General features: G+C 41.8%; 15 protein-coding genes across 33 annotated transcripts in view; 9 read left to right on the top strand and 6 right to left on the bottom strand.

The window, feature by feature from the left end:
* Window positions 1-5,770: 5,770 nt before the first annotated feature.
* c19h1orf216 (chromosome 19 C1orf216 homolog) lies at window positions 5,771-9,995 on the top strand. 2 transcript variants are annotated; one of them, XM_030411520.1, is made up of 2 exons: window positions 5,771-5,909; window positions 8,397-9,995. In XM_030411520.1, the coding sequence occupies exons 1-2, from the start codon at window positions 5,905-5,907 to the stop codon at window positions 9,481-9,483; spliced, it is 1,092 nt and encodes a 363-aa protein (XP_030267380.1). In that variant the 5' UTR covers window positions 5,771-5,904; the 3' UTR covers window positions 9,484-9,995. The 2 variants fall into 2 exon arrangements, with proteins under 2 accessions (XP_030267380.1, XP_030267379.1); XM_030411519.1 differs by lacking the exon at window positions 5,771-5,909 and adding an exon at window positions 5,916-6,224.
* Window positions 9,996-24,881: 14,886 nt separating this feature from the next.
* Window positions 24,882-26,646, bottom strand: cdca5 (cell division cycle associated 5). The gene has a single exon (XM_030412890.1). The coding sequence runs from the start codon at window positions 26,510-26,512 to the stop codon at window positions 25,721-25,723; it is 792 nt and encodes a 263-aa protein (XP_030268750.1). The 5' UTR covers window positions 26,513-26,646; the 3' UTR covers window positions 24,882-25,720.
* A 1-nt stretch (window position 26,647) lies between these two features.
* On the top strand, window positions 26,648-38,918 carry psmb2 (proteasome 20S subunit beta 2). The gene is made up of 6 exons (XM_030412891.1): window positions 26,648-26,876; window positions 27,447-27,569; window positions 27,704-27,774; window positions 37,428-37,590; window positions 38,011-38,060; window positions 38,687-38,918. The coding sequence occupies exons 1-6, from the start codon at window positions 26,786-26,788 to the stop codon at window positions 38,786-38,788; spliced, it is 600 nt and encodes a 199-aa protein (XP_030268751.1). The 5' UTR covers window positions 26,648-26,785; the 3' UTR covers window positions 38,789-38,918.
* A 4,413-nt stretch (window positions 38,919-43,331) lies between these two features.
* On the bottom strand, window positions 43,332-59,302 carry tfap2e (transcription factor AP-2 epsilon). Of its 2 annotated transcripts, none has more exons than XM_030411297.1 (7): window positions 59,129-59,302; window positions 56,460-56,903; window positions 54,271-54,325; window positions 49,107-49,338; window positions 46,694-46,812; window positions 46,082-46,220; window positions 43,332-44,281 (listed from the first exon to the last, which is right to left on the bottom strand). In XM_030411297.1, exons 1-7 carry the CDS (start codon window positions 59,165-59,167, stop codon window positions 44,020-44,022), a joined length of 1,290 nt encoding a protein of 429 aa, XP_030267157.1. In that variant the 5' UTR covers window positions 59,168-59,302; the 3' UTR covers window positions 43,332-44,019. The 2 variants fall into 2 exon arrangements, with proteins under 2 accessions (XP_030267157.1, XP_030267158.1); XM_030411298.1 differs by lacking the exon at window positions 59,129-59,302 and adding an exon at window positions 58,239-58,568.
* A 2,200-nt stretch (window positions 59,303-61,502) lies between these two features.
* ncdn (neurochondrin) lies at window positions 61,503-68,381 on the bottom strand. Its single transcript, XM_030411296.1, has 8 exons — window positions 68,217-68,381; window positions 67,816-68,009; window positions 65,474-66,509; window positions 65,196-65,365; window positions 63,836-64,074; window positions 63,135-63,350; window positions 62,871-63,013; window positions 61,503-62,232 (listed from the first exon to the last, which is right to left on the bottom strand). Exons 2-8 carry the CDS (start codon window positions 67,993-67,995, stop codon window positions 61,820-61,822), a joined length of 2,397 nt encoding a protein of 798 aa, XP_030267156.1. The 5' UTR covers window positions 67,996-68,009; window positions 68,217-68,381; the 3' UTR covers window positions 61,503-61,819.
* kiaa0319l (KIAA0319-like ortholog) lies at window positions 68,359-94,839 on the top strand. The gene is made up of 26 exons (XM_030411295.1): window positions 68,359-68,493; window positions 68,810-68,957; window positions 70,783-71,487; window positions 74,384-74,565; window positions 75,183-75,296; window positions 77,875-78,143; window positions 78,948-79,034; window positions 79,609-79,843; window positions 81,576-81,671; window positions 82,220-82,317; window positions 82,483-82,570; window positions 83,170-83,262; window positions 83,354-83,486; window positions 84,141-84,246; window positions 84,392-84,514; window positions 84,619-84,742; window positions 85,937-86,069; window positions 86,199-86,347; window positions 87,855-88,006; window positions 88,097-88,235; window positions 89,179-89,338; window positions 89,435-89,577; window positions 90,437-90,559; window positions 91,072-91,162; window positions 91,329-91,420; window positions 91,701-94,839. Exons 5-26 carry the CDS (start codon window positions 75,203-75,205, stop codon window positions 91,895-91,897), a joined length of 2,925 nt encoding a protein of 974 aa, XP_030267155.1. The 5' UTR covers window positions 68,359-68,493; window positions 68,810-68,957; window positions 70,783-71,487; window positions 74,384-74,565; window positions 75,183-75,202; the 3' UTR covers window positions 91,898-94,839.
* A 1,286-nt stretch (window positions 94,840-96,125) lies between these two features.
* On the top strand, window positions 96,126-110,132 carry cap1 (CAP, adenylate cyclase-associated protein 1 (yeast)). Its single transcript, XM_030412784.1, has 13 exons — window positions 96,126-96,279; window positions 101,720-101,824; window positions 102,463-102,563; window positions 102,882-102,959; window positions 103,661-103,804; window positions 104,370-104,455; window positions 105,198-105,303; window positions 106,376-106,562; window positions 106,688-106,869; window positions 107,103-107,226; window positions 107,583-107,665; window positions 108,510-108,653; window positions 108,924-110,132. The coding sequence occupies exons 2-13, from the start codon at window positions 101,722-101,724 to the stop codon at window positions 109,005-109,007; spliced, it is 1,422 nt and encodes a 473-aa protein (XP_030268644.1). The 5' UTR covers window positions 96,126-96,279; window positions 101,720-101,721; the 3' UTR covers window positions 109,008-110,132.
* Window positions 110,133-110,134: 2 nt separating this feature from the next.
* Window positions 110,135-116,017, bottom strand: ppt1 (palmitoyl-protein thioesterase 1 (ceroid-lipofuscinosis, neuronal 1, infantile)). Its single transcript, XM_030412787.1, has 10 exons — window positions 115,902-116,017; window positions 114,767-114,889; window positions 114,068-114,177; window positions 113,151-113,278; window positions 112,828-112,898; window positions 112,328-112,430; window positions 112,136-112,226; window positions 111,932-112,030; window positions 111,759-111,830; window positions 110,135-110,637 (listed from the first exon to the last, which is right to left on the bottom strand). Exons 2-10 carry the CDS (start codon window positions 114,879-114,881, stop codon window positions 110,515-110,517), a joined length of 912 nt encoding a protein of 303 aa, XP_030268647.1. The 5' UTR covers window positions 114,882-114,889; window positions 115,902-116,017; the 3' UTR covers window positions 110,135-110,514.
* On the top strand, window positions 115,978-122,398 carry rragcb (Ras-related GTP binding Cb). Of its 2 annotated transcripts, XM_030412786.1 has the most exons (7): window positions 115,980-116,541; window positions 117,330-117,533; window positions 117,652-117,851; window positions 119,156-119,270; window positions 119,368-119,510; window positions 119,604-119,752; window positions 121,462-122,398. In XM_030412786.1, the coding sequence occupies exons 1-7, from the start codon at window positions 116,362-116,364 to the stop codon at window positions 121,602-121,604; spliced, it is 1,134 nt and encodes a 377-aa protein (XP_030268646.1). In that variant the 5' UTR covers window positions 115,980-116,361; the 3' UTR covers window positions 121,605-122,398. The 2 variants fall into 2 exon arrangements, with proteins under 2 accessions (XP_030268645.1, XP_030268646.1); XM_030412785.1 differs by having other exon boundaries at window positions 115,978-116,541; window positions 119,368-119,752.
* Window positions 122,399-124,508: 2,110 nt separating this feature from the next.
* fhl3b (four and a half LIM domains 3b) lies at window positions 124,509-142,971 on the top strand. Its single transcript, XM_030412791.1, has 6 exons — window positions 124,509-124,721; window positions 137,670-137,848; window positions 138,801-138,975; window positions 139,831-140,000; window positions 140,490-140,676; window positions 142,225-142,971. The coding sequence occupies exons 2-6, from the start codon at window positions 137,693-137,695 to the stop codon at window positions 142,374-142,376; spliced, it is 840 nt and encodes a 279-aa protein (XP_030268651.1). The 5' UTR covers window positions 124,509-124,721; window positions 137,670-137,692; the 3' UTR covers window positions 142,377-142,971.
* Window positions 142,972-145,354: 2,383 nt separating this feature from the next.
* meaf6 (MYST/Esa1-associated factor 6) lies at window positions 145,355-155,169 on the bottom strand. Of its 6 annotated transcripts, none has more exons than XR_003983629.1 (8): window positions 155,000-155,169; window positions 153,916-154,031; window positions 153,695-153,782; window positions 153,544-153,589; window positions 153,250-153,442; window positions 152,863-153,027; window positions 151,444-151,477; window positions 150,680-151,133 (listed from the first exon to the last, which is right to left on the bottom strand). XR_003983629.1 is itself a non-coding variant. In XM_030412792.1 (8 exons), the coding sequence occupies exons 1-8, from the start codon at window positions 155,087-155,089 to the stop codon at window positions 151,119-151,121; spliced, it is 612 nt and encodes a 203-aa protein (XP_030268652.1). In that variant the 5' UTR covers window positions 155,090-155,169; the 3' UTR covers window positions 150,680-151,118. The 6 variants fall into 6 exon arrangements, 5 of the variants coding, with proteins under 5 accessions (XP_030268653.1, XP_030268652.1, XP_030268655.1 ...); XM_030412792.1 differs by lacking the exon at window positions 152,863-153,027 and adding an exon at window positions 152,018-152,047; XM_030412795.1 differs by lacking the exon at window positions 152,863-153,027 and adding an exon at window positions 152,018-152,047 and having other exon boundaries at window positions 153,250-153,403.
* On the top strand, window positions 155,136-157,974 carry stpg1 (sperm-tail PG-rich repeat containing 1). Of its 2 annotated transcripts, none has more exons than XM_030412789.1 (8): window positions 155,136-155,292; window positions 155,376-155,488; window positions 155,582-155,683; window positions 155,993-156,172; window positions 156,271-156,382; window positions 156,548-156,716; window positions 156,811-157,000; window positions 157,726-157,974. In XM_030412789.1, exons 1-7 carry the CDS (start codon window positions 155,265-155,267, stop codon window positions 156,986-156,988), a joined length of 882 nt encoding a protein of 293 aa, XP_030268649.1. In that variant the 5' UTR covers window positions 155,136-155,264; the 3' UTR covers window positions 156,989-157,000; window positions 157,726-157,974. The 2 variants fall into 2 exon arrangements, with proteins under 2 accessions (XP_030268649.1, XP_030268648.1); XM_030412788.1 differs by having other exon boundaries at window positions 155,582-155,695.
* A 6,616-nt stretch (window positions 157,975-164,590) lies between these two features.
* LOC115578796 (MAP7 domain-containing protein 1-like) lies at window positions 164,591-208,836 on the top strand. 7 transcript variants are annotated; one of them, XM_030411972.1, is made up of 18 exons: window positions 164,592-164,986; window positions 183,450-183,665; window positions 187,536-187,604; window positions 187,816-187,836; window positions 191,635-191,798; window positions 192,634-192,742; window positions 193,554-193,658; window positions 198,778-198,897; window positions 199,914-200,038; window positions 201,583-201,725; window positions 202,188-202,426; window positions 202,807-203,155; window positions 203,452-203,632; window positions 205,754-205,858; window positions 205,951-206,001; window positions 206,104-206,158; window positions 206,243-206,500; window positions 208,179-208,836. In XM_030411972.1, exons 1-18 carry the CDS (start codon window positions 164,920-164,922, stop codon window positions 208,187-208,189), a joined length of 2,388 nt encoding a protein of 795 aa, XP_030267832.1. In that variant the 5' UTR covers window positions 164,592-164,919; the 3' UTR covers window positions 208,190-208,836. The 7 variants fall into 7 exon arrangements, with proteins under 7 accessions (XP_030267831.1, XP_030267835.1, XP_030267832.1 ...); XM_030411970.1 differs by having other exon boundaries at window positions 199,890-200,038; XM_030411971.1 differs by lacking the exon at window positions 187,816-187,836 and having other exon boundaries at window positions 164,591-164,986; window positions 199,890-200,038.
* A 3,310-nt stretch (window positions 208,837-212,146) lies between these two features.
* Window positions 212,147-230,985, top strand: thrap3b (thyroid hormone receptor associated protein 3b). 4 transcript variants are annotated; one of them, XM_030411943.1, is made up of 11 exons: window positions 212,147-212,252; window positions 220,175-220,329; window positions 222,536-223,351; window positions 224,076-224,669; window positions 225,575-225,711; window positions 225,869-225,980; window positions 226,091-226,166; window positions 226,788-226,969; window positions 227,580-227,811; window positions 228,253-228,402; window positions 229,437-230,985. In XM_030411943.1, the coding sequence occupies exons 2-11, from the start codon at window positions 220,208-220,210 to the stop codon at window positions 229,665-229,667; spliced, it is 2,652 nt and encodes an 883-aa protein (XP_030267803.1). In that variant the 5' UTR covers window positions 212,147-212,252; window positions 220,175-220,207; the 3' UTR covers window positions 229,668-230,985. The 4 variants fall into 4 exon arrangements, 3 of the variants coding, with proteins under 3 accessions (XP_030267803.1, XP_030267802.1, XP_030267804.1); XR_003983526.1 differs by lacking the exons at window positions 212,147-212,252; window positions 229,437-230,985 and adding exons at window positions 216,288-216,662; window positions 227,919-228,038 and having other exon boundaries at window positions 228,253-228,390; XM_030411942.1 differs by lacking the exon at window positions 212,147-212,252 and adding an exon at window positions 216,288-216,662.
* A 1,853-nt stretch (window positions 230,986-232,838) lies between these two features.
* The window catches only part of eva1bb (eva-1 homolog Bb (C. elegans)), an 8,531-nt gene continuing 6,655 nt past the window's right edge, over window positions 232,839-234,714 (bottom strand). Inside the window, exon 3 of the mRNA XM_030411945.1 lies at window positions 232,839-233,940. Coding sequence (XP_030267805.1) covers window positions 233,510-233,940 — 431 coding nt within the window. The 3' untranslated portion in view covers window positions 232,839-233,509. The remainder of the gene's footprint in view (window positions 233,941-234,714) is intronic.

The following is a 234,714-nucleotide window of genomic DNA, read 5'->3' as shown; positions in this document are numbered from 1 at the left end:
TTGACGGGGCAGGACATGAAATCCACCTCCCCTGTCCTTCGCCGTAACTCTCCACACTTCTGGACTTCCTCTCACTCTTTCTTTCACTTTTTCTTCCCGGGTTTAAAGCGTAATTGCAGTTTAGAGACTAATGATTTGGTAAGCGGCTAATAATAGGCCTGCATTAAAGGGAGGGTCCTCTAACGAGCCCTTTCATGTCTCTCCATCTCATTAGTGGCCACGGTGATTAGCAGGAGGTCCCGGGGTTAGGAATGGGCGCAGGAGGCCCCATTACACATCATTAGGGGCCAACGCCAGGAGGGTCTGGAACGAACCCCATGGTGGGCCCCGCCTACAGCGAGCTGCTTCACCTGCAGGCACACTGGCTTAATCCTGGTGTTGTTAACGCACTGATTGCATTTTTACCTTTGTCGGTTTTGTTTGAGTAGAAAGTCTCAGAACATCACTGGATTTTCTGCGAGATCTTTAAAAGCCTGAGAGGCAGAGAAATAATATGATTTTTCCCGCACTGAGCCGCGTCCATCATTATCTTTGAGCCATTACGATGCAATTAATCGAGATAAAGACCTGACTCCAGATCCTAGGGGTCTGTTTGCAGGGTCAAGAAATCAATCCTAATTAGAATTTAATAGGAAGTTGGGAGAAGTATAACGCAAGTTTGGCATAATTCTCCTTTTTTTTCTTCCGTGCATCAACGCCGGCTCCTCCAAAACTGAGATTCCACAACTTTGTTTAACCCCCGAGAGGGAATTACGAGGTCAACGCACTAACGCCACCCCTCCGCCTCCTCTCTCCTCTTCCTCTCCTTTTTTTACTCCCATTTCACTCCACACTTGAAAGAAGAGGAAGGTTACATGTTTTGGCATCGAGGCCCGGCTTCTAAATATCTAGAGGACACGGATCTGGCTCTATTCAGATTATGAGGAGGAGAGAGGGCAGAGGGTGGAATAATTGAAGAGAAACATGAGCTGTAGCACCCAAAGGGGGGAGTGTATATATATGTGTGTGTGTGTGTGTGTGTGTGTGTGTGTGAGCTTGTGTCATGACGTGTGCACTGTACGTGTGTCTGCTCACGTCCGTGCCTAAAAATAAAAGTGTGTAATTAGTGTGCAAAAAGCAAACCCTCGTGCTGGATTAGCGGTTCAATTTAGCACGTCTTGGCTGATTTGTCTGATTTTTAATTTTTTTTTTTTTAAGAGCGTCTGGCTGTGAGCTGCAGGTCCAGCAGGCTTCTATCTTTCTTTTCTTTTCTTTTTTTTACAGTCTCTGTGCATCTCAGCGCCGAGGATCTGACAGTGTGGCCCCTGGGTGCTGCCGGCCGCCCTGGGCCACTGTCACAGCCAAAGACTGGTGCTGGAGCAGATGTGGAGCCGAACTGAGGGAAGTGGGTCACGGCGCTGCGGGCTGTGTGCAATTCAAACAAGGTCTTATTATGCGCAAGGTAAGTCATGCTCCTTTTTTTACTCTGTGAAGAGGGCGGGGTGGTGGTGGTGGTTGTGGTGGTAGAGGGGGGGGGGGGGAGTGTTAACATTATAATAATCTGTCTTCTCCCCTCAGGAGGCCTCGCAGACGACCCCTCAGTCCAGAGAGTTCAGTCTATCTCTCCTCCTATCAGTGTCCTCTGTGGTCGTCTTTTGTAACTTGGGTTTTTCTTTTTTAGAGAGGGGAGAGAGAGAGACGGAGGGAGGGAGGGAGGGAGGGAGGGATGATTTTGCGTGTGACGAGGCCTTGGGCGGACGGCTGTGTTTGATGTATTTTTTATGTGCTTAGGCTACTCGTGAACGATGGGGAGAGGAGGGGGGAGGGGGGAGGGAGGGTGGGGGGGGGGGGGGAGGAAGGACGCCTGGAGCTGATGCACTTGAATGGGGATGTTGTTGAAGGAGAAAGAAGAGGGGTGGAGGGGGGGAGATAGGGATAGATGTGTGTGTGTGTGTGTGCGTTTGTGTGTGCGTGTGTGTTGGGAGAGAGACAGAAGAAGGGTTTTTTTGTGCCGCCAGCGACGACATGTCAGGGGGATGAGAGCAGGGTGGAGAGAGGCAGAGAACACTTGTTAAGTCTGTCTGATGTAGCCTCTCTATACCACACACACACACACACACGCACCTACCTCTAGACATGCATGAACACACACTCTCTCTCTCTCTCACACACACACACACATTTAACTGCCGTGGCCCTCAGATCTGAGACTGACAGTCACAAAAGCAGACAGTCACCAGTTTGCAGAAAGAAAGAAAAAAAAAAATCACACTGCAACAAAACTCCTGCAGTTTTGCTGGAACTGGATGTATGACGTTGCCTGTCACTGTTGCATTGTGGGTAACAGGACCGATGCCTTGAGCTCACCTGTGATGCTGTGAGAAAAAAACAAAACAAAACCCAAGAATCATTGCCGAGCTCGGCAGGAAAGCTCCTGTTCAACTCCACCCGTGTGACTTCCTCCATTTCCCAGAATGCTGTGCGACACACACCAGAGCATGAGCATGACCTTGTTTGTTGTATTCAATAAGAAGAATGTGGAGAGAAAAACAACCATATGAAACCAACAGATGATGTTTTTCCCCTCTTTTAAGTCACATGTCTATTAAAGACTCGTGGTGCTTTCACTGTTTCCCTTGAACTAATGTTTATGCACATCACTACAACCTGCTGCTGAACCTTCAGCTACTATAGATTTTAATGCAATTTACAACATAACTATACTTATTTTTTTATACATTAACGTCGCACCTTTTCATTGCTATTTATATCCTGTTTCTGTACATCTTTCGTAGAGGTGTCACGACTCTCCAAATCCACAAATCGATTTAATGTTCGATTTTAAAGTCACGATTGGATAAAATGTTCAATTTTTAACACGTTTTTTCTGTATTGACACCTCTGCTATTGTTAGATTTGTATGACCTGACACTGTCATTTACATTTTTTAAGCGGCTACACACCACGATCGATGTCCCTGTCAGTGCTCTCCTCGGTCGACGCACACGTCTCTATGAAGTGATGTAGATTTAGGAGTTTAAGATGTGCACTTGAATGCACCACCAAGTCCCTCTGAGTGTGTCAAACACAGACAGACAGCAGAGGAGAGAAGCAGGGATAAATCTACGGAGGTGAACGAAAACAGTTTTTCATTAAATGACTTTCAGTACAACCGTTAGTGTGGCAGCAAGTCTTACGAGGTTTACCCACCAAGCAGATCTATAGTTGGTGCTTGGTGTACTCTGATTTCAATTGTTGACATTGAAAGCTCATTTCAAATCAACTTTCGATTTAAAACCTTTATCGTGTCACCCCTGCTGGAGGGCCCCCTGGGAATTTTTGTCTTAGACTCGAAGCATCACTTGCACACAGCTTATGTTTGTTTTAATGGCATTTAAACAACTATGAGTGAGTATGAAGCAGCAGAACGGAGCAGAAGTAACATCAACAGTAAGGTTTTTGGTTTGGCTGGACCTTCAGAGGGACGTCTGCCGACAGTCAGTCTGAAAAAGGGATCTTTCCAACAAGATTTGAGATGTTTTGTCACTCAGGGCTGTGCAAGAATTTCACACAAGTGTATGCGTTCACTCGGCGTAACAACTGAATATCTTGCATCTTGCTGAAAAACGCTCTGATCCAGAAGTGAAACGTCTTCAAGAAACTAAAGCAAGTACAGTCGCCACAGATATATCATGATCTGGATGACTGAGAATCTTCAAAATCACCCAACTCCCCCCAAAAAGTGAAATACCCAAATATTATATCCCCTCATATAAAAAGCTACTTTTAAAGAAGAAGATGCAGTAAGTCTTTTTACATGCAAGTGTAGTCCTGGGAGGCAGTTTTGGACATTTGCGTGTGAAAATTCAGCAGTTTTTTTCCGCTCGACTCAGAAGTGTGTTCTCCAAAGTGTTACTTCACCGTGATGTTTGCGCTTCAAGATACAATTATCAGGCATTATATAACACAGGGGGTCGTACAAGAAAATGTTTGTTGAAGTCCCTCAGTGCTTCTCTTCAGATAAAGCGATGAAGGAATAAATAAGTCACTGTGCTGAATGAGTTTGACACTCGGAGGCTGTTTCCACATTGCCGAAGGAGGAAGGAAAATATGAGTTTTACAAGTGTATGATCATAATTTTAGGACAGCACGGCTTGTTTGGAAGTGATTCATGGTTTAATGTGCAGTTTACGTAAGTGCGATGTTCCAAACTTGAATCCTCTGGCACACAAACAGGAGAGGAAGCTTCTGTCCAATGGTTAAACGTTTTACATAACTGAATCTGGATAAGTGAATGAAGACTTTTTTAATTTGCTAGTTTTAGATTAAATATGTCCATAAATGTGTCTAGAGGAGATATTAATTGGATCGTTCCAACTGTGATATTTGTCTTGTGGGGTGAAGGACTTGAACATAACATCGAATAAATTGAATAACTCGGATAGCCATAGCTAACAGAGCCATGGGCTAATTGGCTAACAGTAGCTAGCTTCAGCCAATAAATGCTAGCAAAGAGTGGCAGGCATCAGTTACTCTGCGGCCCGCCCTGTGTTTTTTGCAGCCACTTCACAAAATAACATCTTTATAGCAAAGTATAACCCCAAAAAATGAACTTTTCTAACAGCTTCAGATGGTCACAACTAATATTCAGCAAGTTGTGGTCTAGTTACAGCCTACGGCTACAACTAACAATTCTGTCTTTCGACCCTGTTTTTTATACAGGTAGTTGGGCTAGCCAAAAGTATACATTGTTTCATTAACACTAAATAAAATATACAAAATGGCTAAAAGTCTGTTTGCAGCACACTATCGAGGCTAACAGATGATTGTTTGCAAAATATCAGATAAGTTACTTCTTTGTCTATGTTTCTTATTGTCAAGCTTGTCTGACCTAGCAACAGGGAGGGCGGATCTGAGGAACGGTTAGCTAGCTAACATTAGCCAAGGATAGCTAGCAAAGAGCAACAGTTGTCAACGCTGCCATCCTTGTTTTCTACATTTTGGTTTCCGGTTTCACTGCTTCTGTTTGTCTTCAGCTAACATTAGACTTTGTACTCTTGTTACAACCTACAGCAACCCTGTGACTTACTGGCTAATATAAGAATCTGGGCTCTTTGTCGCTGTACATAGGCTATAAACACACAATAGAAGTATTATAACTTGTTTTTGCCACAGGGCTGAGTGAACTTGAACATACTTGGGTTGTAACCATGTAATTGGGTTAACACCATGTCGTCATATGGCCGCGGGACCTGTTCCTGTATTATAAGTTATAGAACATAAAGATCACAACAACTTTTGTTTAAAGTCTTTGTCATCACTGTCTTTGCCTGAGCTTTGTGATAAATTGTCCTCATAGTATGGTTGTCTTATTTCACTTGTTTGTGCTTATATGTTGTTTTATGCCTGTTTTTTAATGCTTGGGACTGCAGTTGAAAATGGCTGAAACCTGTCACATTAACATGATGGACTTTGGCGCCCATTTTAATGAAAGTGCATCGTCACTTCTTTTAAATAAAACACATTCCAGCCCTCCTTGTGCTCTCATTGTTTCTCCTCATCCTCCGTGGTTTCCCTTTCCCTTCCAGTCCCAGCCCAGTTCAGGAAGTCTTATATCAGTCAGCCAGAACCAATGCTGAGACTGTGAGAGAGGACGGGAAGGGAGGAGGAGGAGGAGGAGGAAGATAAACATCACATAGGAGGGTCGGAGGAGAAGGAGGAGGGGGAGAGAATTGGGAGGGTGCAGTGTCCGGCTTCTTCCACGGAACAGCAAACCAACAGAAAGGTAAGAACAAAACCAGAACCTCATGCAAATGAAATCACCGTCCTGTCATTTGACTTCTAGCAAACCGACAAATAGGAGATGAAAGGAAGGTTCCGGGCTCGTTTTTAACGGACGAGGGACAGAGACGAGGCAGCACTGACATGGGGTGAGCGTTACGTTACATAACGCCCGACGAACACGAAATACTCTGATTTTTCATCATTTTTTTTTACCCAATTTGAACACCTTAACAGGGAATATGGCAGTCTTTTTTAAAACAGTAGTGGTTTTAGATGGATGAGGACGTTAACTGTCGTGTTTTGTGTTGTTTTTTTTTAACGTTATTTCATCGCTAAACCGTTGACATGCAGCCGTTGGGCGCCATTGGTCGTTTTTTCTGTGTTTCCTGCCGTCGTCGTTTCGCAGACAGACATCTTTTTACACAGATAAGACACATCCACCCAGGAACTGGACTATTTTGGTATATTTTCCTTCTTTTTTTTCATCGCATTGTGATGCTTATCCTTGCCTAAAATACTGTAAATCTGCCCATAAACAGACTACGCGTTGTCATAAAACGAAATAGATTATTTTTATATTTAAAATTCGTCAAAATATGTCGTGTTTTTTTACCCTCCTCGTGATTTATCATCAGCCCGTGCGCGCTCCCGACAATGCCACGGTCGCTGTCCTTCAGCACCACGTGAACGCGCATGCACAGAGGGAAAAACAGAGGAGAGGAAGCAGGAGAGGAAAGGAAAGGAGGAGAGGAGATGAGAGGAGGAGAGGAGAGGGGGATTGATTGACAGCAGCCTGAAGTCAGGATTAGAGAAATTTCCATTCTGAGGAGACATGTAAATATTTGATGCTAATAGAAGTGGAGTGTGCAGACCAGCCTAAATACAAGGGGTTTGGAGTGTGTGTGTGTTTGGGGTGGGCTGAGTTGGTGAACCAGATTTAATCTTCCTCCAGTTTTATTGTTTCCTTGGCTCATCCATGTACGTCCAATTGTTCTTGTATTTTCAATTTCAGGCTGCCCTATGACGTGTTCACGTATCGGTTTTGACTCACGTTTTGCGCTCAAAATCAACTCGCAGAAGCTGTTCAATTGCCGTCAAAGCCAAGTTTATCGTTGGCTGATGATGCAGTTCGAAAAAAAGCCTTTGCTTGTTTTTGAGAACTTTGAGAGCCTCTGGGGAAAGCCGAGATTGGAGAGATTACCATGGAACAGTGTCGAGTTTTGTCTGGAAATCAAACTCGTGACACAAACTACAGGAAAACAGAGCCGTGGTAGAGAGGACAGTGTGAATTCGGTAGATTGTTGCTGATATGACTCAGAGTTTCCTCAGAAGAAAACTTCAAGATGTTTCCTTTTGGTGCTTTTGAACGCTCGATATCATTTCTTTGCCGGTTAATTTTGTCTAAACACAAGCAGACGTTCAACAGCTTTGTTTGTAAGACCACAAACTTGAGACAGTTCGTGATACTTCAAAACTTATTTTTTCTTTATTTGATAATGATAGTTGAGATACAGGCAGGAAAATAGGGGAGGGGTAGGGCACAACATGCAAGAAGTTGGGAAGGAATTAATCATTCTAGAATAATGGGAGTGTGCTTATCAAGCAACAAAAATAGGTCCTAGTGTTAGACAAATTGATCAACGATGATTGTGATTGTAGGTTCGGATTGTTGGTGGATCGAGGAACACTTAAACCGGACTTAATTATGAAATATTTTTAACTTGTTAGTCATATAAAACGATAACCATGAGAGTTTTGCTTTCGTATCAAGCAGCACAAATGTTGTAGTCGGGCATTTTTGAGATAGTTTGCCTTACTTGATAGTTACACGTGCACACATAGTTGAAATGATACATTGTTCAACCTTATTAGCAACTTTTTGGAAAATCGATCAATTGCTAGTCATGTTCTGGTTCCAGCTTCTTCGATGTAAGGATTTGCTGCTTTTTTCCATCATTTATGACAGTAAACAAAGAGTGGACTGTCTGAGAGGCTGTCTTGACATTTTCATTCAAGATCGACTGTTTTCTATAAGTTAAACTAAAAACAATTGACACTATTTTAAGTTAATCAGTAGTCAAGACGTCTTTTTGAGCCAACTGAAACTGTGATTTTTCACAACCTTTTGACATTCAATAGATTAAACAATTAATCATTTTAACTTGAGATTAACCAGAAGATTAAGCAATAATGACAATAATCTTAAATTGCAGTCACATGGTATGGATCTCGACTGTTGGGCCACAATGATGCCTCACTGCAGACACATTTCAATTCAACTCGATCAATTGACTTAATACTGAAGGCAACATGGTGTTGGCCTTCATGGCGTATGCATCGAAAGAAGGTTTAGACTGCAGTTAATGGTTAATCTGCCAATTATTTTCATCATAAGCCTATAAAATGTAAAAGAAATTGTGAAAACTGATCATGACAATTTCCCACAGCCCAAAGTGATGTAATCAAATTGCTTCCTATGTCGGACCAACAGCCAAAAACCCTTCATGTACTGTCATCAGTGACAAAGAAAAGCAATCTGACAACTTTCTTTAGGACTGTATGTCTCGGGAACTTGTAGTGAAACACTAGTTTGGTTCTTTAAGTTCTTGAATGTTCTGTCCTTGTCTTTTCAGTGAGACTCAGTCGAGGTCAGTGATGCTTCAACATCAGGACCAGCCTCTGAACTCGGCCTATGGAGGGCACGGAGGCTCCAACAATGGCTCCTCCTCCTCGCTGAGAAACAGGAAGGGTGACAAAGATGGCAACTTCAACTTCCTGCCTGGCAAAGGGGATGATGGCTACACAGGCAACAGCGGCGGAGGTGGAGGAGGAGATGAGAATCGAAACCAGGTGCGCCCGCGCAACTTAGGTCCGCTGGGTCGCGACCCTCCGAACTCCTCGCCGTCCTCTGGGTATCACCACAGCTCAGGGCTTCTGTCTCCACGGTCCCGTCTGCCCTGCTGGAGCCCGCTGGAGCCCCTGCCTGAAATAGAGTGCGGGGACGATGGTTACGGCCGAGTGCCTCCTGACGGAGCGGAGGAAGGTAGGATGGAAGAAGAGGTGAGGAGGGTGATGATGAGCCAGAATGAGGAGAAGCAGAGACAGAAGAGGGAGCAGCAGAGGAGGAAAAGCAGCCTCATGGAAGACGATGAGGAATGGGGAGACAGCGAATCCGATTCTGAGTTCAGCTACCGGTCCGGTGGCAGCATGTCCTCTCTCAACCTTGACAGTGCGGGCGAAGGGATGCTCATGGGAGGCTGGGACCGCATCGGTGTCGGGGAACCCAAATCCAACCACCAGGAGGATGGAAACAGCAACAGAGATCCGGCTGTGCGACAGAGAAGCTTCAGTCGCAAGTCGCTGACAGGAAGAAACCTGGGAAACCTCCTGGAGGAAGGAGCAGAAGAACAACACCGAAACGACGGCTCCTCAGACTCCGACGCCGACCTGCCAGAGCTGATGGACGCCGTGTGGACGCTGCGAGACCGCGAGCGCTTCAAGGCTCAGGAGATGGAGAAGCACCAGGTGCAGCTGACCATGTACCGCCGCCTGGCGCTGATCCGCTGGGTCCGCACCCTGCAGAGCCGCATCCAGGAGCAGCAGAACCGCCTGCAGTCCAGCTTCGACATCATCCTCACGCAAAGGAAGGAACTGCTGCGCATGGGCGCTGCCAACGCCATGGCCAACGCTGCGCCTGCTGCTGCTGTCAGCCAATCATAAAGAGAGGGTAGAGGGAGGAGAGGAACTGAAACAGGAAGTGGTTAAAAAACAGCATTTTGGTTCTGTTTGCTTCTATCCTGGAAACCCCTGAAAACAAAAAGACAATCGCCAGTTTCCATCATCCTGTCATGTTTCTGATTGTAATGACGCAAAAAAAAATGTGTTTATGTTGATTTTCTTTTATGGTGTCCTATCCAGAGCATCAGAAACATATCAACTGAAGACTACCCCTCCACCAAAATGTATGATTTATGATTTATGACATGTCCAAGGAGATCATGAACAGTTTGTTGTGAGATTAATATCAAAAATACTCTGTGTGTGTGTTCGCTGTTCTTCTCTGTCTTGAGCTGTGTGTAGAAAAAACACCTGCTGTACCAAAAAAAAGGAAAATATGTAGATTTTACATTATTAGAGATTATTTATACCCTGAGATGCTGTATATATATATATATATATAAAGAGTGTAACGAGTACATTTAAAAAAACAAATAAAAGAATCATACATCTGAGCTCCTGTGTGTTTGTGTTTGTTTGCACATTCAAAACTAAAATGTTGGTTTAGGTACAAAAGTTAAAATAGATCAGTCTGTATGGGGCTAATGAAAGCACTTTTGGTGCCCAGAGCCTTCATCTTTAATTCCAGATCCGCATGTTGATGTGAAGGAGCAGGTTTTATCAAAGCCTCCCTCAGTGCAGATATGACTAAAAGAAGGGCAGTTTTTTATCTCTCATAGCTCTACTTGCTGTAGCGGAGCCCTCGGGGCAGCTGACCTTTTTAGCAAACAATCGCCTCTTTGTCAGCCGAACAGAGTTGGTCTGTATCGGCTCATCACACGGGGCTGGGGTGTGTGATAGCCGTGTGAGGCTCGAGCATCAGGCTTTTTTGCGGGCATGGCTGCAGCCGCGGGCGCTCCGACGTCATCGCACCTCTTTCTATGTGCATATGTGTGTATGTTCACAGAGATACCAGCCGCGTCGCCACCCTGTAATCTCCACGCAGAGGGAGTCGTGGTGGTGGGGAGCGGGCCCCGGGGAGCCTGTCAGTCTGCGCCCCGGGGCCCTGCAGGTCCTATCCGGCCGCGGTGAACAGACGCCGGTCCGGTTGCGCGCAGCGGAGCCAAACCCCGGGGCAAGTTTGGGGATAATCCCCGACTATGCCTCCAAACTAACTAACTCCCGTTTATTCTCTCAAGCTTATCGCCTGTCCTGGACGCAGGCGTCGCGGGGGGGAAAAGTCTGAGTCGATTTACATATTGATCCCTTGTTCGCTGGCTGGAGGTGGATGTTTGAGAGGCATGAAACATGTTTACACCGGAATAAACGTACAAGCAGACACCTCTGGAAAAAAGAAAAAGGAAAAGGGGGACACCAAGGAGGAACAAACACGTCTTTGATGACAATTTTGTACACCACCGAGACGTGATTTCAGGGTAGTTAGGAGGGGTTACAAATGCGTCCAAACAAAGCGCATGAAGCGCAGAGATAAATGAGAGAGAGAGAGTGGTACCTGAACGCCTCAGGAGAGCGTGTTTTAGGTGCTGTCTTCCTGTTGTATTATGTCCTCTGATGGTGTGCACATGAGCTGCTTCCTCCGGTTGGTGAGAATTAAAATTAACGAGCCCACCAGTAAAAAGTAAAGCATGTTTATAAGAGTTTATAAGGCGGAATTTAGAGTTAATGAATGTGCATTGGTTAAAAGTCATTAATTGGATTGGGAACCTGATGCTCGTTTCCAGCTCTTGTCTAAAGGGTCAGAGGTCAAACTGAGCAGATCTCCTGATGCGAGTTTAAAAACACCAAATGGACGAGGATAAACGTTTTTTTCACAACCTGGCAACCCAACATTCACGCTCATGAATGGATCATAACTGATTTATAACGCATTGTGCTTATTAAATAACAATTCCACCCTCACGTGTCATAAGATAAAGGTGACTCCATAATATTTATATCCACTTTTCCTCACCCTGAACCCGCCGGGACTCCGGTGACGAGGCGTTTTTACGCACGCATATTTGCGCCTCTGTCTCAAACCTGCCAAATCAGTCACTAATATAGCCATAAAAAAAAAAAAAAAAAAAAAAAAAAAAAAGGCGGGGGGTAAAAACGACAGGTGTGGTGTTAGGTGTGTGGTGGTTCTTCTTTTTTTAATGCACAACATCTTTGGGAGCAGGGAGGTGCAAACAGCTGGGCCTGTGACACCCCCGGCCAGATGTGGTGCGTCATGAGGAGGATCTGGAGCACCTTCACCAGTGACAATACTGGTGACAATTATGAAAATTATTTTAATGTGTGGGTTTTTTTTTATAGGATTATATTGATATAAATTGTGTTTCGTGTTTCTAACATTAAATATAATGGAAGAATATTGTATCATACTCTTGTTTTTGAGCTAAAACATGACGTTTATTTTACAGAAACATTAACCTGATCTCCTTTAATGTTTATGGCCATGACTGATAATAATTCTGTCATCAAAGATAATATTTTTTTTATCACCATCTTTTCAGAAATAACCAGCAGCACAATCTAACTGGTTGACTGACTGATTGAATTTAGGCTCTGTGCTGATTAAAAAGACTATATCATAAAATCAGCACAGCAACAGTAACAATTATCAAAGATACAATTAATTTAGTTTATTCTTTATATCACTTCAGTGTAGAAATCTGCGTAAATATAAGCTGCGGTCATAACAAAACAACACATATTACTATGTAGTTCTGGGGAATACATTTGAATCAGAATGAAAATCTAAATTAAAACACAATTTTGTATTATTTGAATTTGTTTGTATTTGCAGGATCCTTCGAAATAGACACTTTTCAAGCTGTTCTGGAGATCTTACTCTCCCGAGGACGACTTGTTTATTTAGTCAGGTCATAAGTGTGTATTATTGCCTTATTGATAAATAAATATCACCTCTCTTGAGTTTGAATTCCTTGTCAGTGCACCTTTGAATGAATACAAAAATGTTCATTATCCCTTTAACATGAGAAAACAAACATATTGTGGTGATGTGTCAGAGCCTACTCGCTCTTCAAAATATAAATGTGGCTACAAATGACTGAAAAAAACAACTTCCCAAGGCTACAGATGCTCTGTGATGTGATTGATTAGACCGTGCTGCAGCAGGATCAGTCTTGGCAGGAGGGTGAAGGGGAAAGTATTTCCAACGTCGCTTCAGCGGCTTGGTCTGACCTCAGATTACGCTGAAAGAACAAAATAATCTTTTCCCAAATTTCAAGGCTGAAAACTTATCAGATGGACACACACACACACACACACACACACACACACACACACACACACACACACACACACACACATTCCTCTTTGTGAGGACAGCAGCAGTAAACTGTGTCCACCAGGGGGCGACACCACATCACAGACCCTCAGATCAGCTCCTCACCTCCTGCTGCTGTTCCTGTGCTCTGACGCCAGGGGGCAGCAGTGGTCACAGGGCCTGGATCATCCAAGCAGAGGTGCACTTAACAAGGGGGACCACCTGGGATCCATGAAAGGATTCCCATTGGGAAGATTGTTTTTCACGACATGTTGAATGATACGACGCACGAGCTCCCAACCAGGATACATCTACAGGGGTCGCTGGATGATTAACGGAAAGGGAGAGCAGAAAAGACACATGTTTTTTAGACGTTCCATCAATCTTTGTTGAACTTTTTCTGTGACAGACAAAACAAAGAAAAGGATCTGTAGACCTAACAAGCAGTTACAGACATTGGTTTGTTTGAAGGGTTCACAAAGCAAACACTAACAAAATGCACAAAGGTGACTATATTAAGGTTAAATAGCTAGTTTAGTAACTACCTTCTTTTTTGGTGAAAGAAACAAAGAATCAAAGAAAGAGAGTTCGTGTTTAAATGCGCTGTATAAATAAAGTTTATCGTCAGCGTCACAGACTTTATTCACATATCTCGCAGGATGTATCGGGGTGAGTTCATCTACCTCGTTACTGTTTCCTCAGATTGTTGATTATCATTTTTAAAGAGCCAGCGTGCTCAAAATGAAAAACAAACAAACAAACAAAAAACATTAGAGACATCTCAAGTACTCAGACAGGTTGTGCGGAAGTTTCCTTTAAAGCTCCTGTTGGTCAGATGGTTGATGTCTGAGCATCAGTACTTGACGAGTTGGGAAATGAGACTCAAGGCTCAAGTATCTCACCAACAGGAGCTTTAACAGGAGCTGATATTGTGTAGCTGCGCCTTTATGATCCACTTTACGGACAATTTTCACCCTTCAGAGTTGGAGAAATCCTCTTACGCCTCACTTTCTGAACTTATCATAGACTTTATATTTCACATCAGCTTGTTCACTGAAGCTACGCTGTTCACACTGAGGAAAAATATTCTGAATTTCATACACATTTCCCTTAAAAAAATCCAACATATTTAGTATCTTTTAAAATGTTGGGTGTCCCAATGTATTTGGCTGCGTGCACAGTAAAAATCATTGGGTCAAAATTGATCCAGTGGGTCACAAAACTGGGTTAACTGCACCCACCGAACATGAGTTTAAAAAAAACACCAAAGTCAGTGAGTAGTTTTTTGGTGGTTTAGAGTTATTATTTACCCAAACTAAATGTGTTCCAGTCCTTTAACCCACATATCGCCGTTTTGTTGCTGTTTGCTAATAACACGTGCATCATTTACAGTTTTAAATGTCACATTCTCATTGTTTTGTACAACCTGCGTCACATTTGTGACATTTCTAAGCAAAGAAATTTGTATTTTAGTGTCCAAAAAAACACATTAATCTGTCAGTTTGCCCAGTTTGGATAAATAACTCAACAGTAAACCAACAGTTGAGTTTAATTTAATACTCTCTTTGCTGAATGAAGCAGTATTTTGTACATAATTCTTCCTCCCTTGTCTGCAGCAGCTTCAGACAGTTATATCATCTGTCCCACAAAAAGTCCTTTCAGATTAAGACTCCTCGGGACAAAAATCTGAGGTCCGTGGTCTTTGTGGTATTTGGACGCCCTTGACATGAAAAACTTTGGGAATCCCTGCCGCAGCCTCGGCTTTAGCTGTTGCGTGGAGCATTTTTTTCCCGCACACAGAAACACATATATACCCTATCATACTCTCTCTCTCTCCTTCTTCCCTCTGCCTGATGTAGTGTGACAGTGTGTTCGCCCGCAGCACTCTGCTGGCGTGGAAACAATCAGCTTTGACAGAAAGGGGGTGGTGGTGGTGGTGGTGGAGGATAGAGGGAGGTAGAGGAGTAGGGAGGGATGAAGGGAGAGGGAGGGTGAGGGTGAGGGTGGAGGGGAGAGAGGAGGGGAAGGGAGGCTGCGGCCCTGAGGCCTGTGTATGATGAACTGGATAGAAAGACCTGTCGTCAGAGGAGAAACAACACAACACATACAGACATACAGACAGACAGATAGACAGATAGATAGAGAGATAGATAGATAGATAGATAGATGAAAAATGGAAAAATTGTAGATTTTATAACAATCGTCATTAATAAATCCTAAATTACATTTAAATACTTTAATATACAGTTGTTTCACTGTTAACAAACAATAATAAGCTTTATAAATAATTTACTAAGCAATTATTTGATGTAAAGTTGCATCTTGTGTTTCTAATAGTTTGCAAATAATTAACAAACACTTAGTTACACATAGTTTATTCACAAACATCTGAATGGCCATAATAAAGTTGCAACTGATGTTTATAAACCTTTAGAGTTGCTTCACAAATTGTTTCTTAAACATTTCATTGTTTGTCAACAGTGAAATAACTGTTAGCTAAAGTTTAATCAACTATAATTTACCATTTATTAATGATGGTTGTTATAAAACCAACTCCAGATCAGTTTGATTCCGTCAACCAAACCCCATTCAATTTTCAGTCGTTTTAACAACACAGTAGGTGTCATCTTTAGTTTATTGTCGGAGCAAATATCCACTTTATTTTATTGCAGCCAAAAGTTTAATTAACTACAATTTGCCATTTATTAATGTTTATATACCTTTACATTTGCTTTATAAATGGTGTATAAAGCATTTCATTGTTAGTCAATAGTGAAGTAACTATTGACTAATCACTTGTAATTTATTATTCAATAATATTGGCTGTTTTAAAATCTACAATTCAATAATTTTTTGTGGAAAAACTATTAGGTATTATTTAGAAAAGATCTTAAAATACAAACCATGCATTAAGTGTGATTCTGTCAACCAAACCCCATTCAATTTTCAGTAATTTTTACAACACAGAAAGTAAACATCTTAAGCTTGATTTCGGGGCAAACCCAAACACAACAACATGTTTAATCTACCATAATTTGCCATTTATCCGTCTTTATAAACCTTTGAAAAAACGCCTTTCATTAACTATAAATGTACAATTCAGTAATGATGGTTATTGAAAAGTGTTACACTTTGCTTTATTACAAAAAACAAGTCAGTATTTTGGCTAAAACTCTCCTGAAAAAATGATTTTGATCTCAAGAGACCTCCCTGGTTAAATTAAGTTCAAATAAAATAGCAAAAAATATGTTGAGGAGAAACTTCCCACATGAATTACACAGAAGGGAAATCTACCTGCTTAATTAAACGTCTCACTGCAATCAACTATTAAAGATAATTTTGTGTTATTTTGCTCATTCCTACGGAGCCCTATTATTGAATTTAAATAAATCACAGTCTCATCAACAGCTAATTCTGAAGATCAAATTGTTCTCGTCGCTCACTGAGCCTCTCAATCGGCTTAATTTGACCTAACTCGAGGCCAGAACTGACGAGCTAAACGTCGTCAAAACTTTAATTGACAAAGACGACAAAAACAGGTCAGATCCTCCTTCAGAGCGTGAACGTTTATATCTAATAATGTGTTGAATCAACCTGTTGACTGAGACAGAAAACCACACGGCACTTGATGCCTTGATGACCCTTAGTGTTTGTCACCCACTTGACTCTCTTGACTCATTCAGTGAAAGCAATCAGGTCCATTATGGGGGCCCCCCCTCTCAAGACGGAGCATCTTGTCAGTGCTTGATTCCAGGACTTGAAGCTTCTGTGTGTGTGTGTGTGTGAGCAGAGGGAGGAGGGGTGTGTGTGTGTGTGTGTGTGTGTGTGTGTGTGGGTGGGTGTGCTGATGGTTCAGCTGCCTCGCCTGCTATAACCAGCTAATAAATATGAAAACAGCAGGTTAAAACTTTTTTATTCGTCCCGTGCCTGAAAGGATTATACCCTTCTATAGAGTCCCGTGGAAAATCCCCCAAACCTCATAATGCCCAATGTTGTCCCATAAAACTGTGTCGGACAAAAGGCAGAGAAAGGGGGCTCTTTCACGCATAAGGGGTTTTCTCAAGAGCGCATTGAGGGGAGCCCCAGCCCCGGACCCGCCCATAGATTATCTGGCTGTCGGTGAAAGCACGGCTGGGAGCGGCAGGTGCGTGTGCCAGGCACGGGGGGTCGCGGGGTGGGGGCCCCGGTGACCATGCAGAGGGTGGTGAACTATGGAGAATGCTGCGCAGCTGCCGGCAGGAATGTTTGCAGATTGTCACTTCCATTTAACTTGCTCTTTTTTTCTCCCCCCCCATCCTCCCCTCCCTCCTTACCCCGGACCTAGAGACGGAGCTCCCCCCGGTTTTTCCCCAAGCTGCAGAGATAGGGCTAAACGGTGACACCCCCGTCCACAAAAGCGACAAGCGGCGCGGGTCGTCCCCGCCTCGACGCCGTGAAATTGTGGATTAAACCGATAAGCGGCGAGAGCGATACAGATCCCCACATTTTTTTTTTTTGGAAGGAGTTTTATGGGACTAAATGAATGCCAAGTAAACTCATAAGGCAGGGTTAACACACTCTTTAACTCTGTCTCACTACAGTCCCCAGAGGCCTCTTTCATACAGGTTATTGGATTTCAGGTTTTTTTGAAGCGCAGACTGAAGCTGTTTAATAATGCATCTCATGAATTTATCTTCCGCAACTTTGCCAAAAATTAATCAAATAACACAAAGAATGCAAATTGTACGCCAACCGAAATTCAATCTTTTTGTCGTGTGTGTGTTTGTCCTCTCGTGGCAGCAAGCATCACCAATTATCTTAATTTTCATGCATCCAAAATAAAGTCTGCGTATTATTACCAGGATTCATTTATCAAGGAAGATTGTCGCACCACGTATTGACCCGTGTAGGCTATGTCTTTGCCTGGAAAATGGGCTGTTTGCACCGTACCTTGGTGCTCTAATCTCTGCCGTCCAAACTGCGTCCCCTTTTCCAAACTCTGGCCTGAGGCTATGTGTCGGTCCGCGACATAATCCCCTTCAAAAACTCTGCAGTCCTGCCTGTTATTCCACTGGGGGTTTGGCAAAAAAGTGCTACATGTCAGAGTGGCACAGCGCGGCTTTTTCACGCCATCTTCTCGCAAAAAAGGGATTAATGTCCCCACCATTATGAATAATGAGAATGAATAACAAACAGCCGTCTGTTTATCCAACACGATTAAATAAAGGAAAGAGTGTCCTGGTGCCTGTCTTTGAACTGTGTCAATGGAGGTGACACAAGCAAACAGAATGGGGTGAAATCAGCGGGGTTACGTTACCATCTGATGCTTTAAGCCAAAGTATTGGCACTGAATTTATCTCTTAATTAATGTCTGAACTGAGAAATGTTGTGTCTGCATGGTTTTTGTACGCGAAGAACAACAACAAAGATCGGATTAATGCCAGTAAATTGAAAAAACTATGCCCAATTGATTGACATTGCCGTATAGCTTCCACTAATGGCTGATGTGTCTGATTTTATTTCATTTTATTTTATTTAAATGTAGGGGTTAAGTGATCTGGTTGGATGGGAGTAACATCCTGGTATTAACATTATACAAATTGGGGATATTTCATATGTTGATTCCAGTACTTTTATGCTCAAATGTAATTCCTGGCAGTACGGAGAAAGCTTTGAAAACATCATATGGATATTAATGCCTGGAAATAAATGTATAAATGAACTATTAATTGAATAAATAAATAAATAAAAAAAATGCGACTTTTGTTCAGGAGGTGTTGTTTGACCATATGGTGTCGTATGGTGGTAAATCTTGTCTTAAAAAAGTGTCTTCATGCCTTAAAATGATGGTATATAGCCTATGCTAACTTTTTAGAAGGATATATAACTCATACCTTCTCCTACATATACAGTCTTGGATGTGCAACAAAACACAAACTTGTTTAATCCCAGTAACCTACATTTATAGGTTTTAATGCCACAAACCTCAGCCTGGCCTACTTGGTGTGGCATGAGCAGGAGATGAGCTATCGTAGGCCAAGCTAATGTTGGCTAACTTTAGATAATGCTGTGTGATTAGCATTAGCCTAGGCTACAAGGATAATTCACTGACTTTATGAATATCCTGTACTTGTGCCAATGTTAAACTTTGTAGGATATACATTATAGTAGTTTTTTAATTTAAGTAATTTAGAGGTTTTTTACTGATTCAACCCTAGTTGGACTGGTGTGATCAGTAGATAATGGTAGCTAGTGTCAGCTAATTTAGACATTAGGCCTAGCTTGTATTACTGGGTTAATTCAATGACTTCCTTGTGTTAATGTAAACTGTTTAGACTATAGATTAAAAAACACTTACTTTTTTAAAGTTCAGTCATTTAGAAGTTATACTAGGCTACAACCATTGGGCTGGTTGGCTTTTGCCATTCGATTATGGTAGCAAATGTTAGCTAACTTTGGACAGATAGTGTTGTGTAGCTAGCTCTAGCCTAGACTACTGAGTTATTTCATTAACAGCATGACTCTTTTTTGCTTTTGCGACTATTAAACTATGTAGGTTAAACGTCATAAAACAGACTTTTTCAATTCAAGTCATTAAGAAGTGTTACTGCTTTGACCCCATTGGGCTGGTTTGACCAGTAGGTTATGGCAGCTAATGATAGCTAACTTTAGGCCTAGCTAGCATAACTGGGTTAATTCACTGACTTTATTACCCTGTACTTGTGCTAATGTTACGTGGGCTAAACAGTATAAAACACAAACCTTTTCAAGTTAAGTTCGGCTCCAAACATTGGGCTGGTAGGCAATTAACAGTTGATTGTAGTAGCTTAATGTTAGCTAACTTTGGAGAGATAATGCTGTGTAACTCTTTCTCCAACATTCACTGGATAATAACCTGGTCCACAGCTTCCAAATAGGATAATAGATTAATGACATCTTTTCATACGACAGTGCATCTAAACAGATTTCTTCTAAGTAGAAAAAGCAAATAATCTATGTGAACAAATCAAACAAAAACCAAGAAGTAAAGAGCCACGTGTTGACAAAATGTTCTCCTCAGTTTGTTTCCTCATTATCATAAACAAACTATTTCTCATTTCCAACACACACTGGATCATAACTCAGTAACAAATGGACAACGCCATGAGGAATGTGAATCTAAACGGGGACCACTCATGGACCTGAGTGCCGACAAAATCTCTCAAGTGTCTCCTCTCAGAGCCTTTAAATGTCTCCCCATTGCATCTTTTCCTCCTTTTATCTCTGTTTTCTCCAACATTCACTGGATCATAGCCCGGTCCACAGCTGCCGAGGAGGGTAATAGATTAACGACAGCTATTCATGGGACAAAGTATGTAAACGGCATTGTTGAGTTAAAAGTGACCAAATCAACCAAAAACCGAGAAATTACGACCCTTCAGTTGTTTTCTGTCAGCGCATCTGTTCACCTTTTTATTCTACTCGACTTTAGTATTATCCAACTCACGCCGGATCATAACTCAGTATCAAGTGGACGATGCTGCAAGGAATGAGAACCTATGGGAAATAATTAATGGTCACTGTGACTAAATCCAAGAAAAGTGAGCAGGAAAGGACAAAATTTCCTACTTTTCGTCCTCAAAGTATCCCCCATGTATCACGACTTAAACGCCCCTTTTCTCTCACACACTGGATCACCATGAATGAGAATGTAAATGGGGAAATGAACACTCTTGCACCTGAGTGTTGACAAAATCCCTCACCATTTCACTCAAAGTGTCTCCCATGTGTCATGACTTTAAAACCTCCTCTCCTCTCAGTATTTTCCAGCACACGCCAGGATCACAAACTCTGTATCCACAGCTGCCACAACGGACAATGCGGCTCGGAACGAAGGATACGAAAATGAAATATGAAACAGTGGTGTGATAAACTGGTAGATAATCATCTTTTCATTAAACTTTCATCCCCAGTGACTTAAATATTCAAGAGCCCAATTACAGAGCTTGTATCTCTCCCTCTCTCTCACTCTCATTCTCCCTCACTCTCGCTTTTCTTAACAAGAGCAGTCAGGAGGAGGAGGGGGGAGGAGAGAGAGAAGGGTGAGTGGCTTAAGGGGTTGAGTGAGAGCATCATTATGGAGCGGTCACACGGGGGGAGAAAGAGATGACCCTTATTCGCCGAGGACGGGCGGCGGCAGGCCTGATGAGAGAGGCCGTCCAAATACACCGGGAGAGGAGGAGGACGACGAAGAAGAAGAAGAAGAAGAAGAGGAGGAGAAAGGCAGCAGATAGATGTCGGTCTGAAGGGTGCAAGAGACGGAAAACAGCGCAGAGAGAGGGGAGAAGTATAGATTTTCCAGGCAGATAGTGGAAAAGATGTGTGCATCCTGATGAGTGCCACAAACAGGGCGCATGACTCTCATGTCTGCCTGTTTCTGTGTGTAGTGTGTGTGTGTGTGTGTGTGTGTGTGTGTGTGTGTGTGTGTAGTGCGTGTGTGTGTGTGTGTGTGTGAAGTGTGTGTCAGTGTATTAGCAGTCAGAGCACTGAAGCCCACGGGCGATTCCTGTGTGTGCTTGCGATAAAGGGAAAAAGGGAGGAAGTATAACGGGGGAAGCGGGGCGTGGAGGAGGGGTAGGGTGGAGGGGAGGGAGGGAGGGAGGGGGTGAGGGGGTGAGGGAAGGGTGGGTGAGAGGAGAGATGAGGAAGTTGGTTGGGGGGGGGGAGGTGGGTGTGTGTAGGGAGAGAGTGGAGAGGAGAAGGGGGAAGAAGAAAAAAAAAGAAGAAGAAGAAGAGAGAGGAAAGAGCATCCAGCAGAGAAGGGAGCTTCCTCTGTGCTGTCAAAGCCTCTGGATCATGTCCCCATTGGTCTTTCTCTCTCGCGCGCACACACACACACACACACATGTTCCCTCACCCAATTGCTCTCCTCTCCCCTCAAACCAACCCCTCTCTCCTCCCTCCCTCCCTCCCTCCCCTCCCTCTCATGAAAAGAGTGTCTTGGCAGGGTAATTAAGAATGGCCTCTAAACACAGGAGTATGGCAGGAACGCTCCAGATGAAAGTAAATGATTAAAATAATTACAGGCTGAGAGCTGACGAGCCGGAGTGTGGGGTGGCCGCCGGACATTTGTCGGTAATTAGATAATTAATCTGAATGCAAATGATGAGCCCTAACGAAGCAGTCAAGCTGAACCAGCGACAACTGCCGTGAGTGAAATGTGAAGGGAGGGAGAGAGGAGGGGGGGAAAAAAAGCAAGAGGAGAAGAGGGGAGAAAAAAAAAAAACACATGAATATGAGTGCAAAATATCCAACCTCCCGAAAAATCAGCACGAACAGACTCAAAAGCAAAAGAGAGAAGAAAAAAAAAAAAAAAAAAAAAAAAAGCCAGTCTGAGCAGAGGCAGTGGAAGCATTGTAAATCAATAACTGTTTCTGGCTGTGGCAGCTCACACACACACACACACACAAAAAACACACCCCTGCTACTTCTCTCTGTTTGTAACTCTCAGCCGTGGTGACAAGCCCAGACATGAACACCTTGTTAAAAATATACAAAAGAAAAAGAAAATAAAATAAAAAATTCTCCTCTCCCAGGGAGCCGAAGTGCCAAAATGAAGGGTGTGAACATGAAATGGCACCTGAGGAAGAAAACAAGAGCACGCTTTGCGCACCCTAAAATGCGTGAGCAAATTGTGGATTTACTCGCTGGCGCTCGCTGCTGCACCTCCGCACACTCATTATCTCTCCGTGTGTCTCCGTCTCACTCACGAATACTACCAGCGTGATGTACGTGCGCTCGGCAGATGTAAATAACCGACTTCATTGCTTATTCAGGCAGTTGTTTTCCTCCAAGGTTGGTATAACAGGTGTAGATATACTCGTCAGCATCCTCTGCAACACTGTGGATCACTTATTTAGATTTGAATAAGGATTTATTCAGTACAGGTGCGCCTAATGCACAGGTATGTTGTGAGGACAGATGTAGCCGTTAAGAGCATCTCGGGACAGTTTCATTCTGTTTTACTCTGTTTGTATTTGACCGTTCTAGCTAACGAAAACATAAAGAAAACAAAAAAATAACTGTTTCTGAGTTTGTCCTATTGCCTCATTAATATTGTAAATATTAAAATTCAGAGTTTAAACGTCTTCTCCAAAACTACATAGTGCCCCTTTAATACCAGCATGAACCAAGTGTCCTAAATCTGGCCTTTAGCTGTGACGCTTTTTATGTTATCAAGAGAGTAAAATCACACATTTTCTACATTTCACTTGGTGGAATATCACAAAGGAGGGCAAACTTGTAAAGTGTTAAAGGATCAGTTCACCCAAAACTACAAAATTCAGTCATTATCTCCTCAACGTCATGCTGATGGACAGTTGGGAAGATTTGTAGTCCACAAAACATTTCTGGAGCTTCACAGCAACAACTAAACCACTAAGAAATAAACATAAAATGGCTCCACACAGCTTTCCCAGCATAATCCACGTCAACGACGGAAGACCTGAGATCCTAGACTGATGTGAAAAGACATTATTTACACCCTTTCATCACCAAATATATCAGCTGCTAACCTAAAAGCAGTAGCATGCACCCTGTTTGTAGTGGATGCACGAGCTCGCAACCCAATCGCAAGAATAAATGTTGTCACAACTCTGTACTTATGCTGTGGTTAAGTTCAGGTTTATGCACAAAAAAACACTTGTTTGGCTTGAGATACCCGTTTCAGTCACCATGATAATGGATGTCGATGGTCCAACTTCCCACGAAAAACAGCTGGACATGTCCGCGGGTGTCCTTACAGATGTGCACTGGTGTGACTCATATTGCAGTCGGCCATTTGGTAGCCTTGTTGGCACGTATCGACGGTGTGAATAACATCTTTTCAAATCAATGCGGGATCTCTGGGCTGACTGGAGTCTTGGATGAGCTGTACGGAGCCATTTTCTGTTTATTTTGGTTGGTTTATTGACAATTTTTTTTTAAAGTCTCGATCTACTTCAGTTGTTTAGGAGAATGCGGCAACGTTGTTTTGCTCCGAAGCTCCAGAAATGTTGAGTGGACTAGAAAACGTATAGCAGATAACGATCAGATTGTTCTTTTTTGGGTGAACCTATCCTTTAACGCCATCGTCAAGCCTCATTCGACACTTTGGTGACAGCGGTTGGGAGTGCCGTCTCACACATCAGTTCAAAGTCTCTAATAGTTCACCTGGGTTGCGATCTGCGAGGCCAAAGCACACGATAACAACTGTTTTCATGTTCATCAAATGTGTCATTGACCTCCTGTGCCCCGTATAGAAGCATCTGTTTTTGTTTTTCCAATCAGTATTTCAGGTCGTTTGTATGTCAGCTGCAGAACACATTAAATGTCTTTGTCATCTGAAGCCAAACAGACCCAAACAGTTTATCTGAGTCTGCACAGTCAGACGGTTGATAACACCCCCCCTCTCTTGTTAGAGCAAATTATGCAACACATCCACTTACACAGTTAAGAGACTCTGGAGGAGAGCGTTTACCTGTCCACCATTCTCATTAAATCCAGACAGATCGCCCACTCACTCGCTCAGTCAGTCAGTCTGCCTCAGCATGGTCACCAGAGACCAGCGCTGTGTATAGGAATGTGTTGTTAGCCGACATGTTTGGCTACCTTATTAAGACCCGCGCAGGATAACATCATCAGGAACATGTGGCGTCGTTCCCCAGCAGTCACATTTTACAGCTCGGAATACTTTCTGGCCTGATTATGTAACAGTACAAGGAGGGTACAAATCATATGCTTAAGTTATGCTTAACTATTGCATGACTCACGGTGATTAAGTTCATTAATGGATGCGGGATGCGTCATGATTTTGCTAACCTTTAATAAATGATCCTCAATTAAGGAATGTTAATTCTGTTGCTGATTTCAGTCTATGACCCAAAAACGCACAGTCTGAAAATTAACTATAATGTAAGAGGAGCCCAGCTGATTTGGCCGCACATCAATTGAATAAACTGGGAATTATCATTACAGAATTGATGATCTATCAAGTGTGAACTAATCCATCCATCATCAGTTCAGTTTATGATTTGTACGCTTCTTTAGGGGTTCTTCAAAAGTGTTATGTAAGACTGTGTTGTGACTGTAAGAACTTTAAGTCTACTGGCAATTCTGGTCATTTAATTGAGGATTTATTTACGTTTACAAGCAAGCGAAATGAAAAGTAGTCTTTTTTTTTTAGATACTGTCTCACACTGTCATTCAGAAATGTTATATCAATTAAATGTGGACATAAAACAGTATTTAAGTGTGGTTATAAACTTCTGAACTTCTGCCCACATCTGTTGTTTTTGATCAAAATATTATGAACAATGATGAAAAACAAAATGCCAATTTTGTCCACTTAATTTCCCCCAGTAGAAAAAAAAAATATTCCATTATAACTCTCAGATCCGACCATTCCTGCAAATAATGGTTCAAAGTTTACAAACCACAGTTTATATACGTGAGAACAATCTGTGTTTAGCTGTCACGTATTTTCCTTCTGTGTTGCGTCATTGAACAGCAAACTTGCACATTACACTTTTGCCAAGTTGGACGTTTAAAATCGCAAATATAAAAAAGGTCAGTGATCACAGGAAACAGAATTTGTATGAATGTTTCATTAAAAAAAAAAAAACAGAATAAAGAACATGCTTTAGGTTTTTACTCAACCAACTACTGGTCATAATCAAAACTAACGTGATATTATGCCTTTATGCCATCACATAATGACATAAACAACCACTTTAAGAGCATTTAAATGCGCAACAAAACATATAATACCCAAAAGATGAAAATGTACAATATTTAGAGCTGGAATTATACAAAAATTTGGAAGTTTCGAGTTTGAAGCACTCGTAGCAGTGTTGTCCACTCAGAGTCAGTGTGTTTCAGCATGTCAGTGACAAAAACACCATGCTGTGAGAGATTCCCCTTCAGTCTTTTAATGTCTGTGAATCTCAATATTCACTCCACCACCAGCTCGAACACCTCAGCCTCGTCAAACTCAGCGTTCATCTTGGCGGCCATGGCGTCCAGCTCTGTGTCGTCTATCTGCTGGACCTTCCTCCTCCTCCTCTTCTCCTTCACCACAGCCACTCCAGGGATGTTTGTGTCCGGCTCGGGCGAAGCTGAACCGCCGTCTTCTGCCTCAAGCAACGTCGTGAATGAGTTCAGACCAGATAACGATCCAGAGACCTCCAGAGCTGTCTTTGACTGCCCGACTCTCCGGCCCACCTCGGGGGTGTTCAGCTTGTCAAAGCCGAACAAGTTGTCTCGGGAGTCGGGGCTGTTGAGGGATCTGTCGCTGAGCCTGCTGTAGGACCGGCGCACTTTCTGGGTCCACACCGCGTCCTTTGGATCCACTGCCGGCTGCTGAGCAAGAGAAGCCGGCGGAGGTGTGGAGGGGAGGATCGGTGAGGGCATTGTGGCCTTCTTCTTCTTAGCCGAGGAGGAGCCTCCACGGCCCGGGACAGGACCAGGGGTGGAGACCTTCTGCTTCCTCTGGCTGTCTTCTGACACCGACCGCCTCGGCGTGTTCTCCTTGTTGTGCTCCGACGGTGCTACAGTTTTTCTGGGCGCTATTTTCCTCACCGTGATGGAGCGTTTAACAGCAACAGAGGCCACCGCCATTTTGTTGCCAGCTTTAACGTTAACGTTAGCTTGTGGAGGAGAAGTCAACCGCGGTGACCGTCTTCGCAGAGAGCCGTTAAGGTTACTAGAATCCGCCATTATGTTGTCCAACACCCCTTCGTTCATACCGACCTCTTCCCGGAGGAATCACCGATTACTTTTGGATTTATATCCGAATCGACACAGAAGTATCACAACACGGCCGACACGACAACAGCAGTCCGCTCAAATTGCCCGCCCGAGTCGCGTTGAAAGCGCGCAAGAGCTTTTTCCGGTGACGACAACAAGCCGCGACACCCATCTCAAACTTTTGCTGTGTAATCTGCACAAACGAGGAAAGGAGACGACTGCTCTTTCAGATTTTTGTAGAAATCTTTCGGCTCGTAACTGTTATACAGAATGGAATATTTAATTGGGATACAGGGACCTGATTTCGTCCTGGTCGCCGCGGATAATGTTGCGGCCAGCAGCATCATTCAGATGAAACACGGTATGACAACGCGTTAGCTTAGCGTTAGCCACTGAGCCGGTTGATTTAGCTACACCTGCTAACATACTTGTTTTGTTATAGTTCTTGTTGAAATGAATGCCTTGTCACTTTACTGATATGTTGTGCGTAAAGCTTGTCCTTCTTTATATTGAAGTTTAGTGTGTAACTTCTCCTATTTAGCGGTTAACGTCACACAGCATGTGAATGTAACGAGAGTGAGTGTGCTAGCAAAGCTAAACCTAGCTAACTACTAAAGTGAGTTAGCTCAGCGGTTTAATCTCTCTCAATCTCTCCTGGCACCGTTTAGACATCTTTCTGCCCAAAACTGTCACCATGATGTATATAATAAATGCAGTCCACTGCTATAAGTAGCGTAAATCAAATCAATTTCACGGTTTTGTAAAGAAAACAAAAGATAGCAAGGTTAGCATAAGGTGACCAAGCAGACTGATGACACTGAAAGTGAAAGTACTTGCTGATTTAACGTTGCTCACCCTGTTAGTTAGTAAATAGCAACTAAAATGTTGATAATACTAGGATAATTAATACATTCTGTTGTTTGTTTTTCAGACTATGACAAGATGTTCAAACTAAGTGAGAAGATCTTGATGCTGTGTGTTGGGGAGGCAGGAGACACAGTACAGTTTGCAGAGTACATCCAGAAAAACGTTCAGCTCTACAAAATGAGAAACGGTAAGCACCTCAAAAGGATGATCGTGTGGTCAACTGGTCCTCCTTACAAGTTTCACTCCAAAATGTCTTGACACTGATAGTGATGCCACATCTGCTCAAACTTGGCTGACATCTTTTGCCTGCAATTTCACCAGGTTATGAACTCAGTCCAGCAGCAGCAGCAAACTTCACGCGAAAGAACCTTGCAGAATACCTTCGAAGCAGGGTAAGTATCCTGATACACGCAAAATACTAACCCTGTACTGTCTATAACAGAATGTATATGTTAAACTTTTCACCACTCAAACTGTCGTTGAAGTTAAATCAAGACAAGCTTTGTGAAGACTGTTGATGGTTTACACTTCATAATTACCAGTAATTCTCTTAAATTACACTAGAATATGCAGCTCAAACTATGACATGACAGATTTAGATCAGTGTCATGACGATGCACTTAAAGCTGTACCATCCAACATGCAGTTAATTGTTCATGGTCACTCAGACTGCTGAGATATATTAGTCTTTGGAGGTTTACACAATACACTGATATGATCCATTTTGACTTATCAAATAAACAGCCAAGTCTGCGTAGCCAAAGCATAAAAATGACCACATAACGGGGTGTAAGATGGTTTGTTTTAGGATTTATGCATTTGTTTTGGCTTGTTTTACTCGGCACATCCATTAGAAATGTGTCCACTTTTTTATTTGTCTGTTCTGTTGAAATTGTTTTTGGAAATCATTTGTCCCTGTCGGCGCTGGCCTTTACTAAATTCTGTAGTCTTTTGCTCTCAGTCCTTTAAAAAGCCATCTGGGTCCCATAAAGCAGCGATAGTAATTGAATTGTTTTCTCATGCCCTGAGAAAATATGTCTGTTTTATGGAGTAGTTTGATGAGGGACGAGACTATAATCATAACCAATAACTGTTGGAGTTGGGAGGCACATTTTCCTGTTTGAGCATCACCATACATATACATACAGGGATGATTTCAGCGTTTAGTATCTGAGCTTTTTCAGAATCATTTTAAGTTTTGATTTCATAGTGTTAGTTGTTCACCTTAAAACACACACACACTGTCCTGTTGCACCTTTTCTGTTCCTTTATACCTATACTGACTTGCTTAGCCACCAGTACGTTTTATGAAGCCCCCCATCTCTCTCTTTCTGTGTTTCTCTGAGTGGTATTGGTCACCAAATACACCTGCTTGGCCCAGCTAAGTGAAGTCTGTGAGTGGAAAACACTATCTCACAAACCATGTTATTTGCTCAGGCTCTCCATTAAATAGGTTTTCAAGATAGATAGAGGAAGTGCACAGTGACTAATTAAGTTAACTTTAAATAGAGCAGCTCCACTTAAACAAACAGTAAAGCAAAAGTTGTGCTTTAGATATAATTGTGTAAGGCTGATGGTAAGCCCAGACATCATCAATTATAGAAAACGGGCTGAACATCCGTGTGGTGTTTCAACCCAAAAAAAAGTGAAAAATTTGCTGTGTTTGTTGCTGCTGTGTGTTCTCTGATATACTCAAGTTTTTTTTAACCTGTGCGTTGTAAACAAAGTTTTTCAAGCCCACTACAAAGGATTTCAACAGCAGTATCGGTGTATATTTTCTCGGTAGCCAATTAATCCCCTGTACCAGTGGTCACCCTCTGAATTAAGCACATTCGTTGTGGAGTAATGAGTGAACATACCTATAAATATTTTAATTTCTATTTTAACTTAATTACACCCCTCTCTTAGCATTTGCAATCTCATTTTGCTTCAGGGAATAAATGATACAATCGCAAATTAATTCCCATAAATTCAAGTAAATCTCACTTCAAATGGCGGTGACAGTCACCATATGTTGCAAGTTTACTCATCCTTATCAAAATGTGTTTTAACATCAGCTCAAAATGGTTATTTTTAATTGTATTTTTGGCTTAAACAGGAAATTACAACTCTTAAACACAAGAGGCCTTGCTTATTTGATGGTGTGGCTCTGCTGTGATTTTGTTTTACTCAGAAGATCAGGTGGGAATTAAGTGTCGCTTGCAATTATTGTGTGTGTGTGTGTGTGCTTGTGTGTGCGTGTGTGTGCGTGTGTGTGTGTGGGGTTATCAGCTAGAGACATCTAGGCTGAACTAGTAGATGCATTTTGACAGAGGCAGGTACATTTGTCAGCTTGTTGTGAATGACGACAGAGGTTTCTCCCTTTGAGACTTCATGACACCACCTGAGCCCACAACACTGTCCCCACCCCCACCCTAACTGTTGCTCCGGGTATATTATCAGAATACCATGATTTTGACCTTCAATGCCCGTCTTATGACAAAACAAGTAAACAAAAACAGAAAGCATGTAAAGGTGCAGATATTTTCTAGGTTGGGTCCACAACCAGGCAAGTTAACCAGCTAATTTATCTGTCTGCATGTTTGTAAGCTGCCCTGTTTATTTATGCTGAACACATCTTGAAAAGTGCAGCGCTTTTTGAAATTATTATGTGTCCTTGAGGCCTTGCAGAGACCTGAGAGCCCCACAGAAGCAAAATAACACTCTTAAACCAAGCAGTACAGAGAAAGACACACAAGCAAGAACTAGATTTAGGGGGTATTTATTGAGAATTTTGGAGACATAGGCCGTGAATAAAGTACTTGTTTACATATTTTTAGTTATAATACCACTGTGCTTAAATGCTGATTGGTGAAGTTTGGCAACTTTAGTTTGGGGATCAATGTTTTCAAGTCCAGTAAATGTTATTTATTTTGCCTCAAAGAGGGTTAGTACAAACTCTTTAAAGTTTTAAAAATACTTAATTTATGTTTTCAAGTTTGGGAATACCATAGCCTTGAAAAATGCTTGATTTTTCCAACATAGCCAAGGTTCTCATCTGCACAGTCACGAAGGCCGACAAAAAATCTTTTAGTATTTGAACTTAAACAATCCATTCACCATCTTTGTCGGTTGTTTCCTGGCACCTAGCACCAGACACGGAGCAAATCGTGGCTAGATTTGCTGACTTGGGTGTCGAAATTTAAAGTGTGTTTTTCCGTTATTCCGCATCTGGTGTAAACCCAGCATCATAAAGGTAAAACGGTGCGTGCATTAAAGGTACAGTTTTAATTTGGTTACCCTGGAAAGTGCTTGAATTCAACTCTTAATGCGAAACATGCTCAAAGCTTTAAGATCTGTGCAATTGTAGAAGCAGGAATAAAATGAGAAACCCTTTCACAGGAGCAAAATATGCCAAAACTGTGAATGCATCCAAAGATATTAATTAGATGTCACAATAGGACAAGAAAAGCAATGAATCTTCACTTTGAGAAGCTAAAACAAGATCATGTTTGACTAATTGTTTCAGTCCTACATATGATATTTAATTTAACTTGTCGTACTTAGTATTGTGTGTTTTGAGAAGGAAGTCGGTTCAAGAGTGCGTCGTGTCGGTTGCGCTAATTTGTTAAGAGTAGTGCAGCCGCTGCCTGTCACAATAGCAGAAGGGTGAAAATAATTACAAAAAACAATTAGTGTGGCAGTGAAGGGAATGTGGGACACATCGAACGGGGGATATGGGTAGAGCAGGAGGAGGAGGAGGAGCGGGGGTCCCACGGGGAAACAAGCGGGCCCAGTAGACAACACTACACAGACCGGAGTGTGAGAACGAGTAGGAGTCAACGTACACACAAATACAATATGCAGTATGCACACAGAGGGACCTATAGGATCAGGATTGTTTTATTCTGTCAAGGTTGCACATGCTGTGGAGGATAACATTTATATTCATGTCTCGCCATAAGCTGTGAGTGTATCGTTATTTTTTTTGTGCCTCACGGTGATGAATTTGGTTTTATGAGTGCAGGATTTACTAATGCTGCGTTCTCAGGAGTGCTCAGAAACTGAAGCAGTAGCAGTTTCTCCTCTGCAGCCCACACCTTCCTCAAGCTATGCTCTTCTCACATTCATCAACCTCCAGAGTACACGGACATTTGCAAATTATGTTGTATAAACAGTTTTTTTTTTTTTTTTAAATGGTGTTTTTCCCGCAGAACATCTTGAGTATGTAGAATATGTAATGTGTGTTGTCCGTTTGGATGTGAAACTGAGTGTCTTGAATGGTTTATCGACTAGAAATGAGACAATTTTACCAGATGTGCTGGATGGAAATGAATCTGATCAGTTGTCTTTGAAGAGACTTAATCCAATAAGTACCCTGTCACAACTTTAGGACTGCAGTTAGTGGTTTCTTCCCATCATCCTTTATTAATCGAGACTAATCAGTAGTTTGTCGGACTGGACCCAAATATTTTACTATTTGAGTATTCATTTATTGATGAGTTCTGGAATTTGTTTTTTTTTTCCAGCTATAGGACCTTCTTCATATATGACAAATGTGCATAAAACACACCAAACCTTTTGGAAATGTTCTTTTTATTCAACAGAAAAATAACAATACAAAGAATAATATTGTAGAACGACAGAATTCTTTGAGAACCATTGGGTTTGAGACATTGAGACTCTTGCTGTCATTTCAAGACGGATTCAATCTTTAGTGATCTAAAGATTAATAATTCCACGACGTTTTTTACCTCCGCCAAGGAGGTTATGTTTTTGTGTTGGTTAGTTTGTCATCAGGATTGCAAAATAACTTCAGAACAGATTTCTGCATAACTTGGATGGAGGACAAGTCTCAGCCCAGATTAGACCTCATTAGCTTTTGGTGCGTATCCAGTTAAAGGGACAGCTCTTGGAATTATTTCCCACCTTCTTTAACATTGCAGGATGGGGCGTTTTTCAGCAGTTTTGTTGAACTTTCAGAGAATCTTGCATTGATCCCGTTGAAAAATCAGACACATTTGGATGACTGGTGTCTATGAGTGAGCACAAGTTGAGGATCCAAATTAAAATTCCTGATCTAATTGATTTAAAAAAAAAATTGATATTTGATTGGATTACTTGATTTAAAGGAGACTGCTGGGCCTTGGTGGAGGTATGCGCCCTTCTGAGTGTGATTCTTGTTTACTCATGGAAGGATCATTAAGACAGCTATCTCTTTCTTTTTAATGAGGCTGTCCTGAAAAAAACATGTTTGCTATATATAAATATAATACAGTACATATAAAATAAACATGTGTAATACACATAAAATAAAACAAACTAAACAGACAAAGATAACACAAACAGCCAATCAAAATGTATACTTCTCTGCAAGTGATTCCACATATATATCCATATTCCAGTTTCCCAATCTTTGTATTACCACAACTTTTAAACACAAAACAACATTAAACATGTATACAATAGGTAAACTTTGACACCACAAGCTGCTTACTGAGAGAGAGATTTGTTGACTAAAACTAAATGTTATGTGGAATCGTTGAAAAGCGCCCGTAGTCCAAGACTACACTCAGTTCTCATCTGGGGATCCGGCTGCATATGTTGGAATATATTTTAATTAATCTGATTAAATCATTGCAGATTAAAGTTTAGCCCAGGCAGAAAGGAAAGATAATGATCTGCTTTTGTACATCAAATCTCTTCTTTTTTTTCCCTTAAATCATTCTGAGCCCCTCAAAAAAAAAAAAATCATCACGTGATTCCGCCGGCATGTCCAAACCCCTAGGTTAAAAAAACCACTGGCTGATAAATTAATCAGTGGTATATTGTTAATTTTGATGGCCATATTCCTGCAGGATAAATTACAGATGAGTCCTTTAGTCTGAAAGATGTCATACCCCAGTGGCTGCAGACCTCCGGGAGGTGTAGTTAGCTAAAGTCAGCAGAGCATGTCGGCGCAAAGGAAGCGAAACCCAGTTCACATACGACTGTGTGTGCGCTTACCAGCCCGCCGTCCACAAAAACAACTCCGCTAACCTCTGGAGTACTGCATTCGCTCAAGCTTTAGAGAGGAGACAAAGAAGAAAAAAAAAAAAAAAACTGGCGGTAAGCATAATCACCTGAGGCCCTCGACTCTGCTGCATGCATATCAGTAATGATACACATGAAATTCACCACGAAGCACAACAACAACTGGAAAGTTTCAGGGGCATGGAAGCCCAGCATCTGCTCTGCTTTTTTATTTGTTTTAGTTTCTTGTCTGATGAGCTGTAATATTTTGTAAAGTCAATTGATTTTGAATTGACAGGTAGAGCAATGTTGTTTGGTCAAAGTTGTGTAGGTGTAGGAGGCCGAGACGTGAAGTTAAAGTGATGCAGCAAAGCTCAGGAGAGGTCGGGGCGCAGATCTGTTAATGTTTAGTTGGAGCTGTGTATTTTCAGATTTTTTTGTGTAAGGCCACGGCAGCAACAGTTAGCCTCCGCGCTGCCGTTGATCTACAGCTGGCCCCATATGGGTTTGTAAGATATTTTTTAGCGCGGGCACACAATGGGCACAAATAATTACTGACGCCATATTGCACGAGGCTCCCCTGCTCCTGCACAGATGAACAATTAATACAGCAGATTGAGGAGAAATGCCAATAAAGAGAACATGCCCCGGGGCAGGGTGCAAAAATAGGGGGAGGGAGGGAGGAAGGGAGACAGGAAAGGAAGGGGGGAGTGTTGGAACGTGATAGAAGAGAGTTTGGGGATGAGTTTGTGATGATTTTCTAGAGGTCTGACCTTAATTTATGTCACAACTGAAGCGTTTTTTGTTCTTAATCATACTCTGCTGATGTCTTAAAGGAATTATTCAACATTTTTGGAAATATACGTGTTCACTTTTTTGGCTACATTCAGATAAAAACATTGATATCAAGCCCGACCGATACTACATTTTTTGGGGTCAATCAATCCCCCAAACGTGGTCATCAAAAACTTGTGACAAAGACATGTAATGAAAACAGTCTTCTGCATCTTAATAATAAACTTTATTATCTAAAGTGACGGCAGAGCACTGAAAATGTAAACTCCATTTTTGTTGATGAATAGAAAAACTCCAAGTATCTTTTTCTGCATTATAAAGTTTAGAAAAAAAAAACCATCAGCAATATTTAACAATAGAAATGGCAATATCGATATTTCTTACCAATATCTATTTGTACACAACATGCGGAGCTAACGCTGGACGCTGGACACTGCTAGCCTCATAGTTTAGACAACAAAGCAGCACCAGTATGCTCCTCTTGCATGGCTTCGAAATCTTCTAGCAGTTTTTAGAAGTTGACATATTTCCTGCACAGGGCAAGAATGACACTGCCTTTTTATTGAATACATAGCAACGATGAATGGCGGCCGGTTGCCCAAAGCACGCTTTCCACAAAGCGACTGTGTCTGTGGTGGCGCTGTGTAATTTGGGCCTCTTTTTTTTTTTTCCATTGTTAATTAAATACATTTATGTTCTTGGCTAGTTGCAGCTGAAACAGAACAGCAGAAAGACAGTAAATGTTGAAATGTGATGTATAAATATTCTATATATCCCAAACTATGTCTTGGTGACTATTTATTTTTTCAGACGTATTGACGCCAACAGTTTCCACGTCTTTGTGCTAAGCTAAGCAGCTGCTGGATCCAGCTCCAGACAATAATTTAGAGCAGTACGGATCTAAAAAAGGAAACCAGCGTATTTCCAAACTATTCCGTTATAACCAGGTGGAGCGGGTTTGTATCGCGGCGCACAGGTGAAGCTTTTGTCTCGTGGCGCAGCGGTCGCCTTGTTTGGCTGAGAGCGAGATGAGCGGCATCGGCGAGGGGGGGGGGGGGGGGGGGGAATAAAACATATGTGTATTGTTTGCATGTGAGCCTGGGTGTGAGTTCAGGTGGCTGGGTTAACAAGGTGCCTGGTTCCCTCCAAGGTGACATGGGAAGGTTATTTTGATGCCAAGTCCATATTATTGTTACATTGTAACCAGTGAGACAGGTGTCTGGTGGGTGGGGGTGACGCCACTGGGGCGTTCGCAGTCTCACGGAGGAGTTAAAACACACACACCCGCACGCACACGCACTAAGATATTCATCCTGAGATTCACGCCCGTTGTGCACACTCACAAACACACAGCCTCTCTTTTCTCAGGTGTGCGTGTTCGCGCTCACAACCATCGTTAACACACAGACTAAAGCTGACTCCACAGGGAGCGATCATCATTGCCCTTGTGGCAAACGTAACGCTAACACACAAGTCACAGAAATAAGCAGGTCGGCTGTGAGATAAATTGAAATGAGAGGGCAGGTGTGTAGATCACAGCTCGCCCCGGCGTCGTATGAATCATATTTGCCTCGCCGCACGACAGAGAGCGAAATATCATATTTTTCTCGTTGCATTTTAATCAAAAAACACTGCCGCTGCTTCCACCTCGTCAGGAATTTAGGCCATAAGTTGTTTTGAAATCCCCCGAAATTGTCTAGCTTTAAAGGGATTTTTAAAAAAAAATGTGGTACAGTGGCTCGCAACAACGATGAGAGAGAAAATTAGTGTTTTGGAGGAAGAGAAGGGAGAAGAGGCTGGGAGCGTAAAAGATGTAATTTAAAAAGAGAGAAGGGGGGGGGGGGAGGAAGGGGCAAGAGAAACGACTTTAGAAGTTTTTAATGAGCCCTGGCGCTACTCCAGGGCACAGGGTGAAGGCGGCAGAGGGGGGGGAGTTAAAGTAGGGATGAAGAGGGAGGGAAGGCGCGATGGAGGGAGCAACAGGGGTGCTGACTCCCAGCAGATGTCACACTGCCAGTGACACTCTGTTTCCCCCCTCGAACAGGCACTCACCTCCTCTGTCCTGTGTCGCCCTTTCACCTTTCGTCTCCCTCCATCGCTCTCCAGTTACCTCCCCCCCCCCCCCTCGTGCTCCCTCACCTTTTTGTTTGTGCTGCTTTGATTAAACTATTTAGAGGAACAATTAGTTGAGATTCGGTACATACGCTTGTGGCAAAGTTGGCGCTTCTAATTAGAGAGAAGAATGTAGAAAATCATGCCACCTGACTGTAAACTACAAACAGCATATTCTTGTTTACAAATCCAGTTCTGTGTGATGCTCGGTGAGTGTACATATCTTCAGATCCTGCTGCTGGTAAAGGAGCACTCCAACCATTTTACTGTGGAAGTTCTCCTCGCCCTAAACCAAACGTAGTAGTGAGAAAGAAGTGTGTGTGTGAGAGGAAGGGAGCAGTAAGATCATAGATTTATACCAAAGAACTAGATACTAGATGTAAAGCTGGCGCCCATTTAAACTAATTAGAATTACTCGCCTAGCGCAAATAAAGTTTTTCTGGCTTCAGCACGTACTTCCTCATTATGTGGCCCATTGAATATAGAGAATAAAGTTTCCCCCACTCCCGCCCAGAAGTTTGTGCTCGACCCATAGCCTTCACTTTGTGTTGACGTCACAAAATTTGTATTAGAAATGATCATAGTCGACCTTGTTTGCCGTCCTTGGTGTCCTGTCAGCAGTTTTAAAGATTTTCTTTTATAATAGTGATGTATGGGGCTTTTTGCTGCAATACCACGAGTGGCCACCAGGTCAGATTGGAAGCGAGGGTTAGCGGCACCCTCCGCGGCCTGAATAAGACTGACGGACACAAAATTGCATAGCGAGTCTTGTGTATAAAATGTGTGTTTTGCAATATCCCACCTGAAACTAGCTGCAGCATATTGAGTATATTCAATATACAAGCAGGTACCCAAAGTAGCCTTTTAGGTCATAAAGAGTTGGAATAGATTAATAATTGGCCTGGCTGATCATCTTGGCTAATATTTTACATGTTTCCGTTCATCTGTATGTATTTTGTCGACACTGAATAATCCCAACGTGGGCTCGTTTGTTTGATGTTTGTCAACCTGTCGCTGCTTTTCTGATTTTGAACATTCTTCCCGGAGCAGTTTTATATCGGCTTTCATGAAGCCCAGCTACATCACATTGAGTAACACTGAATTGAATCCCTGAATAACACCCTCTCTCTCTCTCCTCTGTATCCAGACTCCATATCATGTGAACCTGTTGCTGGCGGGCTACGATGACACAGACGGCCCGGGTCTCTACTACATGGACTACCTGTCTTCCCTGGCCAAGGCCCCCTTCGCTGCCCACGGCTACGGAGCCTTCCTCACTCTCTCCATCCTCGACCGGCACTACAGACCAGGTCAGCGCAGATAAAATGCCCCACGCATGTTTTTTTTTCCCTCTTTATTGATCCCGAGAGTCTGACTGGAAAGACGAGAGAGAGCAGTAAAGAATACGATATGAGGTTATGGAGTTGGTTCGCACTTTGGTCACGTTGTGCGCTAACTGCCCTTCTGAGGGATGTAGTTAAGTAGTTATTTAACCTAATGGCAAATGATTACAGTAGGAACAAGACACCAATTTGTATGTTAATCTGCCGTGGTTTAATAGTGAAATTATCCCTGATAAATCTGTCAAACTAGATTTTTTGTCTTGTTCCTTTTAGTCTTCACCACATGACATCACCCTTTGCTCCCCAGCTCCACACACTCCACATCCTTCTAATTTCTGCGTCAATAAAAGATGTTTTCTCTTCCCTTTTTTAAATCTTTTCTCCTAGACCTGACCAGAGAAGAGGCAGTGGATCTGCTGAAGAAGTGCATTGAGGAGGTGAGACCAAGATTATTAATTTAAATAATTAGAATCTCGTTTAATTGTTTATTATGATGCTCTGCAGAAGTGGCCTCCAACATTTTTCAGTGAAGAACTCACTCTAATTTGGCTCATGAGTCTTATTACTTTGAATCTACATCAGAAGCGAGACATGAGCAGAACGTTTTCAGTATTTACTGTAAGTGTGTGTTTGGTCCACACTGACTCAGACCTCCGTCCGGCCTCAGGTGCTGAGAGGACAAACTGTCATCCGTCTGACTGACAGCAGAACAAATTCATTTTCATGCCTTTCAACAGAAAGAAATCAGCATTGTTTTATTTATTGATGGGACTTATATCAAATACTGTTAATTATTAGAGCCATGAACAGCAGGATATTAGTGATTATATATTACAGTGTGCATAGAATGAGCGGTCCTCGGGTGTCATGGAGTCCTTGTGGATTGATGGGTTTGATTAAAGGGACGTTTAATGGGAATCAAATCTAAAATATTCCATCGATAAAATCATTATCCCTAACCCTATCTTCTACGTTTTATTCTTATCTATATTTCTATCTTATCTATATTTGTGCCTTTATTTTAACGTTTCCTCCTCTGTCTCGTCTCCTCTCTGTCCTCCAGCTCAACAAGCGCTTCATCCTGAACCTTCCCTCCTTCACCGTGCGTTTGATTGACAAGGAGGGCATCCATGACCTGGAGAAGCTCACCTCTGGCGCCAAGTGACCGCTCACTGCTTAACCACCAACCCTGACGCCCTCGTTTCTCTCCCCCTCTCTCCTTTTTTTTTTTTTTGTACCGTTGACCTCCTTGCTCTTTCTGTTCCAATAAAAAGTGACACACAGTTGAGATACAAGCTCTTTGTCCCTGTGGTGCTTTCTCATTGCTCTCCAGTCGACTCATCTGCACATAGAAAGAGAACAGCCTTCTGGCTGTGTACTTTTGCACTTGTACTCAGTGAGTGTTCGTGTGGGTAATGTACACTTGCTCATGCTTGAACACGTGTAATAAAAACATGCATGCACATATGGTTTTAGTAGTTTTCACATATTTTACCCGGAATGACCCAACTAAATTTGAAATATTCAAAGTTTTTACTCTAAATTTGAAACCATCTTAGTTTAAATGTCGTGTTCCGTTTCAGTGCTTGTTAACCAAAACTGCTCACAAGCTGATTTAATTCAGTGTTCAAGGGAATATGTTTCAGAATAATATAAAAGTTTGCATGTAGTCAATTAAAACTAAAACAAAATATGTCCTGAAAAAAAAAAACTTGGTATGAGTTGTATCAACACCTCTCAGATGGAGTGTCAATAAATGAATAAACATCACCTGCACAAAGTTGGCATCGACTGCCAACTGCTCAGGTTACGTTTTACAGGTGTTCGGGTTGTGATGCAGCTCAGCGGGGTCGTCAGACAAACCCAGCCGTGCTTCAGGGGAATATGGTTTTCGATGATGTACTTTTTTTTACCACCAACCCACACACAACACACAAAACCGCCTGATTTTAATTATATTAGAGCCATAACCCCAACACGAGAACATTTAGATATGTACTAAAGTTCATGCTTGGTATCTGTTCCATCAGCTGGAAGGCCCGAGACAAATAAACACAAGATACTTCTTCTATTCTCGTGTTTAACTGTTGTAATAATCCCGATTCAAGGTCCGCTTACCAGCTTTCTCACAGGATTTCACGCACATCCCGCAGTGTTCATCAGATGAAGGAGGCTCCTCAGTTTTCTCTTTCTGACGAGAATGATATGATTTATAACAGAAGTCGCCTCATGACACTTAGAAGACCAAAACTAGTCAAAATAATATACTGTAAAAATTGTTTTTTCATCAAAGCCACCCAACGTGTTATAAAGCTCGTCCTGCTTTTGTGCCAGTAATCAAGTTATAAAGAAAAATAGTATTTTCAAACATTGTTGGTCACGGCTCAGCATCAGGATGCAAGTGCACCAAAACAAACCAAATGTATAGTTGAATTGTGAAGGATTACTTTCATATGTTTCCAATTACTTAATAAATGATGGATTTATAATTATTTATCTTGAAACCATTTATTAAGCAATTGTTTATCGAACAGTTGCGATTGTTTTTTGAAATAAAAGTAGTTAATAAATCCCAGTATTAACAAAGTAGTTCATTTATAAACATTAAATGGATGGCTGTTATAAAGTTACAACTGATGTTTATAAACCTTTACATATGCTAATTAAACATTTATTGTTTGTTTACAGTGAAATAACTATTTAATTAACTGTATTTGAATGTTATTTATGAATGAATGTGGTTATAAAGTCAAAGCTTTTTGTAATTCAATGGATAATGTTGCTTATTACAAGAATTGTCATGTACATTTTTTGTTTAAACACCTTAACCAGGTATCAAAGTCATAAGCTGCATGCTGCTTGGTGGATGAGCTTGTAATTTCTTTGTATATGTGTGCAGGAATTCAACACTTCACTTGTAACTGAAGTCGGTTTGGGGCCTGTAGGAGGATGATCTTCGTAAAAAAGAAAAAAAAAAAAAAAAAGGAAAAACTTCAACCCACGATGATTCGCTGAAAAGGAGCCGCTGAAATAAAAATGTGTTTTGACTGTGTGGAGGCAGCGTTACAGTAAATGAGCACCACTTATGTGGAGCTGTAAATGGAAAAACCAGGCCAAGTCGGTAACATCACAACCAGATGAGTGTGTGTTTGTGAGCGAGCGAGACAGAGAGAGAAAGTGTGTGTGTGTGTGTGTGTGTGTGTGTGTGTGGCTCTATCATCGTCTCCTCTCTCCACCACAGACAGGTGATTAATAAACATTAAACAATCCCTCCTCTCTCAAACACACCGGAATCTGACGGGAAGAGCAGCATATGTTTGCCTGGAGGCACAGAGAGAGATGGAGAGCGGCCCCGCTGAGTGTCGGATAGAGGGAGAGAATAGGGGGGAGAGAGGGGAGGGGGAGGGGGGGGAGGATGAGGAGGAGGAGGGGAGTTGGGTTACAAGAGAGGGAGATGCAGCGATGAGGGGGGAATTGACACAGGAGGGTAATGAGATGGGAGGAGAGAGAGAGAGAGAGAGAGAGAGAGAGGGACATACGGCAGGTAGAAAACGAGTGATGTTTGAGAGTGTAGGAGCAGGCGACACGTGTCTGCGTTGCCGTCCCTGGAAAGCAGTGATTGTGTTGAGCAGATAAAGTGAAGGACTGTGCAGGCGAGGTGAGGGGTGGTCGGCGGGAGAGAGAGAGGCAGAACAGATGGGCTGGGAAGGGGAGCTGAGGTGTGTGTGTGTGTGTGTGTGTGTGTGTGTGTGTGGGTGGGTGGGTGTCGCAACGCTGCCTCTGTTCTCCTCAGGTACAGTGTTTCAGGGCTGCAGCTGTGACACCGACGACTAACCGGGGCCCCTACATGCACAGAGGGGGCCCTTGAGGTGAACGCAGGAAAATTATTCTAAGCGCGACACATGTGGCCCCAAAGATGCATATTTGTCTCTTACCTTTAGCGTTATTGTTTGTGTGTGAGTCGCAGGGTTTTAGAGATAGCGGATGCCTTCTCTTGAATATAAAGGAACTAGACGGCACCAAAAACATATATATAATCCACAGATACTCCACAGAGCTTGTTGTGTGCGGTCTCATGTGGGAACTACTTTCTTTCGACCATATGCCGCTAAGAAAAGGATGCAGATAGCTACCTATGCTATGTCTACATTTAGTTAAAAGCCTACATTTCACATATCTGCTAGCATGACTGTAGACTATTGTCTTGCAGCTTAATAAATTACTAATGTTGTTGATTAACTTTCTGTGAATCTATTTAATGATAAATTGAATAATTGTTTAAATTGCATGTTTAGCTAGCGCAGGTTTAGCCTAGATCCAGATCATTTTATACCCAGTGAATGTGCTGGATGTCCTCTTCTCAGCTGTAACATTAGCAAGCTTAGTGAGCTTAGCTTGCTAGCCTTTTGTCCATGAGTGGATCCACGCTAAACATCCGCGTAACCTTGTGCTAACTTTCTGTAAAGACACTTAGCTGGTGAGTTATACAATTTTTCGGGAGCTCTAAGCACCTATAAGCCGACAGCCATCTAAACACACAAAACTTTAAGACTAAGAGGAAAAATATGTAGGCTACTATTCTTGATTTTGGGATGAACTGTCCCTTTAAGCCTTTAAGCTCGGGTAAACCTAGACTGTGCTAGACAAGGGCGCAAAACAGTGATTTGATTTATCATTAAATAGACTGACAGAAAATTAATCAATAGTTTTATGAATAGAACAATAGTTTAAGTAATTTAGAACACTGCAAGAGCCAACATGCTGACAATGACGATGCTAACATGCTAATATTCACCACGTTTACCGTCTTGTGCATTAGCATGCTATCGTTTGCTCAATAGCCCACATCTCAGTTTGTATTTAATAAAATTTTTGCACAGACTGCACACAATTCAAAGTAATTGCACCGGAGTTACCCAGCAGCTAATTTGTGTCGGTTGCCATTGCCAGTTGTGATGACGATGTCGCTAGTTTTGCAAGTTTAGGACAAATCAAGAGTTTGACTTGATGTTTGCAAAATTTCAATCAACCTAGACGTTGTTGAGATATTTCAGTTTGGACAAATATGGAGGCGGATCAACATGACCGTCCATAGAGCGCAGCTGAAAATGACAAACATTTACTGTTTTTTAGCCATTTTTTTCTGATTAATATCGGTGTAAATGGAATATCTTTTGGTTTTGGACTGCAGAGGACACTGTGGTCACCCTATGTACACTTTCTCTCTGACATTTTATAGACTTATGAACCAAATAATCACCAAAAAATAAAATAAATCGACAGATCAATCAATGATGACAGTAAATGTGCGTTGCAGCCCTCGCTGTGATCGTCCTGGTGAAGTCACATTAGACCTTTGCCTAAGGGGGCCATTAAAAATTGTCATTATTGAGACAAAGAGAAGGTGGAAGCATTTACAATAAGAGCACAATAAAAGCCCGCTGTCACCTCTGGATTTAAAACTATACGTTAAAGTGGGCTGTTGCATTTAAAAGTACCTGAAGGAACCATTACTTTTTATTGTCCCGATATAAGAGATCAAACATAAAAACACACTTGTGAAACTCGACCAATCAGCTCTTAATTGTTTAATAATATATTACATTTATGCCGTAATACAATAATAATAACAACAGTAATAACATTAATAATAAACATACACAGAAAGTACAAAATGATTTGTGTTATTTTTCTTAAGTTACCAACACGCAGTACTTCAAAATAAAAGAAAACAATTCTCCTTTAGCTGCCTTTGACTCCTTCTCACCCGCCTCACCCAGAGAACTCAATTTCCCATGACCACCAGTTAAGCAGAACTACATATGGAAGCTGGAGCTCGTCCAATCAGAGTGGAGCTTAAAGTCTCCCAGAGGTCCAGAGGAGCAAAAGGGCGCGTTGTTGTCTCGGATATGGCTTTGCAACACTTCCCAGATGAGTTCAGTCCAAAAAAAAAAAGAAACAAAAGGTGTGTGTGTGTGTGTGTGTGTGTGTGTGCTAGGTGAGTGTGAGATGGAAACACGGAGAAAGGCGACATGTTCAATAAACTCAAAGAGTAGGGGGGGAGATAAATTAAAGTGGGAACTCATCCTGAAGAGATGTTTCGTAGACGCCATCATGACACAAACCAGCTACTGAGAAGAGAGGTCCATGCGTCATTTTTGAGTGAGGTGGTTGTGGACACACATTACAGTACAGATATCATCATGAACCCCGCCTCCTCCACGACGGGAGGGGCCGCAGGGGATTCTGGGAGGTAAAAGTCTCAGTTTTGTTATCCTGAGGGCGAAGGTAAAGACACAGAGGGGCAGCTGTCAGTCTTTTTCTCCCCTCTTTCTCTCTTCCTTCCTGCCTCTCATCCATCCACCTTTTTAACACGTCTGTTCCGGTCCTCCCTCTTCATTTGCGGTGCTTCATCTCCTTGTCGTGGTGGCTCTTCCCTCCACCCTCTCCTTTGTCCAGCATTTTGATCGCCTCTATCAGGTAGCTCTGGAAGGCGGAGAGCGCGGCGCAGATGGCGGGAGTGCCGAAGCCGTGGGTGAGCAGGCTGAAGTGGGTGAGGCTGCCCTGGACGCCGGGCTCCAGGCAGGGGGTGGGCCGACTGCCGCCCAGTGGAGAGCGGTCCTGGGACATGAGGTCCATGAACTCCTTACAGACCTCCCTGAGAGGAGAAGAGGCGAGGTGTTAGTTTGTTGTTAAGAAATTCTGAGAGCTATTTCTGCAATGATAAAGTAGTTGTCAAAAAGTTATGCTTGTTGTTGTTTGAATACATAAGGAAAATGTGTTAAATAAGGAGGAAAAATATTAAAAGCCTTTATCATAGTGGCTCAAATCATTTTTTTAAAAGCTCCGTCAATGCTTTAAACAACAATCAACACAACATAGTAGCAGCAGCCAATCAGAGACCTCCTTCCTCGTTTGACTTGCTAAGTTCTAAACACTCTTTTTCCCAATTTCCAAGAGGATCCGCCACCATTTTTTAATCAACACTGTTTTAGGTAGGCGAACCAGTCGTCACGTTTCCTAAAATTGTCTGATTTTATCAACCAAAACAAAGTTTCATTGGAATATGAGGGGATCACAGAGGGCCCACAGTTTAATTTAATTTGAATTCAATTTACCATTTAACAGTTAAGAATTATAGGAGACCTTGTTCGCTTTTTTGCCTATTTCCTTTCCCTCAGTTCTTATGCGTGTAAAAGATCTTGAAAATTAAGAAGCCTCAACTGCCCACCAACAGAAGCTCCTCTCTCCCACAGAAAACACTGCTCCTCAAACGCCTCGTCAGTAGCCCCGCCTTTTAATTCTATGAATTTGTGACATCACACTACGTCACTATGTCACGCATTTGCATCATTTATGCCCAATGGCTAATTTGGCATGTCAGAATTTGTTTAGCTTAGCTGCTCTGTTGTTATTGATGTAAGCGATTCTGGCTCAGGCGTGTGTGAGCTGACCAATCAGAGCAGACGGGGTAGTCAGGAGGCGGGGCCTTAAAGAGACAGGAGCGTTTCAGACAGAAGGGGATTATAAAGTGTTGTAACACTGGACAGAATGAGACTGATGTGTTTTTTGAGCATTAAAGCATGTAAACCTATTTGAGTAGTAACCTTAGATAAATGTGTGAACCTGAAAATGAGCATAAAACGTTTAGAAATCTAACAGTTCGTATTGAAAGTGTTTGAAAGCGCCTATGAAATCTACAACATCTTCAACTTTTAAGACTTCAAAACTGCTGTGTTGTTGGCCATAATGCAGGGTTTTTTGCACATCTATCACTTGCTGGTAAACTAAAAAGAATAATAACACGTAATGTATATTCAGTTATTTGTTTATGTAAAGCTTTATCCGATTCTTATGAAGCAGATTTAATCAGCTGGTTTCTTTGTCTCGTCCCTTGTAACTCGGAAATCACCTAATCTTGGCGCTCGCTCGCAGAATAATGTAGGTTGTTGCTCCACATTCTATTAATCAGAACTGAATAAGGTCAAATGTTTTTTTCTTGCAGTGCACTTTATTCATGTAATAAAATGATAATCTGCAAAAGGCACCTTAAACTTGGACTCTTTGCCACCAAATAAAGAAATAAATGGCATGAAAAGACTTGTTAATTAAGCTAACAGTCTAGTTTTATCATTCTTTTGAGTTCTGACACACACAACAGAAAGTCTAAAAACTGGATGATCAAATTGAAGCAGTAGAAGCTGAAATAAACTGTCACTCCATCATCTCCCCCAAACACTGAATCCTACATTTCCCATAATGCTGCTTAATATCATCTCTTGTTAGCCTCTATCCGTCTTTCGAGCTCCCCGTTACTTTCTTTCTTTATGTCAGTTGAATTTTCACAGATTTAACAAAACTCCTCAGAGCCTCCCAACACATTTTGAAATAGATTTTTGACATGTGAAATCAGCGGACTGCTCCTTTAGCTGTGCGGCGGCAGGGATGAAACACTCACTTGGTGGCGAGCAGCATGCTGCGCCGTGTCGGCAGCTGGTCCGGCTCGCTCTGCCTGCACAGATACTCGGCTGTGGCTCTGGCTGGAAACTCTGTCTCGCACACGTAACCAAAGTCTCGCGCCAGATGGACGGCCTCACCTGGAGGAAGAGGAGGAGGAGGAAGAGGAAGAGTGAAAAAAACTGAGATTCCAACTAGCACAGCTTTAAAGGGATAGTCCACGAAAAAAAGCAGCTGCTTGTTTTTAGAGCCAAAGGTCGTCAGCTCGAACTTTTCACATCAAATAATTATCCATACAACCGCGTTTAAGCAATTCACAATCCATTGTGGGTCGGGTCAGGTCACGCAGTCGTTTTTCTCACTTTCACTGCTCAAACAGTTCACCCCCTTTTTCTTGGCTTTTCTTCCAGCCTTTCAAACGACACCCTGCAACGTGTGTGTGTGTGTGGACGCGCACGCATGCAGCCACCCATGTTATGACTGTTTATTCATGCCTGCTCATGCGAGAATATTTCTATGTGAATATGTGTCTCTTTCTGTCAGCGTGTATGCAGGTCACTGTATGTATGTGTGTGTGTGTGTGTGTGTGTGTGTGTGTGTGTGTTTTCCCTACCCTCCACTAGAGATGTTAGCAGAGTGACGTTGGCTGCCTTGCGTCGCCCGGCGGGCAGGTTGAGGCCAATCTTCTCCAGACGCTCTCTCAGACAGCGGCCACCATTCTTTGACTTCGCCCTGAGGGGGGACAGAGAGAGAGAGCAGTTTTTTAGGAGGGGGTCCTTGTGTGTGTGTGTGTGTGTTTGTCTTTATGAGTTTTATTGTGGTGTGCCTGTGAGTACAGTCTGTTCCCTGTCAACACTGCTAGTGTCTTGTATTTTCAGTGGGGTTTTTTTTGCTTTCCATACTTAAGTTTTTGCTTTACTTTCCTTCTGCCTGTTCTTTTATCTTTCTTTACTTACATTTTAAAATTTAAGAAAGTTTCGACGACTATTTGTGTGTTGATATTTCACAGTATTTACATGACAGGCAGCAGTGGCAGAAAAAGTAGTCACACCATTTACTCTGAGGAAAAGTTCACCCAAAAAAAGGACATTGAGTCATTTTCTACACACTAAAGTCAGGCAAATTTCTGTGGTCCACAACATATTGCTGGAGCTTTGCAAACAAAATGGCGATGAGGTGCTCTCTTAAACAACTAACGTAGATGGGAACTTGTTTTAAAACGCAAAAAAACAAGAAAGGAAAGAAAATCTAACTTTCTGAATCCCAGGGATCCCAAATTTATCTGAAAAAAAGTTATGCACTCACTTACGACAGAGTGCAGTAATGCTTTTAGCTGTAAAAAAAAAAAAAAAAAAAGAAAAAAAGAAGGGCGTAAATAACTTATTTTTTAATCAATTTGGGATCTAAGGGCTTCCAGAGACTTGGACTACACCGGACAAGCTGTGTGGAGCCATTTTATATTTTTTTCCAGTGCTGCAAAGTTACTGTGAAGCTCCAGAAATGTTTCGATGGACTACAAAACTCACCCAACTTTGCGTCGGTATGGGGGTGAACTCCATGCTCAAAAAAAGAAAATCTGATTTAAAGAGGCGGAGCTACGAGCAGGATTTGTGACATCACAAACAGTTTAGAAGCCAATCCTGGTACTTTTAATGAGGGAGAAGGAGCAGGTGCCATTTTAATGACTTTGATTTGGTTATTTTACCTTTTTTTCTTTTTGTTACCCATCAGACACATTATAGAGATGTTTTACAATGAAAGCAGCATTTAACAGATAATTGTATCTACATTTGGATGGTTTATTTTCTGTAAACATGCCATTTATTTCATTATAAAATCTTCATTTCCAAAGTAACCAGTGCGTCTAGCTGTTAATTACATGTATTGGAGTAAAAAGGGGATATTTTCCCATTAAAAAGTTGCATAAAGTATAAAGTTAAATAGAAATACTCAAGTTAAATGCGCGTATTGTTATGAGTGTGGTCGCTGTGTCTCTCTGGTGGATATTAATGACTCCTCAGATCTTTTAATGATGCCCTTTTTAAGTATTTCAGCCTGAGACCCGAATCATAAAGTTGCTTTCTTGCCCCGAGGCCGTGGTTCATTAAACCACATCGCTCCTCTTGTGATTTAGTCCCATGACCCATTTTGGGTCATCAGCTGTGTAGTTAAAGTTAAGAGTGGTCAAGATTCAGGAAAAAAGATAGAGGTCATCGTTTGTCAGAGCTCCTGTCATGTGTTTAAAGCGTTTTGTATGGACCCATTTTCACTGGAAGAACAGCACAGCTCTCCTGTTTTGTACCATGACGAAGTTATGACACGATCGCTCGAGGTCAGTCTGTCTTTGGATCTGCATCACATCAGCCGCTTGAATTCCAGCAATTGCTTTCATTGCAGATGATGTTGAGTCTCATGAAACTCGTCAAAATTCTGATGCTTTGGGTCGGTGTCCCGCCCGCCCGACCGACCGACCGACCCATAGTGTCAGTAATTTGACGAGTTGGGAATTAGAGTCAACTATCTTAGAAACTGGGCTTTTTAATCAACATGTTGACTGTTAACAAACTGATTTTGTTCCAGACTCCATAAAACCACAATAAATGTTGTTTTATCAGACTTGTTACTGCTAATAAATAACTTTTTGTTTAACTCATGTAGTTCACTCTACAAGGAACACAACTTGTGGTGACAACTTAACACCATATTACAAATTAAATGTTAGCGAAATATTGATGTGAAAAACTAGAAAAGAAAGTTAGTGATCTATTTTGAAAATCGATTCAAGTTCATGTCTTTCAAGCACAAATTTTAACCATTTGCTGTTAGCAGTTTCCTAAATGTGAGGATTTGCTGCTTTCCTTTCCATTCATGACAGTTAATAAAGAGTCTACTTCTCATCCTTTTATATTTAAAATTTCTATAACATAATGAGATAAAACTCTTTCAAAATAAACCCTGTACATGATTGATTTAAAGTGTTTTTTTGTCTTTTAGTCTAGACTTCTTATTCTCCATCCTCCTCTCACCTGCGGAGGACTCCACCCAGCAGAGAGGCGTTGAGGCACTCGGGCGGGGAGAGGCGTCGCTGCACCTCCCCGACCGTCACCTTGTACTTGGAGGTGGAGCTGAGCAGCGAGAGGCGACCCGGGACCGAACAGAAGACCTCGGCCGGGTTGGACACGGCTCCCATGCCGAGACCCTCCTTGCAGATGGACAAGGCGGAGAGGGACGAGCCGTTCAGCTTGGACGGAATAGGAACTGCGGGAGAAATCACGTAAAAATTACATACTTTACATAATTTGTTTCCCGGACGATTGGGCAAATATGTGAAGAGGAACATTAAACTTGATGCAAAGACAAAAACCATATGAAGGATGAGTAAACACACGGATCCGAACATGCCTTGTGAAGCGACAGTAGTGTTGTGAGAACGACTGATTAATCTATTCAGCGTAATGTTCTCCCCTGCGTCGACAGCTCTAATTCTGGTGAGCAGCTTGTTGATTCGGCTGTTTAAACTGCAGGTGGTTACATTTCATCTGCGCATTCTCAAATAGCTTCACTTCGCACCTCGAGAAGCTCAATTCACACTCACTTTTCTGCACTGCAGTAAACTTTCGTAGACTTTTCTGTCAATCATCTGAAGTCCTTTTTTTTTCCAAAGTCAAAATTTGGGAGCCTGTTGCGGCGCTGACTAATGATTCATGTTGGCATTGAGACCAACGTCTGTTTGGCTTTTCTTCTCAGTCTTTACGCCGTCCTTTGAGGTGTTAACTGTTGTCGATTCAATTAGCTTTGGAGTCTTAAATCCTAAATCCACTAAATCTGCCGTTGTGTGGGCAGAAATCCTCTGAATACAGAAGAAAGAAAAAGAACCAACCCGACCTGCTACTCTCCTTACGGGGACCGAATTTACTTAAGGGGACACAAAGATTAATTTGTGCTTTATTGATTTAAAGGAACTTTTTTTTTTACTTTTAAGGCACCAAAATAATTTGTCATCTATATTTAATGATAGGCGGCCATGCAGATACATTTGGTGGCCATGTTTTTTAGATACACATGTCGGCCTCCATGTCAGTACAAAGGAGGTGACTGGTATTTTTGTTTAAATGGACAATTTTTCTTTTTTCGGATTGAAGATTTCGGCTCGACTGTTTACATGGAATGTGATTAAGTGGGTCAATGGATTTAATCTGAACTGCTGTGTGAGATGCGCAAAAGTGGTGTTAGTTCACGCGTTCCTCTTCCTCGTCAGATATTTTATCTAATCTTGGTTAGATAAGTTCACCATCTTTTATTTCGATATTAGCAATTATAAGAGATAAAGGAGACTAAAAAACGATGTTTGGGGCCGATATTTGCAGAAAAAATCGAACAACCTGTGATGAAATAAAGCACAATTTACTCGAGAACTGTTCTCTGGTACAATTGCGAGGTACTTTACTTGAATATTTCCATTTTCTGCTACTTTGTACTTCCTCTCCACTGCATCTATTTTAGTGTTTTTTTTTTTATTAGCAATCTGAGGCCAATCGTCGGCCTATCCCTCGTTTATATGAGTCATTTTTATTCTGTTTGGGCTTTTAAATCAATTATAATCTGATTATCAGGCTCCATGTAAATGCTGCTATTGACAAATCACATTTAAACTATCCACAAACCTCTATGAACAGTTTTCACTATTAGAAATAGTGTAGTTGGTGGACTTGTAGTTGGAAAAATGTATTGCCATAGCATAATTTGAACATGATTGGATTGTCATGACATGATTATCGGCAGAGTGGTTCTTCAGTTGAATGACACAGTGATCAATTATCTGACCGAGGTTTGTGCAAGTTAGTGTCTATAGTCGCGACCATGGCTCAAAGAAATATCAAGAGGCAGTTCGATAGCTGAGGGAGATTTAAACAACCAGGATCCACCTCCCCCCCCCCCCCCTTTTTTTAGAAATCAACAAATTTCTTATAGGCATTTTTTTTAACGCTATCATTCAAATGTGTTCTTGGGGGGATTTTATGCCTTTATTCGTAAATCCTCCTGAAAACACGAACCAGCCCTTTAACTTTAACAATCGACCCAATAAAGGTGATTGCATTTACAGTAAAGAAAAGGAATGCACCGATATATGAGCTTATTCATTAAAAAATACAGCTAAAATAGTCATCATTTAGACTGTTTTAAATAACTAAGGAGCAGATGATTTATCATTCTGTTTTTGAGAAGAAACCAAATATGTGAGATTTAAAGAAATGTTGATATTTCTTTCACTATCGGCGTATATGTGAAAAGTGATGCACCAATATATCAGCTGAATGTCATTAGTGGCCAATATTTGCCGTGTTGACTGCTATCGGTCCATCTGCAAATAAGCGAACATTCAATTACAGCAGTGGATGATGTTTTTTTGTATCTCGCATCATTTTAACACAGGTGCGTTCAGGAGATACTGGCTCGTGCTGTCAGTTTGTGAGGCTTTTCTTTTTCTTTTTCATATGAGAGAAGGTTACATAAAAGGGTTGTTTCATAGAACAAATCAAATCAACACACACACAGACATCTGCATCAGCCAAATTATTATTTCAAACATCAGTAATTCACGATCGCTACGTCAAATATTAGCACCATGTTTAGAAGAAAATGCAACATGCGCCCCACATACACGAACATGTTCTGCATTCCTGACGGCGCTGCAATCTTTCTCTCTCTCCCTCTTTTTAAATGAAATATTATCTGTACGACTGTCCACTCTTTCACACACTGTGGGAGCTGGGTGGCCTCCCTGCGATGCCCTGCTGAGCTGAGCAGCACAGATTCCCCCGGACTGAAGAAATCTCTTAAAATCCTCTCATTCACAAGCAGCCCGATCATCCAGCCGGCGAGGCCACAGAGCATCTCTCTCTCTCTCTCTCTCTTTCTCTTCCTCCTTTGTCATCCGCCTGCCCCTCCCTCTCTCTCTCTCTCTTTCTCTTATCATCTTTCTCGACTCTTTCTTGTGCCTCCCACTCTTTATCTTCCCCCCTTTCCCTTGTCTTTTTCTTCTTCCACACCCTGTCTCGCTCTCTTCTCCCTATTGGATTTTCGTATTCATGAGGGCTTTAGGTTTGCTCCGCTATCGGCTCTAAGTGCCGTCTCTCTGCAGTAATTGATCGATTCTTAGCGTTTGGCAAACAAGTGGAATCACTGTCACTTCATCAAATGACTGCTAGTTCACAGCAGCAACACGGCAGCAGTTTGGGATCGCGCTACACATTTTACAGTGTGAGTCTCCTGTTTCTCTTCAGGGACCTGATTTGGAGAATTACATCCTTGTTTTTGTGAAAACTTTGCAGCAGGGAAAAGGTTCATGCCGGTGAGGGGGTTGGCTGACTGAAATATTTAAAATCAGGAGGCCAAAATATATTCAGGATGTGAGCAGCTGCTGTTAATGTTTAAAATTAAGCATTTAATCGCCAAGAAAAGGAAAAAAGCATTAAGACTTTGACACTTTTTTGGTGTGTAGTGCTCTGAAACAAGCTGAAGATGACACCTACTGTGTTGTTAAAATGACTGAAAAGTGAATGGGGTTTGGCTGAAAGAACCACACCTAGAAGATGATTTATATTTTAAGGATTTAAGGATTAAATGTACGTTTCTATGGTAACCATCATTAATACATAACACATTTACAGTTATTGGGCAAATCTTTACTGTCAAGTTGGTATTCATGTTTAAAATACTTTGTAAATGGTTTTAAAATACGGTGTAGTTAATCTACAAACATCTGGATGGCCTTTATAAAGATGAAGCTGATGTTTGTAAGCCTTTACAGTTGCTTGATAAACAGTTTGTAAAGCATTTCATTGTTTGTTAACAGTGAAATAACATTAATGAAAGTCTAATTACGAAAAATGTACTATTATTGTCTTTATATAAAAGGAATTAGCTCAAAATACGACTTATCCATCCAAGTGTGATTCTGTCAACCAAACCCCATTTAATTTTCAGCCATTTTTCAACACAGTAGCTGTGTTTTTAGCTTGTTTCGGGGCAAACCTTGACTTATTTATCGCAGCACTACACACCCAAACAAGTTCAATTAACTATTGATGCACTATGCATTAATGAAGGTTGTTATGGAGTGTCATTGTCGTTATATAAAAAGAAATTCCTTCAAATACAAATCATATTCTGAGTGTGGCTCTGTCAACCAAACCCCATTTAATTTTCAGTCATTTTTACGACACGTTAGTTGCCGTCCTGAGCTTGTTCCGGAGCACGACACACCCAGACATGTTGAATTAACTATAAATGCACTATTTATTAATTATGACTGTTGCAAAGTGTTATTGTCTTTATATAAAAGGAAGTGTGATTCTGTCAACCAAACCCCACTTATTTTTCAGCCATTTTTACAACACAGTGTGGTGTCATCTTTCGCTTGTTTCTGAGCAAACCTTCATTTCTGTTTTTCTTTTATCGCAGCACTACACACCCAAACAAGCCGCATCTATCTAGTTTTTTTATTTTATTATTTTTTTTACCCCTTTTGGCTGAGCGAGGTTTTCACAGTATCGCACTCCACCAGCAGCAAATCCAACTTGAATTTTCTAATCGTGCCCCTGTGTCTCCTGTTCTCCGAGTCGGTAATATTAGAGTGATCATACTCTGCAAATTTCCCCACAACTCCTCTTTTATCACGTTCCCCTCCTTTTTTTTTCCTTCTTTGCCCCACTTCTCTTTCCTCTTCCCTCTAATCCCTCACTCTCCCTCTCTCTCTCTCTCTCTCTCTCTCACACACACACACACACACACACACACACACACACACACTCTCTCATATGACCATGAACAGTTCATTAAGAATGTGTGCCTTTGGGGTGAAGTCTGCAGCTGAGTATTAGAGGACTTCTTGACTTCAAATGAAATAGCAAAACAGAATTATTTATAGTGTGTGTGTGTGTGTGTGTGTGTGTGTGTGTGTGTGTGAGACAGCGAGCGAGAGAGAGAGAGTAAGAGAGAGAGAGAGAGAGAGAGAGACTGGTGTTGGAGTGCCCCTAAACACAAAACCGCCTTCAGCACGTATAGCACAATTATATAGGTGCACACTTAGACACACAAATGCACACACACACTCAATCTCTCTCTCACTCTCTCTCTCTGTCACACACACACACACACACACACACATGGAGCTCTCCCACCTCTTACCTTTTTTAATGACAGAGTGGTCTAGGATGCCCAAGGCTGATCCTTCCTCCATTCCCTGTGTCAGACAGACAGACAGTCACTATCATTTATCCACCGGCCTCACAGCCAACACACACTTTAAGAAACACACACATTTATAGACACACACACATTTATAGACATGCACACACACACACACACACAGCTTGTGTCTCTCAGGCCAAAGCACGACGGACCTTCCATCTTGCTTTGGCCCCTCACAGCACACATGAACACGATCCATATCAGAGTGAATGAAACAGTCTGCTACTCTCCTTCGATTTAGTGTCGAGCTTCTTTGTGCAAAATGGAGAGCAGGTGAAACATTTCTGACATTTTCAACAGATTATTCACATGTATGCACAGCTCGGATGAATGATTTCTGGCCACTTTGGTGTTTTGGATTTGAAGAAATCAAGTAAATATAGATTTTCATGTCATTTATAAGCTTCATGTTTGGTCCTGAAAAAAAGAAAAGTTGCCTACTTGAATTTTTTCAGTGCAACAAATCTGCTTATTTACTAAAAATACAGTAAAATTAAACAATTTATGTCATATTTGACACTTTTCTAATAACTTCAGAGCAGGTTATTTATATATATTATTTTTGAATAGAAATTTTTAAAAAATTCCATCATTTGAGCGTCAAAAAAATGTGGATGTTTCTTTTTATTCTTCTTTCAAATGTGCGTAAAAACGAAATAAATGATTCACCAAAATGGTCAGAAGCAGCCACCGTAGCTCGCCAATCCACAGAGTAATTGAAAGCCTCTGCAGCTCATTTGATCTTTTCACTCACTGAGGATAAAAAAAAAAATGTCTTGCAGGGCGATTCTCGGATGTCTCCTTTGTGCTGAATTTATAAGAGGATTCAAACGCGGAGGATATAATCCATTAATCAAATAAAAGGTCCTTGTCGAGTGGGGAGCGTTTAAACAGCAACACGCCCGGGTTTGACTCCTTCGCCTTGGCGCTCCTCTCAAACGTTTCTTTTCTATTAATGACCGTGCAGATCAATTGGTCTCGGTGTGTTTTCTTTTCTGCGAGGAGGCAACAAACAGCGTCTGCAGCTGCACCTGCTGCAGGGAAGCTGACTGCTCAATAAACCATAGAAACTATTCTTCTCCCGGAAAAAAAAAAAACCTGCACAGGACAAAAAGGGTCCGCAGAAAGACTTTGTCTCTGTGACAGACAGCGGATAATATAATGCTGCGTGCATGTGGCGAGTGTCAACCCTGAGAACAAAAATCTAAAAAAAAAGAAATGCAGAGGTAGGCTATAGAATATTTTTTTATATATCGTCTATAACACTTCCGCAGAGACTTCTTGTCCATCCAGAATATAAATTCCAGTCATTAATCTCAATTTAAGCATGAAATTCTAGATGGATTCGAGAGAAGTCTGGATCAGAAACTCTTAAAAACGAAATCTAGTGTGAGAAACAAACGTATTCAAAAATCCACACTTGAGAAAATTGAGCATATTTGTCCAAAAATATTATAATCTATAAAATTCTTAACGAAATTTAAGAGAATATAAAAATAATCCTCTAATATTCTTGCAGAAATGAATATTTAAATCCTGGCATTACTCTCCAACAGTTCACAAGATTGTTTCACTTTTTTTTTTGTCTTTGCTCTGGAGGAAGAGACGCATCACTGTTTTCCTTTTTTGGTTTTTATATCAGACACCAAAATATCTCTTAAGACTTTTTTGGGGAGAAAGTCAAATCAAATACGCATCAGGTCTGCAGGAGGTTTTTCAAAACATCATAAATAAAATCAAATATCAGGCGAAAAATACAAAATATCATGAAATAAAATGAGGAGTGGATAATTAAAGTGTTTATTAAAAAAAGATTTATTATAAATTGCGTCGTTTGAAGGAGAAATAAGAAATGGAAGATAAATTGCCTGAAGGCCTTCCTGCCGCCAACATCCACCTATTTTTTAAAAAGGCCTTTACAAGATTACAAGATAAGGTTGCACTTGATCTATCTTTTGAAAATTATATTTATGTTGTTTGGAAAAATAAAAAAAATCAAAGAGGCTCAGAAGAGATTTCGTTCATGTCTGTGCGCACTGATCCTGACTTTTACGCACGGGCTTCCCAGTGCGCAGCGCCATCGCAAAGGCTGGAAAACCCCAAAATAAACAAACAAACAAAGTCACCTGAAGATCCTCCAGGCCGTGATGTCCCAGATGCATCCCGAGAGGACCGTCCCCGAGAGCGGCGGCGCCTTCCCCGAGCCCGTGCAGCAGCCGAGGGACAGCTGGGTACTCCCGCCGGGGGTCGAGGCTCAGAGCCCGGTGCGACTGTGACAGCAGTCCCCCCTCTTCGGAGCGCGACCTCTGCGAGTGCCATGCCGCTTGCTGATGCTGATGGATGGAGTTGATGGAGGGGTAGGGGTCTGACAGGTGGGAATACGCTGAGTCCTGGCTCTGGGAGTATGGCAGGGAGGACTGGGGGTAAGGAGGGGGGAAGTACGGAGGCTGGAAGTCAGAGGCCGGAGTGTGGCAGAGCGGGGGAGCCGAGGAGTAGGCGGCCTGGTTCAGGGAGGACAGCTGGGAGAGGCGCCCACTCGGCGAAGAGCCGCTTAGTCCGTCTGCGCGGTCCTGCAGAGAATTAAACAAGTTTGCTCAAAACACTTTTCATCAAAAAAGTCAAGACAGATTCAGTTCTGAGCTCCGGGAGGCGCGTTATTCCTAAACCTGACGCTTGAATCCAACGGCTGAATGTGCACAGCTAGAGAGAAAAAAAAAATACAAAAACGACTGTGAAAACTGCAAAAAAACTGCAAAAAACAAAAACACGTATTAGTGTATTTCCATTTTTATCATATGGTTAGAAATAGCATCAGCAGCCGCGCTTGAAGTGATGCGCACTGGCAGCAGGCGCCCTTGGCATCGCTGCTGAACAGTGTCAGAAAGGTCACGGCCACCAAGAAGGCGCACAAAGGACAGGTAACACACAACAACACACAACAACTGCACGCTGCTCCGGGATGGGGGGGGGGGGGGGGCAAATAATCTGCCACCGTGTCAACAAAAGCACAACTGACCCCGGGACTGGAAACTGGAGAGCAAAACAACTTCATCCAGCGCAGGGAAAATGATTTTTATTTTCACTTCACAAGTTCAGCTCCTGCATGCAACAGTATGAATAACATGTAGTCCACTAGCCTACATTTGTGCTCACACACTTCCTGGGAAAATTGGATTTTTTTTTTTTTTTTTTTTTTTTTTTGTTGTTGTTGTTGGTCGAAGCTGGGTCACCCGGATCGATGCTGCTCTTGTGATGGAACAATGTCCATTAATCTGTCAGGCAGGGGCCAAGTTAAAAGCACAGTTAAAAGTCACTGCTGCGCGCTCAGCTCAGCGTTTCAGTCCGACAAAAGTTTATACTCGAAGCCGTAAAAAAAGAAAAAAAGGAAAGAAAAAAGCGCAGAGAGACGCGCCGTTCCTCTGTCGGTTTCTGCGGCGGGTTGACGCTTTCACTGTCAGCCGGTCTCACTCGCTGTGACACCGCGCAGACAAAGAGCATCTCCGCGGACAGATGCGCCGCGCCGCACCACTCGGAGCGTGTGTCAGGACGCGCTCAGCGGAGAGGATGGAGACCTGAGAGCGAAGGACGAGCCACATTCGCCAAACGTGCTTTTATTTCTCGTCCCAAAAAGAAAGATCCCTCTTCTCTGAAAGCCGTCAGCTGATACCACACGTATAAAAATGTCAAATCATAAATCTTTTTTCTTTTTTTTTTCTTTTCTTCTTAATTTAATCACAATTTGCTGTTTTTTTGCGCACTGCTCGCGTCTGCTTTCGCGTTTCCTCGGTGCAGAAAATAAACTTCTCCTTAAAATCGAGTTCACTTTATCAATTATAAACAAACATCAGCATCCCCAAAAAATAAAACCAAATAAATCTCAAAACAAGACTCTGATTCAAACTCACCATAGCCGAATAGGTGTGGATTAACATCTGGACCGCTCGTGAATGTCCCCCTTTAATGTAGAACTCAACAGGACGCGCGTGCGGGCTTCCAACGACTCGAAAGATGTCACCAAAATTCTCCGGAGATGTAATCCAGGCTTGTTTAACGCTCCATTAATTTCAAAGGGGTGTTATTTACTCTTCCTTTATCTCTCTGTCTGACGGAGCTCTTTACGCGCAGATGAAAAGCTGCTGTTGCTGCTGCTGCTGCTGCTGCTGCCGGTACACACACACTCACACACACAAGCGCGCACAGCACACGTACAGAGTCCTCCAGTCTCTCCATGAGCGCACTACTTATAGGTTTTGCGCGCACCCGGCAGAATGAGGGGAGGGGTCGACAGGGTCCACTTCTCTTAAAGAGATATTTTCATTCAATTACCGGCTGTTAACTCACACAGGCTGCCGCACTTTCACATTTATTGTTTGATTCGTTGAAAATAATTGCCACTTTTTTAGGATTTTTTGCAGATGGAGACTATAAAACGTCAGCGATTTAATATGTTTACCTGACACGAATCACAAATAAACAAAGGCAATCATTGTTCCCTGATTTTGGTGTCCAAGTTCAGTCACTTTTACGCACGGATCTCCAGTTTCCTCTCGTGACAGAATCGTGTGTTTTTATCCAGTAATTTAATTTCCCTCCAAACATTTTACGCACGCCGAGTCCCTCCACGCGTTTAACAACCGACAAGAGAATTTTCTGAGGCAACAGGCCCTCCATGTGCGGCATTTTACGCACAGAATTGCCTTCTATGTTGCTGTAGGAGACAAAAAAAAAAAAATACAAAAATGTGGACAGAAAACTCTGTGGTGTTCCTTTTTTTTTTTTCTTTTTTTTTTTTTACCTGCAAGCCGTCGGTCTTGGATCGAGATTTCCAGAGCATGATGGAGAAGGTGGAGGTGGAGGTGTCGGTCCCGGGTGTCAAGCTGCAGCTGAGGGGTTAATGTGACGCGCTGGATGGAGAGGAGACGGGGCTGAAGGTACAGAGAGGAGTGAGTTAGTTTGAGAGACGATGCAGGAGTTTGTATGGATGGGTGTCTGGGAGGGGGTAGAGGGGTAGAGAGAGAAAAAAAAAAAAACCAGGAGGGCGGGAGGTGACAGGGTGACAGGAGTCTCGGATGGGGTGGCTGAAACTTTTTCACGCTTTGTGTTTGGACGAGAGGAGCAGAGACGAGGAGACAATGGCTGCTCGGTGATCATAAAGGAGATTTTCACTGTGATTTATTTGTATTATTTTGTACAATTATTTCACCATAAAACAGTTCAACAGGGAGAAAACAACACAGTCACCCAAACAGACGCAGGAAAATGAATAAGAACATACATTTAACATTTAATTGAGATGACTCACTTCTTGTTACTCTTTCACGACAGCACTGAAGAAAAAAAAGTGAATTGTTCCTTTATCGTTTCTCCAACATTTAATTGATGATAATAAATGTCCGCCTTTGTTATTTTTTTTCCTAAACGAGATCCAGGAAGGAGAATCAAAAAGAGTTTTACATTCAGATCTCCCTCTGCAAATGTACAGATTTAAGGATGGAGACGTGAGTGTCAGTCAGCAGGAACTCCAAAGTCTCAGTGCGCCATCTTGTGGTGGATCATAGAAGAGAGGCCACTTGGATAAACTACAGGAGGATGAGGAACACTTTGATATATTTGAACACATGTATTTTATTTGTTTAATCAGAATAAATCTGGATAATTAACACAGTTGTCCTCAGGGCGGGGTAGTAAACTTGTTCCTTGAGACTTGGACTCGAATTAAATATGTGGGAAAGAAACAAAAACATTCACATCTCAGGTTTTGACATAATAAAATCCCCCAAAAGGATCCAGAATGATGAAATCCTGAAGAGCCAACCAGCAGCTAATCCTCCTCTAGGCAGTTTTAAGCCAACAAACAACCAACCTCAAGTCTTTTAACAACCCAGTCAGTAGAAATGGCATTAAAATTAAGTGCTTCATTACCTCTGAAACAAAAAAATGTCTATGAAAGTGTCAATGTGATAAAATAGATAAAGATGTACAGATTGTAAAACCAACTGAGTCGACGTGATTGTGATTTTGGGCTGTGTAAATATCATTTATTTGATTTTCTATTTAAAAAGTGTTTTTTTTCCCAGAGGAGGGCATGAATGGGGACTTTTCATTTAATGACTTTAAAAAATTGCGTCTTCTGTGGTTTTGTAATCATGTTTTAATGATATTTCTTCTTCCTCTTCCTATTTATAGCACTTTATAAAAAGTTGTTTACTACAAACTTCGGTAAACCAAACTGACTCACCCAAATCCTTAAACCCAGTCTGCGTGACAGATTGTCCTGAAGAAACGTGAGCACATAACAAACCCACGTCTGTAGGCTCTCCACTGGTTGATACGTGTGTGATGTATACGTTTGGTTGTCTTTTACACACTTCATCTTCATACCTACCCAATTTAAAATCTTGTTGTGATTCATGACGGCCACAGAAACAATGTAAATGTCCAGATCTGAAAGACCATGACGGCTCCCATCTTCACTTAAAAGCTGCTTATAAAGACTTTTAACTCAAAAAGGACGAGGAAGTATTTTTAGTTGCTCCCCAGAAATTCCACTGAAAAAGAAAACAACACGTGTTATCTGTCTCTTGATACCTCCTGACTTTCCCCCCCAGTATGTGGCTCTCAGCCTCTGGGACTTAAAACTTAAATCTTGAAACAGTGACAAATTCAACCTGAGACTTGCTCTGACAGAATTAACTTGGACTCGTTAAGACATAAACTGGCTCTCGGTTCAATTTCGTGTGATGTTTAACTTTCTCCTTCTCGTCTACAGTTTGGGACCTTCCTACCTGTCCAGTTTCTTACATTCATATTTCCCCAACTCGCTCACTTTGCTCTGATCTTCTTTCAGTTCCTCCCTCCACACTTTGCACCACGGGTCACAGAGGCTTCAGTGTGGACGGCCCCGCTCTCTGGAGTGCCGTCCCCCAGGGACTGCACCGGCGCACATCTGCTGCTTCCTTTAAGGCGCGATTGAAAACGCACCTGTTCAAACCAGCCTTCTCTGACGCTCCTTAATGTGTACACTATGATTTTGTTTGACTGTTTTTGATGTGGTTTGCTGTTCTTCTATTATTATTATTATTATTGTTATTCTCTTCTTTATGTATCGACTGTTTTTATTTGCTTCCGGCTGAAGGGTTCATCAAATACATTTGTCAGAAAGAGACTGCTTGGCTTTCTAACAAAATAGCTCTTTATTTAAAGGCATTAACATTCATAATTCACATGTAGGAGGCTGTCATTTCAGAGCACAGCCTTCTAAACATTTACATCGTTTTACACAGAAAAATATGTTTGTGCATCATCATTTTCAGGACTATCTGGGACTTAATTTCCTTACAACAAAGTCTGAGACAACAGACACATTATTCATGTCAAGTAACAAACACAAGTTTGGCTTCAGTCGCGGCCTTTTTCTTTATTACTTCATTTTTAACTCTGCAAGTTAAAAATAGCCCAACAAAGAGCTCACTGTGCCAGTCTGGTTTCACTTCACTGCCACTGACTTCTTCAGGTTCCTCATGCAGCTCAATGCTCCTTTATCGTTTCTCATCATGTCTCCGATCTCCAGTTTACAGGCCGGGCACTGTTCCGCCACGGCGCACAGAGCTTCCTCCAGCGCCCCCTGTGTGTGCTGGTCAGGCAGTGCGCTACACTGAGCGAGCATGGCGAGTGTGTGTTTGAGCCAACCCTCCTCTCTGACCAGGGCGGTGATCCATGGCTGAGCGCGGACGCAGCCTCCCAGAGCCTGCAGGCCCAACCTCCAGAGCTCCGCGGCCTCGTCCCAGCTCTCCGCCCAGCCGAGGCTCACCTCGACTGGGCCGGGGCCGGAGCCGGAGTCCAGGGCGCCGCGGAGGAACCGGAGAGCCGCGGAGAAGAAGCGCCTCTGACTGGCTTCTCCTGGAAAATAACAAATGTGGTAGTTTTACGTTTCTGAACCAAAAGATCACAATATCAGACATTCTGTGAACTGTCGCTTTAAAGAGGACAAGTTCTGTTTACGGCCACAACTCTGCCCAACTTGGAGCCCACATGATCTACATTCCCACAGGCATTTTTCGAAGCAAAAGAGGGAAACAGGCAAAGGGTAACTAATAACATTAGTGATGGCTGCGTTTAAATTTAGGTTTGCCGGTTCCACAGCCCCGATATAGCTTTATTCGCAGAGGACCTTTTGACAAGTCACAGTCAGAAAACACAAATTAATAACGGGTGATTTACGTTTATATGCTTCCGTTTCAGGGTCCCAGTGGTGTGAAGGTTAGCTCACTGTCACGTGGTTTCCTTGTATATTTTAAGAGAACAGAGCCTTTGTTAATGTTTTGCTAATACCTGTGATTTTTCTGCGCAGAAATGTGAAAATGTCTGACGCTACCAAGGTGTCCAAAAACACTGAATAAAAACAAAAGCACTCACTCAAAATTGCAGGTTTGCTGTACTACACTATACTTAACTAAAATTAGCATCGCAATCAGCCAAACACAACTGGAAAAGGTAGTGAGTGTGTGATTAAGCAAAACAAAAGAACACATTTTCACCTGAAGGAGCTGATTTGAGTCTGCCAATCATTAATCCTAATGTGCAGTAATTTGCTGCGAGCACCAGCAGATGAGGTTTATGAACCAGAACAGGAAGTGCTTCGCTCAGAAGGGCCTCCAGCGCTCTGAAACATGGGTCCTTCCTAGACAACAAATCACAAAAAAAAATGTACGCCACCATAAACAAACTGTTGTTGGTGTTGACTCGAAAAGCACAGATCATTGCAGGCTTCTGATGAGTGTTTCTGTTTGTCAAGCAGCTACCTGACTCTCTCCGGCTCCGTCACGGTGAAGTTCAGGAGGGCGGAGCAGGCCGTCTCCATGCTGGGATCCCTGCTCGACCCCACCCCACTTTTCCCCTTGAGGGAGCTCCAGCACTGCGACAGGAAGTCCACCAGCAGGGCCGGGGTGTCGAGGGTGAGCAGCACCTTCCTGGGGCCTTCCTCTGCCGACAGGTGACAGAGAGCTGGGAGGAGATACCTGAAGAGAGAGAGGAGGATATCACAGGGTTCGTACACATTTTTCAAGGTCAAATTCAAGCACTTTTCAAGCACTTTTAAGGGTCATTTTCAAGATTTTCCAGCACCTTATTGCTGGGGTAAAATACGTATCTACAGGAATATATATATACACTCGTGATTTTTTTCTTCACTTTTTATCACAATTATGTACATTGTATTATGCTGTAAACATCTAAAATTAAGTTTCATAATAGCAAAAACTTCAGAAATTAATTATCCAGTCTGATCCCAATTTTGTGAAAGACACAAATTATAATGTCAAGCACTTTCAAGCACTTAAACTAAAATCCAAGCACTTTTCAGACCTTGAAAACACAACATTGAAATTCAAGCACTTTCAAGGATTTCAAGCACCCGTATGAACCCTGATATCAGAGAACAATGGATACATGTTTCTTTTACATGTATTGTTATGATTGATTCTTCCTATAACGTCATCTTTACCTCAGAGCTTCTTTGCCCGTCCACGTCCCCCCCTCCTCTCTGACGGACATCTCGGCCATCCAGTCAGACAGGCCCTGCTGTGGGCTCTCGCCCTGCAGGTGGCTCCGGCAGTATCCGATGAGGAAAGGCAACAGTCCGGTCACTTCCTCCTTCAGACAGGAAGTCTCCTCGGCCAGCCATGAGCACAGAGAGCGGAATGTGGCGAAGATGAAAGGGTCACCATAGCGACTTGGATCCACCTACGAGAACAGGAAGAGAATTAACGAAAATAATTCATGTTCCCCAAGGAACCATAACAGAACCTCAAACCACTGAGGGAAATAATTTGAAAGGTTTTTTTTTTATATATTAAGATTTATACTCTCTGGTTCACTGGTATAAAACAAAAGTATTTTTAACATGTACCAGGAAATGTTTCACACATGCTGTTCTTTGGAAATGTTCCTGGCCTGCCAAAATATTTAATTCCTGCTTTTTTCCCCTGGCAGTGCATCTCGGCTCGTTATTGTCCTGCCAAGAATAAAAACAAGCCTTTTTTGCTTTTCTTATTGCTACATTCTATCATAATAAAAAATAATCTATAAAAAGAACAAAACAGAACAATTTCTTCTTACTGAAAGGAAAGAACAGGGATCCAGTCATAACACTGCCTGTTAATGAACAGATTTAACACTTGTTTGTAAGTAGAGCTGCAATTATCGGCTATTTTCATTAGTGTTTATTTCCTTGTTAAACGATTTTGTCACACATAACACATCGGAGAACAGGGGAAAATATCATTTAGAGTGTCTTCATTTGTCGCAGTCAACCGCCCGAGACTAAAGAAATATTCAGTTTACTGTCTAATAGGATGCGGTAAATCGTCCCGTGTGGAGAAGCTGTAGCCAAGAAATGTTTTTATGACTATGACATTAAATCAGAAAGTAAATAAAAATCTGTCCCTCACATGTGACTCGTCCTCTTGTTTATCAGTCTTGCTGGTGAAGACTAGTTATCTGTGAGTTTTGGTTGTGTGCTGTTATGATGTCCCATGTTCCTTTTCTTACACTGTGTTTGTGTTTTTACCCACTTCTGTACATCAAACTTCCCCTCGAGGAATAATAAAAGTCCGAGACTGAATTGTGAACTCACCACTGTAAAAATAAAATCCCCAATTATGTTGTCAGCTCCAATACAAGCTACACTTATTATTTACTAAACATTTATCCAGCACTCATAAGTCCTCGGGGGGAAGAAGCGTACATTTTTGTGGCACAGCACTGGGAAGAATCCTTTTGTGCGTAACAAGTGATTAAATATCCAGAAGCGGCAACAAGTAGCTTGCTGGTATAAACAGAGGCTTAAACGTCTTTCCTCTCACCTGCTGCAGGTGGTACATTAAAGCAGAGAAGGCTTCCTCCAACACCCCGAGGACCTGCCTGCTCTGCTGCAGACTGAGAGAAGAGGTGGAGCTCTGAGGAGGCGCGGTGGTCTCTGACACACCCTGACAGCAGGCCTGCTCGATGGCCGCCTCCATGATTCTGTAACAGCCTGTGATGAAGAACGAGACGACTGGGTTTAAGTTTTCAAACAATAAACAGAACCTGTTGTGGTGGATCCCTGCTTTACAAGTATCACTATCTCAAATAGGTGCGTTACCTGTGAGTGTGTGCTGCAGCTCCGGGCTCAGTTCGTTTCCAGGTGGTTCCTCCAAACCCATTCTGACCTCCACGCAGGCCCGGTTCACCAGCAGGCAGCAGAACTTTGGCGGTCCTACCAGCTCCCAGCCAAACAAATCCAGCAGACAAGCACTGAGGCGCAGGATCGGCCCGATCTGTCTCGGCGTCAACTTGGCCTGCAGCATTGGTCTCAGAACCCCCCACACACGAGCGACGACTCCCTTCAGCTCCTCACTCTCGAGTGACGCTCCGGCTGGGGGGAGAAACTGCACCAGCTGGGCACACATGTCCAGTTTGGGCTGATCTTTGGCTTGACAGAAGTCTTTGGAGAGCCTGACAAGAAGATTGAGGAGTTCTGCGGGGTGTTTACTCCACACTTTGTCTTTGGTTTTACCTGAGAGGAGGCAACCGAGCAAAGCGAGCCCCTTCTCATGGCTGAAAGTCTGGTTTCGTTCCACTGCTTGGCACAGAGCAGGAACAGCACCCCTGCTCAGCAGCTGGTCAGGACCTCTGGGTAAGGCACACACAGCTGTGAGAATCTGGTAGCAGTCGGCAGCCATGGCCTCATCCAGCCTGGAGGAGGGAGAGCTCTGCTGAGATGATGATTCTCGGTTTGCTTCACTGCTGCCGTCACATTTTTGCTCGCTCTCTTCACTTTTCTTGCCCTCTCCTGCTGATTTTGCCAAATTAGCAGGACTACTTTCTGTGTTTAAACCCTCTGTTGACTGGACTTTACAGTCTGGACTCTGCTGGCTCACAGGACCATTTGCTAAAATGCCCATCAGGAGCGGGATGGTGGTGAGGAGCTGAGGGTGGGAGGCCATGTCTGGGTCTGTGCTCAGGGCAGCCAACAGAGCTGTTCCCAGTGAAAGGAGCTCGTGTGGGGGTAAGCTGGAGTTGTCGTTCCCTCGGACTGCTGTCACCAAAAGTCGAGCTGGAAGGTTCAGGCCCACGGCCTCGAAGATGCGCCTCAAGGTGGGTTTGTCAAGCTGGTTTGCTGGGCACAAGCGAGTTATCTGAAGACAGGGAGAGGAAACGCAACAATAAACATCAGTGCCGACCAGCAACCCTTTCATACTTGGTTAGGATACTTGGTTACTTAATACAATGGTTGCACTGGTGGTTCTACATGTTTCATTTAGGTGCACCCAATAAAACATTTTACTGTAATTTCTTACACATTGCGTAAATGATTATGAACAGAAATAAAGGTGCAAATACAGGTTTTTCTTCATGGTTTTCTCAATCACAGCACATGCAATAAGAAATGACACTAACCTCAATTGTTACACTGCTCATTTTAAAGGTGCACTGGTGCCACAAATGAATACGCTTAGTTGCACTTGACAGATTTTTAAGTGCATGTACGACACAAATAGTTGCACCCTGAAGCGCTGTATTTGAATAGGCCTTTAAACACTGACTTGCCATATCTTTAGTTACACCTAGCTGCATTAAAATGAATGCAGTCAAGTACGGCACCTCTTCTCTGAATCCTACCTTCATGAAAGTCATGTTAATTTTAGTTTAGACAGGTGTTGCTTAATTTATAGTCATTTTATGAGGTGTCACATTAGATGCTGTTGAACTATACCACTCTAAACTGAGGTATTTCTTATATTTTGCATAGTTTTATCCATAACAGTAGACTAAAGACTATACATCTTTAGTATGAGGTGGATCCTGAAATAATGCTTTTTATGTAAATGTCGTTACCGGTTCTCATTTGGGCTGCAATGTCCAACTACTGTAGAGTAATCTGTTGATTTTTTTGATGGACTAAAGGATTCATCAAACCTCAAGAAGCAGTGAGGAATCACAGCTCAGGGCTCTGAGTAACAGCTTTGTTTAGTCTGACAAAACAACCCCAAGGTATTCCATTTCCAGTTATGTAAAATAGAGAAAAGCTAATATTACACATCCTTATATTTTGAGAAGCAAATAACAGAGGATGTTTGGCCTTGAAAATGAATTCCCTTGACATCAACTGATCAATTAGTTGCCTTAATGTTCCTGCACCACTTACAGTTAAAAGGGAAAAAGGAGGGGAATTATTCCCAAGTTACTACCAGTCCAAGCCTATTTTCTGTCACGTGCACTCTTAAGTGCATTTATGCAAATACTGAGCAGATGACATTTTCCTCTCCTTTGTTTTTTCCTAAATCAACCAGACACTCATGCAAAGATTTTTCTAGATGCCATTCACAAATACTAATTACTAATACAAGCTACACATTACACATTAGCTTTACAAGCAAAACGTTGGTAACATTATAGTATTTAAGATGAAATAGCATCCTGAATGTATCCTTGATGACTCACCAACAGAAGAGCAGCCAAGGTCTGACTGTCATTTTTAGCATGTTTGAGTGCATGAAGGCATCTCTCCAACACCTCCGTCTGGGCATCAGTCAGACCACCTCCTGCATCCATCTCTGAGCCTCCTCCTCCGTGCTCCTCTATTGCAAGAGGCTGACTGCTCACCTCCATACCGTCAGCCATTGTGACCTTGGTAACTGTGGCCAAGAGAGGAATACGAAGTTAGCAAACAAAACTTAAGATGAATTGACAATGTGACTGATCGTGTCATCAGCCCCACACCGTTGAGGGCAGTAGCCTAATTTAATGATTTCCAGGTTGTTCGTCGAGTGTTTTTAAGTCATGATTAGTTCGAATTTACAATTTAGAATTTGAAATTAGTAAACGTTTATAAAATAACTTACTTTGTTGACAGCCTCTCACACGCCGCAACACCTCGTGAGCCTTCCCGGAAGTGAACTGTCAAAATAACGCTGCATCAACCAATGAACACCGTCCAACATGTGCAAGGGACCAATCACAAGAGGGCTACTTGGAAGGCGGAGACGCCATTTTGGTCAGTGCTGAAACGTCGTAGAAACGAAGGCGCGCTAATTTTTGTTTAAGGTCATGGAAGACTTCTTCGTCTTTCTCTTCGATTCACACACGAATTATGGCACATAAATGACGGACATTCAGCAGGTTAGTTGTTTTTGTGGAGCTGAACCAGTTCGCCATTGACAGCAGGTCGGCAGGCGCATGACGGAAGTAGTCGGATTAATGTGAAGAGTCTTCAGTTTAATTCAAGATGCAGCGTATACATACACACAATTCGAGTAGCCGTCTGTGTGATATAACTCGACGCCTTATTTGATTTATAGCACATTTATTCCTAGTATTGTCGTTAAATTAAATTATTGCGCTTCTTTTAGCCGCAAAAACGCTCCAACGGTTTTCGCCGACTTGCTTTATTGTGAAATACCTCCCACCGGAAGCAGTATATATATCACTCTGACAGGCTTGACGGCGGTCACACAGTCACATCAGCTGTACAGGAGAGGAGAGGAACACTGACCTAATTAAGTGTACGAGGGGACAACAACAGCGACGACACAACACATCACAAGGACCGACCGAAGTGAGAGCCTGTGCCGTCTCCTGCGTCTGTAAGTCCTTGCTCCACTTTTCTGTCTTTAAAGGTGTCGTGACAATTCCCAGTAAAACGCACAGGATGAATCCGTGTTCGCGCACACGGTGTGTAGTGAAAGCGAGTGCCAGCAGCTGTTAGCCTCAAGGTGCTTTGGACCGGGGTGATCCCGGATTACACAGGTGAAATACCTTACGGTGCTCAAACTCAACCTTCTTGTTTCAGCACTGGGATGATGGTATGCGTTGTACAAAAGCGAAACGAAGAGCAGGTAAAGGAAGCGAAGTGTCATTATTGATCCAGCTGGCTCTCTGCTGTGTATTCCTGTGATAGTGCAGTGGTCTACGCAGGCTGTAGCTATCGGCCTTTATTAAATTATTTGACAGTTTAAGACTGCCCGTCTTGAATAAACCCTGACTCTTGTATTCAGGCTGGTTAAATACATAATGCACGAGCCCACCATTTTGTATGAAATATCTCAGAGACAGTATCCCAGTGCTTTTTACTCGGGCACTTCATTTTGATTGACAGGCAGTCATTCATGCACTTGTTTGCACTTTAATCAGTCAGTTAAGCCATCAGTCAATCAATCAATAAATTCAACCACCAATCAATCATTCTTATAGAGTAGAAGAATATAGCCTGACTTACTGTTTTTGGAGCCGATGCTGATACTAAGGATATAAATATTCAGCTATGGATATGTCTGCAGTTATACACACATTTTACACACACACATTTTGCAATGATATCTCAAATGTGCTGGTCAAACACTTGTGACGGAGATATTTGATGGAGGCAGGATGTTTTACAGGTTAACAGTAAACTTTATTGTCGAAATGACACCAGTGAACTGAGACCCTGAACTTCACCTTAAGTGTGATAATTATAAATCACCCTTAGCAAGATGTTCTGCACTTTGTTCTTCTTTAAAATCAAAAAGTTTCATATACGCTGATATTGACAACATATACGCTGATACCAATATATCTGTGAAAAGCCAGTATCGACAGACAATATCGTCCGACTGATGTATATTGGTCGGGTTCTAGAGTAGAGCCTAACCAACAGTTATTTTAATTATGGTTAAATGCACCCTTAATCATTTAATTGCTGAGGTTAAAAAATAATTACAAATCCAGAAACACCAGAGCCTGAAGTAAACTGTTGTGTTTAGTTGGATCAAATAAAAAAAAAACGTTTAACCAGCGTATGTTTTATATCAGTGCATGACTTTCATATTTTAGATTAGCCCACTAATCAAGTATTCTAGACGGTTGGAGTCTTTATGGGGGAAAATAAACTTGCGGCATAACAAAAACAGAGACATTAAAACGGACTCATCCCTCAGTAAGCAGCATTAAAACAATCCATTACAAAGAGGGACATCCAGCAGCAGTAAAAACAATAAATGAGTGCAATAAATGAAAGCAGATGTAAATGGGCGAAACCAAGAAGCAGTACAGTCAGTGTTGCATGAAATAATATCAAGAAAAAATCAACAATACATACTTTTAACACCATCCCTGCATGACAATATTGAATCAGAGAAAGCAGCTAGAATGTTTTATAGAAGGATTATTTGACAAAAGAAGCAACAGTACGAGAGTATGTTTATATACCATCAAAGGTTTTATTCAGTTGTAAGATTAACCTTCAATGACCTGATGGTGCATTCATATCTTGTTTAACCTCCCATCTTATACACAGGAATTTATGTCCCATTTTGCAATCCATTTGAATATTATCCTCGGATTAGACTAGATGTTGCTCTAAGGATGTTTCTGTAATCGTCACAGCGAAATGCGAGGGTTGTCATTAATTTGTTTATTTCCCTCTTCAAGGACTCTGCCTGGGAGAGAAATGAAACCAACTTAAATTCCCTTCCATGTAGCAGGCAGAATAACCTGTGCGTGGGATTTGGTGTCATTACTGAGAAAGCTACACCAACCTGTCTGTCTAGGAGCCAATGCTGAAAGCTGACAATTGTGCTATTGACTGCTGAGAGAGAGGAAGAGGAGGAAGAAACAGCCGAGAGAGGAAGAGGAGGAAGAAACAGCCGAGAGAGAGAGAGGACTTGGCCTTTCCGGATCTAAGAGGGGTTTCAGTCACAGAGATCATTGTTTTGCACAAGCTTCTCAAGGGACGGGCGGCTATTCAAACATCTATAAAGGCCGAGCTGTCATCAGCCCAGGTGACCGGGTGCACCTGAGCGTAACTACTTCTCCACACACTCAGTCACCACCAGCCTGCTGGCATTTACTGCGCAGTAAAAAAAACCAAATCTGCTGCGCTGTGACTTAAGCGAGGAGGAACAAACGTGACTGAATCCCTAGACTTTTTTTTGCTGGATTATTTTTACCTGGAGCTTTTTTTCTTTTCTTTTTGTTGTGGCTTACCTGGGAGAGACAAACAGGTGCAGGAGGACAAATGACTGTTTTTGGATGCTGGACTTCGTGAGTTGTTGATAACAGCACTGAAGGAGGCTGCTGTGGCTCGAGCGTCTGCGTGCAGGAATGCCGATTTCCATATGGAGGCAGACCATACAGGTTAGTGTAAGCAGTGTGTGAGAGCTCCTGATGTTTGCCTAATGAAACTTCACTGTGCTTTTATTTATAATGTCTTCTTTGTCAAATATATTATATTAAGACAGCAGTTATAACTGGGGTTGAAGCACTATACCATTCCCAAGGTAGATGTTTATCCTATCCTGTACATTCACTTATCTGTGGTTTTGAATTCTGCAGTGTTGGTGTAATAATTTATCAAGTTTCATGTGTGTCAGTACACTGATTAATGAAAGTATAGGAAAGCAGTTGTTCAAACAAAAAAACATCCAATTAAAGGTAATTTCAACTGAATAAAATTATAAATTATTGTGTAATAATGTAAAACTGCGATTTTTTTGAGGTGATGATCGTATTTGGGAAATACTGAAGCAGCTCTCATTATGACAAATTCTTAGACCACTTTGGAAATCTCTTAACATTCTCACTTAAACATGAAAACAATCAGAGAATTTGAAGTTTCAGAAAGTTAATGAAGGAATCTGAAGTCAAATTGCTCTTTCGAGCAGAGGTGGGCAAAGAAATACCAGAATCGGAAAAAGTCCATTGCATAATAAACAAATGCAAAATCAAGGTATATAAAGTATAGATTTTTGTCTATGTTTTCAGTTTAGACAAACTTCTTCCTGCAAAAGTTGTAGCCCTGCAAAAAAGTCTCACCATCTGCATGACTTAAATACTAACCTGCTGAGATAAAGTAACATTATATCCAGCCATATGGATATGTAGCATCTAGCCAACATGCATTTACAGACTGTCTGCTCAGCAGATGTATGTGAAAGCTGCTTGACTTTTTTTTTTTTTTTTTTACATTTACCACATTGCCCAATGTTCTCATGGTGAGACGTGGAGAAGAGGTCTGCTGACGTTGTGAACACTGTGTCCCAGGACCTGTACTGTTCACTCCCCCCTGCCTTTTTCTTTTTTTTTTTTTAATATCCCCCTCAGCTGTAGAAACTTGCAGGAGAATTGGAGAAGGGGGGGGGAAAGTGCAGTATGGCTGTTTTTAACTATACACATTCCTCAAATCATAAGTCAGCTTCACCAAAGTGTTACTTAACTCAGTAGAACATAATTGATCTGTTTACCTCAAGAAAACCGATTCAAAGAAGCAGAAGATCATAATGTTAACTCATGAGTTCAGTACAGCAATCTGCATCTTACTGCTCCTTTTTTTTTTTTTGCTCTGATGGATTTTATTATCGTAACTAATTACTTTGAAATGAGAACTTTCTCATCACACTTCCTGGAGAAGAGGACATGAAGCATTAGGGAGTTCACTCAAGGACCTGGATGGCATGTGACTGTGTCTTGAACATAATTTAATGATAAAGTAATTTTTGCATTCCACGTGCAGCTGAGTCTGATCCATCTTTTACACAGAGTGACTTATCACTAATGTCACAGGGGACTAGGACTAGTGAGGGATGTAATTGTGTGATAAAATTGCTGTTTATGATGGTTGCACAGGAGAAATAATAACTTTCTTCCTTAGAGCAACCTTCCAAAGTGTAGCTACTCATTACTCATTTTCATGTTCAGTATAATCATACAGACTCAGTAATGGACTGTTACGCCTCAAGACTATACACCAGTACCACATAGATTGAATAGATTAGACTGTGTATATTGCAGTGTGATGGGCTGTGCCTCTCGCTAATACAAAGTGACAAAACTCAAATCACATAAGGTTGTAAATGTAGTTGTCCCTTTCCTTTCCTCACTTCTCCTCTCGCTTCGACTAATAGTTAAAAGGAGGGAGCTCACAGGATTGTGTACGCAACATTCTGTTGATATCCTGTTGACGGCAACATGACTCACAAAGAGACTTGATGTGTGAACAGGGGATTTTCTTTCTTGGTCAACATTCTCATTTAGTTTTCTTTCTCACACTGTTTTTGATGGTACAGTGTTTTCCATTAACATGTTTTAATGTCCAGCTCAAATATGTCACCTACATCTTGTTGTAAAGAGACCAACATTTCCTGTATTAACTATTCCTCGATCTCTCTGCGGAGAAGCTTCCGTTGAATATTATTTGCATGAAATTTTGTTATCAAGTTGAAGTTTTCAAGGCCAATCAATTCAAATTCATGGAGTGCTTCTCTAAAGAGCTGGACAACTGCTGTCTGTCAGTAATCAAGACAAAGAAGGAGGAAAAAGCTGAATAATTCATATCGGGGAGGCAATATGGTGGAAATTATTATAATAATACTAAAAAGAATACTTTGGTGATAATTTCACTCATGTAAAAAGCAAGGACATCATAGACGGATAAGCTCTGCGCCAAATGGAAATTCAGTCATTAGCAATGCAGATGGAAAGTTTGAAAGTTTTGTAGTCCACAGAACATTTCTGGAGCTTCACAGCAAAACTGTGTCACAGCATTTCCCTGAACAACTGAGGTGAATGGGGACTTGTTTTTAAAACTTAAAAAAGAGATCCCAAATTGATTTGAACGCAGGCCGTTTACAACCCATTTTAGTTAAAATCTACACTGTAGCTGCCAAGCTAAAAGTGTTAGCATGACCACATGTCACAGCTTTCAAATCAATTTGGGATCTCGGGGCTTCAGGAGACAAGATGAATGGTTCTATTTTATGTTCCTTTTTTTCCCAGTTGTTCAGGATAATGCTAAAACGCTGTTTTGCGTTGAAGCTCCAGAAATGTTTTGTGGACTATGAAACTTCACTGACTTCCCATCAGGATGAGGTTGAGGAGATAATGACTGAGGGGTTTTTTGTGTGTTTTGGTGAACTTATCCTTTTTTAATAATGTTCATCATCCAGTTCCATTAAGTAAAACACATGTTTGTTCATCCTGATATGAATGATATTAGATAAGTTGAAATCATTTTTCTTGTCTTCTTGCATTTTAGGGTTGTGTTTGAGGAGCTAAGCTGCAGGCCCCAGAGGCGGCCATGTTGGATCTCTTCCTCAGAGTGCTGGTGTTGACCCGTCTTCACCCGTCACCTCTTGGCAGCACCCTGCTGCCAACCTAACTCCTCGCTCCCTCTCTCTTCCCTGCATCTCTTTCTTCCGCTTCCTGGCCGGGAGAAAGGTAAGCGTGACGTGTTGATGAAGGTTCTTACGTAAGCATGGCGTGTTGATGAAGGTTCTTACGTAAGCATGACGTGTTGATGAAGGTTCTTACGTAAGCATGACGTTTTGATGAAGGTTCTTACGTAAGCATGGCGTGTTTTACAGGTTGTTTAATAGGCGTGCTCAGCTACTATTGGTAGTCCTATTGGCTGAAAAAAATGAATGTTAGCTTACTTAATGAAGTGAATGTCTGTAGTATTAATACAACTCAGAGGACTTTTTTCCTTAAAAATGATTTTCTTATGAGTAAATGTAATTGTGCTTCTGTCAGAATCCCAAGTTTGGTTCTTTTATACCTTGCTGTGTTAAAGGAAGACACACAATTATGGAGATGCACTTAATTACTTTCTTGTGAAATGTAAAAACAACACATCGTAGTTTTACAAGTTTTAGTGTTTGATCTTTCAACTGACAAAGTTATGTTTACCCTTGTTTTGTGCTATGCTAAGCTAACTTTCTGCCAGCTAATTAGTATATTTTTCAACTATTTATTTTACATATTTTCTCATTGACTTTGCTATATAATCCAAAGGAAATATTAAAGCGTACTAACATAGTTCTATTTCCTTTTTCTAGGTCCTTGGTCCTTGTGGAAAATGTCCTATGCACACCACACGCTGTTTAGCTGGAGCTTACCTCAGCTCCTTCTCCTTCCGCTGACCTACCTCTGGCTCTTTGCTCCTCTCACAGGTAAAATAAACCGATTAACATCTGTGTCCCCTAAACAATGAGCTCTCGTCTGCACTTTAGGGTTGCACACCTTTGATTGCTCAAGGTGGGTGTAAGGATGTTTGGATAAGTTTTAGGTAATTAGTTGGTGTTTACTGTCCTACTAAACTCAGGCAGAGAAATGGAAGACTGTTGGCACCCCTACTGTGTGTATGTGGGCTGTCCTTCTGATGCCACCCCTCTCAGTGGGTTACAATGTGAAACAGGACAATAGGGTCTCTGTGTGTAGACATTGTGCATCTGTGTGTGTATTGAGGGGCGGGGGACAGAGTGGACAAGGGGTGGGATGACTAAACCGAGGCCAAAAGGGTCCTTTCTCAAACAAACTGTACGGCTTTTGTGTGTTTTGTTTTTGGCAAGACCTGTGTTTTTCCAGACTTGAGTTACACTGACTGATAAAGTCAACCTCAGCTCCCTCGTTGCCATGGTAGCAGTTGTAGCACGATCGGAGACGTTCGGATGAGCTGTCTCTCTATGATTTTTCATTTCTCTGTTGAGGCCACCATTATTGTTGATGGCCTTGCCCTGAGCAGGACAAGCTCTCAACAGACTGATCTCGGACTCAGCTGAATTTTTTAAAGTTGTATGGAAATATTGTTACTTCTGTTTTTACAGAGGAAAAAGTGTGAATATTAAAGTGTATAATTCTTGAAAATGCCATGAATTTACACCTACCCCACTTGATACTATTTAAAGGAATAGTCCTGAGTTTTCATTCTGTTATTACCTCCATGTTGTAGTAAGCATTGTTGGTGGCGTGGTCCACCATTTCTGCATGGGATTCACATTGCCTGCCTCCAAATTAGGAATACACATGATATAGTGCCGCATGTAATCCAGTGTTGCTCTTTGTAATATCATGTTGTCAATATCAGCATCACTGTTTGTTGTTCACTCTCCCACAGCTGTATCAGAGCTTTATTATGTGAATACAAAACAACATTTCCTTCTGCTGTTGGTTCACAGCAAAAGCGTTGAAGTGGCAAAACACCGAGTGTGAAGCAGTCAAATACATTTATTTATCACTTAGGTAAGGACTGAAAGCAACAACCTGTCAAAAACATTTTTTTTAATCTCAAAGGTTAATAAGTAGCAGTACACTTCCAAAAATTTCAAGACACAAACTATTTGTATACAATTACTTGACACAAGCGCTGCGTATGTGACATACAGCCGAGCACGCAAGACTAAGGCTCAAGCTAGAAGACAAATGCTTCAGACAAAATTCAAACCCAGAACAATCAATCAGTATCATACACAAAGGCAAAACGGGTGACAGTGGCTGGTGGAATGATGCTCAAAGGAAAATCATTGACTGACGTCTTTACTTAAAGAACACATTTGTTTCGTCCTCTGATGTAGTTTTATCAAAGAGCTACTCAAGAAGAAGTTCTGGACACGGAGGTCAACCAGGACTGAAGCCTTAAGGATTATAACTTTTTTACAAACTTATTAGAAGAGATCAGTGATAGAAATGCCCTGTTCTGTGTGGGGGTATAAAAGTAACTTCAGATTTTCCTGATGCACTTAAAGGAAAAAAGCATTTGGCTGCATGTATTCATACCATCTTTTCTCCATGTAGTGGAGTACACTGTTCAAAGGAGGCAGCTTATAAATGGCACAAGGGACCAATCCTGATATTTGCAGTTTATGATTTTTCACTTTAGATTTCGATCTGCTTTCTAAAAAACTAGTTTCTTTTTATTGCAATCAGAGAATGACTCTTTGTCCTTTACTGTTATTCACGGCTAGTTCGGCTTTGTGTTGACATTTATTAAACTGGAGGTGAAGTATAACCTCCCATTTCTCCTTGTGTTACTTTAACAGTCTGTGGCATTTAATAGTCTGTGCTGTTTCATTGTGCCTGGCTACACAATGCATGTCTCATGTTGGACAATGACTGGACTGAAATGAGTCAATTTGATACTTGAAAGGCTCATGCTCCTGCTAACTACCAGCGCACTGCAGTGCTGATATGAGTCTGATATGGTCTGGCTAAGAGGATGGAGTTTTGCTCGTACTGCGCACTGTGCTCGGGGTTTTAATCAGTGTCTTGTTTTGTCAGGGAAAAGCCTCACTTCCTCTCTCTGCTGCTGACTTGGCTGACTGCTCAAACTGCGGCTGCATGTCGGCCTTTCTGAGAAATGTTCAGTCAAAGCCTAATCTGTGAAAAGTCTCGCTAGTTGGGACCGGAATTCGCCGTGGGTTTTACTTTGCCCCTTTGCCTTTGACAATGCCAAGAGTACCCAACAATGCCCTGATTGATATAAACAAGTGAAATCTTGAAAAGCCTGGGAATCACTGCCTGCTGGCCGAGCTGTGATGCCGCTTGAGGCAGATCCTTTTGATCAAATTAGATGCTTCTCTAAAGTGTTTCTTGAATTTCTCTGCCGGGAAATCATTTTATAATCTTTAAGTACCATCCATCCTTTTAATATTGAGCATGTTGCAAGGGTATGGATCACTTTTTACAGTGAATTTTGTAAACATCAGTCAGTGAAATACATTGTGTTGTCTCCCGCCTGCTGTCCCTGCTCAGGTGTGTCAGCCACTCTCTGCCGGGTGACCGGTGGGGTTCTGGGGATCCACTGGAGCAGCACCATCTCCCTCGGCTGGCACCCTCTGGCAGATGGGAGAGGCGGGGCGACGTGTTGGGAGGCCTGCTGCTTGAATCCGAACTGCAACGCAGTTTGGAGCCTCGGCGGGCGATGTGTGCTTCTCAGCTGCACACGGGAGAGGGGTTGCCTCATCTCCTCCCTGCCCGTGCCCCACCAGGAGTCCCTAGGCCTCCTTCAGCTGCTCTCAAAGGTAAAGAAAGACTACATCTAGACCAGTTTTTAAAATGTTTTTTCAGATGGCACTCTCATTGATGAGGGTGATGCAACCAGGAAAAATTAATTAACTAATAGCTTTAAGTGGAGTTGGATCTTGATGTGATTATATTCTGTAAAGTTCCACACAGAATGTGATTTGAAAATGAACAGAATGAGTTAAAGCAGTGTTTTTCAACCCTGTTCCTCGGGGAACACTGTCCTGCATGTTTTAGATGTTTCCTGCTCCAACACACCTGATTGAAATTATCGGCCAATCATCAAGCTCTGCAGAAGCCTGACGAGGAGGCATTCATTTGAATCAGGTGTGTTTGAGCAGGAAACATCTAAAACATGCAGGATAGTGTTCCCCGAGGAACAGGGTTGAAAAACACTTAGTTAAAGGACAAGTTCATCCAAAAATACAAATTGAGTCATTATCTCCTCAAGTCTTTATCTGCCTCAGTTGTTTATGAAAATGCTGCAACACTGTTTCCCTGTGCAGCCCAAGAAATGTTCGTGTACTAAAAAAACCTCACATGACTTTCCATCAGAATGAAGCCAAGTAGATATTGACTGATTTTTTTAATTTTTGGGTGAATTTATCCTTTGTTGTGTCACCTAGAATATTGCCAGTGAGATTTACCCAGTGAAGTACAAACGCTTTTAATTGGGAGCAAAGAAGAGCACTGGCATCGGATCTGGATTTTTTATTGGCAGATACCCTGAGTTAAGGTGTATTTATAGTAGTTTATTAATTATTTTTTTCTAAAAATCTTGTTCTCTCCTGCTTTGTTTTAAGGGTCCCGTCTTAACAAGACGCAGAAGAGCTCGTCCAGCACAGAATGTAGGAAGCCACGCAACGCACTCAAGAAAACCTCCCAGCACGGTAACTTCACAAAGTTTTTACAAAGTTTGTATTGATTGCTGCATCGTTGACATGTTTTTGTTTAGTTAGCCTCATGTACCAACACTACCTTAAGTCAGCCAATATTCTTCCCCTTTCTTTGTCGCTCTGTCTTAAATTCTTCTCACCCTCATTCTTGCCATCACACTTGACATGTAGAAGTGCAGTAGTAGACGGTAGTTGGCGTAAAGAGCTGTTTCTGTTTTTGAGAGAGAATTAATCACCAGCTAAATTGATATTCAGTACTTTCAGTTTCCCCTCTCTTTTTACTTTTTAAATGTGCAGATTAGCTGCTTTTCTTTGTCATGTATAATTGTAAATGAAGAGATTTTTGGACTTTTGCACAATAGAAGCAATCTGAAGATGTGACTTTGTGCTTTGGCGCCAAACAATTAATGGATTAATTTTAAAAACATTTTGGCAGATTAATGGATACTGAAACTAAACTTTAATTGATGCTCTGGTGGGATATATAAATAGAAATTAATAACATGGAACACGAAGATGGAAATGTGAATAAAATAGCTCCTCGTTTCCCAATATTTCATTTTTACAGGAAAGTCCCAAACTGGAGACCGCTCACCTAACCCCGACATTTCCCAGCACCACCACACTCCTTCACACAGCCCAGAAGAACCTGAGCCAATCAGCCAATGGGAGCGCAGACACCGCTCCAGCTCCATCACAGCAAAACTCCACGCAGGACATCGTTGACACTGCTGCGTCTTCCAATAGCAGCGATGTCAGCACACCCACAGCGCCTGCTATCATCACAGCTCCAACTCAGGCTGGTAAGGAAGCCATTATCTGCCCAGACAGCGATCACCTATTTTCAGCTCGTTCAGTAATGTATCTTGTCTTCATTTATTAATTATGAACTGATATATAATGTAGCAGCACTGTGGTTTTGCAGGCTTGAAGGAAGATTTCACACGACTCTCACGTCCATATTTTAAAATACATCTTTATCCTTTAAGTTTGCATTTTTCTGTCTCGCACACTGGAATTTTGTAAAAGATCCTCTACTGTTCCTTCTTTGTTTATGCCTCGGCTGATGTTTGACAAAACGAAGATGTACTTTGCCCACAAATTTTATGGCAGACTGCTCAGATGTTATTTTTCTAGATGAAAGCGACATGCGCTGTGGGTGTGAAGCCAAATGAGAGTAAGCAGTAGGAATGTGCTGAGACATGCTGGGCTTGTACAAACAGGAATAACTTGTATGGTCAGTGTCTCCTCCCTGAAGGACGATATCTTAATTTAACTGGGATAGAAAAAAAAATTCGCACCAATGCATATGCAAAACAAGTCCTGGCATTCAAGTTAAAATCTTTTTAGCTGTCAATATATGTCCTTAAGGAAGCAATTACAAGCTGAGTTGATATAAGTGAAAATCAGAGGAGTTGTGTGAAGGTCAGCTGCATTTCATGTGGAGCTTAGATTTGCATACACAACAAGAACTCGTGATTCTGAAAGACAACATCTCACAATGCCGTCGCCTCCCTACGCAAATTACAGTTTGTCTTAAAGAGAAACTGATTTGACACCGTGATCAGTTAATAGTCATGTGGAGTTCTGCTCCGCCTGTGAGAACAGTTGCCTTATCTCTCTTGTGGTTTTGAAAGGAGTCTGATGATGGTAGAAGTTGTTTTTTTTTCTGTTGCATGTCAGCTTGAACTTGGAGACTGAAACATAGTCAGTGGAAAGCCTGTGTTACCAACTGGGCTGTGGAATGAGTGAAATACTGCAGGTGCTTTTGGACGGATAAGGTCTAGTGAGATGTATCTGATACTGCTGATTGGTGTTATTACTAAAACATCATAATTAATGTTGCTCAAGGACCCATATTTGAGAAAGTGACGACATCTGGAAGCAAGCTGTTGTTGCTAAATGGGTGACGTATAGTGCTCTCATTCAGGAGACTAGTGTTTGTGTCCGGTCTACAACATCATATTATATGGTTCACTTTCTATTTTTACACTAAGTTCACTCCTGTTTTTCCCTTTTTCAATCCCTCTTTTGTTTGGTTTAGGAAAGGAAAAGACTTGGTAGAAAGACATGGTTGGTAGAAAAGAGCTGAGAAATATGTGTTTATTGTTGTGAAATGTTTTTTTAACCCAGTTGCAAAGCTGTGGCATTACTAAAGTTGTATTTATCAGTTGCAATTATGGTCCAGGAGCAACAGTAATAATGATTTGAGGAACAACACCGACATGTTGATATCAGACAGTGGGTGTGCGAATAGAGAAAACATTGAGCTGCATTATTGAATTTGTAGGAGCACTATTTGATATTTATTTAATAATAAAATGCCTTTATTTTACATGGCAATAATTGTTGAAATGTCTTCATTTATCCACCCTACATGTTGTGTTAAGTTCAAGGGAGACATTTTTATTCATGATTTAATTTGGCACTGTGAAAGAATTGTGTAAATTGATTGTTTTATTTTCTTCCTTTTGAATCTGAGCAGTTCCTGTGTTTTTACTCTCTTTGTTTCTTCTGTGTTGTTTTCCATGACAGTGAGGGAGCTTGTGGTGTCAGCAGGAGAGAGCGTTGAGGTCACGCTGCCGCGCAACGAGGTCGAACTCAACGCCTTCGTGGTCCCAGCATCAGCAGGTAAAAACCATGATATTATTATCCAGACTGTTGTAGTTTATCACCAGGAAACAAACTGGAAACTTGTCACACAGACGTTTCCTTACCTGTGCGTAATTGTCATTAACATGTAGCAGCAATTTGTTACACATGGACGACGATCTTCTAATTCTTTTCTAATACATTTAGATGAAACTGAGTTATATAAGCTCTCTATGTGGCTCAGTTGCAGACTGACTGTCATCAAGCATGTTTAGATGATTTTGGTTTTCCATGATGGAGTTACGATGTACGACCTGCTTGACAAGATGTATTCACCATCTGCATACTGTATGTCACATCAAACACTTGCCAGAAAATTTCATATCCACACAGGAAATAGATTATACAGCACATCAAGAGAGGAATGCACGTCATACTTTTGTTAATCCCTTGATCCCTCCTCGACAAGCTCTACCGATGCCGAAATCTCTGAGCTGGAAATTATCCCTATCTGTTCGATTTTAATTAAGTGCAGGCGCAGTTCTATTTAATGTATGTATGTATTTAATTTTGCTACGTCTTCACAGGGACGAGCTATGCATTTGACTGGCGTCTGATAACTCATCCCAAAGATTACAGCGGAGAGATGGAGGGGAAGCACAGCACGACGCTTAAACTTAGCAAGGTAAAGACGACATGTTTCATATTCGTGTTCGGCTAAAAATAAAGCGTGCAGCTGGAGGAGCTCTGCGGATTTAGAAACAGAAGGTTTCAGTTGTGTGTAAAAAGCCCGAAAAAGATCACTTCCTCTTTCTGCTTTGCCTGATTTGCTTGCTCTCCCCTCTCTCAGCTGACTGTGGGCCTGTATGAGTTTGAGGTGACGGTGGACGGGGACGGGGCTCATGGAGAGGGTTATGTCAATGTCACCGTCAAACCAGGTGAGGTGCAAATGAGCAACATCTCATTTATCCTTTAGTGGTCTTTAAAGTTGTTTGCAGGGTTGAGTGTGCATGTCGCCCCGTCTGAAAACAAACTAAGGTTTCAGCAGACATACGGTAACAGAAACAACTGTTAATTTGATGAAGGGGTCTGTCCATTTCAACTGACCCAACTTTTAATCACATTAAAACGTTATTGTTAAAAAAAAAGGGGGGAAAAAAACTATAAAAAAGCTATAGAATTTCCTTTTATAGACCTTTTGGCCTTGATAATGACCGAGTCTAATTTCTACATGCTAATAATTAAACAAAGCAGTTATAAGATTTACCTGTACTGCTGCAGTCTGTCATCAGAAGGCCATGACTGATGTTTGGAGGTACTGTCTTTCCTAACTGTGTGTCAATTGTATGAAATTCTCCGTGTTGACTGAATAAACAACAATCTTTTTTGCTGGAAGACGAGGCTGCCTTTCTCCCACACACAGTTGTATATTAAAGACTTATGCCAAAGCAGCCACTTATGTTTCATAACGCCTCAGTCACAAACACCTGATGTAGAGCTCAATAAGCGAGTTAATTTCTTGTTTTCCACCTGACAGAGCCGCGGGTAAACAAGCCTCCTGTTGCCGTAGTTTCTCCAAAGTTCCAGGAGATCTCCTTGCCAACCAGCTCTACGGTCATAGACGGCAGCCGTGAGTGTCTCACATGACAAACACATTAAACACCAGTGAAAGGCTATGAACCTAAATATGTTGCCATTCCCCTTCCCCCTGTGCCTTTCAGAGAGCACCGACGATGACAAGGTGGTGGCGTGGCACTGGGAGGAGGTCAAAGGTCCCCTGAGGGAGGAGAAGGTCTCTGCTGACACACCTGTCCTCACCCTCACCAGCCTGGTGCCTGGGAACTACACATTCAGGTACAGGTGGACCTTTCACAACGTTGTTTGAACTTTGAGTCTTGAAGTTTCAGATGTATTTTTAGATGGACATCATAGGTATGTTACAAACCGCTGTTGTTGGCTACTTGAATACTTGGCCTCGTATCTCTATATACAGTATGTCTGTCGTAATTAGAACATTCCAAGGAAAGGAATCTTTGGCCGGATGTACGCCAGAGATAATGACGGATAATCAGGGCCAAAATTAGTGTTTGCTTTATCTTTTCCCTGATCAATTTTGGCTTCCATTCATTCAATTCTCCATCAGGCGGCCATTCTCCGGATCCAGATTATCTTTCCTTTGTGTTATTAGTGAGTTCAGCTTTCAGAGAGCGTTTTCAATGACTAACTCTTCCGTTGAGTCACACAGGCTGTCCAACTTAGAAGTTAAATTGCCTCTCGAATTCATCTTCAGCATCTTTGCATTCTTTCAGTTGCATATTTGGCCTTCTGTTTATATTTTTGAAAACTTCCACACTTTAATCACCTACATGGCTTATTGCACTTGTCGAGCGCAGCTCATTAAGTTATACTTTCCAAGTAGCTGTGGAATAGCAAAACCCAAAGGCGTCTGAGTGCACACATCGTCTCATGTGATTTTTCTCAGATTATCTAATGAATGTCTTTCCTCAGTTTGACAGTGACAGACTCAGACGGAGCCACAAACTCGACACAGGCCACCCTCTCCGTCAACAAAGCCAAGGACTACCGGCCTGTGGCCAATGCTGGTCCAAACCAGGTCTGAACTATCCTCTATTGTCATGCCTCTCTCCTTTAATGCCCTAAACCACAATTATTGTCGATCTTATGAATGTGAAGTCAGGTAAACATGTCAGTATTGGCTGGTAACTAGTAGCTAATCTTTCCTATTTTTTTCAATCCAGGTCATCCAGTTACCACGTAACTCCATCTCCCTGTACGGCAACGAAAGCACGGACGACCATGACAACCTGTCTTACGAGTGGTCCCTCAGCCCCGAGAGCAAAGACAAGGTGGTGGAGATGCAGGTAAGAAATCTGGAGTGTTAATCATTTCATTAATGCTCATGTTTTAGTTTTTTCCCCGGATAAGAGCGTCATGGCTGACAGCGGCATCTTTTTGTGCTTTGTAGGGTGTCCGGACACCGATCTTGCAGCTGTCTGCCATGCAGGAGGGAGACTACACCTTCCAGCTGACTGTGACGGACTCATCTGGACAGCAGGACACCGCCCAGGTCACTGTCATCGTGCAACCAGGTAAACAAAAAAGAATGCCACCTGAGAAAGTTTAATGAGTATCATCAGTGAGGGTATTAGTTACAGTAGCATCGTCACTCTTTACTTACGTTTTTATGATAGTGTATTTATTCAGTGTGCACTTCTTGTTTGCTCTAACTCGTTCCCACAGACTATACACAAACATACACATGAAATCTTAAGAGTCAGACAGCAGTAGTTCATTTATACTTTTCTCTATAATGTGTGAAGCTGATGTACTTAAACTACTGATACAAGACTGTGTTTGCTTAACGTTTGCTTAACAGCGTTCTGACTCAGTGAATGGGAGGTGTATGTGTATGCTCAGCCTGATAAGAGCCCAGTGTAGACTGCAGAATGCAAACACACCAGCAAGACGATGTCAGTGTTTAAACAGGATCTGTTATGTGGACTCACATCCACCTGCAAGGTCAGGCTATGTCAACCGGTTGAGAGATGATATCGGAAAGAAATGTCGGCGTGTTGTTGGTCAGAGACTTTCAGAGGATAAAAACACTCTGACCTTTATTTTCTGCATCAGGTAGTATTCTGTTGAAATGATTATAAAGTTGCTGATCCGAACGCAGTTGTTGTTTTTGTATAATGAGCCCCTTTCTTGGCTGAACTCTAGGTAATATGCAGAAAATAAGATCAGGATATTGTCCTCATTTGCTTTTTCACCCATGCAGCACACAACAGGAGTTTGTCCGCGTTTACACAAGGCTACAGACTGCTCCATAATGATGTCTGTTGTATGTAGGGTTAGATGTATTTGGACATATCTGCAATATCACTTAAGGAGTGGAGAGTAATATACAGGCAACCAGATAAGAGTATGAAGCAGTTACACTGCAATATGTACTCAAGTTTAGTAACAAAGTATTTGGACTTTGTTACCTCCCACCTCTGAAAGCGATCAAGCAACCAAACCTGTTAGCCACAGGATTAAATTTAACCTCAATGTATGAATGGTAACACAACACCATCGTCATATTACAGTTTATAATCCATCTGCCAAACTGTTGATTGGGATGAAAGGTGGAGAAATTATGCATTTTGACCAAGTGAACATTTTATCAAACATCAAATTTACCGTTTGAAATTCTTTTTTATGCTTTGATTCCATTTTGATGATTAAGGGGTGATGTGCTTTGTTGGCTTGCACTAAATATTGAAGAACTCTCCGTCCTCCAGAAAACAATAAGCCACCAGTAGCAGATGCAGGGCCAGAGAAAGAGCTGACGCTGCCGGTTGATCGAACCACGCTGGACGGCAGTAAGAGCAGCGATGACCAGAAGATAGCAACCTACAGCTGGAAACAACTCAAGTGAGTCACTAAAGGAGTGATAAACCACAGAATACAGTTAAACACCAATAAACGAAAACTGTTCCTTCTACACTAAAACTCTTCTTCACATTCTCTCTTTGTGTCCCTGTCCGTCTGTTCCTCCACCAGGGGTCCTGACGGTGTGAAGATTGAGAATGCAGACAGCGCTGTTGCCACGGTGACAGGTCTTGAGGTCGGCGTGTACGAGTTTACCCTGACGGTAACGGATGAAAGGAAGCTGCAGAGTAGCGACACAGTCACGGTCATCGTCAGAGAAGGTTAGGAGATTTTTTGTGTGCGTGTGTTTGATAATCCGTCTCTTTTAGCCAGCAGGGACGTGGAATCAGACAGGTGAGGATTATAGATGATGTTTTTAAATATGAATTTGTAATTAAGGAAGCATGCAGAATTTTGAAGCTTTACAAGAACATGTCTGTGTGAGTTTTTAAAAGGTGCTATATACAACATTTAGCAACATCTAGCCATAGCAACGTTTCCAGGAAGCTCTCATAATATTGGTAAAAGTTGATTAACATTATGTACTCATCGATTTACTTGCACGTCGATTAGGACAAAAATCCACTCCAAGTCAAGTTGGAGCACTTCAATGGCTTGTAACATGAAACTCATGTGCAATAACATGCCCACACGACCAGCCCGGCTACCAAAACAAAGAACAGTGAAGCTTGAATAACAACAAACATACAAAGTAAGACTTTATTCTCTGGTCAGGATGCTGTTACTCCACTATATCTTTATATTCCAAATAGTGGTGTGCTGCTATATTTCTGTTTAAAATCTCATATATAGGAATGTTTAAAGTAGAAGTTCCTCTTATCATATTGTTAGAAACAAACTGTCTGTATTCTCAGGGCATGCTAATGAAAATAGTCTGATGCAGAGTGGAAGTGTTTGTTTATTTCTTTACCCCAATGTTTTCTTAGTTCAGGGCTAGTTTATCATTAGTTAATAATGATAAAAATGATGATGCTCCCTTTGGATAATTACATGGACTGGACATAATAATATTTTACTATGAGATCACAAAGATCTGAACGCGTTTTGTGCTGCTGTCTTGTTGATTTGAGACCTTGGCAGTGGAGCATTAATGCAGTTAAAACCTCAGACTGTCCTGTTGGATTGGGGGGTCACTCCCACAAAAACGTATATTAATCCAAAAAAGGACAACAAGTGTGCATTCATGTAAGAGAAACTGGGATCTTAATTTCAAAAATATAAATAGCTTAAAGAGATGGTTCAGTTTTTGTGAAGTGGGTTTGTGTGAGGTTGACCTACTTATCCAGAGCCAGTATACTGCCTAAAGTAAATGGCAGTTGGCACACCCCAGCAAGCAATCTATTGCTGTCGATGGGGGAAGTAGCAAAACATATAAAGCCACCTAAAAAACAAAATACGTCAACCTAAAAAAGCCAATATCCCTTTAAGTGTATGATATATTTAGAATGGTTTCACTGCTTCCCCTTGCCGTCAGAAAGCCTTTTTCCGATGGGACTCTGAAGCTGTTTTGACAAAAACAGTCATTTTACCTCTCGGAACAAAGGAGGTGCTCATCTCCCACTGCTCCCATCAGTTTGACTTTGGTGTGTTTTAAAGGGCTTTCGTTCAGCTTTACCGAACTGAATGTCCCCTGTGCCTTTTTAAAAGTGTTGAGTAAACACCTGTAAAGTCTTGTTATGCTGTTGGAGGATTATAGTCACATCTACATCTACAGTGTTTTCCCAAGTCTTGATTCAGTGTTTATTTTTTTTTTTTCTTTTCCACCAGAACTGGACCAGCCGCCTGTGGCTCATGTTGTGTCGAGTCCGTCCATCGCTCTGCCCGTCAGGACCGCGACTCTAGATGGATCTCGCTCCACCGATGACAAAGGTGGAGTCATCTACCTGTGGACCAGAGATGATAGCAGCCCTGCCGCTGGGGTGAGACGATGAAACTAAACTAACCTTGAAACCAACATCGCCAAAAATTACAAACATTTTAACGCTTCTTTATTTTTGTTTCTTTGATAGGATGTCCTGAACAACTCTGACCACCAGGCAGTGCTGTTTCTGGGAAACCTGGTAGAGGGGAAGTACAGCTTCACCCTGACTGTTACTGACAGTAAGGGACAGACCAGCAGTAACAGGGGCTCAGTGGAGGTCAAACCAGGTAACAGACATGCAGACACAAACCTACAGTCTATACACACAAGGAGACACTTTCAAAGTGGTGATGGACCTCTTTTTGCATCTCTTTGTTGTTTTTTAAGGCTTTTTTCAATATAAAAGAGATATAGTGAAAGTTAAATTACAGGATTTTATCATGTAATACCTCAAAGGATTTATTTGAGTTATTTTGGCCTTCTGTCGGCCCATGCAAACAGATGGTTTCCGTTAGGAATTAATAAAAATGTCAGCATTTCATTGGAAACTGCTGATAAAGGCTTCAAACTGAAACATCGGCATCGGGCCAAAATGAATTTTTCTGAGGATATGACAGGCCAAAAATTTAAGGCAATGATGGTGGAGGTATGCACTCTACTGAGTGCCATTCTAGTTCAGTGTAAAATCAACAGGTGCTCAGTTCTTACGTGTTGTTATGAACTAATGCCAATTATCTCGATAAACATGAAGAAACATTACGGTAATCTACAAAATAAATCTTTACAAAAATACATTTGAATCCTCTAATAAGAGAGATTTTTTGTTTTCTATATTGGCTGAAAAAAAGAATATGTGCATACATCAGCAGTCGGACGGAATAATTGGAAAATATCAGCATGCCGGATTTTGGCCAAAATCAAATATCGTGCGTCCCTGGTTTCCACACAGCAAGAGACTCAACAACCAACAGCAGAAGGTTGAGCGGGTCAGTGTGCAGCATACGGTGAACAGACACAAACGCAGCCAGAAACTAATCCGTCTCTTGGAGCTCTGGCCTCTTTCCCAGATTTCAGTGTCGGATGGATCCAGCCTGCAATCAGCCTGGTTTTCCCATGTCAGTGTCTCCCTCTCCTTGTTACTTTTTCTTTTCCCTTCCTCCCCCTCTCTTGTCCATGTCTCTACTGTGTTAATCATCTATTTTCTCACCTCTCTCTCTCTGTGGTTATCAGACATATGGGCGCGTGACCTGGTGGAGCTGGTGCTGGAGGTTTCTGTATCGCAGGTCTCTCACCGCCAGCGCGACATGCTGCTGCGTCAGGTCGGGGTTTTACTAGGCGTGCTCGACAGCGACATTATTGTGCGAGAGATCAGTGCATTTAATGAGCACAGGTGAGACATTCTGCACAGGAATCATATTTTCTGGATTTAGCTTTATGGCCGGACATGACTGTAACAAAGGGTTTTTCCTTCTTCCTCCCTCTTCAGTACTCGGTTGGTCTTCCTGGTGTCAGGCGGTCCAGGGCGCCCTCCTCTGTCCGGCCACAGCGTTGCACTTGGTCTGCGCAACAAGCTGCGCAAACAGAAGAATGACTTTTTAATCTACAAGGCTAGACGGGTGGATACAGTCAGTGAGTAAAAGATAAATATAGTTTTTTAAGAGACACATACAAATTAGGAAAATGAGTAAAGAGAAAGGAAAATGTGGTTTGAGAGCAGTACAAAGCATCAGCGCTGCTTTGACCTCTTAACCGCTGTCTCTTAAGATGATGATCAGATAATGACGGGACTTAAAGGTCAAGTCTCTAACATTTTTTTTTTTTTATATTTTATTTTTATTGAAGAAATAAAGTCAGCAGGACATGCTTCTTGCACTGTACATTTTTGTTTTTAAAACAAAAGAAAACATTGGAGACAAAGACAAAAAACAAGACAAAAAAACAAACAAAAAAAAAAAAACTAACAGATTACAACACAAAACAAATCCAAAAAAACAAAGAGTCTGTGTAGTGGAGAGCCAGGTGGAGTTACAGTACTAATGACTCTTTTACGTGAAGTCCGCTCTATATGGGTTAATAAAGTCAATCCATCCTTTCCAGCATTTATTAAATGTGTCTGTCTTGAGTCTCAAAAAAAATGTTAATTTTTCCATTACAAAAATATCATGCATCACATTAAACCAGTCAGTTAAAGTGGGTGAACCTTGGCTTAGCCATTTTTTGGTGATGGCTTTTTTACTGGCGACCAACATGACTCTGAACAAGTAAGCCTTGGAGAAGCCGAGAATCTGTTGTGGCATCATGCCTAAGTACAAGACCTGGAAGCAGGAGTCAATCTTAACTTCTAACATTTTTGAGCTGTTGCTGCAAAAAAATCTTCACCTTTGCTTTCAGTGAGCCTTCTGAGGGTTAATGTTCTATAACGTGGTTATTGTTTGTCTGTTTTCTGCAAGACAATGCTCTAGTTTCATCTGTTGCTCATCTTCCTCAGTCTGCCAGCTAAACTGCTCGGGTCACGGCGAGTGTGACTCGTTCACACGGCGCTGCGTCTGCCACCCTTTCTGGATGGAGAACTTTATCAGAGCTCAGCTCGGCGATGCAGAGAGCAACTGTGGTGAGTTAAGATTGACTTAATCGAAGACCTCCCTGTATTAGGACATACATAAAATATTTTCAGTGTGTCTGACATGGTTTTTGCTGTTAAGTATTTGGATTTAAATCTTTAAAACGGCATCTACTCCTTCTTCCTCCAAAATGTATGAATTTGCAATTATTATAATTCACTGGAGGCTTCAAGTATTCACACCACACTTGTGCCCCCTGAATATTGGAACAGGATTGGCCCACAAACTATTTGTGATGTCACAAATCATGCTTTAAGGTCCGCATTTTAAAATCACATTTTCAGGGAGCCCTCAGCAAAAAATGTGAAAACAGACTTCTAGCATCAAACTCTGCACATACTTCATTCTACGCACTGAAATGTTGAACTGCAGGAACAAGAAGAAAAACGCATTTTTGACAGTTAGTGCTTCAGATGAAATGTGGCAGTTTTTTTTCTTCCACATATTACATTACATATTAAAAACTGTTCCTTTTGTGTCTAACTTGATGTTTGTTTTTCAGAGTGGAGCGTACTCTACGTGACCATAGCATCCTTTATGATTGTGGTTGCAATAGCAACATTTGTCTGGGGGATGGTGTGTTGCTGCAACAGGTGAGCACAATTTCTACAATTTTAAATATTCTTGTAGTTATTATTAAATGTCTTCGTTCATGTACAGTGAATGTTTAATTTCCATCAAACTCTTTGGATTCTATTTCATACTTGAACTGCCTCGACACCAACTGATGTCTGGTTTGTTTGTTTTATTTCCTGAAAGACGTAAGAGCAAAGTGCGCAGAAGCAAAAGCAGATATAAAATGCTAGAAGCTGATGAACAAGACAGTCTGGAGCTACAGCCACCGAGAGTGGGTAAGACACGCACAAAAACACTGCAACTACAGCCACACGTTGTTGTTGTTCACCATTCTCGAAATTGACAAGGCACTGTGGTGTGTCAGCAGCTGTGAATCACAGGTGACATCTCAGAAAATGTAAACTTGTATCAGCTGAGTCACTGAGTGATGCTTTTAATGTTGAAACACTCCATATTTGTGATTAACTGCCACTTGATGTTGCACTAGAGTATCAGCATCTCAGACCAAAACTAAAAGGGTCATCCCGTTTCCTTCTCTTCTTCTCCTCCGAGCAGCCCGCCTGAAGCCCGTCACCGCCCCCACCTCCTCCGCCCTCATGCACTCGGACTCTGACCTGGACAGTGACGACGGGCAGGGCGGGGTGCCGTGGACGGAGCAGGAGCGCGGGCATCTCCTGCGGCCACAGAACGGCTCCCTGAGGAACGGCCAGGGCCCGGTGAGGGGCAAAAAGCAACGAGACGAGCTGCTATAGCAAGGGAGGAGGGGGGGAGCTCGACGCTGCCCTCTAACACTCACACCTCCTCCTCCAGCTGTCTCACCCTCCTGCTCCTCACTCTTCCTTTTTCTCTTTTGTTGGTCTTTCAACACAAAAACCTCACACCTCTCATCCATGAGGACAGACTGTGTGATAGCTGGATTTATGAGGAGGAAAAGAGGAAAAACATGCTGGAAACATGTTGTCCCACTGTCATGAAAAAACACCACTGTACTGAAGTTCCCCTGCTCCGACTCTGAGCCAATACTGAGGGGAAAAAACTATAGTATCGCTGAGGACTAGGGGTGAGCACTGTCCTTTTGAATGGTATGATGATATAACGTTAGACCCCTATTATTTAACACAGAGACATAAAGAATGTACTGTTGCCCCTCTTACTGACGGTTAGAGACTGGGAGAGGAAGTAGCGGAGTGACTTTCTCAGCTTCAACGACATGAAAACCAGCCACTTGACACGCTGCTCACACCTTGCCTCTCGTAGACACGCACGTGCACACTCAAAGAAGTCCTATTCACACTGTTCCAGGTCAAACTGATGCTACCAAACACTGCCATGTTAAAAAAAAAAACCAATGGTTAACTCTGGCGAAACACAACCAAAACAGAGCTACCAACAACTCCTCCAAAAAAAACAAAAAAACAAAATAAAGAAAAGAAGTGCATGAAGAGCGACAGATTGTCGCTCTGCTCTGATTTGATACTGGAATGATCGCCTGCATGTTTGTATGTTGGGTGTATGTGTGAATTTTTTCTGGCTGCTGAGCCAAAAAGATGCTTCTTCAGAGCAGTTTGTATGTTTTTACATCTACGTAACGGCGCTCAGAGGCAGAAGATCCTTTAGAAGAAGAAATAAAAACAAAAAACGCCATGCTTTTATTCTGAAGGCTTCTCTGTGGATTAAATTCGCTGGAACACACACTGGAATAAACAATGTTAATGAGTTCTGTCCCAACGGAAACAACAAATGGGATGGACTGGACCCTGCTTCCTCACTCACCTCAATGTTCAATAATGTAACGACTGCTTGAACCATGAAGACCACTTATGTTTTTTGTTGTTGTTGTTGTTTCTTTTTTGCAAACAACTTTCAGGCTGTGATTAGACGTCGATGCACTTTGATTTCATGTCTGTCAGCTTCAGTCTCATGTTGTCTCTTGTTGGTTGAAAAAAGGAGATCTGTGATGGTGAATGTTGGGAGGTTCAGCCATAAACAACACAGGACTTTACTGCGTTCAAAATGAGTAAAATACTTGATTTCCTTGACTGTAAAGGAGAATTTTGTAAGATATGGCCAGAATTTTAGTTTAAAATATTCAACATTATCAACAGAGGTTGAGGAAATTCGGTTTTGATGTTATGTTGCGGAGATGTCTACGTAAGTTGGCACGATATTCAGCTGGAACATACAGTACATGTCTGTGGCAGTCGCTATGTTTCACATGCTCCTCAGCTGCTCCATGGCTAACTGAGCTGTGAGCTAATTAGTCAGTGGTAGCGAGTTACAGATGAGGATTGTTAGCAAAGAGCAGCACTTGTTGGTTACATGCTGCCCCCCTTTGTTTTTTGTTTTTTTACGCTACCTATGAGATTTCTGGCCCTATTCTACAAACTCTACCTTTTTAAAGTTCAGATGAATGAATATATTTTAGGAAATGTGAATTCAGCTCAAGTCCAGAAGCACCTCAGTAAACGTTACATAGCTGTAGGCTTGAATGAAAGTGTGACTGGGTAATTTAAAACAGTTTCTGTGCAATATCAACTTCAACCAGTTACAATTTGTTTGACTAAAAACAGGATGCGTGCTTCCCTTTTGGCAAAAATCCCACAAAAAAACTGAAAGAAATCCACTTGAGTGATGAGATAAAAAAAAAAAAAAAAAAAAAAAAAAGACATTAAAATCGCCCATTATTAAACTTCCAGTAGGGATGATACTGAGTTGTGTGTCTGGAATGATCTGAAACGGTGTTGAGTCCTGAAAAGAAAAGGATTTCTTTAATCTGAAGGATGTTTGCAATGAGTGCAACAAGATGCAGAGGAAAGCTGTAAAAACACAGACAAGAAAAAGAAAAGATACCTGATTGTTCTGCGTGTCAGTCGTAGTGACGGGTGTTTCTGTGCCTCTTCCCTGCAGCGCCTCAGTGTGTGATTGCTTTGCATGAGAAAACGGCCTGTAAGTCACTTTTTCTTTGGTTGTCGAATGTTTAAATGGTACGCCATTGAGACAGTACAGCTTGTGTGAAATAAGAAATGGTCTTAAAACATTTTAGGGGAAAAAAAAAAAGTCTATTTCTCACAGTTGCATAATCTCATGCTGATTTCAGTTCTGCTGCACTAGTTTGGCCGGTATGGAGATGCTTTTTGAAATATCTCTTCCAGACTTGCTGAATTGATCTGGTCATCTTTTGCTAGTGTGAGTCAAATTTAAAATCAAGTGCACCCAAGTGCCAACTCTGAGAAAAACAAATGCCATCTCTTTAACACTTTGAAATAATGTCTTATTGTTCCTGTGTTTTTTTTGCACATCATAGAAAATTGACTTTTGGAGTAATCGCCAGGTTTATCTGTAGACGTTTTGCCCACAAACTCAGTTGAATAAACAATTTCAAGGATGATTTTTATTTTATTTTTGGTTTTCAACAATACAAAACTCTGCATATTTTCTTCTACATGCATCCTCTACCACTCACTTTGGGATTTATAGAAGTAAGTGATGACCTTGACTCTGATGGAGTCCACTGTGAAGGCAGACAGAGAAAATGGGGAGCAACTGTCAAATGAAGGGACTTTAATTTAAGTTGTTTTAGGCGTTTTAATGAAAGATGACCCTCCCCCCTTTATTTCCTTATGTGTGACCAGACCTGATGCAACATGATAATCTGTAAATTGAATAAAACGTTTCAGTTTGTTCTTGATTTTGAGAGATGTGTGCTTGTTTCTCGCTATTTTGCGCTGAGTAAAAGCTTTGACTCTGACGAAAGATTGTGGCAAAACTGGACTTTCTGTCTTCATTTGTTTCTGTTTTCAGTGTGTCCTTATTCTCCTTGTCTGTTTCCGTTGAGGAAACTTAAGACTTCTCACCAGGCTTGACTAATAATCTATGTGCGTCATGTTTGCAGGTAGTCTACTATACTCCCTCTTTCATGTTTGATGCATATGAGACACTGACCATTAACCCACTTAGCTCAGCATTGCTGCGCTGACCCTGATTTAAGCAGTCATTGCATTCAGACATCCATCTCAGAGTCTGTTCTCTCATCGACTTTTAAAAGCCCATTAAGCTGTGAGATGATGGCGTCCAAAAAAATAATGATGGAAGCATGCTGCTTTAGTTATGTAATGTCGCCTCATGATGGAGGCAGAGGTCAGTGAACACATCAGAGACATTATTTTCCTATGAGAACAGCTTGTTTATTCAGATGTGGAAAAAGTAAATATTTCAGAGTTTGTATTATTACCTCATTCACATTGCCAATATTAAACGTTTGAATTTCCTTTCCAAAACTACATAGTGCCCCTTTAAATTAGTAAAATTAGACTTGGAAAAAATACTCATTAAAGTACAGGTACCCCCCAAAAATGGCTTAATTACAGTTGTTACTTCCACCCTAGCTTGTTATTTATTGCATTTATTTCACTAAATATCAATGATCTTTAAACCTCACTGTCATGCCTTTGTGTACGGGTTGACTACACTTGTGAATTATACCATTTTTAAATTCATAAGGACTACACACTGCATGCAAGACTGCAATACTTGAGGTGGGGAAATACTGACTTGTCATGCCCAAGAAAAAAAAATGAACTTGGGACTTCGACTAGGCTAATTTTGAGCATGCACAGTGCCATCACTTATGCTTGTTTGCAGATTTACAGTATTATGTATATTTCATGAAAAAGAGATGCAGTGAGTGAAGCTCTAGTCTACTGAGTGCATCCTCACAGCCCAGCGTGCGTGTAGAAACATGCAGCACTGAGATGCACCTTCTGCAATCCGCACCATGCCTGCAGCTGGATCACACACAGCAGTAATGAGTATTCTATAACGGGATATTATTGCCACGCTGACATATCTCCACTGCGCGTCCCTCACGCATATCACAAAAGGAAGGAAAGCAGCTGTTTTCATCTGTTTTTCCTCATAATGCTGCCCTCTGCCTCTCACGCTCCTTATATGGGAAAGGAATTAGTTGCGCGAACAAGGGCGGAAACGCGGCGCGGTGGCTGCTGGGTAATTTCGCCGACATACAGGAAGAAAAAGGCGAAGCTCAGTCTGCCCGGAGAGTCTGCTCACTACACAGCCCCACGGCGGATTTGACGGCGATATAAAACACCAAATCACTGCTTGACCAGTTTAGCAGGTAAGCTTCGTGTTGTTGTCAGGTGTAACGGTTTGTAGCGCAGTCAACGGTTGAGCTGAAGCGGGACGGTGGCGCACGCGAGCGAAGCAACGGTCTGTCGCGCGAATCATTCAAGAAATGATTTAATGGAACTCGGTGTGATGCTAACACACACACACCCGGCTAGCCGAGGCTGCTGCACCGTTAGCCACACAATCTGACGCCTAACCGCTGATTCGCCGGTATCTTTAAATGTTTCCAACCTCCTGTTCATTTCGCACTTCTTCTTTCTAGCATGAGGTCACTGAAATGTCCTTTTTTTTCCACCCTGCAGACTAGAGAAACATTAGCTAACAGAGGGAGGGGTGTGTGTGTAAGAGAGAGCGAGAGACAGAAAATCCAGGAAATGCCGAAACAGACAGCACACACTTAAACAGCAGGGAGGGGATGTGACAGGCTCAATCTGATCACCTAGCTAACTCGCTTTTAACTCTTACTTATCTTTTTCTTTGCTGATTTGTCAAACGAACATTTTGTCAGGGGTGGACGTGATTGAGCTAGCTCGCATTGTCGCCGATGGTGTTTTGACACATTTTGTATACCGTGCATAACTGTTCCCTCATCGATGAAGCAACCGTCTCGAACAAGTTAATTGAAGAACAGCTTGTGTTAAAGCTGTCCAAATGCATCAACTGTCTTTAATATTTCGTGAAAGATTGTCTTTTGTGTAAATGTATGTGAGGCTGCGGGTGACCAAACATACCGGGGGCACAGATTTCCACACAACACCCACCGGCTCTCCTCTTTACTGGCTAGCTTTAGCCTCGCTAGCATCCCTGTCCGTCTTGATTGAAACCCCGGTGATCGCATTAACATCAGCGGCTTGAACTTGATTCGTCCGAGCCTTGAGCCCACCAAAGTAGGACTGCTGGGAAAGGTTAGAGCTCACCGTCAGTGCGTTGGCCTACTTGTGCCTCTGCGACAAAGAGCAGCTGATGTTTTTGTTTTATCCTATGCAAATACATAGAGGAGCTCCTTTCTTTATGTCTGAATGTCTGGCCTCTCAGGCAGAGTCAGACCCTCACACAGGCCTAACCTACTTCACTGCCCCTGCATGCTGATGGTGCTCTATGCAGAACATTTCCACCTCATGTCCACAAAAGTAGGTCTATGAATACTGTATGCAGGGTTGTACATATTGGAGGAAGACCAGCAAGAGCTTTGATATAGACGAGGCGTCCTTCTATAGATCTTTATATCAAAAAGGATCATAGCTTTGGTGTAACTCCTTTTGGTACGTTTTCAAAAGGCATAAAGTAGCACAGGCAATTCTGCAGAACAAAGTATACTTGACTTTATTTCATAGTAATAAGATGAGACGTCATTGATCCATCACCAGGGAAATTCACTTGTTACTGCAGCTCAAGAGAGGCAAAAACAGTGATTCAGTGAAAGGTAAAAATGAAACATCAAACATGTTTTCTTTCACGCACAGATATGAGCAGCAAGGACAATTGCACATGATAATTGTAATAGCAGTATACTAAAACCAACATGTATCAACATTAAAACCTTACCTTTTTGTGAGATAATAATGCAGGAAAACATGCCTGAGGTAATTTGTAATGATCAAACTGCACTGATTTCATTTTGGATAATAAAATGTATACTTGAACTGTAAAATAATCTGCCTCAGTCTCATAGTTTTGGTAATCCCATTTGAGGGAACACCCAAGGAATTGTGTTTAATTGGCGGAAATCAATATTGAAATTATTCACTCAAACATAGTTATTTGCCTAAAACAAATTGAGTATCAGTCCGGCTCCAGTTCTTGGTCTGACATCTAGTTTAAAGAATAAGTTCTCCAGCTTTTGTTATGGAAAACAAACCCTATCAAATACACAAACAAAACAATGCTCTGTCTGTTTCTCAGTAAGTTCCGACTGCCCTACCCCAACTGTGGCCAAAGAAACTATATACAAACAAACATACTAGTTTGATTTTAACTTTGTACTTTCTTGCAACCTATTGTCAGCTGTGGATCTGTATACTTACACAATATAGTAGGATCAATTCTGTGTTGGGGTTGGTCATTTTAGGGATGTTGTTGACAAGAAGGGAAAATGTACCGTGGAGAGCTTCCTCCACTCCTGAAGCTGTGGTTCAGCCCCAGTTTTGCACGTCTTGCCTTTTATAGTGCTTGAATCTAAGGAAAATGTTATGAAAGGCTCGACTCCCTGGCTTCAGTCAGTGCTATATCTGCCCGCCTGTCTCTGGAAAGTTGTTTCTACTTTCTTGACAGCGGTGTTTCCTTTAGGGTCAGCACTTTGCTTGAACATACAGTTTGTGGTCACTTTACTGTAGTGCACTTTAGGAAATAAAATGATGTGGCAGGAAATCCAATAAGTTCAAATGTGTTCCACTGAAGAATTTACAATTTGTATAGGAATTGGAAGAAGTTTGTTAGTGTTGTTTTATACACAGTTTATCATCTGCAGTGCGTTCTTTTTTTTTTTTTAAAAGCAACTCACACATTTAGTTGCTTGTTTTTTTAGTGTCTCCTATTCCTCACATACACCTTCAGGGGCCACTCCCTTCCTGTATTGCTGTTGAGTCACTTGTAGTTGAAACCAGGAAGTGCAGTTGAACTCTGGTTTCTGCAGGTAAACCATAAATGCCTCTCAACATGTCCGAAGCATTTAGGTGAGGGATAGTAGAGTCATGCGTCCTGCTATGAGCTCATTTTCTCTCCACACGCTCTGCAGCAATGAGTTTACAACTCTTTCTGTGTGAGTGAGGCAGAAAAAGGGAAGTTGGGGCATTACGAAATGGAGTTGCAACTAACAAGTCATGTCACTTTCAAATAATCTTTTCATTACTTTCCTGAGTAATCCTTTAAGCTATAATGTGTCACAAAATAAAGGTGAAATATCAATCTGCCAGAGTCCAAAACTGACATCAGAAGATTTTAAGTTTCTTTTGTCCATCCAGCAGTCCAAAACACAAAGACTCTGATCTATGATAGTAAAAAAGAAAAGCAGCAATCTTCACATTTAGATAATAAGTGGGCAATTAGTCTTAATTTCATTGACTTTATTAGGCCAGCTCAAAAAAAAAATGCTTTTTTGGCCATCATGAGTCTTCCAAAATGTTTTTGTCTCTTTGTTTTTAAATGTGACAAGCTGTCACCACCTCTCTTGCTGAATCGGGAGTAATACAATGCTGCTGGTACACCGCCCTATCAGTATGACTTCATTTAACAGCCATGCAACACTTCTGAACAAAGAAGTATTTAGTTTGATAGCCAGCCCTAATGAATAAGATAAGGTAGGAAGTTAGCCTGAATTGGACCGTCTAAAATTGGCAGTTTATTTGATTAGCTCTGATCAAAGAGCAGGAAAACAAGATTATGAGTTTGACTTGTCATTTTGGTGTTGTTTGATACCCAACCCTCCTCTTATGTTTGCTAATTGGATCACAACCCATTTACACTACTGAAAGTCTGTCACCTCCCTTATTGTAACTGGGAAAGTGCAGGCAAACGTTTCTCTGCCTTTTGTCTGTCACAGCCAAAAAAGTTAATTGCCCTCCAAGTCATTAGATATCTACAGATTTAGTTCAGTCCCTGTGTAGTGAAAGTGAGACATGAGCTTTACCTTGCGTCGACTCATTAGAGAGAGTGGCCAGTGTGCTGCCATTCACCGTCAGCCAGGTGTAAGTACCTGAGTGGAAACACTCTCAGTCCGGCCGGTGAAGGTAGCATCAGGTTACCTCCGTCTTATGTAATGTTAGCCTCTCATAAGGTGTGTTTGTAAGCCTATGCTAGACTTGGATAGAAGTTAGTTAATCTTGTACTTAAGGGGGTAAAGTAGGAGAATCAGTTTGCATGTTGGCACACAGACCATACAGACTATATTTGGACTATAGCTGCGCCATTTTTGTTGTGAAACGTCAAAGAATCTGCAAACAACATAGTTGGGATAACAGGGCAGGTCTGCACAGTCTGCAGCAACATAATGATCCGCATACCTTTACTCAGCAAGTTCTGACCTGCTTTGAGTCTTTCCTCCTTTTTTTTGCTTACTCAATTACTCTAAGAGAGCCCTTTATGTGCATTCCATCTTCAAACAGTGAAAATGTAAATTTCTGGGGTTATATATACAAATTCTGGAGGCCATGGTCTGTGCAGGCTTTGTAGGATAATGACTGCAGTGAATTTGCAAGTGAATTCTCTTGTCACACTCTGTGGACTGCTGATGTATTAGCCCCTTTTGCATAGTGGGTGTTGCAAGATAGATCTGGTGGGTCACAAGATGAATAACAAGCTAAAAGAGAAGAGAGAAAATGTCGTATCTAACCCTTTTTGTTTACCTGATAATTGTACCTATGTTGATGTTTAAAAAGAAAAGGAATTAATAACCGGATCAGAACTGACTGACGGATGAAAGTACTGGCGAGAAGTCAGAAGAAATACATTTTCGATGATTTGTAAGCCAAAAACAAAAAGACATTTAAGACCTTTTATTAAAATCAAAAATGATAAACACAAGGGACTGAACTCTTTGGTTTAATCAAGATACTTTTATTATATCGATTCTTAAGTCGACGATACAGCATTTGCAGATATCACAAATCCTGCCATAGTATGATTTTTGGTTCAGTTCAGGACCACATTTAACACAATATTTTACCTTTCACTCCTTTTCTTTTGGCCACAAAGAAACGACACACAAATGATTTGTAAAGTGAACCATATACTGTAAGTGCAGCAGTAAACATAAAACATGACTTAACAGGAACAACTTTTAACAAAGGTCTGAAATTACAGGAGAGGATTAATCAATACTGAAATGGTTTGCTGCAGCCGTTACTTATAAGATGCCAGTCCTGTTAGAGGGAGCAGTGAATATCTCGTGGACCGTACCTTTGACGATTTAGAGCTTCATTTCATAACACCAGTCGGTGGATGTCTCACAGTGTAATTGCACATTCGCAGGTGAGAAAATCATCTGAATTGACATCTGATTGCAGGCAGTCACACACTTTTTCTATCAAACCTCATAGGATTAAATCAACTAAGGAAAAACATGCCCAGGATCCAGAGCACTGCTGTTCGTTATCCTGCCAAAGAAGCTACTTTTTAATTGCAGTAATTGCCTTCACCTCGGGTCTCAGGAGAAATTTAGTCCCCAATTAGAAGACTACTAGAACAGGAAGTACAAACTGAACTATAGTTGCCTTAACCCCTTAATGACCATCAATAGGCACAAACTTGTGTTGCGCAGCCAAATATTATTATAGCATATTTTATCATTAAATGTATTGTTATGTCTGTATTGTTTTAATCATTTTTATCGAATCTTCATTCATGTTAACACAAGTACTCCAGAGATGCTAACATGTTGTCACTGGCTCCTTTGCGCTCGTACTTAACTTCTCCATTGTTTGCACCTTTCACAGGTATGGCTGAGTTGGCGAGTTTGGTGCAGCGGCTTGAGGTGGCAGTGAGTCGTCTGGAGTCAGTGTCAGGCCAGGGAGGCGGTGCTGGAGGCTCATCTGGTGGAGGTAAAGATCACTGTTATGGAAAGAGATGTCTTGTGAGCGTGTCTCTTACTTTTAGGCAGATAAATCATTTAATGCATTTGCATGTCAATGCAAAAGCTGTGCCGAAAGGGAGATTTGAGGCTTTGCTGAGACATATAATCAAAAAAAGACAACAAATCCCTCAGCCCCTGTTAAAGTGAATGAGTTTACATACAACTGTTAAAGAGAAATAATTCTGTTCAGATGTAGGGCTGGGTTTGAAAAAAAAAATTCCCAATTCAAATCGATCTTCATTTGAATAATCTCAATTTGTAAATTCCAGAGATTTTATATTGTAATATAGGCTATGTCTTTTCCTGTGGATGCGTGTCAGGGTCTGAAAATGAATGTAATGTAGGGGCGAACTATAAACAACCGAACTCACTACATCATAACAATATTATGTGTTAAACTTGTATGTTGAAGTAAACATGTAACGCTGTGATCCTACCCTCTCACTGAGGTAACACAGTGCAGTAACAAGTGATGGTGGGTGGAGTGGCTGAGTCACACCATTCACCCTGTTACAAGACGAGTACCCTCAACATGACTTGAAGCTGTTATTTTAAGGTAAAGAAGTTGTACGATTGCTTTAAATGCCTTGTTTTCCTTCTCTGTAGCTGTATCGGCATACGTCGAGGCCTATGACGCGATCCTCAACAGTGCCATGGCCGAGTACCTTTCCCTCAGCAAGAAGATCGGGGGTGATGTCCAGAAACATGTAAGTTACAGCTTTGATTGTATTTAATTGTCATTTTTATGCAATTTGGCGTCAGTCTCTGCGTTTCACATGTATAAATGCTAAAATATAGAACATAAATCTGCTTTTGATTTTGAAGAAGTACCATTTATTGGAAATGTTCTATCTCTTTATATTGTTTTATCTTTTCTTGTGGTTATCTCTGAAGGCATATTAATGCATCCATAAGTGACAAGTGTCGTACTTATGTTTGTCGTGTGAGTACTGTAATTGTTAGGAGAAGGAAGAAAAAGCATGTACTGATCGTTCGTTCTTCACATATTTCTGTTTCACTTCCAGGCTGGTATGATGGAGCGGGCGTTCAAAGCTCAGAGACAATTCCTTGCAGTGGCCTCCACCAGCCAGAAGCCCAGCGATGTAAGTTCACAGCTCGTTAATGCTCAGTCAGTTAACGACTCATTAACTGAACAGCACTGATCAATATATTTGCATAATTCATTTTGCTTACAGCCCCTTCGCTTTCTCTTGACTGCTAAATATTCTAGCTTGTTTTATACTTGATGCTAAAGAGCCCAATTTTTAAGAAGAAAAAGACCGACTTTGTTAATCAGTTTACAGACATAAGAAGACTTCCTCCTTAAACAGCAACACTAGATATATTTATTGTACGTAATCAGAGGGGTGTAATATGACACAAGTTCAACACAGCCAGGCTTTCTTCTTCAGGCTCTCTTCATGTTCATAAAAAGGGGCATCTGGAGTATCTTTCTCCAGATTTGTATCTCTCTGTCCATGTCTGTCGACTGGCAGGTGGGTGAGATGTGTATAAATCCATCCGGCACAGAATCTGATATATCTGGCTGGCTGGTCGCCGGTCATGCTTTAAATCAGCCGATTCTGGTACCTGGCCAGTTGATCGGTGCATCTCTAATTATAATCTCCACAGTAATGTGAGGAGAATAAAAAAGGGAAAAAAAACCTCTACAAATATCTTTTTGGAACATGTAAAATGTTCTTGTTGGTTTGCAAAAAGTCCTCAATATATAAAAAAACCAAAAAAACTAAAGTTGCTAAAATCCACCATCTGAGTGAAACTTTGTCGCCTCTTTCCTCGACAGGATGTGCTGACCAGGCTCCTGCAGCCGATCAGCGAAGTGATCGCTGAAGTGCAGCAGTTCCGCGAGAAGAACCGCAGCTCGCAGCTCTTCAACCACCTCTCCACTGTGAGCGAGAGCGTGCCGGCCCTCGGATGGGTTGCCATTGTAAGTTGGGAAGAATTTTGTGTGTGTGTGTTTGTGTGTGTGCTTTGAGTGTGTGGGCAGACAAATGAGTTTTATAAAAGCCGGACACAAGCCTCTCTTTGAAATCTGTCATCGCTGTCTGGTGAACAACAGTTTCTTGGCTGGCACCGGCAACAGAGCTCCACTGTTAGTTTGGATGATTAACTCTTTGTTTGATGTTGTTTTTGATCTTCATGAATAATTCATCGGCTTTTCAAACACCCATAATAGACACATTCATTCGTTATACGCCTACTCTAATATCTTGGAGATCTCATTATAAACCTGTGATCTGAATTTATCACATTAAGCATTCATTTGCTGGTGTAAAAAATACATATAATCACCTTGTTGCTGAGAGTTTGATGAGAAGGTCGACACCAGTCATGATTGTAGGCTAAACATGAGGCTAGAGAACACAGCGCCACACTCATCTAACCCTCTGCAATACAGCAGATATGTTGTGAATCCCCAAAATGTGAAACTGCTGACTGTAATCTCAGTTTAGACATTTATTGATTGGTGTTTTTTTGTCTTTGTGTCCCAGACTCCAAAGCCCGGCCCCTTCGTTAAAGAGATGCAGGACGCCGGCATGTTCTACAGCAACCGTGTGCTCAAGGATTACAAGGAAAAGTAAGTTAAGCTTCATTATATTGTGTTTCCTCTGTTGTCTGCAGCAGGGAAGTTAATTTTAGACGTTACACAACAATGTAGTGGACATCCTTTTTTGCAATGTGTTCTTTTTTAACTGCATCAGTTGTTTCTTAAATGTTGTAACGTTGGATGACTTAAAGAGTCGAGATAAACTTTCATATGCAGCCAAACCATCTGTCTTCCATCTTTCCTTCCTCTAGGCTCATTTTTTGAGTTCAGTTTTACCGAGTCAGCACTGCCACATGACACGTAGACGCATGCTGGGACTTCCTGTATTTAAACCTTTACCCAAAGCTCTTTTGTGTTTTGCTGTCAATTTAGAAGGTAGAAGTTATTTAGACTAGAATCAGCCTGTTTATGCTGATCAGCTGCAACGAGAACAATGAACAAGCCTTTGCTCATTTTGTTAGTAAACTCTGTGCAGACGTGTATGCAAAACAGTAATGCTGTGTACAAACACAAGGATCAAAACATTCATGGTGTATGAGATCTGGGCTCAGTGGTTAACGTGGGTTAGAGAATGTTATACGCTCTATTTTAAGTAGTAAGTGTCTGGTTCTGTTTGTGTGTGGACTGTCTCGTGCATTGTGTTTTCCTGTGGGATGTAGGGGGCAGTGAAAAGGAACAATAAACTGCTCGAGGAGGGAAATGAAACATAAAATGTCAAGGTTTGCATGTGAAAAGATGATCAACAGACAATCCTGTTATCTCTTCCTCACAGGGACAAGACACACGTGGACTGGGTGAAGGCATACACCTCCATCTGGACTGATCTGCAGAAATACATCAAAGATCACCACACCACTGGACTGGCCTGGAGCAAGACTGTGAGTCCTCTAAAAATCACCTAAAATAGCTTAGTTGCGAGTAAAAATGTACTTCATGGAATGTTCTGGGCAGGAAGAGCCAGTCAAAGACGAGGGTTTAACCTACTCAAGTTCCTAAATAGGGAGGAAATTATACAAAATTGACAGAAATGGAACCGTTAAGAAAACCAAACTGAAGCTAGCAGACAAGCGGCATCAGTGATTTCCTCCAAAGAGAGGAATTTATTACTATGTTGACAAATATGCAGAATTTGGAAGGTCCCATGAAAAAGAGGTATTTATACTCACTTGAGTTTTTCATGTTTTGAAAAAGAGTTGAAGCACTTCAACAGAGATGGAAACACCTTTATCATATAATCTGACTTGGCAAACATTTAACTCCCATGACTGATCAGCTGTTCACACTCCAAGAGAAGAAGAAGCATTCCCAGATTATTTGCCACACTCCCCATGGATGGTACCGTTCATCACGGCTGTGCATAATGTAGCCTATACTGCCATCTTCTGATGAAACTACACTTTGCATAGCCTAGCATATTAGCTTCAAACTGGCTAAAAGAAATGCACAAAATGATCAAATTTAATTTTTCTGATATTTTAAAAGATTGCGTCAAATTTGCTCCACAGTTGGGATGAAAAACACGGCTTTTGAAGATTCATGGGAAGTGATTGGAAGCAAAATCAAAGCCGTCTTTATTCTTGTTGGTTGTTTCACACTCCTGACGAATGTAAAAGAAAAGTGAAAGCGGTGCAACATCCTATCAAAAGTATTTATTTAAATACAAATATATCCTGAATCATACATATTGCTCCAGCTAATATCTTATTCATTGACAAATATTTTAATGATCATACTAAAAACTTGTGTCAGAAGGTGTCCTGACCTCCGTCTCTGTACTGCAGGCATCCAGAATACCAAGTCAATCTCTCACAAATGCCAATAATTTCCAGCAGTTCAATAAAACGATCGCTGTTACCTGTTAACGTCTTCTAAGCACAAATGTCGAAGCATATCAGCTGACTTCTGTTGTGACATTCAAATACAGCATTTCTAATTTTCTGTCCACCTCAGGGTCCTGTAGCTTCAGGCTCCGCCGCTCCTACTAGGGCTCCTGCCGGTGGAGCGCCTCCCCCACCTCCCCCCGGACCTCCTCCTCCCCCCATGGACCTCGGTGGATCCTCTGGCGGCGGCGATTCTGGTCCCGACACTCGTAACGCTTTGTTCGCCGCTATCAACCAGGGGTCCAACATCACCAAGGGTGGGTAGTCTGAATGAACTCGGTCTTGAAAGCATTAGTCACAAAATTTAATGCCAAAATTAAAAGTACTCTGTGCAGAAAAATGATCCCATTGTCTCTCTTCCTGGCTTCCTTGCCCTCTCCAGGCCTGAAGCACGTGAGCGACAACGAGAAGACTCACAAGAATCCTACTCTGAGGAGTCAAAGTCCTGCAGTACGTGCCGGACCAAAGCCTTTTGCTTCCTCTGCTGCCCGACCCGCCGCCGCTGCCACCCCGACTCGCACGCTGCCCCCCGTGTTGGAGCTGGATGGGAAGAAGTGGAAAGTGGTGAGTTGTTGGTTCATTCATTTAAAAGTTACTTGTAAGTAGTTTCCATGAGAAAACAAGCATTGTAAAAGATAAGGATTCAGATTAACTAGGCTTTTAGCTGTAAGACCACCACAAGTCACTGAACCAGAAAAACAACCTGTTGCACTGGCTCCATTGTTCCATCCTGATTATCTAATGAACTCTTTGGCTCTATTTTCTTAACATTTTTTTCTTCTTCTTGCCTTCTGCAGGAGAACCAAGAGGGAGCGCAGGGCCTGGTGATCAATGACACTGAGCTGAAACAAGTGGTCTATGCGTACAAGTGTAACAAGAGCACCCTGCAGGTCAAGGGCAAAATCAACTCCATCACTATAGGTAAGAACAAAACTGTGTGTCAGATATTTAGAGGAAGGAAAAGTCACTTGTCAGCCAGATGGTTAAAGAGGGGAGGCACTAGGACGAGATGTAAGGCGAGAGGGACGGGTGTTTGTCTGTGCTCTGAAAACAGGAAGTTAGTTGTGTTTTGGCTCGCAGTTACACATGTATTTGAATTCCGTTGTCCTTGTACAGTGTTGCCTATGTTAACCATTCAGTTTGAAAGTACCAATAAAATACCCAAAAAGTGTGACGGCGGTGGGACAGTTCATGTTTGTTTTCCAGAGATCGACTCTCCTCAGTTGCATGACTTGCATATGTCGTCTAAATATGTGTGTTTTGTTTCTCTCCATCAGACAACTGTAAGAAAATGGGCCTGGTGTTTGACGATGTCGTCGGCATCGTAGAGATCATCAACTGCAAGGATGTCAAGATCCAGGTGTGTACATCATGCAGTGTTTTTATTAATGCAACCATAAAGTAAACATGTATACAAAATTAAAAAACACACATGGAAAGGTCTGGATTGTCCTGTCGCCTCAAAACCAATCAATCCAATTCACTCTTGTTGGCATGTAAATATTGTCTATTTCTCCTGACGTTGTTCCTCATAACATAACATCTGTAACAGCTGGAAGTGAACAGGATGAAATGGTAAAAAGACAGCAGATGTCTGAGAATACAGACAGGAGATGAGAGGAGCTAAACTTCAGGCCTCAGAGATTCAGTCGCTAAAGTACAAAAGTATCTCAAGTTGAACACCAGACACACCAGACACATCTCTGGCCTCGCAACACAGACTTGTTTTTAGGGGAGAAGTGGGGTTGTCCTACAAATGCTTGGAGGTGTGGCTCGGCTTAACTCTGTAGAAAAATTGGTAATGGAAAAGCAAATCAGCGCGATGAAAAGTCCAACGTGACCGACACAAGGAACTCCCTGTGAATCAGCAGGCTGCAGTGAGCTGCTGATATTTGGAGCTCACCCACTGGCTTTGTTGAATTTCATGATCTCACCCAGTGGTTTCTGCCGTCCCGTCACTCTTCAGCTGTTCTTGGCTGAATATCAATGCATTTTTCATGAACACCCTGATTTATATTCATGTAGTTACACAATAAAAGCTGCTCAGTTTGTGGCTACAGAGCAGCTCCACTGATGCATTAAATTAAGTCCCCACACAAAGAAATCTTGGGCTGAGTGCAGAAACGTGTCTCAGATACATCAGAAATAAATCCAACAGCCACCGTGGTCTTCATGGTTCATTTAGTTGCCTTTTTTGTGTGCAGGTCATGGGTAAGGTGCCCACTATCTCCATCAACAAGACGGACGGTTGCCATGTCTACCTGAGCAAAGACTCTCTGAGCTGTGAGATCGTCAGCGCCAAGAGCTCAGAGATGAACATCCTGGTACCCGGCAATGACGGAGACTTCGTGAGTATTCTTTCACAGGGACATTTTTAAAAAAAAAAGTGTTAGAGGATAAGTCTGGTGATATTTTATATTTGTCTTATTGTCAACAAAAACAATTGTCTGTTTGAAGTTCACCAATATTTAAAAGACAGATTAACAGGCTGTTGTGTTGGTTTTTGGTCCTTTTTCGTGAGTTTTGTTGATAGAAATAAAATAAAGAATATTCCAGATTCATCCTGCATGTCAAATATGAATTTCAACTGGACTTCTCTCTCTTACTCCCTCTCTCAGACGGAGTGCCCCGTTCCCGAGCAGTTCAAGACCGTCTGGGACGGCAAGAAGCTCGTCACCACAGCAACAGAGATCGCCGGGTAGACCTGAGCAGTGTGAAAAAATGGCCACCCCTCCTCGACACCATCCCCACCCTTTTTTTGCAAATGCCTTCCTGACTGATCCACCAACCCCACCAGCTAACTCTCACACTGTAGACTGAGATTTGGACCTCATGCGTTTTATCTCCCCCTCCCTTCCTCCTTCCGTATCAGCCAATCACAGCTTAAGCTGTCCCTTCAATAAGCCAATGAGAGGACTGTTCGCTTTTATCTGGAGCAAATCCTCCAGCCAATCAGCAGGGAGCAGCTTGTCATTCAAATTGGTTTTCCCTCTGAGCCTGTGAGCACTTTTCAAAAACATTCAGGAGTTTTGCCAATAGCTGGGATGCTCTATATATTTTTTAAATCTATCTGGATAATGCTAAGCTAAATTTATTACGTAGAATAGCCAACACGGGAACAGGGATATTGATTCCTCTGCAACAAAAAGCGCAGCAGCCAATCAGGACGCTTCAGGCTGCTCTTCTTTTCTTTCTCCTCTTCCTGGTCAGGAGGGGCTGGTGTGATTCCTGAGAGGTTTCTTGTCAAACAGCCCGTTTTTAAGAGGATAAAATCATCCATATCATCTCTGCTGATGTTGACCATAATAATATTAATATTCATTGTGGATGATAATAATAATAATATGAAAAGCACTCAGAGCACATAAGAGTAAAAAAAACAAGTTGTGTCACATCATGAAACTCCATTTAGGTGATGTTGGAACAATTGAAATGATCATTCCATGTGCTTTCCATTAATTCTACACATAGGACATTCCCAAGTATTAAAACATTCCATGTAAGGAGGCATGTAAGGAAAAGTTGGCGATTTAAGAGCCGAGAGATGTTTGTACAGATTGAAAGACAGAATTGTTGTTAGATGCTTCACCTCCACCTCTAGATCGGAAACATCTGCTGTAATCATCTGTATAGATACGGATAATTAAAAACATTAGCCTGACCATCATCGTCTCTCCACATCTTCACGATGAAGCTCTTTGCTGAATTTCTCTTTTTCATCGTCTCTTTCTTTTACCTCTTTCACTTTGTTGTTTTTTTTTGGGTCCAAAAATCAGAATTCTGCTCATTAGTACTGGAGATATCATTAAAAAAATGTTGCAATAAAACATCTTTTTGTTGGTTTGTCTTTATTATGTACAGATGCTGTTAAATGAGGTACGTTGGCCTGTTAGAACAGAAAGAAAGTTAAAAAATAAAGTCTCACCATCTGAGAATAATTTTGACCTCATCAGAAAAACTCACATTGGAGATAACACATTCTAGTGTTAGTAAAACAACAGAAGACCCGCTTACAAATTAGCTGCTAAAATTAACAAAGCATCACAAAAAGAATATCGATATCGGACGACTGATCAGTGCGAAAGGAATGAATTATGTGGCTCCGGTTATTACTGTCATTTGCTCTTAATTTACATCTTATTGCTCCAGAAACTTCTCTTGTTGCTGTTTGATGTTATATTCACTTTAAGATGATGTAGTGGGAGTGTTTCAGCGTAAATAAGGCAGCAGGTTTGCGTTGAACCACTCTCTGGTGAACTGGAGGTGGTCTCCTGCCGACGCCAGAAAAACCAGCTTCCCAGCCTTGTCCATCGCTGCCAGGCCCAGACGGTCCTGCAGGTGGACACAGTTCACACCTCAGAAAGCAATTTTTGTTGTATAAACATTTATACTCTCTGGTGAATTCAGTCATTATCTACTCAGGTGAAGTTTTGTAGTCCACAAAACATCTCTGGAGCTTGTCAGCAGAACAGTGTTGCAGCATTCTCCTAAACTGAGTAGATGAAGAGTTAAAACATTAGAAATACCCCTGTACAGATGGCTTCACACAGCTCTGGTTGTGTAATCAAAGTCACCAGAAGCACCGAGATCCGAAAAAGGATTTGAAAAGACGTTGCTGACACCCTCTGTGCTGTCAAACTCGTGCACCAGCTTCAGACAGGATACACTTTCAGCTTTGCAGCTACAGTGAAGATTTCCGCTCTAAAAAGGGTATTAACGTCAACGTTAACAGTTTCAACGGAGTGGGGGATGTCGGTGCTTCTGGAGTCTTGGCTTGTGGCCGAAAAGATGTTTGGAGCCATTTCATGGTTGTTCCCCCCCGCCCAACGTTTTAAAACAAGTCCCCATCTACTTCAGTCATCTAGGAGAACTCTGCAACACCGTTTTACTGTGAAACCCCAGAAATGTTTTGTGGACAACAAAACTTCAACCTGACTTTCCATATATATGAAAAGAAAGTTCATATGGAGGTATGAAGTTCAAGGTATGAAAGTGAGTAGATAAAGTTATTAATGAACAGTTCATTGACTATGTAAGAACAATGATGCAAACTTCACACCTGAAAGAAGCACAAACGGGACTGGATGCAATTTGAAAATGTCACTTTGGCATTTTTCCCAAAAGAAATTTCGATGTTATTTAGACTAAACTAATTGTCAACAACATTTTTGTTCAGCGGTTAAAATTTTATGTATAAAAGTGAGGTGAATATGGACAGAAAGTCCCCGCATCATGATTTCTGGCTGAACAAGATTCACGTTTACAAAAACAAAATGACGATGCGAAAACTTTTTTTTTTAAAGTAGATTTTTGAGTACCATTCTGCACTCGTCAAAAACTGACACTCTGGGATTATATGATGAGTCCTCAGTCATCTAATACATCACTTTTTGATGAGTTGGGAGTGAGACTCAATCATTTCCACCAACAAATAGATTGTTAAACACCGTTACCTCTTTGTAGAGGACGCTGTCCTGCAGGGTCTCGGTCTCTTTGGCCTGGCCCGTTTTCAGGAAGCCGAACCACTACAGCAGGAATCAGGACAAGACGGTTTGAGATGCTGCCATGTTGTTTTCAAATACTGTTCATACACAAATCAGACAGTGATGTGATGTGTGTAAGTTACCTCTGTATCAACAGGATCCACCACAGTGTCCTGCAGGAACTTCACCATGATGAACTTCTCCAGCAGCTGAAGATTCTTCTTATAAGTCTCATTTACAGCCTTTAAAAACGCAGAATATTATTGCTGTTACACAACAAATGTCTGAACTTATATTGAATTTTGCATTAATCTGCTTTTGGTAAAGAGCTGCAGCAGCTCGCTCACCCTCTCCTGATTGATGTCGGCCAGGAAGCGGCTGTGCTTCTTGTACAGGTCGTCATTTAAGGGGTCGTGCCAGTACTGCGCCTGCACCAGGCTGATAACCACAAACACAACATCCAGTCAGAGCTACACATCAGTCAAACAGGACAAACAGACCATTGTTCTGTACAGCCAGTAAACAGACGAGCAACTTACTGTTTCTGCATCAGGTCGGTGTACGCTCCGTTGTTCAGAGCTTTACGGATCATGTCACAGATGTGGGAGCTCTCTCCGGGACACCTGGGCAGCCCATACACTCCTGAGGAGGGAAGAAACACACAGTGTGATAATGATGAGTCACATTCACATGATCCTCCAGTGCTTAAAAAGGACGGAAGAAGTATAAATAAAAGGTTGAGACAAGACGCACATAGAAATGATATTTTTAACACCTACAATTCAGTGACACTGAGCAAATTCCATCTGCTGAAGAAGATCGTAATCATATAAAACTCAAGTCTAACTTTATTATCCAAAAGAAGAAATATATTTGGTCAGCAGAGCAAACACTCAATGATGACTGACACCAAAACTTAATCTAGAATTGTGCTCACATTAACTCTGTGCGATTCTTAAAGACATTAAACAAAAAGTGAAATGTTTCCACAGAGGGAAGTGATCCGAACTGGTGTTCTGGCTCTCCATGGTGATGTTACCTTGGTGCTGGCCACCGATGGAGATCAGGTTTTTCATTGGTGGAGAGGGACAGCGCTGAGCCACAGCTCGCCTGTGAACAGAGGAACCAGGAAGTGAGCTTCCTCATTTTTATCAGGAGACAAATACATGTTTAAACAGACTGCAGCCTGAGAATGAAGCTCAGGACTTGCTGTTGTAAGAAATGCTGGTATTTTTTTTAACATTTCATTCACTCTGTAGTTGAATCAGGCGAGACGGGAAACCACACAAACACAGAATTTGTCCAATTCCCGCCACATTCACATAACAAAACCATTCAGACTCAGGAACAGAGGTTACATACAGAAATTGTGCCCCCTGGGAGAAGCCCATAGCATTGTATCCTCCCTTCAACTTTGGGTCCTGAGCCAGCTGACTGCACACCGTGGACACCTGCTCATTCACGTCCGAGAAAAACCCATTTTCTGTGTCCTGCAGGAGGAGAGACATGAAAAGTTGGGAGCGTGACGGACAGATTTAAAAAGAAGAAAACGAGCCGAGTCCACGAGGAGAAGAGCCGAGCGATAACGTCACGGTGTTACGACGGATCAAAGCACAGAGCGACAGAGTCATGCTGCTTCGCCATGAATATTAACTCTGAATTGTCACATAGTGGAGTTGTAAAGGAGCCACTTTTCTGATGTAACATGAGCCACGAGCTCTGCAAATATCACAGAATAGGAATCCTAACATGTCATGTGGATGTATCCATCTAACCTGATGTATTGCTGCATCTAACAAAAAACACTATGTTAGCTGAGTTGATATGCTCCTGCATCATTTCTATACTTATTTAGATTCTAATTTTTTATCTTTTAGAGTTAAGATTATTTTTCTGTCGACTGACTAATGGGCCAATCTCTGCAGCTCTACTGTGCCTATTTCTTCACTTCTCTCGTGACTGTTCTGGCTCACATGTGACACTCTGGGTTAAAAATGTCGTATTTCCACACGTATGCAGCGTTCGTTCAGGAGGGAAAGATGATCTGATGTTTCAGCTGAAGGCAGTGAATGAATGCATGTATGTGTTGGTTAAATCAGAACTCAAAGTGGCCACTTTTTATCCAGAAAACATATTAATTCAAAATTAAATGGATAAAACCTAAATATCATGTTGAGCTCTAACATTTAACATTAAAAATTCTACGTACACAACAGCTAACACTTAATACTCAGTTTATGTATATTATGTTTATTCACTTAATTCGATTTTTCAGGTACCTCAATGACATTCTTTCCAATCATCAGTGAGAGCACGTAAATGCCGGCGATGTCCTCCTCGATCATCTTCTTTATCGCTCCCATGCTGAGAGGGTTACAGCAGCTGTCACCTGGCAGACACACACATATTTACTTTACATAAACATCTGATAAACATATATTTTTTTTTAAATCGGGAGTTTCAGTGGAGCCACAGCAGCAAGTGGGACCTGAAAGAGGCACCTAACCACTGTTGATGAGGGAGAAGAGAAAGTGTTTTTTGTTTTTCACTTCCCCTGATGGGTATTTTCCAGCCACTGTGGAATTCAAATGAGCAACCTTCAAGTTGTAAGTATAACTGTAAGGTGCAGCCTGAGCACAACTCTGTCACATGACAGGTTGGGTAAGGTTTGTTTTTCAACAGTGCTGCAGTCAGTTAAAATTTCGAGGAAGTCGTGTTTTTTTGTTTTTTGCTTTCACCTTCACCAAAATGTGAGCAATTACATGGGTAGATGCATCATGTATTATCATGGGAGTTGCTCTCCAGGCTCTGGTGCAGCAAATGTTCCCCTTTCTGTACTGAAGCTGTCTGTGAATTTAAATCAAGATTGGTCCATTTCTGGTTCTCAGAGTTTAAAAATAGTGCAGCTTCAATAAAGAGCAGAACCAAAACTGTAAATGAGACAAATATGATGTTTTTTTATCAGCACAGCCACTCACCCATCCCGTGCCACAGCACCAGTGGTACGGTCCCGTTGTCGGATTTATAAACTGGGCTGCCAGCGACCAGCAGCACTGGACCAGCCAGGAGGAGACACAAGATGGCTGCTGTCATCCTGGAACCTGAAATAAATACACAGGAGGGTAAATTGCTGCATAATACAAATACAATCACATTTTCCTGTCTCCACTTCATATCATTTCACACATTTACTCAAGCACTGTACAATTTTAAGGCACTTCACTTGAGTATTTCCATTTTCTGCTACTTTAAATGTCCTCTCTGGTCGACTTTGCAAATAAATATAGTCATAACAAAGTCAAATATGTGCTGCCAGACTCTAATTAGAAGTTACTTCAAGGATTGCATGATACATCAGAGTCATGAGAGCACATTTATAATTAGTTTATTTGATCAGGAATCAGATAAATATACAAATAAAAAAAATAAACACTGATTCTAATATACAGAATAAAGCTGAAAATCAGATCTAATAACTGTCTTGACCAATATTGTCTCATGGTTTACAGTATATACACATACATACGTACATGTAAATATATGTATGGTTTAATTTTTTATTTGTACTATATTGAAGCACATTTAATATCAGATACTTTGACTGTTCATGAATATTTCTTTCTAACATTACATCTTAAATTTTAGTATGACTTTAGAGTAACTTAACAACACTTGTAAAATGTAATAATGTAATAAAAATAGTTAAATCATCAACCGACATCTGTTAGAGTCATGTGAGAAACAGAAACTAAGCTGTGTGCATTTCCTGTCCTCGACACTGTTTTTTTACTTCATAATAACTACACGGACACCGTCTTAGAAATAACTGCACAACGACAACAAGGTTAAAACAGATGAGAGGCTCAGTCTTTGTACAAACACGAGATAAAGATATTTTCAATGAAGCAATATTAGCCTGAACAAGCTAACTAACTACTCAACACGCACAACATGAAATAAATCTGTGACAACACGTTTTAAATTGCGCAGGAGCATTTTTACGCTATTTAGAAGGTTAAAAATCAACAAAACGTCCTCAATACTAATTTATGTTTAATAAGAAAAGCCTAAATCATGTTTCAAATGACCCTAATTTCCCAAAACATTACTCACTGTCTCTGTGCTCGGTTCTTCCGGCGTCTATCTCGTTGGACTGCGCGTCATGTGATTATGTTTAGAGCGAATAGCCAATCAGCGCGAAGGGGCGGGGTCAGCAGCCAGGGGGGCGGAAGTGTCTAACTTGTGACTAGCCTTTTTTAGTAGTCTCGCCATTGTTTTCTAGCCCGATTTAACCATCTCTCTGCCGATATTATGAGTGTTTAGCATCTTGACATTTTTTATTTTAAATCACATGCGGATACGTCACAGCCTGGCATGGCTTTTTAACATGTAAACAGCGCGCTCTGGCTGTTGGCTAACTAATTAGCTTGCCATGCTAGCTCGTTGTGGAGAGAATCGACAACAACATTCCTGTGCGGATTATTCAGCCGCTTAAAAATCAAAGTTCAGACACAGAGATCGGCTTTAAGGTGAGCATAGGCAAGAGGGAGAGGGCCAGGTTGTAAAGTACAGGATGTCTATTCAGTACGAGGAGCCAACGTTAACGGGGAGTTACGATGTTGTGGGGTCGTTTCCTAAAAGTTTTGGTTATGGGGTGGAGGAGCCAGACATGGAGGAGAGCTCCGCATCAGCTGACAAACCGAGGATCCTACTGATGGGACTGAGAAGGAGTGGAAAGTCGTCTATTCAGAAGGCAAGTCACCTAAAAGTGCTGCCAAGCTAACCTGGAACACACCTGTTTAGTTACATGACAGGGAGAGGTGTTATTACAATGAGCCAACACAACATTCCTGCATTAAGTGGCACCTTTTAAGCTTTTAATGAGAGATGCTGGTTCAACTTCATGATTAAATATAGTTATATGATATTCCTTCCTCTTGTATGTTACGCCTTAATACTGAGAGATGATTCTGATATTTAAACGACCTTCATTGATAAAATGGGATGGTCAAAATATCAGAAACACTCCCCGGAGTAGCCTATGTCAAAATAAAGCTGGACAGCAACCCAAAAAAACAAAATGTCAAAAATTGAGTCAGCGCCTTTCTAAAGCAGATTCAGCAAAAACTGAGCATCACAATCTTCATGACGAGATGGAACTGATTGCAGGACTGATGCATTAGACTGTATTCTTTTTGATAAGCAGGTAACTGATTTAAATTACAGCTAAAAGACCTTTCTCAGAATGACACGTTTATTCTGTGTCTCACTCTGTGCATATTTCGGTCAGAAGTTTTATTATCTGTTAATGTTATAAAGTAAATCAATAAAGTATATTATCAGATTTAACTCTTGAATGTATGTCAACATCTGCATCTGCCTCCAAGCTAGGGGGTTTTATCGGTCCATGACATGGGTGAATTCTACTTGTAGGTTTATAGAATCGCATTGTGTTAACATACATTTAGGTTTAAAGAATGAAGGCTGTGGATCGGTTAGATGTTGAACTGAGAGAGTAATCCCTCGTGCTTCTCTGTGCAGGTTGTATTTCACAAGATGTCTCCCAACGAGACGCTTTTCCTCGAGAGCACCAACAAAATCTACAAGGACGACATCTCCAGCAGCTCCTTCGTCAACTTCCAGATCTGGGACTTCCCCGGCCAGGTGGACTTCTTCGACCCCACGTTTGACAGCGAGATGATCTTCAAGGGAACCGGCGCTTTGATATTTGTCATTGACGCTCAGGTGGGATGACATTATTTTAAATCGAGGCTCACATTCTAGGTTTTAAAGGCCTTCTGTGTGAGATCAATCAACACATCACCTATAATCCTGTCCTGTGCTGAATTTGTCTTGTTTTTAGGATGACTACGTCGAGGCTCTCGTGCGGTTACACCTCACTGTGTCTAGAGCCTACAAAGTGAATCCAGACATAAACTTTGAGGTGTTCATCCACAAGGTCGACGGGCTGTCTGATGACCACAAAATAGAAACACAGAGAGACATTCACCAGAGGGCCAACGATGATCTGGCAGACGCCAGCCTGGAGAAGCTTCACCTCAGGTCAGTGTGTGACACGTACTGCTGTTGGTCATCCCTTGAAACCAAGTTAATTTTTAAAATTGTAGTCTAACAGGATGGTCTTGTTCGTGCTCCTGAGAGAGATGTTAGTTCCTCATAACTGAGCTCACAAACTGCAGAATGTTTCTCAGAGGTGTTTAATGCACTGAAAGGAGAAAATTACTGTACGACAGCAGCAGAGAAAACGATCCCACCTTGTTCTGGAGACGCTGTCACTTCTGCCTGTTTGCCCGTATTAAATTCAGCTGTTTACTGAATCTTTACAAAGGTCAGTAGTCGTTCTTTAATCATTTGCTTCACAGGTATTAAACACGAGCCTGCTGTGTTAAATTTAACGACATTGTCGAGTTACTTTTTATTTTGGCAAACCTGTGTGATGTGATAGTAAAAATGGCTTCCTGACCTGTTGTGTCCACTCTCATCAGCCTCTTTTCCAGCGGCAGCACACGGCTGTTTTTTTAAGGAACAAACCTAAAAAAATCAGACAACAGACGGACAAAATGATCTACTAGCTTGTGCAGTTATATCAGCTGCTAACAAGAGACACATATTTAATACTTCAGTGTTTTAATTTGCAATATGCTTGTGGCTTATGCTTTTCTTATTATCTATAGACAGAGCAGCTGCCCCACTCTAAACTCTTGTAACATCTGACATGAGCCATAGGTTTTATTCTCATGTGTGAAGTGAGAACATCTGCTTTACCAACATCAGCTTCAAAAGCAATTCCACCGACTTCATTGACATTCAGAAGCGGAGCTGAGAGCCTCAGAACAGTGAACAGAAACTGGTCATACTGCTCTCAGTTTCCATCACGGTTAGATTTGTGGGTAAGTCCACGTTGGGAAAAGACTGTTTGACTCTGTTTTACCGCCTGCAGTGATGTCTTCACGAACATTTCCTGCCTGCATCCGAGCATCATCCAACAAGACGAAGAGTTTTGCTTTAAACAGTGTGATGAGTGACTCGAAAAAATAAACAATACAGCATAATATGAAAAGATTCCTCCGTCATCGCTCGATAAACACATCTTGTCATGTCTCACAGTCTTCCTGATTGATGATTCAAACGTTGAAGTTCAGGGGTCAGCTCTGAAATGGAGCTGCCAGATTGCAGCTCCATTTCAGATTGCCAGATTGTGGAACAGTTGGATCGGCACATCGTTTCATCCTCACCGGAAGCAGACATGACATCACCAGTCTTGTAGCATTTGCGCTGGGATTTTAAGCTTACTTGGTGACTTTGTATATTTTTGTACTTTACGCTTTTCTCCTTTCCCTCCTCAGCTTCTACTTAACCAGCATCTACGACCACTCCATATTCGAGGCCTTCAGTAAAGTCGTCCAGAAGCTCATTCCTCAGTTACCAACGCTGGAGAACCTTTTGAACATTTTCATCTCTGTACGTTGTTTCCTTTTATTTACATTGTTTAACTACATAAAAAAGTGTCTTTTCTTAACCTTCTCTAATAAATGTCTTTTTTTTTAATGTTTTGCAGCATTCAGGGATCGAGAAAGCCTTCCTGTTCGATGTTGTTAGCAAGATTTACATCGCCACCGACAGCTCTCCTGTGGACATGCAGTCCTACGAGCTCTGCTGTGACATGATCGACGTGGTCATCGACGTCTCCTGCATTTACGGGTTAGAGGATTTATATTCTGCGTGTTGGCAGAGATTGTTTCCTTTCTTTTCCCGACATTTAAAAGTGTCCTTCTGTCTTCTCTTTCTTGGCAGTCTCATGCCGGATGGCAGCGGCTGCGCCTATGACAAGGAGTCTTTGGCTATCATCAAGCTGAACAACACTACAGTGCTTTATTTGAAAGAGGTCACAAAGTTCCTCGCGCTCGTCTGCATCCTCAGAGAGGAGAGCTTCGAGAGGAAAGGTAGGTAGTTTCAGACTGTATAAACGGGTGAAGTTGGCGTTTGTTAGACAGGTTTGATGACACAGGATGTACTAAATGTCTCATTCAAGTGTGAAGCTGCCAGCTCAAAAGTGATTCTGCAGAGTGTAACTTCGATTTATTCCAGTTCTGTGCTTCAGTACAAACTGAGGTACTTGTGCTTTATTTGAGTATATTATTTTATGTTACTTTATACTTTATACATTACATGTCAGGGAAAGATACAGTTTTACTTTCTTAAAGTTATTTGACAGCTATCGTTACAAATAAGGATTTTAAAAACAAAACATAGGATAAAGTAAAATACATTGTTATAGATTATAACAGTATAAAATAACTAAAAATTAGCTTTTCCATTGTTCCTTTTCCTTTTTAGAGATCAGATACATTTTCCTAATAATACTTATTCACTTTAACGTTAGCAATATTTTCAATGCAGGACTGTTTTCTGTTCCTAATTCATTTAAGTAAACAACTTGAATACTTCCTCCACAACTGTCATGACTTTGGAATAATAAAATAGTAACCCTCGCCGAAGAATTGCTGTCAGTCTTGTTATTAGGCAGTACTTATGACATACAATCAAATTATATTTTATAATAATTCAGCTAAAAGTATATAAATTAGGACTAAGTCACAGTACAGACGATGACAGCGTGCAGCAGGGGTCTGAGCGGGGTTATTATTGAAGCAAAATGTTTATTTAAACATAGACACCCTGTTGTGTTACTCAAGTAAGCTGTCTTTTTAATATGCTGGGGTTTATAAAAATGACTGCTGATATTAGAACAACCCACAAAACAGGAGAAAACACACTTCAAGGCCTGCTACGCATCATTTCACACCATCTTATGGAAACATATCACTCAGTCTGGAAACTGTAGCAAAGTGCTACATGTTGTTTTTCAGATTTTGATCTGATGCAGTTTTGTTGTTTGCTGACTTACAGATGACGGCACAGATAATATTTCAACTTAAGTGTAAAAACAACATTTTGATGTATTTATTTGCAGAGTGAAAAGAAAGCAGCAGAAACGCAGCAATGAAAAAACAGAAGCAGATTGTGCAGATGACACTCAGAAGCTTGTAAGAGGAAACGCAAAAGTGCTTTCTCAATGATTGTCGTTACAGTGAAGCTGACAGGCAACCAGTCAAGAAATAGTCTTTATGCTAAGCTAAGCTAAGCTAACCTGCTGTCGGCCGTAGCTTCACATTCTGCACACAGATTAGAGAGCGGTGTAAAGAGGTGGCATTGATCTTCTTATCATACACGAATGAGATCATTTCACGTGACATCATCCCTCAGACATGAAGTCAAGTCTCTGCGTAACATCAACGCTTTAGAAGCTGTGAGTGTGTTTTCTCCAGCGGCCGAGTTAATGATACAGTCAGGAGTTGTTTTTCCCACTTTCTGCATGTGTTACCAGCGTAAATACACATTTGCAGCTCATTTAGATCAACAGATGCTCTGTGGCTGCACTCGAATATCCAACGTAATATTATGACATGACCGCTGTGTTTGGTGGAATATTGTAGGTAATTTGTGGTGGATTTTTTTACTTTACAAATTACAGACATGATCTCTGCGATTATTACAAAATACTGGAGATCCTCATGCAGTACTATTCCAATGCAAACCAGGCTTTGCACTCTGTACTTAACATTTAAATGTGTTATTCTTTCTTTTTTAGGTTTGATAGAGTATAATTTCCACTGTTTCCGGAAAGCCATCCACGAAGTGTTTGAAGTTGGCACCTCGCCGCAAGACGTCAGCTCGTCCAGCAACAACCTGTCGAGCCTGAAGTACGCCGCCATGAACGGAAGTGCCGTTTAAAGGGGCCGAGATGAGACGAGTGTGACTCGGCGATCTCAGACAATGAGGGGAGACGACGCGAAAAGCACACATCCATCCCATCTGTCCATCAAATGTTGCCTTCCTGTGTGAAACTGAATGTGGCGGCCGGACTGAATCTGATCCACCTGTTGTATCGTCACAGGTGACATATGCCAAAAAAAACTCTACAGTAGTTCCTTCTTCGTGCACATTAATCGGTAGTGAAATGTCTGTCAGCCATGTTTACTTCCTTGGCCAGTTGATTCTGTGTGTTTTACAACATAAAAATACTGCAGTGCTCCCTGGACTCCAGTTGGAACTGTATTTCCAGTAACAGACTTTACATTCTACAAGGGTACAAACTTCCTTCATCCTCCTGCTCATTTTATCGTGACATATTGAGTGCTGTAAGTTGATTTAATCCCCCCGTATGAGGAGAGAAGCTGCGTGTTTGTCCTTCAGCGTGTTTTCTGTCGATAATGACTCATGCGACCAGCGACCTGCGCTCTGCTCAGGATCTCCACGGATCAGAACTGTGCCAGCTACACCATTAGAGCCGCGGTTGATCAACAGAGGGGAGGACGGCATGTTGGTCTTAATGGAGTCTGGAAGAAACAAGCTGCCACGACACTGACCAACGACTTCGACCAAAATTTACGCTGCAGATTGAGTTTGTAGCTTTTCTCAGCGCGAGCGATGAGTTTGACCTGAATAATATTTCAAAGACCTTTATGATTTGTTTTTTTATTATTGTACATAATTCTTTAATAAAATATGTTTCGTATTTTTGCTGAGTCACGCTCAACTGAATCTTTATTTATATGGAAGCCCACTTGGGGAAAACACAAATCCATCGTTTTTAACTTCCTTGTCCTCAAGTAGCATCTTGTGATTTTAAGAATTATGAGCTAGCATGTAATCATGAAGGGAAAAACATTTTTTTCTATAATAAGTCATAATCATAATAAATATTTTTGTTTGAAATATGTTAGTTAATATCTACTTTTAATAATGAACTGTTTCTGTCCTACTTATGACATTTGCTCCTACAATTATATGAAAATGTCAGAATTTCATAGATATATTTCTAGATTTATGACATGCTAAGTCAGAATTATGAATAAACACTCTATAATGGAAATAAAAACTGGCATAACTGGGCTTCCATGTAGGGCATATTTATGAAGCATCTCATCATTATGAAAAACCAAAACTATCCAACAGTTAATACTCATAATTTTATGAAACTGGACCATAATTATAACATTATATAGGAAGTCATGAAAATCAAACAACTTATTGAATTAAATTATGAAAAAAAAAAACACTTTAAAATGACATAACTTTTTCCAACAGGCAGAATTGGGCTTCTCTCTTCTAGACTTTTCAGCTTCATGTTGTTTTAATCTAACCATGTGCATCCAATACAGCTCCACCTGTACCTATCAGGTGTGAGCAGCAGGTGGCAGCACATTCACATGTAAATATCTTACATTTCTGGACGATGCTGAAGATTTCCCCTCTCACTCAGGCTCAGCCAGTCCGTTCATATTTTCTAAAAACCTTCCACCATGAGGTTCTGAGATCTACCGGTCCATCAGCAGGTCTCTGCACATAAGCCTCCCGATGCTACACACACGAGCTGAAGTCCTTCATCACATCACATCCACATGTAGTAGTGTGCATCCCGACTTAATGGGTAGTGGCAGGACGGAGCCACAGCTGAAGCCTCTAATCGTCCCCAGACCTCCTGCTCACCGCCGTGGAAAATGGAGGTCAATGAGAGGGAAAATGATATCTTGCTCTCCGAGATCCTGCAGTTTGCTCCTGACCACAGAAAAGTTAATGCAGCCGAGAAAACACTGAAGAAACTCGAGACTTCAGAGTGAAGTAGACTTTGTGTTACTAATTCTGTCAAACTTCTGTTTTAATGGTCAAAATGTCTTAACGAGTGTTCAACACGTCTAAAAACCAAGTTATAAAAAACATATGTGAATGATGTGTTTGATGAGGTTAATAAATGGCAATTAAATAAATGGTCAAAAAATGTTTTAGAAAGCGTAAAAAGCTGCTTTATAACACAAGGATTTGTATAAAGTGTTAATAAATGCTTTGTAACATGTAAAAACAGTTACAGGCACTCTATAAATGTTAATACATGTCTTATAACATATAAGACTCAAATGTGGTCATAAATGTTTATATATGTAAATACAGTTATTTATAAATGTTGATAAATGTTGTATAACACATGTAAGATCTGTTCACACATATAAACAATATGTTTTATAACTTACCATAAGATTTATTTGTGTGTATGAAAACTTAATAATTGCTGTAATAAGCACTGTTAGATTTAAATATTTGTGTAAACTTCAATAAATGCTTTATAACATGTAAAGACAGTTCAGAAGTGCTTTTATAAACTATTAATAAATGCTTCATTGTGCACTGTACTGTTGACAGAAAGGTCTACATGAGTCCACAGATAATCAAATAAATGTGATAATATCTCCTAATCACTACATTTATAAAGGCTCATTAATAGTAAGTGTGAGAGTTAAATGTTACTGTGAGGGAACCTTTTTAAAACGGTTCTGCACAAGTACTATTGTTACATCATGTGGGTTCAAAAATGCCACAGTGCACATTAAATAGCTCCTACTACGAGAATATTACAGGGATTTTCCATTTACAGAGATAATAGAGCGGTTTTACATCAGCAGCTGGGAGCTCAAAGTCCACCGTGTATTTAAAATATTCAATTACATCCATGAAACACGCGGAGTGAATCCACCTTCTGTCAGCCTGAACTCCGCACAAGGTGACAGAGCGACCGAGGGAGTGGAAACACCGGGCAGAGGCAGAGAGGAGGGGGCGGGGTTTGGAGAGGGCTGGTTTGGTTTTTTTTTTTTACGCACCAGACACACATGCTTCAGTCAGTGGAAAGCCTTCAGTTCTCAGCTCGCAGGAGTGCACGAGGAGGATTTAATTATCTGTCATATTATACACGAGAGCAGCACGAGAGCACAAGAGCACGAGATCTGAGATCCTGCAGAGAGGGACGGACGGAGACTCCTGTGAGCGTCTCCACCGGCTGCTGATGAGCAAAGAGAGGTAAGATTACACCTGAAACAACTGATAATAGAGCTTTGTAGTGTGAAAAAAGCAGATGATAAGTGAATTTAAAGTGTGTTTTGGTGAGTTTTCATTAGATTAATCTCCTGAAGTTCACGTGTTTGCTCTACTGAAGGCTTGCACAGATCCTCACCTGTGTTCACCTGCTGCAAAACAGCATTTTTTGATATTTTTACATGCTTTAAGGCTTTAAAATAAACCAAATCAATCTAAAATTATGGGAAATAATGTTTTTTCTAAGGTTAACAAGTCATTTTCTGAAACTTTATAGCTGTGTCAAATGCCATTAATGAGAAATCTCAAAAAATGATGTTGAAATTTTTATATTTCCAACAACCACAGACCAGATTGTTCATTAGAAACTGAGAGTGCAAAGTATTGATCAACACACCTGCATCATTACCATGTTAAAAGACATGTATGTGGGGTTTGTCACAACCTGGCAACCTCAAGTTTGTCCCTAAATTACTTGAAATTCATTGCTCAAGTTCAAGTATCAGTGATGACTTGTTAACAATCGAAACTTGAGCGCGTTAGTGGTAACAAATAAAGACTTTATTGAGCTCATGAAGTATAAAAGTCAACTATTTGACCCCCGGAAATCCAGGATGGACCAGAAAAGGATGTTCTTTCTTTAGAGGGAGGAAATAGTGGCTGTTATTGGGGGGCTGGGGGCCTGAACGGGCTCCAAAGTGAGTAACTGATACTGCGATTAAGTGTCTGCGGCCCCGTTTTTCAAGTAGGATTTATGAGAAGAAGAACAAGGAGAGCTTTGAGGAAACAATCCTTTGCTTTTAATGTTTCAATTAGGCTCCATCATCTTAGGAATGAAAATGTAATGTGCGTTTTTTCTTTCTTTTTTTATTAATTGGAGGCATGTTAACAAGCCATTCAGTCCTGTAGAGTTAGAGTGATGTCATGTCTCCTTCAGATTGCAAATTTTCTTTCTGGAGACTCAAACCACCGCCCCCCTCCGCTCCGGCACCGCTCATAGTTTCCATCACCGCACACCAGCCCCACGCCGCCATCATGTTCCAAGCCATTAGGGTGAAATTAGTACATTCAATTGAAACAATCCAGCTCTGGTTGCATTGAAGAAATGTGTGTGTTTGTGTGCGTGAGTGCATTATTTTCTGTTTCACACAGAAAGGAATTCCTGACTTTTGTCCTGTTTTTTTTTTTTTTTTTTTAACAGAGGGTGGAAAAAAATGTTTTTTTTTTTTCCTCTTCAGCGTTGCAGCCGCGTGATTTTGCCACGTTTCGACCACAGTCGCATTCCTCTGAAATTCTTGTGTTGGGCGAAGGTTTGAGTCTGTGCACAATCACTGGAGAAGAGCCAGAGACAAATAACACAGTTAGAGGAAGATGATTTTTTTTGGACTGTCAAGCGACTGACAGTCTCATCATGAGTCAGTCACTGTCTTTTCCATTTCCCATTCCTGCTGCACAGCCTGGGAAGAGTTCAAGAGGAGCAGGCTGACATTTAGGGAAGGACTGTGATTCAGCCTACTAGATGAAAATATTCGAACCACTTTTAACCAAATATGAAGCTGAGGGCAGCAGCTGTTAAGCTAGTTAGCATAAAAAAAGTGGAAACAAGTGGTGATAGCTAGCCTATAGCTGGCCTTGTTTACAACTTAAGTACTAATAAATGTGTTATATCTTAGATTTTTCTGATTGAAGGGATGAAAGAGAAGCTATTTCTTGGCTAGGGACATTTACAATTAGGCAAGCAGAGCATGAAGCTAGAGCTAGCTGGCGATTAGCTTAATTTAGCACAATGAAAGCAAGGGGAATTGTCTACCTTAAGTCCAAAAATAAGCCTAAAGCCTACAAACACATTCACTATCCTGTATGTTCAATCAGTAACCACATGACAATCTAAAAACAACTTGTGGTGTTAGCAGTGTGCTAAAACTAGCTAATTTCTTGGCGGGAGCAGCTACTTCATGTCTCCATCCAAAGCGTACATAACATTTTTTACATATCTGTTTTTAAAAACCACAAGATATAACGTGTTAATCAGTGAGTGTTGGAGGTGTTAGACTACTTTTAGCCATGCTAGCTGTTCCTGCTTGTTTTGAGTCTTTTTGCTATGCTAAGCTAAGCTTACCGGCTGATGTTTGCTTGTTTGCGGGAAGTTAGGCTATTTTTACCATACAGATATGGAACTGGACATTTCTGTTTTTGTTCTGACTAAACAAACAAGCTACAGTGAGCTTAGAGATCTGGGTAGACAGATTTTGTTATCTTGAACAGAGCTAGGCTAGTTGTTCCCACCTGTTTTGAGTCTTTATGCCAAGCTAAAGCTGCTGCTGCTAGCTTTTTGGCAACTTATTTTTACCGACATGAAGATGGGATCAATCATCTCATCTGACTCTGAGAAAGAAAGCTATTGTATTTCCACAAATGTCGAACCATTTTATTGAAAGAGCCTAAATTTGTTTGGAGTAGCTTATAACCTACGGTTTCCGCTTCAGTTTGAAGTAGGCCTAAATGTGCTTAAATACATCTCTGTTGGTCCACTGTTTCTGCTTCACTTTGTAGTAGATGTCCATTTTAGCAGGAGTAAAGTGGCACGTTCTGCTGGTGTAAAAGTTTAATTTTGGAGCTCTTCAACACAGCGATGAAGCTCGGAATCAAAGTCAAATAAATCCAGCCGCAAACATGAACCAGAGACAGCAGGCCCGGCTGTCTCTCAGAAAACAAACATTTGTTACCATTAACACCCAGGTCCTGACCTGCCTGATGCCAGCTGACTGCTGATGGGAAAAAATGTTTACTTGTGTATTTGTTTTGGACAGTAGCCGTCAGTATTTGAGATCAGGCCGACTGTTTATTTGTATCGGTCAGTGTTCGCATCCAAGTGCAACAACAACACTGCCAAAAGTAACTTCACTAAAGATCCTTAAATTTAAGACACTTCATGACTGCACTTGATTATTATCTTATCAATATTCCTTTTTACTTTAATTCATTTTGTAGGCATAAAAAAATGTTTTAAACTTCAATATATTTTTAGCCACTCTGGTTGGCAGAGTCATTCTACTGATCCGTTCACCATTTTGGGGCAGACTGAAACATCTCAACAACTACTGGATGCGTTAGCGGAACATTTCTTCACACACAGTCATGATCCTCAGAGGATGAATCCTAATGATCCCACACTTTTACTTCAAACACCAAAAAAGCTAAAATGTCATTAGTGTGGTATTTTTGACTCCATTTCATGAGTAACAACATCAGCCTTAGTTGTAGGCTACTTGGCCTTCGGCGCTAATTGGCAAATGTTGGCATGCTAAGATGCTAAACTAAGATGTTAAACTAAGATGGTGAACACTACATGAACACAAATGTACCTGCTAAACATGTTAATTTTGTCACAGTGACCCTGTTAGCATGCTACCTTTAGCATTTAGCTTGAAGTAAAGCCTTCTGCACAACAGTTACCTAGTTAGTTAGTTTTGTGTATTATCCTTTTGAAGTTTCTCTTCTATAACTGAATACACAAGTTGTTCTCAGAGGACAATAAGGTCCCAAGAACACTGTTTGAAGCTAGGAAGGTGGCAGGGTCCGCCAAAGTAAAACAGTATGAAACTGTGTTGATCTCTAAGGTCTGACTTTGCTCAGTCATGACAACAAATACAGATTGTTTAGATGAAAACAAAGACACTTTGTTTAGATGAAAACAAAGACACTTTGTTTAGATCTTTCTCTTCTGATTCAAATGTCTTCACTATAACTACATAGTGCACCTTTAAATCGAGCAAATCTGAGAAAAAGTCCAAAAGCTTTTCTCATTGTGTACCTCAATAATCAACTCGCGGCCCCTGGTGGGGGTCCTGACCCCAGAGTCGCATCTGCTTTGCCACTGTGTGATGAAGTTTCGTCACGGTGGCGACTTGTTTGCTTGTCGTCTGGCTGTTTGTCAGTTTAGTCGACAGCAGCAGAGGTTAAACTGCAGCTGCGGCCCACATTGTTCGACTGGATAAACAAACATGCCATCTGGAGACTCATAAAACAAAGCCAGACACGTACTCAGTCTTTAAAAAGGTGTTTGATTCTCTGACGATACGGGCTGAGTGTTACAGGGCGTGTGTCACTGATATGCAGTGATACTGATCATGTTATGGTTGAATTAAAGCTTGAGTTACAAAACGCTCTCGTTCACATTGGAATAACCAGAAAAATTTTAACAGATATGCCAATTTGATAACTCAGAGTAACATTAGTGTTAAAAACAGCAAGAAGTGATTAATCCTGGATGGCTAAATGTACATTTTATCGAACATTTTGATCTGCAGGAACAAAACCAGACCTTAATTCTAACAGCACGTCATGCTATCTTCTTAATATGTCAGTGTATTTGGCGCACACATTAACACCGGTCGTGTTCTGGTTTCTGAACGGATGATAAACGACAGATTATAAATTATGGCGAAGCCTCATTGTTGAATAACATTTCAATCTTTGCCACTGATTTAACCTAATAAGGAAGAACGTTTCTCAAGTCCAAGTAACCAAACCGATGCTACAGATCTGCCAACTCAGTAAACTCAGAATATCGTCATTGTTTGAAAAAGCTACAAGAAGCAATTTCATTCCGACGAGATCTCTAATCAGCGGCAACAAAATGTACAACGTGTGTTCATTTTGATTTGTGTGCGTGCGGCCCGAAATTGGCCTTGTGATCTGCAGGAAGCCACACCACATTGAGCGTCTTTGTACCGGGGATGAAAGGGAGCACAGTCATCTGACAGCCATAAGAGACCCGTCTTGTTTTCGTTTCTTTTTTTTTTCCTTTCTGTAACAGTTTCTGCAACCATGAGGGTGTCACTTCTCCTTCACGGCTGCAGGGCTCCTCTGTTGTCAGTCCACACAGTGTTATTGTGCCGCTGTCAATATTCTCATTCACCTCCCTCAAATCCAGGTTATGCAACGCAGGAGTCACACAATATGAGGCCTGTTCTGAGCTTCAGAGGCTGTTCAGGGAACCCTAATCCATTTCATGGGGAATAGACGGTAAAGTGGGGATGGTAATTAAAAACCAACTTTGTTACACGCTTTTAGTGTTGCAAGTGAAAGCACGCACAGTTTGGGGTTCTTCAATGAGTGTTAAACCAGCAGGAGAGAAGGGAGTGATAGGAACAATAAGGCATTTGATTGAAGGTTTTTCAATTCAGCATGTCTAAAAATCTGCTTTGTTAGCCATGAATCTGTTTTAACTGCACAAACAGGAACCAGGAGGCAATTAGCTTAGCTTAGCTTAGATTTACGTAGAGTGAAGGCTGGACACACGGGTTAACAGCCTGGCTCTGTGCAGACACCTCCACTAATTCAAACACAGTTCGTTCAATCTATACGCGTACAGACGTAGAAAATATCATTTTTATTTTTTAGATTTTGGATCTTCCAACAGTTCACTCCCATGGAATTGTTCTTTTTTTAATGTTAGCTTTTAATTTTGGTTAACCTTGCTGGCACCATTGTTAATGTTTAATTGTACTGTTTTCAACTGTTTTTGTTTTTGAATCACTAACAGTCTCAGTTCTTTCGTAGGTGTACATGAGAACAAAAAGACAAAAAGGTTTTTCTTAAATAAGACATCAAAGTGTTCAGGCGCGTGTTTCAGAGACGGAGTGCAACTACGTCATGCCCCCTAAAAAGGCCCTGAGTCTGTTTTATAAAGCATGAATTGATATTTTGTGTCCGTGACAGATTTAACACTTACCTACATATTTGTTCTGCAAGATTTTTATTATGTGTGACAGCGGTTTTCATCACGGAATAATCTGGTTTGTAAACCTCAGACACAAGTCTAAATTCCTGCACTGGGAAAATAAACACTAACACGCAGCAGCGGCAGCTCTCACGGCTCGCAGAGTTCCTGGCTCCGGTCGTAAGAAACTGTCAGGTCGTTGAGGAGCGAAACAACAGCAGCGAGCCATGAAGGGACATGAGACAGGAGGCCCGGTGGCTGATCCTGGGAGACAGTTGCCATTTGGCTGCTGCTTCAAAGCTCTCTGCGCCAAGTGACTCCGGTAAATCTGTCTCCGGGACGGACGGTGTATCTGCGAAGCATTCAACGTGTCCACTCATCAAGGTGAATTGTGGGTTTAAATAGTTTCAGCAGCCGTGTTACCAGAGAGAGAGAGAGGAGAGTACTTAGACTGGATTGATGACTGTTTGGATTAAGGAGGAGAACAGGGGTGACAAGTATACCTGGATCTGAACCAAGAGGACACCTGTGGAGTAACGTGAACGCCTCTCCAACAGGTTGCTGACAACATGTGAGTCAGAGCTTTAGACTATTAATGTCAGCCGGACAGGACGGTGTGAAAATGAACAGCTGCTCCACAGATTTTTTATTTGCAGTCAGTTGTGGCATTTAAGCGAGACATATGGACGCAGACAATGGCTCTTGGGATTTAAATGAGCAAATGAAAACCTAATAATTAACTTTAATGTCTACTGTAGTTTTAGCACCACATAATTCACTGTAAAAAACCATCTACTTGACTTCAGGTGGTCTGAATTGAGTTAAATTCTGGTGGTGTGTCCTGCACTGCTGGCACTCGTCAGCCCGCATCAGCGGCTTTTCGTTGAATCTGAATTGATTGATCGAGGCAAAGCAAATCAGCCTGAGAAGAGAAACAGAAAACAACAAAGAGAGCCTATTAAGTGCTGTGTTTTCCTTCACCTCCACCTCTTCCCAAGTGCCATTTCCAATTTTTCTTATCGAAATATAAGAATTTTGACAAGACATTTCTTATTCTTTCAGTCTTTATGCTAAGCTAAGCTAGTCTCCTGGCTGTACTTCATACTTACGGCAAGTGTCCATATAGAGTTATTTTACGGGCAAAGCTGAGAGAAAAAACGCTTCACATGCTCCTCATTTTTTTTACAACAGTATCTTCACAACCACCGCTGGATCATCGACACTGACCCTTTGTGGCTTTGTATGCGTTTGTTTTTATTTGACAGGACAACAGAGCAAGGAGGATGTGGGTGCATAGGAGACAAAAATACGCTAAATATTACCGCCTAGGCCAGGACATAGAAAAAGTGTTTTGGTGACATCGCAAGCGTCTTTCTGATGTTCAAAGATCTTGGATTTAGTGCCTCACATGGACTGGAGGGTAGGTCTTTTCTGCCACTAGGGGTCTCTCCATCAAAAGGATGAAAACAAGAAGTGTAGTTTGATGACATTGTGAAGCAGCGTGGGATCATGGGAGTTATTGCCATTGCAGATGAAAATATATTTGAAGGATCAGAAGTTTAGTCACATTCGCTGACTTCCTTCTTCACTTTCTAACGAATCATCTGATGTTTCCTTTGACGTGTTAATGACGTGCGCCCAAACGAAATGACCTCACCATCAATCTTTTGGATTTGAACTTTTAGCAGCACAAAAATATTAACAAAGATCTGGTTGTTTTTATACATTTTTATACATATTACATCTTCTCTCCCCCGAGAGTCGTACCATATTGGCCTCTTGTATAGCTGACTATAGAAATTATAATGGACTGTCCTATAGGAACCATAAAATATTGGTTCCAACAATGATGGGTTTTGGCACCAGTCCCGTAAGAATTCCCTCTTGGAATTGGAATTGATGACGGACAACAGCTGGAGAACCACAGAATGTGTTCGCAGATGTTTCGGCTCAGGAAGAGAAACATAAAGCTCAAAACCTGCAGACTATGTCCGGAAGGAAAACCATTGTTCTATCACCGCATTCATCGCAGACGTGGATGGACGAGAATAGAAACCCGAACCTCTTCAGACATTTGAGGAGGGAAGTTGGGCTGATTTCCACAGCAATCTGACAGAAAACAGACATAGGATGTGATGTTTTTTTTCGCCTCAGTTTGGTTTTTCCGCCTTGTTTTGTTGACCCGGCTCGATGCCCTTGGAGAGGAAGCGATGCCGTTATCTGCAGGGAGGGATGTGCAGCGTGAGGGATGTCCTCAGCGGTCATGCTAACATGGCAGTGGAGAGAAAAAGTCTCCAAACAAGCCGTGGAGGAGGAGGAGGAGAGGGAGCTTCAGGACATGACTGAGAGCAGACTGTGTTTATCCTTTATATGTTTATCTGGAATTGCTGCATCATCGGTTATTAGACACAAAATGTTTGATGGCAGTCAGACGCAAGGAATGTAAACTGGTCTTTCGAGACGACTCCTCGAAAGACCAGATGCAGATACTTGGAGGTTACGAAGCATGAAGAGCTGTACCTGTAAAACTCAGCGCTAAAACCTTCTTTTAACTCTTACCAGCTTCTTAACAAAGCACAGCGACGAGAGGCCGTTATATATGGAAGACTGCAAGTGCCACAGAAAGAGTTTTAATGTAATTTGAAAAACTGGAATTCATTTGACATCTTCTCGCCCTTCACAGCAAAACAGCGTTCTCCTAAACTACTGAAGTAGATGGGGACTTGTTTTAAAACGTTAGTGGCGTAATTAAAGTCTGCGGAAGCCACGAGTTTCCCAAATTGATTCAAAAACACGCTTCTTAAATCTTTTCTAAGCCGATATCTTCACTGTAGCTGCTGAACTAAAAGTGTTGGGACAAACCCCTTCAACTGTGCTTCAAGGGTGTAAATGTTGTCTTTAAAAAATTGATTTGGATTCTCTGGGCTTCTGGAATACTTCCTTTCTCATTTGCATCTCCATTTCCCTGATGCTTGTCTTTTTGCTCGGTCATCTAGCTTTTTGCCTTTCCATGACATGGCACAAGGTAAAATGAGGTCAAACAATGCAAATGACTCCTTGATTCCACCGGACACGTCTCAGTTACCTGCCGTGTGCAACGCTGCAGCGGAGTGTCGTGCCTGCCTGGCGCTGCTGAGCTGCTGTTTGTGCTTCTACGGTCTTTGAGTAGTCAAATCATTTTGTTGTATGTTTATTGTTAATATTTCGATAATCTCCGGCAAACTTATCACTGCTGCAACGCAGTGCAGATGTGCCCAGTGGAATCTGGGGGATTAGCCATGGGATGAAGCAAACTCTCCGATTGGTCAGAGCAGCACCCACCGTTTACCCCCGCTATCTTTGTCTGAAGAAAGACCTAAAGTGTGACATAAAGGCTAAAAGCGGAGGCCAAATGTGAATCTAACTACTAAAAGGGAAAAGCTTATTCCTCGAACATTTTCTCAGTTGCACTCTGTTGAACCCACCACCTCTTTTCTGACATTGTAGAAACATGTCAAAGCCACTCTGTGCCCAAAATAGGGTGGAAAGATTATAAACAATGACCGTTTCCAAGTGAAATACTTCAGTGTCTGCCTTTGTAAATGTTCCAGACGTTGTGATCCTGAGCATGAACATACAGCAAACTCTGGAGTCTTATCCACGATCTTCATCCACTCTGTGTATATCTCTGTGAGCCCGGCCTGCTTTGTCTTAACTGTTCAGCAGGAGGGTATTTTAACCTCCCACACTTCATTTCCTCGCTCGTTTCCCTCTGCTGCTACAGAACATGGGGTCAAATGGCCCGCTAATGCCTCGCTGTGCTCGGTCATAATGGCTGGGATGATGTTATTGTCTGTGTGCCCGGCTTTGTTTCCACCTGTTCTTCCTCTTCTCATCAAACTATTAATCACATCATTTATTAAGAGTAACACGATCTGCAAACCCAAATCTGGCGTACGGGACCTTCATTTTATGCTCGCGGTATGGTTACAGGAAAACATTGTGGTTTGAGTTTAAATAACGTTACTTGTGTAACTTTAGTCACATTATGTAACCTGCACTGACAATAAGTCACTGTTGACTTTTCACAGTAGACGCAAACGCTGATCTCTTAGATTAAAGTTCTATTTTTAACTCAATCATCCATACGCGACCTCCTCCCTATGTGGACTTTGTTGCTTTTGTATAACATGTAACCTGACCTCCTCCTTTGCTGCTGTAACAATTACTATGGCCACTAGAGGTCTCCAATTTAAAAAACATAAATATGGGAAGTAATGAGCCGCTTTAACAGTCGAGGGCTGAATGAACTTGGTTGAAAAGTGACAGCTATTTTTTTAGATTTAGAAAAGGGACTGTAGTTTGATTGTGAAAGCAGCTTATTAATACGCATATTTGTGTTTCTTGTTAGGCGGCACCCTCTAGTGGCTGTAGTAATTATTACGACTGTAAAGGAGGAAGTCAGGCGGGGCGGTAAAAGAGCGGGAAAACTACAGAGGTAGGAGGTTGGGGACGGATGGTTGTGTTGACCGAACAGGACTTTTAGACAGCTGTTCGTATCCAGTCTGAGGGCAAATATGAATGTCGAGTTATTTTCACTTAGTAACATAGTGAATATACATCACAAACCCGTAACTGCAGTTGTGTATATACGGTAGGTTATTTTAACACAAAACCACTATGTTCTCCCAAACCTAACCAAGCTAAGATTGCTGCAACAGTCATGTTTCAACATTGATATCTGCCCTTTTGATTTGTCAGATCAGACTTCATAAAACATCCCTTGCAATTGCTGAGTCAAAAGAGGTCTGATGTCTGTCATCAGCTTAACCATTCATCAAAAACAGGCTCGCCTGACTCTTTCAATGACTGAAAACAATCCTTGAAGCACCAATAAGCAATGATCATAGTTCAGTAAATAAACACTGAGATATAACTGCTGTTGTCATATAAACAAACTTTATAAATGTACATGTTTGACATCTTTTGACCTGCAAATTATGAGAAAACCATGCACACTGAGTCTTGTTATTTTGCACCCTGTTGTTTTCTCAGTCTCATTTCTTGCTCGCTGACGTGTAGCGTTCGATTCCACGCGCTAATAATCTGGCAAAAAAAAAACCCAAACCATCTCCTCTGAGTCAAATCTATCCAAAGACTTGTTGGGTCACTGATGAGCTGAGACATAAATATTCATCTTCACGGTCGATATGATAACAGATGACAAAGACATGCTTTGCATCAAGATGGAACTAATTTTGAGAGAGCAACCCAATTTCCCCAGTGGGATTTTTGTTTAGTGTCACGCAGCCAGCCAAGACATAAAAAGCTCCGTAACGAGGCAACTGAGATTTGAAAGATTAAAAGATTTTTATGAGAAAGTACGCTCCAGTTAAAAAGTTGTGCTTTCAGAGGAAATCCTGCTGAATTGAATAAGTGTCCTGGGAGATGTTGTTTCTGTTGTTCTCTGAGACAAATGGCCAGTTTTATTTGATAGAATAGAAGTAAAACCTGTAAAGTGCTTAATGGTTGGGCTAAAGGTGACTTTGGGAGAGGCTTATGTAATTTTCTGAGCCAGATATAATCATCCCTGTGAAACGTTCACAGCTGTCATAGGGAAAAAAAGAGAAAAAAACGTTGCAGCAATAAAACATCTTGATGTCAAATCACTGATAACAGGGAGAATATGTTATGCCTTTAAGAGAAAGCTGTGCACAAAAGGAAGAAACAAGTGAAACTCAAGCCAAACACAGATGAAAAGCCCCTGAGAGAGCCTTTGAAACGGAGAACAGTTTTCACTTCAGCTCCCAACAATTAATATTGTTTCGTTGTTCTTTCTCAATGCCAAACCGCCGCGGGGGGTTCGGTACAAGAATGAGGGGGCGGGAGGGACGAGCTTTCACTTATTAGTGAGTGATGATGAAACGGGAGAAGCGGTTACATCATCTGGACTGATTTACAATAAGTCAGCTATAACTCTTCAAGTTAAAGTGTTCACTCAGCCCTTTCTTTGCTGCCAGGGAAAACTTTCTGGATGAGAAAAACTTTGAACAATATTTAACCGTTAACTGCGGTCGAATGTCTTTAAGTAAACAGTCTCCATTTCTTACATGTTGAAAGTTATTCTAAGTAGGATTGTAAATTATTCTGTTGGGAAGTTTCAACAACAACCTCCTTCTCCTCTCTGATCTCTGCTCACTCTCTCTTTTTCCTCTTACCTGCAGTGCAATTTATCCAACTAGACTGTTTTGCATCTTCTGGAATAAATTTAAACTAGACGGTACTTGACTTCGCCTCAAGTCTTAATGTCTCTTGTTACTCAAGATCCTCAACAGACGTGTTGTAGAGTAGATTCATGTCGGAAGTATTTACTTTCCAGCAAAATTACACCTGCAAACTGCATCACCGCACCGAAAGCTAACCAGATAGAGTTTTTTTTCAAAGCCATAAACTTTGGAAATTATGCAAGTTTATGAAGGTTTATGCGTGTTGATCTTTGAACAGGCTGTTTTTCCACCAAAGCACATGTTTTTTTTTACTATTTTATACGCACAAAGTTATTGTGAAAAAGGAAATAAAGAACTATTATTAGTTTGTGCTCCTGTTGCTCTTAAATGGGGTATTTTAAGGTCACAAAATCAGCTTATAAGCCTTTAAAAGAGCCCAAAACCATGTCTGCTTTGAATTTACCTGGGCTGGGCTGTGACAGGCGTTTTAAGATGATTTTACATACATTTCTAGGAATAAGGTTGTTTGTCTTAACTCACAAAGCCCTCCATAACCAGCTCTTCTTCACTGCCACACTCCCTCCCACGGCCTCCGTTCCTCTGACGACAAACATCTCCTGTTCCCACTGTCCAGGAATAAGCAATGAACCTGGACTGTATTTGAAACTCCCAAAAACATCCGTGACTGGAAGGAACATTTTACAGCTTTGAATGTTTGATTTGAAATCCGGTAGTCTGTGTTTTAAGTGTGTTTTTAGCTGTTACACATCCTGTAACGCGTCTTTCGCTATTTTGAAAAGTGCCCTTAAATGTTTTTTTGTCCTCCCATCTTTGTCTCTCCTGTTGGTCTATTTCCCAGCTTTATATCTAAAACTTGTCAGCCTCCCTTCATCCTGCTTTCTCTCTCTGTCTTTGCTAATCTCACTCCTCCTCCTCCATCCTGCGCCCTCTTCTCGCTGATAGCGCACACTAAACACTGCCTGTGAATCCTCTGTTTTGCAGGAGGTCGGCCAAAGGAAGACATCATGAGTGACCAGTTCGACTGCAAAAACTGCAAGGAGTCCCTGAGCGGACGCAAATACATCCAGGTGGAGGACGCGCCTCACTGCATCCCCTGCTACGACCGCCTGTACGCCAAAACCTGCCAGGAATGTAAAGAAATCATTGGTCATAATGCCAAGGTGAGCTCGACTCGTACGGGAGGAGTTCCTTTGTCAAACCAGCTGGGATTCCTGGAAAACATAACTGCGCTTAAGGAACATCAAATTATCTGTAATCCCCTCTAAGTTGAAAGTTAAAAACACTGTACTGAAGGAAACACCCACAGACGCAGTGAATTATGGACTCCCTGTGAGGGACCGGCTGTAAATTACGCTCCTGCTTGCTTTGGCCGTCCCTCCTCCACACGAGACATAACAACATTCATCCTTCACCCTTCTCGGTCCCTCGGTTTACTTGTTTCTTTTACCGTGAAACCCCACGCCTCAACTGTAAGTTTTTCACCCACCGTTCAATGGGGCCATTTATCACAGAGCTCGCCTGAACTGCAGATGAACTGGAACACAAGCAGCTGTTCGAAAAAGAAATCGCAAAGTGGGCTATTCTGATTTTTAAAAAAGAAAATAACGATGACACTAGAGGACAGCAGGGTGTCTTAGAGAGTAGGAAACTTTGAGTTTAGACCTCCATGTCCGCAAAACATCCAAAACTCTAAACTTTCCTTGTGCAGGAAACTGAATCCTTTGGTCGACCGTGACCTCTGACCTCCAAGCAGATGGGGGGGCTGAAAATAGCGTAACTCCCTGTGAGGAATGATAACATCGAGTGTTTTTATTAACTTATTGTTCGGGGGGTTCCTGTATTATTCACTGTTACGGGATGAAGGTGGCATTATTTGATATTTTTCTTCACGAACAAGTCGAGCATTTAGCTGAGCTTTTTTCCTGGAGCAGCTTTGAGACACGCACAATAAATCACGTCAGACCGTAAGCACAGCGTAACCACGGTTTTGCATTGAATTTCAGTTATGTTTCTATTAAATACCTTGTCAGTTGTTATAACAGCACCATTTTTAACCGTGACTGCTTTCACAACCTCCAAATGCTCACTTTTAACCCTCTCCTCTTCCTCCAGGAGCTCTTCTACGAGGACAGACATTACCACGCACACTGTTTTCGCTGTTTCCGTTGCGACCGCTCTCTGGCAGACGAGCCCTTCACCAGCCAGGGCGACGCTCTGGTGTGCAGCGACTGCTACTGCAACGAGTTCTCCTCCAAGTGCGCCGCCTGCGACAAGATAGTCATGCCAGGTAGCGACAACTTTTTTACCCTCCGGCACCGAGTTCACCGAGCTCCTTGAGGACAAATTCTTGAGCAATCACTGAGTAAAGTTCACACCCTGTCTTTGCAGGGATAAAGACGCTAATGAGGTTTTGTTAACCGGGGTGTGACAGCTTAGATGTGACAGAATGATTGTTTCCTTGCTCTGCTGAAAATATCTCCCAGCAGGGCTTTCAAAGCTCTGGGCGCTGTGACATCACGAGAGCAGCAGCGGTGTCGGATGACTGAAAATTACCCGGGCCTGTGGGTAGTGTGGGATACTATAACCCACCAGTTCTTTTCTGAACCGAGCAGTCATTTTTCTGCAGTTTCTGTTCAGCCTGGAATGCCTTTAAACGCAGCTTCTCTGTCCTAGAGTTCAAGTTCAAATCACTGTCACGCCTTCTGGAGGCATTTCAGGCCCCAAAAGTCGTAAAACAAGAACGGTGATTAAAGGATCTGATGTCCGATTCGTGAGCATAACCGGCTCCTAGCTTTTATAAACCTCTGAAGTGAAGCATGTGTTTCTGAGAAAACCTTGCATGCAGCCATGTGTATATCAGCTCGAGCGTTGCTTTGCTGCAGCTTGTCAGATTGTTTAGATGCAAGATAAGCTGACATAATTGTATACTCCAGGAGGGCTGTGTAAGAACAGGTTGAGCCGTCAGACTGAATCATCACTTTTGGTCTTCTCAGTTGTTCACGTGAACACTATCAGATTTCTTTTGTGGCACCGCACAGTAGGACAGAGATCAAACATAGTGACACACCGCTCTTTAAATGTCAGAGAAGAAATCAACAAACAATCACAAACATTTATCTGTCTTCTTCTTCCTCTCTGGCAGGATCGAGGATGTTGGAGTACGACGGTGCCGCGTGGCACGAGGACTGTTTTACTTGTCACGGCTGTGAGAAGCCGATCGGTGCCGAGGCCTTCATCCCCGACAAAAACAACTACTACTGTGTGCCGTGCTACGAGGGCAGAGTCGCCCCTCAGTGCAGCCACTGCAAAAAGGTGAAGCAGGTCTCACATACAGCACAAGTAAAAAACATTAAAAAAACGTAAATCAATCAAAACATATTCGATACCAATACTAAAATGGCACTTGGTAGATAGCATACCTCCGCCAAGGCCCAACAGATACCAGTCACCTAAATACGCCTGACTTTTCTCATCAAAATTCATAAATTATTCTTTGAGAAATTAATGAAAATGTCAGAGAAAGTAAAAATTCCTGATCTGTCCCTCTATCAGAATCTGCACCAAAAGTCAATGAGGTCTTTTCCTACAAAGTTTTGTAGAAATCAGTTCAGCCATTACATTTTGTGTGATCCTGCTGACAAACCAACCACCACAAACCATTTAACATCCAGGCGTCAGATTAAAGGATTAATATGAGTCAATAAAAAGAAGCCGTCTGACATCACAGCAGTAAAAACCTAAATGTCTCCAGACATTACACATAAATGTACCACTCATCCATATTTGTGTTGCAAATTGCAGGCTCTGACTAAAGGAGGGGTGACCTACAAGGACGAGGTGTGGCACAAGGAGTGTTTCGTCTGCACGGGCTGTAAAGCTCCTCTGGCTGGTCAACCTTTCACCTCGCAGGGAGACAGTCCCTACTGCGTCAAGTGTTTCAGCAGCCTGTACGCCAAAAAGTGCGCCGGCTGCAACACGGCCATCACAGGTCAGTGACGTGTACACAACCGCCAAGTGAACTCTTCAGAGCTGATGTCTGTTGGTGAACAGAAAAGCTCTGGTTCAGTCCTGTTGTTTATCATATCCAAATGTTCTCCCGATGATTCCTGTTGATCTTGTCTATCTACTATCAGTTAAATGCCAAAACAATTATCTTCAACAGAGGTGTCGGCAGACAGTTGACTCTGGTTTTTAAGTCTTGGCTCTGATCCTTCCTGTGGGATTTGCATATATCCTGTGTTGTGTAGTTTGCTCCTACTGTCAAAAGAAATCAGGTCACAATAAAAGCCACGCATGGTGGAGTTCTGCCAGTTAAACGCTTTCAAGTGTATCTTACTGACCTTTTTAGCAAACAGTTGCTTATTTACACATTCAAGAGTGTACAGAGCAACATTATCATTCCATTGCAGTAATGTTTGTGTCCATCTGTTTAATCTTAATCCAATATTTACACTCTTTTAGCTCTGTTTTTGGTCTCCACCACCTCCTGAGCTCCGGCTCGTTAGCTGTTAAATGCTCCACTATGTTTAGCAGTGTTAAAGCCAGAACAAAACAGACAGTTGGCTCTACATTGTGACCACCAAACAGTACCACAATTAACCAAAACTATGAGAGTCTGGAGGCCTGGCCAAAATGAAAAAAAAGACGGGGGAAGTCTGGGCCAGCCACAACCAGAACTTCCCTTTCTAAACTAAGAAAAGACACATAAACTAATCCAACAAACAAAGCCTCTAAAAACAGAACTACCAGACCTCCATTTACAAAAGAAAAGAAAATAACCAACTGAGGGAAAAAGACAGAAATACTCTACAATGGTCAGGACTACTTATTCTGTGGGAGAGCAACTCCTCCACCAGTCTCCCTTCAATATGGGACTAACTGGCTGATGAGGAGCACCTAAGACAAGAGGAGGAGAAAACACAGAATGGTCGAGTGAATAACAACCAGCTAATCTCTAAATGTGTCGGTATGAGTGGGTGAGCGTAAAGTAGTTTTTTAGAGCCTTTTCTTTAAAAGCGGCTGCCCTTTGCGTTCGAAAACAACACTGTGAGAGCAGTGAGAGCGATTCAAACAGTGAAGTTGAGGCTGGACAGCAAAAAAAATCAGCTTAAACTTGTAGCTCCAACCTGGCAACACAAACAACTACCCTCCTGAAAGAGTTTGCCCAGGGTTGAAAAAACAAACACTTCATTTAGAAAGATGCTGAAAACAGATACAAACTTTAAGTGAACACAGAGGAACAAGAAAATAAACGAAAACGCAGCAATACATGTCTGACAATTATCTTCCTTATCTGTTGTTTTTTCAAGGAACTTCACAGTTCGATGACATGTTGAATTAAATTCTTTTGACCACAGCCATGAACTAGAATACCAGCACCACTGGAGCTGGCAGCGTTTTCTTTTAGTTACTGCCAGCTGCTGATGTTATCTTGAATTCATTTACGTAGTTTCCGCAGTGTTATTAAACTTTATTTTCCGCCTCTAGTAAAACATTCCTCCATTAGTCGCTCATGTGCTGTGTTTGCGTCTCTCAGGATTCGGAGATGGGAAGTACGTCTCTTTCGAGGACCGGCAGTGGCACCAGCCGTGCTTCAAGTGTTCGCGCTGCTCCGTGTCGCTGGTGGGCTCTGGCTTCTTCCCCGACCGCGACCAGATTCTGTGTACAGACTGCAACAATGACGACTGACCGCCAAAACTAACTACACCTGCAGACATCAGACACTGCTGACCGACACCAGCAGACAAACATCTAAACCTCAGCCTCGCACATGAACACTGCAGCATCACTAACTCACTCACGGTGTAAAGCTGAAACAAAGCTCAGTATTTACAGCTCAAAACTCTCGTCAGCTTTCAGCACATTGAAATGTTTGTATAAATTCAGCAGGAGTGTCTTGTTTTTGTCTTGTGTGTGTGTACGACTTAGTTTTTTCTTTATTTTTTATGTTTTGCACATCAAAGACTAAATGAAATATTCAAAAGATACATGTAAAACTTTAAATTAAACCGTTTTAAACCATTTCACAACACTTTTCTTTCATGACTGCTAGATAGAACCAAAATTTGAATGTTATGACCTATGCTAAGGCAAACATATTTATACTTTATATACTTAAAAAAAGCTTCCAATTTATAGTAAGCTTCCTCCTCCACTGCTTGTCTTATACTGTATGAACTTATCTGCTGAAAATGAACTGTTGGAAAAATGTATATTTTGTTTTCTTTTCAGCTTAGACAGTCTTTACTAGTAAACATGCAATAAAAATGTCATAAAACAAAGAGTTGTGTATAGATTAATGAATGAATTGCGTCTTTGTCTACTGAACACAATACACTTGAAATATATAGTAGGTGTCAGTGAGACTATGCTTTCCTCTGTCTATTTTATTGCTTTTCTTCTTATGAATTACTCTGTAAGATACCAATAAAGTCGAGATGGTTGCTAGAAATGGTTTACCAGCAAAAAAATCGCTGTTTTCCGGTGCTAAGGTCACTTTTTCTAGCGATTTATAAATGACATTTCAGTATAAAACGTGGAGATGTTCTGCTTATTCCATTAATCACAAATGGCTGGTTGGGCACGCAGTACCAATCCACAGACACAACATACTGTTATGCACAAAATCTGCTTTCTAAAGACATTTTTGAAACGGCCGCATCTGTAGAAATGAGTCTGTGTGATTGGGCCTAAGATTTCGCGGACAGTGTGAGCCTGGACTTTAAACTACATGCTAACATCAGTGTCTTCTGATGTTTAGCATGTTCACCATAGTAGTTTAAAGGTGCACTTTATTTTAATCAGAAGAGAAAGACCTTCACTGACTGATTTTCTTTATGTCCAAACAAACTATTGATTTCACAACCTCTCAAGTCCCCAGTTAAAAAAAATAGGGAAACTAAAGGAGTGTAGAGGGTTTTGGGTTTCAAGGGGTTCAGTTAAGACAAAGAAAGATCAACAAACAAAAGAAAACCTGCAGGTGTTAGGGTTAGGGCTATCTGAAAGCAAAGCAACGCACCTGTACACATTGGCCCTGATGCAGGTTGCCTGGTTGAATGGTGTCTGTTGCTGGTCACTCAGCTGGGTTTTTGAAAGCACACACACAACACTTCACTCAACTAGAAACATTGGGGCAGGAAAAGAAATCTCAATATGGCCTAAACCACCCAGAGTTTCTGGTTCACAATCAATGGGGAATGAGTCTGCAATGTGTCATAAGTCAGAATCAGCTTGGGAACTCTGGACGTCTGGGCCTTTCCCCTTCTCTCTAAGGCCTTAAACCTGATTGGCTGACAGGCGAATGCTCCAAGCTGCATACAGGTGACCTGAATCCACTGCAGTCAGTCCAGAGGGATTCTGACATTCAGCCAAAATAAGAACGATAGCAAGTACTGCACAACTGGGACTGCTACAATTCAGCAGTTGTCAAGATTTTTTCACTCTTAACTGCAAATGTGAATCTCAAAAGACAGAGGATAATCAACGTCATTCGGATGCAACATCTGGGAAACATGAATATTAAAACCATCCTTCATGGCAACAAATCCAACAAGTGTTGATATATTTCATCCTCTCGACCAAAGCTAAAACTGGCATCCAAGGAGCAACCCAGCTAGTGTAGTCTTGGTTGAGGTGGTCGCAAAGTGAACACGTTGGTGAATCGCTGCTCTTCAATACACTCGGAAAAGGCAACAAATGAGCAAAAGTATTCTGTCAAATTAAACAGTGTATTCAAAGATTGCTCTTTGTAGAGTTTAGTTTTCCTGATTGACAAAGAAACAAATAATCAAGCTATGAAATTTCGATTAATTTACTTTTGCTGACTTTTAATGAAAACCATTATGTCTTAAACTTGCTTGCCAAAAATCTCTTTCTCTGAGGTCTAGTGTGTAGGATTTAATGGAATCAATCACTCTACCCCTCGTCTCAGGTTTTCTGTGGGTGCTCCCACAAACTTTCCCTTACTGTTACTTCAATAATCTACATAAATATTTACAGTTCACAACCTCTGTGCTGATCTGCTCTGATTGTGTTTATATGGAGGCCATGCCAGGCTAGTGTCCATGTCGGGAGGAGGGATCAGGAAACCAGCTGAGACGATGGACTCCATAAAAGTGATTTGGGCTTATGGTATGTTTGTATTATGGTCTTGATACTAACTTAAATACATTTTACTTGCTTTTTCTAGCTTTAAAGTGTCTCGTAAAAACCTTAAATGAAATGAAATTAAGTGGCATTTTCACTGGAACAGTACATAACTTTTAAAAGTTAGGATTATTTGATAAAATTAAAAACAAATACGATGAAAGATAAAATATATATACTGTATACTGGGTCCTGACAGGCACTAATGTGAAAATACGAGCTCTCTTCTCACTCCGGACCCCTGAAACTCCCCCATAAACTGAGAAATGTAGCTGTCAAGAAGTGATATACATCCCTGTTACTTCCTGCTTTTGATCATCATTTATGACCGAGTGTAAAAGTGTTGACTTGCTGCAACAAGCCTGTTCTTTATACCCTGTTAGAATCTGATCACAAGATCAACTCCAGATGAAATATAAAAGGTCCATGTGGCGCTGTTATTTGTTTGAGCTCGTTCCCATGACTCTTCCTGAAATATTTCTGACCTTGTTTGTGGGGATGAAGGAGATCAGTCTTGTTTGGTCCCAGGAGGAGGCGGAGGAGGAGGCAGGATGGGGGTCCAGGCTCCTCAGTGAATATTTAAGATTTCACGTCATCCCGCTCAGCCCTCCGAGGGGCCGGGGACTCGAACTCAGCTGGATCCCGCTGGTGGAGGCTGTTAAAGTAATTAGACATTACTCTGACTGACAGACCACAGAAGAAGGAAGGGGGCTACGCCTCGCTCGAGACCCTGCAGCTTCTACAGTCTTAATACTCAATATTTATTAAAGTCATCTCAGGTCTTTAGTATCTGAAGGGAATTTACATTTGAGCTTTTGCCAGCTCAAAGCACTCTCTGTTTCTGTGGGATTTAGCCTGTTGTTACTTTTGATTGATGAGGAATATTCTAAAGAGGGTCACTTAGCTTAAATTACAAAAACACATTTGTCACTTGCTGAGCCAGGCTGATCATTTTGGTTTTTACGTCCCTGGTTTTCAGATATTCCTGCTCTGTCTGCCTCGATACGAAGACTGTTTAAAAGAAGTTGACGTAACCTCCACGTCTGAAAAGTAGAGCCAATTAGAAGTGCCTTAAAAGTGCATTTGTTTTAATGTCCAGCAGGGTGCAACTCTACTGGTTGCAAAGGTGGTCTGTATGTAAGCTTATGAAAAAATCACCCTACTTCTCATTTAATTTATCACCTAAGAATTTTATGGTCTCAGTCATTAGTAACAAGTCTTCTTCAATAAAACATAATGTTACTTTTATGATCTATGGTCCCATTGATAGTATAATACACAAAAAAGCAGTAAGGTGAATGACGGATGTAACCTACCTAGCTAGTTTCTCCTAGCGTGAGCTGATAATTTCACATTTGCTATGCTGATGGTACCTGATTCATCCCTTGTTCCTCCCCAGCTGCATCTTCTCATCCATATATAATAACTTTGGGCTCCAACAATTCAAGAAGGCGACAGCCAAAATGCCAAACTTCAACCCTTCAAATGGTACTCAACAGCAACAAGTTTGTTGAGTACCATTTGGTTGACAAAATGGTTCATGTGACGGTGGCTACATCCACTCCTTGTTTGTCAGTGTTTGTCTCTGTACCAGTAAAATGGTAATTAATTTTATTTATGGTGCACGTAGCACTAAAGATGAACTGTGTCCCTATTACTTTGTTTAATCAACTGACCCAGAGACTATTTCTTAATATAGTTGACAGGGACATCTGTGGTTTATCAACTTTGTTCTCCTGCCCTTTGTTTATTCCTGTTAATTTCCTTCGAAGCTGTAAGCAATACAAAGGAAATCCAATAAATATCCGCTGTATAAGAATTCTAGTAGAAATTTTGGATAACTTTAAACCTCTGCAAAATCTGCATTGTTAGAAACCATATGGAGTTGGTCCAATGTAGACAGTAATTGCATGCTTTTGGACAATCCAAAGAATTAGATACCTGATGAATTATGAAAACATTGCCATAAACCTGTCATAATTATTGATTTTGCAGCATTACCCACAATGGCCTAATAACAAACAGGCCAAAATTTAGGTGAACAGGCTTTTAACCTTTTTGTCTTGTACGTCAAACAAAAACCTTCATGCTGAGCTTTAAAAAACTTCACTGTGATGTATTTATTTTTTGTATTTATTCTTTTAAACTTTTTCAAACTTATGCTGTTTATTCATCTGTATTTGGTGCAGCACTTACTTACTTTAGGTGTTTCTAGATCATTTGTTCAAGATGAGCTTTCGTTTCGGGTTCTTAGAAAGTCCCTTTTTGAGAATCTACTGTATATCTTATCAATATTTGAGGCTATTTGAAAGGAAGATACACAAGTCTAGTGTTTTTAATCATACTCTGACTGGGCCTTATCGGGCAGTTGTTACAACACCAAGAAATGACAAACAACACAGTAGATTAGTTATTAGTTTCCAGTAAAAGGTCAGATTGAAATTAAGTCCACTTTCTGTTGAAGGAATCATTATTCACAGCTGCTGTTTTCTCTTCTTTGGACTGACGCATGACTGAACACACATGCTGGTTTTCAACAACTCAACAAAATCATTCATTACGATCAGGGAGCTTCCCCCTGAGAGCTGTGGTGATCCACTTTTGGACAGTTAACGTCCTAAAGGGAAACATTTGCATGTTAAGAGTCAAACTCAAGAGTATTTGGCAGCAAACCAGATTCCTTTAAGCCCTATGCCGCAGTTTGCACTCTACAAATTTGCGGTAAATCACATATCTTGACTCAAAAATACAAGAATGACCTAAACACTATACAGTTGACTCATTTTTAGTTTAACTGCTGGAATCCTGTTTGGCTCCAAACAGCGCAATTAAAGTTTGCCTTGGTCAATTCTTTCCAGATAATTTCCTGGAGTGGCAGGAAATGAAACAAAGATTTTGCTGTTAAGTGGTGAAACACATATTGTACATTCATGCCTCATTACTCACACACCCTAAAGTTAAATGCGTGGAATGTATTCTGGTGTGAGTTTCCAGCCAGATCGCATTACGTAGTGGGTGATGTTGAGCAGTTTGAATGTGACTTTTGAGTGAGTCATGTAACCTGGTCTCAGTCACGGCCTCGACAGTATCTGTGTGTTCGACGGCTGAAGCAGACGTGGGAGGAGACGAGGAGATAATGCCACTGGGAGAAAATGTGCAGTTTGTCTCCCAGCGTGTGTTAAAGCTCAGTGCACTGTCATTAGCTATGAATCACAGACAGGTAGTCAGGGGAAGACACCGGCGAAACCTGCTCATGAAGAGACACCTCTCAAAATGATATCTGCTTCTAAAAGCAACAAAGTTGTGAGAAAAGTAAAGTCCTGAAGAATTTAAAGCCATTCTTGCAGCTCTGCTAGCCTGTAAATTAAACTTAAAGCTAACCTCAGCATACTAACTAAATGACACTATAGATGAGACTCACACATTCACTTCAGTAGGATGGTTCCTCTCAGGAACATGAATGTCTGTGCCAAATTTCCCAGCAATGCATCCATTTTCTTTGATATGTTGCTACAAACTAATCATACCAACCATACTAATGCTCAAGGAAAGGCTGGGGGATCAGTAGGCTTTATTTACAGCATATAAGATCACCAATTTATTAGAAATGTATCCTCCTGGGACCATGAATGTCTGCCAGATTTCATAGTAGTGCATCCAATTGTTCACAAAGTGTGCTAAAAAAACATTTAGGTCAGCCTCACTGGTGCAAAACCAAAAAATTGGGGTATATATAGAACTTATGAGATCACCAAAGTCTTTAGGATTCATCCTCCTGGGACAATGAATGTCTGCCAAATGTCCCTGCAATACATCCTTCAGATGCAATATGGTGGACCAATGGACCAGCATTGTCATCCAGACATACAGCCAACTGCCTGCTAGAGAAACAATAAAAAACGGCTATTGTGTCATTCATAGCTGATGAAATGTGACTCTGGAGCCGTGGTGGAGCGGGATGAAACTGAGGAGTGCATTCCAGGGACGGACTCATCCCAGCCAGTCTCTCCATCATCATGTTTGTCAGCAGCTCTGCTTCCTCGGGGCGCCCGTCTCCATCCCCCCATGTGGTGATGTTTCAGACCACTTGTGACTAATGTGCTACTCATAGAAACATTCAAGTACTTCCAGTTTTGGATTACTCTAAGGGAACTTTAAAATATGTGTTTTGGATCCAGCTCAGGAAACACGGAGCAATGGCTCACTAAGACAGCCTCAAAGAAAATAGTTTGACATTCAGGAAAATCTGCTTATTTGATGTCTTGCTGATTGATACGACTTTAATGTCTGTCTGTTAAATATGAAACTACAGTAGCGAAACAACAGTAGCTTATATAATGCTCGGCTGGAATCAGGTGGAAACAAGGTAAAACATCCTCCAAGCATCTTACTAAAAGTGACGTTCGTGTAATATATACACAAACTGGAATGTTATAAGTTGTGGTTTTGTTGACCCTCACCTTTAAAGGGAACAAACTGTCTTTAGTATTAATGCTTCATATGCTGACAGACATTAACAGAGTGGTGTTGATCTTCTTAACTGATGACAAGAAAGCAAACGACTGAATTTCCCCAAATGATTGCAGAAATGCAAAGAAACTGCTGAAAGTTAGATATTTCTCTTCTGATTAGCATTTCTTCAACAGAACTACATGATGCACCTTAAAAGCAATGAGTAAATAATTATTATGTATTCTATTCTCCTCACCATTCCCCTTTACCTGTTAATCCTCCATTCCTTTGATTTTATGATAGGGAGTATATTCCTTGAGTCACATATTAATTCCTAAGTATCTACATCACAGGGTCATATATGCACATATCCTGTTATGTAATTTGTGGGAGACTTGCTTTCCTAACTGGACACTAGATTTCGCCACAGTACATTAGTAACGTCCTCAATGACATAAAACTTTAAGCTCGTCCTTTTTAAATTGCTTCTACCTTGAAACCTTCTTTGTTTTTTGTTTCTACACTTGAATTGTTCTTTCGGCGCTTTAATATTTTGTGAGGAACATGGTGTTAGATCTTCTTGTATCTAATGTGCTATAATTAAAAGTTTTATTACCATTATATAGTCTATAATCACTGACATGATACCACAAATTGCACTCGAGTTTTTGTGTATTTGATACAAGTTTGTGTTGTCTATAAACATTCAATAGAAAATGATTGCACAGTATTTATACAAAAAAAAACTATGACAGCTGGTTTAAATGCCCAAATGAATAAATGAATAAACATGAAAATATAAAGTATCCAACCTTATATGTCGTTATTCACAGTAAAACCAACCATGTGCTTTGGCGCTGCCTGCTGAAAAGTTTGGATACTGCATGCCGACTGCACGTGGATGACAAGTTAAAAGCTTTAACTTTCACAAACTTTTTGTTGGCCTAATAGTATAAAAGAAACAACTTTCCTCGAGTTTAAATAATCTATTTGTTAAGAAAAGCACGAGATATTCTAGTTTGCAGCTGATAAAATCCAGACAACATTGTGTAAACATGATGCTGTCATTGGCTTTTGCTCTGAGAGCCTTGTTTATTTAACTATTTTCATAAACTGAGAGAACTGTCAGGAGAGAATGTGCTTGCTGTTCTCTATAATAGTTAGGTAAACACTGATATTTAGACTGTTCCATCATATTACTTTTTATGGATCACATGTGTGGGAACAAATGGTCAATGTCAAAGTTTCGCTGACATGCATCCGCCAAAGAGAAACAAAAATTTTGGCTGAGCCAATGCACAACATCCAACAATCCCCCAACTGCTGCGATGATTGATGCAAAGCACTGCCTCTACTAACAAACATTTTAATTAAAAACAAAAACAAAAAACATATTCACGTTACTGGTATTTTTTATTTTTTCTGAAAAACAAACCATGTAATAAAAGAATCCGGGGTATTCGAGGGTTAAATGACCATATGACGCTTAACAAAAAGCAAATCTTTCTCACAATGGAAACATGAAAATGATCTACATAATAAATACAATCTTTTTTTTTTAACACTATACAAGATGGTGTGTTACTGGAGCTTGGCCTCAACAGGCCTCAAGTAACATGCAACACCGTATTTTCTACTTGATTGGTAGGTCAAAAAATCTTAACCGTGACCAAAGGTAGGTGGCGGGGGGAATGTTTCAAGCAATACACACAGTACAGGCTCAAATATGACAACTTGGAGAAAAAAAAAAATGCAGAAAAAGTTCACAAAGTCCAGAAATCTTGTGTTTCTTTTCACGTATCATCATGTATCCAAGTGTTCCAGTCGTCTTTGTTAAGTTGAGTAATCCTGCAGGAGAACAGAGGACGGAAAAGATGAGAACAGAGGGAACACAGATGGGGTTTATTTTAAGCAAAAATTGCCAAATACTTGCCAGTTATAGCTTCTAAAAAGTACAAATTTCATGCTTGTTTCTTTCATAGTAAACTGAATATCTGGATACAATATAATCTTTCCACTATTTTCTGATGTTTATAAATCAATTAAATGAGAGAATAGTTGCCAATTTAATTGTTGATGAATGTAGTTTTTCGTTGCAGACCAAATATAATATAAATAGATTTTTAAAAAATCAATAAAACAAATAAACTCAACTTACAGCTCTCGGTTTCTTGTTCACTTTCATGTCAAATCTGCGAGAAAAAAAAACAGTTAGGTGGCATTAGATAAATACAACAGATAAAGAATTAACAAACCTGGTATTGATGGAAATTATGGTAAAACAGGCAATACCACTACTGTATCATGACGAAGCCTAAAACAAGCCCATAACAAGAACGCTAAATGCCGATGTGTTTGTTCTTGTTTGTGCACAAATCTGTTGTCAAACCAACATCTGACAAGACCAGCAATGTTTTTTTATTCAATTGCTGGAATTGTGGAGACACACTTAAAATGAACCTGGGGCAAGGAAGATATGGAAATACCCCAGTAACAAGCAGGAATACCTAATGAAGTTTAGAGTGCTGGATGCTGATGTGCATTCAAAATTAAAGAAAGACGAAGTAGTGTTGGACATGCAGTATGATTGAATAACTAGCAGGCTGAAACTCGAACTCTAGGTCAACAGAAGCAGACAGAGAGCAGGAGAAACGGTGGAAAAGTTGAGGATGGGGTTTTAGAGCAGGCAGGATGTTAACATGACAGGAGCAGGAAGTAAAATTCAGACTTACTCAAAGTCATAATCAAACATGGCAGAAGGACTGGGGGGAGCGGCATTAGGGGAAGGAAGAAAGCAGCAGCTGTTAGTTTACCAACCTGAGTCTAAAACCCTACGACTACTTTATACTGCAGTCCAGACTTTACTGAGTGAGAGAATCACTTCTTCACAGTGAGTTAGGTGGAGCACCTGCTGTGTTAATATGTGGTTACAACATTAAAGCCAGAGTCAGGAAAAAACTGGTCGACATTAAACAGGTGGGTAAAACAGCAACATTTAACTCTGCCAAGGAACTTATTAAATCTTCTTTGTGTTGTAAAAGTGTAAACAACAATTCAACTAAACTAACCAGTCATTTGTTAACCTTTTGTTCACCCGATCAGAGTAATTTGCCTGTTGTAACAACTAAAACAGAGTTGGATTCAACTATTAGAAAGGTATGAAGAAAGAAAAACAAACTGCAGCTGCCCAAAAATTAACATCGTCTTCCTGGAAATTACATTTGAACACGCACAAGTTTGCCAAGAGACAATGGGGGATGAAGAATGTTGTATTTTCCATGTTTATTTTCCACAACACAAGTGCTGGAAAGCTGTGAAAACTTCATTTTAGATTTCAGCCACTGTGGTTTATTTCTCTTGAGCAAAATTGGGTATACTTACATGAACTTTTGTCTAATTTGTAGCTGTTTCTTAAAGAGGTCAACGTATTTTACCTCTTCAAGTCTCTGAAAATCCTCTAAACGATAAAGGTTGAAAGAATACATTACCCTATCTCAAGCTCGCTTAATTGCTTATTGCATTGTAAGTCTACTCAGTCAACCACCTTATATTAGTGTTTACTCACAAATCATCTCACCTTGAATTCCCTTCACTTCTCTCTCCTCCTCCAGCTGGCTTGCCCTGTGTCTTACTGTCCATCTTTCCTTGTATGTGTCTGCTCTGTCAGCTTTCTTCATCAGCAGTATGTTTTATAAAGTTGCCCAGAAACAAGCACTGCATTTTGGATTTTTCACACGCGATTCTGTGTTAACAATAGCAAAGAGCCGCACGTGGAGGAGGCTTCTTGTTAACGATGCAGTCCTGTACCAACCAACATGGTACAGGACCAGGTGCACTTGCTAGTTACAAAACAGTGCCAGTGCAGTGAACAGACTGAGCTCCTTAATCACGAAATCCTGACATTGGGTGTCAATAAACAGCACAATCAGAGGAAATAAGTGTTCCCCGAAACTTAGTTGTGTACCTGTGTCTGTTTTTGTTCTTCCTCTTCTTGTGACTCCCGTGATGGCTGCCTGAGGAGGATGAGGAGGCTGCCTTCTGAGGTTTTAGGTCCTGAAGCGTTGAGTCCACGTCCTCCGTGTCCTCCTGGCTGGGCTCGTTCTCTTGGTTCTGGAGATCTGGAGAGGCGTCGCTTTCAGTACCACTGCCTGCTTCACCTTACGCATTACAAATAACAACATAAACTCAGTGTTGGAAAGTACTAAAGACTATATTGGAGACACTTTTTCAACACTGCTTGGCTTGAGAAACTACTCACGTTTTTCATTCATGTGATCTGGTATTCCACCAAGTGCACAAACAGCCTGCAAATCCAAACCGAGATCATGCTTAGCATTTCTTTTCTTTCAACTGAGCAATTAAGCAACCAACAAATTTTGCTGAAAAATTTCAGTGAGAGAGGGACTTACTGCAACTGATGTGACAGATGATTTGCTGAACAAACGCTCTGCTTCCTTGAATTTCCTATTCCTTCTATCAGTCTTACTATTGGAGTTCCTGTTAAAAATCGCAGACATACAGTTAGGTAAGTGGCTGTGATCAAGCAGAATGACAGTTTACAGTCAATTTTCACATAATAAAATACACTTTTCATACACGCAGCCTTAAAATTACTGTGTGTGACACTTACTTTTGGTTGGTGAGGTATCGGTCCCATCCTCTGATGATGTTGCCATACATCTGGGTGTCTTCTAGGTAGCTGCCTTCAAATGCATATATTTGTCTTTCCAAGTTCACCAGCGTCTCCTAAGACAATGAAGAAATTAAACTTGGATTAACTGAGAAAGGGGAGTAGGTTTGCACTGATGATCAGACAGATGTGTAGACATGTTTTTCCTACCATTTATTTAAGGTTAATTAGCTGTTATTTTGGATAAGGAAATGATGGGTGAGATAAAAGACATCAAATGTAACAATCTTACTATAAATCCTTCCTTTACTGTTTTCGTTTGTTTACTGCTGATCTTTTTATTATTCATTGTCTTGTTTGTTTTTTACCGTTTTCAATTCCTGTTATGTGATGTTGTCCTCTTATGGTCCTTTACTGATTTTATTTATTTCTAATTTTGCATTACTTTATCTGTTGTATGGATTTTATTCCCTTTATTTGTAATGACTTATTCCGACTTTTTATGTTGTACACATTTTCTGTTCTGCCTTCTCGTTTAAACTCAACTTAGTCTTACTTGTGTTTGACTTGACTGTTGACTCAAATGTTTTGAACCTGAACAGGTGAACCAAAGCCAAACAAATCTGGATGTAGCTACAATACACCCGTTAACATATCGCGAGAACTGCACCAAGCCGGGCGGCGGCTTAAAATTTTAGCCATGCTAACTCGCTAGCATATTCGGATAATAACGCTGCAACAACGCCTGTTAGCGCAATAATCTCTAAAATAATCAAATAAAATTTTCTCGAAAAGCTTGTGAAGCTTGATTGTGTTCATTAAACATGGCCAACAGAACCAGGGTTAGATAATTCGTTGAAAAAAATGGCTAATAACGTTATACTCGCTATCAGTAAAGGTAGCTCGCTAGCCGAGTTAGCAGGAGCTACTAGCCCTACTGGAATGAACTGTGCAGCACTTAGCATTAGCTAGCTAGGCCTCGGCTAGCAAACGAGCGCCGACATTAAAGTTACAGTTAGCTGTAATTCTCATTGCTAAAACACACAAAGTCGTTTTCTTCTTGTATGAAATTGCGGTAACTTACAGCAAGTTCTTGTTTCCTCTTCACCAGCTCAGCGAGCTCCCGGCGGGTATCCGGGATCTGTGGCGGGGTCGTCTTCGCATGCATCGCCATGATGGATGTAGCTTTCTAACCTAGAAACAAAACAGAGGCGGGTTGGTATAAAGCGACCGACAGGCCGCCATTTTACCGACAGAGGGCGCCACGAGACAACAGGAAGTCAGATTCAACCAGCCTGTTTTTAAGTCGCCATAGCAACAGAAAGTCTTTTCTGATATCAAGCTGAACCATGGGGAACATGTACCGATTTAATAACAGTGAGTCAAAGTGAGAACTTATTATCATTATTAATGTATCTTTAAATATATAATGTGATATTATTGTTCTTTTGGTCTGACAGCTGATACAAGTCCAGCCTCAATACCATCAAAATACCAAAGAGTGGTGATAATAACTCAAGAGAAAAAGGGGTTTTCTTCTCAAGCGAAGAGATTTCCCTCACAAGACTGTCTGGTAGGGGGATCTAACTCCTTAATAAATCAACAGCTTAACATAACTGACGGTGCAAAATAAATGTGATGATGACATGTAGATTATTTGTTTCAGAATGAAAGTCCGGGACCGGGCAGTTATGACTGTGTCTCCAGCGCTGAAGTCAAAAGTCCGTCCTTCTCAAAGAAAGGCACCACAGGCTTTGTTCCATCCAAGGTCATGTCTCGAGTTAGTGGATGAATTTTGTAAAGACATTCGTGGTCCATAGAGGATGAACCTTTCTGACAAGGGCATATATTAAAAACTTTAAAGTCTTTAATTTGATTATTTTTACATGCCTTTTAAGATTCCCTCACAGTGAAGTCATACAATTTACAGTTAAAATCAAATACCACCCCTGTCAAGATGACATAACCTCATTGACAGGGTTGGCCTCAATCCTAGCCTAGTGTATATTCTGCTTATTGCCTGTGAATACGTCACATATTATCATAAACACTAACATTACCATCTCCTTTTTAATAGGCTGCTAGACCGTCCAATAACCCACACAGAAGCAGCCCAGGACCAAACGCATACAACCTACAGAGCTCCTTCGTAGACAAGCATGACTTCAACATTGGATCGTCCAGAGTGTTCAGGTTGCCTGTGGCTTTGCAGCTGGATGGTCCGAAGTACGAAACTCCAGCCCCGAATCAATATGATGTATGTTGGTGAATTACACAAGTTCTTTAAAAGACCTCTGAGACTGTGTTGTGCATCCTGTAGTACATGTTTATCTTTCTGTTTCCTCTGTATGACAGGTCAGCTGTGGTAGTACACCAAAGAGATTCTCCTCTGTCGTTGGTACATCGGCTTTCCTGTCAAAAACCAGCCGCAACTCTTTTTACCCAAACAATAATGTGCCATCACCATGTAATTATTACCTTCTATTTCTCTAAGTTCTCCATGTAAATCCATGCATAATATTCCTTTAATTTGTTGATATTGGACATTTTTTACCCCCCAAATTTCTTTTTTTTTCATTCTAAGTAATTGCATTTAACCTAATTGCAATCTCACATCCCATATTTGTTGAAGGTCACTATGAAGTGAGAAACAGTGTAATCCAGCACGACACCAAGGCCATCGTGTCCCCCTTCAAATCAAAAACTCAGAGAATCCCTCCTCCTGTGGACCACCGTGTACCCGGCCCAGGGGCCTACAGTCCACATCAGACCCCTTCACCGGAGAAGAAGACCATCCAGCCGTGAGTTAACATTCAAATGTTTGTGGCTTTTGGTTTGTGTTCACTTGTTTCTTTTGATTGTTTAATAATGTAAATCCTGCTAACTGTGTTTCAGGAAGGGGTATTTTTTAGCGATATCAGCGCCTCCTCTCAATGTTCCTAAGTTCCCTCCCTTACCAGGCCCTTGGAAGTACTACATAAGGAGTTATAACTGCCCGCCTAAGCATCCCATCCCCACTGCTGCGTTTGCATCCAGAGCTAAAAGGATATCCCAACGCTCATGGGCCGCATAAAGCCACAAACAGGTAATAGAAAGAAACAAATCCAGTTAATAAAACATAGAAAATATCCATTTTACAGGATATTTTAGGTGTTGGTTGGGATGTATATTAATTCTGTGAATAACTAGACAAATACATGTGATCTATCCAAATCTGACTATAATTGTGTATATTTCAAGATTCAAGTCTTTATTGTCATTGTGTTAAACAACGAAACAGCGGAGAATCTCCATGAGCTTAGTGCAAAAATATAATGTTACTAAGAATAAAATAGTCTTTAAAAATAGTTGTTTTTTCACACACTCGTTTGCTCATTGTAGTCACATGCTCATTTGTACAGCTTTAAATTGGGATTAGACTACGTTTGCAATAAATTTGCATCCCTGCTGACTTGCGGGGGCTGTTGTTCAAATTGAGTGTGGAAAATGTAGGGAATTGCTGACTTAAATACTGTATATCTAAATGAGGCAGGGGAGGGAAAAGGAGGTGCACATAAAAATTTAATGACAGCATTTCATCAGAAGGTAACTTCTGGAATCTGCCTAGGATTTTAGCTTTAACTGTATTGCCCACTTTTTTATATGTCACTGTATATCTACATATTAATGGTCTTCTTACCTGTAGAGCAAAGTAATCATGCTTAGTTGCAACTAATCTGTACATGTTATGTTTTAGAGTAGATTATTTCAGTTGCTCCTGTGATTGCAAGTATGAAAGTGTTAAATTGAACCTTCTTTCCCTTTTTCCAGGTATCTTTAATCCACAAATTTTGCCGAAGCAGACTCTGGAGTGTGGATTCCTGTTTGAAGCTTTCAAGGAAACCTGCACTGCAGATGCATAAAAATTTCTACCCACAAAAAACTGATTATCTGTATCGAAACGCTTCTCTGCAAGGAGCGGTCTTGTCTCTCTGTGTTTAAATGTAAATGGGTTCCTGTCTGTGACATTTTTCAGTGTTTGTTGAGAAAGAAAGGATGAAAACTAAATGTTTGCAATCATTTAGTCTCTGTTTCTATGTTTAAGCAGGCCAGTGAGAGACTGATGAGATAAGTTTGGAGGATGAGTCATAATCAGAACGTAAGGGAAACACCCAAACACTCCAAAAGCCATATGTTTCATCCTCACCCCAGTTTCCTGATGCTCTCTGCCGCAGATGATAGAGCAGCATTGCTGCTGCAGTCCCCAACAGCTGCTGGTCCAGTCAGTGGTACGCCACCACAACAGCTGAGAGCTTGAGATGACACCACTGTGCCAACTGCCAGAGGGCAGACAGAGGGGTGGAGTGTGACTGTATGTGAGCAATGTGACTGACTGGGCATGAGGCAGGGATGGTGTTCAACCCCAGAGACAAATGGACACATCAGCCACTCCCTTTATCCGATGTTAAATTGTTGGATCAGTGGCTACAACACTGTACTGAACTTGTGTTTTGATTTTTTAATTCTCATATTCTAAATAGAGAACTTAAACCCAAATCTGCAGCTCTCTAAAGCTATACAGAGATTTGCGGTGAGTTTCACCTCAATATTTATCTGTCCAGCTACAACCTGACTGTTCTGGGTCACTCTCTCGGCTCTCATAGTGTCGTTTTCACAGGAGCAAGCAGCTTTTTTCAGTGATAAGGCTCTAAAAAACAGGTCAATACCCGCTCAGCACCAAAACACTGGACAGACACGAGTAAGAACTAGATAGTGGAGCATTTAGCTGCTAAAGAACCAAATATTTCCATTAGGAGTTGGTGGAGACAAAAACAGAGCAAAAAGAGAATGAATATTGGAGTTTTATTAATCAGCTGGCCATTCCAAATCGATGCTTTTGCTGCTCGTGACTGCTGGATGTGTAAATCAGCAACTGTGCGCTAGCAAGTTTGGTATACCAGGATGGGTTTCATCCAGGTGCTACTGTTAGCTTCTTAGCTCAGGTAGCTGTGCAGCTAGCCAAATTTCAAGGGGAGTGTTGGTTTTAATGTCGCTGGCACAGGAGCTTAAAGAGGTCTTCAGATCTGGGGTTAGCTGGTTAGCATGCTAACTTCGGTAGATACCTCTGCAACACCGGAGTTTTCACTCTGCACAGCTGTTTCAAACATTGACGTGGTGATTTGTGTTCACCAGATGCAGCTAAAACCACAGAATAACACAACATGGTGGCCAAAGAGTTATCATCTATACTTTGTGTTTATTTCCATCTGCAAAGACAAAGGATGCGATCCAGTTCAAACCCCGGTGTCATCTGCTCCCGGGGAAATCACTTGGAGATTTTTTTTTCCCCCCAGCTCTGCTCACCAACTGCAGACATGCTTTCCTCCCACACTGTAGCAGCTGTGGTTATATTCAGACTGTGACTTCAGCAGTGTGCTCTCCAAATATGTGCACTCGCCCTGTAAAACCAAACCATTGTGTACTTGAGGGTTTTACAATGAAAAGAGCATTTTATAACTCCTCTTTTGCAGACAGAAATGTGCACTCCCCTCTGGTCAAACGCGCAGGGAGGATCCAGACGAATGTTATAAGTGTAACTGCAGGCTTTTTTTTTTTTTTTGCTGGTAGTCTTTTTCGTCGTGCTTTTGTGGTTGTGTGTAGGAGGGGCAATTAGCTGCATGCCTCCATGGGTTTATGGAAGGCTCTCTGAACCTCCCCATGTTTCTGTCAGGTGCAGGCAAGTATGGACACGCACTCCCTCAAAGGAAGTCTCATTGACCAAACCTTTCGGTGGAGGAAAATGTTCAAGGACACATCAATCTTTACTCATTCATCCATTTGAGCGCTCTAACCTGGTGTGATTGGTTAGATTTGGCTCTAAATGATGGCAATAACAGTCTGAGGGATCCTATAAAACTCATTTGTTTTGCCAAAGTGATGCTGCCGGCATCAGAGTGAAGAGCTTATGTCTGTTGCTTGGCAGCACATCAGGTACAATTCGTTCTGCAGTAATTTCATAAGTCTGGAGGTTTTAAAGGTTTAAAGACACACGGTGTGCTCACAGAGTCCTGGAGAATCAGAACACGATGGTTTAAATACACGAGGAGAACTGTTGAGGATTTTCCTGTCAGCATGTTCGTCGCAGCTTTTAGAAAGACATCGTGGGTCAGTTGGTCAGCTGACTGCAAGACTGAAATAATTTGAAATAACAACTGACGGACAGATTGCCATGAAATTAATACATTCATGATGCCCAGACAATGATCTTTTTCTCTACTGCCATAACTATATATTGCATAGATTGAAATAAAACTTGGGGTCCCAATGGTCTCCAAGCTAACGTTATCGAAAGTGTTGTTGTTAATGACACATGAACCAATCAAACATGCATTTTAGATAAACACGTTGCATACACGTTGAAAGAACATAATGAAAAAATACAAAATGTATGTAAGATGGTGTGTAACGCTGGAGTTAACTACTCGTTAATAACTGTAAAGAAACATTCTGATTCATTCTTTACTTTATAAGCAGCATTCTTACAAGCTAAACCAAGAACAGGAACATCTTAGACATTTTACCCGCTAAATGTCAGCATATCAGAATTTAGCCCAAAGCCACTGCTGATCCTCAGTTGAGCATGTCAGAGCAGAGAACATGGCTGCACACTCTTAGTCGTACTATTTTCTTATACGTGTCCTTTAACGCCTTGCTATGGCGGTGGCGGTGCATGCAGACCCTGCGGCAGTAGCTGTTATGTATTATGCTACTTTTTATGGACTCAGGCTGGCAAAACAACTTGATATTAGAGAGTGTGGTGCCCACAAAGACCCATCTCCACCACGACATCTCGGATCATCTCGGAGCTGTTGCACTCGATGGGTGGACTACATCGAGGACGAGGGGAGGTGGACTCTGTGTTTACCTCATTGATGATTGGTGCTCACATACAGTCAGAGCTGATGGACAGTGTTTTCCAGATGTCCTTTTGATATTAAGAGGCTGACCACATTATCATCATCGTTCACCCTGATGCAGATTCAAAAGACGCACTACATGTTGATGTATATTTTGTATATCAATAACTGTATAGATGTTCCTTAGTTTGTGTAGCATGAAGGAGTCTCCAAACTTTCATTCCCTTACACAACCCCGTGTTGCGTAACGATGAATAAATTACCTTGAACCTTTTATAGAGAGCGCGGCTGTCTGCAGATTTTGTGCAGTAGACTGTAGATAGATGGGAGAGAGACCTGAGGGGAACCTAAACGTTTTGACACACTGCTATCTGTGTCTGAAAAACCACCAGTGCAACAAAGAGGCCGTTCAACTGAGCAACAGGCACTTTAATATATTAAGCAATTTATTTACTTTGTGGTTAAAGCCTTCTAAATGTGACCCCAACCCCTCGTCTGACTTACGGGAGCAACATATTCTCGAAAAAACAACAAGTTCGCCCTGTGATCAGTGTCATCATCTGCCTCTAAACCTGAATGAATAGCAAATAAAGATAGAGTCTGTGGTGGCAAACACGGAAACACATTAACAAATACTTCATCCATCCGTCCGTCTTTTCCGAGACCAAGATGCTCCCTGCCTCTCCCCCCCGGACACTGTATTACATTTCCTGTCATCTCATTTTAAAATCTCATTACTGCATCAACAAATCATTTATCACCGCAGACTCCAGACTCAACAACAGGGCCGCTCGCTCCCTCACAGGCACCACCAGTTCAGATCCAACTCCATTAGTCCCGCTGGAGCTGCTTGCCTTCAACTTCCACGTGTCGCGGGGCGGCCTGCTGGATCGATTAGCTGTGTTTCAGCGCACCGCGGGCTATCTTTAGCATCCATGGAGAAAGATTTAGTTTAGATGGGTAGTCTTTGGGCATCAGAGATTTGAGTTTTTTTTCCTGGCATGTTTGATATAAGGCTGAACTAAAAGGAATAGTAAAGGGAAGGAAAAAGAAATCGACCAACTCCAGCGAGCAATATTCTTGTCAGGATGTCTCAAGCATCAGCCGCAACCCGAGTGTTTAGAGTCCTGAAGTCTGTGAAGTCTTTAGTGTCTTCACTAAGCTAAGTGGGTCATGCATATTTTATCTCTGCGGTAACACACATACTGTACATTTGGCCTTTTAGCATTTAGTATAGCTCTGACATCATGTTAGATTATCTATCCTGCTCCTCATAAGAGTTTACAATGAGTTTTTAAAAACATATATTGCTACTTAGTCTCCATCCTTGACATCCTGCCGATTAGAGAGAAAAAAAATGATGATGACCTCATGTATAATTAATCTGAATTTTGTATCCAAATGACCGAAAAAAGCGCAGGCAGTGTGACTCCGGTCAGACTATTTATAAAAGGCCCTCTTTTGAAAAATGAATGAGACGCCTCCTCAACCCAGGAGAAGCAACATCACCCTCCTTTGTCCCTCGTCTGTAGAAGAAGAAGTCACACTGAAAATTGATGATAATGTTGATATGATGCAATTATTCAATAAATGTCATATTTAGGTGTTCCTGGAGTGGGCTCAAAAAAAGTCCAACCCTCATACGACCGTGGTGTCGTGTACATTTCATCCTTCGTTTTCTTAATTTTGTCATCCCGCTGCTTCTCTTGTCATCAGATAAGACTTGGCGGCAGATTTCCTCCTGGAAGACTTGACCTCGACTGTCTCCTGCAGTGGCAGTAAGGTCACATCAATTGGTAATAAGGTTGTCACCAACAACGCCGTGAGCAGCATACAGGGAGATAATGCCCTGTCATATTTTTAATACACTGGAAAGATGATGTAGACCTTTAAGTGTGCAGCATTTGAGCTAATACTCCAGGAGAAATCATGCTTTTTGAACAATGTGCACATCATCTTTGGTCTTTTCATTGGTAGGATTATAGACACCTTTAAAAAAACACTATTCTTATTTAAAAAAAAAAATAGTATTCCAGTGATAGTCCAGTAAGAATTTATGTTTTCCTGTAATAACAAAGGCCTATTGCCTCTGGATGACATTAATATGTTAATATAAAGGTTTTTTTTTATAATGGATGACTTGTCATTGGACTAAAAATGCCTTTCCCTGTTACAAACTGTTAATTAAGTATGAGTAATTGCGGTAATTACTCATACAGTCCGTTTAATACTCTGTAATGACAACTCACCTCGTTCCAGGCAGCAGGGCAGATTTCAGCTGCTGGAAATCATCTGATGGGTCAAACCATGTATGTAGCTGTCGAGTACAGAGGACACTTCCGTCTTTTTACGTTGACTAAAACCGTCAGAGGCCTAAATGTGTTGTTTCACCTTTTGAAAACGTCGCAGGTGGATTATTCGATCTGGTGTTTGTCGAATAAATTAGTTTATTCCCTCGCGAAACAGTTGGTATCGTCCACTTGGCCGGCATGCGGTTTTTCGGTGCGATCGTCGACGTCAAGTTAGCAAGGGCGAAAACGAGGCTACAAACGGAAATGGAGCTACCGTGCCTTCAAAATAAAACAAAAGGGAGAAAATCCTGCCCGTGATACCTGAAACTGAACACATATTGATAATGTTCTATGAATAATCATGCCAACCCTCACGGTTACATGCCTTACAGCTGAGATTTTGGCTATGTTCTACTTTGTCATGAAGAAAATTCTGTGTCAAAAGCTTTTATTACAAGTTTTTGGTTGGTGTTTCTTGTGCGTTACACCATGTGATGGATTGTCATTTCTTTGTGAAAATCGGAAAAATAAAATATTAAAAATGTGTTTCAATGAAGCTAAAACGTGGTAACTTCTTACAGAGTGTGAATGTTTAACAACTGAAGTTTCTTTGTGATCCATTTCCCAGTCTGGGATCATTAAAGTAATTCTATTCTATTCTATTCTATTTACTTGCTATTTGAGGATGGTTTTCTTAGTTGCCATGGGGATAGCTCAACCTACTTGGTCAGGTGTTGACATTTTCCCAAAAATAATCTTCTATTCCAACAGCTGTTAGACTCTTTAACATAAACACAACATAAATTGTAATACTGCTGTTGTCTCTGTCACCATAACCAATTATCTCAACATCACAGCTATCACATATTTACAGGGTGCAACATTCCTGTGCAATTCATGCTCGTATCCTGTGCAATCAGATTGTCTCCGGGAAACTCCAAGCAATGGATGGATAAACAGACAGACATCCAGTAGCCTATGAGATGCATAAAAAACACAAAAGCAAACAAACAAAATAAAATGCTCACAAGAATTTGTATGAACAAGATATATTGATAAGGAAACACCCCGAGCGATTAAGTGATATTCAAGCCACCAGAACTATTAACAGTCATGACACATTATGTGCAAACTGAGGTTGTTTAACTGTACAACAGTTCATGTATTGTAAATATGATGTCCAGTTGGCCTCCTTGTCCGTAACTGTAAGTAACAGGTACGTAGAGTATAGGGTTTTAAATTGTGTTACTATTTTATTATTACTATTACTTTTTTCACTCTAAATTTATATTATTCTATTGTTGTCCAACTTGTTCATTTTTATCTATAACTCAGTGTTAAAAAAAAAAAGGCTTATCATATTTATTTGCTCCTGTCAAAACATGGCGAAGAATAGATTCGTTTTATTCTGGAATGTCGTACCGGAAGCAGTACTTCCGGTCCTTCACGGCTTGACTGCGGCTCTCAGGACTCACTGACGCTTCGTTTTCCTTTTTTTTTTTATTCCCGCACTGTAGATTTTCCTCTGAACACCCTCCGGACTGGACCGAGTCTCTTCATTCTGTCAGTTTAAACACGATTTCTTTTATTTTGTTAAAGATTTTAAACATTCCCAGCTGTTTCCAGTCGGACCCTGTTTCAGTCCCACGTTATCTTTTTTTTTTTTTTTTTTGCCTACTTTTTCTCTTCTTCTTCTTCTCCCGGTTGGATTTTACAAAGGGCGTGTTTGGGGCGATCTGTACCGGGAGTTCCATCTCCTGTACTTGTGCGACTCTGAGGAATGACAGCGACTGGAAAGGAACTGAGATCCGCCTAGAATGGAAACGATGGATTATAAGGAGCTCGGACATCATTTGGAGGAGAAGCTGACACTAACAGACAAATGTGAGTAATCTGTTACACTCAACAACCTTGGAAAAAAAAAATAAAAAATAAAAAATAGGTCATGAAAACCTTTACAAGAGAATTAAGGTGACATCAAGAGGTTCTGATTATAAACAGTGTTATTTCCCTTAATCTTTATTTTATTTATTTATTTTATCCCACCAGTCATAATGAAAGTGTCTTCTTACAGCAGCCTTGTTTGTGAAATGCGCCTTTACAGTCAACAGCTGCAGCAGCAATCAGGAAAAAAAAAAAAAATCTTACAAATTCAAGGTTCAATTATCCTTTTTGTTTTTAAAAACCTGGCAACCTGCTGTGATTCCTCCACACCAGTCAGCGGGTTGCCTGACCAGCAGCACAGATCCTGGAAATGCTGCACTGAAGCTGTTGGGCTCCATTACCAAACGCGTCAGTGGTGCACAGAGGAGGAAAAAAAAACATGGCCCACATAGCCAAGCAGTAGACACACCGCACATACAACCATCCTCCAGATATGTGTGGGAAAAACCCTTCTTTATTTATTTTTATCTCCCTCTGCTGTTGGAGGGAGTCGGTGTCTTGCTCAAGGGCACTTCAGCCAGCTGATGCAGAGCTCCAAACATCTGCATCTCACCATCTTCGTCGCTGCTCCACTGGTCCAGATTTAAGTCAGTAAAATCCTGATTGTTACGCACAAATAGGCTGATACGAGCAAGTCACACATCCTCTAATGATTTATATGAATTACTGTAAGCACAATATAAGATTTTTATGATTTTTTTGATGGCAGTCAGGGTCTGAGGCTCTGATCCTGCAAGTCATTTCTTTATTTCTGGTCTTATTTTCCCTCTGGATGCACAGTTCATTGAAATTTTATCCAAAAATGTCTCTTCTTCTTGCTAAAGGTAAAAATGTGCGATCAAAACAGCGTCGTAATGAAGTGCTGTGGTGCTGCAGGGACGTCCTGGCCTACGAATCCTGTTCTCAGCATGTGAGAAGACGTGTTTGTTTGACGCACAGACGAAAACAAACGTCACATCTTCATGACTTCATATGTACAGCGAATATTAAAATGATGATTCAAAAGTGGTGATTCCCACCAATCGGTAATCATATCCAGCAAAATAATGGCAATATGATTTAATTATTTTGACCATATCTGCAGCTCTGCTCTGAGGATCTGATCGAGGATCTGATTTCTTCTCTCTGGATCTTGTTTATGTAAACTTGTGTTACGACTGCACGATCAACTGAAGTATTATCAGAGAGAAGAAGCTGCAATCTTTTCTTTTTTGAGGGTGAAATGTTGCCTTAACAGCATCTTAATGAAGCACTACCGTGCTGCAGAGATGCAGTGTACGTCACATCATTCCCACCTCTCGTGAATTGTCTTCTTCATCGTATCTTGGTGCCTCAAATGCACAATGTGATAAATACAACCACGTTATTAAAGCAGAAGGCGTTTCTCCATCACACACACACACACACCTCCTCTTGACCTGTGTGCTGGCAGAAGGTGACTTTCTGTTCCCTCCCCCTCCGTTTCCACTCGATGTGGAGAGCATCGGACGGAGGGAGAAATGTCTGCTGCAGCTTTTTTATCACCGCAAAGGCAGGCAGGCCGTCATGGTGCTCGCTGCATGTGTGGGAGTCTGTACTAACACTGGCTGCTGCTAGAAGAAGAGAACAGAAACAACAGCCTGACGGATGCTGGACCTCTGAGGCCGATACTGACATCAGTGTCTAGATAACGATATATCCGCCGTTATCGTTTTACATTCTTGGCACGGATCCATCTGCCGTTACTGGCAAATGTATATAATCAGATACTGAATCTTGGTACCTGGATGAACCTCAATCCACCTTCCTGTTTTCTGTTAAACTCATATGTGCTATAGTGAAGTTTATCTGTGTCGAAAAGAAAAACAAGCTAAGAAAATGGTTGAAAGATGATGTTGGTGGACAGGTGAAGAATAGACACCGTCGCAAAAGACCTCTGACGTTTGTTTAAAGGCAGTATTACGACGTAAAGTCACGTTATTTAGACGTCACGGTCTTCACCGACACGTCATAATGTTTATAGTTGCATGTAACGTTAGCTAACGTTAACGTTAGCGAGATGCTACCTAACCAGTTAGCTAACAGTAATGTCAGACCTCCACTGTTAGCTAGAGTCCTCTTCATCGATGGTAACGTTAAAAAGATCGGAAAACGACTGATATTTTTTAAGACGGCTTGAATTATTGTTGACCACGACGACTCAGCCGAAATTTTGTGCTGTTTTCTCGTGTTCATGAAACTTAACATCGTGAATTTATCCTTCCGTTTGCATCCTGTAGTCCCCAAAAAAGGCCCAATAAACACCGCAGCACCAAGATAAACGGAAGTGGCGTCATCATGTTTCTTATTGTCAAGCAAGAAAAATACAAAATATTAATATTGTGCCTAAAATATAGGTTAAGATCTTCTGTTTTTTAAACACAAAAATTAGAAATTATCCTTTTCTCATCAGTATCAGCTGTGAGAAGGTGGTAGTTACAGATTAATGCCATCGTTATTGTGCACCCTTATTTTTTCCTTTGAATTGTGATGCTTCCGTCCACTTGAAGCTGTCTTCACACCTCAACAATCAACAAGTTCACAAAGTTAAACTCAGCCGTCGATAAGCGACCTAAGGTGAAAACATCACGGCGTGTTTTGGTTGCGGGCCGTTCACAGACAGCTCCAGTATGCGGCAGGCTGATCAACATGTGACGTTACCGGGGAATGCTCGACGCCGAGAAGGGAGAAAAAAAAAGGGACGGGGCGTTAAATAAACAGAAGCATTCTTTCTCTGTGATGCCTTTCTGAGAGATGTGAGTCTCATTCTTGTTAAAAATAAAGACAGACGGACGGAAGAGAAAAAGAAAAAGCCAAGGAGGGATTGTTTTGTATCTTTACAGTCTGGTGGGCCTGCAGCGCTGTCAGAGGGGTCGTAATCCTGTATCAGAGTGATTTAATCATGTCTGAGGGTAGCAGACCTTCGGTTTAGCACTAATGCATGCAGACCATTTAAACCCCTGACACCCTCCTCCACTCACACACACAAACACACACTTGACTTTATCTCTCCTGTCACCCCTCACACCGACTGTAACCAGCCAACCAGCGACATTACGCCACTCGGTCTGGCTGTTTCTTGTCTGCCTGCTGATGTGTCAGAAAGAGTTTTTTCTTCGAGGAAACACAGCGAGCAGCTTCCTCTTTCTTTACTCTCTCGGCGAGCGCTGGAGTCGAACCAAGCCTCTCCAAGACACGACATGTTCAAAGACTCGACTGTTTTGCGGCTCACAATAGGAGTGGCACCACGCTGGAACAATTCACCTTTTGTGTGACGCTGACAGGGAAAAGAAAAAACTCTCTGCACTGGTTTGTAAAGGGGTTTTAAATTGTACACAGCTCTTCTCCCGGCGTCTAAGGCGTCACGGCACCGCTCAAGTCCGATTGTGGAGTTGAACGCTCCTCTGTGGAAGCAATCATGAGACGTGGACTCCCTTTCGTGCCGGCGAGCTTCCCAGTCATGCTGACGTTATGTTCTTGGCACACATTCAACATCACAGCCAAGGCTGGAAAACGGGAGTTCTGGCCTAGAAAACTTTTTCAAAACCAGCTTTTGATTTGTCACTATCATAAGTCTTCCTCCGCCGTTGAACTCAGAGGAGACGTAACTCTAAATCTGTCCTACAAACAGAGTTATCCTCCATGAATAAAATGTTGATGAGCTGTTTCTTTTTCAGCCTTTCCAAAAACCACAAACACCAGAGCAAAAGTCTAAGATATAAATTCAACAGTCTGCTATAATGAAAGCTGCTAACGTTAGTGTGTCATGCAAACTAGCTTACTAGCCACCAAATCCAGACATGAGACCAAGCCCCCAGGAAGAGCACCAGTTTTTTTGTGTAACAACCCCCGCAAAATGACTTGTTTCACTTTAACAATTTGAATCTGGAAGTTAAGCCGCACAGTTAAATCATTTTATCCCCACTCATGTTAACTAGACGTTAGCTCTAGTGCACATCTGTGGGCTCCACCACGTAGAAGATTTGGGTATTTTCTTACTGTTTCCAAAGCTGTAACCAGATTTTAAATGTTACATCCATGAGTGAAACATTTTACACTACCTTATTTTGTTGGGTTAGGATAGCTAAATAAAAAGCAAATCCACTGACAAGAATGAATCCTTTGTGGAAGCCTTTCCTGGATGCTAGGAAGCTATATCACAGTTTAAGCTAACGTTAGCAGCTCATTCTTACTTATTGTTGGATTTGAGGACGTTGGCATCCTATGTTAGAGGTTTATGTTTGCTAAAAACACTTTTTAGTCATCATCATCATTTAGCTCTTTCTCTTGTACCTGTAAATTTATCGAAAATACGAACAATCAAGTATGTTTTACCTTTTGTTTGCCGAATTAGCCTAAGCGAAGCAGCCAAAACACGCGCAAGCACCTTTACATTAGCATGATATTGTTAATGTTCATTCGTTAAGTGCTTTTAAAACAATTTTACACAATTGTCTGTTTAAAACAAGTCAGCTGGAAACAATTAAGTCAGCCAGAGAAGGTGGGTTCCACCTATTCACGCTGCTAAGGTGATACTGTTAGCTTGATTAGCTAGTTAACTACTGCACCTAATTGGCTAGCAACAGTTCCTTTTGTGCAATGAAATCATTGATCTGGACCCCCAGAAATAAGATCCCTTCTTTTCTCTACCTCTTTCTGAATCGAAGGAACTATTGTTTTAAGAATTTCAACTGAATTGGAGAGGTACATGACGCATTTAATACTGTTTCTGTTTGCTTCTGAAGGCCAAACTGAAACTCAGAAAGCTAAAAGACAGAGCTGCTCTCAGCTGCTTCAGTCAGACGGGGCTCAAGTTCTCACAGCTCTGCCAGCTGAGTCTCGAATGCGGCCTGGGGGGGCTCGAATGCTCGCACATGGCGGGGTGGGAGAGCAGAGCGCCTTCACCGGGATTGCTGGGTGTGGACGGGGATCGGCTGGAATGACTCTGCGAAAAAACTGGACGGGGAGTCGAGGCTCGAGGCGGGTTGTTGTGGTCTGAGTGGATCCTTGAAGAAGAAGAAGAAAGGAGGAGGAGGAGGAGGAGGAGGAGGAGGAGACCAGCGCGCCTCTCCCCCCACACACACTCTCCACGTCAGCGATCTCTGCGACCAGATGCTATAAATCAGAGCCGTGACGCTAACGGCTCGCATAGGATCAGAGAGGAAATGCTCGGTTCTGCAACGGAGTGAAGAAGAAGGAGGAAAAGGATGAAACTTCCTGAGAGCTTGTGCTCACATTAGTCACGTTTCCCTCTTCGTATCCGGCGTTTAAAGAAAAAAAAAAAAAAAGCAGAAGTCATGATTAAGGGGACATTGATATTAATAATCCTGTTTACGGCGTAATCCTGTTAGGTAACAGTGTGAGGCAGAGGGTAGTCATACAGGGAGCCGTCAGATCACATTTTATAGTTTACAGTCGTTGTAGTAACACCTACACATCCGGGACTGTTTCAGAGCTGATGAGGAGGTTCTGACCTCGTTCTGTTCCGGCCCAGTCGCTTTGATGTGTCTGTAAAAACACTCTAGACCTTCAGATTGCGCACAATTTTGTCTTCAGGTGATAGACTACTCCGATCTATTGATTGGAAACAGATGCTTTCAGATAACACGTAAGAAAAATGTGAGGGGATGCTGTGTAAGGAGCGAGAAAGACCAAGTAGGATGGAGGTCGGGGTCGATCACAGGGAGTCAACCCAGTAGACGGATGTTCGTGTCTGGTGTAGCCAAGTAGTTTTATCAGCTAAACATAGTCCTGGGCGGTGGGGCTGAGTTTCATATCCATCGATATTGATATTTGTGATTATTCAATCATTTTTAAAGACCAAACCCTCAAATGTTAAAAGTCTCCTCGACAACAAAAATCAGCAAAATTGGGATTTTAATCAGGAATGTTTTGATCAAAGATTATTTAAAGATGAAAGGATGGGAATCATCTGCATATTTTGAATTAACTGATTAAAAATAATGAATTTCTTGTTCCAAAAATTGCTGAAAATCTTTCGGTTTTTGCCTGTTGGTTGAATTTTAAACTAGTAATTCAAAGATGTCACACTGGATAAACGTTTGTCTCTCTTCAATGACAGCCAACTATAATTTGCAGATTAATCAGCGATGATAAAACCAGTTGTTGCAGCTCTGAACAAGATTTCAGTCCCGATGAGACGGATTTTGATTCTGGACGCTGACACACACACACAGTGCAGTCAGTACCAGAAGAGTTCTGCGGTCGGACCTCCAGCTGTAATTACTGCGAGCCGTCACATTAATTCTCTGCTGCGCTGCACTCGACGTAATATCAATATTTCAGCTGCAGATTCACTTTGATGTACACAGAATACAGAGTATTGATTGTGTCCTCGGGGGCCTTTCTCCAGCTCGCCCAGAGGCAAACATCCTGCCGCTCGCGCAGATTTTACTTCCTCGGGCGTTGGCTGTCTATTAAAGATTAATTGATCGATATTAATTCAGTTGAATTCATCATCATAAGTGTTAAATAGGAGCTTCTTCAGAGGCGACCTCACTTTAAAGTCTTCGTTTGAAAGAGATAAAAACGTCTCGTCTCATTTCAGGAAACTCCTCCACATAACAGCGAAGGTTCTCTTTGAATTCCTTGTTTTGGTTCCTGTCCTGTGCTTGTCCATCCATTACCCATACTGCCTTGCTCCTTGGTACTGGATGTTTTTGTTGATGTCTTCCTCCGTCCCCAGGGGAATCACTAACAGATGCGTGCCCCCTCCTCATCTTTGAAGTGTGTGTGCTGTGCACACAATCGCACACAGACGTCACTCAGCACACAGCGTCTCGGTCACAGGACCCTCAGGCTCTAATATTAGAGCGCAGATGAGGGCTGATACGAATGACAGACCGCAACCGCATTTCATCTTGAAGACGGGACGACAAAACATATGATAAAATGTACGTCACGTATGATCTGGACTTGAAACAGGTCCGCCGTCATGTGGTGCGTCGGGTGTTTTCTGCTCTCCAGACGGCTATTTTTGAATCAGTTAAAAATGCGGCGTCTCCTGCTGCACCGGTCGATTGATCACCTCTGCAGTCTGCCGTGATGACGCCACTCTGCCTCTTCCCTCACACACACACTGCTGGAAGCTCATTGTGCCCTTTTATGCTCCGAAATCATCCTTGAAAAGCTTTTTTCTTCAGGATGAAAGATGAAGGCTGGGCTACGTTTTTGGCTGCAGCCCAGTCAGGTTTAGCTTCTCGTCTGGAGGGCTTTGTGCTGATGCTACTTACTATCCTGGTTGCCAGATATCATGTTTTTTTTTTTTTTTTATTGAACGTCTGATGTTTTTTAAAGGCAAAACACTGCAGAGTTCATGCTGTAGTGAAAACAGAACAGAAACCTTCATCTAACTTATCAAATGAAGAACTGAATCAATCTGCTGCACATTTAATATTTCATGCTTTGCCTCATGAATGAAAAGGGTCAAGACGTCAATAATGGATGCAAAAAAGTGCATTAAAGATTAAAAATGTTCCCCAAAACGTAAAGACTACAGACTGTACGGTAACTCAGGGTATTTACAAAGAGCAACGGTGTATCTGCCTTGCAATGTGTGTTTATAATAAATGCCTTCAGACTTAAATTTCCGGCTTGTATTCTGGTGCTTAGCGGCGCTGCTGTAGTTTCCCCAGTAAACACACCGCTCTCTTCGGCTTTTGCAGTCCCTCCTGACTGGCCGGCAGCTTCTCCTGCCGGGTTAAACTTGGGCTAAAGAGAGCGGACAGGCTGCATGTCAGAAGGGGAAGCTATAATGAAATCAAATGAGTGTCATATTAGCACAGATCCTCAGAAAATTACGTCACTTTCCTGTAAAACCAGGAGAAGACTTATGTCATATCAGGACATGATATCCAAAAGCCAGGATACGATAACAATATGATATTATTAAACTGTTCAGTCCTTCATCGACATTCAGCAGAATCTTGTGAAGGTGATTCATTTCTCCAGCTTCATGTGCTGCTGTGTGCAGGCTGAACCTCGCAGCACTGAAATCAGACCTCAGCTCAGATTAAACTTGGTCCGTCATCGCACCTCTGCCGCTGCCAGGTCAACGTGAGTCAGCCAGACGCAGTTATGCCCTACTTTACGAGTCCAAAACAAGAGTGTGTCAGGGCAGCTGAGGTTCTTTATACGTGATACACTTGATTCTGATGTTTGTGTCGGAGGTCTCATCACAAAATGACACCAAGCTCTTCGTTAAAGTCGCATATTAGCCGAAGGCGTCGTGGGAAGAGGAGTGCACTCTATGTTCTTGGCCAGGTCTCTCTCGAAAAATAGTTAAATAAAGGAAAAGAGAAGACTGTAATTTAGTGTAAGTGGTCAGTTTCTGAGGGAGTCTGGTGGTCTGCGGTTCAGAGAGAAATAAACAAGCTGCAGAGAGACTCATTGTTACTTTGGATCGCGGTTTGCTCTTCTTTTCTGCCTTTTGTTTCACAAGTCTCTGTGTTATGTAACCGTTTGTTTCTTTGACATTATCTCCACTTTTATTTAGACATTTCTGTTTCAGTGGTGCTGACATGATGCCTAAGTTTCAGCAATACCTTAAAACAATGTCAATACTTTATGATGCCTTTATAATATAGACAAAGTCCAAAAATCACAAACGTTACATATTCAACCCATATCACGTATTTTCTGCCTCCAAACAACCAAAATTTTCGACTGATCTGGACACACGATGCAAGAAGGAGCACTTTCTCATTTTCTCTCCACCCGCCTCCTGTCTCCGAATTCAGGGCAGGAACAGGAAAAGCTACTAAAAGTATTTTAAATAAGTACTACGGAGAGGGTACGTGTCTGAAGATAAAAGCTAAAACAGATTTTGTCAGGATGATGAGCGGCAGGCAACAGGATGTTACTCCACTCGCAAACAGGAGAGATCTCGAGAGGAGCTTTTAACCACAAAGAAGTGGGTTACCCAGTCACACAGACATAAAACAGAGCCAGCCATGAATCATATATGGATCATCTATTATTCACTTTTTCCTCTTTCCTCTCTCCTCCGGCTCGGCGTTGATACTGAGAAATTGAGGTCAAAGGTGAGGCGGCGAGAACAGAGAAGGGAGTTTTGAAACCATTTTTTTAAATGAAAGGTGCCGAGAAGAGACGGAGAGAAAATAGCTCAGGCGTTGTTTTGTTGTGACTGAAGCCGTAGTCATGGAGTTTCACTTCCTCGGTTGTGACATCATCATGAAGTCATCTCCATGATATAGCAACGGCGAGCGAAGCCACATGATGTAAATAAACACAGGTTACCACAGGGCAGGTTAAAGCTCTACACTCAGCTGGTAGCTCTCCGTTAACGGTCTTTAACACGCTCTGCAAGGCTGCGCGGAACAAGTGTGAACTGCTGATGTGGCCAAAACAGAAGCATGGCGACCGCTTTAGGAAATAAAAGATAAATTTAGCAACAAGAAAAACGAAAGCTGGCATCCGATGTGTGGTCAGCTTTGTCATCTTGTTCATTCTTTAGGCAGATGAGTTCCTGGTTTAAATCCAGATGTTCTTTGTTTTAGAGGATTCTATTAAAGCTGCATTAATCAGTGTCTTTTATATTAAAGGGACAGTTCAAACGACCTTTTTCAGCCTCTACTCATGCAGATCATGTTAGATGTATTTTATTTTTTAAGGTTTCTGCAGTCACTCAAACACAATGGCGGTGAAACTAATTATATTGATACATCGCACAAAATATGTAAACAAAATTATTCCAACTAATTTAATGTAATAGATGATTTTTGGGGGGATGTAATTCTTTATCAAACATCTGTTTTTTTATTCCATCATGTTGTTTTTCTCAATAACACATTTTATGTCAAATTTGATTTCATAATCTAACTTTTCATGACAGTCGTATTGTTTATCACATACCACTGCCTCTTTTAAGCTAGCAAGTTTAAATTAACCAGGTAACTGGTAACTAGCTTGAGCAATAATACTAATGTTGTTTGTAAATGAATACAATACACAGACCTGCTAACTAAACTTCTGTTGCTTTTAAGCCATTGCTTAGTAATGCTGCTTTTGTTTATGCTGATTTATTCTTGTTTATTTACTCTAAAGTTAGCTGTAACCATTAGCATGTCCAGCTAACTAGCCTAGCACTGAGAGCTGCTTCAATAGGCAAGGGCGGCAACATTAGCGTGTCACTCAGCTTAGCTTAGATTTATTCAAACTAAATGTTCTTTTTGTTTTTAAATGTCTTTTTTTGTTTTACTTGATTGTACGTTATGTCAAATTTTATTTCATGGTATTAGTTGTCATGACGATGATCTCTCACAAGCTAGCAAACCTGCAACTCCTGCTAGATTTAGCCAGTTATATGCTAACTTCCTACAGCTGATCAAATCTACTTTTCAGATGATGAAGTCCTCGTCTGTCAGCTAGATAACCCTTTTTACAGCGTTCTCACTTAAAACAAGTCATCTGAGAACATTAAGAAATCAGCTGAACGTGGAGTTCTTCAACCAGCTCACACATATCACGAGATGACTAAGCACTGAGTGGAAATCTTGACGTGACGTGGCCTAGTGAACAATCATCTCTTCACTTTTAGCCAAACCTGCACATTCAGCGATCCAAAGAGAACAGCTGACACACGCAGTCATTCTGAGGGTACGCGGTCTGTAATTGAATCCCAGAGGTTTCTCTTCTCTCACCATCACAGAGAAGCCACATTTCTTCTCCTGTGACGCTGATTAGTAGCCGTTGCGTGTTGTTGTTGTTGCTCGTTGCTGAGACCTGGAGCTCGTCACAAACACAGCTGCTGGTCCGGTGAAGTCTCGCAGTGTGACGGCAGAATCTGATTCAGAGGTGCGTGCAGCAGTTGTTCTCGTGAGGCCTGAAGTTTTCTGGTTCCCTCAGGGGCGGTGGTTGGTTGACATTTGGTTTGTGGGCTCTTATTGTATCATGCACGCTTGAATTTGGACTCAGTGACCTTTTTTATTTACTCTGCTCTCTTGTTTTTTGTCATGAGATGCAGCTGAGGAAGTGGACCATCAGTTTAGTACCACTGACAACAGATCAGACTGTTTGTCCTTCAGTTGAAGCGTAATTGGTGTAAAACATGAATATTCACCAAGCGATTTCATTTTGTGAACATTTCCCCCCATGCCACTGGTTTTATCTGTCCAAACATCCAAACTAGAGGCCTGTGTTTTGCCTGTTTTTCTCTCTCCCAGGAATGTTCTTCCTCTGCTTTTCCCTGGGGCGTGGAGACTTCTTGCCCGAGAGCATTTCCGTTTTTTTTTTCCTCTATCCCTACAGGAAGAGGTTGTGGCGGCGTCCATCAAGGACACGCGTGCTCTTTGACCGCGTGTAAGCAGACGGACGGCCGGCTGTAAACTTATCAAAATCTCTTTTTTTTGGTTGGAATAGCGCAAATTCCTGGAGTCAGTTAATCAGAGTAGAGTCAATAAGACGTCACGGGTGTTTTAATCTCTCCTCTTTTTGGACGATTTCAGTCCTTCTGTTCCTCGGCACATGCAGGCAGATAACGTACAGAAGACACTCGTCCGCTGTATAAACATGTGTACGGGCTATGTGGATGCCAGGGATTCCTGAGGTTGGCCTGACCCAGATCCAACATGTCCCACTCATCACAAAGACACACACACACACACACATGCTGTAGTTCACATAGTGGCGCTCTCATGCACATAACTCCGAACAATAGCGGCTGACCTGCTTCACACAACATGCTCTGCTCCCCTCCACCTTTAGAAAAAAGACAGAGTAAAGAGATGCTGCACTTTTTATATTTTAAAAAAGAACCTTGTTTAATTAATAACCATATTCTGAGGTAGATGTATGAAATGTACTATTATATTACAGCAAAGGACATCCAGAATATACATGTATATTACAACCAGTGGGTGAGAAAGAGTTTGATGTCATTTGGTTGTTGATAAAGTTGATATTGAGGGTTTAATGTTACGTTCTTCAGCTTACCCTCATTGATATACTGTATATAAGGTCAACAGAATAATTTATAAAAGGTTCCTGACAGCTTAGATGTTGATAACGCAGACATTTTCTACACCATCGTACTTGAAACAGCGAAGGCGTCCTTCTGACAGCAAGAAGAGCGGCTCTCTGGTTTGTTGTGTCCGCCTGAAAGACACATAAAAAAGCTTGGCAAGTGTCATTGCCAGTTTCAGATCGACGCAGTTGTCATTTTCACGCCCAGCACCATGTTTTGTGAATAGATCATTCGCGATCTTGAGTCAGCAGAAAGTGACGGCGCCATGGACCAACGAGGTCCTGGAGCGCCTGGAATGATGGATGACACACTGATTGGTTTAATTCACGTTACACCCAAAACACACCCTCGGCTAATTAAGAGCGTAAATACAACTGATTTGTGCCGTGCGCCTAACGAGCAGAAGCAAGTCGGACACGCCCTCAACGCACTCGTGCCGCGAGCTTTAGACCATTAGACCGTTCAAACAGCGTCCATATAAAGAAATCCTGTGTCTGATTTCTTGCCCGGCTCGATCCGCTCCCTGCAGCTTGATATGACCTCCGTCATTAATCGATGAGGTGCGTAGCGGAGCAGAGGTTCTCGTGAGGCTCTTACATATTTCACCTTGTACTTTGATACATTTTGCTTTCACAGCTGTTCCCACACTGTTCACACCACTGTTTCTCTGTGAGTTCATCCCCAACCCACTGCTTTCACACATGCTCCCAGGAGCCTCTCATTCTGGGAAATGCAGTGTACTCAAACTGAAAGTATAAGCATCCGTAAACCCCCCCCAGCTGTCTGAGGGAAAACATTGTGAGAGTATCTCAGGGTTAACACATATTTTTCCTGACCATCGCCGGTGATTTTCAGCTGTGGTCGAGGTTTAATGTGGCTAAATTTGGCTCCCGGTCTGGCAGGTTACCAACTCTGATTGGATGTCCGTCTCTGTTTTATTCTATTATTGGTTAACACAGTTTTCATGCCAGATGGATTCAGGTTTTATCAGCCAATGTGGCCCACAAGCAGGCAAAGTTAAGTGTCTACCTCCCCCCCTCCTCCTCTGCCTGTCCAGTAAATCTGGTGCACCACATGCTGCAGTTTGTGGCGACTGTGCCGTCCCAAGGTGCCTCGACAGAAGCCAGCCCCTTTTATGGCCGACATTCTCAGTATGGTGCTTAACGCTATTTATAAACCCCGGAGTCTGTCACAGTGGCACAGAAACCTGAGATGGCAGCGGAGGGACGAGGAAGGGGGGAGAGACGGGGGGGGGGGGGGTGAACATCATGCTGAATTTGTGTTTCTGTGTTAAACGGAGCCTGTCACACGGACGGCTGATCGGGCGCGATAACACACACTTGTTGACTCACTGAACAGGCGTCTCTGTAAGCCTGTGTGGACCCGCTTTGTTGTTGGAGGGACACTACTGATAAACATGTCTGTTGATATTAAGGCTGCATGTAACAAAATGTATTATCCCTTATTATGATTGGATGGATTTTGTAGCTGAATTTCAACTAAAATGACTGTCAATGTCTTTAAATGATGTAAAAACGTATGTATCTGGGTTTATTAAACTATATTTCGTCATGTTTTGGCTGATTACCACCATTAAATGTAAGCCGAATTAGCTATTAGCAGTTCCTGTTTGCAATGCACCCATGAATGTAGAGACTCCTATTAGTGGATTTTCCTAATATGGAAGAAAACTTAAAAATGTGATAATTTTAAGGCAAGTTCTGCAGTTGTGAGACACGTCTTTTTTCTCTGATTTCCAAGCAGATTTGTGGATGCTTTCACGATGGACAAGTATATAGTTTATATTCCCCATAATCCTTTGGGGGATAAAAACAAGAGGTATGATGTTGGCATGGATTCACTGTGCTATATGCGTATACATGCTGTAAATTATCAGCCTGAATTACGTTATATTTTGGCAAATTGGCACCATTAAAAGTAAGCCGAATTAGCTATTAGCAGTTCCTGTGTGCAAAGCACCCATGAATGTTCAGACAGCCATCACTTATTATCTTGATACTGAAGAAAACTTAAAAACATGATAATTCCAGGGCAAGTTCTGCATTCGTGAGAAGACTCTTAGGACTTGTGGCACAAATTGGCAGTCTGGGTTTTAAAAGACCTTAATTGCTTCTATCAGCCGTGTGTGTTGATAAGCCCCGTCACATACCCCTGGGGTACCTCCCAGTTTGAAAACCTCTAATCTAGACTAATAAATGTCATAATAATATTTGTAAGAAAATTAAAAGGCTTTTAATGGCAGCTGTGATTAACGAGGCCTTATCAGACACTTTGAAACAGCTGCATTTTATCTTTCTTTTGGATGTTTTTGGACACATTTCGGTCTCCTTTTTTCACTTAAAGTCAAATTATGCAGCTTTTACTGAACGTGTGGCCACACATGTCAATTACAAATGCTTATATGTTTATATAGTGCAGTTTAACAGTCGCGCATGTAGAAAAGTGAGTCATAAAGTCGTCCAGTAACAATTTTTAGTGAAGCCGCTGAGTGTGTTTAATACGGAAGAGGATTAGGGCCACACATGAATTTTTTTTGTAGTTCTGACTTTAAAGTCAGAATTCTGAGAAAAAAGTCAGAATTCTGAGATTAAAGTCAGAATTCTGACTTTTTTCTCAGAATTCTGAGATTAAAGTCAGAATTCTGACTTTTTTCTCAGAATTCTGAGATTAAAGTCAGAATTCTGACTTTAATCTCAGAATTCTGACTTTAATCTCAGAATTCTGACTTTTTTCTCAGAATTCTGACTTTAAAGTCAGAACTACAAAAAAAATTCACATGTGGCCCTAATCCTCTTCCGTAGTTTAATCATTTAAGTCTTAAGTTTTATTTCTTTTCACTTGTAAGAAGAAGAGTTTCTCTCTGTCAGAAGTTTACTCTGTGGTCCAGCCTCAACACGACACCTATCATCGCTGCTCTCTTACAGTACCCGACGTTTAGATGCAAGAAAACACACAACGGACACACCCAGCGCCGTGCTCGCGGTAATAACTGGTTAGAGACAAACTTCAGAGTCATATGAAGGATCTGGTCCTCCCTTTGTTCTGTTGTCTCTTCTGTGCAGTCTATCACAGTTACTCAGATATTAGATACCGGTGACAATCAGCAACAAAGATACGGCCCAATAAGCTTTATTTGTTTACCTTCACCAGCGCCATTTCCAGCTTTTTACCTGACATATTCTAGATTTGAAGTGGCTGACAGTTTGCATATTCAGTTTTCCTTTTTGAATTCAGACGACCCCCCCCTGCTGTTACGGAGAGTTATTCCTTCTCACACAAACGCAGAACTGTACGAGCTTGTCGGCTTTCAGCTGGAGCTGTTTGCGTTGTGTTCAAGTGCAGCTGAGCGTCTTTATCGCGTCCCATTTTGTGTATTATGAATATATTTTCTTATGTTAGTGTGGTGACGGTGGCAGCAAAAACATGTCTTGAAATATGCTGGAAGAAGAATGTTAATGTGCCTTTTTGAGCGCGTCTGACTTGTTTTTCTTCCAGCTCCTTTTTTTTCCCCCCCGTTAAATATTTTGAATACTGGGAATTCAGGCGATCCAAATTGTTCCTAATTTGGAGGCCTCGGTGTCCCCTCCGGCCACGTACGGAAAAAAAACTGCTCAAATTTGAAAAGTCAGCCTCGCTCACTGAGCGAGTAATCTCCTCAAGGAAGGAGGAGCACCTCAATCCTCTTTTTGCCCAAATCCTAATCCTTTTTTTCAACATCAGGTAGAAAGCAGTGTCGTCCTGTTTGAACACGAGCCTTCGTCTCTTTTTTTTTTTTTTTTTTTTTCTCTCTCGCAGTATCAAAACACTCGAGGGGCTCCAGATCACGCCCTGTTGATCCTCCATTAGTATTCTATAGTGTGACCTGTGCATTAAGCTCCTCGTTGGAGTACAGCAGGGACGGTTTGGAGAGGAGCCCAGTGTTAATCTGTGATTTATGTGGTTCGGTGAGCGTTTGGACGGGCCCGAGGAGAGCGTCACGCTCCATCTGCCCGCTTGTTGGCTGACGGGAGAGGAGAGCTGGCCCGCAGCCTGCAGCCTCTCACCTTCTCTGCTCTCCCGTCTCATTAGTTCTCCGGCTCTTACTGTCTTTATCTCGCCTCCTTTTTTGTCTTTTTAAATCCTACGCTCCCTTTTCTCCCCTCTGCTGCACCACTTTTGTCCTCCAGCTCTCCTTTTCCCCCATTAATCTCCCCTCCTCACTCTCCACACGTCCTTGAAGAAGTGTACAATTTGTCCCCTTCTTCTTCCTCTTCCTTTTCTTCTTCTTCTTCCCTCTCCTCCTCCTCCTCCTACTCCTCCACGCGTCACCGCAGCTCTGCTCAGTTCCTCACCGACTTCTTCGGCGTGACAACCAGACGGGGGGATAAAGGGAGGGGAGAGCCCGGGATGAGCAGCAGCCGAGGAGCTGAACTCGGTATCAGCAGGGCGTGAAGACAAAGTCGCCGCAGGATTAAACAGGATGTGTGTGTTCTGTGGCGTTTGCTGCCGCCTCGCTGTCACGATCCGCGAGGGTCAGAGGTCAGGAAGTCGGGCCTCGTGACCGGATCTGTGTGGATGCTCGTGTTTGACTTACGGAGGCTTCATTATGTGAAACATCCTTTTCAATGTAAAGCTGCAACTACTGATATTTTAATTATTAATTCATCTGTGGATTCAAGCATTTCTCGACCATGTATAAGTCGATTTTCATGACATGGTGAGTGCGACACAGCCGGTGAAAACTGTTGTATAATGTCTCCTGAACAAGGAGGATCCGGATCTGGTTTTCTAAGTCAGGCTCCAGAAAGATGACAGGCTCTTATTTGCACATTATAGAGGATAGAAGCTGCTCTACTTGGTTCCACCATGTATAATTCTTCAGCATGAAGCTTGTATTTATTTCTTTGGCCCGTGCACTTTCCTCCAGAAGTCCCAGTTTGAAGTACCCAGAGCTGTTATGCTCTTAGTGTTTACGCATGCACTTTACAGAAGTGCGTCTAGTATTAAACTGCTTTCATTACGATGTCCTGGAAGCTCCACGTGTCAGCTCATAGTCTGCAACGATTACACACATTTTTGTGTCGTGACACGTTGATGTTGCAATTGTGTTTTAGCTGGTTGAAAAGAGACGTGTGAGACATCCAGGTGTTCAACGAGAAGTCAACGCTTTCAGATTTTATCACAACTCGGAGCTTTTTGTGCTGTTTGCAAGTCGTAACTGACATAAACCTTAAATAACGTCAAACAAGGTGCATTATGGGAAGTGTAGGCTACAGTTTTTTAGACCTCTGGATCTTCTCAGCCAAGTGTAAATGACCCTCTAAAACCTCTAAAACGAAAAAGGACTCTTGTCTTATTTTTCCCAACTAACTCAAACCTCACAAAAGCTAAAAAGTTGTGACAGCAGCTGCAGGTTCTCTCCCACAAAAACAGTCTGAAACATAACACAGGGTGTCTAAATAATAAGACGGTCTTTATGATTTGTTTAAGAAGCGGATTGTGGATTAAAGGTAATGAAATAATCAGAGCGCCCAACCCGGAGATGTTATTATCAGAGCATCCAGACACAGGTCACGTGTTAATACCAGGTGTAAACAAGGCCTACAGCTTTCTTACATCTTTTCTCTCAAAACTAAACTCAAGCAATTATTGGAATTGTCTGGTCAACTTGTCTCGCAGTCTTAACAACTTCCAGCAACGTGCTGATGTTCATTTCACAACCACTTTTTGCGGAAACATTTACATAACTTTGATTATGTCTCAGCTCGAGGATCCGTGAGTACTTTGAGCCTCACAGTGAAGTCGAGGGATTCATACATCAGTTAAAGTGGCTCTATGGGAGTAATTAAGCCAATTATCAGTAATTCTCCCCATGATAATCACTATGTAAGCATTCGTCTTTTAAGATCTCCAGTGTTTTCCTCTTCCCCTTCAGGAAGATTCGACGTGTGTCTCGGCTCCTCTGTTGCACTTTCACACGCGGGATGTGTCTCTTCGGCTGCAGTCCTGATTTCTGTTCTGAGATTTGTGTCTCACCTGCTGCTGGTGTGTTTGACGCTGTCGACGGGAGGCCTTTACAAACCTTCGGGGAGCGTCGCGCCTTTTGCTGCGGCTCGCCTGATGCGCGTGAATTGCGTGTTAAAGAGATGTTGGTTGTTTTCTAATGAGTCGCGAGTGTCGTGCTAATGAAGTCGCAGAGGATGTACGAAGGGAAAGTGACGAGCGTTTGGCGGAGGCTGCGCGCTGAGTGACACGGCGGCAAGGCGTCGCATTTAAGACTTAAAGCATCAGTGGCAGCGCGAAGTCGACGAGGCACGTGAACGATCAGGTGTAAATTCTGTCTCGTCAGTAATCAGTTTGATTTTACTTTCTGTCTTCCAGCTCTGCCCCTGCAGACGGCGTCTCAGCCCATCCAGAATGGGGACAAGTGTTCGGGGAAGGACCCACTGACTTCAGACGACTCAGCCTTCACAGACCTCTCTCCTAAAACAGACTCCAGCCCCGAGACGGAGACCCCCACCAAGACAGATGCCTCCTCCAAGACGGACGTCAGGCCATCCACCCCGGGCGACAGCAGCAGCCCTCAGCCCAAGAAAGGTGCAGCTAGGGACGAGTTTATTGCTCGTTATCTGTCGTATAAGGAGAAAAAGTCCAAAACAGAAACAGGGCAACAAATCACATGAGAATTTAAAGTTAGATTTACATGTGTCTTTTGCAGGTTTAGGGGCGTTAGAAATATGTGAAAATGCACAAAGACCATATTCAGAAACTGTGCCTTGAAACATTGCCATGGTAACGTTGTACTTGTCAGTCACTACATACGCTGGTAACACAAGAGGGACGGCGATCCATCATCCCGCCCTCGGAACAATCAGCTGTCAAGCCGCAAAGCAGACTCAGCCGCTCTGATGCGTCTCCGTGGCTCTGGGTTTGGACGTTGTCATGTGTCAAAACAAAAGATGCTTCTTGGTCCGATGTGAGCGGCAGGAGCGTTTTAGAAATTTGATTTGAATCACAGTCAAACCACCTCTGAATGTGTCTATGATCTGATTTGCAAAATATCTCATTTGATCAAATCAAATCAAATCAAATCAAATCAGTTTTGCTTACAAAGCTTAAAATCACAGTCACGTTGCCTCAGTGGGCTTTACAATCTGATCTATCCTCGTGTCCTCAGACCCTCCACTTCAGTATTTTTGTTGCTGCACAGACTTCCAAGAATCAATCAAGTGGACACGACCTGAACCTGCCACAGAACGGATTTGGTCTGGCGGTCAAGAGCCGGAGCGTAACAGCCTCCACTCTCCAGGTTGTTGCACCTGGCTGCAGCAACTTGTTCCCGTTCGGCTGCCAGAGCATTAGTGATCAGATCACATCGACGCTGGGTGATGAGGCCCCGCTAACAAACTGTTCCCGCTGATCCAAAAGCCGTTGGATGGCATTTAGCAAATGTTTTTGTCCGACTCTTACAAACATTCATACACTGATGGCGGTGGCTGCCATGCAAGGTGCCGAGCAGCACATCAGGAGCAGTTTGGGGTTCAGTATCTTGCCCGAGGACACTTCGACATGCAGACCAGGGGAATCGAAACCAAGACGCTGGCTCAACCCCTGAGCCACGGCCGCCATATATCATATAGGTGCACAGAGACTAAACCTTTTCTCTGATGGAAGCCGCTAAAATTCAAACATACAGGATGTTGTGGGATGTCGAGATCATCACAGAGTAATCTCACGGCGCTGCTTGCTCTTGTTTTTAAAGACCAAAGCAGCCGAACAAGCCCGAGAAAGACAGACTCGGTGAAAAAAAACCAAAAAGAACAGATCAATGCGTAAGATTTCTCTGCTGCAGTTTTTGTTGATCTGTGAAACAATACGCGACTCTCTGGGCGGATCATCAAGAGTGACACATGAGAGCGACTGAGCGGCGTTTCATGAGCAGGCAGACGACAGAGCTGCTGTGATCAGATGGGATGGTTCCAGGTATGAGGGGGTAATTAAGGCCGAGCGATGCAGTCAGGAGATATTGAATGAAAGTCAGCCAGACACAATGCAAGGTCAAACCTGCCACGGTGAAGAATAAACACCAAACAAGTGAAGCCTTCTCCCCACTGACTGAAACTGGAAATGGAGGAATATGCTGCAATTTTCCCCTTTTTTTCTGCTACAAACTGCTTCATTTTCTTTCCTTTACCCCCCCCCCCAAAAGTATTAGCTGTTTAATAGCTGATGAGGTGTAAAAATGTGGAGTCAGCATTTTTTCACGCCGCTGCTCCTGGCTGCAAAACCTGCTCTGTGTTAATCGCTCAGTCGTCCCGGCGCCTGAACAGAAAAAAACACTCGGAAAGGTTGTTAAAAGTATGAAAGGAGGCCGTTAACGACGTTGTTTTGATCCTCCGCGTTTCATGTCTGACCACGATTCAAAGACGCAATCGACGCGTCAAAACATAAAAGCGTTCCGGCGCACTTTCTGTCCCCTAATGGAGGCTTCGATGTATATGGAGTCGCTCCCGCCACACAGATGGCGGTGGCACAAAGCCAGATCGCCGTTTGCTCTGGTGGAGACAGGAAGTATAGGAGGAGGGTGAAGATGAAGGTGGAGGGTGGAGGGATTGATGCATTAAGTGACAGTCTCTGTGGAGCTTTCTCTTCCCTTCATGGTGTCTGCGTATCAGCCAGACTGAAGTCTCCAGCCGCGCAAGAAACTCTCTGAAAGGTGGGGAGGGAGGAAAATCAGGTTGCCATGGTGACGGTGCCGAAGTGCCGCAGGGGCCTCGGCGATTGGTCGAGAATGCATGCATGCATATTACACGGCGCGGAGAAGATGGCGCTCAGCGGTCACACCAGGGGTCCGGGTGATCAGCAGCGGCTCCTCCGTCGTGGCTCTCCTTTTTCTCAGCCGGTCTGAAGGCGGAGAGAGTCACACGGATCCTGGCGTTGCAGCGCTGCGTCGTTCAGAGTGCAGCAGGATTCATTCTCGTCGTCACTGCAGATGAGAAGGGGCTGAAAAAAAGACAAGTCACAGCTGAGCAACCACAGAGTTTAACATCGTCAGTGTGCGAGAGAGAGACGGAGCGGCTTTGACCTTGAACCAGAACCTGCAGACCTGAAGAAGACTGCTTCTGGGATTTTCTGTGATGAGTCTGTAGGTTTCATATACATCAACGCTGCTCTAAGTGTTACTATGAGATACCTGTATCCCATCTGTGTGCCCACTTTATCCAATCAGGACAGAGAACGCCGTAAAAAAGAGACGGCCCTGTCTTCAGTGGTGATGAAAAGATGAGGGAGAGGATTACTAACTGCAAAATGGACACAAAGTTAGCTGCATCGCTTACACAAGTTTTTTATCGAGTTTTATACCAGCATCTGGAACATATTAAAGGCTGACCTCAGCCAAAATACAAAAACTATTTATATTATGATTTGTACAATTTCCTAAAGTGAAATCAACGCGCTGCAATTAGAGTCTCTCAATGCGGCGGAGTTTCCCAAAAAGGATCCAGTTGCAGGACAGACGACAGAAAAGAAAAACAAGCTTTAATAACCCTCCATTTTCTGTAATTGCTCATCCTTATCAGGGTCGCGGGGGGCTAGAGCCAATTGTAGCTGACATAGGTCAACATGGGGACAAACAGCCATTCACGCTCACACCTGTGGGCAATTTAGAGTGACCAAGTCACTCTAACCCAGTCAGAAAAAGCTCAGTTTCACTGACATAAAGGCAGGCAACAATAAAACATGCTGCTGAGAATCGAAGAGCAAAATGCTAAACAAATTCTGTGTTCCAGTCGATGTCAGAGGTCTGAATGTCCTAGTTTGTAATAACTGAACTAAAACCCGGGACCACCTTTAACTGATCCCCCGTCTGTACTATCATTTTGGTGAATTACCCTCTAAAAGTGAAACAGCACAATAAACATGGAGAATTTAATTTCAATTTGACAAAGACTCGTCCCTGCTGCGCTGGATGATCCACTGAAGTTGCCGCTCCACTTCAGACTGTGACATTATTTCAAGATGTCGCACGCAATTTTTAAATACTTTATCAATGCTGCGACCACAACATGTGTGTCGCTTCCTCCTCTGAGCTGAGTCTTAGCGGCAGCAGCAGGCGAGCTCAGACGGGATCCCGAGACATTCCCAGGACAGATGGGACATGTAATCCCCCCCCCCCCCCCCCAGTGTGTTCTGGGTCTGCCTCGGGTCTCCTCTCAGTTGGAGCCGTTCCTAGAAAACCTCTAGAGGGAGAACACCTCGAACCACCTCGACCGACTCGCTCTGATGGGAACGAGCGTAGGTTCCGCTCAGAGCTCCTCACCCGAAATCTGAGACAAATTCGAGTCATCTTTGAGATCTTTGATGTGAAGAAGTTGGCCAATTTCAAAGGAAACAACAGCATCAGTTATTGCAGGTTTAAAAAGGGAGAATCATCGAATAAACTCTATATTTTCTTTTCCCCGACAGATTCGATGACCTCAGAGCAACGACAGAAACTCGCCAAGGAGCGGAGAGAGGAACGAGCCAGATACATCGGTGAGAAGTGAAATCAAGAAATATCAAACTAACTTCAAACAAATTAGATTTTCCTGCCGGTGATGCATGAATTTGTCGTAACCAACTTTAAAGCATGCAACATCTTCTCTTCTCTTACTGTAAGTATTAACGTTCCTCTGTCACTCTGCTCTGACGTGACTGACGGTTGTTGTCGTCTCTTATCGTCTTTTTCTCCTCGCATGGCTTTCAGAACAGCAAACTCAGCTGCAAGGTAAGGGCTTCACTAAAAAAAGAAAAAACCTTGGCGTCCGCAGCCTCACGCCGTTTGGGAATAATCATACTTGTGATGGGAATTCCATTTCCTCCTCGCCTTTTTTCTTCCTCCCTCCATCAATCGATTATGTTTTATATTTATTTTTCTGTCGTCATTCGGGGGGGGGGGGGGGGGTTACCGCTGCACCCGGTGAACCCTCAACGATCCGCTCATGTTGTGTTTAAATTTGACTTCATGTTCGTCTACATTCCCACCCAGCGTGCACGTCCCACACCTATAATCATGGTTTGACTTTGCGGCTCCGGAATGAAACTTTCCTCTCTTATGAAAATATTGTGCTACGCCAGAGACATGAAAGACGATATCTGGAGTTCAAACACGGAGGGTTTCTACCCGGTTGATGTAGGCCAGAGCGTGAGCAGCCAATCCGAGGGCGGTTCGGCGGGTGTTTTCCTGCAGAGACGTCCCACGGGCGTGAAAAATGAGCCGTCATTAGCGCGAGCTGAGACCAGGCCTCTCGGACAGATTAGATTTAATTACTACTTTCATTAGCATCGGTAATGTGGTCACGCAGCAGCGCAGTTAAAGGGGACTTCTGCTGTTTTGTTTTTTCCTTCGCCGATAATAGTCGAGGTTTATTCGGCTTCAGTTGCTCCGAGATAAGTTTCCTGCGGTCTGTGATTACACGGTACCATGTTTGGGCCATTTTCAAGTGGAGCATGCAATTTGTTTGAAAACAGCATGCACATAATGGCATGTAGGTCACGAAATATGATGTTTACTGTACGTTTATCCCTTAACCCTTAAAGACCTAGACAGCCAGCAGTGCCTGAAAATATCTGTTGGGCTAAAACGTGTACAAACTTCAGAACCGTTAATCCTTTCCGTGCGCTTTAAAAACTCATGCATAGAGGAGTTTTTCAGCCTTTCAGTGGTGTCACAGCTTTCATGATTTAGATTCTAAATGTCGGAGTCAGAAACAGACTCTGACAAGCGCCTATTGTGGGCGTAATTTCCGTTCGGTGAGAAATCTCCTCAGGCTCTCCGCCACGCTGACAGGCCATTTAATGAAAAACTCCGCCGAGCGTCTCCGATGTGTTCCGGTGTCGTTTATCTCCGTAGAGAGACGTCATGGTGCATTCAGGTGCACGTCTTTTAGCTCTGAAATCTGTATCGCTTTGTACGGCGAAGGATAGGTGCACTCCTGGTATCGCACGTGTCTTGTTTGGGCATTCATGGGCGCCGTAGTTCTGCAGCATTGATTCATTGCAGCATTGAATAGGAAACTAAAGTAGCTTCTTCCTTCAGGGCGATGGATGATGTCGTGACTTGCAGTTTTGTTGGAGGGATAATCGTGACATAGAATACTCATATCAACTACAGCTGGTTTTCAATGAAAAGCTCTGAGGGTCATTTTATAATAAATAGCTGCATCTTGCTGAACAAAGGTCAGATGGAAGTCTACAACATCCAAGTAAATCCTTTTAAATGGAAAAAGAACAAAAACTAAAACCGAATTGTGATTTCCGTTTGTTTTTTATTATCCTGCTAATGGTAAATGTAAAATAGGGTCTATCCTGAATCAACAGTAATAAATACAGGAGGGTCCAGGTCTTTAAAGGTTCATTAAAAAACAAATATATCCGAAAATTAACATTTTTGTTGTGTAACAGCAGATGTGCACCAAATATTTTGTGACACGGTAAACCTCTGCAAGAGTAAGAATGTGGGAAAGCACGCTGACGAGCATTAAACCGACATACTTTTGAATCCTGCTCCACAGAATGCTGACATAATTGGATTTTTTTCACGAATTGGATTTATGGAGGAATGAAGGAGGCTTTCTTATTGTCAGCGAGGCTCAGACTTGTGCGCCTCTCTGGCTCATTAGCAAAAGATGAGCCGCAAAATACCGAACTAAATACAAAACACGTCTTCGCCTAACAATGCTGCTGAGATAAACCCACTAAAAACTTTTTTCCCATGCCATCTAACACACGGATGATGAGGTGATATATGAACACGCCTCGTCTCTGGTTCGATGCAGCATGTAACCCAAAATATCACCATTCATTTTGCATTTTTGACATTTTATTTACTGCTATTTTACTGCTTTTGTTGCTGTTGTTGCTACAATGTCGAGGAGCTGAAACCCACAAATTTCACCTTTTTATACTTATATAAAGAGATGTAAGAGTAAAGGAATCTGAATCTACAGGCTTACAAACACGTTTTGATTTAAGAGGATTGATTGCTGTGTAATTGTTCCTTCCAAGAAACGAGCCACAGCAGCGAATGTGCAAAGACAAACTGGCATCTGCTGGAGGCTGCTGTAAAACACAGCAGGAGACTTCTGCTTATTTACTGTTATCAGGATTAAAGTGTCATGAACACAGTGTCTTCCATCTGCTCCACCCGTGCTGTTTGGATGTCGATGGTGGAGGCTTATCAAGAGTTTAAGTGATTACACAGTGTTGGATGTAAAGTTTGGAGTAAAATAATACATGTCTTTAAATGCTATATTATGAGATTATGTGGGTTTTTAATAGCTTTAGCTACTTTTAGCAACGTAAGCGCCATGGATCAAATTATACCAATGTCGGTCTGTCACTTTATTCACAACCACTGGACAAGTTGCCATGAAATCTGGCACAAACATTCAGGCTCCCCAGAGGATGAATCATACAATTTTAGTAGTTCTCTGACTCTTCTCCTCCTTTTATCAAAGCTTTTATTTTACAGGTAAGATAACTCCAAATCTGCAAAATTTATTAGCACCAAATTGTGTCCAAATATGCATGATCCCAAGAGGATGAGTCATACAAGTTTAGTAATTCCCTGACTCTTCTCCAGCATCAAAGCTTATGTGTATCAAGTTAAATATATCCATATCTATATGAGGTATTGGCAACATTTTCAAATATTCATGATCCACAGAGGATGAATCATACAATTGTATTGAATCCCTGACTTTTCTCTTGCATCAAAGCTTTTATTTAACAAATAAGATATCTTCAAATCTACAAAATGTATTGTAGCCAAGTTTTGTACAAATGTTCAGGATCCCCAGAGGATGAATCATACAATTTTAGTCTATCAAGTACAATGTCACGTCATGTACAAGACGTTTTGAAATGTCTTGCTATTGATGATTGCCATGAAATTTGGTGCAAATATTCATGATCTCCAGGCGATGAATCATACAATTGTATTGATTCTCTGACTCTTCAGCAGCATCAAAGCTTTTATTTATCAAGTTATTTATATTGTCATATACAAGAAGTACTGCCGACATTCAGGGTTCCCAGATGATTAATCCTGTTGACTTTAGCTTCCTGCTAAATGTGGTTTTGATTGAAATGTCTCGACAACAATTCGATGGATTGCCATGAAATTTCCTACAAATTGTCATGGTCCCCAGAGGATGAATCGTCCAATTTCAGTGATATCCCGAATCAGCTCTTGCACCACAGTTTTAACTTATCAATTGAAAAATTGCCACATCTACAAAATGTATAGCTGAAAAAATTGTACAAATATTCATGATCACCAGAGGACTCATGCAACTTTAGTGCTGGATCTTTCCAAACAAAAGCAGAAAAACTGCTGTGAACTGTAGCTGAACTCTTTATTCATCCTTTGGAACACAGAATTGGCAGAAAAGCTCTCAGACAAACGTGTGATCCTCGGCAGCTTTTTCTAACTTTCTGCTGTCATTTTCATTACTCACTCTTTCTCCATCTCGCTTCTTTGAATGAATTTTAACCACTTTCTCTCTGTGACGACGACCCTCAGCGGCGAAGAAGGCCCAGTGGCTGGAGAAGGAGGAGAAAGCCCGACGCCTGAGGGAGAGCCAGCTGGAGGACCGCAGGAAGAAGCTGGAGGAACAGAGGCTGAAGGCCGAGAAACGTCGAGCTCTGCTGGAGGAGAAACAGAGACAGAAGCTAGAAAAGAACAAGGTCGGACAACGCAGAGTTTAACTCCAGATGCAGCAGCTCAAAACCAAAACCAACACAATTTTAAAGGCTTGTTTTCTGAGTATCGACACCGAGCTAATATGGCTGTAATTGATGTTATCACGGCTGCGGGCAAATGTTCAATAACAAACAGATTTCTTTTACTGCCGGTCAAAGATCTACGTCCTGCTCTCCAAAATATTTAGCGTTAATTGAAGTCAGGGTAGGAAAAATCCGCTCTGTGCCAGTGTTTATACAAGCCTGATAGCTAAGTGCAGTTTTTTGACCACTGGAAAACTGCCTGTGTAAAAGGATTTCATCCCATCTTGAGTGTCAGTCGTGATGCCAAGCACAGGCATGCCGCCAGTTTTCCAGTGGTCTGAAGTGCAGATTTTTGTTTGGCTGTAATTGAGTTAACAGCTATTGATCACAGCGGTGGTGCTCAACACTTTTTTTGCCTATTTTATGGTTTTCTTGTGCGTCCTTGTCACAAGTCACACATGGTGTAAACTCTTCTACCAGACGGCTATTTCCTCCACAAACAGAAAATTAATTTGAGTAATTCTTGTGGAAATTATTTGTTGTTGGTTTTTTTTAGAAAAACAGCAGACAAACTAGCTTTTTTCCAGTATTCATGTGAAGCTAAGCTAACTGGCTGCTAGTGCCGTCTTTCTTCATGTGTAATTCCAGCATAGAGATTTGCTATTATAAGCCAACACATTAATAAAAACAATATACATTTAAATATTATTGTTTCTGCATTTGAATTGTATTACATTAAACTGTCAAATAACCTGTTTGCATACTCTGACTAAGTGTTGACTGCGTGTTTCTCCAGGAGAGATATGAATCAGCCATCAAGAGGTCGACGAAGAAGACGTGGGCAGAGATCCGCCAGCAGAGGTGGTCCTGGGCAGGCGGACTCAACCAGACCTCCCGCAGAGAAAGTGAGTCTCGAAACAAAACAACCAAAAACCTCAAAAAAACTCAATGACATGAATATATATCATATATCACGTCCTCACTGAAACTCAGAGGCTTCAAGTTGAGCGGGGCTGCACAGACCGTGACTCACTGGTCCAACTGATGCAATTCAGGGAAATAGCTGGTGAAGGGTTTCGCTGTCAGAAGGGTGTGGATACCGGAGGCAGAGAGAGTCATTAAGGATGTTAAACTTTTGTAATTCCTCAGCGCATGTCCGACCAATTGTCTCCATTTAACAGCGATCAAAGAGGCAGAAGGGACGAAGCAGCGAGGTAGCTGTCACGCACACGTTTCATTATGTTAGAAGTGTGAGGTGTGTGTTTCAGAGAGTTGCGAGATAACTTCCCCTCTTTTCAGACTGGCCTGTTTGTGGTGTCGCACATGTGACGGCTGCTTCTGTCGGACCCGTGACGCTGAGGTCAAGACAAGCGTGAAAGATCCCGAGTGTGTGTGAGAGAGAGAGAGAGAGAGAGAGAGCGCTTGTGTGATATTCTTTGCAGCAGAAGGAAGCGTTTAGTAAAGTGATGTCTAACTATACCACACCCTTCCCACGCTCTCCTCAAAGTTCCTCCCCCGTTTCCCGCAAAAAAAATCAACTAAACTCAGATTAATCTCCTCCTGAATGTTAAAGGGAAGCTAGTTTGTTCCTCAGAGAAATGGTGAGTCTCCTCCAGATGCAGGCCGAGGGCAGCCTTTATCGCTCCTCAGCCGGGGCCGCCTGCACCCCGGCCGCCTTGTGAACAGTTGTTGTCTGTTGCGTTCTCTCCGGTGCAGGCAGATGCTCGGCCTCCACGGTCAACTTGCCGAGACAGGTGGACCCTGTCATTAACAACAGGCTGTCCAAGTCCTCTGCCACGCTCTGGAACTCCCCCAACAGAAGTAAGGACGACCCGACGTCAATGTCCACCAGGCTTCCTTCCTCCTTCCCTTCCTCTTCATCCCCCCCTCCACCTCCCCTCCCTCCTCCCCTCCTAATCTGGTTTTTGGTTTTTCTTCTTTTATTATTATTATAACTGTCGTCTCTGGTGGCCTGCCTGCCTGCCTGTGCTTGGTGACTGGTCATTTTACCACCTACTCCCTCCTCTTATCACGCTCTCGGTCTCGTATGCATCGTGGTTTTATTTTTTGTTTTCAGTTGGTGGTTGTCATTGATTTGAGTCTCCTTTGCATTTTTGATCAGCCTCCCTCTCACATCGACATCACTGAGCCATATTTTGTGATATATATATTTTCGGTGTTTCATAGGTTTATAAGTTCACATCTCGTCACAAACACCTTCTTTGTTGGTTGTCCCCCTGCACTCTACTGTCGGTGGTTTGGTGTGGTGGTGGTGGTGGTGGTGGATATAATAGTGTGACTGTTGCAAATGAAAGTAAGAGCAACTTAATGCACTTGCATTGTGTTATGTTTTGTTTTTTATGTATTATCTTGTCTAAATTGATTATTCCTATAGAGATCAAGCCTCTTTTGTTTGGTTAGTTATTTACATTAACTTATTGCTGCCACCGTGACAGTCGATACTCAGTTTCTTATTATATTATATAACATTAAAGGTTTCTTGTTGTAACACAATTCCTTTTATGTTATAACAAGTTATTTTAATGTTTCACTGACACATTTTCTCCTTATTACCGCACACTATTTGAAAACACATCACTTTAGCTTGTTGTATCACAAAATATCTTGTAATAATACAAAAGCAACACCTGGTTAGAACTTTTGACTTTTTAACATCATAACTTGGTGTGTTGTTAGAAAAAAACAACAGCTTACTACCATGCTAGCTGCATTGGATGGTGCTAACATTAGCATGCTAACGGGTGCACAATGTAAGGCTGCAACTAAGGATAATCTTCATTATCAATGAATCTGTTTGTTTAGACAATAAAACGTCATAAAATTGTGAAAAATGCTCACCACAATTCTTCCAAATAGCTTCTTTTGTCAACCAGCGTTCATAAAGACTCTTAAATTACTGTCGTTGATGACAAAGCCTGTCCGCTCTGCCTAACAAGCACAGAGACACTGCAGCTGCGCCAAACCAAAGAGGTTGGTGTGTTTACCAGGAAAGCTACAGAAAAACACAGACCCAACTCCTTAACACCATAAAACCACTGCGCATACAGTTAGGTAAACTCATCAGGTCTCGCTGACGCTGAAGTTGTTACAATTTATTGTTTAACGTCCATTTTTTTAATAACGAGAAAGTCTCTTGTAAGAAGATGAGGAAAATGTGTAAAAATAACATCAAAAATACATTTTTATAACACAACAGGGATCTTGTCAAACGAGAAACGTTTCATATTTTAACAAGAAACTGAGCAGATCCTTTTTAGTCATGGTGGCAGCTGCTCTATTACGATAAATATTTAACTTAACTTAACTTAACTTGTTGTATCAAACTCATTTCATCTCGACTCCTGAGTTCCCCACATGTACATGAGCAGCTCTGTCTTCATCTCAGATTCGTCGCGCCTCATAACATATGTCATTACAGATCGTATCACCCACAGTGCAATCAGCAGCTCGGCTCTCGGCCTCCCGACAGAAAAAAAGAGATTCAGATTTGGAGCTCGATCGTTACTAATACAGATCCTCCGATACTGCGGGAACATGAAAGGACAAATTGGAGCCGAATCATATTTCTGCAGAGCCAGGGTCGATATCAGAGCTGGTGTTCGTGGCCTGGGGAGAAGCTCTGCTCAGTGTACCAGTAACAGTCTGGTGGTGGGGGGAGGGGAGGGGAGGGAAGGGGAGGGAGGGGTAGTGATGTCGGCGCTATGACGTTTGTGGACCCAGACATCAATCTACCTCCAGGTGAGCGGTCCATCAGCAGGCAGCAGCTCGGCTCGGCCTCCTCTTGCCGCATTTGAGAGAGAAGAGGAGGAGGGAAACGACGGTTGCCTAGCAACAGGAGGTAGTCTGGTTATCAGTTAGTCATAAAACATGTCGTTAAAATGATCCGGCCAACGTGCAGCGGAGGTGACTGCATGTGATGTTACATAAGAAATTATATGAAGACTGTTTGGGATTTTTTTTCACAAACTGTACAAAGACCCCCTCGCATCGTGTCGTGGCGTTACAGGCAGCGCCGTCGTGATTGCACTATTATCATGTGTACGTGTGGTGTGTGTTGATGGGTGTCATGCATACCTTTTGTGTACATACACCGCAAAAGAGCATTGAGAGGAAGTCGAGCTGTCACTAAATATCTGTGCAGCATGTTGTCAGTGGAAGTTTTTTGTCGTGAGAGGACAGGAAGTTCGCTCAGAGCGGAGCAGCTGTCGTGTTTCGTTGAATGTCAGCGTTGAGATGGTGCATACTGTGTCCGTCTGTATGTTTCTGTCGTCTTCTGTTGTGTTTTTAAAGGAGCAGAATAAAACCTACATGCACACAACACTTGGTGATATCAAGTCACCAGCAGTGGAAGAAAAAGAATCCAGACGTTTGATTTAAAGGAGTAGTTCGACTGTTTTGGGAAATAGACTTATTGTCTCTCGTGCAGAGAGTTTTGTTATGTTTATATGCTAATCATAAAGTTAAGGCAAGCAGCCGATCAGCTTAGCTTAGAATAAAGATGGAAAACAGTTGGAAACAGCCTGGCTCTGTCTGAAGGGAGCAAAATCATACGTTATATTTCCAGTCTTCTTCTATAAGTTAAAAGATTGAGTTGGTGCTTTTCAGGGAGTTCCAACGATTTCCAGGGGTCCAGGCGTCTGTGCTAAGCAAAGCTAACTACCAGCCGGTTATTGCATCATATTTAGTCTTCAGACGAGAGTCGTATCAATCCTCTCATCTTACTCTCAGCAAGAAAGTGAATCAAGGAATCACTAAAACTTTAATTTGTAATCTCACTAGTAACTACAGCTTTTAAATGAATGTAGTGGATTGAAAAGATGCAAATTTAACTCCAAAATGTCATAACATTTAAGAATAACGTAGGAAAACATGGAGATAATATAGTAAGAAAGTAGATGTGCTACTTTCTACAACCGTCTGCAGGTCTGAAGTTTAAACTAATTGAAGGAAAAGGCTTCCATGTTTTTTTATTTAGCTTTTTGGTTACTGTTGAAGACGTTTGAGCTTTGTCTTCCTCTGTATGATGATATTCTATGTGAAGAGACTTCTCTCGTATTTATGTAAATAATAAATAAAACTTTCAGACTGATTTGATTCCTCGAGAATCAAAGATGTCGCCGACCTCTGACTAAAAGCAACTTTATCTTGACATCAAGTTTGCTTTATACTCATGAGAGACTGATGTTTCGGTGTGTGTGTGTGTGTGTGTTTTCCACCCGTCATCACAATGCATCTGATTATATTCTGCTGCTGTTGGACGTCATATATGTGGAATTTTTCATCCCATGACACTCAATAACAGTCAGCCACACACACACACAGTGTGACACGGGATGGTGTTACAGTCAGGGGAGAGTGTGTGTGTGTGTGTGTGTGTTGCTTATAGAACAAACAGCACTAATGTCATGGCGGGCCTCTGCACTGCATTGGGTTTGAGTGAGGTCGAGTAAACAGTGAACACTTTGGCTTCTTGTGTGGTGTGTTGTTGAGCGGTAAGTACTGAGAATTAACGTGTGTGTCGTTGTCTAATGTTGGGTGCTGTGTGTGACACGTGGGTTAAGGTTCAGTCGTTCATCCTGTTTGACTCCTCTGAATGTTTGAGAGCGTCTGATGAGCGGACTGGAGTTTGTGTTAAACAAAGAGACGTTTTAGCCGTGGCAATAGCGTCATTGGATGAGTTCGACCTCACTGGGTGAAACTCAAGAAAGAGACATAGAGTTTATTTTGTTTACATCTGGTATCACCGAGTTAGCTGCTGAATAACGCCACTTAAAATGGGTCCATCGGGGACCAGATCTGTGATCAGATTTTCAGCAAACCTGCAGGTTCTTTGAGTGTATTTGAGAGAGAGAAAGCGTCACACTCGCTGACAAAGGAAGCAAGTTACAGGAGAAGTTCACTCAACGATGAAAATTCATCTTCAGTCTAATCAAACCAATGCTGAAGGAAAGTCAGCTGAAGTTCTGTAGACCAAAAGACATTCTCCTAAACAATCGAAGTAGATGGGGACTTCTTTTAAAACAGAACAAGAAACAGAAAGATGAACATATAAACAAAAAATGGCCTCATACATCCAGAGACTTGACATATGCTGGATGAGCTGTATCGAGCCATTTTATGTTTTCTTTCTGTTTTATTGCATTTTTTAAACAATTATCCACTTTAACAGAATGCTGCAATGTTGTTTTACCGGGAAGCTGTGAAGAAAGATAAGTTGAATTAACTTATCTTTAGTTACTCCATCAGTTAGAGCCTGGTCACCTTCCAAAATCACGAATTTCATCAATAAACAGACGCAAAACTGATTTCTTTCCATTTCTTTTTGTTATTATGTCAAATTTGGGGTTTCTCGGCTCCTCCTCCTGATGTCGAAATCAGCCGATGAGATTATTAATGCTTCCAGCGCCTCTGAGAAATGTTTTTTTTTAACAATCAAGTGTGCATTCATGTGCCGCTGGAACGATCTGCACAGTGGACTCCTGCGTTTTCCTCATGTCTGTTATTTTTTCAGGAGACGCACACTGCTTCTTTGTTTGTAGAATGTATCAGGGTTTGTTTGTCTGGATGAATAAACACGAGGCAACAGTGTTTATTTACCTCTGACAAAAGCAAAGTTTATCTTTGTAATCTCATAACCTACTTTGGAGAATTAAATTCTGAGTTTAGATGTTTCCCGCAGCACATGAAGGCAACGGTAAACTCCACTCTGCATCAGACGGCGGCAGTATGTTCATGGTGTGTGTGTGTCCGTGTGTGTTTGTGAGGATGTGCTGCAGGACTGAATCACCTCCTGCCGTGCGAGTGTTCACCTGAGCGACAGTGTGCAGGAGATGCGAGGGTTTGTGTTGCGATGTTTGCGTGGAGCACCTGTGTGTACCTGTGTGCTCTGGCAGTAACTGACGGCGCCCTCTTGTGTCAGCCCGCAGCCTGCGCCTCAGCCCGTGGGAGAGCCGGATCGTGGAGCGGCTCATGACGCCGACGCTGTCCTTCTTGGCCCGCAGTCGCAGCGCCGCCACCCTCCTCAACAACAGCGACTCTCGTGAGTGTGAGACACCCGACCTGATCTTCCTACCCAATGTACCCACAATCCTCTTCTCTGTGTGCTCACCGTTCTAAATCTTTATCCCTATGATTCATATAAAACTCTGTGTTGATGTTTGGTTTGATTGAAAGATAGATGATGACTAACTAACAGTTATTTTGATACCAATTAATCTGTCAGTTGTTTGTCAAGTTACTTGTTAAATCTAAAAATGTAAGAAAGTAAATGTTAAAGAAATAAACATTCCAGTTTCTTAGCTTCATTTTTGCTCAACTGATGATCCAAAAAAACCCAAAAAGTTAATCACAATTCAATTAAAAAGAAAAAAGAAGCAAAAAATATATTCAGCTAGCAAATATTTGGCATTTCTGGTTTATAAATAACGTGTTTCAGGTTCGTCTTCTCACCTCCCGTCATGTATGCGTGTTGCTCATGTTGTGTGTAAAACCCTGTGACGACATTTGGTTTGATTGAAGATGAGGCTGCATTTAACCTTTATCATCAATGTCGATTAATCTGTCAATTATGTGCTGGATTAATTGATTGAATGTGAAGTCAAACAAATGTCAGCGCGAAGTGAAAACGGCACGCTGAAGTTTGTCGGATCAGACGTCCACTGGGGAGCAACTACAACCATTAAAATCCTGGAAAAGTCATTAAGTTTTTATTCTCTCCACACTGATTTTGTAATAATCTGGTTTGGTTTTATGATGGCAGGAAAAAAACACAATACTAAAGCTACAAAAGACACTAATGGATAACAATAAAAAGATAATTAACCTGAGATTCTATCTAAAAACAGTAAAATCGGTCTCCCTCTCCTCAGCCATCACGTCTTCATCTGTCCTCCCGATGTGAGCGATGTCTCGCAGCATGTTGCCGCCTCCCTGCGAGGCGTGTTGTCATCACTCTGCATGGTGTATGTGTGAGTGCCGGGGGCCCTGACCTCGGCCCTGCTGCCGCTCTCTGCATGTTTATGTGTTACTCAGACTCTCACCACTGCTCCCGTTCAGCCTCCGCGAGCCCGCTGAACGCCAGCTCCCATCACCACCCGCACCAGAGCGCCGAGCGCTGGAGGGTCTCCTCCGCCAGCACGCCGGACATCACCCAGCGCCAGCGCCGACGAAACTCCACACCGGTAAGAACACATGATGACTCTCATACGTACAAGCACACTGTGAATAGATGATTTTAATGAAGTGATCAGGATGAACTATTTTGGAAGCTCAAGACTCATTTTCCATCTTTTTTAATCTTAAATGACCCATCAAACCTTCTAAAGGGACATTTCACCACAAAATCATAAATACCTATATTTCCTCTTACCTGTATTCCTGTCTAAGCATCTAGATTTCGTGATTTGCAGAGTTTTATAATAACGGGGTCCTCTTCAGCTGAGCTGTAATGTTTGCTAGCTGTGTTAGGTTACTCAGCCACTGTCTTGTCCAAGAGTAGATGCACGCTTCCTTCTGTGTGGTGACACGACTGGTGGGTGTAGTTCGGTAGAAAGAAAATGGTTTCTACGTGAACTGCTCACAACGTGGCCTGTGGATCTTGACATTGCTGTTTTCAAGTGTTTTTTAGAAGACATATCCATGCCACGTTGTTATGGACGCCTACGTTGGTTGCATTACGATATGGCCATTTATGAGATGTAGTTTCCCCAGTAAACACACCGACCTCTTCGTCCTCCTTCCCGGTCTTCTGCTGCTCCACTCGGGGTTACTCGTCCTCCAGAGCAGCTCTTTGCTGCCATAGTGTCTCTGGGCTCGCTAGGCAGAGCGGACAGGCTGGGTGTCTTCAGTCTTTCCAATGGGAAGAAGGCGCCTATGCATGAACTTTGCCGCTTTTCTCGCCCTCTCCAGCTGAAAAACTTGTTGGATGTATTTTGCACTGAATGCCACGACGACTAAGCTGTCGAGGCTTTCATCGTGCAAAAAAGATGGATGCAAACCAATTTAGAGGCAGAGTACGGGTCCTGCAAGAGAACCACTTGGATCTTTAATAGCTCCTCCTAATCTCCAAAACTCAGCAACTCACACAAAAATAGCCATGATGGGGGTGAACTGTCCGATTGAAACCTAAACCTAAAGCTTTAAACCCCCTGATCAAATCTGTATGAACAACAGATTAAATGATTATGTGTAACGTTAAGGTGGCTGTGGAGCTCTTTAACCTCTTCCAGCTCGTTGTCGTGGCTTCACTTTTACTCTTTTGTCCTGCTCTCGCTGCTCCTGTCAGCATCGTTTTACCGTGACAGAACTCTAAAATCCCACCCTGCCCAACACCAAACAGAAGACAGACTCTGTTCGCCTCTAGCTTGTAGACATAATGGAGCATTAAGCAGCTAAGTAGGCAGATATGAACTCACGTTTATCAGATTACCTGAAACAAATAAATGATAAGGTTGTTCTGTGCTTCGTTTTACGCTTACATGCTTGTCAGTGGCTTATTTTAAAAACTATATAAATAAATAAATGCTTCAGGGTTCTTTCATGAGTGGCATGTGAAAGAGAAAACGGATTGTCATGCCAAGGCTGAAGATAGTTTTTCTCGTCTTATAATGTGATCTGGGAGGAGCCTCTATGACATCTTCAGGTTTGACAAAAGGCCTTTATCTGAAGCAGAAGCGTCGGCCTCCGCCTGTGGTCATGACTGATTACTGTCCTGTCTTTCTTCAAGGTGGACAAAAAGAAGAAGGAGAAGAAAGACAAGGAGAGGGCGAATGAAAAAGAGAAGATCGCCATCACAAAGGAGAAAGTGCAGAAGAAGAGACAGACGGCGTCGCCCACGGCCACGACCACGAGATCCCGGCCGGAGACCAGGTATCATCCATTTCCCGGACAGACTGTATTCATAGCTCTAAAATGTTAATTGATTTAATATTGAGGACTGGCAGCGCGAGAGAGGGAGCTCGTTTCTCCTCGTGTTTCCTCCCTGGAGCAGGTTAATGTCTGACAGATGGTTCAAGGTGCTATAATCTAACTACCAAAAGAGACGCTGCTGGAAAAGTTTCAGTGAGCAGTCGGTGGACGCTCTGCCAGCAGCAGAAAGGGGGTTTTCCCCGACTAATGCACAGGAGGGAAAGATGGCTCCTGTATCTCCTCCTCTCACGTTACACTCCCTTACAGCCAAAGAATGATGGCGACCGAGTGTGGGGTTTCAGATCGAGTCGCTCCTCTCCTCCACATGACCTAGATATGAGCTTTATGTGGAGCACTGCGAACCTCATTACTTTTCCCTGCGCTGCTGTGAAATCACATCCCCTTTTCTCTTTTTCCCCTCAGCACCCCAAAGCCCAAAAACAGACCTCCATCACCCGCTGCCCCAAAAAGCCGGCCCCTGTCCCCGCTGGTTCCCGCGGCAGCCTCCAAGACCCCCGCGGGCAAGAAGACTCCTCCTCCTGGCACCAAGACCAGACCCAAACGTGCCCAGACGCCGGCCCGGGTCCAGCCCCCGGCGGTCACCGCGGTCGTGGAAACGGGCCACGAACCCCAGCAGCCCGCCGGCCCCGAGGAGAAAAAGAGTGAGTGTTTCCAGGCTTTCAAGGTGACCTCGAGGATTTGGCCGACATTTGTGTGTGTGTGTGACTTTACTCCAGGGCTCATCAAAATATGAACAAAATCACAACGTGGTCAAGAAGAATATCGCAGTCGCAGGGGCAGCAATTCATTAATATGAACAACAGTAATAATTATAATAATTAATGTAATTATAACACCAATTAATTATTATAAAAATAATGCCCTTAAGGTGATAAATGTCAGGCTTTATCCTCTTTTTATGTAAAAGCAGCAGGAGTTTCTCCTCTTATTATTTTTCTGATATTTTTAAATGTTCCTTATAAACCTGAATCTTTCCTCCCCTCATGACTGTGTCTTTGCTTCTCCGTCTCCTCTCTGACAGACGTCCCTGCCATCGTGGTGTCCTCTGCTCCGGTCACACCTCCTTCCCTCAGCCCTCCGGTTGTATCAGCCGCCTCTCCAGCGGTGCCGAGCGTAGAGCCGGCTGCCTCGGCTGCTTCTCCTGCCGTTGCCGCTAATCCTGCTCCTTCTGCTGCACCCACCACCACCACCACCACTACTGCTGCTGCTGCTGCTGCCGCCTCCACCCCGGCAGCTCCGACCAGCAGGCCGTCAGCCGGCACCAACGACCCGGAGGAGGCTGCTCGAGCCCTGGCCGAGAAACGCAGACAAGCCCGAGAGCAGCGTGAGAGGGAGGAGCAGGAGCGTCTGGAGCAGGAGCAGAGGAACAGGTCAGCCGTCACGTCGAGATCAACATCAGTCTGTCGATGCTGCTGCTGAAAATATCTAGTTTCAACGAAAAAGACAGGAACTCTTGACAACATGATGTAATCCAATACAACAGCGCTGCAATAAGAAAACACCTTTTTTAAGCAGGCGTTTCATTACGTTGCATCATAACATAAAGTCATTTTGTCCCTGCCCGGTAGTTTTCCTCGCTACAGCGATTTCCTCTGGGGTTTCCTGGAAAGTGTCAGCTCACGCGTAACCACCTTCTGCGAATAAAGTATGTGTATTCTCTTGCCAGGGTCCTTCGCGAGGAGGCGATGGCGCGGGAGGTGGAGGAGAGGAAGCGCAGGGAGGAGGAGGCCCGGTTCATGGCCGAGCAGCAGCGTCTGAGGGACGAGGCCCAGCAAGCTCAGGAGGAGAAGGAGGCGCAGCAGAGAGCCCAGGCTGAGCAGGAGGAGAACGAGCGGCTGCAGAGACAGGTCAGTGAACAGGAAACGTGGGCCTTATTATTATTCGTCATGGCCGGTGATTCGTATCCATGGTGACAGTGGAAAACACCAACTAATACACATAAGATTTGCTGGTGAAGAAATGCTAGCTTCAGTCCAAAATGCACAGACTTCTCTACATTTTAGGGGCCTTCAGTGAGCATCTCTGGAAACCAAAATATTCCAATGTCCATTTTCTCTAGAATCATGCAGGCTTACTCCTCGAACGCACTGATTCAAGCCCCCTCAACCCTTCACTGAACTCACTGTCCAGGTCCTCAGTGAGACACATGATCAGTCCTTCTGAACTGTAAATACTTTACGCTCTAATTTTCCATTAACCAACATGAATCCCTGTGATCCCCGCACGCAGTAAGCCCATTTACCATCTGGGCAGATTAATGGATACGAGGATGCCTGAGCTGTCGGCGGCAGGGTGCGGGGAGGCGGGGGGGCCAAACATCAGGCCCCGGTCGGACTCGCTCACCCCCTGACCGTCTAGCATCTGGGCAGATTAAAGCAGAGGAGAATATGTGCCGCTGTTACGGGCGATGTGTGTCACGCGTGAGCCCGGCAAGTCAGAGGGCCCTTGTCTGCCCGATGCCAGCTGGTGACCTCCATAATGGTGATGAGCGGAGGCTGAGGGAGCCATTGTGACAGTGACGGTCCTGAGTTGCCTCCGTCTCGTACTCTGGGCTCTGCAGCGGGCTGATAGTCGGATAAGCAGCGTCAGTGTGCGCCGGGCCTGAAGCCTTTTTTCCCATTTTCCCCTCAATCAGACCATTGTTCCACCCTGACAGCTCGCTCGCTCCGGGCTTGAGAGGCCCTCATATATTTTAGAGCTCATTTAGTTCAAGTGTTGAGCTCTCCGAGTGTCTGCAGATGAGGACTTGTACCCATAAAATTTAAACGGATAGCTGCAGTCAGAAGTCCGTTCACTGTGGTCGGACAGCAGTTTTCTAATAGTTGACAGACGGGATTCATGCACATGTCGTAATTTCTGTTTTCACCGCTGACTTTAACATCCGCTCGGTTGGTACTGATTCTAAATACTCGGTGAAGCGTGTAAGTTACTCACATAATATCAACCCTGTCCTCCAGGCTGCAGGACAGACTGAGCATGTGCTGCCCCCTGGTGGTCCAGAGAATTACTTTCACGTTTAACGTTTGCCGAATTTACAAGAAGGCCCAAATAGTTAAGAATTTAATGCAGGCAGTGTTTAACAAAGCACATAAAGTTTCTCTGATGCAAAAAAAAACTGCTAAACTGAGTGATTTTTTTAATGGAGTCTGGAGACTTCCTTCCACAGTGAGTTGGAGTTCTCTGACTGTCTGAAAATGTGTGCAGTTGTTCAAGATTTGTGCCAAAAAACTAATAGCTGCAGTTTGAAGTCAGTTCACACCTGGTGTTAGCATGCATCTGGATCTCACGTCCCTGCTCTGGATGCAAATACAAAAAAAAAAAAACACATTGAAAGAAATATCATCATGTGTAACATATGCCGAATTAACAAGAACACCCAGATTGTTAAGAATTAGTAATAGGCAGCATTTCACAAAGTTTATTAAGTTTCTCTTGACGCAACAAATCACAAAATTGAGCGATTTTTGAATGGGGCCTGGGGAGCCTGACGATTTGATGTCTTCTTCTTTTGTATATTAAGTCTAAATTGTAATGGTTTGAAACAGTGTGTTCAACAGACAGGCTGGTGCAGCAGTGCCAAGAAAAGCTGATGCATTTTACAAGGAAAGAAACAACCCAATGTATTACATTTAATGCCGAATCAACAAGGAGGCACAAGTAGTTACGACTTCATAGAAAGCATTTCACAGAGTTCATAAAGTTTGTCCCAGTGCAACAACTCTTATTTGAGCTATTTTTTGAAGGGAGTCTGGGGACTTTCTCCACAGACAACAAAGAAGTAGTCTGTATTAGTTCCTGTCAGAAAACAGTAAACAGTGAGAGGCTAAGTGCAGCCTTTATACGGCCGTAGAGACAAAAATGTCCAACACTCAACACACACTGCTCGTATCAACGCGTCTGTGAACTAGACAGGGACAAAATGAGGACAAAAACAGGACCATCTTCATATGATTGTTTTCCTGTTCCAGAAAGAGGAGGCCGACGCCAAAGCCCGCGAGGAGGCCGAGCGTCAGCGCCTGGAGAGGGAGAAGCACTTCCAGAAAGAGGAGCAGGAGCGTCTGGAGAGGAAGAGGGTGAGTTCAGTTCAGACACTCATCAGCATTTCCTCTATTTTGAGAAAAACATCAGCAGCTAACGACGTGATCTCCCTGTCTGATCGGCACAGCGCCTCGAGGAGATCATGAAGAGGACCCGGAAGAGCGATGCAGGAGATAAGGTTTGTGTGATTCTTTTCAAACTAGCTGGAAGAAAATAAACATCCTCTCCTTCTTTTTTGGAAATAACAAATGTGTTTTTGTTTTTCTTTCTCTAATCGCAGAAGGACGTCAAAGCTTCTCCACAGGTCAACGGCAAGGACACAGAGCTCAGTAGAGGTGAGAGTCACATCTTTAACTCCGTCAATCTGTCGTATAAACAGTCTGAAAATAATCAAATTTATTTATTTATTTCTGCTGCAGCTGGAAACCTGCAGAGTCCCGGCGCAGCGGTCCTCAGCCCGTCGGCGCCCGTCGTAAACGGCGTCCAGCCCGCCGCCCACCAGAACGGCGTCTCAGCCAACGGAGAGGCGGCTGACTTCGAGGAGATCATCCAGCTGAACAACGGCGGGAACCAGACGCAGACTCAGAGCGGGCTGGTCAGCGAGCCCATCCTGGCGTTCGAGGGCGGAGAGCCGTTCCTGATGAAGACAGGCCCCATGAAGCCTCAGCATGTCGCAGGTGAAGAGACGGACACTGACGTCTGAAAAAATTTACATGTTTGTCTTTTTAGGTCTGTCAGAGTCCTTTAAATGAAACACGATGGAAAGAAAAAACAGTAATAGAAAAAGTAATAACAAAAAGTAATAAAATGTTTCACTTTATGCTTTGTTCTTCCTATGTTGTTTCATTTGAAGGACATGTAAATGCAGAAACAGCTGAAAACATTCAGTATTTCACAAGAAAAATATAACCCTCTGTGTTGTGACCCCTCCTACTTATATCAGCACGGCTTTAAGTGTCCTGACCCCAAAGTCGGAATTCAGTTTTACCGCTTTTACACCAAAACGAGTGTGTGTACGCAGGTTTTTTAAATGCGGGTTACCTGTTAAAAATAGGGAATTTAATCTTTTCCACATCAGCTGACAAGTTTTCCTGTCCGTGTTTTTGCGCAATTAAAACAGGGAGGAGTGGAAAACAGCAGATCATGACCCTCGCCAGAATACATCCAGAGGAAATTTGATTAAAACTTGATTTGATAAGTCTTAATCAAGAATATTCTGAATTAGATTAGTTTTTTCCGGAGGAGTGACACATCTCGCTTCTCTCCCATCTCTGTTGAGAGAGTTGCAGCTGATGGCTCGGACCACACGGAAGCCACAACCTACTTACTGCTACTTACTTTTATAATATCTTTAACTTCAGTCTGTCTTTCAAACTAAACAATGTTTGAGTGCTACTTGAAGGAGACGGATGGAAAGATTATAACAAGCTAGTGTCCTTAATGTCAAAACACGTCATAGCAATCGTAAAGGAGATGCTGTGACGGAGAGGATGTTCAGTCTGGTGGTGAGTTCACATCACAGCCGAGGCGATAAGCACCTGTGACTACTGCAGGCTCCGGATCTAATCCTGATAATTAACATTTATATTGCACACAAAAGCCAGATGTTAGTGGGTGTAAGTGGGTTTTTGGGCCGATATGAAAGGAGTGTCATCATCAAAATGTTTCCAGTGGTAAAACCTTTATCTTTTAATTACAAGGCCCCCAAAAAGACGACTCTGTTGCTCTTAAAGTGCCTTTTGAAATGGTAAAAATGTTAAATCCAAAGCCAGTTGGGTGTAGAAGTTCGATCAGATATTCTGTAAACCACAGTCCCGAGATGACAAGACATTCTTTTCCTTATTGTGTGTACAAACAAAAGGGCTTTTCCCCCGCTGCGGGGGCGCACAAAGAAATCAGAAATCCTCCGGATCCCACGTGTACGAACCGCGCGAACACAAAAACGATCAGAACCATATAGGAACAAAGAGATGACGCCCACAGCGGACCCAAGCGCACGCAGTGCGGACGTAACACAATAAAAAGAGAAAGCACTGATCACGCGTCTCAGAGGAAAGGTGTTCAAGAATACAGATAAACCCAACGTGTGCACATTAACTGGAAAAAGTGATGTTATAAAACAAAGTGATCTCGTCTGTTTTTTATAAAAAACATCATAAAAAGTTATATTAAACGATGAGCACAAAACCAACAGATATTCAGTTTCACATCATACATGACAAAGAAAAGCAGAAAATCTTCACGTTTAACCTGCTGGAATAATAAAGTTCTGATTCCACGTTTAAGAAATGAACATTTTACATGATGGAGAAGGTTTCCGTCCGGTCTCACCTGTTTGTCTTTGTCTCCCTGCAGAGGTCCTGTGAGTCCCCACACATCCATGGAGACGCGCCTTATGTCTCAGCTTGAGCTACGAGATTCATGCCACACCACAGCGGCTTATAAGAATAGTGTGCCAAACAAACAAACAAACAAACGATGAACTGCGCTGAATAAAACTCACATCTACAGCATCTGCCACAGAGGACAAAGACGACGAGGAGAAGAAGAAGAAGAAAAAAAAAAACTCTGCCTGGAGAAAGAAAGAAAAAAAAAACTCATCTGAAATATTAAAAAAAAACGACAACAAGTATTCTCTGTCTTCACCGCGTGTTCTGGTGCAGCATTTGTCAAGTTTTACTGAAACGTCACATGCAGATTTTATGGTGCACCTTAAAGATGACTGACTGTGTAACAAAAGTTTTAGAAGATACAGTATAAGATCCTGGAAAATGCATAATATTTGACAATGGTTGTTATTATTACCGTCGTTACGATATTGTTATTGTTACCTTAAGTTGAACAAGTGTGTGCGTGTGTGTGTTTGTTGTTTTCGTCTTGAATTATTGAGTTATTTAACACGGGGGAGCATCGTAAGGACCGGCCACAGACAGTGTATGTAAATGTATAATGAGCCCGGCTGCCTCGGCCTCCTGTTACGGGGGATCTGTGAAATAAAGCTTTATGAAAGGGACTCGGCTCCGTGTGTCCGTCTGTCCGTCCGTCCGTCTGCATCAAAGAACATCAGACATCTAGAGATCTGTAAGAAAAACTACAAAGCCATGTTCAAATTATGGTGTTTGGTCCTGATTTTGTGCTTAATCTGCACAGATTTTATCATAAAGATGCAAATAAAATCCCATCACAAGGAAATAAGACAGTATCAGAGTACATTTACTCAGATGCTGTACTTGAGTGCAGTTTTAAGGTACTTGCTGTATACTTTTCTTGAGTATTTTTGGTTCTCAGAGGGAAATATTGTACTTTTGACATCATTAGCCTTCAGTTATTATCATTTATCAGACAGATTTAGTTACTCGTCACCTCTCAACTTAATAGTTTTCGTTAAAAACTCATATTAAGACAAAATTTCTCAAATTTTTTTTTTTGTTTAAATCACTTTTAGAGGCCCAGAGATGAACAATTATAAAGTTAAGTGAAAAGACCCCAAAATAACAACAGAGTTTTGTAGCGAAACCTACTTTTTTTTCGTGTTTCCTCTGCAGTTAATCATCTCGTGACCCCCTCAGAAGGCTGGAAACTGGACTTCACTATATAATTGTACATAAAATAAAAGTTGACCCGGCTTGAACAGCTACAGCTGAATGTGACTAAAGTAGTGATACATCCTTTTGAATCTATTGTGTAATATATAGTTTTACATTTATACAGATACTTTTACACATTTTCCCTCAGCTGCATCACAAACACTAACCAACATGTTGGTAGAGACCACAGGGTGGCAGCACAGACTATAAAGTACTTGTTTTCAAACTGGGGTCCGCCGGCCGGCAGGGGTCCATGAGTGGGTTGTTGGGGGTCCGAGGCAACAGGAAGATGAGAATATTACAACCATTAACACATCTGTGGTGAGACGGAAACACAAGGATATAAACTGTTTAGGCGGTTTTGAATGATTGTAATTTAGAAATTAAAAACAGGAAGAAATTATAATTCATGTTCAAGATCGTCATCATCCTCCGAGCATTAACCAGAGAGTAAATTTGAGCAGAGGAGTAAGAGTAGAGTGAAGGTCCCTTTATCCATAATAAGAATAAGAATAATCCATCATTTATTAGCTGATTTATATTTTGAATGAATCCTCATGCAACTTTTGATACATTTTATTTATTTTTTTAACTTTCTTGGATCATTTTCTATTAATGCACACGAATAATTTCCCCCTCAGCTCATATAAGATGTCTGTAAAACACTGTGTATGTTACAGACAGACTGATAACACTGTTGTACCTATTAACTTGTGTAAAGGTCAGAGAAGGTTCATTGTGGTTAGCTTCAGCTGCCACAGCTGTCGGACTCAGCCCTGTTGAAGTAAAACTCTGTCCTTCGAGCATCATTTGGACGATGGTCGGCTGGCTGACCCGGGAGCTCAACGATGCTCAGCAGCTGGAGATAAAACCCAGCATTACATCAAAATATGCAAGAAGAAGGTAAATATTTAGTATACACTCTCCAGTTCGAGTCTCTGGGAACAGGATTTAATGTTTGACAGAATGAAGACTTTAACAGGATCCCTCTGTTTTCAGTGTGTTTGTCTGGCGTCCAGTGACACAGAGAAGAGAAATGACCTCAGACGGCTCTGAGTGTCGTCCAGCTGAAGGATCAGAGGCGTGAGTCTGAGATCTGCTCTGATGTAGCAATCAAATATTAGAGGCCTTGTGGTCGCTCTTGTCAGCAACCGAGTGGCTCTGTCCTCGACCTGAACTCTCGCTGCAGCAGCAGCCGCTCCGTGCATCTGTCACCGGGTCGCGACCGTATCGGGTGTCTAACAGAATACACTGGAGCTTGTTTCAGTGTGACCACGCTGCCATTTGGTGCAGAGGTGTGATTCTGGACGGACACCAGAGGAGAGGACATGATGTCTGACGGCAGCTTTGTAATTAGACAGCTTACTCAATGTACGATACTGTGATCCTGTGAGTAATGAGACCCTGTTTACTCGTCTGTCCGAGTAGAGCTGCACCGCAACTCATGGTTCTATTGTGTTCTGTTGTGTGTGTGATCAGCGGGGGAGTGCCTCGTAACTCTGGTTTCACCTGGATGAGACAGGTGCAGTACAACAGTACGACGACTGTCATGACTCTGGTGAAGACCGCCGTATCTCAACAACTACTGGACGGATTGCCCTGAAATTCTGTACAGACATTCATGTTCCCCAGAGGATGAAGCCTGATGACTTTGGTGATCTTCTGATTTCTCGTCTACCTTGATATGTTTAATTTCTTAGTGACTTGGCTCAAAAACTCAACTTGGTTGAATTGTCATAAAACTTGGTGCAGAGATTCATGGTTCCCTGATGATGAATCCTACTGAAGTTTGTGATCCCCTGACTTTTCTCAAGCACCACCAGCAGGTTAAATGTTTCTCTATCAGCAAACAACATATATATAGAATATATAATATGACAACATCTATCAGACGGACATTCATGGTGCCCAGACGGTGAACCCAAGAGTTTTCTGCTCAGAACCGATACTACATCTGTGTTCGACTGAAATGTCTCGACAACTGTTATATGGATTGTAGTCTCTTATGGAGGTCTGGCAGCAGACTTCACGTGACTTTCAATCAGCACGAGCTTGTGCGGATGATGATTGATTTTTTATTTTCGGGTGAACCGCTGTGCCTGGATACAGCCTCACAAAGCTGCTAGCACAGCAGCAGCAGCTCTAATTTTAGTAAACTTGGTCTTAGATCGTCAGTACAGACACACATGCTGATACAGATCATTCAAATAGAAATTACGTAACTTCTGGAACTTCTCTTTTCATGTTAATGTTCATATGCCACAGCTGGAGGTTATATAGACGCAGGACCTTTAGCGTCTTTCATGCTGCTATCTCTGGTCCCACATTGGTCTGGTGGTTTTACTGCCCAATCAATGTGGAACCCGAGATAGCAGCCTGAAAGAATTACGATACAGAGGCTCAGTGAGCGAGCGCTGACATGAATTCACTCTGGACTCCAGCCAAAAGCAACAGGATGCAAATGCCAAGCCGTCGTGTAGCTCAATGATTCAACCTGCCCATCCTTCACATCACAGACGAGGCACGAGGTCACTGTCATAAATGATGTTGAACATTTGAACCTCTCTACGTTTTCCATTTCAGAAGCGTTAGCACACCCTGCAGGCACAATACTCACTCTTAACTCAGATCATCAGGCAGCTTCCTTCAAACAACATCACTGAAAAGGCCTCCAGAGAGGGAACTATTTATAATTCAGATGTGATTTCACCAAGTGGTTGTCAGACTGTTGGTTGCAAGAAGCTTCTCAACACCCGTCTCCACCACACGTTTCTATAAACGAGGACGAGGAGACGTGTCGCTCCTCTCTGCTTTTCGAGGCACTTTCACTCTCCCCTGCAAGGTGAGCCTCATCTTTACATGTTTGTTACACCTCTGTTTTTATATCTTGAGAATCAAAATGACATGTAGAGTCTATTGTCTCATTTTGCATCTTTATTCTTTGTTGATTGAATCATGCTGACATGGTTCATTTAAGAGAAGCAGGAATAAAATTGGATCAATTAATGAAATACTGATACAATACATTCTTCCCGTTTTCTTGTTAGTGCGAGACTTTTTCAAGTCTTGAATTTTCAATATTTTTGCTTTAAAATGAGGAAAGAGTCAATTGCTGTACTTACAGTAAAGACTGGAGAAGCTGGTAAACAAAGCCAGAATGAACATCTGACCTATTGTCAGGTAAATATATAAAAAATTACATACGATGATAAATAAAAGGTGATATTTTGGACCTTTTTGTTGTTCTTTAGATGGACTCAGGCTGTGATGGCCTTCTTCTTATTTTTACTTCTTCCTCGTTTGCTCTATTTTGAATGATGACACAAAAAGCTCCACAAGCTTCATGTTGCAGGGAGAAAACAAGCGTACAGTCTCTTTAATCTTACTGACTTTTACTTCACTTTCATCTGCTGATCTCACTGCTCAAGTCGTCCTCTGCCTCTTGGAATTCGAGCCTCCAGCGAGACCATAAACAGCTCGTAACAGTGACTGACAGACAAGGAGCCATGTGTGGTACCATATTGTGGTCAAGGCAGAGATTTGTCAGGGGTTAATTTTAACTTTGGCATGCCCGAGCATCCGACACCTGTGCTGCAAGGGAAAATGACAGTGAGTAGGAACTGTTTGCATAGCTTGATGGAAGGTCAACGAGGGGCGATTTGATCGCTGCGTGCCGCAAGGAGCTGTCAGAATTCAAACCAGGTCTTTGTGCAGGATGTGGACTGGATGAAATGAAAAAGAGCTGAAATCTTGCTTTCAGGGCTCATGTTTGGTTTTTGAATGGGATGATTTAAAGGTCAGCCCTCTCTGGCAACACGTGCATGGTCAAAATGTGAATGTTTTTCCTTTTTTTCACGATGAAATAGTTCAATGTCAGGTGATTAACAGGTGCAACGTGTTCGACTTTGAGTTGAACAAAAAGGGTCAGTTATCACATTATAACATGTATTATGTTGCAGAGATATCTACTGAAGTTAGCAGGTGAACCAGCAGGTCTAAAGCTCCGGTGCTCTGAGCTCCCAGTCTTGACCGCTAACTGCACGACTAACTCAGCTAATTCGCTAGCGGCAGCTACAGTTAGTAGCAGTGTGTACATGTTTGTCTCCAGTTATTTTTATATTTTCAGCACTTTATTTTTTAGTACTTTATACATTTTATGTTTATTCACTCTTGTCGTATTATTTAAATCCCTAACTAATTTCCCCCCAAAATAGTAAATAATAATAATGAAATGCAATAAAAACAGAGAATTTAAGAGCAGTTTAACAAGAAACATAAAACAGTCAAACAAAGTATAAAAGAGCAATATTAAAACCCTTAAAACAGACGTTATCCAAGTACTTTTTAAAGTGTTGCAGTTAAAACTGTGAAGGCCTTATCCCTCTTTGTTTTAAAGCTGGACCCTTGAACTAATAACGACTTTAATTCTCTGGTTTCAGGAGTCTTGTAGCAGAATAAAGTGTTAGGAGTTCTGAGAGGTAAAGTGGAGCCAGACTGTAGGGATTCAAATTAATTCTGTAATGGATCGGTAGCCGGTGTGATTCCTCCAGGACCACTGACAATGTTGTTTAGCACCTGACAGACTGTCTACGTACAAGGGAGATTAAAAATGGGAGTAATAAGGAAACAACGTCAAACACTCAGTGAACAATGAACCAAATGTTGCAGCTCTCCAGTATGGTTGTTCAGGATTGGTTTGCTCCTCACTGTGGGGGATTTAAACGTTCCCTGAGGTCAACAGGTGGTGCACAACCGACCGAGAAGATGCAGGCGGCAAAAGAAGCCAGTAATCCAGTCTGGACTCTTATCTGTAATGTTTCAATTTCTCTATGTTGGAGAAACAATTTCTGCACCTCCCTCAGTGTGTAACAGACACACTGACTAGTCTCCTCAAGAGGATCTCCTCGAGGGATGTCTTTGTGACAGATCTGTTATTTATTCACTGCTGACTTATATTCAACAGAAAAACAAGCCAGCGAGCCGCCACAGAATATAACTTTAATAAGCAACGAGTGTATTTGTGTTCGGCCGAGGCCAAGTGAGCCCTGAGAGGTGTTAAGGATGGAATCTGTGTGTGCGATAGGAGGCGTTATGAGGCTTACAGTCTGATAAAAATAGAGCACAGTACTACAAACAGCACCAGGCACTAACGACAGACTTCAAGCCAGAACACAGCTGTTTATTTGGGGATGCTAGGAGACTGTAAACAGTTACTGATGAATGATCTGTTGTGACACTGATGCTAGATACAAGTATTTCCAATGCATTTATTTATTTACAAGGACAAATCAAAGGACTCATCCATTCACTGATAGTCATATTTTCAACTAAAACATGTTTTATAAACCTCTTTTTGCAAGAGTTTCTTCTCTCAGAAGAGTTGTCATCATTAATACATCATCAATGTTTGTACATATCACAAATAAACCATAAAATATACAATCATATTTTAGAATTGTGTAGAAAAGTTAGATGCAAGTGTTTTCAAAAGTAATTCTGAAACATGAGGAATAACAATAAAGACAAAAAAATGCAGTTCGTTCTTTGATCATCAGCTAACAAGTCTGCGATTCTTGATGGTAGGTTCACTGGCTTGCAGTTTGTTTGAATATCAGAATATGAACCATTAATACACATTACCAACGGACATGCCTTAAAGGGTCAGTCCGTTCATTTTATGCATAAAGCTGCATGTAATCTGATTTTAAAAAAGAAGAAGATCAAAATCAATACAGCAGAACCAGAGATATCACTTTTTTTTCTTTTTTTTTTTTAAATTCAACACATTCTTCTTCCTCCTATAAAACCCGGTGCCTACGTTTTTGGAGAATTTAACAATATTAATGAGGGAATAATACAAACTTTTTTTTTTTCTCTATATCTGAATAAACAAGCTGTTCTCAGAGGAGAATACGGTCCCCAGACTGTTTGAGGCAAGAAAGGTGGCAACAAAAATGAAGACAGACAACTTGTTTATTTTCTTTGTTTAGGTGTAAAAAGAATTCGGTTAGAGAAGATATTTCCCTTCTGATTAACATTTATTCTCCAAATCAACTGTACTGTATTAAGTAGAAATACAGGAAATATATGCAAATTATTATAAAAACAGACATTTGACTGCAAATACTAAATATTAAGTCTTTGACTTTGCAACAGGAGAGATTTTCAGGTTAATTGTCACTTCTAATAGACTAATAGAGGCCCTTTATCAAAATGTAGGTTTATGGACCATCAATATGTCAGATATTGTGTGCACATCAATGCATATTTAGGCCTGCAAGTCATTTGTTTTTAGACAGATGCGCAGAAGGGGTGGAGAACAGGGACTTCACAGGGGCCAGGCAGCTTATGTTTCTGTCAGTCAGTTATTATACGCCATATATCTGTAACAAACTCCCAGAAACAGCAGGTTGGCTTCATCTCTCCCCTTTTTTAAATCATGACTGAAGACCTTTTCTGTTAGCCACAGTCTTTAATTGAAGCCATATTCAGCCTTTGAACTGCACTGTGACTTTTATTTTTCAGTCTTGTCACTTTAAAACCTATTCTATTTTTAAATTGTTTTAATGTTTTGTTACTTGATGTCTTCCTACTTGTTTTTAATGTATTCTGAAAGCCACTTTTAATGTGTTTTAATGTAATTTCTTGCCCCTTGTAAAGCACTTTGAGTTGCCTTGTGTCTGATTTGTGCTATACAAATAAACTTGCCTTTCCTTATGTTTTGCCCCGGGGGACAATAATCCTGCTATGTGCCAGGGCCACAGGTGGTACAGCGAGAATAAATACAGAAATAGGCGAGATAATGAGCTCTAGACTCTGCTGAAGAAACCTGACCCTTTCCCCCTGGACATCTACACTAAATCACACAAAGTCTCGCGTGATTTGAGCGTAACGCTCGTTAGCTAACAGTTTCTGTCGATCGTTAGCCAGGCCAACTTACCGTTAAATCTCAGATGTCTTTAAAAACTGTCATTTAAGACAGTTGGGAAGTAAATTCAAATACGTTAAAGGTGGCGTGATACAATTACTCGAACACACTGCCTCTTGTATAGGCACGTTGTGTCCGTAAGTGTTGCTAGCTGCTAACTAGCTAGGCTGTAGCTAAGTTGCTAACATCCGCTTCGGTGCGTACAGTAAAACCAGGAAGGAGGGACCAGACGACCAGACAGCTTGGCCTCAAAGTCTGCTCCGCTTCTGCCAACGGTTGTTAACAAAAACGACCCTCGTCCAGTCTTGTGACCACGGCGAAAAGGTAAATGCAACTTAGTTTTGTTTTGTAGCTCAGCCGAAAGTTTAAGTTTTAACGGTTAAAGAATGAGCACGTATATGTCTAGCATGTCGTTAACGTCAGTGCTTTCAGGAGCCTTATCAATAGGTCAGTTTTATTGGTCTTCAGGATTGATTAACATGGTTGTGTCGTGTGTCCTTGCGGCTGCACCTTTTGGCAAAACTAAATATTGTTGAGATTATTTTATCTGTAGTTATTTATATCTGTGTGTTTGCTATTCACGTGTTACTCAGTGGCTGTATTTCTCTGCAGTGCATTAGTAACCTTATAATATGTTGCCCCTTAGCATACAGCCTTAATTAGTGATTATTAACGAATTTAACTAAATAAACAAGAGAAATTGGCAGTAAACACAGTGTGAATGGTGCTAGTGAAATGTTCCCCCCCTGACTAGTAGGGGAAAGTTATTTTTGGGTTGAATACACATGCAATAGTTGTATTAAACAGCTGTCTAATGTTACATGTTGGAGGAAAAGGGTTATGCTATAACAGACATGAATCACTGTGCAGTTTCAAGACTTCATCATCATCTAAATACTCATTTTGAGCCACATTTGACATGAGCCACTATAAACCAGTTTAGTGGCTGCTGTCAGAGGCCTTTCCTGTTTGCAGTTTTCACACACATGTCCCCGCTATCTGTGGTTGGATGTTCAGTTAACACCAGCCCACCCAACCACCCTGACTACGATTCAGCCTAAACTAGAGCCAGTTCTACAACAAGTCTTATTTGCATGTTTGTCCACGTCAACTGTAGTTGTATGAGATGTTTGCTGGGAGTCGTGCGGTACACGGCGCCTTCATTATGGTCAGAGACAGCATGATTAAAATGGAGAAACTCCAAATTGTTCATGCTAAGTTTCACTTCCTGTTTGGTTTTGAATAGCGAGAGACGGCTCACCTTTGGTAGCACACAGTAGTCTGGTGAATGCAGTGAATGTAAACTCACTGATGCACCTCTGTGTAATTATTATTCAGGGCATTCGTGAAGTCTGCAGGGCCCTTTTTCAGAGACGAGCAGAAAAATCAGAGATGATGCTATGAATACAAACTCTCAAATGCCTCATTTGGACCATACCACTTATTAATAGGCAACTCTCTCTTTGCACAACTCTCACCTGATTGATGAGAATTTAATGATTAGCAAAGAGGCAGATTTAACATAGGATTTAAGTGGCTTAGACACCTAAAAATCAGGGGAACCAAGGCATGCAAAGAAGTATAACTTGTCGCAATCATGTGCACTTAAAGTTTGAGGTTCAGCAGAATGGCATTTAGGGCCTTTTGTGCCCCAGATTGGCCTCGGTGTCAAGTATCCTGAAACCCTGTATGCATGCGTAGCAACCATTGTTTGGCACATAGCAACTGTTGTCCCTTCAAACATGACAGAAAAAAGGCAGTCCAAAACATGTAATAAAACCCCCTGTTTTCCCCAATTGTGCATTTCATTTTTGTTCGCAAAGGGAATCTTGAACAAAATACTTCAGACTATGACCTGACCATTAGAGTGGCTGATTGACGTCAGCGCTGCCTTTTCATCAGTAAGACGTCCTTGTGGATATAAAAACAATCTCCTTGCTGGACTGCAGTCAAGCGACAACCTGCTCCAGGGCTGCTGCTTTGTAAGAGACTGATTCTCTGATTTTCATTTTGTTGAAGAGATTCATGAAGAGAAAAAATAATTTGAGGCTTCACTTTAATGTTTGGGTAAATGAATGTCTGCAAGATAGACAAATGTTGCTCCATTTCATCTGTCAAAATAAAAAAAAAGCCTGGTAAATTTAATATGAATACTTTCCTTAATTGGAGCAGATCACATGAATGGAAATAAGTGATGTGATGTTGTACTCTCTGATTGCCTTTTTCAATTGTGAGATTGTTATTTTTGAGTTTTTGTAGTGTGTACAGGAAACTACACACAGAATTCAGCTTGTCATCGGAGCACAAAATATTAATGTGTTGTGTTTCACATGAACAAAAACCGTCCCCCATCTCAGCCACTTATCTTCATGCCAATCTGCGTTTAATTTCTAGGAGATTCAGTGTTTCTACCACTCTTATTCGAAGAGATGAGTTCTCTCCTTAAGTAAACACATCAGATATTAGAGCTTTTGAGATCGTCATTTTCGGTCAGTGTTTACTCACTGGTTTGCCTGGAGCTCAAGGTCACTCAACTGAAGCAATGTTTTCTTACCTCTGAGTTGAATTTTATCTAAAAAGAAAAAACACAGAATGGTATAATGGAGCTGTGAAATGGTAAGCAGTTACTCAGTGGAAGATATCAAGTTTTGGACACTTTTTCTTAACAAAAAGCCAGTGGTACCTATGAATGCTTTAATTTGCCTTGTTGTGTCTCTTGTGTGCTTTTTTTAAGGTCAGAACTGTCAGGAATTGTAATAAGAACCTGGGGAACGGTTGTATTAAGTTTGCTTGAACTAATCATGATGGTATTGATGATTTTCAGATTAAAAAAATAGGATTGTGTTTGTCCCCCTTTATATTCTTATTTGTATACTTATCTGCAATAGGCTGTGTATATTTTGAGATTGCAAGAGGAGGGAGATGACAGGAAATGAGAGGCGAGGCGGTGGCGCCCGACCCAAAGATGGTACAGTATTTTACACTGATATGGCAGAGCCGATAGTTTAGCTCTAACTAGACTTGTTGGATAATTTTGCTGTTAATTCTCAGAATCTTATCACATGCGTTGGGTTAATTTTTTACAAGGGTCAACATGTCACAGCTGCTCTAATCTAATTAGAATTGTGTCTGATGTTGAGCCAGCTATACTCCTTTAGAGCAACAGCCTTCACATCTAGGTGCAGAGAAGCTAAGCCTGTCTCACATCCAACGTTGCTCATGTGTAGATGTTTACATGCTGCTCCAGCTGATTTCTGCAGTTTCATGCTAACCTGGTGGCCTCTGGGTGCTATCGTGTTTCCCTGACAGTTTGAGGTCGTGTGGGGCTTCAGGGGCAGCGCGGGGTCTTGATGACGGTCAACAAGGAGTAATGTACTCTGTACAGTCCCGGGCTAGACTGACACGCAGGAAAGAGGCTGTTGGTATAAGCCCTCCATTGGCAGACTATTTCAGCTCAGTGTTTTGCATGGGCACCTTCACTGCATTCTGGGCTTTGCACCACCCAAGACGATTGTGATTGGTTTAAAGAAATAAAAACAAGGCTTAGTATTTTCCCCCGATACCAGAAGGATAATGGGCTGAGCCAGACATTTCTCAAGCGCTGACAAAGCACTAAAACAAAGTTTGAAGATATGGAAAGATGTAGCCGGACAATCCTCATGGATACAGTGGATTTAAAGAAATTAATTGCATAATTGCTCACCATGATCTTTGGTATCAGTTTATTGTTATATTGAACTGTCCTTTGGTTGCTGTGATGCACAAGTTTGTGCACAAATTTCCCCATTTGTGCGACCAATAAATTTTTTTTCTTTTTCTTCCTCTTTTTTTTTAAGGAAAGAACAAGTTTTACTGGCTTAAGTGCGAAGATGTCAAAGGCTCCAGGTTCTCCAGCTCGGTCCCGCTCCAGATCAAGATCCAGATCCAGATCTTACTCGAGATCTCACTCCAGAAGCCACTCTCGTTCAAGATCCAGAAAACGTCGCTATAGGTAAATCCAGAGATTTTATTCTTATTCTGACATTAAACCAACTGTCATTACAGCATTGTTACTGTTTTGTGTGTGTATTCAGCAGGGTTTGACTTATGGAGCTTGAATTTTAGGATGTTTAGGAAGACAAATTTGTGTAGTGATTATAGAGCAGCTGCAAAGAGTAGATGGCACTCTGTAATAAATATTTTTGACTAAATTGGGAGTTAATTTCCAGAGAATTAATATTGTGTGAACCATGCTCAGAGTTATTTTCAGTTAATTCTTATTAATCTCAAATTTTTATCTGAAGTCAGTTCCTAACTGTTCTTTGACTGGGCCATATTCATTCTAGGTTTGTTCTCGATTTGCATACCCTTTTCCTGCGTGGGAGAAACAATTTGCATCAGCTTGTCTTTCCATTCTTTTCAGGAAGAGCTATCATTTGTATTGATGACGTGTTACACTTTCTGTCAACCAACATGCCCAGTATGATGTTTTATGTAAATAAGGGAGTGCATCCCACACCAGCTGCCTCGTTTACACAAAACTGTGTGCTTCTGTTTGAAGCTCAAAGGTTGAGCACTTAACAGACGGTGTGCTGTTGGAGTGGATTTTTTTTCCTTGAAGTGCATTGCTTCACTGCATGTCAATGATTGTCCAAGGAAAAGGGGAATAGAGAGCAAGTACTCTGGGCCTCGCTGTGTCTCCCTCCCCCTCCACATCCTCTTCACTGTGTGGATTAGAGCAGGTTGTGTCCTGGGAGTAACCTTCGCTGGGCATAAACATTAAGGCGAGACAGGCTGTCCTGCTTGTGGGAGTTCACAGTATTTTATTTGTACCACAGCCTCGTCTAGAACAGCTCTGTTCCAATGAAAAGGTCTCGGGGGTAAGCAGAGAAATTATTTTTTTGATGAATATAGTTTGATTATGATGGTTTTGTCTGTGACTTCACTGCCCATCAGGACATGTACGGGGTTAATATTGTTATGTGAATGTCACACGTTCCTGAAATCCATGAATTTACATGCTGCTTTCCACCAAAGATTGTGTGTTTATTTGGTCTGCTAACTGGAAATGACGTATAGTCTCTCAGAAGTGAAGCTACAGTTTGCTGTTTTATGGATTGGATTTTTAAGTTGCAGATATGATGTCAGCGTGCCTTTTGTCTCCATATGGAATCACATTTAAACATGTTTTTTGTTTACATTTATGTCACTTAATGACCTAATAAATGAAAAAAACTCACAGACTAAAAGATAGTAAGGGCGAGCAGGCTGTGTGGAGTGGAGATGCAAGACTGAGCTTACGCTGCCCCCTGCTGATGTGATAATCAGATGGACAGCAGTAGTCGTCTCTAGTAGGTCTTGTTTCTTGTCAAGAATGCCAAAATATGTCTTAAGACCATCAGGGGACATTGTGTAAACCTCAACAAAAACAGAAAGATAGGTAGATAGGTAGGTAGGTAGAATCAAATTTAAATCTCAAAGGTTACTACAGTAAAAGAGTGAGACGGTGCTGTTTTGAGTTTGCTGGTCAGACAATTGAATTATCAGTCCTAACATTTTGGACATTTTAATAGTTTCACTAAGTGTCTGATAGTTTTGCTGAAAAATGGCCGACTATTAATCAATGAGTTGAAGTTGTTATTGTCAAAAGACTAATCCCTTCATAAAGGAATTGTTTCAGCATAAATCGCTAAGACACTAGCTCATATATACAATTGTTCTTTATCCTTTCAGTCATATCTATTAGTGGTTTTTGTACAAACATAAATTCTGGGAAATCCCAAAACGAAGGGCATTCATTGATGGTCTGTTGTTATGCAGCATATCTGGAAGACTAGCCTTTCACAATTGTGTCTGAATAAAGAAATTCATTTTCATTTTTTATGTCAGCTTAAAGTGAGAGAAAAATTGCTTCAAGGTTCATTCCTGACCTCGAATAAAACAGTCTGACAAAGAAACTCTCATATCAAGGTCTAGCTTAATCAATGTTGTGACTGGTTTTAGTGTGGTGTTCACAGTCAGCTGATGTCGTCTGTCCTTGACCTTTCATTGATGGAGCGTTCCTCACAAGAGAGTCGGTTATGGCTACCATCTGTTGCTTAAATGTGAAGACTGAGTGGTTCTTGACTTGAAAGGTTGAACGTTGTGTCTAGGGTTACACCACATGCTTTGCCCTCACTGACTTTCTTTTCTTTTTCTATCTTCTCTCTCTCATCCAGTTCTAGGTCTCGTTCCCGCTCTCGTTCCCACTCTCCGTCCTACAGAAACTATCCTACCAGGGACTATCAGAACAACAGAGGAGGGTTCAGAGGCTACAACCGCGGCTACCGGAGGCCCTTCCACTACCGTGGCAGAAACCGAGGCTATTACCAACGCGGCCATTACCAGAACAGGGGAGGAGGTGGCGGCTATGGCTACAAGTCGAATTGGCAGGGTGGTGGTGGTGGTGGTGGTGGTGGTGGTGGAGGTGGAGGAGGGTGGCACGATCGCCACCATGACCAGGACCACCACTCACACAGCCCGAGGAGGGGGCGCTCACGTTCACGCACACCTAAGAAGCGCTCAGGCAGCCGGAGCCGCTCCCGCTACTCTGACCGCTCGTCTTCAAGGGGGTCTCGACGCTCCAGGCACTCCAGCTACTCCTCGCGGTCCCGATCATCTTCGCCACGTCATCGCAGCAGCAAGGGCAAGCCTGGCCCCAAAGATACAAAGGACAAGTTAGCAGAAGGTCAAACAGAGAAGCCAGGTCAGGTAGCAGAAGGCAGCGCCATCGAGAAGGTGTCGGGAGGTAAATGGATTGACTACGACACCAGTCCTAAACGAACCAGCCCAGACATTAAGAAGGAGGATCCTTCCGATGATGGCAAAGGGCCCGGGAGCGGCGGTCCTCTGTGGAAAACCATTGGCACCGTGTCCCCTCCAGCAAAGAGCCCCACAATGTCGGGACAAACTGCCTCCTTCAGCGGCTTCGGCTTCTTCTCAAAGGAAGACGCCAAAGGTGGAGATAAAACTATGATCTCTGCCGCCTTCAAAAAGTATGTTACCTTTTTTAACTTATTTTAATGTAATTGAATTATTTTCTTTTTTGATTTTCCTAACAAATTATGAACCTTATTTTTCTTTCAAACATGTTTAGCCTTTTTTCAAAGCTCCTTGGAAGAATACAGGTTAAAAAGGAAAAGATAAGACTCCTGATTTTAAGTGCATTGAAAATGTAGCCGGCTCTTGTCCTTTTCTGTGCACTGAGAGGAAGTTGTTTGAGACGGTGGTTGGTACGTGAGTATAATTATTGCAATTTGAACCCTGGTCTGTACTGTTTGCATTAGGGACGGGCTTTTATTGATAGATTTTTTTTTAAATGATCAAGATAGAGATTAATAACAGGAATAAATCTGAGGAATTTATGTGCATGGGGAAATCGAGGAGGCTGAATTTTGAAGAAGACATAGTTGTTTATTGAAAAACTGCTATTTTTCATATAAATATGCCTTTTCAAGGTGAACTTCCATCATTTGGAAGTGCTTGAATTTTTGATTTTCAAGGCCAGGATGGGTTTAAAAGTAATGAAATTGCCTGCATGCCCATCCCTGATGTGTTTTACACTTTCTTTTTCAGTTTTTGAAATATGTCGAACTTGTGTCTTGTTTTTCCCTCTTGCTTTGCTCATCTAGGTCCATAGAACATTATTATTAAGATACCCTATTAGTGGTGTACCTAACTTTGCAGGTACTAAGGCTTAATTTGTTTCCTCTATTTCAGGTTCTTGGCTGAGAATAAAAACAAAAAACAGGCTGCTGAAAAGGAGCAGGGCACCGCGGACAGAGAGCGAGAGAAGGGAAGCAAGTCTGGAGACCTTTTCAACATCTCGTCTTTCAGCGACTCCAAGGAAGACAAGACCCTGCCTTTCTTTGACGCTGGAGAAGAGGAGTTCCTCAAGTCTCATGGGCTGAAAGAGAGGGACATGGAGGAGGACGGTGAGGTCAAAACCACCCTCACTGCTCGGGACATTTTCGGTAAATGGGGTGATGAGCCGAGCTATCCGACGTCCTACCCGACGCTTAAAGAGAAAAACCGGAGAGAGGCTGAGGAGGCAGAGCCCATAGATGACATAGAGGAGGAGCTGTACCGAAGCCGCAAGCACAGCTCCAAGAAAGAGGAGAAGGCCAAGAAGAAGGAAAAGAAAGAGAAAGAGAAGTCCAGAAGGAGTCCGTCCCCTCCCACAACTTCCAGAGAGAAGGAGCGGCCGCTGTTCCCCGGAGCGTTCCCTCCACGCGATGAGTCACCTGGACGACGGCTGTCCTCATCAAGGGAGGAATTTGAACACAAAATCGGTTCTTTAGATGAAATGCCAAGGTATGTGTAGAAATAGTCATTCATATGATATACACTGCAATATTACTGTGTTGGCCTGAATATAAGACATATCTCACTCTTTGTACACTTTTAGAGAGAGAGAGTTTTATAGGATACAAGACAGCTCAAACTAATTGGTCCTCACCCTCTTAGGGTTTTAAAAAACGAAGCTAAGGCTTTTGCTCGAGCAAAAATGTTGTGACGTTTGCTGGTTTCAGCTCCTTGAATCTTAGAGTTTCTCCTTATCTTTATCATTTATGACAGCAAATGAAAAATATTTGGGGTTTCTGACCGTTGGTTGAACTATGGAAGCAATTTGAAGATTTCACATTTTCACAATAGTCTAGAGATGCACTGTTTGCAATTTTATTTGCTGATTCCGATTTTCTATCGCGGAACTATAATTGACATTATACACACAGTTGTTTGTTCATCATAAAATATTGAACAACTTATGACTCGTACTTTTTCTAAAAAACTGCACCAGGTTGCAGGAGCTCTCGCTCAAACAAACCTCAGAATAAAATGCTCTGTTAATAGACAGAGCAACTTGAAATTAGTTGTTGTATAATCCACCTTATCCAACATGATGTAAGCTTTTTTTTTTTAATTCAGTGGCCTAAAAGTGAATATATAAGTTCCCCTTGATAAGCATTTAATGTGGTGTATACTGGAATCCTTCTCACCAAATGACTCCCCCCAAAAACCTTTGTTGCAGCCCTTGTAGGAAACACGCTTCGCCCCAGTTATTATCTGCTTGCTCCATTCAAACAAGAACTTATGATGACGTTAACACACAGTTATGGATAAAATACGACCCTCTTGTTCTATATTTGGGCCAGCATGGTGGTTTTTAATTTAAATCTTGTCTTAACCATGTTTCGTCACTTCTTCTCCTCTCTCAGCTCTTCTCTGCTCAATCCCACTAAGAAAGATCCAGAGTTTCGTTCCATTTTCCAGCACATTCAGTCAGCACAGCTCCGTCGCAGCCCCTCTGAGCTGTTTGCTCAGCACATAGTCTCCATTGTCCACTACATCAAAGGTAGAGTATGATCTGTGCCGCTTCTGTCCTCGAGGTAACAAGAAAAGAGGACAACTTGGACCACTGATGAGACCAGTGAACATTTCATTGCATGATTATGTTTGGTTTGTTGTTGCTGTTGTATGTGGGATGATGGTTTTTTGTTCTTTATTTGCAGCTCAACACTTCCAATCCTCAAACATGACTTTAAGTGAGCGGTTTGCCTTGTACCAAAGAAAAGCTGCAGAGGTAGAAATGAGGAAGCCAAGGAAGAGCCCAGAAATCCACAGGTATCTAAAACATTTCATATCTGATCAAAAATCTTTTAATCATCTTTTTCATTGTTCAGTTTCTTCATAATCTTTGCTGACTGACATCAGAGCTTTCCCTCCTCTCTCAGGAGAATCGATGTTTCCCCCAGTGCCTTTAAGAGGCACTCTCAGCTGTTTGACGAAATGGACGAGACGAGCTACAAGGTGACCAGCCCTTTTCAAATTTGACGTATTTGGAGCAAACAAATTTGAGACGATCCAAAACAGCAGTGTTCAGCTTTGTGCTTTTCTTTCAAAGGATGCATATTTCTAAATCAAAAGAGCCCCATTGTGTTTTGTAAGTGCCAAGCAAGCCCCCCCAGCCTATGAGATATGGTTATTGATTGGGTATGTACGAACCCAAGCAAAGGCTAAAAGGAAGTGAATTAAGATCCTGAGTCCAAGCCTCTCAAGGGACGCTTATCAGTGCCTTTACCTTGTAAGTATTTTTTCTAAAAAGAAAAAAAATCAAGCCACAAAAAAATGTGAAATGATGTTTCTTTTATTTAGCCACATGCATGCTGCTGGTTTCCACAAATACTTTTATATTGAATTTGTAAGAAATTAGCAGTTTTTATTATTCATGTCATGTTTAATCTAATATCTGTAATACCTTCACATTATTTCTTAACCACACGAAGGAACTCATTGCTTATACATGTTTGTCTGAACCAGAGCATTTTTGAATCTGTGGGAAAATGTGCGCTTGATTGATTCATTCAAAAATTTCCAATATCAGAATTTCAAACGTTTGCTGTCGTGGCTAACTAACACACATCTCTGCAGGATCCAAGTCAAAAGTTCAAAGGCGACGTGATGGACCTGCGCCTGGATATTGAAAGGCGTAAGAGGTTTGCTGGGAAGGAGCGAGACTTCAAGCGTGAAGGGGGCAGGAGCCCCGGAGGCTCCCGAGGGCCGAGCAGAGAGAGGTCCTCTGAGAAATCTGGGAAACACCACAAGAAATCCAAGTACGTTACTGTCTCTGTGTCGCCACTAGAGGTCGATATAGTTCATACCTCAAATGAGAAGTGGCAGAGGAGTGGTTACTATGCTAGAGGGGACATGATGGTGGAGCGAGACAAGCTTTAAAACCTTACAGCTCTTTCTTCTTTTCACACTTAAAGTATGATTTATACAACCAAACACTGCAAGGAGACTGGTGCCTCTAAAATCATAGAGCAATAAGCTTACAACGTTTCCAGGAGGAAAAAATCTCAAGTATCAGTCAGAAACAATCCTTTGCCCCTGCAATCTAATTCTACTAATACGGTAATACTGATCATGTCAGTGTACCCTAATCTCTATCTGCAACTCTGGGTTTGAACCAAATGAATCAACAAAAAACATTTAAAAAATTAATTTACAATTTGAATGTCGACGTTATGAATGAAGCTTTGATCTGTTCAGATTTTAGATTGAGTTTGTTTGTGTGAAGGAGGAAGAGTTGAAAAAAATCAGTCATATCTCCTGTAACCATGGTAACCACTCAATAAGCCACAACCTGCACTTCAGAACTTTTTTGTCGTAAAACTGTATTTTTAAGCCACTCACATCCATCTTCTATGTTTGTGCTCGCAGGAAGGGTAAAAAGAAGCGGGATCGCTCTCCTTCCTCCTCCTCCTCTTCCTCCTCTCCATCCCCTTACCCTCCACTGTTCAGAGGTAAAGAGTACATGGGGGAGGGGATGGAGCACTCGGAGGAGGGCTACACTCACTCCCGTTACCCACCACGGGAGTACAGCGGGCCCCCAGACAGAGCCCCTCGAGATTACGAGGGCCACAACCCAGAGCGAGGCCGAGGCCGTGGATTTGTAAGTTCTGTCTGCCTTCCTTCACCTCTTCTGCTGTATTTGTTCTGTTTTCACTGAGGTACTGACATCTCATCTTCTTGCAATTTTCTGTCCTAATGGCATCACAGTAGACTACGCTTCTCTGCTCTGTTCCTTCCTCCTAATGCTAAGGAACATAATGTGGATGATGATGATAATGATGATGACACTATCATACATATTCCATGCACTACCTGATTTTTATTAAGGTAATGTAGCGCAAATAAGTGGAACTCACCTCATCACTAAACAAATGCCTGATTTCCATCAGTATGGCTTTAACTTGTGTGTTCTGTCGTCGTGTCTGGGTCGAGTTTTGACTCTGACTTGAACCATGTTTATCCAGTATTCTTCCATCTTAATGTGGAAAGTGTGTTTGTCCCTCGAGTGCAGGTTTAAATCCACCTGTTGTTTGGATTTCAGTTCCCCAGAGTGAGAGGCAGAGGATGGAACAGGGGCAATTATCCAGGCAACAACAGCAATGGAAACCCTGCCAATATAAATCCTGCAGTGCGCCCTCCAGAGGAGGAGTGGGACCCTGAGTACACGCCCAAGAGCAGGAAGTATTACCTGGTGAGTCTCTGAAGCTTCACATTCATTAAGTACCCTGAAAAGAGGCTTTTTCACTGAAGTCATCCCGACATGTCACAGTAGAAATAAAGTCATAATGAAATAAATGAGCGCTGAATCCATCTGCTTCAGATTCAGAGGCCTGCTTTTGTTCATGCTGACTCTCTGTCACACGGTCGTGGTTTACTGGGACAGTTGAACAGAAGAGAGTCATTGTTGATGTTAGAAGTAACACCTTTTCCTTCTATGACATGTCAGAATGTCTGCTGTGAAAAAGGCTGAGTGTTCAAGGGTTTAACGCTTCAAAAATAATTACACAGGATATTCCCCCCCCGAATTCTGCTTTTGACTTGTGTTTGGTTTCGATTCACATCCAGATATGAAATATGTCGACTGGGAAAGCCTCACTGGAGCGATACTACTTTTTTGAAAGATTATTTTTAGTCCAGTTTTACATCGTAAATTTCCTACTGACTGACAGACTGAACCATTCAGCAACTTAGGCTTCCATTATTTTGACTTGATGGAGGATTTTTGTCCCTAAAACACAAATTTCATGAACTGCAGTTTAGTAAAAGCACTAATTATTGAGAAGTATTTGGTAACTTTGACCGTAGTAAAGGCTGTATACTTGGCTGAAGAAGGGATCTGAGTTTTGGAATAACTTAAAACTTTGGATATTTATTTAAACAGTTTTGCAAAGCTGGCATATAATTAATTTAAATGTCAGAATATGTAGTTAAAATATTGCTCCATATACTTGATTTACATTTTGTATTAATGATACAAACCTGAAGTTTTTGAATAAATGTAGTGGGGTAAAGAGTAAATATATTTGCCTGCAAAGCATTGGTGGAGTGGAATTTTTTGTTTTTGTCAGGTTGATGACTAATAATTGAGGTCCATATGTGCCCTGAAAGAACAGTTTCAGTCGAGCCCTAAAATAAGTATCAAGAAGTTGTACGTTCAGAGTTGAGTTCTATTGGTTGGATTAGGAGCAACATCTGGCTAAAAGACTTGGACTTGTCCCCTTTCAGCACGATGACCGTGATGGCGAGAAAGCCTGGATGGACACCCGTGGAAGAGGCCGCGGCAGCTCCTTCCCAGCTCGCCGAGGACGCTTTGTCTACCGTAAAGGAGGCAGCAGTCCGAAGTGGACCCACGACATGTTTCAGGGGGGAGAGGAGGGAGGGATGGGTGACGACAACATGGAAGTAGAACGTAAAGAACCCAAGAATCCCGGAGACCCCTCCTCCCTGAAGCCGTAAACCACTCGCTGTATCATCTTCATGTTCATGAACGCTTACAGTGCTGTTGAAGGGGTTGGTCTTTGTTTCCCTTCAGTCATTTCATGTTTTCTGACAGTTAAAGTGAAGCAGAACTGACTTAATGAACAGGCGCACTCTTGTTAATTTCGTACGTCAGATTTAATTTCAGAGTTTTTCTTTTTATGTGACAGTGAGTATTTCTTTTGCAGCTGGTCGACTTCATTGTGTCTTTTTTAAGGGAGAGAAAAACACAGAGGCATCAAAGTTCAAAGATTAATATTCTCGGACAGTTCGAGGGAGAAAAAAATATGTATTTGTGCCTTAGAAAATAATGATACAGTGAAATGTTTGAAGGCACAGCCCCCATTCTGAGAGCTCAAACTGTCTGTGTAGGGCAGCATTAGACGATGTCCATTTCATTGTTCCTGTTTCTTACTGTTTGGTTTTGGGGCTGTGATAAATCTTCAATGTTACTGCATGCAATGTTTGATTCATACATCGCTCCACGGGACCAATCAGTCGTGGGCTCAGGGCTCCCGATCGTCAAATTATCTCAGAAGAAAGTCTGTCGAACCCCCTGAACGATTGGTGTTTGTCGCGAATAACATCTGAGCTTTTTTCACCTCACGAGGAAGTGAACACATTTTTATGTGTGTGTGGGTGTAAATTGTAAAGAATTGGCACCAGAAACACTTGTAGGCTCCGTTTCTCTGTCATATCATTTAGATTTTTAATAAGAACAAGGTTATTATAAAATCTAAACTATTGTAATCTAAACATCTGGGGAACAGAGCTGATTATGGTCCTTTTTTTTTAGTAGAACAGTTGTAGGTATCCTCTCTCAAAAAAAGCTCAGCAGTGTTGTCTTCTACGAGAGAGCCTGAACCCTTAACATTTGTGACAAAAGTGTGTATTTTTAAAAAGAGTTGCCACAAACTAGCAGAACTAGTTGTGCGACTCTCACTGTGCTGCTTCGTCCCACTCTCGACTGTACATACTGCATGGACTGAACAGACCTGTAGGACTTTCTCTTCTTCTTTTTGTTTTAATCTGAAGCTGAAAACTTTTTTTACTGTCCTCAAGAACTTTGAAGTCTTTTAATTTTCAATAGTTTTTTCTTGGATTCAGGGCGATGTGATCTGTGAGTGTGTGTTTCTCTGAGATGATCAGACTGTGGAGATGTTAGACGGCCACTGTGTTGAATGGTTTGTGATTCACATCGTTGTTTGGGGGTCTCATATACCCAGCTGCAGTCTGTGTAAAAAAAATATCCATCATTTTTTTCTTCTGATCTTATTAAAAGCCAGTATGTATAAAAGTGTTGTGTTGGTAACTTCTAGCTTGGCTGTAAACTGGTCTATATTTACTTAGAGGACCTTTTAGCTCTGATGGTCTTACCCCAAAAGACCTCATAGGGAGGTGTAAACATCTGACGAGCTATTATATGAAAACATATCTCAGTTAAAAACCATGTTTATGAGAAGCTCTCATCAAATCCAGAACACCCACTAACACTGAGGTGGTAAAGTATGTTAAATATGCGTTTTGAGCAGTTGAAGAAGGACCGAACACTGGTGATGGGTTTGTCACAGAATGAACACACACCATCAGGTCATGAGTGTCTCATTTTGTCAGCATTGAGAGTTGTTTTCTCTGAATATCCCACAACAATCTCCAATTCAGCCCACTGGACACAAGCACTCCAGTTGTAACATAATCAGCCTTTTCATGGACGCAGGAGGAAAATCCAGCCAACAGAAAATAGCCCGTCTCCTGGGACATCGCTTGGATCCACTCGGGGGGGAAGCTTCGCATTGGTAATATCTACAGTAGCACTGAGGTAAAAAATGGCTCTTTCATAGCCCTGAACAGACATGTCTTTAACAGAAGGAGCTGCAGTGTTGGAGGTGGAACTGGGAGGGAAGCTACTGGGTGCTGTGGAAAGAGGGAAACACAGGAAGTGATGGGGTCAGAGGCACTGGGAACAGACTGGAGAGATTCTGTGGGAAGATTACTCCACCGTGAGACTTCCTCCCTGAGAGCAGCTTGACTCAGTGACTCCAGATAATCATGGTCCTCCTTTTATGATGAATGAACAGATTCATTTCTTAAGAAATATGATAACGTTTTCCAGAGGCAAATATGTGTCCAGAGAGCTGAAATTGTTATAATCAAAAGAAGATAAAGAGCAATCTTGATGAAAGATAAAGCTAATTGTTTAATTTTGGATGCCAAAGGTTCATTTTGCAGAAACATCCACTTTTTGTTGAGAAAAACGTCTGAAAATTGACTTCCTTTACTCTTCAACACCACTGACAACATTAATGAAAAATATATTCGACAAAATGGCTGCTACAGGGCATCAAACCACATGTTGTCAATCATGCAAAACTCACTACATCATGTAATTCATGTATTTTCATTATATGTTTTATAATCTTTATTGGAATTTTCTCTCATACATATATTTTTAAAGAATATAATTATGTATACATTATTGCATTTTAAATGGTAGAGAAACATAGTGTTTAACTCAAAATATAACATTTTCTTTCACGACTGTGGGGACAAGTAACCTAGTTCTTTGGTGCTTGGAATAACTGATTAAGAAACAAATAATGCAGAATTGATGGCCCAAGAGGAAGCCGCTGTTCAAATAACCTGTTGTTTTAAGTATGAAAAGTGTTTTTCAGGTGTAATTTTTCTGTAAAGTTTAGGGACATAAAAAATGACGTTTTCATAGACTGACCCTAAAATCCTACAAACCAACTTCCTAAAATGTGAGTCAAATCAAGTTTTAAATCAGTTTACCTCAAAGAGGACGAATAAATAAACTAATCTGTAACATTTGACGGATAGACAACAGACATATTCACCACTTTTGCTTGAAAACTACCTGAGACGCGATGTCGTGGTTCTACACGGGCCCGACTATTTCTTGCTCGGGAGCAGTAACTTTCCTGGAGTCTCTAACTGTTGCCTGGCAACTTCACAATAGGTGCTAGTACGTACATTAGCTCGCTTTGGCTAAGCTAAGCTAAGCTAAGCTAGCTAACTGTTTCTCGGCTAGCACAGAGACGCTATCAGTTTTCTCATCTAAATCTCGGTAAGAAAAGCAAATAAGTGTGTTGTTTGACAGAAGTGATCACAGACAGATGCTGTCACACAATGTTGTCGATTTAAAAAGTGGTTTAGCTTTTATTCACATTGCAAAGACATGGTAGATAAAGATGAAGCCAAGTGAGCTGCGTACAAAAATGTCTCATGTCACAGAGCAACATAAAAGCCAACAAAAGTGTTCAAGATTCACTTAAATAATAAGACAATAAGGAACAAACCATCATGTGAATAAATACAGACAAATATACTGACATTTTGAAATAAGCTCACATGCTCTTTCAACCAAAGTTAGGACTGTTTTGTTTTATAAAGGTCCTTTTCAGTTCAGTAAAACAGTTTTTTATTGAGCAGTAGGATGAAATGACATGTAATAATATTAATAAGAATTGTACAAATGTATTAGAGTGTTCAAGAAATAGGGATATATTGTTCTTTTTGTCTGTATTGGTGACTTATTTCATAATGTTGAGTTTATTTGGGGACTTTATGAAAGTTATTAGAGTGGAGAGGGGTATTATTATTTTATTTTTGGGCAGTTTAAGGTTGGATAGTCCGACTTTTTAGGAGGAGAAAAACTATTTTACCACAGTTCCTTAGTATAATAGTGAACACGTTGGCTTGCCATCTAAATCAAGTTGAACATTTCTCAGTGCAGTGTACTGAGTGTGTCCTGCCCTCTGCAGTCTGTGAGGTGGATTTTTAGGGCTCAGTCAAAGTGTCTGTTAGTGGTAATGCACTCGTCCAATAGTCCCCGTCCCCGTGACCAGGATGTCAGGCTGCCCGTTCCTCCAGATCTCCCTGACGATCCGCTCCCTCTCCTCCAGGCGTCTTGCCTTCTCCAGCTCATCAGCTGACGCGAACACGTTCACGCTCCTCAGAGTGCCGTTGGACTGGCTGCTACAATCACTCATGGGCCCCATTGTCACTTTAGGGATCCCCAACGCTGCCTCCTCCTCCTCCCCATCCTCCTCAGCAATACTTTCATCCTCCTCTTCCTCGCTGGACTCCTTCAGCTGTCTCCTCTCGGGGGAAGGGGGAGGTCTGCTGTGGCGGCGAGTCCTGCAGGCGATGCCGGCCACCATGAGGCACAGAGCCATGAGCAGGCCGAAACAGACCCCCATCATGAAATAGAGGGCGAAGCTCTCTGGGTTGGCTGTGTGGGCAGAGAAACACAACAATTACTACACTTGAATACAAAAATATACTTGTAAATATCAATTTTGCGCTACCTTATACTTTTACTCCACTTAATCTGAGAGGGAAATATTGTACATTTTTACCTGACAGCCACAATTACTCTTTGGATTAACATTTCACATTTAAAAGATCTGTCATTATCTTGCAAAATAAAAAGCCTTGTTAAATATTGTACCAGTGGTTTCCAAACTTTTGGAGCAGCTTGTGGCTCTTTACAGAAAAAGAAGTCTCTACTTTGGGTCACAGATGTCAATGAGTTGTGTTTCACTTCCACCAAAGAGACCGCCCAGGACACACAGAGGTAAAACTATCCAATATTTCACAAAGCAAGCAAAAAATCATGTCACAGCCTCTCACATTTATACTGCAACCTTTTGGAAGAGCCTGTGGACTAAACTAAATATAAAGTTAATAAAAAACTAGCTCCACCATGAACACCGCCAACAGTAAAATGCTAACTATCATTAGCACTAGCAGGATCAACCATCTAAAAATGTCATATATAATAAGTATACCACTTCATCCCCCAGATTTACGCTTTATATTTTCAGATATTTGGGCTAAAGTAGGATTGTTAATGCAGGACTTTTAATGTAGTTTCACATACTTAAGTGAAGGATCTGAATACTTCAGAATACCACAGAAGCTGAACGATGGTTGTGTGTGTTTGCTTGACCAGAAACAGAATTGAATCTGTGCTCTCTATCGTTTTTCTGCTGCCTACTTCTGA

This window comes from Sparus aurata, chromosome 3 (assembly GCF_900880675.1).
Source record: "Sparus aurata chromosome 3, fSpaAur1.1, whole genome shotgun sequence".
Classification (NCBI taxonomy): Eukaryota; Metazoa; Chordata; class Actinopteri; order Spariformes; family Sparidae; genus Sparus; species Sparus aurata.
Note: the sequence above shows the minus strand (reverse complement) of the source record. Positions and strands in the feature narration are given on the sequence as shown.

What these genes read in the sequence shown, in the direction of transcription:
- c19h1orf216 (XM_030411519.1), top strand. Translation starts at nt 6,109, where the DNA reads ATGCAGCCGTTGGGCGCCATTGGTCGTTTTTTCTGTGTTTCCTGCCGT. An exon ending in CCAGGAACTGGACTATTTTG is followed by an intron (nt 6,225 to 8,396) that starts GTATATTTTCCT and finishes TTGTCTTTTCAG; the next exon opens with TGAGACTCAGTCGAGGTCAG.
- cdca5 (XM_030412890.1), bottom strand. Translation starts at nt 26,512, where the DNA reads ATGAACGAAGGGGTGTTGGACAACATAATGGCGGATTCTAGTAACCTT.
- psmb2 (XM_030412891.1), top strand. Translation starts at nt 26,786, where the DNA reads ATGGAATATTTAATTGGGATACAGGGACCTGATTTCGTCCTGGTCGCC. An exon ending in CATCATTCAGATGAAACACG is followed by an intron (nt 26,877 to 27,446) that starts GTATGACAACGC and finishes TTTGTTTTTCAG; the next exon opens with ACTATGACAAGATGTTCAAA. An exon ending in CGACCGGCACTACAGACCAG is followed by an intron (nt 37,591 to 38,010) that starts GTCAGCGCAGAT and finishes CTTTTCTCCTAG; the next exon opens with ACCTGACCAGAGAAGAGGCA.
- tfap2e (XM_030411297.1), bottom strand. Translation starts at nt 59,167, where the DNA reads ATGCTCTGGAAATCTCGATCCAAGACCGACGGCTTGCAG. An exon ending in CTGGGTGGAGTCCTCCGCAG is followed by an intron (nt 46,813 to 49,106) that starts GTGAGAGGAGGA and finishes GTCCCCCCTCAG; the next exon opens with GGCGAAGTCAAAGAATGGTG. An exon ending in AGCATGCTGCTCGCCACCAA is followed by an intron (nt 44,282 to 46,081) that starts GTGAGTGTTTCA and finishes TTCTCCTCTCAG; the next exon opens with GGAGGTCTGTAAGGAGTTCA.
- ncdn (XM_030411296.1), bottom strand. Translation starts at nt 67,995, where the DNA reads ATGGCTGACGGTATGGAGGTGAGCAGTCAGCCTCTTGCAATAGAGGAG. An exon ending in CCTTGGCTGCTCTTCTGTTG is followed by an intron (nt 66,510 to 67,815) that starts GTGAGTCATCAA and finishes CCCTGTCTTCAG; the next exon opens with ATAACTCGCTTGTGCCCAGC. An exon ending in ACGGGCAAAGAAGCTCTGAG is followed by an intron (nt 63,351 to 63,835) that starts GTAAAGATGACG and finishes CTCTCTCTTCAG; the next exon opens with GTATCTCCTCCCAGCTCTCT.
- kiaa0319l (XM_030411295.1), top strand. Translation starts at nt 75,203, where the DNA reads ATGTCCTATGCACACCACACGCTGTTTAGCTGGAGCTTACCTCAGCTC. An exon ending in CACAGCTCCAACTCAGGCTG is followed by an intron (nt 79,844 to 81,575) that starts GTAAGGAAGCCA and finishes TTTCCATGACAG; the next exon opens with TGAGGGAGCTTGTGGTGTCA. An exon ending in CGATGCAGAGAGCAACTGTG is followed by an intron (nt 90,560 to 91,071) that starts GTGAGTTAAGAT and finishes TTTGTTTTTCAG; the next exon opens with AGTGGAGCGTACTCTACGTG.
- cap1 (XM_030412784.1), top strand. Translation starts at nt 101,722, where the DNA reads ATGGCTGAGTTGGCGAGTTTGGTGCAGCGGCTTGAGGTGGCAGTGAGT. An exon ending in CCCTCGGATGGGTTGCCATT is followed by an intron (nt 103,805 to 104,369) that starts GTAAGTTGGGAA and finishes TTTGTGTCCCAG; the next exon opens with ACTCCAAAGCCCGGCCCCTT. An exon ending in CTCAAGGATTACAAGGAAAA is followed by an intron (nt 104,456 to 105,197) that starts GTAAGTTAAGCT and finishes TCTTCCTCACAG; the next exon opens with GGACAAGACACACGTGGACT.
- ppt1 (XM_030412787.1), bottom strand. Translation starts at nt 114,881, where the DNA reads ATGACAGCAGCCATCTTGTGTCTCCTCCTGGCTGGTCCAGTGCTGCTG. An exon ending in ACCGACCTGATGCAGAAACA is followed by an intron (nt 112,227 to 112,327) that starts GTAAGTTGCTCG and finishes TGTGGTTATCAG; the next exon opens with CCTGGTGCAGGCGCAGTACT. An exon ending in CCGACATCAATCAGGAGAGG is followed by an intron (nt 112,031 to 112,135) that starts GTGAGCGAGCTG and finishes GCGTTTTTAAAG; the next exon opens with GCTGTAAATGAGACTTATAA.
- rragcb (XM_030412785.1), top strand. Translation starts at nt 116,362, where the DNA reads ATGTCTATTCAGTACGAGGAGCCAACGTTAACGGGGAGTTACGATGTT. An exon ending in GAAAGTCGTCTATTCAGAAG is followed by an intron (nt 116,542 to 117,329) that starts GCAAGTCACCTA and finishes TTCTCTGTGCAG; the next exon opens with GTTGTATTTCACAAGATGTC. An exon ending in TATTTGTCATTGACGCTCAG is followed by an intron (nt 117,534 to 117,651) that starts GTGGGATGACAT and finishes TCTTGTTTTTAG; the next exon opens with GATGACTACGTCGAGGCTCT.
- fhl3b (XM_030412791.1), top strand. Translation starts at nt 137,693, where the DNA reads ATGAGTGACCAGTTCGACTGCAAAAACTGCAAGGAGTCCCTGAGCGGA. An exon ending in TCATTGGTCATAATGCCAAG is followed by an intron (nt 137,849 to 138,800) that starts GTGAGCTCGACT and finishes CTCTTCCTCCAG; the next exon opens with GAGCTCTTCTACGAGGACAG. An exon ending in CTGCAACACGGCCATCACAG is followed by an intron (nt 140,677 to 142,224) that starts GTCAGTGACGTG and finishes TGCGTCTCTCAG; the next exon opens with GATTCGGAGATGGGAAGTAC.
- meaf6 (XM_030412792.1), bottom strand. Translation starts at nt 155,089, where the DNA reads ATGGCGATGCATGCGAAGACGACCCCGCCACAGATCCCGGATACCCGC. An exon ending in CATCTGTCACATCAGTTGCA is followed by an intron (nt 153,590 to 153,694) that starts GTAAGTCCCTCT and finishes TTGGATTTGCAG; the next exon opens with GCTGTTTGTGCACTTGGTGG. An exon ending in AAGAACAAAAACAGACACAG is followed by an intron (nt 152,048 to 153,249) that starts GTACACAACTAA and finishes CGCTCCCCCCAG; the next exon opens with TCCTTCTGCCATGTTTGATT.
- stpg1 (XM_030412788.1), top strand. Translation starts at nt 155,265, where the DNA reads ATGGGGAACATGTACCGATTTAATAACA. An exon ending in CATGTACCGATTTAATAACA is followed by an intron (nt 155,293 to 155,375) that starts GTGAGTCAAAGT and finishes TTGGTCTGACAG; the next exon opens with CTGATACAAGTCCAGCCTCA. An exon ending in CATCCAAGGTCATGTCTCGA is followed by an intron (nt 155,696 to 155,992) that starts GTTAGTGGATGA and finishes CCTTTTTAATAG; the next exon opens with GCTGCTAGACCGTCCAATAA.
- LOC115578796 (XM_030411970.1), top strand. Translation starts at nt 164,920, where the DNA reads ATGGAAACGATGGATTATAAGGAGCTCGGACATCATTTGGAGGAGAAG. An exon ending in CAGCCCTCAGCCCAAGAAAG is followed by an intron (nt 183,666 to 187,535) that starts GTGCAGCTAGGG and finishes TTTCCCCGACAG; the next exon opens with ATTCGATGACCTCAGAGCAA. An exon ending in ACAGCAAACTCAGCTGCAAG is followed by an intron (nt 187,837 to 191,634) that starts GTAAGGGCTTCA and finishes GACGACCCTCAG; the next exon opens with CGGCGAAGAAGGCCCAGTGG.
- thrap3b (XM_030411943.1), top strand. Translation starts at nt 220,208, where the DNA reads ATGTCAAAGGCTCCAGGTTCTCCAGCTCGGTCCCGCTCCAGATCAAGA. An exon ending in TCCAGAAAACGTCGCTATAG is followed by an intron (nt 220,330 to 222,535) that starts GTAAATCCAGAG and finishes TCTCTCATCCAG; the next exon opens with TTCTAGGTCTCGTTCCCGCT. An exon ending in ATCTCTGCCGCCTTCAAAAA is followed by an intron (nt 223,352 to 224,075) that starts GTATGTTACCTT and finishes CCTCTATTTCAG; the next exon opens with GTTCTTGGCTGAGAATAAAA.